Raw genomic sequence first — 211,062 nt, 5'->3', positions numbered from 1 at the left:
ACTGCAGGACAGACGGACGGACAGAAAGCGCGATGGATGAATCGACAGAGAGGTCCCCGCCCCCTGCCCGCGCAGCGCACGGCGCCAGCAGTGGAGGCGGACGGACAGAAAGACATCCCTCCTTGCAACCCCAGGGACCGACAGACAGACAAACACCCCTCCCTGCATGCCCCTGATGGACAGACAGACAGACATCCCCTCTGCATGACCGAGGGTGGACAGACAGACATCCTCTCTGTATCCACCGGGATGGACAGACAGACAGACATCCCCACTGCATCTCCCAGGATGGACAGACAGACAGAAATCCTCTCTGGATCTCCCAGGATGGACAGACAGACATCCTCTCTGGCTTTCCCAGGATGGACGGACAGACTTCTCTGGGCTTCTCTTGCACCACTCTCCTAACAGCATAAACAAACAAACAAACAATAAACAAACAAGTGCATCAGTCAATGCCGGCAGCGAGGGCAGCAGCGCCCGCGCTCCCCATTCCCCGGGAGCCCCGGGATGCCCCGGCCCCGGATCAGCTCCCAGCCCGAGGGGGCTCGGGGGTGCCTTTGCCCCAGGCTGGGGCTCCCGGGGGCAGGGGCAGCGCTGCCTTCCTCCTCCAGAGCTGCTGGGGTGAAAGAGACCCCGAGAGTGGGGAAATCCTGCATGTGAGAGGAGGATGCAAAGCCAGAGTGCTGGGGGCAGCTCAGGGGCTGCTGGGAGGGGTGGATAATCCAGGAACTCCCTTGTACAGTCTCTGCTTCTTTCTGCCAAGGTCAGGATTAAACGTGTGAGATGATATTTCTTGTTGGGACTCAGATGTTTATTGGTTCTTATCCCTGTTACAGTCTCACCCTGAGTTCTGCAGCACTTCACTCTAACAAACTAAAAATGTCTCTCTCTCTCCAAGGCCTTTTAAGGATAAACTGTCCAATTAAAAAATGACACCTAAATAATTTTTATTTCAACCCGATAACCAATTACCCTGGTCTGCAATGTGGAATTTTTCATCCAACTACACAAAACCACCCAAACCCATGGAGAAGAAGGTGAAGAAGAAGGAGCAGCCTCTGCCCTAAAACCTCCATCTTGCTTTATCTATATTACTAACTTCTAAAACCTTAAACTCTAAGCTTCCCACCCTGTGATATCACACACTTCTATTCAAACTCCACACCCACAATCCCAGTGCTGCCATTCCATTTTGGAAGCTTCTCCACGGTCTCAGGTCAATGCAGTGTTCTCCTGGGGGTCAGTGCCTGGCAGCACAGAAATCTGAAATTCTCAGCACCCAGGGTTCCATCACTCTGTGACTGCCCTGTGAATTCCAGTTTTCTGTCCTGGCACATTTCAGTCTGAGCTGCAGCTGGAAATGCTTTGGTTTGGTGATTTTGTGACGTGGAGAAGGAGTGAAGCTTTATGGAGTGGCGGAAGTGTCAGTCCCAGTGTTTGTTGGTTTATGGGCTACAGGGGTGTCCTGGGCGGGCTGCGATGCTGCTGTCCCCAGCTCTCTGTTCTGTCTGTGCTGGATGATAAGTTTTGCACCTTTGAGGTTGGTTCTGAGAGCAAAGAGGGGAAGAAGAGCTGTGGGGTTTGTTTTCAGACACTGCACTTGCTCCTCCCCATTCCTGCTCCTGGGCTGTGCTGCCTGCGGATGGACAGACAGCAGGACAGAGCTCTCCTTGGCTTTAGTTAGCTTCAGCTTGCTGAGGCAGAGAAGTTCCCTGGACTGTAATTTTTCTTTTTCTTTGGACCTGTTTGAAGTGCTCTGGACTGAACGCCCAGAGGAACATTGGGAGCTCCACCTGTGTCCCACCGGGCTGGGCGGCATCTCCAGCGCTGGAGGAGCTGAAAAGAGACTGAGTGAGCCGAGCTACAGCCCATGGAGGGACTTTCTGAGTTTGTCTTCTCTTCTGGAGCAGCCAGAGGATTTATTGTTTAATATTGTTTATTTTTTTTTTTCCTGTGCTGGTGAATGCTTTGCCTGTGAAATAAACAGTTTTTTCCACTTTTCTCCAAAGAAGTATTTTTCCTGAACCAGTTGCAGTTCAGGGCTGATTGAATCTGCTTTCTACAGGAACCCCTTTGGAGGTTCTCTCCCAAATTTGCCCTAAACCAGCACAAAGGGAAAGGTGAAGACCAGTACTGGCTGCTTGTTCTAGGACATTTTGTATGGGAGCAGTTCCTGGATGTTTTGGAGGTGTTTGGTATCTGTGAAGATGAAAGAGCAGGATGGAGCACAGATCTCTGGGGACAGTGCACATCTCTACTACTACTAATAATAATAATCTAATAAATAATCTTTTAATATGTGCACCTTGGCCATTCAGGAGGTGTCTTGGTTTGGAAAGCCACGTGTCTGCTAAGGAAGGCAGGAGCCTCCCCTGAAGTGGAAAATGTAAACCCCCTCCCTCTGAATTGCCATAAATTTTAAGTTAAGGGGCTCTCAGGCAGAAATGTGGGAGCAGGAATAACAGTTCTTTACTAGGGAAGAAAATAAAAAGATAAAATAAACAATAAAATAAACCAAAACAGCACTGACAGAGTCAGAACACAGCCTGACACCCTGTGGGTCAGGGTGCTGGCAGCAGTCCCATTGGAATTGTGGCTCAGCCCTCCTGCAGTGTCAGGGGTGGTTCTGCTGGAGCAGGGATCCTGGAGAAGGGTGCAGTCTTCCTCTGAAGATCCAGGGGAAGAGGCAGCTGCTGCTCCTCTGGGAATCCAGTGCAGAAGCCGTGCTGGTGCTCCAGAATCTCAGATTGTATCCAGGTAGGAATGCTTGGCTCCTCCTTCTGGGCTCACATCTCCCAGTGGATGCTGCAGTTCTTATCAGCCATGCAGGGACATTCCACAGCCTGTTATCAGCAGATGTGCCCCCGGGGGAGGAGTGGGTGTGGAAGAGATAAGGAAAACTGCCCACTGAGCAGAAGACAACTGTCACACAGATGGCAAAGAGAATCCAATCTGCTTGGCAATCCAGGACAGGAGGTTTTAGGACATGGTTACAGTGCGTTGTACATTTCTCAGTTTAGGGGTCTGAAAAAAAGCAGGGACCATGCCCCAGGGCAGCACAGTGAGATATTTTCATGGCACAAAGCAAAGGAAACATTACATGCCAAGACACTGCAAGAAGCCATGGAGTTTGAATCCCCACACACAGACCTGCACACGTTGAGCCAACCAAGAGAGCTCTCAGCTGGCACTGGGCTCACACTCAGCTCCCACTGCTTGTGAATCAGCTTTTTGGAAAAAATCCATTTTCACTGAGCCAAGGATTTCCAGTTCTTGACATTCATAGGGTGCTGCAGGGAGGAATTTTGTCCATCCCTCAGTGGGGCTGGTGATGAATCGTGAAAGATCTGGAGAGGCATTTTGGGGTATTGGCCAATCCTCTGCCAGCAAACTGACCAAGCAGGTTGAGAATGGCTGTTCTGGGTTTGAGTAAGTCAAACCAATGGTATCCAGGCCTGATGCATTGCCAAGGTCACCCAAACATTGGGTTTTGGTTGACTCATGGATAAGATCACATTACTTAAGGCAAACAATAAAGTAATAAGGCACAAGTATGATATCTGATTTAGTTTCATATTTCTCTTTGGCTTCCTTTCTGATTCAAGGCACTTTCTGTCTTTTCCCAATTCTGTTTTGGGAAAGGCCAAATGTAATTAAAATTTCCGTGGCCTTATACCTCGTTTGAAATTCTGAATTATAACATGATCCACACAATGCTTTTGCCAACAGGGCTCTATGATACCAATTTTGCAATTGCAGTTTTGTCCCTGGGCTCTGAATGTGACGGTACAAATAGCTGAGAAAGGTGGTGGTGGCCTGATGCTGCTTTGTGTGGTTGAAAAGCTGCAAGGAGAACAAGGGCTAATCCAGCAACTGTTCCTTTCCTGCCAAGGGAATTTGAATTGTCCCTTGACTGTGCTGAGAATTAGGGGTTTCCAAAGAAAGCTGAAATTTCTTCTAAGCTGCATCTTGAATCCTCTCCTTCCAGCCCTGCACAAAGACCCTCAGTATCCACTGCTTAAAAAGAGTTCCTAGAACAAAGAAGATGGTGCTGGGCATTTCCTCTGCAGCCTAAAACTGCGTGACTCCCATTGGTGTTATGCTCTTTATTTCAGCTGTGAGCTTCTGTCTGATTATAATATTATAATTTATACTATTATAATTTATACTATTACAATATTATAATATTATAATATTATAATTTATACTATTACAATATAGTAATATTGTAATAGTATAATGATTGAATCTGCTATATATATTAGTATATACTATTTCTTAATGACAATACATTATAAGCATTTCTTAACTTATAATCTTTTACTACACTACTGTTTTGAAGTTAATAGTTTAAAATTACTCTTCATAAATCTTACAATATATCTGTTATAATTCTATTTTTCTAAAATATCTTGTCTTTTTATTACTGTATTTTAAAACTTATTTCTAGTTCTATTTCTCTATCAATAATATCTATCTTATAACATTTTTTAAATCAACATTTCTTATCTCAAAGTTTACATACAAATATATACTATATAAACCTTTGATCAGACTTTAAGAATTTTTAACAAATTCATTTCCCACAGGCTTCACATTCACTTTGAAGGATATTGATAGGAATAGTGGATTTGTCTTTACAAACTATGGGTCTGCTGGTAGATAAAACCAGCACTGGGAGATAAAAGAAACAATGGGAAGGATTCCACTGATTGATGAATGGGAAAAATATTTGCCTTTACAAATAAACTTTAGGTTTGTTGATAAATGAAATTAGACTTTGAAAGATGAAAGAAACAATGGGAAAGAAAACCCCCTAAATTCCATAAGAATTACAAGTTAAAAGGGAGGGTTGTACATGAGAGGGGAATCTCTGGTATCAGGTGTTTTGGGAAATCTGAACCTCTCAAATACATCAGAAATGGGAAAGAGAGAGGGAAATATGGCTGAGAAATTGGGATACAAAGGGAGGCTGCATTCTCCAAAAATGTGAGAGACCCCAGGGAATGCCCCATGGCCTCTCCCTTTATTGGAATAAAGTAAAAGGAGTCCTCTGTCTCCTTTTTGGACATCAACCTCTGATGTTTGTGGATTAATTTTCCTAACAACATCAACAACACCATGCAAACTGCAGCTTTCTTTTCAAACTAAATGTAGCATCACATTCTTTCTCTCTGGCAGAGCCCAGCTTCGAAACTTGCCCCATCCAGCAACTCACATACCCAAAGTCCTGGAAAGGAAAGCAAACATTCACTTTCCCCTTGCAAACTGTGGCACACACAGGTCTGTGTGCCCAGCTCTGTGCCCCTCTGAGCTTCCACAGAGCCAGGTACAAACCTGAGGACATCCAGCTGCTGCTGCCACAGGAAAGGCTCTGAAAGAAGGAGGCTGGAATTCCCTTTCCTTTTGCAGCAGATAAACAGCACAGCCAACAGTTAAAGATTTTGTCTTCCTTCCCAGCCATGTGCACCATCACATCCTGGCAGTGCCCCAGAGCTGTGACAAGGGAAGGATGACGTTCATCAAAACAGGACAAAGTCACCAAAATAAAAAAGCTCCTCTGGACCCCCAGCTCAAACCAACCTCAGATCAAACCAACCTCATGGTGTGGACTGTGACCAAAGGATCAGCAAGCATGCACAAGGAGACAAAGTGAGAAAGGCAACTTTAATAAAGACCACTTACTTCATCCCCTTGTGACCCCCAAAAACCCCCAAGGTGACCACCAGAGACAAGCACACAAGCACAAGAGACTGATAAGTTAAATAGCATAAAAACAAGACAAAGTAGAGCCAAGAGATAAATATACATAAATGTATTACAAAACCTAATATATATACACATATATATACATATACATACACACATATATATATATATATAAATAATATTTTAGTAGATAAAAAACCCACTAAGAACAAGTAGATGTGCATACCTTTACAGAAATATCCCACATGTCTGACCAAAAATAACATACCTACTTCATAACTCACTTTGAGTTTTGGAGTCTTTCCACACATCATAGTGGCATGTGTAGGGACAAATGTGCTCACTGACTACACATGAAAAGAGGATAAAGCAAAAGAAAGAGAATGCAAATAATCTTTTATCATTCCTTCTGTTTAGCATCATCTGATCACTTTGATTGTCCATCCTATTAGTTAGATATGATTTCCCATATAATATTTCAAAAAGACTCACTCCTTCTGTGACTCATGGAGTGATCCTGACCTCATCAAGGCAGTGGATGAGATATCTACTTATTTGAGCTCAGTGTCTGGGCAAAAAATTAATATTTTTTTAAAGAATCTTGATTCATTCTTTCCACCTTTTTACTAGCTTGTGGTTTCCAGGGACTAAATCCCATATAAACAGAAGGAATTTTGATACTCCTTGGACAGCAAAAAATTTCCTTCTGAAGTAAGATGGGGCCCATTGACAGAGGACAGTATTCAGGAATTCCAAGTCTGGGAGCTATTTCCTTTAACAGCACTTTGATGACCTCCCTGCCATGACTGGTGTGGCAAGGGAAAGCTCCCACCACCTGAAAAGGTGAACACTAAACCAGGTAGGTATTTATACTGTTTACACTTTGGCAGCTCAGAGAAATCCATCAGCCAGTGCTGCCTGGGAGGTATTGCTCTTTTCACATCACTTGTGTGCAGCTTTCTTTGGGTTTGGGTGATTTACACAACACGTGTGGCATCTTTTCACCACGTCTCTGAACTTTATTGCATTTTTTTTTCCCCAGCCATGTGCACCATCAGTCCTGGCTGTGCCCAAGAGTGGAGCTGTTCCCCCACAGGAACGGGGCCGGGCCAGGAGAGCTTTTCCCTTTTCCTGGCACCGCCAGAGCTCATCACAACAGCCACACGATGCCGCTGCCGACTGGCAAAGAGGGAAACGCGCCCAGCTCGGAAACACCCCGGGGGCAGAGCCAGGATGCTCTCGAACCTCCTGTGCCAGAACAAAATCATTTCGCTGAGCCTCCCCTTCCAAGTGCAAATTCTTTCTATGCACCACATTCACATGGCAACACAAACTTATTTCCGCTTGTGATAAACACCAATCACTTGTTTTAAAATTTTAAAATTTAATAGTGATAAAATGGTTATAAAAATAGTAATACAAATTAGAGCAATAAGAACTTGGGCAATCAGAGTTAGGACAATAAAAGCAAAGAATTATGAACATTTGGATGCTTTCCTCTTGAAAAGCATGGCTCACTAACAGAGGATTAACCCTTAAAAGTAATGGCCTGCTGCATATTCATACATCTCATACATGATTCAAAAATTCTTTTCAAACAAAGGGTGTTTTCTGGTTATTGTCAACTTCGCCCCTTCATCTTGTAAATCATGGTCAGACTCCATGAAGTCTGCATGGAGACTAGTTCTTCAAATAAATAGGCAATAATTTTTCTCTTTGGGATCTCAGTGTCTTGTTGCTGTCATCTCTGTGCAAAGAATTTCTTTATTATCTCATCCCTTTCTTGAGCTAGTTAAAAAAAGTATCTTACATCACATAGTTTCTATTTTAACATTATGTTATAGCCTAAAACTATATTTAACACACTAGTTAATGTTGCGGTGTGATGTCATGGCTTGCCTCAGTTTCCCCTGGTTTCTCCCTGAAGTTTCCTTCCCAGGTGGGGTTTCAATCACCTTTCCTTTCCCCACCCTTGACCCCTGCTTAAAACAGCATAATTTTCTAACATAACACATAACATAACACATTCATTTTAATATTTGTGAAAAGCCAATCATAAAATACGCATTTTTCACAATCACCTTCAGTTCTGGGCCTTGGTCCACACTGCCTTCAGATGGTGAGAGCTGACAGTTGGCAGATCTGTACAGGTGTCCTTATCCTGTGTTCTTTGGATGTTATCCCATCCAGGCAGGCATTTCAACACAAGCACACTTACATCAGCTATTTTAATAGAATGTCTAAGCTTAATTAACAACAGAAATAAAAACCATATCTTTATACCAAAGTTCCTTTAACACCACGCATATAAAATCCATTTTAGTGTCTGCAAAAAGCCAATACTATAATATGTATCTATAATAGAACTGACTGTGTTTTTTCAAAACAGAGGTCTGTCAGAGAGTGATTTTTTTCCTGAGGAGTCCTGGCTGCTGTGCTCCAGGAGCAGAGCTGGGTGGGTTGCTGGGTGCAGCCATCCTGGCTGGAGCTGCTGTCCTGGCTGTGCCACGGCTCTGGCAGCCCCCTGGGGCAGGACAATGGTCCAAATTCCCACCTGGAGTCTGGGAAGCTCCAGGGTGTGGGTGTGTCACTGTAGAGATGGACACACCACACACACACACACACTTGTGCAGTGACAACAAGGGCTTCTTCTTTATCACAAGTTGTTCTCAAGTTTTATACCCCTAACAAAGTGGGATGTTAAGTCATTAGTTACATCAAAACAGTTCATTATCTTCATTGAACAAAGCAATAGATTATTTTTTTTTATTGGCACAAAGCAATTAATGTCAATAATTAGTTGGCAAGAGTTTACAACACGTATCCTCTAACTGCAAATATCCTTTACATGTCTCTTTTATTGGCTTCTGTGCTAATGGCCTTGATTTCTTCCTTGCTATGGATAAACTCGTATTTTATCAATTTCTTCTCCTGCTGGCTCAGTCGTTTGCCCTGCAGAGCAGCTGCTGAGCCCATCCACACTGCCCAGTGTGAAATGTGAACGTGGTGCCCTCAGGAGTGAAAACGGGAGTGCAGTGTTTCCTGGAGATTTTCCTTCTTTGTTGGATCTCAGGGATTCTCACGGTCTGTAACAGCCCTTGGCAGGATCTAAGCACACATTTAAAGTCAAGCCAACTTTGCCCTCCTGAGGTGTGGCTGGAATCCATCTGTGAGCTCCTGTTCCCTCCACAATGGAGAAAGCAATTTTTTTTTTTTAAATTTACTGATGAAAGCAGCTCAGGAGTCACACTGATGTTCAGCACCTGGCTTAACTTCAGTGCCACCACATCCTTTCCCAGGCTGTCACACTTGGAAGGGATCCATCAAACCAGCCCCATGAACATCCTGACCTTTCTTTGACCTGGAATGACAGCACATCATCTCTGCTGCTCTGTGTGAGAACCACGGTGCTGTCTTTACATTCCAGGATAAGGATTTTGCTATTTTTAAGTGACTTTGGAGCCACCTTAAGGCTGGCTGGAGGAAAACAGCAACCTTCTCCATTTCCTTTGGTGTTTTCTCATTCCTGTGTATCCCATTGAAGTGATATTCTCACAATTTGGCAATTCTATCACTGAAGTTTGGGCTTTGGTCTAACAGTCATGAATATCAACACTGAAAGTCTCAATGACATTTGGCTCAGGCCCCTCTATGCATTTTATACAACTGCCTCTGGCCACTGTTTAAATTTACTTTTCCTTTGCCCCCTGTTTATCTTGAGTGTTGAAACTCTGAAAGGGATTGTCCTCCCTCAATTTGCTTCCTCCTTTGTGGGGTGTGGTTAATGTTTGCTTCTTGGCTTTGCAGAGGAGAAATTCCATTACTGACCCACCAGACTTGCACTGCTCTTGTTGGAAAACAATGAAAAGCTTCCTGCTGCCTGACCTTGAAGGTGGCCATCATTGCATGGGCAGCCTGGGTTTGTCAAATCCCTCTCCAGAACCCAAAATTATCCAAAGCAGTGATGCTTTAATAAATACATTTATTTCTGTAATAAATGCAGATGTATTTGAAACTCAGTGATGCAGGTATTGATTGAATCAAGGCTTTAAAGAAACTAAAATAGTTAAAAGTTTAGCTAGATTTAGTTAGAAGGATAGAAAAAATTTATAGTGATTAAAAGTATACCAAGAAGAGTAGAAGTAATGGGGAATAGTTAATTTTTAGCAGATGGAATAGTTAAGGCTAAGATATGTTTGTGTTTGAAGAGCAGAATAAAAATTTGGAGCTATTGTGGAAATGGAGAAACCGTGGCTTGCACCTGTGCCCTGAAACCAGCTCAGACCAAGAGGGGAGCCTGGACTGTAGCCCAGGGGTCAGAAAGCCTGACAGCACACAAGAGTAAAAAGCTCAAACCCAGGAAAACACCTTTGCCTTCATCTTCAGAAGGCCACTCCCCATTTCAAAACCCACCCACCCATTTGAAGTGAAGGACTGTGCAAGCGTGAAGGAACTTTGAACTCATTTAAATATATTTTAATACTAGGTGGGGCTAGGTAATGAATATGTAAGACTTTTTTTGGTAAATAAGGCGTTGGATAAAACACTTTTCTGACCCAGAGATAGGGCAACTAAGAGACGTTTTAAAAACTCTTATTCCATTTCAGTCTCATGAGAAGGGTGAGACAATACAGATGTTGTAATTCACACCATCACAAACAGAAGCAAACTATTTCCTAATTACAACACATTACAAGTTTTTCTTGGCACATCAGCTTTTTGCCATACCGTGCTGTAAATGCCTTAAAGGCAATCATCTAAAATTACCCCTCGTGGGTCCCACTACAATGCATGTTTCCTAGTTCTATTTCTCTAAAGTATCTGGTCTTATTTGTAAGGCCGTCCTTTGAAACTTGTTTCTAGCTCCATTTCTCTCTCAGCAATGTCTGTCCTATCCCATGGCATTTCTAAGTCAGCATTTCTTATCTCAAGGTTTACATTTCTTATCTCAAGGTTTGCATATATATGCACATTATGTGAACCTTCTGTCACATTTTCACAATTTTCTACAAATCCATTTCCTACAATAAGGGAGCTGGGGCTTCCTGATTTTTCACATATTTTTGGAAGGGTACTCCTCATGTGTCCAGCACTATCAATGAACACACCACTTTCTAACTGTAACTACTTGGAGAGTTCTATTCCCTGCTTCAGTATGAAGAGCATTCCTCCCACCCGAGGTTCTCTGTCCAGCTCTGGGGCCCCCAACACACAAAGATGTTGACCTGTTGGAATGGTCAGCCCTTGGTTGGTTGGAGCCCTTCTGCTCTGGAGACAGACTGAGAGAGATGGGGCTGTTCAGCCTGGGGAAAAGAAAGCTCTGCAGACTCCTTAGAGGCCCTTCCAGTGTCTAAAGGGGCTTACAGGAACAAGAAAATGGTAGAGGGGTTTTGGACAGAGGCTTGGAGTGACAGGACATGGGGAGAATGGCTTCCCACTGAGAGAGGGCAGGGCTGGATCAGATATTGGAAGGAATTCTTCCCCATGAGAGAGGAGAGGCCCTGGCACAGATTGCCCAGAGTTGTGGCTGCCCCATCCCTGGGAGTGTCAAAGGGTGGCTTGGACAGGGCTTGGAGCACCCCAGAACACTGTGTGAGAAACAACCATCACTGTTAAAATGTTAAAGGTTTATTAAACCTTAACAAAAATACAACAAAAGGACTAAATAAGGAAAATTACCATGCTGAGAGCGCCCCATGACTACCAGCCATGTGCTCATCTTCAAAATGGATGTTCCCCCTTTTACACCTCTAGCCCCTCCTAGAGTCCCGTCAGTTAGGACAGGGTCCTAACTTGCTGCCCAGGGGTGCAGATCACTTTCTCACACCTCAGGTGGAGCTCAGGTGTTGCCACAGTAACGAGCCAACCCTCCCAAATGCCCCGAGTACCGAGGCCAGCCCATGACAACAGTGAGGGGGGGACACATCACAGTAACAACTCTACATCTACAGAACTTCTCTTAACACTCACATGATGTTCACCTTTCATTGAGAGCCACCATCCCATCACTCATCTCTAACAAGTGGGTCTGTGCCCATGGCAGGGGTGGAAGGACACGGTGTTTGTGGTGCCTTCCCACCCAAACCAGTCTGATTCTATGATTTATTGCCGGTGATTCTGTGCTTTTCACTCTGGAGGCTGGAAATGTGCTTTTCAAGTGGGCTGCAGCTTTCAGGACTGAAGGCAGAGCTGCTGCTCTGTGTGTTTGCTTTTCACCTCTTCCCTTATCCTCTGCTTTCCCTGTGTGAGGCTACTTTTGTGATTCACTTTTTCTGGTGAAATGAGCTGTCACACCAAACTGAGGGGAAGGGAACATGGGCAAGAGAGGTGTTGCAGTGCTCAGTTTGCAGATTTCATCCATGTTACAAATGGATGGGGTCCCATATGTCTAATTGAATAAACCATAAACTTAAAATTTAGCAGCAGTTTTAAATGAGCAGCAATTTTATATAAAATAATACAACCAAATACAACCCAGTAGTTACAAAAAGAAATTTGGCAGTGGTTTGGATAAAGCATAAGCCAAACTGACTGGGTACAGGGGGGGCTTCCTGCCCTGTGTCATGTACAGAAGGCAAAAGGATCCAAACACAGCTTATATACTGTATGCTAATCCATATTCATCTATATTTCTCTATTAATCCCTCCCTATTTTTGATTCCTAACATCTATGTCACTGCACTGCACAGTGCATGCTCCTGCTGTTGCTAAGGGGTCTTGTGTCTGCATTCCTCTTCACAGAGAAAAGTAAGGCACAACTTCCCAAGGATTTTCTGGAATTCTCATTCTCTGAACCTCAGAGAAAGAAAAAACCAATTCTTATCTCATTTACTGCTCCTGTGTTGTTCACAAGTGGAATGCATTGTGGAAGATTGTTTACCTGAAGGGAATTGGTGATTGGGTTCTGGTGTGAGTGTTTTGATTCATTGACCAGTTGAATCCAGGTGTGTGTGTGTGTGTCGGGACAGTCACGAGATTTTAAACAGTTGAGTTGAGCTGAGTGCTTGTTTAGATGTAATATAGTGTAATATACTATAGTAAAGTCATTAAAAAGCCTTCTGATATCCATGGAGTCAGATGCAACATTTCTCCCTTAAGTGGTGTTGCCCTGCTTTTAGAATAAAGTCTGTCACCCTTGAGCCAAGAATGACACAGGAACAGACAACAGACCCAATTGCAAAAGCAGAAAAAGAGACTTTATTACAAAGGATTTTTCGGTTTATATAGACCAATAAGACACATCCCACTTGATTGGCTAGTTAATAAAACCTCTTTTTTTCACACACCATCCTTGAGAAGAACAGGAAAACAAAGAGGGAAAACACCACCTGCAGATTGGTTGTACTAACAAGTTATCACATTCCTACAGCTCCCTAAAATTCTCACAAGCCACTGTGAGGAACGATTGCCTTTTCTCTGTCCCTGACCAGGCTGGCATCCACAGGGGTCTTCTGGGCTGTTTGGGGTCTTCCTGGAGGAAGGCTCACACTCTTCCTCACTGTCCCCTGGACAGCCTGGCAGGTGGTGTGTGTTCATTAAGCTTTGTGTTATGTCAGGAAGCACTATGTTCCAGTTAAGCCTATTATTTTATAGGTAAGACCACTATTTTAGACCCCCTGTCTGGAATTGTCCCAGCTTTATTCATTTCAAGGCTGATCCTGCCCTGGGAGTTGTCTTAACTTTGTCTTGATGCCAATTCTGGCTTGGGAGTCTCCCAGCTTTTGTCCATCCCAAGATGATTCCAATTTCCTGTATCCTGTTCCCCACATGGATCATCTATGAAGAAACCCATCTGCCTCATAACACTAATCACATATACTTTTCCAATTATTTTCCCAAAATATTGATAGAATTATAATTTAGTTAGCATGAATCACATCCATTTATCACAATCCATGAGCCCTGTGCAGAAAGCACAGCATGTCCCCAGGGCAGCAGGCCCTGCAGGTTGTTATTATCTGCAGCTGTTCTGTGAATGCAGGACTCCACAGAGAAGATTCACACAGTGCTGTGCTTCTTGTAAATGGATTTGGTTTTATTCTTGCTCGGTGGCAAGTGCCAGCTGATAGCTTGAGAAGGAAATTGTAAAATCATAGAATCTCCTGAGATGACAGGGGTCCACAAGGATCATCAAGTGCAACTCCTGCCCTGCACAGACACCCCAACAATCCCACCCTGGCATCTCTGAGAGCATTGTCCAAACACTCCTGGAGCTCTGGCAGCCTCGGGGCTGCGCCCATTCCCTGGGAGCACAACCTGGGGTTTAGATTTAATTGATTATTAATTCAGGTTTATGAGACAAATTTTGTAGTAAGAAAGGAAAATGTTGATTGATTGCAGAGGGTGTTGTACTATGTTCAGTAATTTGATGTTTACAAAAATATTTTATGGATGCCTGTGAAGTTGCAGGTGCTACCATTCTTATGGAGCAATGTACCAGCAGAGCTAATGTATTCTATTTAAATTGAGAGAAGCATGGTTTAATTTCACTTAAAATGTGCTCTTTTGTCCATTATAGCTTGGAGCAGTGCATTCTAACCTTTTAAACATCAAAAAAAAAAAAGCGCAAAACAAATCTTTGACTGTGACTAAGTGTAGGTGGAGCACCTGAGCTGGTGAAAGTCAGATAATCTCTCACTGATATCCACAATTAGCAGAGCTGTTGCAATCAAGACCTAGAAATACAGAGACATTAATATTAAACACAGGCAGCTCAAGAACCTAGCACTCAAGACAGAGAATAATTTTCTTCACTAAACACATTTTTTTTCTTTTGTTTTTGCATTTAACGGTGTGTAATTTAATAAATACAGATGTATTTGAAACTCAAGTCATGAACTCCCTAGTTTATGACAAGTGTGTGGCAGACAGGACTCTTCCACTTAAGAGATGTTGGAGTGGAAAAAAATGTTTCATGGAACAAGTGTGAAAGAATAAAAAGCAATAAAAGCACTTCTCTTTTGCCTGTTGGGTGGTATGAAACGTCCAGCAATGACATCCCTCCTGGCTCTGAGGGAGCAATCTGATCCTTTATTTAGTATTTGTGCTGTGTAGTTATGACACAGAGGAGAAAACTTACTGGAAAATGTTTCTCCTGCCATGGCTCAGCTGTGATCTGCAGGGCTGTGAGCAGGGACAGCTGCAGGCACAGGTGAATGTGGCATTGCAGCATCTCCCCTCACAGCTGCAGGGCTGAGGGGCAACAGCTTTCCTGTGCAATCATGTAAGATTCCAAATATTTCCTGTTTCTGCATCAGGAGAAAACCAGAAAACCATCAAGGCCAAGAGCTTTTTGGGGAAGCAAAGGGTGGAAGAAAGACATTTCCTAGAATAGCCAATATCTTGGTAGAGATTTAATTTAAATTTTTAAAAAATAAAAAAAAATTAAATTTAGGGTGGTTTTTTTTGTTGTGTTTGGTTTTGTTTTGGTTTGTTTGTTTGTGTTTGTTTTTGTTTTTTTGAAGAAGCTTAATTCTGCACTGAGGTGAAAGTCAGCTGGAACTTACACCTGCTGGCCTCCTTCTGCTTAGTTCCTCCTCAGCTCCCTTTCTCCTCTGGCTGGAGAGCTGCAAGGCTGACCAAGCAGCCAAGTGGGTGACAGACCAGCCCAATACAAGGTGTCATTCCCAAACAGGTGTAAACTTCAACCTGAGTAAAAGCTGCTGAGAAAGTCATAAATCATATCCCATTCTGCAAGTCAGATTCTTGACTGTTTTCTCACTGCTGTTGATTCAGCTGTAAATTACTTTAAAATAGCACTAAAAATGTGTAATTTTCCATACCAGCAAATTCTTGGTGCCATAAGAGAAACTTTGTGCTGAGAGGGCCCTATAAACATATGGCAGTGTTTGCATATATAGATTTTGTTTTCCTTCAGATGAAGTTATCTCTTCATTTCAAAGCTTAACGGAAAGATTTTTGAATTTATCATGATCTGATATCCAACTGTCAGCCCTCTGCTACAGGTACAGCATAAGGATTCAAGTTGTTTAAGCACTAAATTAAAGTTTTACTTTCCATTTACCTGTCATTTTCCTCCTTCCTTTTAATTCTTATCTTCAAAATGACAGTTCAAATATTTGCTTACCACTGCCATGCTTATCCTGTTAAGATAATCTACTTATCTTAGATAAGGGAGAAAGCTGAGATGACCAAGAAAACTGTTAGGAGCAGGAGGCCTCCAAGAGAGCAGGACTTTGGACAAGGGCTGAGTGGACAAGGGGGAACAGCTTTAAGCTGAAAGATGGTAGATTTAAATTGGATATTAGTAAGAAATTCCTCTCTGTGAGAGAGGTGAGACCTGGCACAGGTGCCCAGAGCAGCTGTGGCTGCCCCTGGATCCCTGGAAGTGCCCAAGGCCAGGCTGGATGGAGCTTGGAGCACCCTGGGGCAGTGGAAGGTGACCCTGCCATGGCAGGGGTGGAACAGGATGATCTCCTGTGGGAAATGAATTTGTAGAGAATTCGCAAAGCCTGACAGAACACTGACATGGACTAGGACATTGCTGAGAGAGAAATGGAACTAGAAACAAGTTTCAAAGGATGGCCTTACAATAAAGACCAGATACTCTGGAGAACCAGAACTATGAAAGATGCGTTGTAGTGGGACCCATGAGGGGTAATTTTAGATGATTGCCTTTAAAGCATTTACAGCATGGTGTGGCAAAAGCTGATAGGCCAAGAAAAACTTGAAGTGTATTGTAATTAGGAAATCATTGGCTTCTGATTGTGATAGTGTGAATTCTAACATCTGTATTGTCTCACCCTTCTCAAGAGACTGAAAATAGAATAAAAGCTTTTAAAATGCCTCTCAGTTACCCCATCTCTAAATCAGAAAAAGGCATAATCCAACAGTCTCCCGGTCTCTTCTAACCCAAACTATTCCGGGATTCTAGTTTATGTTCTTCAGCTGGCCAAAACTCAAGAGGGAGAAGAAGAAAGAGAAGCACAAGAGCCCATCTCCCTAGGGCAGGTTTAGAGAGTGAGGAAGACCATCCCAATGAGGTTCAGAGTGGACCCTCTTGCTTTCTAACCTCCACACAAAGCCTGGATTCAGCTAGGTCTAATCTTAGCTTCAGATTATGACAGTTGTTTATGTTTAATGGAATCATCTACACAAAATTTATAATAGTTAATATTATTATAAACAGCTACATGGATTTTTTTATTAATTCAGCATGCCATCAATGACTTACTGAGGATCTGTTGGAACTAAGAAATCTCTCTGCCTTGGGCATGGAAGGACCTCTTATTTTCAGGTAAGGGATTTGAAACCTTGAGTGGTGCTCCAGCTCAAGGGGAGAGTCACTGGTATGCAGTCCAGCTGCCACTCAGGGATAGCTCAAATTTGGCTTACCCTGATTGTAATATTTATTAGAGTGAAGTAGTTGGCTGCTGGTCAATAGTTTAAAGAAGATAGATGTCTTTGTTTTAGCTCCGTTATCTTCTTCTCTACTTTAGTTATTTTCCACTTTTGGGCTTTGAAGCCAACTTTAAAAACATTTTTCCAAGGCACCTTAACTTCCTTGTACCTAAGCCAGGAGCATTCCAGCTCACAAATCCACCACAGGGCGTGGGGCCCGTTGCTCCATAGCTGGCCTGATCCAAAGTACAGCTGAGGGTCAAGTGTATCCGTAAGAGGCACCACAACAATATTCATAAAACTGCCTTGGGGCCTCACTTGCCATCTCTCTGTCACTGGTTATGTTCCTATATTTGCAACATTTTTTAATAGACAGTAGAGTTTTCTTCTCATTACAAAATTCAGTGTCAGCACATGACTGGTTTACAAATGGAGATGAGAGCTTAGACAAGTCCTGCCTGTGACTCAGAATTCTGGCAGTAGCTCTGTTTGAGGTGGCCTGCACCCCAAACGTCTCTCATTTGCAAGTTCTTAAGAATGGCCAATTAGGTCGATTACAAAATGAATTACTTATTGAATAGACACAAGATTAACAGACTGAGGACTTTAAACAGGCTGCTTACTACACAGAATGAAACAATACCAACTACTAGTAGATGAAAAGGTTACTACAGCTAGTGAAGAAATAGTATAGATTAGAAGTCAATGTAATTTAGCATTGAATTGATGATGGAGTACACATAAGGTACTCAGTTCCTGGGACAATATCTTCAGAATTTGTGTCCAGACTCTGGGGAGAAGTCCTTCACATTTCCAAGGTTGGAAATGCATGGAGGAGATTTCTGCCTCCATGAAAGTTTGTGCAGCTTTTATAGTTTGTAAAGTGAAGTGTCTGTCAGCCAGAAATTCCAGCTCGTATCCCCACATCTTGTTCTCAAGGCCAGTTGTTTATTGTCCACTGGGAGTTCCACCCCTGGTGCCAGAGAGAGAGAGAACTCATCAGCCAGAGCCAGCTCCCCAGCCAGCCAGGCCAGCCTGGCTTATCTCATCAGTTCATGTGATGGGAGGACAGTGCTGATGGACAGAACAGATCAGCTCTTCTGTGGTGGGGGCAAGTCCTGCCACACTGGTTTCCAAGCAGCAGCTGGAGTTACTAAGCAGGGTGACAGCTCTTACTGGCTGTAGGCAAAGGACTTGGGTTCCCACCTGGCTTTTTGGTCCTTTCCTCAGTTATGTCAGGCTGTGGTGCATACATGAGCATGTTTTGTTGGATGGCCCATCAGAAATGCCAGATGGGTCTGTTCCAGCTGCTGTGGCTGTGTTTGGCAAAGCCTGGTGCTCTCACTTTCTCACCACAGGTGTATCAGCAGGAGGCCCAAAGCTGGGTGAAGGGAACTCCTCTCTTGCAGCCTTCCTGACATCTCCTTTGCTTGCCCATCAGGCCTTTTTGGCTTTCCTTACAGCAGCCCCATGTGGGTGCTGAGGGTACCAGGGGCTTTGCCCTCCATCACCACAATCCCTTCTAGAGCAGGTTACAGTAACTTGCAAGGGAGAGGGAGGCAACAGAGGCCATGTCTTTGTGGTTCCCTTTTCTTGGAGAACAAATGGGATTTTGCATGCAACGCAGGTCTGAGCAGGGTGGTATTGCCCAGGCTATAAACCAGAAGAGAAAAACCTCTCAATGCAACTGAGGGTAAGGTGGGAGGAGGAAAAGCAGAAGAAATGAGATGTTAAGGATATTTTGTTGTTGGAGGAAACAAGATAAATGCAATGGCACTATTTGTGCATCCACTCTCTCTGGTAATTATTTCGGCACTATGATCAGACCCAGCTTGGCAGAAGTTAGAAGTCCTAGAGATAATAAATTTCCCACAGTCTGGGAGCATAGTGGGAACAATTGGGTAGAGGAAACAAGCTGAAGTTAGTATTTCTGTCCAGCAAAGACAACAGCAATAAACATTTATAGATAGCAGAAACTGATAGGAAAGGTATGGTTGTTCTAACCAGAAAATCACCTCTGAGTTAGTCCCTGGGCAACAAAAGTCTGTCTTTCACACACAAAGCTTAAGAAACTGGGGTTCACATGTTCAGGGTGTGTGGTTCCATTACTGTAAGGTGAACAGACCCCAGCTCATGGCCTCAGGGCAACCTCCCTTCCTGTGCCAGCCCAGGGAACAACTGCCTGGTGACACTGGTGCTGCTGAGGCACCAGTAACAACCCCCAGAGTTCAGACATGGACTGTAGAATCCTTCTAATCTGTGAGAAATGATACTCACTTCCAAAAAAATGTAAAAGTTTTATTAAAACCTTATCAAAAATACAACAGAAGACTGAATAGAGAAAATATTACAATGCCAGGAGCAGAGGATTTTCCCCACCATGGGCTCACCCACACAATGGCGGTTTCACCTTTTAACCCTTTGGTCCCTCCCAAAGTTCTGTCCATCAACTCCTCCTTTGCTGTCCAGTGGGGGAGGTCACTTCCTTAAATCCTGATTGGAGGTCAGCTGTTGCCATAGTAATGAGCCAACCCTCCCAAACGTCCCAAATCCAGGTCACCCCCTGATAACAATGCAAGGGGGTAAAACATAACTATAAGTGTATAAAACTTCTCTTACTTCTCTTAACATGTTTATATAATATTTGCCTTTTAATTGTGAGAGTCAACTATCACATGACTCATCTATCACACAATCCAAACCATCCTGTAACTGCATATGAATCTGTGATTCCTGACCCTCTGCAAGCATCCTTTGCTTGTTTATAGATAACTCACTGGTTAGCTGGTAGGAGGAACCATCTGACCTTCAGGCAGGCCTGCCAGCACGGCCTTTTGCAAACCAAAATGGGGATGTGCAGACACACAGTTGCCACGTGGCTACCACCCTGGGCACCCCAATTGTGAAAGCAGAGCCACCACGGCTGTGAGGTCAGAGCAGCTGCCTGCACAGCCCTATGGCACGGGGACAGAGCCCACAGTGGCTGTCACACTGGGCAAACATCACATCCTGCTGCAGCTGGGCAGGCAGAGCTGAGCCCGGAGGGACAGGGAGGAGAAAGGCTCAACACAAACCATTTGAGTCTTCCAAACCACTGGCAGAGGTGACTGTGGAGCTCAGTGACTGCCCAATGAGCTGGTATGAAGTGGGCTGCTCCTGCCCAGGGTGTCAGGTTGGAACAGCAGGGTGGATGTGGTTGTCAGTGGGATTGGAGCAGCATGGGGAATGTTCAGAAAGGTTTTCTGAAGACCAGCCCTGTGATGTGTGAAGTCCCCTTTCTGTGGGGATGGGTCTCAGCTGAAGAAGAGAAGAGACTCAAGAGCCAGGCATAACTTCTTCTCTGGTTTCTTTTCCAAGGAATGTTGTTCAGGCTTATTTGGCAGGTGCCTTTGTCTCCCTGGGGAGAAATTTTCTGAGCCATTCTCATGCCATCCTCACAGAGTGGACACTACACGTTTCTACTGTGGACAGGGGGCAGGATGGGAATGTCTGAGGCCCAGTGCAAGCAGAGGGGAGAGCAGAGGGTGTCCCTAATCAGCCCAGGGCTCTCACTTGGACGATGAAGCTTGAGCACTGCTTGTGCTGTGGCCAGTCCCAGGCAGAGCCAAGAGCAAAGCCCCCTGGCAGTGTCCCTGGCACACCAGAGCTGAGCCTCCAGCTTTGGCTGAAGAAAGACAAACTGCTATGCAGCCAAGCACTCAGTGGAGAGCCAAGCATCTGCAGGGGAAGGGTTTTCCCCAGCTCTGGCAAGAGACCCTGCAGGTGTGGGAGAGCTCTGGGACCAAAGTCAGGCATAGCTCCTGTGCTTCCTTGCTGTGAAGGGGTTTGCCTAATTGACAGCCCCAGGACTCCCTCTCTTTCAGGGAAAAGATGCTGCAGCTGAAGAAGAGCTTTAAAGTCTTCATTGTGTTGCTCTCAGTGGCTCTTGGTGAGTTTTCACGGGCAAACAACTCAGAGTAACAGCCTGGCTGTGCTAGATACCAGCTTGCCTTCCGGGCCATTATGTGTGGAAATTCCTGTGGCCCAAGTGCTTCCTTGTGTGTGCCCTTGTGTGTTCCCAAGTGTGCCCTTGTCTGGCTTTGGGACCACCAGTAAGACTCCCAGGTAGTCTCACAGCCATGCTGCTGCTCTGGCTGCTGAATGACTTGCTGCAAGGTTGAGAGAGAAGGGCATGGGTATTCCAAAGCTGAACTGGGGATGGCCAGAGGAGAGGGGCAGTGCAAGGGGAGGGATGGGCAGGTCCCCCTCCCACCCCTACAGCCTGCTCCTGGTGCTGACTGGAGTGAGGGGAAACAGGGAGTAAAGTGGGGCAACAAGCACGACTGCAGACCATGCTGCCATGGCCCCTGAAGCCTGGGCTGGTGGCCCCAGCCAGAGGCACATCCCTCTCTGCACCCCTCATCCCACACCCCTCAGCTAACCTGCCTGACCCCCAGGGCAGCAGGGAGCAGACGATGGGCCCTCGGGGCTGCCTGCAAACCCCACTCCAGTGACTGGGGATGTGAATTGCAGGTGGTTTCTGTGGGGCTGTCCTGTCAGAATGGTCACCGTGGACAAAGGGACTCGTGGAGGTTAGTGACTGCTGTGGGACAGGCACCTCCTGCAGGGGAGAGCTGCTGACAGTGGGTGGATAAATCTGAGGCTCTTCTTCTACAAAGCATCACCCAAAGAAGGAGATTGTGTAATTTGCCCTGGGAAGCCATGGTGGCTCTGGTAGTAGATGCTCTAATTAAGATTTTTCTCTTTCAGAAGATGCAAAGTGTATTTCCAGCAGGACTGAAACCCTTTTGGTAAGAGAGATTTCCTGACCTGGGACTGTGTGTGTGCAGAAGTATCAGCTGACCTTGTGCTACCTGTGCTCAGTTTCCAAAGAGCAAAGGCTCCTCTACTTCCATTCTGCCTTTGGCTTTTGCTCAGCTTGGGCTGGAAAGAAGCACTGGCAAAGCAGGGAAAGCATGTGTTCACTGAGCTCAGGTGCTTCACAGAAGGAATGGGCTGCTTTGACAAGATCTGCTTTTCTGTTCCTGCAGGAATTCACACACTTTGATTGAAACCCAAAAGTTGCAGAATCTGCTGGAAGAGGTCACTCAGCTGAGGGTGGAGATCAATAGTTTGAAGGTGACCCTGACATTCTGGGGAAAGAGGCTTGGCGGGGCAGAACCCCCAGGAAAGCTCTCCTTGGTACTGTTGGTGGGGTCAGAACGTTGTGGCCACAGACCCTGCTCCTCAGTCCTCGTGGCTCCCATCAGCAGCACATTTTGCCAGTTCTCTGGGCATGGCTGGCCATGCGTGGCTGGCACTGAGCTCTGCCTCTGTGGGTGCTGGCAGCGTGCTGAACTGACCTTTCCTGTTTGCTCATGGCTTCCCCAGGAATTCAGCCAGATGGCTATGGAACCCTGTGTCAAGACAGACTGGGCCCTGAAGAGCTCTGGTAAGGACACGAGCAGCCCGGTCTCCTTGCCTTGTGCTTGTCTGTGTCCTGCCCACAGCCTCCACAGGGATGTCTGGGGTTGCCTCCACACACATTCTGGGGGGATGGCACAGAAATGACAACGTTCCTGTGTGGATGGAGGGGCTCTCTTCCTCTCCACTGCACCTGGAGAAGGAATGCCTGGCTTGTGCTTTGCTTCCTCCCAGCACTCTTAGCCCTGTGGGAGAGGCAGTCACCAGGCCTGTGGCTGCTGTCATTGCCCCCCAGGGCAGGGTGATGCATTCAGGACAGGTGGACATGGAGCTGCCCAGAAGCACCAGAAATGGTGTCTGAGCACCAAGCCCTGCCAGTGTGTAGCTGCTTGCAGCCATTTCCCCTCCCTCCCTTACAGGAGCCACCATTGACACCCAAAGAACTTCCCAGACCTATGACTGCAAAGACAGTTTTCTCTGCAGGATTTTACGCTTATTCTGGACTGCCAGCCCTCCTGATACTATCCTGCAGGTATTTTAGCAGAAATCACCAGTTTTCTTCTCTCCTGTGAATTTGGGAACCATTCTTGGGGGCTCTCCCCTCAGCCCAATGGTACTGATGAAGCCCACAGTAGATTGGATTTCTGAAACCAAAGCTGGAACATGGGCTGGGCTTGCTGAGAAGCAGTGGTTCTTCTCCAGAGGGGAGTGGAGCCAAACTGAGCTGTACTGCTGCATTCTGCCCACAGTCCTTGGCCACAGCTGGGTGAGAGGATTTCTTTCTACCTGGTGACCCTGTCTCCACTGTCAACCCTTAGAAGTGCTTTCCAGGGTGGGAGGTGGGAGGAGGAGGGATGCCCTACAGAGTCCCTGGGCAGAAGTGTTTCTGCTTGTCCCTGAGTAGGATGGTTTCGTAACCAGTATTCTCTGTTCTGCCATGCTGAGCCCACTCTGGCAGGCAGGGACGCTCTTCTGCTTCTGTCCATTTTCTCACAGCCCCTTACTTCCAAGCTGAAATAAAACCCACAGGCATGTCAGCCCCAATGCTTCAAGCTACATGGGCAGTTGTGTTGACCCACATATCACTGCTCTTACATTCTGTTGCAGCCAAATATTTTCCCAGGAAACTGCTGGGCTTTCAAAGGGCACCAAGGCCAAGTTGTCATCAAGTTGCCAGCACGAATCTGCCTGACTGCCATCACAGTGCAGCACATCTCCAAAGATGTCTCTCCAAGTGGGACCATCATCAGTGCCCCCAAAGACATTGCTGTCTTTGTAAGTCTGCTGGGCACTTCTGGTGGGGGTCTGGCCCTACGAGGAGCTCAGAGCAAAGTCTTGTTTGCTTTTGTGCACCCTCTGAGCTTTGTGTCCTGCACTCTCCTGAGCACTGCCTTGCTCACCGCGACACTTCAAGAGCTCAAGAGGTCCATTCTTCTTAAGACTCCTTCTGGCCAAGCACCTAAGGGTTCTTGACCAAAATGCAAGGGAGAGACTGAGCTCTACCCTAACGAATGCCAGAGCCCTGGGAGAGGCTGGGTACATACTAGGGCTGACCCAGTCTGTACATTCCCCCTTTGTCGGGATGAGCCCGACTCACTCTCCTTGTGCTTTGCTCCCAAGGGAGTGGATGCAGACAGAGAAGAGGAAACTCTCCTGGGGGTGTTCACCTACAATGTGGAAAAAAACCCCACACAGACTTTCCCTCTGAAGGTATGCTCAACATGTGGGGCCAGGTGCCAGGGAGCAAAACAGGTTTGCTTGCAAGTCTGTGGCTGGGAAGGTGCAAATGTTTCCTCCTGGGCAGAGGGTCCTGGATCACTGCCAGAAAAGAGCTGGTGGGGCTTGGAGGGCAGAGTAGCATGTGGTTGTGGTGGCTGAAGGACAGGGTCAGGCCCATGGCAACACAGCTCCTGAGAGATCCCTGGCTGCAGCCACTGCCTTCAGAAAAGCCAGATGCACATGCAGCCACTCCACCCAAACAGCAAACAGACCTCGTGCCATGGAAGAACTGGGACAAGTGGTGGCAAAAGCTGTCAGGCATCACTGTTGTTCCACTCTGTGCCCTGCTGACAAGCTGGACAGTGTCACCCCAGCACAGCATGCCCCTTCTCTCCCATTGCTGTCAGTCTGCCAGGAGGAAGGCAGGCAGAGGGCATGGCGGGGCTCAGTGGGGTAACACACAGTGAGGTGACACAGTGGGTGACACAGTGGGGTGACATACAATGGGTGACATACAGTGGGGTGACACACAATGGGTGACACACAGTGGGGTGACACACAGTGGGTGACACAGTGGGGTGACACACAGTGGGGTGACACACAGAGGGTGACACAGAGTGGGGTGACACACAGTGGGTGACACAGTGGGGTGACACACAGTGGGTGACACAGTGGGGTGACACACCAGCCCCATGCACAGGAGCACGTCCCCAGCCCCTCTGTCAGCACAGAGCAAGGGACAGAAGGAAAGGAGGAGCAGCCCCAGCTGGGCCAGCACGCAGAGGATGCCAAGTGCCTTCCCTTGCCCCCAGCCTCCCCAGCAGCCCTAGTACCAGCAGTGAGCTTCAGATCTCCATTGCTTCTCCCAAGCTTCTTTTGGGAGCTTGTTCCTGAGCAGAAACAGGGCTGGCAGGGTAAGACCTGTTGATTTTAACACTCCCCTTTTCCCTCTTCACAGAACATGCTGCTCCCCAGAGCCTTTTCACATGTCAAACTTCTTGTGAAAAGCAACTGGGGAAACCCCTGGTACACCTGCATTTACCGAGTAAAGGTTCATGGAAAGATGGAAAACCAGAAAGTCTCAACCCAGGGCCAAGATAAATAAAGAAGAAAACTCAAAAGAAGAAGAAAGGGCAGGGGGAAGAAGGGAAATGGGGGGAATGATGTGGCAACCTAATGTTGATTTTAGAGGATGCATGTGGGACTGTGTCAGGTGAGATTTAGGTAAGATATTAGGAATTATAGAATCATTTAATCCCCTCTGTTGAAAGGGACCCACAAGGATCATCAAGTCCAACTCCTGGCCCTGCACAGGACAGCCCCAACAACCACACCATGTGTCTGGCTGCTGGTTCAGTGCTGTGACCAGCTCCCTGGGAAGCCTGTTCCAGTGCCCAACCACCCTCTGAGTGAAGAACCATTTGGGTAAAGAACCTTCTGGGTGAAAAACCTTCTGGGTGAATCAGAATCTGCTGAGTTGGAAGGGACACACAAGGATCATCGAGTCTAAATGCTACAACTCCTGGCCCTGCACAGGACAGCCCAACAACCACACCATTGTTTCTGACAGCTGGCTTGGTGCTGTAGCCAATTTGGTGAGGAACCTGTTCCAGTACCTGACCACGTCCTGGGTTCTGGTTCTTCACCCAGAAGGTTCTTCACTCAGAAGGAGAAGGTTCATTACCCAAAGGTTCCTCACCTGTTTTTTCTGGACAGTTGCAGGCTTTTCAGGAGGGGTAGGCAGGACAGAAGAGTTGTAGGGGTCCCTTCCATGTCAGGGGTTCCATGGTTCCATGATTCCGTGACTCTATGACCAGTTGTTTCCAACCCATCTCTTGTAAACCTCTGACACAGTGCTGTATGTGTCCTATCCCACAAACAGAGTGGAAGCCACAAGTCCAGGGTTTAAGACAATGGCAGAATGCATGGAAACACCTACTCCTTGACCATGGATGTGCAGTGAGAGCCTAATTTGTGCCAGAGCCTAGCACTATTGACTAAAATAAATAAAGCCATGCCCTGGGAATTGTACTTCAACCTTTGTTTGATCAGTAGAACTTTAAGCAGTTAATAAGAAGCAAAGGATGGGGACTCCACCACCTCCCTGGGCAGCTCCTTCCAAGGCCTGACCACCCTTTCCATGGAGAAATTCCTGCTGATATCCAACCTGAACCTGCCCTGGCACATCTTGAGCCTGTTCCCTCTCCTCCTGTCCCTGTTCCTAGGGAGCAGAGCCCGATCCCCCCTGGCTGTCCTCCCCTTTCAGGAGTTGTGCAGAGCCACAAGGTCCCCCCCAAGTCTCCTTTTCTCCAGGCTGAGCTCTTTTCCAGCTCCCTCAGCTGCTCTTCATCAGACTTATGGCATATGACTTTTAGCCAGGAATTCTCTGCAAGCCCCTTTGTAGCAACCTCATGCTGGTCTATTGCCACTTAAGTTAATCCAGGACAGGGATTTAATTTTTTTGTTACCAAAATTTCAGTAAAATAATAAACTCCTTAATACCAATGTAGCATTAAAAAGCTGCATTCTTTATTCAGCTGGATGCACAGGGGGATAGCTCCTCCCAAAACTGTGCATGCTGAGCATAGGAAAGTTTCTGTTTATATTCTGTATTTCTTATACATATTCACTGATTGTCCCAGACTAAACATACATATGATAATCACATTATAAATATGATTTTTATATGTATATTTTTTATACATACATATGATTTGCCCAAAATCATGAACATATTTCCCCTTTCCTTATGCATTCATTCATCTGCCCTGGGGGTCTCTCTGGTGGTCCCTGGTGGTTGTGGACCCCAATGTTCCAGGGGACCTGGCTGAGTTGGCAGGACACTGAGGGTGGTGAATTTCCAGTCTCCTTCTTACACAATGGGCATTGTGCAGTTCATTCTGGAACAAGCTTTGTGTTAGCTCACCAGGTGTAGGCCATTTATCATCTGGTAACAATTTTATTTATGGCATTATCTTCATTCTTCCCCTCAACCCAGAGTCTCAAATTTAAAAAAGGAAGAACTTTTAAGTGAGGTAATAACATTTTTAGTACTCCTATGCCAAAAAAAAAAAAAAAATTCAACTCAGAGAAAAAATGACCATATGACCAATGTATGGAAGTAGCTCACTCCACTCAGTTGAGCTTCAAGTCTGAGTTGCTGGGGAATCCCCTGGCAGCAAAAGCTCTAGCAAGTGTCACTGTCACCTCCCTCATGAATCAGACAAGTAAAGCAATCCTACATGGAAGTACCAGCAACTAGTAACGAAGCCAACTTCAAACTATGGCACAAAATGAGCAGCGAACAGCTGAGCAGTGAACCCTGCTGCAACTAAAAGCTATTCAGGTGCTGCATTTCCCGAAGAATTCCCGCAGTTCCTTCAAATAATATAGCAAAGCTATTGTTGTGAATGTGAGGCTCTTTTGTTCATTTCCTAGAAGATTTCAAGTTTAATTCTTATCTGACAGTTGAATTTCAAGTCACAAAGTTGTGCCAAACTTTGTTTAAAAAGCCCAACCTTCTATACAAAGTGGGTCTTGGAAACAAATTCTGTACTATGGAAGGGTAAATAAAGTAACAAATACATATTTCACAGTTATTTTCAAATGTTATAATACCTGTCACTCATTTCAGAATGATTTACTCAAGTGTAAAGCCAAGCACTGAAGTTTTACACTAAACAAACTGTCTCCAGGAAACACATTCTAAAAGTGCCTTAGTAAAGGAGATCCCTTTCCCAGAAACAATAAAAACTTGCCTAGAATAAACCACAGTTGTCACTGAAACTGCGGGAAAAACAAAATTCTCCAACAACACTTTTAGTGTTAGAGAATCAATGCATTGCTTCATTCTGGGCAAGACGTTGTTCTGGCCAGGATGTGCAGCAGAAATAATTTCATCCACATAGCCTAGGTTGTGCAGAGAAAATCCATGACACATGAATTTTACCAGATTTTTCACAAATTGATACATCAAAACCCATTGAGATACATTGGTTCATGGTTCATTTTTTCCAAGTTATGCAGTTCTTAGTATTTGGGTTCATTATTGGTTACAGATCTCTTTGACTCCGATGCTAATTATGTCATCATTCTTATCTATCTCTTATCTATCTTTTCCCAGATCAGGTGTCACGTTTGGAGTTGACAGTTGTTAATGATGGTCATTACCTTCTGTGTATCTTCTGTGCTACTCCCAGCCTGCTGAGATGTTCAGCTCATCAGGCCTGGAGTCATGAAACAGTCTTTTGAAAAGAAATTTCAATTCCTTTCCATTTGGGCAAAGGCAAACAAAACCCCTGACTAAAGTTATACAAAAAAATTTAAACTTGGTATCATTTCCAACAAGAGGACCCCCATAAGCTCCTCACTGAGCTAGAGGGTTGGAGAGGCATGGACTCCTTTCTTCTGTGGAATTCACAGCAAAGGTGAAGCCTTTGCACAATTTCCTCCAACTTAGGTGCGATAGTAGTTGATACAAAAATATGTAAAGAAACAAATGAAATGATTTCTCTTGCCAATGTCGTCTATGACTGCTAAAGAAAAAAGCTCTTCTATTCAACACCTGATCCACAATCCCCTCCAAAATACTCTGTTAACCCTCAATCCTTCCTTTTTCAAAGTCATATGGCATTGTTAGCATGAAAGGATAAAGAGCTGGCTTTGGAGCTAGAGGAGGAAATAAACCATAGAGGACCCTTTCAAGGATTGAGAAGAGTGAAAACATGTAGAGGTAATATAATTCCTGTGTCCTGAGTTTGTCAGTCAATGTCGTGGTTTATCAGCCAAGCCCCACACAGCCACTCCCTCACTCCCTTGCCAGAAGGATCAGGGAGAGAATCAGAAGGGTTAAAGCTGGAAAATTCATGGGTTGGGATACAGCTTAATATGGAAAACAAAAGCCAAATGCACAAACAAAGCAAACCCAGGAATTCACTCCCTGTTTCCCACGGGCAGGCAGGTGTTCAGCCATCCCACAGAGAGCAGGGTTCCAGGACACGTAACAGTGACTTGGGAAGACAAACACCATCACTCCAAACATCCCTCCCCTCGTTCCTTCTGCCCCCCACTTTATACACTGAGCATGATGTCAAATGGCCTGGAACATGCCTTGGATCACTTCGGGTCATCTGTCCCAGCTGTGTCTCCTCCCAGCTTCCCAAGCACCCCCAGCCCCCTTGCCAGCCTGGCAGTGTGAAAAGCAGAAAGGCCTTGGCTCAGTGTGAGCACTGCTCAGCAATAACAAAAACACCTCCAGTATCATCCCTACATTCAGCACAAATCCAAAATACAGCCCCATGCCAGCCACTGGGAGGGAAATTACCTCAGCTACACTCAGCACAGTCACCTTTTGCTATTTCTTCATCAGACACGCCAATATGAGAGACTCCTGCTACTCAGCTGTGCCATATCTTCTTAGCTTTATGCCTTTGATAATGATTGCCTCTTTTTATTTTTACCTTTCAAGATTTTTTTCTTACCATTATTTTCTTGAGCTTTTTGATGCATCCAGTAGGAGAAAGAAAACTGATGTCAAAGGCAGCCAATGTAGTGGTAATGACCACTTGAGGTAGTGGCAATCTTGAGGTAGTGACCAATGAAGTTAATGTCCAGTGATCAGCCATGGCTTGTAATATACAGTCCATGCAAACAAAAACATAATAAATCAGGTTTCTTTCTGTTGTATGTAGTTTATTGTTCAGAAGTATTTTACAAGGGATAGTAGGAAGATGAATTGAGAACATGAAGTTGGCTACTCCTTCACCTCCTTTGCAGCAGGTTCTATACAAGGACATTTTTCATGGTTGATTCTTAACTCACTGCCATTCCCACTAAATTCTTTTTATCTCATCTTGAGACTGGAGAAGATGAGGGGAACAGCTTGTAAACTTTTTAATGGGAGTACTAAATCAGCAAATACCATACTGCTAGACCATGATGGGGGATGCAGCTGACCCCCACTGACCACAGCATATCCCAGATCATATGTAATGTCCTGCTCAAAGTATAAACCTGAAGGAAGAAGAAGGAAGGAAGGAGGGGGATTTGGACTTTGGAGTGATGGTGTTGGTCCTCCTGAACCATTGTTAATGTGGTGGAGCCTGGTTTTCTGGAGGTGGCTGAACATCTTCCTGCTGATGGGAAGGAGTGTGTTTCCTCTCTATTTCGCTTTTTCTTTCATGTGTGGCTTTTTCTTTCCCCATTTATCTGCCTGTATCCCAATCCACAAGTTTTCTAACTTTTACCTTTCCCATCTCAATAGAGTGTGAGAGATTGAGTGACTTCTCAGACTGCTGGTGTTAAACCATGACACTCACACAAGGGAACTACAGTCATGACATTTGGAATAATATCCAACTAAGGATTGCTGGGGTGTCTGGGGAAAATATATGCCCCAGCCTTGAAGGACCAGTGAAATAGGTACTGGCACCTTCCAGGAATTCTGGAGTTGTTTTGGAGTTTGTTTTGGAGTTTGGCCCACTTCCTCATTGGCTTGTTACTGTAAAGACCGCCCAGACTTCCCAGATATGCTTGCTCAACCAGCTGATCCTCCTCCTGGGAGCAGGAATAAAAGGCTGGCATTGCTGGCAGTCCTGGCAGACAGGCAGCTCAAGCTGCTTTGGCACATCCTGCTGTGGACTGCAAGATGAAAAGGTCAATGCTCTTCCTTGGCTTTCTTCTTGTTTTCCTTGGTCTGGCTCTGCCAGGCACCCAGGGAAAAATAATTTCCAGATGTGAGATGGTGAAGATCCTACGTCGGAATGGCTTTCAGGGCTTTGAGGGCACAACTGTTGCTGACTGTGAGTATAATGAGCTGCCAGAGCACCTCTCTGCCTGTACCACCTTTGTCCCTCTCAAATTCTTTTTGATCTTCCAGCAGTACTATTCTGTCCTTCCATTTCTCTGACTTCATTGTTTCCTCATCCCCCTCCTTACTCCCTTCTATAGTTCACACAGCAAATACTCATCTAGAGCTTTGTCCTTCCAAGAATTTACCCATCCAATTCTCAAGGTTATGATATCACCAGTTTAATTACTTGTTCAGAGCTTCATTTATCCTGAGTACTGTCATATCTTTCCTCTTATTTACCCTCAGCATACCTTAATGTTCTGCTCTGGGATCTCTCTTCCTCCTGCAGGGATGTGCCTGATAAAATATGAGAGTGGTTATAACACGAAAGCATACAATAACAATGGGCCCAGCAGGGACTACGGCATCTTCCAGATCAACAGCAAGTACTGGTGCAATGATGGCAGGACCTCTGGATCCAAGAATGCCTGCCACATCAGTTGCTCAAGTAAGTGGCAGGACGGAACAAAGAACCTATCTTTGTTCATTCCATGAAAGCACCTGCTCTGTCCATGACACCTGCCTAGCAGCTGCTCCGGTCATTTCTGTCTGTCCTTCTTCCATCCATCTTCTCAGTGTCCCACCTACCCTTCCTTCCTGATGAACACCTTTCCTTCTGCCAGTCTGTCCTTGCTCTTCCTCTACCCCACTTTCCTCCACACTGATCTTTTTCCCTTCTCTACAGAACTGCAAGATGATAATATTGGGGATGATATTCAGTGTGCCAAGAAGATTGCCCGGGAGGCTCATGGCCTCAGTCCCTGGTAAGGATATTTGCAGTGGACACTGGGGCAGAGTGGGCAGAGCAGATCAAAGACAGTCCTGCTACTGACTGAGGGAGGCAGGGAGATCAATGGATGGGAAGCTGGATTTGGTGCAGTTTAGCACAGGCCTTCTCCTAAAGCTGAAAGGAGAAGACAGGAATCCTGTCTTGCACCACCTGCTCTAATTCCCTAAATTTCCCTCCTCTCCCAGAGCTCTCCTTTTTGTTCTCTTCCCCTTCCCCCAGCTCACTTAGATTGAGCTCATAATAATTTTCATTTATTCATATCTTTCAGAGGGATCCTTGAGAGTCTTCACCCAAGACTCTCAAAGATTAACCAAGTCTGTTTTCATAACCAATTCAACCATAATCTAACTCCTCAAACTACAGAATGTATTTGTTTTTCAGGTATGGCTGGAAAAACCATTGCCGGGGCAGAGACCTGAGTTCCTTTGTCAAAGGTTGCTAAATCACTCTACCGGTGCTGATCGTTTCCTCAGGACCACCAGCATTTGGAGAGGAGGCCAGGGAAATGCATGGGTGCGGGGAATTAAAACCAGTATATTATTAAGATAGAGTGGGTACTGGCTAGTGCTAACTCTGGAAGCCTTTCACACTGCTGCAATGCAAACAGAGAACTCACAGCTCACAGCTTAATAAAAACAGGTGTAGCAACAAGCCACTACAGGTGGAGTTTCAGCCTTGATTTACTTGCATAATCCCGACTCAAGATTTTGTTACCCTAGCAGGGTTTAGCAACATTTAGGATTTCTCTCTCTCTTTTGTTTCTTTCTCTGTTCTCCTTCACCCCTCCCTTCCTCCTCTCCTTCTTCCCCTTTATTTTTTTGCTCATTCTTATTGGAGTGTCTGTAGTGAGGAAATACAAAAATATAATGAACATTGTGTAAGATGTGCAGAATTATGTTGCCTTATGACTCAGACAGTCACTGATTAAGACAGACCACTGACAGAGAGAGAAAACTATGCTGAAACATGACATTGCTCCTTAAATTTATCTGAGCATCTGCCCCTGGCTGTATGAGGGATAGGGCACTGAAACATATGGGCATCTGGCCTGAGGGAATACAGCATTCCTTATCATTCTTTAAGGAAGTCAATCAAACAGCCTAGACTGCAGGCAGTCTCTCTGTGAGGAAACGATGGGTTGGAAAGGCTGTTAGGGAAGGGAAATGTCTTGCTGTTTAGTTCACAAGTCCTTTTTCCAAATGAAAGCTGGATTTAGAAACAGTGCATGAATGAAAGGTGCTAACACTGAAACAACATGTTTACTGCTTCATGTGCTTTCTGCTGCTGCTAGGGAAGCAATGACTTATTTGGTGCTTATGCAATAAAGGGATGCTTAAACTCATGTCTTGTGTGAATGTATAAACCAATCATTAAAGGCATGTTTGTTTAGAGGGCTGCATCTTAAAAAAACAAACAAACAAGCTCTAAGTAAGCGATGCCTGAAGTCCCTCTTCCCCTTCTCCCCAATGTTGGAGGTTAGGCTTTTTCCTTTTTATTTTCTTTCTGTCATGGAATTTTTCTCCCATTTCTTGCCTAAGAGATGGAAGCACAGATTGTCCTGGGGTAACTCAAACTGAGACACAGATATTCAAGAGACATGAAAGATGTGGACAAAGTTGCCAGGGAAGGGGTGCAGTTTGCAGTCTCTTGGCTGGGGGGTTTCTCTTGGGAAGGACAGAGATGCTGCAAGATACTGCCTGGGGGATCGGGGCTGGAGCTCAGCTCTCTTGTGCCCTCTCTTGTCATCAGAGTGGAGACAGATAGGGTTCTGGTGCTGGGCTGTTGCTGCCCAGAGAGAGGATTTGCTGCCACTGTGTTTTTGTCCTGCACTGCTTCTCCTTAGCATGGGTGAGATTTTGCTTGCAAGAACTGGGATTTTCCAACACCCAGCCGCACTGGCAATGGGACCCCAACCCCATCTCCCTTCCCAGAGCGAGCATCTCCCGGCTTCACATGGCAGCTGCTTCCAAAGCCTGTCAGCCGCTGCCCAGCCCTGCTGTTTTCTGCCGTTCCTCTGGGTTTTTTCGCTACACTTTACCCAGCATCCCGTGCCTGCCGGGACACCTGAAGTTCTGCTACAGCTCAGAGCTTCTGCTACATTCCCTTTGCCACCCCGGATGTGCCTGCCTCTGCCACTCCAGCCGCTGCTCCGAGATTCCTGCCACAGCCCCTCTCACCACCCTGAGGGGCACTGGGCCCTGCCCCGTGGGTTTGTTTGTGAGGGAGCCCCTTCTCCCTCTCCCCTGCTGTCTGGAGAGACACCGGGCCCTGCCCCATGGGTTTGTTTGTGAGGGAGCCCCTTCTCCCTCTCCCCACCACCCTGAGGGGCACCGGGCCCTGCCCTGTGTGTTTATTTGTGAGGGAGCCCCTTCTCACTCTCCCCTGCTGTCTGGAGAGACACTGGGCCCTGTCCCGTGGGTTTGTTTGTGAGGGAGCCCCTTCTCCCTCTCCCCTGCTGTCTGGAGAGACAGCGGGCCCTGCCCCGTGGGTTTGTTTCTGAGGGAGCTCCTCCCTTCTCCCGCCATCACTCCCTGAGGGAGACGCGGCCGAGCTCGCGGCACAGCGCCCCCTGCAGGCGCGGGGGAATCGCCGCCCCCGCCCGGCCGGGAGCCGGCAGCGCCCCTGGCGGCCGAGCCCGGAACTGCAGCGGGGAAAGGGAGAGAGCGGGAGGGGCCGGGAATGGGATTGGGAATGGGAATGTGGGAATGGGATTGGGATTGGGATTGGGATTGGGATTGGGATTGGGATTGGGATTGGGATTGGGATTGGGATTGGGATGGGAATGGGATTGGGAATGGGAATGGGATTGGGATTGGGACTGGAATGGGATTGGGAATGGGACTGGGACTGGGAATGGGAATGGGAACGGGAATGGGAATGGGAATGGGAATGTGGGAATGGGAATGGGATTGGGATTGGGATTGGGATTGGGATTGGGATTGGGATTGGGATTGGGATTGGGATGGGAATGGGATTGGGAATGGGAATGTGGGAATGGGATCGGGAATGGGAATGGGAGTGGGATTGGGAGTGGGATTGGGAATGGAATGGGAATGTGGGACTGGGAATGGGAATGGGATTGGGAATGGGACTGGGAATGTGGGACTGGGAATGGGAATGGGACTGGGAATGGGATTGGGAATGGGAATGAGGGACTGGGAATGGGACTGGGATAGGGAATGTGGGACTGGGAATGGGAATGGGTATGGGATTGTGGGTCTGTGGTTCTGGCTGTCACTGGGTCAGTGGGGCTGGCTGGGACTGGGTCTCTGGTTCTGTTTGTTGTTGCTGCTGACATTTAGCCAGCAACAACCTATCACAGGGTTGAACCAGAAGGGGGAATTATGTCATCACCTGTGCTTCGAATTGGGAATTCTAAGCTTATAAAACTGTGTTCACCCGTGGGGGGTGGGCTTTTATGGACATTTTTCCCTAACTGCCTCTGAAGACCTCCAATAAAGTTCAGCTTTTCTACTACCTCCTCTACTAATATTATCTCAAAAGTGAGTGTTTTTTCATTTATAGGTTCTTAAAGCATTCCCTGGACTGCACCAGCTGGGTGATAAAGTGTCCCTGACTGTACTGCAGCATGGTAAAAGTGGGAATAATTCTGATTGTAAAAGGATGCTGATTCATTCTTTGCTTCTTTTCTCTGCCAAGGTCAGGATTAAATGTGTGAGATGATATTTCTTGTTGAGACTCAGATGTTTATTGGTTCTTATCTCTGTTACAGTCTCACAAACCCTGAGTTCTACAGCACTTCACGCTAACAAATTAAAAATGGAGCCCTGTCTCTCTCTCTACAAGGCCTTTTAAGGATTAACTGTCCAATTAAAAAATGACACCTAAATTATTTTTGTTTTTTAACCCAATAACCAACTGTGTCCACAATGCGGGCTTTTTTATCCAATCACACAAAACCACTCAAACCCATGGAGGAGAAGGTGAAGAAGGAGCAGCCTCTGCCCTAGAACCTCCGTCTTGCTTTATCTATATTACTATCTTCTAAAACCTTAATCTCTAAGTTTTCCCCCCTGTGATATCACACACTTCTATTCAAACTCCACACCCACAATCCCAGTTCTACCATTCCATTTTGGAAGCTTCTCCACGGCCTCAGGTCAATGCAGTGTTCTCTTGGGGGTCAGTGCCTGGCAGCACAGAAATCTGAAATTCTCAGCGCCCAGGGTTCCAGCAGCAGGAGTCTTCAGGGACCAACCAAGGTGGATAACAAAGGATAACCATTATCCCTGTTAGCCTTGGTAAATCATTTACCTGAGTTCTAACTTGAGTAGAATGGTACCATTGTTCCCAGCCTGAGTTATGGCCAGGATGGAAACTTGGAATTGATAGGAAAGAGAATTTAGGCATTACTTTATCCTGGCCAGGATGTGCGACAGAAATTATTTCATCCACATGTGCCCAGTGAAATTGTGCAGTGAAATTCATTCCGTCACACATGCCTCTTTAGCAGACTTTTCACGTATTTATACATACAAAGCCCCAAAGAGAGCCTCGTTCATTGGTCTTACATGACATAATTCTTAGTATTTGGTCTCCTATTGGTTGTTGATCCCTTTGCCTTCAACGCTAATTTAGTCCTCATCCTTTGGTTCCCTTATTAATCCCCCACCCCTGACACCCCTCAAGGTGCAGTCCCCACCTCTGAGAATCACTAAGGGATGTGACATATTTCACTGAACCTAAGGGGAATTTTTGGCAGGTTCCTCTGCACAGATCAGTACAGATGTGCGCATCTCTGAATGTGTGTGAATTGATTCTGCTATGAATGCTTTTATCATGTCTGTTACTAAGTCACTGTTAAAATGTAGCAAATGCTATTGAATGTTTGATTGTTAAATCAGTCCATGATTGAGTGCTGCTAAACCCTTCTTCACCATTCTTTTTTGTACCCTCACCCTTTTGTATCCTCAGTAAATGTAACATCCCCTCCATGTAAATCATCCTAAATGCATTCCAATCTGTTTTTCCTACACATACTTCAGCCATGTAGCCAGCAACAGGGTGAACATCATAATTCAACTCCCTTAAGTTGCACTTTCACAAATTCGCATTAAAATCTGCTTTTTGCCAGTACCTTTGAGTGCCCAAACCATTCACTGGTGACACCAGTGGGCACACACGACTATACACACGTGTGTGCATGTACAGACACATGGACATACCCATGTGAGAAACGATACTCACTTCCAAAAAAATTTAAAAGGTTTTGATAAACCTTATCAAAAATACAATAGAAGACTGAATAGAGAAAATATTACAGCTCTGGGAGCAAAGGATTTTTCCCACCATGCGCTCACCCACACACTGGAGGTTTCTCCTTTTAACCCTTTAGCCCCTCCCAAAGTTCTGTCCATCGACTCCCTCTTCGCTGTCCAGTGGTGGAGATCACTTCCTTAAATCTTGATTGGAGGTCAGCTGTTTCCATAGTAACGAGCCGACCCTCCCAAATGTCCCGACTACCCAGGTCACCCCCTGATAACAATGGAATGGGGGGTGTAAAACATGACTAGAAAACTTCTCTTAACGTATACATACTATTTGCCTTTTAATTGCGACAGTCACGCCTCGCATTACTCATCTACCCACCCACATGTGTCTGGCCACAGAGCTGAGGACAGGAACACCAACAGCACCAAAGCCTCGTCCTGCCGCCCTCTGGCTAATCATGCCTCAGTCCTTGGGTGGAAAACCGCTCACACACACACTCACTCACAATCACACACACACGCGTGCAGGTCCGTGCACACACACGTGTGGATCCGTGCGCACACACGGGCGCACAGCCAGCCCAGCGCTCTGCCCGCCCGGCAGCTCTGCCAGCACCTCCAGCTGCAGCACCCGCAAGCAGTGGCCCTCGCTGTCCCCGCCACCTCGCACCCAGAGGCGGCCCGAGGTCCTGCTCCGCTCCCGGGAGCGAGTCCCGTGCGGGGCCGGAACCGCCCGGCACCGCAGAGCTCCGGGACCGAGAGCGGGCGGAGCTGCGGGGCCGGAGAGCGGCAGAACGGGCCGGAGAGCGGCGTACGGCAGCGTTTGGCTCGGCACGGCTCGGCTCGGCACGGCTCGGCGGCAGGAGATGCACCTGCGGGAGTCAGACCTCCATCCAGCCCATCCCTCTGGGGACCCTCCCAAGGCCGTGCCGGGGCGGTGATGGAGCGGGAGAGGGACACGCAGCCCCAGAAGTGTGCGAGGAAGAGGAGAGCGGCTGGGAAGAGGTTCCCCGAGGAAGGAGGCTCTCGCTGCCGGGCAGGTACGGAGCGGCACCGCGGGGAGAGCGCTGTCCGTGTGTGCTGGGGCCGCGCCGGGTCGGGTTTGGTGCCCTGTGCCAGTTAGAAATTAGAAAACCTGGCAGAAGGCTCACGTAGCGTGCATCTGTATGCAAACCTTGAGATAAAAAATGTAAACCTTGAGATAAGAAATGCTGACTTAGAAATGCCATGGAATAGGACAGACATGGTTGAGAGAGAAATAGAACTAGAAACAAGTTTCAAAGGACGGCCTTACAAAAAAGACTAGATACTTTGGAGAAATAGAACTATGAAAGATGCATTGTAGTGGGACCCATGAGGGGTAATTTTGAGATCATTTGCTTTAAGGCATTTGCAAAAGCTGATAAGCCAAGAAACACTTATAATGTATTGTAATTATGAAATAGCTGGCTTCTGATTGTGATGGTGTGAATTATAACATCTGGATTGTCTCACCCTTCGCATGAGACTGAAAATAGAATAAAAGCTTTTAGAACGCCTCTCAGTTGCCCCATCTCTGGGTCAGAAAAGGGATTACTCCGACATGTGCCAGCAGCTCCCGGCGGGGCTCAGGGCTGTGCGAGCCCAGAGGGGCTGCGGGGGTGCCGTGCCCAGCCCGGCCGCCCTCCTCCTCCTCGTTCCCGGTGTCCCGGGCACACGTTCGTCCTGGAGAGCGCCGCTAGATGGGCCCCGCGGCCTTGCGGTCCCTGCACAGGCTCCTCTGCACTGGCAGCAGGAGGAACAGGGCTCCTGGCTGGCGCTTGGGGTTTAGGAGGAAAATGACGGCTGAGGGAGAAGAGGGATCTGCCTCACACGGAAACGGGGCTGGACCCCGCAGCAGAATTGATTTGACTCTGATTTGCACGGCAGGGTGCTGTAGAAGGGGGCAGATTGCTAATTTAACCCCAGTGGAAGCTGCCTTTGGCCACAGCAGGGGGGTTGGGATGAGACAATCTATAAGGTCCCTCCCAACCCAAGCCATTCCATGATTTTGTGAACTCCTTCACAACCAAGGGCACGCTCCTCCAAAGTACATCAAAACTGGCTGGAGCAGCTGCAGGAGTTGCTCTCCCTGCCCTGGGCTCCCCAGTCACTCCCTTCTGGCCCCCAGCACAGCTGGCTGCACACCTGGCAAGCATTTCCCTCCCTGGCAGAAGGACCCCACAAAGGCAGGGAGAGGAAGCTGCGAGCAAGGCAGTGCAGTGCCCTGGCTGCAGCAGCACCCTGGGATGCCCCAGGTGGAGTGGGGCACAGCTGGGCAGTCACGACAGCTGTAACATCTGTACAACAGGGATACCATGTGCTGTGGGACATTAGATGGCTGCAGTTAGTTTGCTGACAGTCTAGAAAACCCCAGGAAAACGCCCATGAATAACACTTCTGGTGCCTCAGTCCCCTGCTGTGGAAGGTGCTGATAACCTGCCTCTCTCCTTACCTCACCTCAGGGGTTACCATACCATTCATCCAGTCAGGCTTTCCCAAGCCCAGCAGGGCCTGGCAGGACACAATCCAGCCTAGTGATGCCTCAGGTTTTGGCTTTTCTATTTTTCAGATTCAGTGTTGCTTTAGTGTGTAAGTCTAGGCTTCATATTAGGGGATGGTGAACTCTCTCCGCAGAAGAGGTAGACAAAACAATTCCTTCTCTAGCTGGGGACCCAAGGACAGCTGATGCAGATCTCGGGCCCAAGACCATAAACAATGTGGAATGAAGAGAGAAAAACAAGAAGGATGAGACTTCATGGGCTGGAGTTGTAATTGGACAATTAACTCCAATATGCAAATGGACCAGAATTTATAAAAGTGTGAGACCCCATGACCTGACATCCATTTTTTGACCATTTTGGGTTGTTTGCCCAAGGTGGATCTATTTGAGAACTCTTAATAAATCCCTACAGTCTAGTCTCTGTTCTAGGTCAGCCTTCACAAGGCATCACTAGGCTGGTTGGGTTCCTGCATCCCCAGACATCCTGCACACCCTGCATGCAGGACTTACCTCCATAAGACTGGGCACGTGGTTGTTTAAGTGACCAGTGCCAACCAAGGGTTTCCTCTGTGCCTCCAGAAAAGCAAGCCTGAGCACTTTTTGGACTCACCATGATTCCCTGGAGCTCTGAGACTGGGCTCTCCAGTCAGTGAAATGGACCCAGCCTCGAAGGCCCTACAGCCCCAGTATCACACGGTCCAGGGCACAGGTGTGCACCAGCTGCAGGTGAAATCCTGCAGAGGAGGGGCTGATGGCATGGGGGGGAAACTGTCCTTGGGAACTGGGGAACTCCTCCATCTCACCCTGCATGATGTGATTCAGCAAATGCACATGGCCCTGGGCAGCCCAGCTGCTTCCTGGGGCAGGTGGGGACCTGGGGACAGAGCTGACCCGGGACATGGTGCAGGGGACAGAGCTGACCCGGGACACGGTGCAGGGGATAGAGCTGACCCAGGACACGGTGCAGGTGGGGACCTGGGGACAGAGCTGACCCGGGACCCGGTGCAGGTGGGGACAGAGCTGACACGGGACACGGTTCAGGTGGGGACCTGGGACAGAGCTGACCCGGGTCACAGTGCAGGTGGGGATAGAGCAGACCAGGGACATGGTGCAGGTGGGGACCTGGGACAGAGCTGACCCGGGACACGGGCGCTCCTCTGTCGGAGACAGTGCCCAGCCCGGGCAGCCTGTCCCACCCCCAGCCCAGCCCGTGGCACGCCAAGCACTCGCCCAACTCCCCATGTGCTGGGTAAAGAGGGAACAGCTGCAGGGGCCCTTCTGCTGCCTCAGGAGCTGGGACAGCACCCAGAGTCAGGCCGGGATCTAAATTTAAACTCATGCTTTGTGTGTTTGTACATGCGAGCGCAGGCTCCAGCCCCCACTCCCCCAGCACCTCCCCGGCTGCACGGAGCAGACAGAGCCCGAGGAGCTCCAGCTGGCTGGGACCTGGGGAAGGGGGGCTCCACTGCGGGGCAGGAGGGGAAGGGACAGCTAGGGGAGCAACACCATGGAGCCCGCTTCTCCCCAGGGTGACGTGAAGAAGAGGCAACAGAAGGAGAAGTCCAAGAAGCCGGTACCACCAATAGCTCCTCGACCACCCAGGGCTCTGTTCTGCCTGACCCTGGAAAACCCCCTGCGGAAGGCCTGCATCAGCATCGTGGAGTGGAAGTATCCTGTGCTGCAGGGGCTGGGGCAGCGTGTGTGTGCTGTGAGCGGGGCAGGGCTGCTGGGCAGAGCTGCCAGCCTGTTTGAGCCTTGTGCAGCCTCATCAGGCCTGTCAGAGGCAGCCAGGGAGCCCTGCAGGATGCACGGCAAAGGCAATGGCTGTGCTGGCTGGGGCTGGTGGGGAGAGCTGGGCTGAGGAGTGGGTCAGGCCATGGGGCCTTTGCTGGGGTGGGACAGGGACAGGCAGGGACAGGGGTCTGGGGGGAGTGAGTGTGTTGTGTGTGTTGTGTGCTGGGGAGCAATGGGGGACAGACTGCTGAGGGGGAGGGGGTTTGGTGTGGCAGGAGGGGGCACAGTGCCCATCCAGGGGTGGGGATGGGGTCAGGCTGGGGACAGTGTGATACTCTGGAGGTTTGGGGCTGGTAGCAAGACCATGGTGAGTTGCTTGGGATGGCTCTGTGTGTGTATCATAATCTGACCCCACAGCTGTGCTCTGCCCTGGTGGGGGCCTCACCCAAATCCTTGCTGACACCATTGTCCTCTCAGCCCCCTTTCCCATCCCTCCCTGGTAGTGCTGTCACAGGTGAAGGTTTTCTGTGGGTGATACTGTTCAGAGGGATAGTCTTTCTTTGTGCCTTTGGCTTAGTGTTGTAGTTCGGGTGTTGCTTTTTGACCTTTTCACTGGGGCATTGCAGCTCAGAAGTACCAAAATGTCATGTTTCTGCCATGCATCCAGGAATTGTCACTTTGTTCACCTATGTTTTATGTAAAGGAAGAGAGTGGGAGATGAAATATTTCACTTTGATTTCAGCAAAACATTTGGGCTGCAGCAAAAACGGCGGACAGAGAAATAGAATTGAGTTCTTTCACCACATCTGTTCTCATTTTAGTTACTGAACCTATCTGTGTGTTCTTGGCCTTGGCAAGATGATCCCACCCCTGGCCAGGCTTTACCCTGGGAGGTGGCTTGGTCACCTTAGGCTGGCTGTGTTGCTGTGGGGATACCAAAACCATGGCCAGAGATGCTGCTTTGTCCAAAGCCCTGCTGGCAGGCAGGAGGGCATGCTCACAGCTCTGGTGGTGCTGGAGTTTCAGACCTCATTCCTTCCCTGCAAGGGGACTCTCTGTCCTCCAGGGAGAGGGAGCAGGGCCAAAATGGGGCAGTTCTCATTTTCTGTGTCTCTGGCAAGAGAAATGATGGTTCTGTGGGCGCACAGAAGGGAACTGTCCCTGCATCCTAAACGGGCACTGAGACAGGAGGAAACCTGTGTGCATGCCTGAGTGGCAGGAGAGGTGTGGCATTCACATTCTCTGAACAGAGACATAATTCTCTCACAGGATTTTTCCTGGAGAAACACAGAGAGAAAAAGAGAAAACAATTCTTATCTCCATTCTCTGCTCCTGTTGTTTTTACACACGTAAAATGTGTTAAGAAAATGGCTTACCTAAAGAGAATTAGTAATTAAATTACACTAAAGATTATTTTATTTCCTTAACCAATTAAAAAAACCTGTGCATGACTGTCTAGAGACAATCACAAGATTTTCTTGAATAGATATCTTTTATATAGTATAATATAATATTATTTTAATATATCTTGAATATAATATCGCTTGAATATATTATATTAATTATATCATACTATATTAATTAAATTATATTATATATAAATTATATTAATTATATTATATTTAGTATATTATATTATATTATATTCACTTATTCAACCTTCTAAATCAATAGAATCAAAATACCAATCATTTCCCTACATCAGGGGCTTCCTAAATACCATAGGGAGGAGCTGGAAATAGCACTTACATCTTGCAGCATGCTCAAACACATTCTTCCTGCTGGGCCAGCACGTGCCAGAGCAAGTGCACAGCACAGGGAGGGTCTTCCCTACCTCGGTGCTCTGGAGGGGGACAAGTGGCTGCCCCACAGCATGGTGGCATGTGCAGGTGCTTCTGACCCGTGCAGGACAAACAGCCAGGGGATCAGGTTTCTGCAGTGCCTGGCTGTATTTATACCCAGATGCACCTGGCTGCCCTCACTCAGGGAGCAGGGTATGTGACAGGGTCAGGTCGTTCCAGTTCCTCTGGGTTATTATGGTCTGCAGGGACACGCAGGCTGCCAAGGGGAGATTAGCTGTGGCCCTCTCACATGGGGGTACCTGGGCTGTGGGCTTTGTGTGGCAGTATGTGTCCCTGTTCCATCACAGGGGTGGGCCAGGGTCTTTGTCAAGCAGTGGAAGGGAGGGGACCACCACTCCACTCAGCCCAGGGTGGGTGGAAGGCTGACTTGAAGCAGAGGGTGTTTTGTGCTGAAATTTGCTCGAGAAATATGTTCATTAGAACAGGAAAATTTAATGTTCTGCAGTTTACTGGGTGTTGTGTGCAAGACAGTCCAACAGCCTGGTGGTTGTTGGGAACACATCTCGCTTTGTGACACCACCCTGGTGTTTCAGGTCATTCTGTAGCCAGGAGAACTTCAAGGCAGATGGGGGAGAATTCTGGGGACTCTGAAGGACCACAGAGCTGCAAGACACAGAGGCCTAATTCCTGCTGCAAGGCAGATGTGGGGACCCTTGGATGCTGTGTGGTGGGAGCATGCTGCACAGAAAGAAGTTAGAATGCAAGGCATGGAGATGAGGAGGATGCTGAGGCTCTGTGTTAGTGGCAGGAGGCAGAGACACTGTACCCAGTTATCCACATATCTGTTTTTTGGTTCAATCTGTCCCACTGCATGTCTACCTCATAGCTGTGCCAGAATCACAGGCAGCAAGTGGATTGCAGCTCCAGTTACAGGAGCTCCAGTGGAGGTCACCCTTCAAGGAGGGCTTGTCTTACCCTGTCCAAGCAGGCAGGGAAGCCTCCAGGCCCTGGGCTCTGCTTCAGTACCTGGACACACAGGGGAGCAGCTTTCCCAGCTGACTTCAGTTTTTAAAGTGTTATCAGGTTGATGGATAGAAAGGCTCAGAAAAGGAAACAAAGCCTGTGATGAGCCCAGGACAGACCCAAGAGCACTCAGCCAGTGTTGGAACACAAGGCAATCCCTGTGGCAGGGAGGAAGGATGCATCTGACTCCATCTTATCAGAAGGTTAATTAATTACTTTATTATACTGTATTATATTAAAGAATACTATACTATACTGAAGAATACAGAAAGGAAACTTACTCAATGCTAAAAAAATAATAATGAAAACTTGTGACTCTTTCCAGAGTCCTGACATAGCTTGGCCGTAATTGGCCAATGAGACAAAACAACTCACACTGGAGTCCAATTAAGTAATCATCTTGGGTAAACAATCCCCAAACACATCCACATGAGCACAACACAGGAGAAGCAAATGAGATAAGAATTGTTTTTAATTTCTCTTGAGTACTCTTGCTGCCTTTCAGCTTTCCAGGAGAAAAACCCGGGTGAAGAAATCCTGTTCAGAGAATGTGAATGCCACAAGCCAGCACTCAGGCTGCTGTGGCTGGCATGGTGCCCAGGTGCCCCTTGCTCTGTAATACTGGGCTGGACAGTGGTGTGGCCACCAGAGCCCAAGGCAGCCCTCAAGGGAGAATGCTGGGGGAAACAGGGAGTGGGGATCCCTGGAGGGAGAGCCTGGCTGCAAATGAGGCCCTGGAGACAGAGTTTGAGCTCTTTGGAGGCTTCAGCAAGGTGAGAGCTGAAGCTTGTCCAAGAGGTTTCAAGGCCCAACAAAGCAGTGACAGCAGCAGGAGCCCGGGAGTGACCAAGTGCCTGTCCCAGGGTGTTCATGGGGAAATAGTAAAGTCACCCCTTTTGTTCTGAGGTGTCATAGGGCCCAAACAAATGAGTTTCTACCTTGAAGGGGTGGGACAGTCCTCAGGCTGAGCGCTGTGCTCGCTCCTGGGGACAGTCACAGCAGTGCTGCCGTGCTGGGCCACCAAGGCTGTGAGGACACCCGGGGGTGTTCTGTCACAGGAGCCCCTGGATGAGCTGCCTTGCCCCCAGGTACCTCCTCTGGGGCCATAGAGCCCCTGTGAGACCCGAGCAGCAGGAGTGTCCCTCGTGGATGCCAAGTGCAGAGGGAGCCGGGGCCTGCCTGCTCTGGAGGGGATGCTTGGGATGTCATAGTTGAGACAGAGACAGTACAAAGCAACACTCCATTTTCAAAAGGCCTCAAACTGTTTTTATTCTAGCATGCATGCTTTTTATACATTCTTACAAAACCCGTAAGTTTATTAATTGGTCACAAGAGACAAACAAAGTGCTCATTGGAATAGGCACTTACAGGTTTCTCTTATTTATCCTTCTTTCTTTCTTGGTTTTTATGTCAATGACCTTGGTATAAAATTCTTTCAGGGGTAAACGTGGATCCTCTTCTCAAACTCCCCTCTGGCTCGCAGGAGTTGCTGTAAAACCTCTTCCACAGGTTCAGTGCCTACATTCTGCAAAAGGCTCCTGGTCCTTCAGGGTGATTCACTGAAGGATGAGGAGGGGCAAGCTGCCAGCTCTCCCATCCCTTTGTCCCGTGTCAAAGCTGACCCCAGTGTCCTGGCCCTGCAGCCCTGAGGATGTGCTGAGGCTGAGGTCTGGCTGCTCTCTCTGTGCTCTGCCCCCATGGGGGGGTTGGTTCTCCACACCCACCCAGGCAGAACAGGACAGGACAGTGGTGGGGTTATTCTGCTTTTCCTTTCCTGTCTGCGCTCCTTAACACTTCCTCTTAGACCCTTCGAGATCATCATCCTCCTCACCATCTTTGCCAACTGTGTTGCTCTGGCCATCTACCTGCCCATGCCCGAGGATGACACCAACATTGCCAACTCCAGCCTGGTAAGGAGCCCTGGGAGCCCTTCCCACAGCCTGAGGGAGGGCTCTGTGGGGCTGCTGCCTTGGGGTGACACGGCTGAAGGGTGGCAAGGGCTGGTCTGGGGCCATCTGCTGCCCCAGGGGGACTCAGGCAGTGTTGGTCCAGCCAAAGCTGCTGCAGTCAACGGGAGGCAGGGGTGGGAAGAAGTGACTGCAAAATGGGTTTTCAGAGGGGCTGAAAGCACCTCTGGGTAGAGATCAAAGGCAGGAGGTTGTGTCTGGAGTACACATGAAGGAAGAATTGGTACCAATGAAGGAAAAACATTCCTCAGCTTTTTTTAATCACACTTTCAAAAGGAAACATCCTGTTCTAGAAAGGCTTAAAAGGTTTGTTTCAGCATTTTGGAACAAATGTTTCTGACCTTTTCTTTCAAAACTCTATTTCAATTTAGGGGTTTTTTTTGTTGGTTTTTTTTGTTGGTTTTTTTTTTGTTTTTGTTTTGTTTTGTTTTGTTTTTTAAGAGGGGAAAAAACCCTGTTTCTGTTAGGCAGAAAGGTTACTCCTTTCCAATTATTCCATGTTTTTCCACAGTTGCTCCAGTTTTCCTGGAATATGATATTTTGATGTCACTCAGATCAACAGTTTACACTATTTTCAGATTGCCACACCTTTCTACTCTTCAGATCCCCATTGTGGTTCAGTCCACGTTGATTTCCATTGAGAGACTGAGTATAATGACTGAATCAAAACATCTAAATCCCCCTTTTAATGAAGTGTGGTTCCAGGACTCCTCAGGGTGAATGCCCATGGAGGGTTTAGGTCCTGGGCTGTTCCTTCTCCCTCCTGCCTGGTGTGACCAAACCCTCGGGCTGGTTTGGGGTTCTTCCCTGGCTGGGGGCACAGCAGGCTTTGGTAGGTGCAGTTACCTCAGGGGAGAGGTAAAAGGGGCAAAGCAAGGCTGGGGCAGGTTGCCCATGGGGACAGAGGGGATGGAGCTTCCCTCTGGGAGAGGGCTTGGGATGTGGCTGAGCCCTGTGGGGGCAGAGCTGGGGGAAGCCCAGGTGTGTGTGGGGATAGGGGGTGCAGTGGCACTGGGCTCCCAGAGGGGCTGATGCTGCCCCTGGAGCTTTCCCATGGGCAAGGACCAAGTGATGTAAATTCACTGCATACATGAAATACCATCTGTTTTTATTTCTGATATATTAGATTACTTATGCTATACCCTGCTGGGGGGATGTTCAGCCTGTTGCCACAGCAATAGGTAACAAGAGCCAGGTGGCCCTAGGCTGCTGTTCTTTCATTCCTGCTTGCTGTCCCTTTGTCACCAGGTTCTGGTGGCTTTGTAGGAGCAAAGCCAGCTGAGAGTTTAGCCAGGCACCCATCACCTGGGGCACCAGGCTATGCTTAGCACAGACCTGCTGTTGGAACCCTGGATGCTGAGAATTTCACTTTCTGTGCTGACAGGCACTGACCCCCAGGAGAACACTGCATTGACCTGAGGCCGTGGAGAAGGCTTCCAAATTTGAGTGGTAGAACTGGGATTGTGGGTGTGGAGTTTGAATAGAAGTGTGTGATATCACATGGTGGGAAGCTTAGAGTTTAAGGTTTAGAATATAGCAATTTATATAAAGCAAGATGGAGGTTTTAGAGCAGAGGCTGCTCCTTCTTCTTCACCTTCTTCTCCATGGGTTTGGGTGGTTTTGTATAATTGGATAAAAATGTCCCCATTGCAGGACATGGGTGGTTGGTTATTGGGTTAAAAATAAAAATAATTGAGGTGTCATTTCTCAATTGGACAGTTTTCCCTTAAAAGGCCTTGTAGAGAGAGAGACAGGGCTCCATTTTTAGTTTGTTAGAGTGAAGTGCTGTAGAACTCAAGGTTTGTGAGACTGTAACAGAGATAAGAACCAATAAACATCTGAGTCCCAACAAGAAATATCATCTCACACATTTAATCCTGACCTTGGCAGAGAAAAGAAGCAAAGAATCTGCAGCCTGCAGGTAGTGGAGAGAGGCTTATGGAGGCTTTTTTCTGCAGCAGAGGTGCTGTGGTGTGTTTAATCTCTCCTTGTCCCTTTTCTGTCTCTTCATTGCCCAATGCTCTCTGGAGAAGGTTGGATTTAAAAAAAGACATTGGAATTATTGAGAAAACAAACTGTATGAGGGGAAGCTGAGTAAGGGCACTGAGGATGTTGCCCCATGTTTTGTGTGTGTGAAAGTCAGAAAAACTTCCACAGACACTGAAGGGTTTGATTTGCAGCCTTGGGAGAAGCTTGGATTGATGTAAAAATAAAGTACACAGATATTAAGTAGAAAAATCATAAACTTATGTTTCTATAGTTGTAAGTAAGAATATGCCTTAAGTGAGAAACTGTATTGATAAGATGGTGAAGAGTTTGTAGTGTAGTAATGTAATATAGAGTAGGCTGGGAGTTTAGAAGTTATAATAGAAGCATATGTGTACAAGCGAGACAGAAGCCATTGGATAAAAGTGTCCACAGTGCAGCAGAATTAAGTCAAGATGACAGGTCAGAAAACCAAAATAAACCCTGTGGCAACTGTCCATTTGGTTAGAAAGTTCTATATTGGCCTTTAACAAAGAACTCTTGAGCTATGGCTGAGTGCTTGCTCCTCTGAAACCTCACAGCCTCTCAGACTGATGTTCACTGAGCAATAAAACATTCCTAGCCCCCAGATAGTCCCATCCCTCCATTACAAGCAGTGGCAGTGATGTTGGTGGGGGCAGGATGGAGGTTCCTGCTGAGGGTGTGCAGGCCCTGCCCAGCCCGGCCTCCTCAGGGACGGCTCCTGCAGCTCTAAAACGCTTTAATGCTGAGAGCTCCTCAAGTGATGCCTTTCTGGGCTCCCTAAAAACAGAGGCTAGACAAAATTACGAGAATAAACAGTAATTCTATTTATTGAAGGGCCTTCAGGTACATTTTGGGCAGGTGAAGTCCCCCAGGGGCTGCACCCAAAATGGACATGGATTTTCACACTTGTATAGTTGGGTCCATTTGCATATTGGGGGTTAATCTGCCAATTACAGCTTAAGGTAATGAGGTAATTTACCCCAAGTTTGCTCCCCCAACTCACTTTTGTTTCCATCTCTGGGGCCTGAGGCAGTGAGGTGTCCTTGATTGCCAGGCCTGGAGAGGAATTGTTGTGTCTGCCCAAAATGGAAAGCAGCAGCCAACACTCTATATATAGAAAGTTTAGAGTTATGCACCAAAGAATTACAGGAATACAAATAGATGAAAAATATAAAAGCTGAAATCCTAAGGCTTCACAAGGAGAGTCTCAGGAAGAAAGGATTCCTAGGAGACCTCTGCTGCCACTGCCTTCCTGCAAGACTGGAAAACCTGCAGAGCAGCCACACTCTGAGTTTCCAGCCAGGGAAGAGCTGCAGTCAGAGTCTACACTAGATTTACAATTAGTCTCATGAAAGCTTGGTTAATCAGGACTCATTTATGGGGGTGAAAAAATTAAATACCATAAAAATGAAAATAATGAAATAACCATAACCATAAATTTTCTAAGGATCCATTTTGCTTTCCTGGAAGAAGTACAGTTGTTTCATTTCAACACATTACATTATTACTCTTTCTATATTAGATTTCTTTTGATCCAGGATGTTTTTTAAAATCTGGTTTGTATCTGATTTTGTCTTTTTCTAATGGAATCACAACATTTTCTTTAACACTGATGAAATTATTTTGACTTTTCAACTTGTTCAAGAATTCACAGCATTTATTTTCACTTTTACTTGAGTTTCCAGAATCTCATATCCCACTGTTTTTCACTGGAAACTTTACTCCAGGAGCAAGCAGCTTCAGAGTGTGTTTAGCAAGGTAGATTATTCACAGGGATTCACCCAAGGAAATACAGATGGCTGTGTGTGACCTGGCTGCCTGACCTCGGTTTATGAGCAGTGAAGAAATAAAGTCAAATTTAGAGTACAGTTCATCTCCCAGGGCAGCTGAGCCATTTCTGCAGCTCTGGTGGGTGGTGTTTGACATGCTGCACACACTGAAATATCTGGTTTTCATAGAAACATAGAATTGTAACATGGCTTGGGTCACGAGGCTCATTCTACTCGTTGCCATGGGCAGGGACACCTCCCACCTTCAACCTGCCCCAGGCTGCTCCCAGCCCCATCCAGCCTGGCCTTGGATGCTCCCAGGGATCCAGGGGCAGCCACAGCTGCTCTGGGCACCCTGTGCCAGGGCCTGCCCACCCTCACAGGAAGGATTTTTTTCTAATATCTAATCTAAACCCACTATATTTCGTTATTTGAAAGAGGTATTTCATATCTCTTTTATTAGTTGATGTTTCAGAGGACTTTCTTTGGCTGGGACCACACAGGAGGGAGGCAGGAGGAGTGGCCAGGCCCCAAATTCTGCTCCCCAAATTCACTCAGGTGTGAATCCTTAAGCTGCCCCTTCAGTGTGAGGATGCTCAGAGCTGGTGCTGAGCCCTGGGACACTCGGGCAGCCCAGAGCCAGCACTGGGCTCAGGGGACACCTCACCCCTGGCCACACCATTCCCCCTGCCAGGGGAGCCCGGGAGCAGCACTGACCTGAGTGGGCTGAGCTGGGCTGTCAGCCAGCTCTGAGATATGGGAGATATTTACATTTATTATAGAATGGTTTGGGTGGGAAGGGACCTTCAAGTCCTTCTCATTCCACCGCACCATGGGGGACAGCTTCACTGTCCCAGGCTGCTCCCAGCCTGGCCTTGGACACTCCCAGGGATCCAGGGGCAGCCACAGCTGCTCTGGGCACCCTGTGCCAGGGCCTGCCCACCCTCAGAGGGAACACTTTTTCCCCAAGAGTCAAATGTACACTCTGTCGATTTTCAGTTTAAAGTTTTTCCCCGTCAGTGGGACTCCAGGGTGGCTGTTTGGGGGGAGGCCCCCGTGTCAGCCCACCCAAAAGCAGCTGTCCTGAGCCCTATGGGCTTTGCAGCAATGTCAGGTAGGACCTGGGGCCTAGGGAGTGGGGGACAGAGCTGGAACTCAAACTGTCAAGAAGACAATTTAAGTGGCATGGGTAATGGCCTGTGTGCAGGCACACTGCTGGTGTCACACATAATGGCTTTAGGGATTTCAGGTAGCACAAATGTTTGATGGCAAGGAGAATGCTTCTGAAAACCCCACCATTCTGGCTTGTATCTCAGCCCTGGGTTGGGGAATTCCTGTGTTTCCAAAGCCTGGACAAACCCTCAGGTTCAATTCAGTGACAGGAATGTGTGTGTGATGCAGCTGGAGGACTCCCAGGTTTTCATCTGCTCTGGGGAGCTGCAATTACCTGAGTCCTGTGTGATGTCTGTCACCCCAGGGCTGTGCCATCTCAGGAACACAGGAACAGTTGCTTTTGGGCAGCTGGCTGGTGTCCCACAGTCCCTGAGCAGAGTTTGCTGTCCACTGCTGGTTTTCAAGAGCTATTGGGCTCTGTGCCTGGAGGTTGGCATGGAGGAGAGTCGTGACTGCATGTGGTTTCCTAGAGCTTGGGGTCACCCTGGCTCTCCTGGAGTCTTCCAGGAGCTGTGATAATGGGCAACACTCCTGCATGTCTGCATGCACAGACTCAATAAAACTGCAGAAAATGCTGCTGCTCTGGTACTGATACCTAGAGGGGAGCACATGCAGCTCTGTGAGCTACCCCTGCCTCCCCGTCTTGGTTTGAAAAGCCAGGTGTCTGCTAAGGAAGGCAGGAGCCTTCCTTGAAATGGAAAATGTAAACCCCCTCTCTCCAAATTATTACAATTTTGAAATTAAGGGGCTTTCAGGCAAAGATATGGGAACAGGAATAACGGTTCTTTACTAGGAAAATTAAATACACAAATGCAATAGTACAAAAGAGAAAACAAACCACTGCCAGAGTCAGAAGAGGAGCTGGCCCCCTGTGGGTCAGGGTGGTGGCACAGTCCCATCCCATGGGGGCTCAGCCCTCCTGCAGTGCCAGCTGTGCTTCTGCTGGAGCAGGGATCCTGCACAAGGGGGGAGTTTTCCTCTGCAGCTCCAGGGCTGCTGGAGATGGGCCTGGTCTCCCGCTGGGAATGCAGGGCAGGAGAAAGCTGCTCCTGTGGGAATGCAGGGGGCAAAGGCTGCTGTGCTGTTCCAGGCTCAGATTGGATCCAGGTAGGAATGCTTGGCTCCTGCCCTGGGCAGAGCATCTCCCCATGGGATGCTGGAATTTGATCAGCCCTGCAGGGACACTCAGTGGCCATGGACAGCAGAGATCTCCTGGAGGGAGGATTGGCTGTGGGAGAGATAAAGAAAAAACTGCTCAATGAGCAGCAGAGAACTGCCCCAGCTCTGACAGATGGAAGCAGAATGCAGACCCCCAGCCACATCTTGCAACCTAAGACATGGGCTTATAAGAAAGATGGAGACAAAGTTTTTAACAGGGTCCGTTGCAGTAGGACAGAGGGTGATAGCTTTAAACTGAAGGAGGGTAGATTTAGATTAGTTATAAGAAAAAAAGTATACATTTATGGTGTTGAGACCCTGGTACAAGTTGCCCAGAGAAGCTGGAAATTTACTGTTATGTCCCTCCCAGGCTGGGGGCAGGGGGCTGCCTGCTGCCTCTTCCTTGGCCCAGGTTTGAACCTTGCTGCTCCTCACTGGCTGCGCCTGATACCCCTGAAGCTGTCCAAAGCACTGTTCATCTGCTGTGGACTTCTCAAAGGGACTTCTGGGGATCAGCAATTTACCTTTTGATACTGGGCAAGGTGTTTTCAGAGGAAAATCTATTCTAGTGAGAGACTGAGTCTGTTCTGCTGGAAAATCAGGGCACAGAATTGACTTTTACAGGGCTGGATCCTGACATCAGCCTCAGCAGCTACATCCCACTCCAGGCTGGACCTTGATACTCACTAGCCCCAGAAGCTGCAGGGCTGCTGTAGCTTGGGGTGGGCTTTTCTGTTTTCCCTCTGCAGCTGGGGAGACACCCCACCACACCAGTGGTTGCTGGCATGGCTCTGCAGCCTCTCCATACCTGAAATGATCCTCACAGTAATGGTGTTTGCATGGGATTGCAAGGACAGGCTTTGGGGGACAGTCTGGGGGGCATTTGTCCCCTCAGGGTCGGAGGTGAGCAGTGTCGAGTTGCTGTAGCTAAAACCTTGAAGACAGAGGCAGTGCCAGGATCTCTGCTCTTACCCTAGCTGCCCTCAGATCCAACAAGAAATGGCATTGTGTGGGTGACAGTCATGTGGGGACACAGCACAGTCACTGCTTTTGGAGACATTAATTGAGCCAGCAATGCTTCTCTCTTGAGCTCCAGCCCTGGCTTTGTAAAAGGAGAGGATTTTCCATTTGGCAGGGCATGGGAACCCTGGGAGGAAGCTGTGCTCACAGCACTACAGTATTCTCCAGTGAAGATCCACTCCCAGTTTGGTCTCAGGGATAGGTTTCTGCCTTTCTGAGGGCAATTCCCTGGAGATCCTGAGCAGTGATGCTCCTTGTCCTTCAGGGATATAGGCTGAGGAGAGGGACCAGGAAACACCAGAAATATAAATGGCCCCATCCACCTGGCTGCTTCAGGAGGCTTTTAGTCCCAGTCTGGAACATTGTCAGCAAGGGCAGTGATGGCAGTGACAGGCAGAGCCAGCTGGGCACAGGCATCTCTTGGCTGTGCTCCAGGGACAGATGAGCTGCCCTGGCCCAGCAGTTGCAGGGCTGTGCCAAGCCCCTGCCATGGGGTGCCAGGTCCTGCCTGGGAGGGTGTGCAGCACCTCTGCCCAGTGAGCCCCAGGCCCATTTCTAGCTGGTCACTTTGCCAGGCAAATGTCTGGTATTAAGCAGGGGTCCTTGAGCCTAAGGCCTCCATTCCCTGGGAGCTTCCTCATCATCCCAGACAAAAGGGGAGCCATGGTACAGCTGGCTTGTCCCACAGTGACTGTGTGGGGACTCCAGGACAGACCCAGCGAGCCCTCAGCTGGAGAGGATGAGAAGGTGTCAGTGCTGCCTGGAGGAAGGCTGTGGGGGGAACGAGAGGGTGAGCAGCAGGGAGGAGAGCCAGAGAGGAGCAGTGCCCTGGGCCAGGCACCTTCAGGTGGCTTTGCTGGAGCAGTTTGGAGGAACCAAAGCCTCAGGGCAGGGTCCTGGCAGGGGTCATTAAAGGGCTGGGGGGACCATGCTGCAGGCCAGAGAGTGGCATGTGGGGGGCTCAGCATGCCACCCTTGTCCCCAGGGTCCCCTTGGTGTGTGTAGGGGTGGCAGCAGGAGCTGGTCCAGAGTCACTGGTGAGGATGACAGGATGAGGATGTCACCAGGGGAAGTGACAGTCTGTTCTAATGGAGCATTCTCTCCTGCTTGCCTTTGCAATCCCCAGGAGAAGATTGAATATGCCTTCCTCATCTTCTTTGCCATCGAGGCCATGCTGAAGATAATTGCCTACGGCTTCCTTTTCCACACGGATGCCTATCTCCGAAACGGCTGGAATGTGCTCGACTTTTCCATCGTGACTCTAGGGTAAGGAAAAGGGGGAAGTCTGCTGCTGTTCAGCTTGTGCCAAGCCTCTTCCACAGCCAGTTTTTCTGGTGATTGCAATGTGTTTGGGGACACCTCTTTGACTCAGTTCATGGCCTTCTCCCGTGGGCCCCCTGTTCCTGCTCTGACATCCCCTGGGATCCTCTCTAACTCTGATTTCTTCCTGTCTCTCATCCTTCATGCCCTGTAGGTCTCCTTACCCTGGGGAAAGGGGGTGATGTGGAGTCCTCCAGGGTTTTCACATGGGGTGGGAGCTCCCTGGCTGTCAGCAGTGTAGCTGAGCCCAGGAGCTGGCCTTGCCAAGAGCTGCCCCTGGGCGAGGCTGAGCATGGCTGGCAGTCCTGACCTTGCTTTGCTGCCTGCAGGGCTCTGAATCCTTAGCTCACATTTCTCAGTCTCCATTCTCACGCCTTTTTCTTTTTCCTTGTCCTCCCTTCTGCTTCTCCTCGTCCCTCCCCTCCCTGTGCCCCGGCTCTTTCAGGCTCATCACCATGACCCTGGAGCAGGTCAATGTGAAGCAGGCAGGGCCTTCGGGGGGAAAAGGCGGCTTTGACGTGAAGGCGCTGCGAGCGTTCCGCGTGCTGAGACCCCTGCGCCTGGTGTCCGGAGTGCCAAGTGCGTGCTGGCTGCCTGCTGCAGCCCTCTGGGCCTGGCCCCATGGCTCCCCACCCTGCCTGCCTGCCCTCTGGGCCTGGCCAGGGTGGGGAGCCATGGGACAGGCTTCTTGTTGTTCCTGGATCAAGCCCAGGATGAAGGTGTAGAGGAGGGACGAGTTCTTGCTTGTTCCTGCAGCTGGTGGTTGTCAGCCCTGGGGAGCTGCAGGATGGCACACACCTGGCTGCCTCTGTGGCTCAGTGGCAGTACCTTTGGGTGGCCAGGATCTTGCTCTGGTTTCTCAGAGCAGGGATCTTCTTCTGTAGTTCATTAATACAGCCAGGATGAGAGCACCAGGACAAAGGGAGGGGCATGAAGCAGCCTTCAGCGCTGCCTGACTCTGTTGTGCCCTTCCACATGCTCTCCTGGTAGGTAGAAGTGAAATAGGGGTCTCCTCAAGCCAGGTCTCATAAGCTCTTGGAGATCTATATCACACCCAAGATAGCTCAGCTACCTCAGAAGGCATAAAATCAACAGGATGGCTTCTGTGGTAGTGTTGGAAACAAAAACGTTTTAATAAAAGGCAAAATAACAAAACTCTTTACAGAGAAAGATTGAGCCAGGTGCAAGAGGATCTTGCTCCTGGTAAAACACCTCACAAAAGCAATTAGTTTATTTGTTCTCTTCTTTTTCCAGTAAATTGCTCAGGCTCGACTTTTTGACTTCTGCCCAATTGGCTATCCTTAAGTTTGAGGTGAAGTCCCCCAGGTCCTATGAGATGCCTTTTCACCTAATTGAGGAGAGAAACTTCTGGGCTTTTTTCCTTTTTAAGGAGACAAAGGATAGTTTTGTCACTCCATCAACAAGGGGCACATTCCTACATAGAAGAAAGGATTTTCTCCTTCAGAGATCTCAGTCCCACCATACCTGTGCCCCTCTTCCCTTGGCAAGGGGCATTTCAAAGGCTGCTTGTTGGTGGGCTGGCAGGGATACAAGGTGCACCCAACACTGTTTAGGAAGGGGTTGACCTCCTTTCCCTTGATCTTTGTGCAGGCCTTCAGGTTGTCCTGAACTCCATCATCAAGGCCATGGTGCCCCTGCTGCACATTGCCCTGCTGGTCCTCTTCATGATCATCATCTACGCCATCGTGGGGCAGGAGCTCTTCAAGGGCAGGATGCACAAGACCTGCTACTACCTCGGGACAGGTGGAGCTGTGGTGGGGAGTGCAGCAGGGCTGTCTCTGTGTGGTGCTGTGAGACCACGGGGACTCTGTGTTTGGCAGAAAGGTCAGGCCAGCATCAGGCCTGGGAGTGTGGCAGGACTGAGGGATGTCTGAAACAGCACCCAGATGGGTGTGAGGGGTGGTGAAAGGGGCCCTTTAACTGGTTTGAGCTATGCAAGAAAAAAGTCTGGAAAAGTTCTGTTCTTTTCCCTCTCATTCTTCACCCCTATTTTTTTTTGTTTGTTTTGCACGCTTAGAAACACTGATCTGTGAATTACTTTTTGTGTTAGTGTCCATGGCTTTCTGAACTCTCAACACATCAGTCTTTTCCCTGAGGCAGAAGCAGCTGTGATCAAGCCCAGCCCTGGAGCCCATGGGCTGTGGTGTCTTCTGCCTGCACACAGAGCAGATGGAGCTGAGCAGGGAGCATTTTGGAGCATTTTGGAGCAGTTTGGAGCGGGAGGAAGTGTGGGCTGCTGTGTTTGCCCTGACCTGCCGCTCACACCACGGCTTTGCCCCTCAGATGTGATTGCCACGGTGGGCTCAGAGAAGCCAGCCCCGTGCACCAGCTCGGGCCACGGGCGGCACTGCAGCATCAACGGCAGCGAGTGCCGTGGCGGCTGGCCCGGGCCCAACAACGGCATCACCCACTTCGACAACTTCGGCTTTGCCATGCTCACCGTCTACCAGTGCATCACCATGGAGGGCTGGACTGAGGTCCTCTACTGGGTATGCGCCTGGCCTTGAAATCACAGCTGCCTGCTAAGGAAGGCAGGAGCCACCCCTGAAATGGAAAATGTAAACCCCCTCCCTCCAAACTGTTATAATTGTGAAATTAAGGGGCTCTCAGGCAAAGATATAGGTATAGGAATAACAGTTCTTTACTAGGAAAATTAAATATTATATATTGTATATATATATATAGTGTATATATATATATATAATATTTACTAGGAAAATTAAAAATTACAAATGCAATAGTAAAAACAAACAAACAAAAAAAACCCCACAGACAGAATCAAAATAGGCCCTAGCACCCTGTGTGTCAGGGTGGTGGCACAGTCCTATCCCATGGGGGCTCAGCCCTCCTGCAGTGCCAGCTGTGCTTCTGCTGGAGCAGGGATCCTGCACAAGGGGGGAGTTTTCCTCTGGAGCTCCAGGGCAGCTGGAGATGGGCCTGGTCTCCCTCTGGCAATGCAGGGCAGGAGAAAGCTGCTCCTCTGGGAATGCAGTGGGCAAAGGCTGCTGTGCTGTTCCAGGCTCAGATTGTATCCAGGCAGGAATGCTTGGCTCCTGCCCTGGGAGGAGCATCTCCCCATGGGATGCTGGAATTTGATCAGCCATGCAGGGACACTCAGTGGCCATGGACAGCAGAGATCTCCTGGAGGGAGGATTGGCTGTGGGAGAGATAAAGAAAACTGCCCAGTGAACAGCAGAGAACTGCCCCAGCTCTGAGAGGTGGTGATAGAATACACACCCACAGTTCCATCCTAAGACAACAGGAGATTGCTCCAGCTCCCACCCTGTGAAGGGGTATGGGCCAGGCACAGCAATGACTGCTGGATGCTCCTCCAGCAAAGCCCATGTTCTGCAGTCCTTGGGAGACAGTCATGCTGAAGCTTAGGCTTGGGGCTGATGTTTAAATCTGCCCCCAAAATGTTTGGGTCTGGATGTAAACCAGACACAGGGCTTGGAGCCAGGTTTATGTGCCACCATCCCAAGCACTCTTTTGGAGGGGGCAAAGATCCCAGAGCCTGTTGAGGGGCTCTAAGGGGAAACAGATGGAGGATAGTGCCTTCAGAATATTTCAGCTGCATCTCTCTTTGCCAGGTAAACGATGCCATGGGGAATGAATGGCCCTGGATCTACTTTGTCAGCCTTATCTTGCTTGGCTCCTTCTTTGTGCTCAACCTGGTGCTGGGGGTGCTCAGTGGGTAAGTGCCACCCTATCCTTTCTGCCAGCAGAGGAGTTTTAACTGGTTTCAACTATACAAGAAAAAAGCCTGGAAAAGTTCTGTTCTTTTCCCTCTCTCTTTCCTCACCTTTTTTTGTGTTGCTCTTTTAGAAACACTGATCTGTGAGCTACTTTTCGTGTTAGTGTCCATGGCTTTCTGAGGTTTTAGCCCAACTCTCAACACATCAGTCTTTTCCCTGAGGCACAAGCAGCTGTGAGCAAGCCCAGCCCTGGAGCCCATGGGCTGTGGTGTCTTCTGCCTGCACACAGAGCAGATGGGGCTGAGCAGGGAGCAGGCACCCCAGGGCTGTGGGTCTGGGCCCTCCTCACCTCCAGCTCCCTCCTGCTGTGGGCACACACAGCTTTCTCCTGGCCAGCCTAAGGAGAACATCTCTGATGAGTGCAAGGCATCCAAGGGAAGGATTGTTAGTCTAATTACTGCTTCAACAGTCTCATCCAAGTACACCAATGAGCTGTCATCAGTCTGTTTTGACAATCTAGGCCAAATTCAATTAGTGTTAATTCCCCCAGTAGTACAGTTAAAACCTGAGATGTTACACTCAACCTACCATGCATGGCTGTGGGACTGCTATCCCAATTTTGTTGCTGGGAAATATGTTTTGTCTTGAGAAGTGAGGGGGGCTTTTCTCCTCAGGTCTGTGTAGGGTCAGGGTCTTTTTTATGTTTCAGTCCTTGTTTGTGCAAGTGGATCACACTCGTCACCTCTGTTAGTTCACAGTGTTAGTTATACCCTAATTATTTGGATTTGTTAGGCCTCTTTTATGAAAAGAACTATGCCACTGGAACATTAAAACAAATTGGGTGTTACTAGAACTAAAACAAATTTAAAAGCACAAGATAAACCACAGGAACCTGATGCTTGTCTAGAGTTGACTGTAGCTGCAGGACAGGCTGGACTATAGTCATGTGATCAGGAGTAAGTTGCTGGCACGGAAACGTTCTGAAATATTTTTGCAAATACAACTAAATTATGTTTGAGATCAGGAAAATTATTGTCATAGTGTCTGAGACCTGTTACTAACACATGGCAACACCAGCATGGCTGGGCAGCAGGTCTCCAGTCCTGCCAGACACCAGAGGAGAAAATAAATTAATTGAAAGAGAGCAGGAAGAGTGGGGAAGAGTGGGGAAGGACAAGGGCAGACCTGTCCTTTCCATGTTACCATGACAAGAGTGCCCTGTTTACCTGCCATGTGATGGACTCACCTTCTACATATGGACAGCTTTTTGCTCCTCAGGTGGGTGAGACCCCACTCTGGTGGGGAACTGCCCTGGCCAGGTGTCATCTGGCCTGTCCTTGTAGCACCCTGCAGTGAGAAGGTCCCAAAGAGCAGCAGTGGTGGGGAAGGAGCCCTGCCTGCCATTGGCAGGTGGTGGGCCCCCATGACCTTGGCAAGAAGGAGGAACATCCCTGGAGCAGTGTAGTGGCAGTGCTGGTGTGTCTTAGTTTGAAAAGACCAAGGAAGGAAGGAGCCTTCCTTGAAATGGAAAATGTAAACCCCCTCCCTCCAAATTATTATAATTTTGAATTAAAGGGGGCTCTCAGGCAAAGATATGGGAATAGGAATAACAGTTTTTTATTAGAAAAATTAAAATACAAATGCAATTTAAAAAAAAAAAAAAAAAAACAACAAACAAACCCAAACACTGCCAGAGTCAGAACATTCCCTGGCCCCCTGTGGGTCAGGGTGGTGGCACAGTCCCATCCCATGGGGGCTCAGCCCTCCTGCAGTGCCAGCTGTGCTTCTGCTGGAGCAGGGATCCTGCACAAGGGGGGAGTTTTCCTCTGAAGCTCCGGGGCTGCAGGAGATGGGCCTGGGCTCCCTCTGGCAATGCAGGGCAGGAGAAAGCTGCTCCTCTGGGAATGCAGTGGGCAAAGGCTGCTGTGCTGTTCCAGGCTCAGATTGTATCCAGGTAGGAATGCTTGGCTCCTGCCCTGGGCAGAGCATCTCCCCATGGGATGCTGGAATTTGATCAGCCATGCAGGGACACTCAGTGGCCATGAACAGCAGAGATCTCCTGGAAGGAGGATTGGCTGTGGGAGAGACGAATAAAACTGCCCCATGAACAGCAGAGAACTGCCCCAGCTCTGACAGATGGGGATAGAATTCACACCCCCATTTCCAACCTAACACATGGTGGCAGGGTATTTCAGGGCTGTCCTCGCACAGAGCTGTGGCTCCTGAGAGTTCCTCAGTTGCTCAGGGCCATCCCCTGAGTCTCTGCTCTTGCCGTGTCGCAGCGAGTTCACCAAGGAGCGCGAGAAGGCCAAGTCGCGGGGAACGTTCCAGAAGCTGCGGGAGAAGCAGCAGCTGGAGGAGGATCTGAAGGGCTACATGGACTGGATCACCCACGCAGAGGTCATGGACAGTGATCGGGCCAGGGGAGAAGGTACCAGCTCTGCTTGCTCACAGACCCTGGCCTGAGGGTTGGGTTCCTCATGCTGACCACCCAGAGAGGCAAGGTGGCAGTCTTTGAAGAAGCCACAAAGACTCATTTTGCCTGAAAACCCATAAAACAAAATGTTTTGACTTCTGCAGGACAGTTTCCTTCCTCTTTTTTTATTTTACATTTCCTAAATCGTTTGGTTCAATCTGACCCAAACTAGCAGTAATTTATCCCTGATGGTAAATCTCCACTTCAAGCACAGTGTTTAATATTTGCAGACCACAAGCAAGGCCTGAGTCTCTTTTGGCAAGAGGGGCTGAAAGGCCATGAGGAGCATGTGCCCTTGGTGTGCAGGGATACAGTCAGGGCCACAAGCTCTCACGCTAGCAGATGTATAAATTTCTTGCCATCATTTGACAGTTTCAAGGGATTAAAAGTGGCCCAGGGAAGGAGGTGCATGTACAGGCATCTAGCCAAAAGCTCAGCAAAGCCTGGGGAGTTCTACCAGAGCCACAGGTTTTGCTGTGCCACCCTGCCTGATGAAAGCACTTTTGGTGCCTCACGCTGAGTGATGCATGTGTGCAAAGAGCCTTGGGGAGCAGTGGGACAGACAAAACACCTCTTCCAGAGCTGGGGCCCGTGTTCTGTTCAGCCTTTGCTCAGATCCCAACTGGCCCCAGTTTTTCCATGCTGGGGTGCTTGCTGCTGTTCCTCTCTGGGCTGCTGCTGCTCCTCCTGCAGGGCAGCAGTTTCTCATGCCTCGTACTTGGTTTGCACCTGACCCTCAAGGCCTTCTGCCCAAACTTGGGCTGCTGACTCCCAGGGATGGCACTGCTTGGTGGGGGTTATTCACTTCTGATGGGGAAGCTCTTCCTGGTGACTTCTGGAAGAGGTTGCCTCCCACAAGGCAGGCTTTTTCTTCCCAAGGGCTCCAAGAAAAGCCTGTGATGTCATTCCCTCTAGGTATGATGCCATCGGATGAAGGAGGGTCAGAGACAGAGAGCTTGTATGAAATTGAGGGCATGAACAAGTGGATTCTCTTCTTGTAAGTGTGCTCTGACTGAACCATCTGCTTGCATGTGGGCTTCCACTGTCACTCATTTTCTGGCCCACCTGGGCCAGGCTTTCCTGGTCAGCCCCCAGTTTTTGGCCAGGACTGGTGCTTGTGGGAGATGCAAACATTGGGGTAGCAACCAGGGAATTTGGCTATGGTACTGGCAAAAAGCTGCTCAGGGTGGACACTGTCTTTGCTGTGGGACCAGGCTCCCAGCATCCTCCCACGGCCTGTGCAGTACAGTGTGGAATTTAGGAGCTGTGCCTGCCAGCCTTCCCTGTGAGAGGGGCTGGAGGCCAAAACTGAGCCAGGAGGGTGAATGAGCTGCAGTGCCTGAGTGACTGCACCGAGTTCCAGGGACAGGTTATGGTCCTCATCTCTTTTCAGGGCGGGAGCAGGGGTGCCTTTGCCCTGCACTGAGGGCCTGGCTCTGGCCCACTGCCAGCTCTGCTGATCCTTTGCTGTCTCTCCAGCCGTCAGTGGAGGCGTTGGAACCGAATGTTTCGCAGGAAGTGCAGGGATGTGGTGAAGTCCAAGTTCTTCTACTGGCTTGTCATCCTGATGGTGGCACTGAACACCCTCTCCATCGCCTCTGAGCACCACTTCCAGCCAGAATGGCTGACACGGGTGCAAGGTGAGCAAAGAGCCTGAGAGAAGGAGGGCCCAGGACCCTGCTGCCCCAGAGAGCTGTGTGAGCTCCTGCTGTGAGTGCACAGCCACACCGGCATGGCACGGAGGCTCTCAGGCACACACAGAGCCTGCACTGAGTGTGTGTGTGCTCCTTGCTGTCATACAGCTCACACTGACCACGCTCTGTACTCCCAGGGACACGATCTTTAATGGTGAGCACACAGAGCGTGTCCATTGGCATCTCTGCACACATGGCACACACTCAAGCCATGCAGAAACATGCATTTGTGCATGCAGCCCCACTGACTGCACCTCCACACACCCACACACCCCCCGAGGCACACAGAGCACAGGTATGCACACACACACACACAACTCACACCCAGAGGCATGTGGAGCACAGGTGTTCACACATCCCCACAGAGCTCAGCCCCACATACCCACGCACAGCCCACATGCCCACCCTGCATGGACCCGTGTGCACTGCACAGGTGAGTGCTCACACACACCAGCATGCAGCTGTACATCACTCTCTCATCTTCCTCCCTCTGTGGTCCCCAAAAACCAGCAGCTCAGGGCTCGGTGTGCCAGAGGAGGGTGAGCAGCTCTGCCCTCCTTCCCTGGCTGCCTGCCGTGCTGGGTGGAGGTCCCTGCTCTGACAGGCTGCCTCTCCCACCCCAGACAATGCCAACCGGCTGCTGCTGGCCCTCTTTGTGGCTGAGATGCTGCTGAAGATGTACGCGCTGGGGCTGCGCCAGTACTTCATGTCGCTCTTCAACCGCTTCGACTGCTTCGTGGTGTGCTCGGGCATCCTGGAGACCATCCTGGTGGAGCTGGGCACCCTGTCCCCCCTGGGCATCTCCGTGCTGCGCTGCATCCGCCTCCTGCGCATCTTCAAGATCACCAGGTTGGGAGGGAGCTGGGTGTGTGGGGCTGAGCTGTGTGTGCCTCTGAGTGTGAGCTCTGTGTGTGTATGAGAGGCTGAGCTCTGTGTGTGTGTGTGCACACCTGTGCCCCATGTGCCTCTGAGTGTGAGCTCTGTGTGTGTGTGTGTGCACACTGTGCTTGGTGTGCCTCTGAGTGTGAGCTCTGTGTGTGCACATGGGGCTGAGCTCTGTGTGTGTAGATGGGGCTGAGCTGTGTGTGTGCACATCTGTGCCCCATGTGCCTCTGAGTGTGAGCTCTGTGTGTGTAGATGGGGCTGAGCTGTGTGTGTGCACACCTGTGCCCCATGTGCCTCTGAGTGTGAGCTCTGTGTGTGTACGAGGGGCTGAGCTCTGTGTGTGTGTGCACACCTGTGCTCCATGTGCCTGTGGGTGAGTGTGTGAGTGTGTGCAGCACCCTGGCTGCTGGCAGCTCAGGGTGCCCAGGCATCCCTCACGGTTCTGGGGCACCGCTGTCCCCTGGGGAGGCTGCTGTGGTCAGAGCTGGGAGCTGCTGGGCAGAGGGACAAGGCCAAGCTGGGTTTGTGTCCAGGACGTGGTTTGACATCCTGGGAGTGGAGAGCGGGACAGAGCTGAGGCCCCGCTCTAGCTCTGGGTTCTAGGATGTTGTGGGTGGGGCTGCTGTGGGCCAGGACTCCTCGCTCTTCCTTGTGGTCCCAACCCACTGTGTGTTCACCCCTCTTCCCCATCCTCCTTGCTGGTGCTCTGTGCAGGCAGCAGTGTTGTCTTGCTTGTCACACCATGCCTGCAGCTTCATTTCTGCCTCCTGGAGCCTGCCTGGAGCAGTCCCAGAGCCCAGCCTGGGTCCAGAGTCCCCGTTTTTGGGCTGCTGGCACATCACCTTGGTCTGTTTGGCTGGGTTCCCTGTGCCTGCCTGGTCCTGCCCACAGCCTTCCCCATCTTTCACCTTCCCATGCCTCTGTCTCTCCTCTTGCCAGGTACTGGACATCTTTGAGCAACCTGGTGGCCTCTCTGCTCAACTCAGTCCGCTCCATTGCCTCTCTGCTCCTCCTCCTCTTCCTCTTCATCATAGTTTTTGCCCTGCTGGGCATGCAGCTCTTTGGGGGCAAGTTTGATTTCGAGGACATGAAAGTGCGGCGCAGCACGTTCGACAACTTTCCCCAGGCCCTCATCAGTGTCTTCCAGGTTTGGGGCTGTGGGAAGGGGCTGGGGGTCTCACCTGGGCTGGGGTCTCCAGGCAGGAGTTAGGTCTCAAGGGGATGTGGGTTTGTAGGGGTTTCAGACAGGAACAGGGAAATGCAGCTGGAGTCGTGAGCAGTAGTTCAGGTTCAGGGCTGAGCAGAAAGGAGGATTTGACCGTGGGGCTGGAGCCAGAAGGGTAGTATCAGTCTGTGGGGTTCTGTCATGCTCTGCTGTGGATGCTCTTAAGTCTTTATTACTGCTCTGCTCCCAGATCCTGACCGGAGAGGACTGGAATTCAATCATGTACGATGGGATCATGGCCTACGGGGGCCCATCCTTTCCTGGCATGCTGGTCTGCATCTACTTCATCATCCTCTTTGTCTGTGGGAACTGTATCCTCTGCCTGCAGACCCCATAGCATCAACTGCATGGGACTGGCCAGGGGGGAAGCAGGGGCTTCCCTTAGTGTTTCAGTGCTGGCCTTAAGCTTCTTGGTTGTGAAGAGCAGTGGAACAAACCACGGGCTTCAGGGCTGGCACTGGTGGTGGCTGAGGGCTGGGGACTGGAGGAAAGCACATCTGGAGCAGGTCTGGATGCCTGGCAGGCAGAGATTCAGCCAGCTCAGAGCTCAGTGCTCACAAGGGATGGATGCTGGTTAGGCATCACCAGCCAGGGTTATCACAAGTGCTGAGCTCCAGGAAGGTTTCTAAGGCAGCCTGGAGACCATGGATGGCTGCAGACAGGAACCACGTCCGTGTCCTTAGCACTGTGCCCCCAGATATCCTCCTCAATGTGTTCCTGGCCATCGCAGTCGATAACCTGGCCGAGGCTGAGAGCCTGACCTTAGCCCAGAAGGCCAAAGCAGAGGAGCGCAAACGGCGGAAGATGTCCAGGTGGGCACTGCCATCCCTGCCCATGGCAGCTCCCAAACGAGCTCTTTGGCTCTGAGGGGACACCATGAGCTTTCCCACGGCCACTGCCCAGACTTCAGTTCTGTCTCTGCCCTCCTCTCTGCTTAGAGGTTACCCAGAGAAGTCTGAAGAGGAGAAGCAGATGCTGGCAAAGAAACTGGAGCAGAAAGTGAAGGGAGAAGGGATTCCCACAACAGCCAAGGTCAGTTCAGGTGGAGGTGAGCCTTGGAGGGCTCCTGAGGGTAGCCCTGGCTCCTCCTCCCACCAACCAGGAGAGACAAAGGCTTGGAGCCAGTCTGAGTCTGGCCTCTTGACCAGAATCACTGCTTGCCATAGCAGGGTGATGGGGGTGATGGGTGCCCTCGCTGATGGGGGCTCTCTGAGGCCAGGCAGGACATCCTGAAACAGCTCCATTGCTGGGGATCATTTTTCTCCAGTTCATTGCTGGAGATCCTTTTTCTCCAGTTCATTTCCTTGGCCACAGCCAGTTGCCAGTGGCTGAGATGGTCTGGTGCACACCAGTGTGGGGTGGAGCAAAACAAGTCAGCAGCATCCCAGATCTCCCTTATGTCCACACCAGCACCCCCCATGTGCAAACCCCTCTGTTCAGCTGTGCTGGCTGTGCTGAGCTGTCTCTGAGGAGCATCTGGCCAGCAGCTACTTTCCTTTCCACTTTCTAGAGTGTTTTTAAAATCTCACTCAGGGCTTGTTCCCTATCTTATTCCCCCCATGGCATATTTGCATGGCTCCAGCACACATTCCTGTTTCCCATCCTCTTTGCTTTGATTGCAGCATCCCCTCACCAGGTTCCAACTCCATGTGCTTGCTGCTGTGTGGGCCCAGTGCAGAGATGCTGCTTGCCCCACGTGGCTTCCAAGATGAGGGGGTCTGGCCAGCTGGCACATGCAGCTGCACATCCTCCTCTTTGTCTCTCCTTGTTTCAGTTGAAAGTGGACGAATTTGAATCCAATGTCAATGAGATCAAAGACCCCTACCCTTCTGCAGACTTCCCAGGTAAGATTTGTCCCTGGCAGGGCAGCAGGAAGGGTGAGGAGGCACTGCAGAGGGATGGTGTGTGAGGAGCAAAGGGTGCAGTGAACTTTCACCAGCCTTGGGGTGCTGAGGTCCTTCTGGCTTGCATGCCAAATCAGGATCATGGCATCAGAAGATTGTCCATAAAGTCATATTCCCTCTCCCTCTCTGATAATTCTTTTCCCTTTTCATGGACACCCTACAGGTGATGATGAGGAAGATGAGCCTGAAATCCCCCTGAGTCCTCGGCCACGTCCCCTTGCAGAGCTACAGCTGAAGGAGAAGGCTGTGCCCATGCCTGAGGCCAGCTCATTCTTCATCTTCAGCCCAACCAACAAGTAGGCACTGCCCCTTCTCCCTGCCCTGTAGGGCCAGGCATGGCCCAGGTGTCTCTGGCACCAGTGTTCACAGCAGGGTCTTGTTTGAGCATGACAACCAGTTCTGAAGGGAACCAGCTCATGGGAGAAAGCCTTCTGTGTGGAAGGAGGGACACAGACATCCTTCCATGCCTCGGGGCTTCCTGTCCCCAGGGTTTAGCCATGACCTTCTGCCATGACCCTGCCTGATGCCCCTTGCAGCATCCCATGGCATTTCTGTCCCTGGCAGGTTTCGGGTCCTGTGCCACAGAACTGTTAATGCCACCTGGTTCACCAACTTCATCCTGCTCTTCATCCTGCTCAGCAGCATTTCCCTGGCAGCTGAGGATCCCATCCGGGCCGAGTCCTTCCGCAACCAGGTACCCGCAGAGCTGTGGAGGTTTGGGATGGGTGGGGGAGACCTCATGGAGACTCCCAGCTCCCCAGGAAGCAGGGATTCACTTGCCAGATGCTGTTCCTAGGCTGGGATGCCAGCCCTGCACTCAGGCAGGAGATGCTGGATGTGCTTTCCATTCAGGGTGCAGCTGGGACAAGGTTTTACTGCTCCATGTGTAAGTTTATTTCTGGGTGAAAAGATCCACCTGACAGGGTGTGCAGGATTATTTTGGTTTGAAACTGTGGTGGTTTATTGGGGGGAGAGACATCCTGTGAGGCAGCAAACTGGACCTCTGGTGTGTGCAGTGCCTTGGAATGCTGCTGGCCTGCAGCCATGGGAGCCACAGCTCCTGTCCTTCAAGGCACCAGTGGGTCTGGCAGGGCCCGGGGGATCTCACATGAGACAGTTTCCCTGGGCACTTGGGGTTTTTGGGGATCAGATGCTTTCAGGTGGAACTCACCTGGCAAGGGAGAGCCTTTGTCCCGGCTGCAGGTTGGATCATGCACTGGAGAAAATCTGCAAAGCTGGGGAGAGTTCAGGAGTCTTCTTGGTACTGGGTTTAGAGACTGTTGAGCTAGATGGCCTCCCCAGTCCAGAGTGGACAGCTTCAGGATGTTTGAGCATCCTGAACATTTCCCTTGTCACCCAAATCTCATCCTGTACTGGTGTCTCTGTTCCCAGATTCTTGGATACTTTGACATTGGTTTCACCTCTGTCTTCACAGTTGAAATCGTCTTGAAGGTGAGTCCATGGTCTTGCCATAAGCATGGCCTAGCACATAGGTTTATGTGAATGTGACAGGTTAGTCAGGGAGAGAAAAAGGTGACTTTCCCAGGCATCACCCTAGGAAAGTTGTGAGAATGCTCAGAGAAAGAATTAAAACAATTCTTACATTAATCTCTACACCTAATATTTGTGAATATGTAGAATATTTATACGTGATGTTTATAAAAAATATTTTAGCAAAAGGTGTTATTCCTAACTAACCAATAGTATAAAGAGCATTATTTATAAACCAATCAAGTTCTAAGTGAACAATCCTACCTCTAAATATGTCAAGTTCCTAATAAATCTCACTTTATGCCTTCTAATCATAAGAGTCAATGTCGCCTTTCTTCAACCGTTCCTAACTCAACGGCGACAGGTCCAGACTTCTATGGCCATGGACACTCCCACTCCTTAGGCATCCATGCTCCTGAAGGTCTCAGTGAGGAGAAACTTCCAGCTGATCCTCCTGGAGAGTTCATTCATGCAGTCTGGGTGGTGTGTGGCCTGTCCCAGAGGCCGTGTGTCCTCTCCAGGGAGGCCAGGCAGCTAAGCCAGCTGTGCTGTGACATGGGGACACATCAGCCATGGCATTGGCATTTTTATTCTATAATACCTTTAAGAAAAAGAGACAAAGAGAAACCAGTGAAAATCTGTGGATGAAGGTCACAATCCAAGCCGTTGCCATGTGTTGTTCCACTCTGAGGGTCTTTGCTATTCTCCTCTTTAATTTGTTGACTGAGTGGGAGAGTTTTGTCTCCAGGCAGTGCTGCACACAGGATTTCCACGTGAAGGCAGCTCCTGCCTGGCTGCAGAGGTCTGAGCAGGGCAGGGTCCTCAGGCCATGGAGCTGTGAGAAGTCCCTTGTGCCTCGTCCACCCTTCCCCCTTGGAGGAACCATGGCCAGCCTCTTTCCTAACTCCTTGTGCTCCCCAGATGACAACCTACGGTGCTTTCCTGCACAAAGGCTCCTTCTGCAGGAACTCCTTCAATATCCTTGACTTACTGGTGGTGGCTGTCTCCCTCATCTCCATGGGATTTGAGTAAGCACCTCCATGTGCCACAGGGTGGGCACTGGGCTGTTTGGGCTGGTGGGGCAGCTGGGGATGGTGGGTGGAGGAGGAGCAGCCAGCCCAATGGCTGCCCCTGTGCCCATCATGTCGTGTTTAGGGACATGGACAACTGGGAGGCATGCCCACAAACTGGTCAAGGAGGTCAAAGGGCACTCCTTGAGTGTCAAACATCTATGGGTAGAAATTGATTTGGATCTGCTTCCTCCAGGTGCCAGTGTCACTTGGCCTTATGTGGGGTGATGGCCGGTGACATCTGTGACTCTGCCATCCCTTGTCCCTCGCTGCTGGCCCCAGCCTGCCCTCCTTGGCTGCCTGGTGGGGTTGTGCCAGCCTAGCCTGGGCAGGGGAGTGGCCCCACCTCAGCTGTGCCTTCCTGCCCAGGTCCAGCACGATCTCCGTGGTGAAGATCCTGCGGGTGCTGAGGGTGCTGAGGCCTCTGCGAGCCATTAACAGGGCAAAGGGGCTGAAGGTGAGTGACAGGCTGGGACAGGGGACCTCCTCCCAGGCAGTCCTACCTGGAGGTTGTGTGGCAGGCTTTGTGCCCGTTCCCAATTCCCACCACCCATCTGTGGAAGGGGTCTGCCCAATCCCTCTGCTCTTGGCAGGCTCCCACTCTTCCTGGGGTGGGAGGGTGTGGGACATAGAGCAGGGCCTTGCCCCAGCTGTGTCACATCTGCACTGTCCTCCCCCTCTGCAGCACGTGGTCCAGTGCGTGTTCGTGGCCATCAAGACCATTGGTAACATCGTGGTTGTCACGACATTGCTGCAGTTCATGTTTGCCTGCATCGGAGTTCAGCTCTTCAAGGTGAGCTCAGCTGGGCAGGAGGGACCTTCTGCTCCAGCACATCCTGGCCAGGCTCTCCTGGAGGTCACCTTGGGGATGGTCTCTGACAGTGCTGGGTCAGCACAGGCTGTGCTCTCCGTGGTCTGTGAGAGGAGCCACAGAAGAGGCTGCAGTGAGAGGAGGACAGGAAGCACCCAGGGTACTGTCAGGTCCAGACAGCATCTGTAAAGGGCTGCCTCACCTCCCTTCATGCCTCAGTTTCCTCTTTCTAGGGCAGCAGGCACTTCTGACTGATTTCCTCTGTGCTGTGGTTGTGAAGGGTTTCCTTTCTCACAGTGCTGCTCCTGCTCTCCAGACCTTGGCTGCTCTAAGGTAGAGCTGGCCCTGGCTGAGCTCAGTTTTGTTCTAATAACTGAGCTTAAACTCAGAGCTGATGTGGGAAGAGCAGACTGAGCAGACCTGTCAGCACACCTTAGCTTTTTGTTAATTCTCTGGGTAGTTTTCTTCCCTATTTCCCAGATAGCTGGCTCCCAATAGGGTGAGCTAGGCAGGCCTCAGCTCAGGGCCATGGAAGGTTTGTTCCCATCTCCAGGGAGTGTTTCTTGATCTCAGCCTGGGACTGACCCCAGGTCTGCCGTGACTCTGGAAATGCCTTGTGAGCTGGTTTGTTTGGCATGCACAGTGGGGAGGGCCAGAGGCTGCATCCAGGTGGTGAGGGAGGCACTGACTGAGGGCTGGGAAAAAGTCAAAACTCCCCAGAGCTTCTAAAGTCAAACCAACCCCATGGCCACTTCTGGTGTCTGTTGAATGCAGGGCAAGTTCTACAGGTGCACAGACCCATCCAAGCTGACGGAGAAGGAGTGCAGGTAAGAGCTCTCTGCAGCTCCCAGGTGGGCAGTGGCCAGGGCTGGGAGCTGGGGGGATGTGGTGGGGAATGCTTGTGTTCCTGTGTGGGAATGCTGCATCCAAAAAGTGGACCTGAGGTGTTTTCCCGTTCTCCCTGTCCCTGGGGTAAACCAGGAGCAAGAACAGGGCTGTGCTCCCCTCCCAGGAACCGAGGAGGGCCAGGCCAGTGGGGCTGAGGGGGCCCTGCCCATGAGCTCTGTGTCCCTCCTGCTGCAGGGGTCAGTTCATCAACTACGTGGACGCAGACCCCACGCAGATTGAGGTCCAGGACCGAGTCTGGCTGCACAGTGACTTCCACTTCAACAACGTCTTCTCAGCCATGATGTCGCTTTTCACCGTCTCCACCTTCGAGGGCTGGCCAGAGTGAGTCTCTGCTGAGGGAACCTCTGTGCTGGGAGCAGGGCACTGCCACGGGGTCTTGCTTTGAAAAGACAGGTATTCTGCTAAAGAGGGCAGGAGCCTCCCCTGAAATGGAAAATGCAAACCCCCTCACCCCAAATTATTATAATTTGGAAATTAAGGGGCTTTCAGGCAAAGATATGAGAATAGGAATAACAGTTCTTTACTAGGTAAGAAAATTAAAATAAAGTAAAAAATGCAGTAATACAAACCACTGCCAGAGTCAGAACATTCCCTGACCCCCTGTGTGTCAGGGTGGTGGCACAGTCCCATCCCATGGGGGCTCAGCCCTCCTGCAGTGCCAGCTGTGCTTCTGCTGGAGCAGGGATCCTGCACAAGGGGGGAGTTTTCCTCTGGAGCTCCAGGGCTGCTGGAGATGGGCCTGGTCTCCCTCTGGCAATGCAGGGCAGGAGAAAGCTGCTCCTCTGGGAATGCAGGGGGCAAAGGCTGCTGTGCTGTTCCAGGCTCAGACTGGATCCAGGTAGGAATGCTTGGCTCCTGCCCTGGGCAGAGCATCTCCCCATGGGATGCTGGAATTTGATCAGCCCTGCAGGGACACTCAGTGGCCATGGACAGCAGAGATCTCCTGGAGGGAGGATTGGCTGTGGGAGAGATGAATAAAACTGCCCCATGAACAGCAGAGAACTGCCCCAGCTCTGACAGATGGGGGCAGAATGCACACCCCCAGCTAACCTGAGACACAGGGTAAAGAAAGAAGAGCTGTCCAGGTTGAGAAGCAGGACCAGTCCCCCTGGCAGTGGCTGTGGAGCTGGCAAGGTTACCCAGGCAGTCCTGTCCCACTGTTGCGGGATGTCCCCAAAGCTCTCTGTAACTTTCAAGAGGAGATGTATTTTTTCCACTCCAATCAGGGTTTCTGTTGCCTCAATTTCCCTCCTGTAGGCTGCTGTACATGGCCATTGACACCAATGCTGAGGATTCAGGCCCTATCTACAACTACCGGGTGGAGATTGCAATGTTCTTCATCATCTACATCATCCTCATTGCCTTCTTCATGATGAACATCTTTGTGGGCTTTGTCATCGTCACCTTCCAGGAGCAAGGGGAGAATGAGTACAAGAACTGTGAGCTGGACAAGAATCAGGTAATGGGACTCCTGGAACAGGACAAGGAGGCCCAGGCCTGGACCTGGCACTGCTGGGGCTGGCTGATTTGGGTCAGCCCTTGTTTGTGGTGACACTGCTGACACAGATGAGTTGAACCTGCCCCAGGCCTGTTTGCTGCTGGGGCAGGGCCAGCTGGACCCATGTCCAGCACAAAACAAGCCTGAGAGAGGGGCAGAGGGGACCAGAAACTCAGTGTGGGCCTCCCTGGACAGGTAGGGTGCCCAGAGTGAGCTGAAGCAGAGGGTTGTGCCCAGCCTTGGGCTCCCCAGTACAAAAGCAACATGGATGTACTGGAGTGAGTCCAGCAAAGGGCCACTGAGATGATGGAGGGGCTGGAGCATCTAAAGACGGTCTGGGAGTCAAGGCCCTCCTATGAGAAGGCTCATAGGAACCTGACCTATGGGTATAAACACCAGTGGGAAGGCACAGAGGAGACTGAGCCAGGCTCTTTTCAGTTGTGCCCAGTGACAGGAAAAATGCAGTGGGTACAAACTGAAGAAAACAAGAAATTCCATTTAAACATTAAAAAAACCTTTTTTTAAATGGTGATGGTGGCCAAGCACTGGAACAGGTTGCCCAGAGTGGCTGTGAAGCTTCCATATTTGGAGCTTTTCAAAAGCCAACTGTCCTGGGCAGCATGCTCCAGTTGGCCCTGCTTTGGGCAGCAAACTGTTACTAGACCATCTCCAGAGGTACTTTCTGCTGCCAGCCCTTCTGTGATGCTGTCATGCTGTCATTCTGGTTTGGGACAGCAATCTGAAAGCAGCAGAGGCATTGGTAGAGGAATGGGACATGCTGGGGAGGACATTGAGCAGGGGCAGCTGCTGGCCCCGGGGTGCTGTCATGCTCCTGCACTGAGGCAGCACGGGCAGCTTGAGCTGGGGGTGTCAGGGTGATGTGAACCACACAGAAACCCAGCAGACATGGCCTGGGCTGCTGGGCAGACACAGGCCTGTGCAGCCATCTCAGTGCCCCCTTCACCCCTGGTTCATGTGGTGTCTTCACAGAATCACAGAATGACCAGCTTGGAAGAGACCTTAGAGATCATCGAGTCAAACCCAGCCCCAACACCTCAACTAAACCCTGGCACCCAGTGCCACATCCAGGCTTTGTTAAACACACCCAGGGATGGTGACTGCACCACCTCCCCATTCCAGAACTTTATCACTCTTTCCATGAAAAACTTTTTCCTAATATCCAACCTATATTTCCCTTGGTGCAGCTGGAGGCTGTGACCTCTGGTTCTGTCAGTGCTGCCTGGAGAAAAACCCCAACCACAGCTGAGCACAGCCACATTTCAGGAGCTGTGCAGAGTGATGAGGTCACCCCTGAGTCTCCTTTTCTCCAGGCTGAGCACCCCCAGCTCCCTCAGGGGTTCCTGACAGGGTTTGTGTTCCCAGCCCCTCTCCAGCCTCGTTGCCTGCTCTGGATGTGCTCCAGCATCTCAACATCTTTCCCAAACTGAGGGCGGAGCTGGACACAGCTCTCAAGGTGTGCCCTCACCAGTGCTCAGTACAGGGGCAGAGTGACCTTCCTGCTCCTGCTGGCCACACCATTCCTGACCCAAGCCAGGAGCCATTGGCCACCTTGGCCAGCAGGGCACACTGCTGGCTCATGTTCAGCTGCTGTCCATCAGTGTCCCCAGGTCCCTTTCTGCCTGGCACTGTCCAGCCACACCATCAAGGGTGCTCTGAGCTGGTCCTGAGAGACCCTGGGGAAATGCTGGGACAGGCAGGCAGGAGTCAGGCCAAGGGCAGCATGGCCATCTTTGGAGGCAAAAGATGCTTTTGGAAGCTTGTCCCACATGGGTGCTTCTTGGTGCTAGGATCTCCGACGTCTGGGAAGAATGATGTGCAGAACTCCATGATATCAGAAGGCTAATTAATTACTTTATTATACTATATAATATTATAATTATATTACAGAATATTACACTAATGAGAACTATCACTAACTAACTAACTAACTAACTAAAAACCTGTGACTCTGCCTGAGAGTCCCGACACCCACACGTGGATCCAATTGGTCAAGGAATCCAAAACACCATCACCAGAATCCAATCAAGCAATCACCTCGGGTAAACAATCTCCAGAACACTTCACATGGGCACAAACACGGGAGCAGAAAATGAGATAAGAATTGTCTTGATCGTTCTTTTCTCTGCTTATCCCAGGAGAAATCCTGACAGAGCTAAATCTCTCTGTGCTCAGAGGGCACGTGAATACCACGTGAACCCAAAAATGGGGCATTTTTGCAGGAAGCACAGCAGCTCCTTTCCCTGGCCCGTGTGGTTGGGCTGGAGAGGAGGGTGCTCCAGCTGGGGGCTGTGGGGGTGTGCAGCGTGGCTGGTGGTGCTGAGGGTGCCCTGCAGTGGCTCACACCCTCCCTCTGTCCCTCCCTGTGTGCCTCCCCAGCGGCAGTGCGTGCAGTACGCGCTGAAGGCTCGCCCGCTGCGCCGCTACATCCCCAAGAACCCCTACCAGTACCAGATCTGGTACGTGGTCACCTCCTCCTACTTCGAGTACCTCATGTTCTTCCTGATCCTGCTGAACACCATCTGCCTGGGCATGCAGGTGAGGGCACAGGGCACAGGGAGGGTCTGTGGGAGCGCTCAGGCTGGCTCAGCCCCGCCGTCCCCAGCAGAGCCTCTGCACAGGGGGTGTTTGCTTGTGGTGTGATCTCTGGGTCAGGGCCTCCGGACCAAAACGGGACTGGTGGGATGTGGGGAGCCCAGAGAAGGGGCTGCAGTGGGAAATTTCCTTTGTGCTGAGCCATAGGCCTGCCTGTGGAGGGGGCTCTGCATCCAGCCCACATCTCTGAGCTCACAGTGGAGGCTTGATCTGCCATCAGCTAATGGCTCCTTCTGCCTTATCCTCAGCATTACAACCAGTCTGCAGAAATGAACCACATCTCAGACATCCTCAACGTGGCCTTCACCATCCTCTTCACCCTGGAGATGGTCCTCAAGCTCATGGCCTTCAAAGCCAAGGTGAGAGAAGAACATGGTCAGCATGGAAAGCAGGCCAGGCCAGCGGGTCCATTTACCCTGCACTGGGCATCTCTTGAGTACAAGCACCCCTAGCCCTGCAGCTCCACAGAGCTTCTCCTTGCAAGACCCTTAAGGAATCCTGTGCACAGACCTTGGAATTTCTGGAGGGATTACTGCTTGTCAGGGCTACCCTTGCTGGCCAAACCCCACCAGTACAGCTGGCCATTGTTCCCATCTTCAGTGTCAGGGCCATAGTGGGGTCATAGCTCCACTCCAGCCATCCTGATCCACCCTCCTCATTTCACTGCACTGCAGGACCAAATAACTGAGCAGAGGGTGCAAAGCTCTGACCACCATCCTTTCTTCTGAGGGTCAGAGTCACTGAAGAACCTTCTGGTTCCTGTGGGCTCCAGCCTCTGTGTCCTCCTTGACTTATACCCTTGCATGTTCACTCTTCTTGGGCTCTTCCTTGACAGGGCTACTTCGGAGACCCCTGGAATGTCTTTGACTTCCTGATAGTGATTGGCAGCATCATTGATGTCATCCTCAGTGAGATTGATGTAAGTGTCCAGGGGCTTGGGCACGGGGCTGTCCCCACCCAGGGCACGAGGCAGGAGTGCTGGATGTGCTCAGCCCTGCAGGGGGGTGGTGTCCTCTCCCCTCTCCCTGCTCTGTTTGGTTCTGAGGGACCAGCAAGGATCAGCACATGGCACGAGTGCATGGAGAGCACAGCTGTGGCCCTTTGAGCATTAAAGCACAACTGAGACATCCCCAACTGCCCAGCTTGTCACATTGCCCCTTCCCTCTGGTCTCCTGAATCTGTAGGCACTGGAGTCCTGTGGGAAACAGTCTCTCAGGACTAGCCCATCAGCAGCAGCCTGTGTGCCAGGCATCAACACATCCAGCCTTAGATCAGTGCAGGTGGGACTAAAAGGGCTCCCACAGCTCTCCGAGAGCCCTGGGAACTCTACTGGCCCAGGGGAACCATCAGAGCCATCAGATTTCCAGACATCTGCTTTGTGTGTGTCCCTTTACACAGCAGCCCCTACACACACACACACACACACACACATACTGGTGGTGTGTGTGAGTGTGTGAGCTCCTGCCATCCCTGCAGGAGCTCTGCCTTGCTCAGGCTGTGGGGCTGGTGCCTCAGGCAGTGCCTGTTTGGGGAGTGCTCTGCTGGGAGCATTTCCAAAGCAGTGCTAGGAAGCCACCATAGCCCTGCCTTCCCTGGCACACCCACCCCTGTGTCTGGCCCTGACAATGCCCCTCTGCTGTGGGAGGTGTGTGCTTCCTTCAGCAGACCTGCTGGGGCTCCAGGAGCAGCTGTGGCATGGGGAGGTGATGGATTAACCCTCTGCAGTGGCTTGGCAGTGTCTCCTCCAAGGGGCAGGGCTTGCCAGTTCCTGGGCACTGCTGCTGCCTCTGCCACCCTACACAGGGTCACCTTCCATGCTCTCTGTGCAGGAAGGTGAGGCTTCCAGAGACCCTTGAGAGCAATCACATTCTCTTGTGGGGTGTTCCAGGCCTCACAGAGCTGGGATGAGCAAATCCACCCACCTTGCTGTCCTGTGAGAACCCTGTACTCCTCTCTGCATAGCCCTGCCCATCAGTGCAGCCATCCTCTGCCCTCTGGGCCTCTCAGCCTTCATCATCTCCCAGATTTCATGCTTTCATCTGCCATCAGCTCCTCCTCAGGCCTGCCCACCAGCTCTGTGCCTGTGCCTTGGTTTCCCGCTGCCTGTCGGGTGTCCCTGCCCAGCCTGCTCTCAGAGCTCAGGACTGAAGCTCAAGGGGTGCTCGAGGCCCTGGACTCCACAGAGGTTTTCAGTCCCTCTGGAGCAAGAGGCCACTTGGCACAAATACCCAAATCCTGCTGCCCTCGAGGTGGGGGATGCCAGGACACACCCCAGGCACCAGGAGGAGCCTGTGGGCTGCCAGGGACTGGCCCAGGTGCTGTGCTCTGTGTGCTGCAGCACTCTGGGCAGCAGCAGGGCTGTGCAGAAGGCCAGAATTTGGGGAATGTTCTCTGTGCCCTGAGCTTCCCAGGTCCTTTCTCCTGTGTCTGTGACCTCCAGGGTCTGTGGGGATGCCCAGGACACACCACAGGCACCGGGAGGAGTCTCATGGTCTGTGTGGTTCCTTGCTCACCCAGATGCTGCCTCTGCCTATCTACAGTCACATCAGCTTGTCCCTGAGCCTAAGGGATGGTGGGGCTCTGCCTGCCCCTCCTCTTCTCCCCAGTTTCCATCTTACTCTTTCTTCTGTGTCTGTGTTCCCTCCCTGCCTCCCCTCTGCTGACTCTCTTGCTCTCTCCACAGACCATCCTGGCACCCAGTGGTGGATTGTACTGCCTCGGTGGGGGCTGTGATGGCACTGTAAGTGCCAGCTGTGTGTCCTGCCTGCAGCCCTGCCTGCCCCTGCCAGCCTTTGCATGTGCCCTGCGTGTCACCGAGGCCACCACACCCACTCCTCCCTCTGGGCTGGGCTGCCCTCGCTGGGGGGATTGTGTGGCACACCACACACACAGACACCCCTTCCCTCCTGAGAGCTGCAAGGCTCTTCCCCAGCCCTCCTGGGCCCTCCTGGGCCCACCTGAAAGCCCAGCCCTGCCCTTCACCATGCCATCCCTGGAGCTGCCGTAGCAGAGCTGTAGGGCAGGAAAGGTGGCCCTGGTCCTTCTGCCATCACCCTGGCTGCCCAAGGTCTGAAGGGATGCAGCCTCTGACAGCAGAGAAATGGAGAGAGAACAATCCCTGCCCTCTGACAGACAGAGAAATGATGAGGGGGCAACCCCTGCCCTCTGGCAGCCAGGGAAATGGTGAGGGGGCAATCCCTGCCCTCTGACAGCCAGGGAAATGGAGAGAGAACAATCCCTGCCCTCTGACAGCAGAGAAATGGAGAGAGAACAATCCCTGCCCTCTGACAGACAGAGAAATGATGAGGGGGCAACCCCTGCCCTCTGACAGCCAGGGAAATGATGAGGGGGCAATCCCTGCCCTCTGACAGCCAGGGAAATGGTGAGGGGGCAACCCCTGCCCTCTGACAGCCAGGGAAATGATGAGGGGGCAACCCCTGCCCTCTGACAGCCAGGGAAATGGTGAGGGGGCAATCCCTGCCCTCTGACAGGAGAGAAATGGTGAGACAGCAATCCCTGCCCTCTGACAGCCAGGGAAATGGAGAGAGCAATCCCTGCCCTCTGACAGCCAGGGAAATGGTGAGGGGGCAATCCCTGCCCTCTGACAGGAGAGAAATGGGGAGAAATGGTGAGAAATGGGGAGAGGGGCAATCCCTGCCCTCTGAGAGCAGAGAAATGGTGAGACAGCAGTCCCTGCCCTGTGCCCTCCCCAGGGCTGGCTGTGTCCCCTGGGTGCAGCCCCATGTCCTGGGAGGCTGAGTGGGCCAAGCCCTGCACTGGTGGCCAAAGATCAATGTGGGAAATAGAGTTGTAGAGAATGTTCAAAGCTTGACAGAAGGTTCATTTCCAGCATGGTGTAGCAAAAGCTGATAGGCCAAGAAATACTTATAATGTGTTGCAATTAGGAAATAGTTTCTAATTGTGACAGCATTAATTATAACATCTGTATTGTCTCACCCTTCACGTGAGATTAAAGATAGAATAAAAATAGATTAGATTAAAAATAATAGATTAAAATAGAATAATGGGGATGGGATGGGGATGGGATGGGGATGGGATGGGATGGGATGGGATGGGATGGGATGGGATGGGATGGGGATGGAGATGGGCTGCACTGGGGCTGCTGGGATGCTCCTGAGCACTGCACTCACTGGATGGGCACGAGGCACCAGGAGAGTGAAAGGCAAAGGAAAGGTGGGAGAGGAGATGGAGTTTTTCAGTGCAGCCCTGGGAACTGGGAGGTGTGATGCTGAGGAAGGTGGAGCTGCAGGGAGGGGTATTGGGGTATTTACAGCTGGATTTTTTTGCCCTGAAGTAGCTGGGAGTGAGAGGCCTGGGTGATGGGAGTCAGAGGGATCCAGTGGCAGCAGGAAAGCTCTGGCAGGCTAAGGGGGCAGTGGGAAAAGCATCCCAAGCTGTGGTGGAGGCCAGGCAGGCAGTGCCAGCAGGGTCTGTTCATGGCTCCTGGTGGCAGAGGCTGCGGCTGAGGCTGTGCCATGCTGGGGCTGCCAAGGGCACAGGTGACCCAGCCTCCAGCATCTCCAGCCTCCACTGTGAGGTGCTTCCAGACAAAAGCTGGTCCTGGAGGCCAGGAGCTGTGCCTGCTGCCTGCCCACTCTGCCCTGCAGCCCTGGCTGTTCCCCCCTTCACGGGGACACCCAGAGAGCTGGCATCCCTGCACAGCCAGGTGACAAGGGCAGCACCCCGCAGAGACACCTCTCTTCAGTCCTTCCTTTGGTTAAAGTCCTGCTGTGACATTCTCAAAACTGCCCTTCTCTGCTGAAACAGCTCTCATTAACCCTTCCTGTGCCTGGTGCCCACCCTACACCTCACCCTACAAATACAGGCTGTGCTGGGCAAGACCCTGGTGGGACTCAGCCTGTCTGTGGTGGCCCTGTGACCCTCAGAGCTCTCCCAGTGCATGTGGCAGCATGCCTTCCTTCCTGCACTATCCAAAGTGTGAGCGTGGGGGCCTGGGGAGATGGGATCCCTGGGGTCTGGGGAGAGGAGCCAGCACACTGATCTGTGTGCAGGCAAGGGCAGCGTGGCTGCTGCCTGGGGGTGGGATCTCGTTACCCTTCCTCCCCCAGGAGCTGGACCCCCTGCCCTGAAGGCCCGGAGGCCCCAGCGCTGTGTCCTGCAGCTGCTGTGCTCTGCCTGCAGGACCCTGATGACAACTCCCGCGTCTCCATCACTTTTTTCCGGCTCTTCCGGGTGATGCGGCTGGTGAAGCTGCTGAGCCGGGGGGAAGGCGTCAGGACCCTCCTGTGGACCTTCATCAAGTCCTTTCAGGTCTGTCAGGGGCTCTGCTGCCCTCCCGAACGCACAGGTGGCCAGGCTGGCAGCAGGCTGACCCTCGGGCTGGTAGCCCCCCTGTCCTCAGCAGGCAGAGGAGGAAGCTCCCGTGCTCCTGCTGGCCCAGGCTGGGCTGGGGCTGTGCAGAACACGGCCCATGTGGGTGGGAGGTGTGTGGGGCTCCCTGGCTGACAGCTCTGAGTCAGAGCTGGCCAGGTGCTGGCAGTACCTGCTTGGCCTGTTTGTCCTGGTCCCACTTAACTGGGATCTGCAGCAGGTGGGTGCCTCAGGGCACGCTGCAGCACCTGCTCACAGCCTGGGCTGGCACTGCCCGCAGCCCTGGGCAGCCCTGGGCTGTGCTGAGCCCCTGTCCCAGCCACGTGTGAACAGCATCAGCCTGCCACGTGTGAGCCCCACAGAGAAGGGGCCAGCAGGAGGGTGTGAGAGGAGCAGTGAGCTGTCCCCTCCCCACACAGGGACAGGCACAGCTCCTGCAGCAGCCCCAGAGCCCAGGCCCTGTCCCTGGGCTGTGTCTCACACAAGCCATGGTCCTTTTGTCACAGGCTCTGCCCTACGTGGCCCTGCTGATTGTGATGCTTTTCTTCATCTATGCTGTGATTGGGATGCAGGTGAGGGGCAGGGGCCAGAGGGGTGGGAGTTGGTCTTCATCAGATGCCCTGAGCCTGGTGGCACCTGGGGACGTGGGACAGGGAGGGACTGGGTCCTGTTAGGCCCTTTCTGGGACTTTGCACATGATGGGACCTGTTCACCCTGGTCTGCAAGGGTGCTTGACCCCAGCAGCCTCCTGTCCCTGGGCTTCAGCACAGAGCACTTTGGGGGTCAGTGGCACAATCCATTGGCACAATCCAATGGCACACTCCATTGGCACCAGTGCTTGTGCTGGTTCAGACCTTGTCTCTGTGGCCCAGATGAAGTGCAGCTGTAGTCAGGGGTGCTTTCAGCACTGGCAGCAATGCCCAAGTAGCTTCCAAGCCCCAGAGCACCCACATCCAATCTCAGTCTCTTTTGGGGATGCCCAAAGCCAAATAAACCAGAGGAAGAGGAGCTCAGGCACCAGAGGGTATTTGGTGCCAAGGACAGGATGGCACACTGCAGACCTGCCACTGTGGTTTCCAGATGTTTGGGAAGATTGCCATGGTGGATGGGACCCAGATCAACCGAAACAACAACTTCCAGACCTTTCCACAGGCTGTGCTGCTGCTCTTCAGGTCAGTCTTGTCCTGTCGTGTGAGCAGCTCCAGGAGCCTCTGAGTCTGTGGGAATGCCCAGCTGGGAGTGACATTTCAGTAGCTGATTTCTTTTTTGTCCCACAGGAAGATCTCCTGCAGCAGTGGGAGTGTTTCAGGAGAGGCTGTGGGGTTTTGTGGTGTGGCTGGGCTGCTGGAGAGAGGGGCATTTTGGAGTTGCTATTCTGAGTATTTCCTTCCCAGACTGGATGTTAATTTGTGAATTGTGAGGAAACTCATGGGAACAGGAGCTCAGCCCAAGGCTTTCCTTGGCTCCAGACACTTTCTGGAGCTTTCAGTGGCCCTATAGCAGCAAGCCCAGAGTCCTGACTGCTCCTTTTCTTGTTCACAAACAGCCCTTTGCCAGTGATTCAGTCAAAACACCAATTACTAACGTAAACCTGGGTGGCCTTCACCCAGCACTAGCTGTTCTTGTGTTGCACTGATACCTCATGCCCTTACAAGATTGCAGGTCTTCCTCCACTCTTCCTGGAGTGGATCTGCCATTGGTTTGTTCCAAGGGGCTGTCCATGTGCTTCTGATAACATGAACATTTTATGGGCAGTGTTACACATCAAAGCTGGTCTTTAACTGGCACTCTTAGGCATTGTTTCACCAAAAGCAGCTGGTAGTTATTAGTTGTGCTCTCTACCTACTGTTGTGGGAATAAGGTGGGAATCTTATTTTGTTGATTTTTGAAAATTTCTGTGTATTGTGCCAGCAGAGGGTTTGGGTTTCCTTACAAAAGCCTGTGTTTCCCATTGCCCTGTGTGCTGGGCTGGCCTCAGCCCTCCCTGCATGCCCAGAGCAGCAGGGAGCAGCGGGTGTCCCCTGTGCCAGGTGTGCCACGGGCGAGGCGTGGCAGGAGATCCTGCTGGACTGCAGCTACGGCCGGCGCTGCGACCCCGAGTCCGACTACGCCGAGGGAGAGGAGTACACCTGTGGCACTGGCTTTGCCTACTTCTACTTCATCAGCTTCTACATGCTCTGTGCCTTCCTGGTATGCATCTTTCATAGCTCTGTTTCTCCAAAGTGCCTAGTCTTTTGTAAGGCCACCCTTTGAAACTTGTTTCTAGCTCCATTTCTCTCTCAGCGATGTCTGTCCTATCCCATGGCATTTCTAAGTCAGCATTTCTTATCTCAAGGTTTACATTTCTTATCTCAAGGTTTACATACATATACACACTATGTGAGCCTTCTGTCAAGCTCTGAGATTTCTCTACAAACCCATTTCCCAGAGTGTGCTGGCTCCCACAGGCCCCTTCAGCACCCCTGTCCTGCCTGGGCAGGTGTTGGTAGCTGTGTGTCTCATGGGGGGAGCCCCTGAACCTCCTGCTGGGGACATCACCCCCAGCCCACCTACCCAGCCGTGCTGTAAACTGACACTGCACTCCTGGGGCACCCAGGATCCCTTTCAGTGTCTTCCCACAGCCTCTGTGTGCTGCCTTGCAGATGTGTTTGTGTTGGCCTCAGCAGGGGTGGAGAGGGACGAGATGCTGATGTGCTTGTCCTTTCACATGACCTGCTTGGGCAGGAGGCTCCTCTCTGCCTGGGCAGACCCTCACTCAGCATGCTCTGCCTGCAGGAGATCCCAGAACACATCTGCCTGTTTTCATAGTGCTGGTCTCTCTCCCCTGGCTGGGCCTTTCCCATCCCCTCCTCTGCCCTCAGATCATTAACCTCTTCGTGGCTGTCATCATGGACAACTTTGACTACCTGACACGGGACTGGTCCATCCTGGGGCCCCACCACCTGGACGAGTTCAAGCGGATCTGGGCCGAGTACGACCCCGAGGCCAAGTGAGTGAGGGTGGGTGGGTGGGCAGCATGGAGGGGTGTGCCATGGAGGGGACACATGAGGGCAGGCAGGGTGAGCTGTGGCATTGCCTACAACCAGGTTCCAGCATCTCAGAGGTAAGAGTTGCTAGAGTTGATCCAGGTCTGATAAAAGCCATCAGGAGATTTGGGAAGACTTTCAGTTCCCTCTCCATCCAGCTGTGCTGAGGCTGCCAGCTCTTGCCATGCCACTGCACACCTTCACCTGCTCCCCAGGGCCACAGGGAGCAGCTGCTTTCCCCAGGAGAGGGAAGAGAAGCACGGGGCAGATGCCAGGGATCAGTCCCAGAGCAGCTCCCCAAGCCACTGCCAGGCAGGGCTGCTGCCTCACTGCTGAGCTGGTGTTTCCTCTGCAGGGGGAGAATCAAACACTTGGATGTGGTGACTCTGCTGAGGCGTATCAACCCTCCCCTGGGCTTTGGCAAGTTCTGCCCACACCGTGTAGCTTGTAAGGTAAGAGCCAAGGAGGTGTGAAGGGATGCCAAGGAGCACAGGGATGATGTAGGGATGTGCCCCCTGTTGACGGAGTGACCAAATTATTCTTTGTCTGCCTAAAAAGGCAAAAAGCCCAGGAGTTTCTCTCCCAAATTAAGTACAAAGACACCTCATAGGACCTTTGGGACATCACCTCCGAACTGGGGCTGCCCATTGGACAGAGGCCAAGAGGTCTGGCCTAGGTAATTCACTAGAAAAGGAAGAGAACAAAGGAAACAATTGCTTTTGTGGAGTGTTTTAGCAGGAGCAAGGACCTCTTGTCCCTGGCTCGGTTTTTCTCTCTTAAGGCTTTATTATTTTGCCTTTTATTAAATATTTTTCTGTTTCCAACAGTACCGCAGAAGCCAACCTGCTAATTTCATGCCATTCTGGGTAGCTGAGCTATGTGGGGTGTGATGGGTTTCTCTGAGAGCTCACAAGGCCTGGCTCAAAGAGTAACACATCAGGACACCTTCCCCAAGCTGTCACTGTGTCCTCCTGGCAGGCTGAGAGTGACAGTCCAACCAGCTCTGACCTCTCCTTTTTAATGAGGGGTGATTTGGGGGGCAAGGAGAGACAGAGCTGAGGTGGTTCAGCTCCTGAAGGTCAGGACTTACCTGTGCTCACCTCCTGCTTCACAGGGGTGGCACTGGTGGGCTGGCTGTGCCCAGAGCCCTCACTGCAGGGGACTGCCAGGCCACATGCAGCTGCTGCAGGAGAGCAGTGCAGGGCCTGAGCCTGTGGCCATGGCAGCTCGGCTGTAGAACGTGTTTCCAAGAGCTGATGGTGCTTAGGGAGAAGGAAACCCCAACTTTCTTAGCAGAAATGCACTTTTGCTGGCTTAGCTCATTCTGAACAAGCCTGTGTGAGGCTCATGTGTAACGTGCATGGGCAGGAGCCCAGGCACATGAGTAATTCCTCCTGGGTTTTGGGTAAACACATCAGATTTGGTCCCCAGACTCCTCACAGCAGCTGGAACATATTTGTAGTGGGGTTGCAATGCAAAATGACTCCCATCTCTCTGAAAGCAACTGGGGGAGTTCAGCCTGCAGAAGAGGGGGCTCAGACCTTCTCAGAGCAAGACCCTCTTGCTCTCTGCAATTCCCTGACAGGAGTCTGAAGCCAGGTGGGAGTTGGTCTCTTCTCTCAAGTAACAGTCCAAGAGGAAACAGTCTCAAATTGCCCCTTGAGAGGTTTAGGATGGATATTGGAGAAAACTTTCTCACCAAAAGATTGGTTGGGCCCCCAAGCTGTCCAGGGCAGTAGTGGGTTTCCACCCTGGAGGGATTTAAAAGCTGTGTGGGTGTGGTGCTTTTGTCCATGGTTTTTCTGGTGGCCTTGGCAGTCCTGGGGGAACAGTAAGACCTGATGATCTCACAGATCTTTTCTGACTAAACAGTTCTGTGATTCCATGAATTTCTCCCATGGCACCCATGCCCCTGTAGGTTATTTCCCCAGCTCTAGCCATCACTTGCTCTGGTTCAGTTCTGGGACCAGGGATGTCACTGCCTCTGGCAGTTTTGGTACTGGGGGTGATGGGCCAGGGAGCTCAGGCCGTTGTCTGTGGGGTCAGCCCCACCCTGGTGGACAAACCCCCAGCCCTGCTGTTATTCCCCATCCCAGGGCCAGAGCCCCTGGGTGCCTGCATGGGATGCTCAGCCCGAGCCTGGAGGTTATTATCAGCTGATGGCCCATGGTTGCAGCCCTGAGGAGGGAACCAGTGCCCCCAGTGCCATTGCTGGGCAGGGCAGCTGGGGCTGAAGGGCTCCATGCCCTCAGCAGACCCTTATAGTACAAACAGGTGATCCACCAGCCAGGGAATAATGTGCTCTGACTCCATGAATCAGAAGGCTGGACAATTGCTTCATTAAGTTAATTTATTACACTAATACTATATTATAACTATACTAAAGAAAAACCTGTGACTGTCCGAGACAGTCAGGACACAGCTTTGACCCAATTGGCCAAGGAAACAAAACAACCTTCACCGACAGGTGTCCAATAACCAAACCACTTTGGGTGAACAATCTCCATAACACATTCCACATGTGCCAAACAATAGCAGCAGCAAATAGAGATAAGAATTGTTTCCTCTTCTTCTCTGAGCTTCTCACTGCGTTTCCCAGGAAGAATCCTGGGAGAGAGCATTATGTCTCTCTGCTCAGAGAATGTGAATGCCCCAGCCCCTGGGCAGGCCGGGCAGTGAGGCTGGGCTGCCAGGCTGCTGTGCCCTGGCTCACAGTGTGGTTTGCTGTGCAGCGCCTGGTGTGCATGAACATGCCCCTGAACAGCGACGGCACCGTCACCTTCAACGCCACCCTCTTTGCTCTGGTGAGGACAGCCCTCAAGATCAAGACAGAAGGTAAGCAGTGATCCTGGCTGCCTCTGCAGCCTGACAGGGAACCTTCCTTCTGAATTTGACCTGCACATAGATTGAGTTTTGTTGTTGTCTGGGACCAATTGTATAACAACCATTCATTAAATTCAAATAGAAGACAGTGTCAACATTGCAGTGTTGCCTCAAACAGGAGAAAGTGCACATTAGGTTTGGAAAGAAGGACAGTGATTGTGATGAAAATTTTCCACTGTGCGTGAAAACCAGCCACATGGCACTTTTAATGGAAATCTAATGGTGTTAGGCTAAAAGAGAGCTAAAAGGAGTGCTTCGTTCATCCAGCAGCTGAGTATTGGCAGTGAAGATGTTGAAATTCAGGAAAAAGCTCTAGTTTAAAACAGATGGGAGGACAAATTGTGGTTACTTCATCTGTCCACAGCTTGTTTTTACAATTATCAATACTATAACATTACAACTGTCCTCTATTGCATAGGAGCAGGTGTGGTGCAGTTCCTTCATGCCCACTTTCAATGCCTGGGTGTGGGTTACACACCATTCCCCTGGTGGCCAGGGAGCTCAGGGCACTTTTCTGTGGGCTCAGACCCTGTGGACAAACCCCCAGCCCTGCTGTTATTCCCCATCCCTGGGTGCCTGCATGGGATGCTCAGCCCACGCCTGGAGGATGTTACCAGCTGATGGCCCATTGCTGCAGCCCTGAGGAGGGAACCAGTGCCACCAGTGCACCCCAAACAGCTTAGGAGTGGGGCTACTCCCATCCTTTAGCTTAGGAGAGGTGCTGCTGCCCTGCACAGAGCTCAGGTGGTTCAGCTCCTGAAGATCAGGATGTTCCTGTGCTCCCTGCTGCTTCAAGGTGTGGCAGGGATGGGCTGGCTCTGCCCAGAGCCCTCATTGCAGGGCACTCCCAGGCCCCTGAATTTAGCTGTGCTGGGAGGAGCTGCTTTCCTTCCCCCCTTCCTTGCCAGCAGCAGAGTTTCTGAGCTTTGCTGTGGGAAGGTGTCCCCCCTGCTTGTTATGGGAATAAATCAGGCAGGACTCCATTTTCTTCATGGTGGAAAAAAGCCCATTCTTTATTCACATAACTGGTTTTTATGCAGTTTTACAGAACTTGTGTGGGACTCCCATTGGTCAGCAGCTTTCTTGCCAAATACTTTTATTGGTTAGTAATAAGTTGTTACCTTGTATTGATTGGTCACTCAAGCCCCCGGGGTGTACATGCAGGAAAAGTTGTTTGTGAGAGATAGTTTTCATTTTTCTGTCTAATGGTGTAAAACCAGTTCATGCTGGTTGTGGGTTTTTTTTTGTTTGTTTGGGTTGTTTGTTTTTTTTTTACCCTGGAATAGTTTGTTATGCTAATGAACTGCTCACACCAGGATTGCTTTCACATGAGAACTTGCAAAGGGCTAGCCTGAAAAGGCCAGCTGTTGATTTTAGGAGAGCAGGCTTGATTTTATGAAGCCTTTCTTTATGATTTTTACCTTACTGCAACTCTTGATTGTGTGCCTGTGCTGTGAGCAGCTCTGGGCTGGCAGGAGCCAGGGCCAGGCAGTGGTGGGCTCCTGGGATCAGTTCTTCCACAGCGTGCCATGGTGCTTCCCTCTGGCTGGGGTGGGAGCTTGGCAGCCTGGGAGGAGCACAGGAGATCTTGGAGGTAAACTGGGATTTCAGGAAGGGTGAACCCTGTGGGAACACCAAAGGGGAGGTCAAAATCTGTGAAGTGTTCTGGCTAAAATCAAAGCTTCTCTCTTATTAAGCTCATCTTTGTTGGGTGGGGAGACAGAGAGGAGCTGTCACACCCTGCAGGAGACTGGCCAGGGGTTCACAAGCTTTGTCTTCACTCCTGCTCACATCCCTGGGAATGAACTGCTCTGTCCTGCTGGCTTTCCTCACAGGTAATTTTGAACAGGCTAATGAGGAGCTCAGAGCCATTATCAAAAAGATCTGGAAGCGAACGAGTATGAAGCTTTTGGACCAGGTGATCCCACCTATTGGAGGTATGTCCCCAGGTGTCCCTTCCAGAGGGACACAGCAGCTCCTGCTCCGGGTCCCACTGCTCCAGCCAGGCCTGTGACAGGCAGAATCATCATGCTGGTTTGCTCCCTGCAGATGATGAGGTGACAGTGGGCAAATTCTATGCTACTTTCCTGATCCAAGAGCATTTCAGGAAGTTCATGAAGCGCCAGGAGGAGTATTATGGGTACCGGCCCAAGAAGAACCCTGTGGAGATCCAGGTGGGTGTGTGGGTGCTGCTGGAGGGGATTCTCCCTGGAGGCAGGCAGGGAAGGGAAGAGCTTCCCCCAGCCTGGGGGAGTCCAGGGGCACTCAGAGAGCTGCAGGGACCCTGTGCCTCTGGAGGTGAGGTGTCCCAGGCAAACCAGCACTGAGCTGGCCACGAGTCCCCAGCACTGAGGGGACCCCAGTGTGACCCTGGTGTGCAGGCTGCAGGTGACTCAGAAGGCAGAGGAGGGTTTTGGCTCTCTGCTGCACTCACTCCAGTGTGGAGAGGGCTTGGCAGGATCTGGTGCCTCACCAAGGAGTTTTAACACATGGAAACTCCCACCCCAGACCACTGTCTGTGCCAAATGCTGCTCATCCAAGCCCTTGCCCACCTGCTCTGCTCCAATCCCAGGGCCTTGTCCCTCCTGTCCCCCTAGCAGTGTCTGGACAGCTCCATGTGCCTGGTGTTCTCTCAGCCTTACAGAGCACCAGGGGGAGGGGGGTCAACGTGGCTGACTTTGAGTGGGACACCCACTTTGAGTGAGAAGCCTGCACAGCAGGCCCAGGGGGTGCTGGCAGAGGGTTCCTGTGCCTGGCCAGAAGGCTGGGATGTCCCTAGGCACTCCTGACTTTGTAGGGAGGAAATCACCTGGGGAGATAAAAGAGCACACCCCAAAGGTGCAAAGCAAGGAAAAGAGCCAGGTCCCAGATCAGGGACAGAGGCCCAGCCTGCCCTTGGCTGTCACCAGCCCAATCTGCCATCAGGGTATTCCCTTTTGGGGGACAGCATGAGCCCAGGGACTGTGGGACAGCTGTGGGACAGCAGCTCAGGAGCAGTGTCACCAAGCAGAGCCAGCTGCAGGCTGTGACCCCTGGCCTGTCCTTGGCAGGACACCTGGCAGGGGTGCTCACCATGCTTCCCTCTCCAAAGACCAAGCTGAGGGTGGTGGGGTCACCCCAGGCTGCCTTCCTGTCCCCTCCAGGCTGGGCTGAGGAGCATTGAAGAAGAAGCTGCTCCCGAAATCCATCGGGCCATTTCTGGGGACTTGACTGCAGAGGAGGAGCTGGAAAGAGCCATGGTGGAGGCTGCCCTGGAGGAGGGGATATACAGGGTGAGTTCAGCCTCAGAGCACTGCACAGTTTGGTGTCCCAGCAGCTCTGGTTTCAGTGGTGGTGGTGGGTCAGCTTGGCTGCTAGCTCTGGGGGACAGTCTGCAGGGTGTGGGCCACAAGGAGGAGCAGCACTCTGTCCTTTCTGTGAGCATCAGGACATCCTGGGTGTGTCATCTTGGGCAAACTGCTCTCTGCCTCAGTTTCCCCTCTGTGAAAGGAGTCAGTCCATGTGTCTGGCAGGGCTGTGCTGGATAGCTTCCTGCTGGTTTGGAGGTTCCCACTCACACCTCCTGCCAGGCTCAGGTGGGACAGCTCTGGTGTCACAGGAACTGATTCACTTCCCACTCCCTGGGAGCCTCAGAGACAGCCTGGGCAGCTGTGGGGTTGCAGAGTTCCTTCTGTGTCCCCAGGTGCTGCCACTTCAGACTGTCCCACAGAGGTGACAGGGTTGGCTTATCCCAGTGCTGCTTGTCTTGGTTTGAACAGCCAGGTGTCTGCTAAGGAAGGCAGGAACCTGCCCTGAAATGGAAAATGCAAACCCCCTCCCTCTGAATTATCATAATTTTGAAATTAAGGGGCTCTCAGGGAAAGATATGGGAATAGGAATAACAGTTCTTTATTAGGAAAATTAAAAATACAAATGCAATAGTACAAAACAAACCACTGCCAGAGTCAGAACATTCCCTGACCCCCTGTGGGTCAGGGTGGTGGCACAGTCCCATCCCATGGGGGCTCAGCCTTCCTGCAGTGCCAGCTGTGCTTCTGCTGGAGCAGGGATCCTGCACAAGGGGGGAGTTTTCCTCTGGAGCTCCAGGGCTGCTGGAGATGGGCCTGGTCTCCCTCTGGGAATGCAGGGCAGGAGAAAGCTGCTCCTCTGGGAATGCAGGGCAGGAGAAAGCTGCTCCTCTGGGAATGCAGGGGGCAAAGGCTGCTGTGCTGTTCCAGGCTCAGATTGGATCCAGGTAGGAATGCTTGGCTCCTGCCCTGGGCAGAGCATCTCCCCAGGGGATGCTGGAATTTGATCAGCCCTGCAGGGACACTCAGTGGCCATGGACAGCAGAGATCTCCTGGAGGGAGGATTGGCTGTGGGAGAGATGAATAAAACTGCCCCGTGAACAGCAGAGAACTGCCCCAGCTCTGACAGATAGTGATAGAATACACACCCCCGTTTCCAACCTGAGACACTGCTGCACGGCCATCAACCCTCAGTGCCTCAGTTTCCCCACCTGGGAAGTGAAGCTTTTGGGACCATGTGGTCTGCAAGGCCTGAGCAGAGCAATGCCTGCTTTGATGTGGGAATGGCCCCAGAGCAGCCTGGAGCTCCAGGCTTCCCCTGATGCCCTCCCTGTTGGTTGCAGAGAACAGGTGGCTTGTTTGGCCAGGTGGACAGCTTCATGGAGCCCAGCAGCCCGCTGCAGCCCCAGGTGGCCAGCCAGAGGCCCCTGCAGTTCACCGAGGTGGGCAGTGAGGACCTCGACTCTCCTGTGTTCCTTGATGACTTCCCCCAGGAAGGCAACACCAACATCAACAACGCCAACAGCAGCAGCTGGCTGGAGGGGTAAGGGTGCTCAGGCTCAGTGTGCAGGGGAGAAGGGCAGTGCTGGCCCGGGGGCTGCACTGGCAGCTGGCTGCACGCTGGCCTAGCCAGGGCTCCCGTCCCACCATCCTTCATCTCAGTGCCATGAGCATGGAGGTGGGCTGCAGGGCTCCAGAGGTTGCAGGAATCTCCTCTTCCCCTCCCATGCCAATCTCTGAGGGCCAAGGCCCAGGTTGGGGCCACCAGCACGTGCCTGGCACAGGTAGAATGTACAAAAATAACCAATGTAAGAGATGTACTTAGGCCTGCTTCTTGGGGTCTCCACGCTGTTCATCCATCCCAGCTGTCTGTACGGGTCTGTCCCCCCAGGCTGGGGAAGGTGGGGAGGGCTGCACCCCAGGTGGAGCTGGCTCAGTGTGTGTCCCCAGCCTGTGTCCCCAGCCAGGCTGACCCACCTGCCTGCCCTTGCCAGGGTGCACTATGAGGATGAGCTGCTGAGGAGGACGGTGCCAGCAGCACGCCGGCGCCCGGCGTGGGGTGAGTCTGGGCTTTGCTCTTCTTCTGGGGCTCTGGGACCAGCCCAGGGGCCAGGGCAGGGGGAAGGGGCTGATGGTGGTGGGTGGAAGGAGGAGGTGCAGGCCCCAGTAAGTTGGAGGTTTGCTGAGAGCACTGAGCACAGCAGGATCTCTCTGGAGAGCTCCAGGAGACCCTTCTCCTTCCTTCCACCCTTTGGCGTGATGAAGCACAGAGACAGTGCCTCAGCTTGGGGAGCACTGGCCATCCCAGGGCAGCGGGGCCACAAGACCACGTTTATTTCCTTAAACAAGGACTTTGGGTGCTGCTGAACTCCTAAATCCTGTTTTCTCCAGTCTAGCCAACCTGGTCCCATCTCTGTCTGGCAGGGTGTCCTTGCTCTTGTACCCAGCTGATGGATGTTGAGATGCCAGAGGAGGGTAGAGGGCAACAGGGCTGGTGAGGGGTTGGGAACACAAACCCTGTGAGGAACCACTGAGGGAGCTGGGGGTGCTCAGCCTGGAGAAAAGGAGACTCAGGGATGACCTTATCACTCTGCACAGCTCCTGAAAGGTGGCTGTGCTCAGGTGGGGTTGGGCTCTTTCTCCAGGCAGCACTGACAGAACCAGAGGTCACAGTCTCAAGCTGCACCAAGGGAAATTTAGGTTGGATATTAGGAAAAAGTTTTTCACAGAAAGAATGATAAAGTTCTGGAATGGCTGCCCAGGGAGGTGGTGCAGTCACCATCCCTGGTGTGTTTAACAAAGCCTGGATGTGGCACTGGGTGCCAGGGTTTAGGTGAGGTGTTGGGGCTGGGCTGGACTCGATGATCTTTGAGGTCTCTTCAAACCTGGCCATTCTGTGATGTCCCCACCCTTCCCTCCCACAGAGCACAACCACCCCATACCCATGGAGAGGCTGAGCAGGAGGCGAGGGGACACCTCCGGGGGTCTCTCATCACCAGGGCCACTCCTCCCCCCGCAGGTAAAAGGGGCAGTGCATGTCAGAGGGGACGTGTAATGGGGGAGACACAGGTGAGCCTCCCTCCCATCCTGGGAGTCCTCCCTGCCATCCTGGCACTGCTGTGCTGGGAAGGAGCCCCTCTCCAGGCCCATTGTGTCAATCCAGCCTTGCTGGAGCTTTTCTCTTGGCAGAAGGGGTGCATCAGATTCCCTCCATGCTCCCTTTGCTGCCCTTTGCCCAGCACATGCCAGGGCAGGGGCCAGGGCTGGTTCCCTGCTCTCTGTTCACGTGGCCCTGCTGGTCCCATTTTGGGGCTGCCCTGGACCCAGGAGCTCCAGCAGGATGGCATTGCCTGTCCAGGCACTGGGCAGGGACGGGGGATAGAACCTGCAGCCCCCACACCAACATGGGAGAGGTCTCCCCTGGGCAGTGCTGCAGTTCCCTGGGCTCATGTTGCTGCTCTGTGCCACTCTCACCCAGCTGCCCACAGAGGATGGCACTGTGGCAGGAACAGCATCCAGCTCCAGGTTCCGGCAGAGGGGAACTGCTGGGCCAGGAACATCCTCCACGCCAGCCATCACCTTCCTCATTCAGGAGGTAAGGCAAGGGCACAGCTGGGCAGAGGGAACAGCAGGGGTGGCAGGAAATTCCAGGGACACCATGCTTGTGCCATGATGGGAGACTGGGGGGCAGAGCTTAGCCACAAGGACAAGCTGCGGGTGTGTGCCAGCACAGAGGGCAGAAGGGAAGAGAAGAGGGAGGGGAAGAGGGAGGGTGGGTGCCTGCAGCCAGGGCAGTCCCCAGGCTGAGCACCCAGGCTGTGCTCTCCCCCTCTGCACAGGCTCTGATCTCCGGAGGCCTCGGGGCTCTGGCCCAGGACTTGTCATTCCTAGCAGTGACCAGGGATGAGATGGCAGCCAGCAGCCAGCTGGAGGTGCATGAAGTGGAGAAAGCAGCTGTGGAGCTGCTAAAGGGAAGAGAAACACTGCAGGGCACAAAAACTGGCTCTGCCCCTCTGGACACCTCAGCTGTGGCACCAGGCAGATCCCCAGGGCTCGGTGCAGCTCCCTGCCAAAAGACCATGACTGCCACTCACCTCTGAGCTGCCACTGCAGTGCCCAGGGTTCTGTCTCAGGGGGCAGGAGCAGAGCCACGCTGTTCCTGCTTCTGCCTGGGGTCCTGAGCCACTCTGGCCAGCTGTGGTATTACTTTTGGGACAGGTCTCTGGGATGCTGGTGCAGAACAGGACAATGCTGTTCCGGCGGGGTCTTGCAAGAGCTGGATGGGTCATTAAAGTGTTCCTGCTGTGTGACTCTGGGTGCCCCTGCCGTCCTTCCTCTGCCACCCTGCCTGCACAGCCAGCGGAGGGGCTGCAAATGCAACACCACGTGTAACCAGAGCTGGCAGTGATTCACGTGGCAGCCTCCAGTGCAGTCATTTTGAGGTTGCCAAGCTCTGGGGATCTCCTGAAGTCCCAGCAGCTGGACCCTGCATCCTCGTGTCTCTGCTGAAGCCTGCAGCCTCCTGCCTGCAGCTAAGTCTGGCCTGTGGGGAGTTGTGCCAGGGGCTGGGCAACAAAATGAGGCCTGGGGTCTTCTTGGCTCCCTGTCCCAGCTGTGTGTGGAACTGGGGATGGGGCAGAGGTGGGAAAGCATGTTTGGGCTGGGGCAGCAGCCCTGGGGCTGGCCAAAAGGAGAGCTGGACACTGTGAAGATTTCTACCCCTTCTACTATCTCCCCACTGTGCTCTTGGGGTCAGGCATCCATCCCAGTCCCTGGGAAAGTCTCTTTCAGCCCCTGATATCCCTCCCACAGCTCAGTGGGGCACGGGCCAGGAGAGTGTGGAGCTGTTCCTGCAGTGCTCCCAGCTCTGCCTGTGCTGGTGCTGAGCAGGTTGTTCCTCTCTGGGCTGCCCAGGGGTCCCACAGTGCCCCCATGGGATTGGGGTGCTGAGCTCTGGGGCAGCCCCATCTCCCAGCCCAGCTCTTCAGTGGGATCTGGCTCCCGAGGGCCCCCAGCCCAGCCTAACTGGGAACTGGGGGGCTCTTGATCACCTAATGTATATTAAAATGCAGAGAGGATGGGTCCCAGGGGAGGAGCAGATCAATGAGGCAGCCTGCTCCCCAGCACGGCTTTTATTGGCTCAGTCAGGGAACTGCTGAGCTCCAGCTGCAGCCTGAGCCCCAGAGCCAGCGTAGTGCCTGCCCGTGGCAGCACAGCTTCTCCCACAGCATGCAGCCTGCAGAGATGGACGGTGTGGGGGACACTGCTGCATCCCCTCCTCTTGCTCCTGGGCCCTGGGGCAGGAGCTACCCCCCTTGATACCCACACCCTCACACACACACACTGATGGAGGTGCTGGGGGCTGGCAGTTCGGCTCTGGCAGCTGCTCTGCCAGGGGATGCCAAGGACACCATGGGTGAGGGGTCTCCTGGTGGGTTTAGGGAGATGCAGGACTGCATGTGTCACTTGCCAAGACACCTGGCTGCTCACTGGAGACTGTAAGCATAAAGGGTGACACTGTGGTGGGGACAGTAGCACTGTGGTGGGGGCTCTGCGCCTCTGCTGGTGTCTGGGGCTGCACAGGGGATGCTTTGCTCTGTCTGAGGTATGTGTGTGGCGTGTCTTTCTTAAGCTGATCCTAGCTGAGTGGGGGGACAGATGTGATTTGTGGTACAGCTGACATGTGGGTGGGAGTACAAAGAAAGAAACAGGACACAGTCACTGCCCCTCTCTGCCTGGGGCTTCAGAGAGGAGTAGTCCAGCCTCAGGAAAACCTGGGAGCTCAGGCTGGGAACTGCATCGTGCAAACACGGGACAGAGAGGAATACCAGCTCCTCACATCCTGGCAGGAGCAGACAGGCCATGTCCTGCTCACACCCATGATTTTGTACCAGCACACGGTGTCCTGGGACTTACCCATGCCAGCAGAGCTGAGGAGCAGGATTGCAGAGTCCTGTGCACACATGGCCCTGGCACCTTGGGAGGGGCAAACATGGGCACGGGGTGAAGGTAGCCAGACTGCAGAGCAGAGGGCAGGTGCTGGGCTCTGTGCTGGGCACAGCACTGCCTCGCTAGCCATCAGCCACCAGCTGCTAGCCACCAGTGCTGGCCTGTCCTGGCTGTCCCTCTCCCAGGATGCAGCCTGGACTCCTCCAAAGAAACCTCGGAGTGCCCCAGTTTGCCCTTGTGCTCCATTGCTCTTTGCCCTGAGGCTGACACCATCCTGCAGAGCTGGGAGTCCCCCGCAGGTCCCACCCCTGCTGGAAGATGCTTTCCTCTGCAGAGCCAGGGCCTGGCTGTGTCCGGCTGCCATCAGCCCCAGCAACGGGAGTGCAACTCAGGGAAGGCAGAACAGGGACTCCTTCAGCCCTCAGTGCCTGTCTGCCTCCAGCCCTGCTCTCTGATGGCTCCTGGGTGTTTCCCTCCCAAGACCAGCTCCGAGGATGGAGCCAGTGGCCCTGTGGGCACTGCCCTGTGCTGTGTGGGTGCCCGGGTTGCTGTGCAGACCCCAGCCTGCAGTACGGACTGGGGAGCTCTGCTGGCACTGACACCATCCTGGCATGCCACGTCCTCCTGGGACAGATTCTCCACAGCCTTGGACAGCCCAAAGGGCTGCCAGGCCCCAGTCCCGGTGGCTGGAGCACTGAGCTCAACCCTGCCCTGCTCTGTACCCTGCTGCTCCATGGTGTCACGCCCAGCACAGAGGGGACGGGATCCAGCGGAGACGAGGAGGTGTTGGAGCGATGTGGAAACACGCGGTGCAGCCCGGAGCAGCGCTGGCACAGCCCTGGTACACCCCGGTACATCCCAGTGCATCCCGGTACACCACGGTACATGCCGGTACACCCCGGTACATCCCGGTACACCCCAGTATACCCCGGTGCATCCCGGTACATCCCAGTACATGCCGGTACACCTCGGTACATGCCGGTACACCCCGGTACATCCCGGTACATCCCAGTACATGCCGGTACACCTCGGTACATGCCGGTACACCCCGGTACATCCCGGTACATCCCAGTACATGCCGGTACACCTCGGTACATGCCGGTACACCCCAGTATACCCCGGTCCATCCTGGTACATCCCAGTACATGCCGGTACACCCCGGTACACCCCGGTACATCCCGGAGCAGCACAGGCGGCAGCGGGCCCGCTGACCCGGCAGAGGGCAGCAGGGGCTGACGAGTGTGGATGTGAATGGGTGGGAGTGCGAGCTGTGTCCGTGTGTCCCTGTGTCCGTGTGTCCCTGTGTCCGTGTGTCTGTGCCCGTTTCCCTGTCCTTGTCTGTGTGTCCATGTGTCCCTATGTGCGTGTCAATGTGTGTCCCTGTCCATGTGTCTGTGCCCGTGTCTGTGTGCCCATATCCCTCTCCTTGTCCGTGTGTCCCTGTTCATGTGTCCCTATGTGCGTGTCAGTGTGTCCCTGTCCCTCTGCCCGTGTGTCCCTGTCCGTGTGTCCCTGTGTCTATGCGTCCCTACGTCCGTGTGTCTCTGTCCCTGTGTTCCTGTGTCCGTGTATCCCTCTGTCCCTGTGTGTGTGCGTCCCTGTGTGTGCGTGTGTCTCTGTCTGTGTATCTGTGTCAGTGTGTCCCTGTCCATGTGTCCCTGTGTACATGTGTCCCTATGTCCGTGTGTCCCCTGTCCATGTGGCCCCGTGTCAGTGTGTCCCTGTGCCATGTGTCCCTGTCCGTATGTCCATGAGTCCGTGTGTCTATGTGTCCATGCATCCCTGTGTCCGTGTCCCCCTGTGGCCCTGTCCCTGTGTGTCCCTGTATCCGTGTGTCCCTATGTCCATGTGTCCCTGTGTTCCGTGTCCCTCTGTCCCTGTGTCCGTGTGTCTGTCCGTGTACCCCTGTGTCCCGGTGTGTGTGCCTGCATCCCTGTGTCCCGTGTCCATGTGTCCCGTGTCCCTGTGTCCCATGTCTGTGTGTCAGTGTATCCCTGTGTCCCTCTGTCCGTGTGTGTGTCCCGTGTCCCTGTGTCCGTGTGTGTGTCCCGTGTCCCTCTGTCTGTGTGTCAGTGTATCCCTGCGTCCCTCTGTCCGTGTGTGTGTCCCGTGTCCCTGTGTCCCTGTATCCGTGTGTGTGTCCCTGTGTCCGTGTGTCCCGTGTCCCTCTGTCCGTGTGTCAGTGTATCCCTGCGTCCCTCTGTCCGTGTGTGTGTCCCGTGTCCCTGTATCCCTGTGTCCATGTGTGTGTCCCGTGTCTCTGTCCCTGTGTCCGTGTCTCTGTCCGTGTGTTCGTGTGTGTGTCCCCGTGTCCGTGTGTCCGTGTATCTGCGTGTCCGTGTGTCCCCGTGTCCGTGTATCCCTGTGTCCGTGTGTGTGTCCCATGTCCCTGTGTCCGTGTGTTCGTGTGTGTGTCCCGTGTCCCTGTGTCCCGTGTCCCTCTGTCCCTGTGTCCCTGTCGCTCTGTCCGTGTGTCCCTCTGTCCGTGTGTCCCGTGTCCCTGTGTCGCTCTGTCCGTGTGTCCCTCTGTCCGTGTGTCCCGTGTCCCTGTGTCGCTCTGTCCGTGTGTCCGTGTGTCGCTCTGTCCGTGTGTCCGTGTGTCCGTGTGTCCCTCTGTCCGTGTATCCGTGTGTCCGTGTGTCCGTGTGTCCGTGTGTCCGTGTCCCGGCTCCCAGCGGGGTCCCGCTCCCTCGGCCGCGTGCTCGCTCTCCGGCCCCGGGGGCGTGTCCCGGCGCGGCCCCGCCCCGCACCTGGGCGGGCCCCGCCCCGTGTCGGCGCCGCCCCCGCCGGCCCGCGGATGCTGCGGGGCAGCGGCGGCCGCGGAGCCGCGCGGGGCCATGGCGGCCCCGGACAGCTGCGTGAAGGTGGCCGTGAGGTGAGTGCGGCATCGCTGCTTCCCGCGGGCCGGGCCGCGCCTCCCGGGCCGCGCCGAGCTCCGTGCGCCCGGGACCGCTGCCGAAAGGCGGGGCGGGCGCGGCAGCCGCGGGTGCGAGGCGGGGGTTGGTGGGTGCCCGCTCGGTCCGACCCCCGCCCCGGGGCAGCGAGACCCCGCCGGGCCGGTCTCTGCCGCACCCCCACGGCCCCGCCGCTCTCCTCCCCACCCCCGCTCCCACCATCTCGGGATGTCTCTCCCCTCTCCCCACCGGCTCCCGCGCCGGCGCTGCCTTCCCTCCACCCGCCCCCACCGCCCGCCATCCCCCGTGGCCGGCGGAGGGCGAGGCCGGGACCCCCGGCTCCTCCACCTGCAGCCTGGGCAGCTCCCGGCTGCTGCGCGGCTGGCTTTGGCCGTCCGAGGTGTCCCCGGGATGCCGGGCATTGTGGGGGCTCCGTGCCCGCCCCCCCGCAGAGTGGTGGGAAGCGATGCGGTATCTCGGTGTCCTTTGTGCTGGGAACAATGCGCCCGCAGCCCCGCACCTCACCGAGGAGCTGCTGGGGTCTCGGAGCCCGCCGGGGCTCGGGGGGCTGCGGGAGCCCGGGGGGCGTGGGCCGGGCGAGGCCGAGCCCCGCGGGCACGGGTGACACCCCCCGGTGTCACCGTGGTCTTTGTGAGCGCCGTGCCCGGCCCGGTGCGCGGCGGCGGGGCTCTGCCGCTCCCTGCCCCTCGGGGGGAAGGAGTCCCCGCCGAAAGACGGGATCGCCATCCCACGGAGCGGCACCGCGGGACCCTGCCCGGCCCGTGCGCCTGCCGCGGCCGGAGCCACCGTCCCGCGGGGGAAGGCACCGGCCGGCCCCGCTCGCCCCGTGCCGGGCATCGCATCTGCCGGGCCCGTGGCGGAGCGGATCGAGCCCGTGGGAGCCCGGCCCCGCAGCCGTCCCGCAGCGGACACGCCGTGCCTCCCCCCGCTCTGTGCCCCGCCGGCACGGGCAGTGCGGGCTGGCGGCTGCGGGCACCGTGCGGGGCTCGGGGGCACTGCCCGCGCCCTGCCTGGGGGGAGCGGGAGCACAAAAGATGCTGCTGGTGCAGCGGCAGTGATGGAGGGAGCGGGGTGGGTGTGGGGCTGTGTGTGCGTGTGCACGCGGGTGAGCGGGGCTGTGTGCGTGTGCACGCGTGTGTGTGCACCGCCACCCCTCCCGCTCCCCCTGCCCCTCCATCCTGCTCGCCCTGGCACCAGCCCCAGGGGATTTTTTTGTCGTTCTCCTCCGGAGAGGCCGAGGGTCGAGGCCAGGCTTTGGCTGTGAAGGGTGGGGGAGCTGCAGGAGTGACGGCAGCCCCTGCTGCGGTTGCTGCTGGGGTGGCTGCACAGGGGCAGGGGGGCTGTGCCAACGCAGAGTGTCTGTGCCAGGACACTGACCCGGCAACCGAGTTAATGCCGACCATGGGGGTGGGGATTTCCTCCTGCCCGGACTCTTCCCGTCTCCATCCTGCATTTCTCCCGAGATGATGCCTTTTACCACCATCCAGGAGATGGGGTGGGTGCCCCACGGCATGGCGGCTGTGGGGTCGTTTCTGCGGGGCTCTCCTGATCCCTGAGGTCCCCTCCAGCACGGGGTCCTGGGCTGGCTGGTGCTTGGCTGGGGGACTGCAGCGGGGAGGTGGCTGGGGTATGCAGCATTGCAGTGGGGCTGGGGCGCTCGTGGTGAGGATCCAGGCAGGGGGGAGAGCTCCAGCCCTCTTGCACCCCTGCCTTGAGGGAGTGAGCCAACATCCCGCTCAGAGCAGCTGGTGAGAGCTGGGCACACGGCAGGATGTGGTGCTGGAGGTGAGTCGGGAGGACAAAGGAGCAGGGCTGGCAGCGACGAGGCTGCAAACAAAGCCATCAGGTTGTGACGCCGTGCAGGAAGGTGGCTCTGATGCCGAGCTGAGTGTCCAAGGGCTGAGCTGCTCTCCCTGCAGACCACCCACCTTTTCTGCCACGGCAGCCCCGGGGAGCTGGGGCTGGGTCCCCTCCTGTCCCGGGCTTGGAGCAGAGTGAGGTTTTCCTTTGTCAGTGCTGGTGACACCCTGCCGGTGGAGCAGCCAGGCTGCAGGATTCTCTAAGAATCCTTGAAGTAAACCTGCCCCAGATCCCACCTCTCTCAGCTGTCAGAGCACAGAGGAGATTGAATGTTTCTGGGATGCAGCAGGACACGGATCAAAGCTCCCCTTTTGTCCCTTGATAATAACATGAATGGGCCAGCTGTGCAGTTTCTTTGGGGTCTCTGTGTCTTTCTTTCGGGTCTCTGTGTCTGTGCTGCTGGTGGGAGGGAGGTGGGACCTGGGGAAGGGCCAAGGATGCTGGGAAGTGATGGTGGTGTTGCTGGGGATGATCCAGATGATGTCAAGAGATGCCACAGCCATCAGGACCCATCTCTCAGGTCCCACAGAGCCCTCAGAGGGTGGGAGGGGTAGGGACAGTTGAACAGAGATGCTGGATCTGTGCATCCTGGTTCCTGCTGATTGCCTTGGCAGGAGAAGGCAGGGGAGATGCTGTGGTGTTTCACTGTCAGCCTCACAGGCTCCCATCTTCTCCTCAAGGCCCTCATCTGCCCCATTTGCTCCCAGGAGCCTGGGAGCTGAGCTCCGGGGACATGATTTAGGCTTCCCACGTGCTGGCAGGGAAATGGCCGGTACCTGCGGCAGCGCTGCTGTCAGCAGAAGGAAATGCAGGCCCAGCAGCTCCTCCTGGCCCAGGGCTGATTTGTTCCTGTACCTTGTACCTGCAGCTCAGCCCTGCAGTGTCTGCAAGGGCAGGGCTGGGTCCTGCCCTGGCCCTCCCTGCAGCAGGGTCTGCTTTGCTTGCCCCTTAGCCTGGAGTGAGAGTCACTTGTGTCTCCTGGGGCAGGCTCTGAGTATGACTTGTGTCTCCTGGGGCAGGCTCTGAATATGACTTGTGTCTCCTGGGGCAGGCTCTGAATATGACTTGTGTCTCCTGGGGCAGGTTCTGAGTGTGACTTGTGTCTCCTGGGGCAGGTTCCCAGTGTCACTGTGTCTCCTGGGGCAGGTTTTGAGTGTCACTGTGTCCCGTGGGGCAGGTTCTGGGTGTCACTGTGTGTCCTGGAGCAGGTTCTGAGTGTGATGGTGCCTCCTGGGGCAGGTTCCCGGTGTCACTGTGTCTCGTGGGGCAGGTTCCCGGTGTCACCATGTCTCCTGGGGCAGGTTCCCAGTGTCACTGTGTGTCCTGGGGCAGGTTCCTGGTGTCACTGTGTCTCGTGGGGCAGGTTCCCAGTGTCACTGTGTCTCGTGGGGCAGGTTCTGGGTGTCACTGTGTCTCCTGGGGCAGGTTCCCAGTGTCACCATGTCTCGTGGGACAGGGAGGAGCCGGCAGGGCCGGGCTGTGCCTCAGCAGGCCGTGCCGGGGTAGCGGTGTCTGCAGGGCGCTGCCTCCTGCCATGGTGGTGCAGAGCAGGGCCCAGGGCCCGTCCTCCTCAGCAGCAGCCGCTGCTTCCTCCTTGTAGGTGACCTTCAGACGGGTGGCTGCAGTGCAGCCGGAGCAGCTCCCCACTCCTGCCCTCTGTCCAGGAGCACGGCCTTTGGGGCTTGGCACAGGAATTTGAGGCCGGTGCCCCTCAGCAGCCCCTCTCCCCACAGCCCCCCCAGGACTGCAGGGAGCCAGGCCGTGGGACTGTGCTGCCTGCAGGAAGCAGAGCTCAGCCCAGTAGTTCTGCAGTGTCAGGAAGGGCTGATGGCATGTATTGACCCCCGAGCCATTAAACTGCTTGGCTGGAGGCCTGAGTGGCCTGGCTGGCTGCAGAGCTGCTCCCTGAGGGCACCTCCAAACCGGCTGCTTTGAGAGACAGCAGCATCCCCTGTGCCAGAGCTGCCATGGCACTGAGCATGCCTGGCCTGCTGAGGAGACGCAGGAAACGGAGCTTGTGAAATTGGGGAAGGAAGTTGAGTCGTATTTCAAGTTTATTTAAACTCTGCAACCTCCAGTGCTCTGCTGCTCTCGCGGCCGCCCCTGCTGCGATGCTCTTGGCCCACACCAGAGCCCGTGTCTGGCTGGTGCCTGGGGAGGGACTCCAGCTCCTCCTCAGAGTCCCTCCCCTCATCATCACACACCCTCGGGGTGCTCGGCCAAGTGACTGAGCTGGCAGAGGCCTGGTGGTGGCATCAGCTGGGCTCCAGCCCTGCCAGGGTGCTGGCACCTCTAGTGTCACATGGCTGGGGCTCTCTGCCTGCTGGGGTGCTTTCTGTGAGCCCAAAGTGTGGTGCTAGCTGAGGTCAGTCACTGAGGAAGTGAAGCTGTAGCCCTTCCACATCAGCTCTTCTGGGGTGGGTTTGGATCCGGTGGAAAGTTGGTGTGAACCCAATTTGTGCCACTGTCCCTGCTGCTGCTGTGCCTTGGAGCCCTCTGGTGTGGTCCTGGGGGGCACTGGCTGCTGCCAGCTTTGGCTGGTGTTGGCCTGGCTTTGCTCAGCTGTTACAGCGAGTGCAGGGAGAGATAAGGCAATCAATTCCACCCCAAGGCACGGGATGTGACTGTCTCCTGGAGGGGGAGGGGAGGGGGGGAGGGGAGCAGCCCATCCTGGTGCTGGCACAGCCCTGGGGTGCTCTGTCTGCCATCCGCAGGGTCGGGGCAGCCCTGATCCAGGAGGCTGCTCTATCCTCAGGGTGCTGGGCTGGCAGAGCACCGCTGTGGGCACCCCAGCCCCTTCCTCTGCAGCCTTTGCACCTGCTGAGGGCAGCTCAGCCATGGCAGAGGGGCCCTGCCCCATCCTGTCGGTGCCTTGCTGCTGGGCTGAAGCCACCCAGACACGCTGCTGCCCTGCTTTCGCTCTGGGGCTTTGCAGCCTGCTGTGACTCGGGCTGTGTGTCCCAGGAGCAGGGGGACAGCTGCTCCCCAGCCTGGAGGGAGCTTTTGGGGACCACGCTGGGCCCTGGGCCGGTGCCGAGCCCAGGTGTGTGCTCTGTGCCTGCCTTCAGCCAGGCACTCAATCGGCTTTTGCAGCGGAAATGTTCAAAGGGGATGGCGACGGAGCGAGGGGGGAGCAGGGCTGCACCCCCGGATGTGCCAGCGCCCACAGCACAGCGGCTCGGGCAGGGTTTGGTGCCTGCACACATCACCCACCGCAGGGGATTCAGCTGAGCACCACGGAGCCTCAGCACAGCCCAGGGCCTCCCAAGGATCAGGCCGAGGACGGAGCCAGCTGCTGCCTCAGCAGTGAAATTGGAGGCAGCAGAAAATTGCAGATGAAGCCCCAAACAAAGCTGTCAGAAACATGGCTCCTGGCCCCCGGGGAGGGAAGGTGATATCCTCTGTGAGCCCAGTGTGAATCACAGAGCCAGGCCTGCCAGTGGCTGTGCTGCTGATCCTGCTGGGGGTGGGGTGGCCCCGGTGGTCCCACAGGGCTATTTCCTGCTGGAGGCTGTCAAAACACTCCATGCCACTGGTTAAACAGCCGGAGGATTTGGGATGTGGTGGATTGTGAGGGTGATGCCACTGGTTAAACAGCTGGCACATTTGGGATGTGGTGGATTGTGAGGGTGATGCCACTGGTTAAACAGCCGGAGGATTTGGGATGTGGTGGATTGTGAGGGCGATGCCACTGGTTAAACAGCTGGCAGATTTGGGATGTAGTGGATTGTGAGGGCAGCTCCTGCTGGGATCTGCTGCAGGAGATCAGTCTGCAGGGGCTCCCTCTGCACCCTGGGCAGCTGCTGGTGGGTTTTACTTTGGCTTGGTGGAAGGGACAGTGCCTGGCACCTGCCTGCCACCCCTGCCCTCCCTGGGCAGAGCAGGAGCCAGCCCTGGTGTGTGCTTGTGTTCCCAGTGCCCTGCACTGCTGTGGGGTGCAGGCTGCCCCTCTTGCCCGGGATCTGCCCCCTGCTCTCTCCACATGGATGCCACGCAGTCACCACTGCCATTGCCAGGGGAGGGCTCAGAGCTGAGCCCCGGGACTGGGGCATTCCCTTTCCCAGCCCTGCAGCTCCTTGCAGCCTGACATGGGTGGGGAAGATTTCTTGTCACGGCTTGCTGTGGTGGAGCGTGGTGCCAAGCTCCCCTGTCCTGTGTCCAGCTGCCCCAGGGGCTGTGGGCACCTCCCTGCCCGCTGCCCATGCCCGACTGTGGCTGTGAGATGTTCCCATCCCTGCTCTGGTCTGAGATGCTGGCAGGGAGCTGAGCTGCTCCTCCTCTTCCCCATGCCTTCAAGCACTGAGTTCCCTGGCCCAGTGTTGCATGGCTGGAAAGCACAACCCAGCTGGTCCACGATGTGTGGTCTCTGCTCCTCCATTTTTTCAGGCTGCACCTGAGGGAGACATTAGGTCAAAACGTTCTCTGTTCCGTGCCCAGGTGAGGGGCTGGGTTTGCTCCTGGGTACTTCAGAGCATCCCCCATCCTGCTGGCCAGGGGCTTGGCATTTATCAATTTCTAATTTTATTTATTTAGTTAATATATAAATTATATATATTTATGCTATATATAATTATATATATATTTATATTTAATTTATTAATTTATTTATGTATATAAATATATATTATCTGTATCCATTATATTTATTTATTTATATTCCCTTGTTTATATTTTGGGGAGGGGCTGGAGAGGCATTTATTTTCTACCACCTGCTCCCATGTCTTGTGGGCAGGTTTGCTCTGGTGCTCCTGGTGGGCTCAGGGGCTGCAGAATCTTCTGCCCAGGTCGTGTTGTTGTTTCCCCAGTGGCACTGGAGTGCACTGGGAGGCTGCCACGCTGGCTCTAGGGCAGCCTTACCTCCAGTATGGGCCCCCCACAGTGGTGCTGGGGTGCAGTGGGACATGGGGAGCTTGCGGGGGCTCCTGGGAGAGATCCTGTGGTGGGATTTGCTGAGCTGGGGGGAAAGGGGAGGCTCAGTGCTGGGGTGCAGAGTTGGGTGGGGAGGGGTGTCCATCTGTCCCCATCAGAGCTGGGGGTTGCTGTGCCTTGCAGGGTCAGGCTGATGGCCTGGCAGGCCCCGGGCCTGCTGTGAGTGATGGTTTCCTTTAACTGCCTATTAATTGCCATGCTGCTGCTGAGGCTGTTTTGGGGGCTGTTCTGCATGGCTGGAGGGGAGTTGGGGCCCTGCTGGGGCATGTGTCACATCGTTTGTGCTGTCACACGTGTGTTTCCCACCCCAGTGGGGTCTGGCGGCACTGCATCCCTTACAGATGACTGTGCTGCTCTGTTGTGTGCAGACATGCTCCTGGTGCTCCCCTCGGGCTGATCCCAGGTTGGGCTAAGGGCACTCACTTACAGGGGTGAAGCTGGAGTCCAGGGAGATCCCAAACTGCACTGGCTGTGCTCCCCTCTCCGCTGCATCCCCTGGGCCCTGCTGGTCCCTGCCAGGGGCTGGGTGTCCCTGCTGCTGGCCCGTGCGTGTCCCTCAGCCCGCCATGGTCCCAGCACGGAGCAGATGGTGCAGCTCACAGCCTCGTGCTCCTGCCAGAGCTAATGAGCAGCACATGGTGCCTGCCACGGCCTGATTTAAAGGTTTCCCTAAGCCTGGGAAAGTCTGGAGTGCTGGGATTAGGGGGAGCCCAGGGGGCTCAGGGGTGTGAGGGAGGCTTGCCCTGCACAGGAGCAGGCTGGGTGGTGTTGGGGGGGTTCCTTGGGGCATGGATGTAGAGGCATGTCTCACTTTGGGCTGTGCCCAGTGGGGTGTCCCACTGGGATGTCCCACACCCCAGCTCTGTGGGTGTCCAGGCTGCTCAGGAGCTCTGTCTTGGCCCAGTGCTGATCCAGTTGTGCTGGCTGTGGCACCCTGCCTTGGCAGGGTTTGTTGGGGCCCAGTGGCACGGGGGTCTCTGTGCTGTTCCTGCTGTTCTGGGAGGTGCCTGGCTATATCTCTTAATTGGACTGTTTGCTGACCAGACCTGGCAGTCTCCAGGGAGTCTGATTCAATTTTCTCTGATTGCTAAGCCACTTCCCTGCCGTGGTAATTAAATGCTGAACTTTGTCTTGGTTTGTGTCCAATATAACCTATGTGCAGAGAGGCAGCCCTTGGCAGCCAGCCCTCTCCCTGGTCCCCATGCTCAGGGAGAATAGGGCTGGGAGATCCTTTCCCAGGCAAGGGGAAGATTCTCCTATGGGATCTGGGCCTGGGCAGCCACTGGAGAGGATGGGCAGCCCCATCCATGCTTGAGGTCTGGGAAAACCTGGAGTGCTTCGTTCTGATCCTACCCTGGGGAGCTGCTTGACCAAGCTGAGAGCCCCACACACCTCCTCACCTGCTGGGTGTGTGATGCCTGGGCTGTCCTTGGCCCATGAGATGTCCTGGGAGAGCACTGGAGGATGAGAGAGCTGCTCCTCTTGGCTGCTCTGGGCTGATGGTGGCATCACAGGGCAGCAGGCTTGGGGCAGGGGAGGGTGAAGCTGGGGAGCAGAGCTCCTGCAGCTCTGAAGCTGGGGGGCTGGAGGGCACTGGTGCCACTGGGAGCAGAGCTAGGCCATGGTGGGAGTGGGGATGGGAGCAGGGCAAGCACAGGGGTATGGGGGTGGGAGTGGGGTGAATGCAGATGGTGTGGGGAGGGGAAATGGGGTGAATGCAGATGGTGTGGGGAGGGGAAATGGGGTGAATGCAGATGGTGTGGGGAGGGGAATGGGGTGAATGCAGGCTTGTGGGGTGAGCACAGGTGATGTAGGAGCAGAGGCAGGAGCAGAATGAGTGCAGGCAGTGTGGGGAGAGGAGCCAGGTGCTGTCTGGGCTTGCCCAGCCCACCTGTCCTGACAGGCTCTCAGAGCTGGGCTGTGCCCCTGGTGGGCTCTGCCAGCTCCAGCTCTGCCAGCCCACAGCAGCTGATGCCTGTGGCTGGGTGAGGGGCAGTGCCTCAGCAGCATTGCAGTGGGCAGCCTTGCCCCTCTGCAGACAAGGTGGGCAAGAGGTGGTGGCTATGAGCATCTGAGGCCTGGCACAGACAGGGAAAATCCCATGGAGCTCTTCCACCCATCACTCTCCAGCTCTCTGGCTCTGCTCCCTGGGCAGCCAGCCCTTCCTGGCTGGGCAGCCTCCCTGGGAGGGAAGAGGAACAGCTCTTTGTAGGGTCTGCAGGCAGCTTGCAGAGAGGTCTTGGAGGGACAGGAGCTCTTTGTGGTCCCCCAATCTGTAAGCAGCTGCCCTACAGCCCCCTGACAGCGCTGGGAAATGTTGGAGGTGGGTGTGCTCAGGCTCCCTGGGAGGTGAAGCAGCTCCTGCGTGACATGGGTGATCCTGGGTGATGGCTCTGGGTCCCTCTGCCCCTGCAGCAGGGCAGCTGTGTCTCAGCAGGGTGGTGTGCCCTGCTGTGTGCCCACAGGCGGTTTGGTGGGGTGGGGCTCTCATGGCTCTGGCTCTGTGCTGCAGGGCTGTGGGAGTGTGCTGCTGTGGCTTTGGCAAAGCGCTGGGGGCCAAAGGATGTGCTGAGCCCCTTGGGGCTGCCGTGGTGCTGGGCTGGGAGACAGGAAGCTGAGACAGCTGGGTGAGGAGGGCATGAACCCGGCAGCTCATGTCAGCCAAGCTGTGCTTTCCCATGCAAGGAGACAGCCTCCCTTCGGAGTGCAGGAGGCTGGGGCTGTCGTGGTGTGTGCAGCCCTCACCTGGGGATACTGGCAGTGCCAGCTGACCCCATCCCTGTGCCTCTTGCATCTTGAGATGCTGGGCTGGGGAGATCCCTCCCAGCAGGATCAGGGACCCCCAGGCTGACCCTGCCTGTGGCGCTGCCTCACAGTGCCCACCTGGCACTTGGCTCCCAGCCCCTCCTGCACTCCCCCAAGCCTGGCACGGGGCAGCAGTGCAGAACAGCTCGCCCTTTGTGCCTGCCCAAGCTCCTGTGCCTCAGCTCCTGCCCCTGGGTAGCAGGACCCTCTCCCTGCCCTCCTCCCAGATGCTCGGTCTCGGTGGCAGCCCAGCCATGGAGACAGCGCTTTCAGAGCCTGCCAGCCTGGCAGGGATGGCAGGGGAGGCAGTGGAGACGCTCCAGCCCAGCTCCCCTTTGTGTGTGTCCCTGCGTGGCTCGTGCTGGTGCCTTTGGATGCTGGTGCTGGATCAGGCTCCTGCTGGGACGCCCGTCATCGCCCCAGCGGGAGCTGCCGGTTGGGGAGGGATGTTCTGCACCCCTGCCTGCCCCTCTCTGTGTCCATCCATCCATCCTTCCACCTCCTGCCTGCCGCACTGGCTGCCTGGGAAGGTTTTCTTGGCAGGAGTGTTTGGCTGGGACTGTGCAGCTCTGTCCTGGCTCTCTGTTCCTTGTCACTGTCCCTTGGCAGGGAGCTGAGGGGTTGGTGAGGCTGTGGTCCTGCTGCCTTTCTCCTTCCTGGGGTGCCTGTGCTGAGCCTGGTGTGTTCATATGGGCAGGAGGGAGGTGAGCACTGAGCAGCTGCTGGCCTCAGGACAGGCTGTGTCCTCCCCGTGTCTGCTCTGGGCAGAGGGGGTCACCAGGGCCAGCGTGGGGCTGGCTGGCACAGACTGGGTCAGGGAGAGCTGGGGCTTAGGGCACTCCTGCCAGGCTGGGGGGTGGAAGGCAGCACCCTGCTGCTGAACTGCTGGGTAATTTTGGCTGCCACTTAACAGTTACGTTGTTAATTGTCATATAATCTGTGTCATGGGCTCTCAGGAGGGCAGCAAGGCTCTCAGTGGGTGCCCCAGTCCTGCAGGCCAGGGCACCCCAATGCTTTTGGCTCTGCTGTGGGTCCCATTGGCTGGCACAAGCTGTCCTCAGGGCTGGTGGCTCATGACCAGGTGTGGAGCAGGCTGGCTGGCAGGTGGGGGAGCAGCTCCATCGTTCACAGGTTTGACTCTGACAGCATCATACCCAGTTCTTCTGGACCTGTGAGCAGACAGCAAGTGGCCAGGGTCTTTTTGGTAGTGGTAGGGGCAAGGAGTGCCAGAACACACTCAGATGGTGACTTTACGGCCACTAAAGTTGCTCATCTCTTTTGGAGAACGTGGGATGAGCAACTTTTAACATGGGAAGCTCAGGCAGAGGATGGCAAGCACTGTGACCTCCACAGCATTACCAGCTGGGGCTGAGAACAGGGCCAGGGAGAAACCCGGGCTGGCACTGTGGGGGATTGTCGTGTTTGGCTGGAAAGCTGCTGGCAGGAAAGGACCTGGGGGATGCTGGTCAGTGGTGCCCAGGTGGCCAAGAAGGCCAATGGCACTTGGCTTGCACCAGCCAAAGGAGCAGGGCAGTGCCCGTCCCTCTGAGCTGGGCACTGCTGAGGCACCTCCAGCCCTGAGGAACCCTCACAAGAAGGACATTGAGGGGCTGGAGCATGTCCAGGGAAGGGAACAGAGCTGGGGGAGAGTCTGGAGGAGCTGAGGGAGCTGGCAAAGGGCTCAGCCTGGAGAAAAGGAGGCTCAGGGGGACCTTGTGGCTCTGCACAGCTCCTGACAGGAGGGGACAGCCAGGGTGGGGGTTAAGCTCTGCTCCCAGGTAAAGTGAGAGGAAATGGCCTCAAGTTGTCCTGGGGAGGTTTAGGTTGGATATTAGGAAAAATTTTCTCCTTGATAGGGTGGTCAGGCACAGGCTGCCCAGGGCAGTGGTGGAGTTGCCATCCCTGGAGGTGTTCACAATATGTGTGGATGTGGCACTTGGGGACATGGTTTATGGTGAACATGGCAGAGCTGGGGGAATGGTTGGGCTTGGTGATCTTAGAGGGTGTTTTCAACCTAAACAATTCCATGATTCTACGTTTGGAGGTGTCATGGTGCCTGAGCATGGCTTGGAACTGCACATGAACACCTCCCTAACCCAGCTGGGGTCTCACGTTGCCCAGTTCCCAGCCTGGTGGGATTCCTGAGAGGGCAGGGGTGCAACACTGGTGCAGGAGAGCTGGGGCAGTTGGACACTGGAGAACAGGAGGAGCAGCTGCACTGGCCTACAGAAACCCTCTGAGATGTCTCCTGGTGGCTGCGTGAGGCCCCGTGATGCTTTGTGATGTCTCTGTGCTTTCCCACGTGAGTTTTGGCAGCTGGTGCCCGTCCATGCCGTCTTGCTGCACTCACCCCACTCTCATTGCAGTCTGTAGTGTTTGTCCAGCAGCTGGCAGCAGCTCCCTGGGACATCCCTGGGCGAGGCTTGGCCAATTGCCTGAGGAGCAGGATCTCCCTGGGGGATTCCTGCATCTCCAGTGTCTCTCTGGCACTGGGGAGATGGGACAGGATGGCATCCCTGCACACTGGGGACTGGCACCTGGTCCTCCCCAGCCCCATGGTCCCCTGGCTGGGAGGGCCAGAGTGAGGGATGGGTCTCTTGGGTGCTTGGAGCTGGCTGGGCAGTGAGGTTTGGGGAATGGCAGTGGGGCAGATGTTGGTGTATGGGCACTGGAACAGCCCAGCATGGCCAGGCTCAAAGTGGGGTCCTTAGTGCCCTGTGGCAAATTCATGTGTGCACACTCCTCTAGTGCTGCTGCTCATGCTGGTCCAAACCCCCCTTGCAGGTATTTAACCCCCTGGGGGGAGTGGGGAGACAAAGAAATGTTTTGCTGAAAACTTGCTCTCATTTTTCCTTGAGAAAGGAAAAAATTCCCAAACGTATTGTGGCTCCAGTTTGTTCCTCTGCCCATTCCCTGGGGCTGCAGGGAATGTCTAGGGCGGGGAGGGAAGAGGAACAGCTCTTGCTGTTCAAGATGATGCACATCATCTTGCTCAAAAGTAATTAAAGTCAGGGATAATTTTTCTGGAGGAGGGTGGAACCCTGGGAAGGCGACAGGAACGAGTCTGGGACTGAGCACATCAGAAGCTGCTTTTTATTGTGGCTGCTGAGCTAAATATATCCACAGAGGCACAGAGCAGTTCCCATGCGTCTGCTGCGTGGGGTGAGGGGTGCAGGGTGCTTGGCACTGCCTGTCCTGCCAAGGGTACCCTGTACCCCCAAACACACCCCAGAGCCCTCCTGGCCTTTGCTCCTGGGTGGGCGAGGATCAGAGACTCATGCAGGGCAGGTTTAGGTTGGATTTCAGGAAAGGTTCTTCCCCAGAGGGTACTGGCACTGCCCAGGCTCCCCAGGGAATGGGCACAGCCCTGAGGCTGCCAGAGCTCCAGGAGTGTTTGGACAGCACTGCCAGGGATGCCCAGGGTGGGATTTGGGGATGTGTGTGCAGGGCAGGGGTTGGGCTGGGTGATCCTGGTGGCTCCCTTCCAGCCCAGGAGATTCCTGATTCTGAGTCCCAGTGCACACAGCGGCTGCTCAGGTCTCGATGTGGCTTGCCAGGGATGTGGTTTGAAGGAATTAATAGCTGTGTTTATGGAGCACCCAGGGACGGGAGCTGTGCAGTCATTAGCACTAATGAGAGCTATCTGCATTGTGCTTGGCTCCAAACTCCTTTCTCCACGAGTCCCCTGGGAGCCCCCAGCTTCCTGCAGCCGGTGCATCACCGCAGGCAGAGCTGTGCAGCCTTGCACAGGGGCAGTATGTGTGCAGGGCTGCAGAGGGGCAGTGTGTGTGCAGGGCTGCACAGGGGCAGTGTGTGTGCAGGGCTGCACAGGGGCAGTGTGTGTGCAGCCCTGCAGAGGAGCAGTGTGTGTGCAGGGCTGCAGAGGGGCAGTGTGTGTGCAGGGCTGCAGAGGGGCAGTGTGTGTGTGTGTGTGTGCAGCCCTGCACAGGGGCAGTGTGTGTGCAGGGCTGCAGAGGAGCAGTGTCTGTGCAGGGCTGCAGAGGGGCAGTGTGTGTGCAGGGCTGCACAGGGGCAGTGTGTGTGCAGGGCTGCAGAGGAGCAGTGTCTGTGCAGGGCTGCAGAGGGGCAGTGTGTGTGCAGGGCTGCACAGGGGCAGTGTGTGTGCAGGGCTGCACAGGGGCAGTGTGTGTGCAGGGCTGCACTGGAGCAGTGTCTGTGCAGGTCCAGCTGCTCTGCTCCTATTCCCAGGCAGGGGTGAGTGCAGTGGGTGGGATGTGATGGGTGGGTCCGGCTCTGCCCGAGCCAGGAGCCAGCTCAGCCTCGCCTGTCCCGGTCCCATAGGCAAGTCCAAGGCTGGGGACAGCTTTTGGGCTGGGTGGTGCTTTGCTTCAAACGGTGAGGACTGTCTTGTCTTGTCATGGTTTTACATTTTGCATTTTGCATTTCGAGCCTTTGTAGCTGCGGTTTGATGTGTCTGTGTCGGAGCGAGCGGGGCTGTGCTGGCCTGGCTGCCCTGATTCTGCCAGGCTGGGGCTGGTCTGGTGCCGGTCTGGTGCCACAGGCCCTGTCTGTGCCCAGCTCTGCCAGGGGCAGTGGTGGGGATGAGCCAGTGCAGCCGTGAGGGGCTGGTGGGCCAGGGGCAGTTCTAGGTGCAGGCTCTGTGTGCCCAGCCCTGCCTGTCACCTCGTTCATGGAGGTGTCTGCTGGTGTTTCTGGGATGTGTCACCCTCTGTTCTCAGCTGCAAACAGGTCAGGGTTATGGCTGGCTGTAGGAGCTGAAGCATCCCCTGCCCTGTATGCTCTGTGCTACAGGCAGAGGTGCTGTCTGTCCCCTGCCTGCATGAGCCACGTTTCCAGCAGGGGTTGTAGAATGTCCTGAGCTCAAAGGGACCCACGGTGTTCACTGGCTCCAGCTCCTGGTCCTGTGCAGGACACCCCAGCAATCCCACTCTGTGCCTGACAGCACTGTCCAAACCCTTCTAGAGCTCTGGCAGCCTCAGGACCATTTCCTGGGGAGCCTGGGCAGTGCCCTCTGGGGGAAGAACCTTTTTCTAATACCCAGCCTAACCCTCCCCTGGCCCAGCTCCAGCTGTAGCATTGGGTCCTGTCACTGTCACAGAGAGCAGAGATCAGAGCTGCTCCTTGTGAGGGAGCTGCAGACCTCGACAGATCTGACCTCAGGCTGCTTTTGTCCAGTATGAACAAACCAAGTGACCTCAACTGCTTTTCGTATGGTTCCTCAAGGCCCTTCACCATTTTTATGTCCCCCCTCTGGACATTCCCTGATACCTTTCTGTCCTTACAGTGTGGTGCCCCAAACTGCACCCAGCACTCGAGGTGAGGCTGCAGCAGTGCAGATCAGTGGGGAGCAGTCTCTTCCCCCTGCTTGTGCTGGACTAGGCACACTCTAGGACATGGGTGACAGGATGGGCTGTGCTCTCATCCTCAGGCCAGACTGGTGTCCCCCAAGCCTGTGCTGCACTCAGCCTGCTTCTCTTCCCACAGGATCCGTCCGCAGCTGCCCAAAGAGAAGATAGAGGGATGTCACATCTGCACCTCGGTGACACCTGGCGAGCCCCAGGTGCTGCTGGGCAAGGACAAGGCCTTCACCTATGACTTCGTCTTTGACCTGGACACGTGGCAGGAGAGGATCTACACGACGTGCATGGGGAAGCTCATCGAGGGCTGCTTCGAGGGCTACAATGCCACTGTGCTGGCCTACGGGCAGGTACGGGCTCTGCCTTCAGCCCTGGGCTCTCCGGGGACGCTGCAGAGGGCACCTGGGGGGGCTGAGGAAGGTGGGCGTGTGTGAGATCCTGGGTGTGGAGAGAACAGCATTGTCCCTGGTTGGGTGAGAGCTGGGGCAGGGGTGGTCTTGGGTGGGACGGGGGTTGGCAGGGCTGGGAGTGTGGGAGCTGATGTGTCTCTGGGGGTCACAGTGGCTCAGCAAGGGCATTTGGGGAGCCTAAAGTAGCAGAGAGAAAATGTGGGGTGTACTGGGCAGAGCTGAGCCTGGGAGGGCCCAGCCAGCTCCCCTCTGTCTCTGCACAGACTGGAGCAGGGAAGACCTACACCATGGGCACTGGCTTCGACATGAGCATCTCGGAGGAGGAGCAGGGCATCATCCCTCGGGCCATCAGCCACCTCTTCAGCGGCATCGAGGAGCGCAGGCGGGCGGCCCAGAGCCAGGGCCTGGCAGCACCCGAGTTCAAAGTCAGCGCCCAGTTCCTGGAGGTGGGTGGGTAATGGGAGGTCTGGGGGACGCCGTGGCCCTGCCCTGTCCTTGCCCCTGTGCCTTGGGCTCCTCCAGATCTCTTGGCTGGCTGCTGACAGAGCTGGACCCTGGGACAGGCATGGCACTGGGGATGTGTGCTGGTGCAGTGGGGACTCAAAGCACCTACGTGGCTACAAACTGATGGAGGGAGCTCCCACCATGGGGAAGGGCCTTATGGCTTGGTCCCCTGGGGATCCAGGGGCTCTGGGCTGTCTCACCCCTGTTTGAGGTCAAGGATAGCCTTGACCAGAGTTCCCAGTGAAACAGGAGGAGAAGAAAATGCCACTCTTGGGAGGGGGGTGGGGAAGGACTGTGCTATTTTACATGTCCTTTGTTACATCTCTGATCTTGAGAATGCATCCTGTCCTGCCTCTGCCCTGGCTTCTCCTGTTCAAAACCTCTTCTATTAACTGCTTCATTCCCTGGAGAAGTTTGTCCTGGGAAGCACATGGTCCTTGTGCATTGGCAGCATTTTTCCTGGAGGTTGCTTCTGGGCTGAAAGAGCAAAGAGGTGCAAGTGGGAACTGTTTTTAGGTCCCAGTGGGAAAGCACAGGCAGTGCTGAGCAAAGCTGAGCTCCCAAGCAAGCTTCATCTGGTTGAGGTTGAGGTTGTGAGAGGAGATGGGCAGGGAGGGGCCCTGTGCTGTGATCTTGCCTCCTGGTGGCTTTGTTGGCCATCACATCTGGGTGTCTTCAGATGCTGATGGCTTGGAGAGGGCCCAAAGTCACTTCCACGCTGGAGAAATCCTTCCCAGTTATGTCTCCATCTGCAGAGCCCTTGCTAACTCTGTGGTGCTGTTGTGTCCTTCCATTCCCATCACTTGGCCTATCCAAGCTCCTGGTCCTGCCCAATTGTGCTCAGTTTGTGGGGCTTCTCTTTAGGGATCCTTTCTGCTGGGGTGGAAATGGGGACAGTTTCCTGCCTGTCCTGAAGTCCTGCATGGCTAAAGCAGCACATGGCCACCTCAGGCACTGGTCACAAACCCTGCTGTCCTGGCAGGGGCACAGGACCTGTTCTGGCTGATCCTTGTCTTGTGACTTTGCTCCTGGGAGCAGGTTCTGGGAGCAGGTTTAAACCCTTGAGGAGCCTGGTGGCACCAGGGGCAGCCAGGGACGGATTAGTCTGATCCCTTCTGCTGGCCAGGAACCTGCAATCCTTGGGTGACCCAGCCCTCTGCACGGGCATGTGGGTGCAAGAGGTGACATTGAATGGTGCAGCAGGGGGACAGATGGGCAGGGGTGTCCCTCCACCCCAGGCTGAGAGGGGCTGCAGAGTTAGGATATGGATGGAGTCAGCTCTGGGGCAGCTGGGCTTTCCTGCTTGTTCAGCACTCCCTGGTTCCCCTTATCCCCTTTCCACATGACAGAGAGGACCTTGAGCTGTGATGGGAGTGAGGTTTCACTGGCTCCTGTGGCCAGGTGAGCCAGGAAGGTCAGGGGGATGTCCTGGGCATCTGCTCAGTGGAGCTGCTCGTGCGCACCAGGAACTGGACAGGTTTGGGCAGCAGAAACCAACCCAAAGCTCAGAGCTTTGCATGGCAAGCTCTGGAGCAGCAGTCTGATGAGGAGTGGCTGAGGGAACTGGGGGGCTCAGCCTGGAGAAGAGGAGGCTCAGGGGGACATTCTTTCTCTCTACAACTTCCTGACAGGAAGGTGGGGCCGGATGGGGGTCGAGCTCTGCTCCCAGGGGCAAGGAACAGGAAGAGAGGAAACAGCCTCAAGTTGTGCCAGTTGAGGTTTAGATAGGATATTAGGAAAAATTTCTTCCTTGAAGTTGTGGTCTGGCATTGGCACAGGCTGCCCAGGCACAGATGGAGTCACCATCCCTGGAAGTGGTCAGAAGATGTGTGGGTGTGGCATTTGGGGACACGGTTTAGTGGTGAACATGCCAGTGCTGGGGTAAATGGTTGGACTCAATGATCTTAGAGAGCTTTTCCAGTCTGAAGGATTCCATGATTCTGTGCTTGTGCCTCCTGTGGTACACATGCACACCCCCCAGCTGCCCTGCTCAGCCCTGCAGGCAGTGTGAGCACACACAGATACAGGGGAGTGGCAGCAAGGTGCCAGAGGGCAGCTCCTGCCAGTCCTGCAGTGCCAGGCTTCAGCTGCCTCGTGCTTCCCCTGCTCACCCCACACCCACTCATCCTGCTCAGCTCTACAACGAGGAGATCCTGGACCTGTTTGACAGCACCCGCGACCCCGACGCGCGCCACCGCAAATCCAACATCAAAATCCACGAGGATGCCAGTGGGAGCATCTACACCACGGGGGTCACATCACGCCTCATCAGCTCACAGGATGAGGTGGGTGCAGGATGGGCAGACACAGAGCAGGGCGGGCAGCTGGGTGCCACTGGCCAGGGATGTGCTATGTGGGGACAGCCTGGGGGGGAGATCTCTCCCAAGATGGGAGTGCAGTCCTGGGGGTGTTCTGGAGAAGGTCAGTGTGTCCACTGAGCTGCACAGGGTCTGTCCTCACTCCCTAGAAGGGTGCTTTAAGGTTTCATTCCCTGCCTGGTGTCATTGCAGCTGATCCAGTGCCTAAAGCAAGGAGCTCTTTCCCGCACCACGGCCAGCACTCAGATGAACGTGCAGAGCTCCAGATCCCATGCCATCTTCACTATTTACCTGTGCCAGACCAGAGTGTGTGCCCGCCCAGAGCTGGTGAGATGTGATCCTGCCTCATGGCCAGGCTGTTCTTGGGTTCCATACCCAGGTGATGCATGAAGTTCTCTTGGGAAGGGGAGGGGGGTTTGAAGTCTGGCAAAGAGAAGCAGGGATTTTTCTGTCTTCTTTCCAGTCATAGCCTACATTAGGGTTTAATGGGAGCTGAGGGTGAGCTGATCCAAGGCAGGATGGCTCAGAGCAAGCTGCTCTTGGGGTGCTGTCCCCATGTCTGAGGGGCTGGGACTCTGAAGGCCAGGGAGCCTCTGCCTGCTCCAGTTTGGGGTGCTGACCCCTGGTGTGTCCCTGGCTGCAGGTGAATGAGGAGGTGAGCAGCCTTCTGGATGGATCCCAGCCTGCTGCTGAGTACGAGACCTTGACAGCCAAGTTTCACTTTGTGGACCTGGCTGGCTCGGAGAGGCTGAAGCGGACGGGTGCCACTGGCGAGAGAGCGAAGGAGGGCATCTCCATCAACTGTGGGCTGGTAGGCACCAGGCTCACCAGGGGGCAGGGGGTGGCAAGGCAAGGCCTGCCAGGGGAAGCCTCTAACACTTCTGGGTCTTGCTTGGAGCTGCCCTGGGCTGCTGGGGTATGCTGTCGTGGCTGGGGTTTGTGCTGCCTGTGCCTGATGGTGAGAAAACGCACAGTGACAGTGGTGGGGGCACAGCTCTGCCCCAAAGGAGACTCGTGCTGTGGGGAGGGGTACAGCTGGGCACAGGGGTGCAGCTCCCAAAAGGGTGAGATCTGCTAATCAGAGCTAAAAAACCCACTCTGGGGCTTGATGCTTCTTCTCAGTGCAGCATGGGAGAGAGGCACACCCAGGCTAAGGGAAGCACCACGCCTGCCCCTGGTGCAACCCAAACCTGTGCTACAGTGGGTGCCCCAGGCCTGAGGTGCTGTATCCTCAGCCAGGGCTGAATCTGGGGGGGCTTCCCTTTGTGTTGGTAGCTGGCCTTGGGGAATGTCATCAGTGCCCTTGGAGACCAGAGCAAGAAGGTCGTGCACGTGCCCTACCGTGACTCCAAGCTGACTCGCCTGCTGCAGGATTCCCTCGGGGGCAACAGGTAAGGGGGTCCCAGGTGGGGGCTGAGCTTGGGCCGAGGGCTGCAGGGGCTGTCCCCCTGCCCATGGGGCTGAGGGGTCTCTGGAGCTATGCAGGAGCTGTCTCAGGGCTCCAGTGGCTGCCTGGTGAGGAAGAGATGCCTTCCAGGCAAGGCATGACTTTGCAGATATAAAGACATCATCAGCCTCAGGTGCAGTTAGCAGCTTTGGCAGAATCAGCTCATGCAAAACCTTCCTGAGCCCTGACAGATCTGGGACTTGGCAAGTGATGGTGCCCAGAATGGGATTGAATTCCCTGCCTCTTCTCCAAAGAGGGAGGCATTGAGGAAGGTCTGCCTTTGCCCAGTGCTGTGTGATGTGCTTGTGGGGTCTTGTGGCTGCTCTGGCTGTGGGAGGGATGACCCCAGTTCATACCTTGTTTTAAAACCCAGAAGGGCCCAGGATGGGCTTCCATCCAGGGTGGATGTGTGGGGTCAGTGCTCTGTGCTGAGTCCTGGGTTTGCACCTGCTGGGTTGCTGAGCTGTGCAGGGACTGTCTTTCACCCTGCTCTTGCATCCCCAAGCCAAACCATCATGATTGCCTGCGTGAGCCCCTCTGACCGGGATTTCATGGAGACCCTGAACACGCTCAAGTACGCCAACCGGGCTCGCAACATCAAGAACAAGGTGGTGGTGAACCAGGACAAGACGAGCCAGCAGATCAGCGCGCTGCGCGCCGAGATCGCCCGGCTGCAGATGGAGCTCATGGAGTACAAGGCAGTGAGTGGTGCCATGTCCTGCTGTGCCCAGCAAGGGAACCACTGCAGCCAGCTGTTCGCTGCCCCCCAGTGGGATGGGAGAGAGAACTGGGAGAGAGTGAGAAAATTCCTTGGATTAGATACAGTTTAAGTAAAGCAAACTAAGGAACTCATTCCCCATGTCCCATCACAGGGAGGTGTTCAGCCATCCCCAGCCCAGCAGAACTCTGTCAAGTGTAAAGTGACTTGGGACAGCACTCCAGGCATCCCCTGTTTCTGCTTCCTTCCCCCAGCTTTATATGCTGAGCATGACATCCTGTGGTTTGGGATATCCTTGTGGTGAGTGGGGGACAGCTGTCCTGGCTGTGTCCCCCCAGCTCCTTGTGCACCCCTGGCCCAATGCTGGTGGGGGCAGAACAGCTCCTGACTCAGCAGGAGCTAAATCATCCCTGTGGGGTCAGTGCTGTTCTCAGCACAGATCCCAAACACAGCACCACACAAAAGCTGCTGTGATGAAAATTAACTCCACCAAAGGCAAACCCAGCTGATGGAGCAACCCTGGCGAGGAGGCAGAGACAGGTGCAGAAAGGCCCCTCCTTGTGTTTGAGTTTGGCAGGTTTAGTGGGACAGACCCTCCTGCCTCCCATCCCCTGCCCCCCAGGAGAAACTGCTAGGAGGAGTCAGGAGGCTTAAGAAACAGGGTCTGAGCTCCTGCCTGTCAAGGCAGGACCTTGGCCAGGTTTTGGGGGTGGTAAGGCAGAGAGAAGCCCTGAAGCATCTCACCCTCATCATGTTCAGCTCAGGCTTTCCTGGTCCCTAGTTTTGTCCCTGCTGTGTCTGGGGTTGCCCCCAGGGGTGCAGTGGTGGTGTCCCTGTGCCAGCCTGCCCTGCCCTCAGGGGCTCCCCTGCTGTGCCCCCAGGGCAAGCGGGTGATCGGGGAGGATGGCGCAGAGGGCTACAGCGACCTGTTCCGGGAGAACGCCATGCTGCAGAAGGAGAACAGCGCCCTGCGCATGCGCGTCAAGGCCATGCAGGAGGCCATCGACGCCATCAACAGCAGGGTCACCTACCTCATGAGCCAGGAGGCCAACCTGATGCTGGCCAAAGCAGGTGAGGCTGGGCTGGCACGTGGCACGCTGGGCCAGCCCGGGCAGCAGCAGGGCCAGGGGCTGTGGTACAGCAGCGTGTGCCTCTCCCCGCTGCAGGTGACGGGAACGAAGCCATCGGCACCCTCATCCAGAACTACATCCGGGAGATTGAGGAGCTGAGGTGAGCGGGCACACAGCTGGGCACTCTGGGGCCAGGGGCTAGGGCTGGGTGGCTCACAGCTCAGTGCCTCCAGCATTGCTGGGGTGGACTGTAAGCAGTGCTGCTGTGCAGGGTTGAAGGAGGCCCAGCCTTGGTGCCAGGTAGTGCTGTGGCTGTTGTTGTCCTTGGTGGGGCATTGATGGAGGGGGAGGTGCTGTTTGAAGTGCCTGGGGTCTTCCAGGGACTGCTGCCTCCCAAAGATGGGTCCATCCCAGTCTCTTGCTCAATCCTGGTACCCTGTCTGGCAGCATTGTGGCTTTCTGACCCATCATTAGGGGGAATGGCTTAGTAGTGACTCTGTCCTTGGCACACATCGTGTTCAATCCGTAGAAGACTCCGAGAGAGTCTTCTGCAGGTTGAACATGATGTGTGCAATCACATCATGTCCAATCTGTAGAAGAGCCCCTAGAGCCCCTTCCACTGCCTAAAGGAGGCTTATAAGAAAGAGGGAGAGTGCTGGATTTTTTGTTTTAAGGTGGACAGATAGTGATAGCACAAGGGAAAATGGCTTTAAAAGAAAAGTGGAGAGATTTAAATTAAAAGTTAGGAAGAAATTCTTCCCTGTGAGGGTGGTGAGGCAGTGGCACCAAAAGTGTCAGTCTGCCCAAAGCAGCTGTGGTTATTCCATATCTGTAAGTGTATGGAGCTTGGAGCAGCCTGGTCTAGTGGAAGGTGTCCCTGCCCCTTCCATAGCAGGAATGGGGCACGAGATGAGGTTTAAGGTCCCTTCCAGCCCAAACCACTCTGTGATTCTAAACCCAGGCAAGACCCACCCTGTAGGGCAGAGGGATGGCCCCTCATTGACTGTGCTGTTTGCACTCCCCAGGACGAAGCTCCTGGAGAGCGAGTCCATGAACGAGTCCCTGCGCCGCAGCCTCTCGCGGGTGTCTGCCCGGCCCCCGTTCCCCGTGGGCTCCTCGCCGGGCGCGGGGCTGGCCGGGCTCTGCAGCCCCGCCGCCCCCCTGGACACCGAGGCCTCCGACGTGCTGCGAAGGGCCAAGCAGGACCTGGAGCGCCTGAAGAAGAAAGAGAGGCGGCAGCAGAGGAAGAGGTGTGGGGAGGTGTTGGCAAGGGGAGGCTGGGTCTGTCCCTGTGGGGTTGGGTCTCCTGCTTCCCCCAGCTCTGCTACACCAGAGCCCACACGCCTCATTCCCCTCCCAGCCCTGCCCTGCCCTTGGTCTCCTTTTCCCTGCCACGTAATTCCAGAGGCTGTTTTCCCCAAAGAGTCCAAAAGCGGGAGGGAGGGTGGCCCAGCAGAACCTTTCTCATGCTGGGACTCACCAGCCCCCTCTGTTCCCTCCAGCCCAGAGAAGGAGGCATTTAAGAAGAGGCAGAAACTGCAGCAGGACAATGGGGAAGAGACAGATGAGAACGAGGTGGAAGAGGTGAGTGGGCATCGTGCTCACACTGGGGGGATGTCTGGGTGGTGGAGCACTGAAATTGCCACACATGGGACAGGAACCAAGCTCAGCCTGGCCCTGAAGCAGGCTGGAAGGGTCGTTCTGCTGAGGACTCCATGCTAGAGCAGGGAGGAACTGGGTACTCCCCAGTCAGCCTGGATGTACAACAAGGAGTCCATGTTTTGGGGGGCTTGGTTTGAATCAGCATAGATGAGGAGGGGTCAGCTGGGAAGGGATGGATGCAAGAATGGATGGGTCAAATTGCTGTTCCTCTCAACAGTATGTGCTGGTCCAAAATGGTGCTGCAGCCCCTGGGCATCCTGAGTGGGAGGCCGAGTCCCACCGGGGGGCTGTGGCCCATTGCTGTAGGGTGAGCTCAGGTTTGGAGGAGGGAGAAGCTGTGGGCAGAAGGACAGACCATCCTGCTGGCTGAGATTAGGCACTCATCTCTTAGGAGGAGGAAGAACAGGATGAGAGTGGCTGTGAGGAAGAGGATGGGCGTGAGGATGAAGATGAGGACTCGGGCAGTGAAGAGAGCCTGGTGGACTCAGACTCGGATGCAGAGGAGAAGGGTAAAGTGGAGATCTGTGTGCAGCCATGGGCATGGAAGGGCACTTGCTGGTGTCTCTGGCAATGAGCTCTGCTCTTGGGGAGGCAGAGCTCACCATGCCCCAACCAAGTCTGTTGTGTAGGACTTGCAAGAGCCCCAGGGCTGCTGCAGTGCTCTTTGGGTGCTGCTGCTCCCCACAGTGGGGGTTCCCATCAGCTTCTCTGCCCTTTCCATGTGCTGTGACTCAGTGGGGCCGTGGAAGTGATGCTCCCCATGCCTCCCAGCCTGACTTTCTCCTCTGCCTCCAGCTGTGAATTTCCAGGCTGACCTGGCGGACCTAACCTGTGAGATTGAGATCAAGCAGAAGCTGATTGATGAGCTGGAGAACAGCCAGCGGCGTTTGCAGACCCTCAAGCACCAGTATGAGGAGAAGCTGATCCTACTGCAGAACAAGATTCGGGACACGCAGCTGGAGCGGGACCGGGTCCTGCAAAACCTCAGTGAGAACTGCCTCACCCTTGGGATCCCATTCTCAGACCCCAGTTCCAGCTCAAGCCCAGCTAACTCTAAGTGAAAGCATCCACCCCTTGCTCTGGTAGAGCTTTGTCCATCCCCCTGCCTGTCCTTGAATCCCTGGCACCCCCAAGACTCTGCTTGTCTTGCTGTGGGAGCAGCATCAGTCAGCTGCACAGCTCTGGACCCTGCTGGTACTGGAGACTGGTGGCAGGCAAAGCCTCTTTCAGCCTTGAGCACCACCTCATGAGCTGGGGGGATTCCTGGGGAAATGGAGAGGCAAAAGACCCAGTGGGGTGGCTGATCTCCAGGCTTAAATAGGGCAGGGTCACCCCTGTGTGTGGCTGTGGGTCCCAGTCTGCAGCCCTGCTCAGGCCAGCCGTTGTATCTGCACTCTGAGCTCTTCCAGAGGGTATTCCCAGACAGACCCCAGTTCACAAAGGGTCAGGGGGGCTCTGATGGGACAGGGAGGGGTGCAGTGCTTGGTGCCTCCAGGCAGGTATGTGGGTACAGGAGGATCCCGGGGTGCATGGCCCTTGCGAGCTCTCTCCCCACCCACCAGGCACCATGGAGTGCTACACAGAGGAGAAAGCCAACAAGATCAAGGCAGACTACGAGAAGCGGCTGAAGGAGATGAACCGGGACCTGCAGAAGCTGCAGGCAGCCCAGAAGGAGCACGCTCGCCTGCTCAAGAACCAGTCCCGCTACGAGCGCGAGCTGCGGAAGCTGCAGGCAGAAGTGGCCGAGATGAAGAAGGCAAAGGTACCTGGATGTGCCCGGGTCCCGCGTGGAGCAGTGTTTGGCACTCTGGTGGCAAGCACAGAGCGTGTCTGCGGGGTGGGTGGTGGCCCGGCGCGGTGGCACAGCGGCCCCTGCTTGCAGGTGGCGCTGATGAAGCAGATGCGGGAGGAGCAGCAGCGGCGGCGGCTGGCCGAGACCAAGAGGAACCGCGAGATCGCGCAGCTCAAGAAGGAGCAGCGCCGGCAGGAGGTGAGAGCCTGCCTTGCCCCGTGCAGGGGCTGGTCTGGCTGGGGAGGGGCTGTTTGTCCTGCTCTGCCACTCCAGCTGCTCACACATACCTTGAAGCTTGGTGAAGCCTCGCTGGAGGTCCTAGCAGAGCACAGCTGGATGAGCAGCTCCCGAAGGCTTCCCACTGCTCCTGTTGGAGTTGTGGGGATGCTGTGGGAGGGTGGAATGTGCAACCAGAGCCAGCTCAAGGCTCATTGTTAGACTCAGGAGTGAGACTGTGCCAAAAGGAGCACTGGGACTGCAACCACGTCTGGGCTGGACCTCAGGGGTGTCTTTTTCTTTCTCACTCATGCAGTTCCAGATCAGGGCTCTGGAATCTCAGAAGCGACAGCAGGAAATAGTGCTGCGGAGGAAAACCCAGGAGGTGAGGAAAGGGGGTTTCCTCCACATAGCCCCCAGCTTCCATGGGATCTGGGTCCCAGTGCTTGGCTCAGAGAAATCCCATCTTTCAGACAATCTGGGCTGGCTTTGGGAATGGGATCTGCAAAAAGCAGGGAGAGGTTTTATGGCTCAGGAACTGAGTGGAAAAATGGATGTAGGCAGCAGCAGAGTTCCCCATCCCAAGCAGCAGAGCTGGTGGCAGGGGTGGAGGGGGGAGAGGGAACTCCATGAGGCACAAAAGTCCCTGGGCTTTGCTGCTCTCAAACCTGTGGGGACCTGGGGGTGATGCCAACGGGTTTAGGCTGGGTGTGGCTGCCCCGCTGACAGCCTCTCTTCTGTCCTTCCCGCGGGCAGGTGTCAGCGCTGCGCCGTCTGGCCAAGCCCATGTCAGAGCGGGTGGCAGGCAGGATGAGCCAGAAGCCGGCCATGATGGACTCGGGCGCCGAGGTCTCGGCCAGCACCACCTCCTCCGAGCCCGAGTCGGGCGCTCGCTCCGTCTCCAGCATCGTGCGCCAGTGGAACAGGAAGATCAACAACTTCCTGGGAGACCCCTCGTCCTCCATTAATGGGGCTCGGCCTGCCAGGTCAGGGCAGGGGCTGGGTGGTAGGGGGTGAGACATCCCAGGGACCCCCATGCCTGGCTTTTGGCTGGTGGTGGAGGTTGAAGGATGGCTGTTTAGTGTCCACCTGAGCCATATTAAATCAGTGACCCTGTGATAAGCTGTGCTGGCAGAGTGTGACTGTCACTTGGGCTTGAGCTCAAAGCTGGCCCTCCATGAGGATTAAATGTTGTGGCACAAACCCTGCTGGACTCATCTCTTGTCCCGCTTTGCTAGAGGAAAAGCAAATGGGCAATGGCAATGCAGAAACAACACAGATGCATCCTCTGTTTCTGGCCAGCCAGATCCCAGATCCAGGGGCAAGCCTAGCTCTCCAGCATGGTGTGGCCATCTGCCCAAATGCCTCTTCTTCCCTCTGGCTGTAGGAAGAAGTTCCCCAAGAAGGGGACGAGCCAGACCTTCAGCAAAGCTGCCCGCCTCAAGTGGCAGTCCCTGGAGCGGCGCATCTTCGACATTGTCATGCAGAGAATGACCATCGTCAACCTGGAGGCAGACATGGAGAGGCTCATCAAGGTGGCTGTAGCACTGGGCACAGAGAGGGCTGGGTGGTGGGTGCAGGACAGGGAGGTGGCCATGGGAACAGTGCTGATCCCCCTTCCCTTTTCCCCCAGAAACGTGAGGAGCTGTCGCTGCTGCAGGAGGCGTTGCTGGGCAAGCGGGCAAAGCTGCAGGCAGAGAGCCCCAAGGAGCAGAAGGGGCTGCAAGAGCTGAACGAGGAGATTGAGGTGCTGGGGGCCAACATTGACTATATCAACGACAGCATTTCAGACTGCCAGGCCACCATCATGCAGATTGAGGAGACCAAGGTGAGCAGTAGGGCTGGGTCTGGCTGGCAGGGAGAAAATGAGAGCATCCCTCTGTGGAAAGAGCACCCTTGGCCACAGCCAGCTGGGGCTGGGCTCTGCTCAGAGGAACCAGAGTCCTCTGAGCTGTCACTCTTGGTGGGGCTTCATCCACACAGTCACTTCTCATTAGGTGATTAATTACAGAGAGGAGTTCTGGCAGGTCCTTGCATGTCCGTGGACAGGCTGCTGGTGTCCTGCTGCCCTGGAATTGTAGGGAAGCTGTGGCCCCCGTTTGCCCACAGGGCTGGTGGTCACTTGTACCCATGGTTGTTGCTTCATGCACTGGAAACATCCTAGGAGGACTGGCTTTTCCCAGCAGAAACCATCTAGGTTTTGTGTCCAGCTGTGATACTGGGCATGCCACTGGGCAGCTCCCAGCTCCCCTCAATGCCTGCAGCCTGAAATGGAGCCTGTGTGCTGTCCCTGCCTTGTCTCCAGCTGTCACCTTGATTAGCAGAGAAGAAGGGCTGCTGTTAATTCACACTGGGCTTTGGGTTGTGGATTGGGTGAGCCTGGTGTCTGTTCTCTGTCTAGCTTTGTGTGGGAACCAGAATTTCTGTAGCAGTGCATAAACCCTTCAGTGCTGGACAGTCCCATGGCTGGATCTCCCCGGTAGCCACTGGGCAGACTGGGGAGGGTGAGGGCTGGACTGGGCAGTGCTTGCAGGGTGATGGAAGCGCTGTGCTTGCCATGGAGACCCTTCCACCCATCCCACATCCAGCAGCAAAGCTACCCTGCTGCATCCAGCCCTTGTCTCTGTGTTTCAGGAGGAGCTGGACTCCACGGACACCTCGGTGGTGATCAGCTCCTGCTCCCTGGCCGAAGCCCGGCTGCTGCTGGACAACTTCCTGAAAGCCTCCATCGACAAGGTGTGGGGCAGGGCTGGGTGTGCATGTGTCACAGGGTTTCTTCCTGGCTGCCACCTGGTGGCAAGGACCTGTGGCACCCTCCTGAGTGCCAGCGTTGCTTGCACAGGGGCTGCAGGTGGCCCAGAAGGAGGCGCAGATCCGGCTGCTGGAGGGGCGGCTGCGGCAGTCGGACGTGGCCAGCTCCTCGCAGAACCACGCCCTGCTGGACGCCCTGAGGGAGAAGGCTGAGTCCCACCCCGAGCTGCAGGCACTGATCCACAACGTCCAGCAAGGTGGGGCTGGAGGCAGGTGCATCTTCAGGCCAGCTGTGCTGCCTGTGTGCTGGGTGCCCACCCGTACTGGTTCTCCAGAAAGCATCTGGAGGTGCTGTGGCTGCAACCCTGCCCAAGGGCCATGTTGGGTGGGAGTGTGTGCCCTGGCCGTGGATAACAGGGACCAGGACTGGGTCACCCCCCATGCCTTCCTGGCCACGGATAACAGGGACCAGGACTGGGTCACCCCCATGCCTTCCTGGCCAGGGATAACAGGGCCAGGACTGGGTCACCCCCCATGTTTTCCTGGCCATGGATAACAGGGACCAGGACTGGGTCACCCCGCATGCCTTCCTGGCCAGGGATAACAGGGACAAGGACTGGGTCACCCCCATGCCTTCCTGGCCATGGATAACAGGGACCAGGACTGGGTCACCCCCCATGCCTTCCTGGCCATGGATAACAGGGACCAGGACTGGGTCACCCCCCATGTTTTCCTGGCCATGGATAACAGGGACCAGGACTGGGTCACCCCCCATGTTTTCCTGGCCATGGATAACAGGGACCAGGACTGGGTCACCCCCACACCTTCCTGGGCTGCCCCCTCTACTGCAGGGTTTGGATGGGGCTGGTGACAGTGGGGTCCCCTCTGGGTCCCCTCTGCTGATGCATTGTCTCCTCTCACAGAGAACGGCTACACCAGCACAGATGAGGAAGTTTCAGAGTTCAGCCTGGCCTCAGATGGGAGGTGAGCACCCAGCCTGGCGCTGCCTGAGGTGGTGGTGGCTGGGGCACAATGTCTGGTGCCATTTATGGACCTCGTAGAGGGGCATGGATGAACAAAGCCCCACCTGAGCTTTTCTGTGGTGCCCAGCCCTTGGTGGGGGGAGCAGGATGTGTCTTGGACATGAGCAGGGAGTGAAGTCTTGGTCATTCCTTGGAGAAAGGGTGCTGGGGGGCAGAGGGTGACCCAAGGAGTCTGGTGGACCAGTGGCACCAGCTTTCTGAAGAGAGTTTGGCACTGGAGATCCATCTTGGCTCTTTTCTCCTTGCAGCATCTCCCAGTCTTTCACCATGAAGGGCTCAGCAAGCCAGGATGACTTCAAGTTCAAGGTTAGTGGGTCTTTTTGTGTGGCCTGGTCACAGAGGCTGGGAGGGGGGATGGAAGGATGTTCAGTGATGCTTCAGGCCTCTACTCTGCAGTCTGAACCTTGGGGAGCCAGGCTTGGCTTAAGGCAGTATGGCTGCTCTCTGGATGGGCAGAGCCAAGGTCTCCTGGTACAGTGGTCCTGTCCTGGAGCACCAGAGACTTGGGAAACACCCACGACACCAGCAGTACCTTTCAGATCTGAGTATCACTGAGGATGTCCCCATGGAGGGAAGCAGCCATTGTTCTGTACAGGCTGTCATGTTTGCTGGAGAGCTGGCTGTGATGGGCATCCCAGTGGCACATGGGGGAGCTGGTTTGTGGCCAGAGAGCACAAACTCTGCTGCTCCCACTGCTCCCCATGCTGCCCACCCTGAGCCCTCTGCCCTGCTCTAGGGAGAGCCCAAGCTTTCGGGGCAGATGAAGGCAGTGTCAGCCGAGTGTCTGGGACCCACGCTGGACGTCTCCACCAAGAACATCACCAAGTCCTTGGCATCCCTCATGGAGATCAAAGAGGACGGGATCGGCTTCTCCATCCGGGACCCCTACTACAAGGAGAAGGTGTCACGCACCATCAGCCTGCCCACGCGAGGCAGCACCTTGTGAGCATGGCACGAGGGTCGGGGAGGCTCAAGGAGGCCTGGGCCTGGGGAAGCTGGGCCTGTGGAGGTGCAGAGAGGTGAAGGAGAGCCCAATTCTGCATCTGTCCATGCTTGGCTACAGCATGCAGTGGTGAATTTCCTCAGCGGGGCTTGGAGAGCGTAGGAGTATGTTGGTGTCCTTTGCAGAGGGAGAGGAGGATACTTCAGGAGCAGGGAAAGAAGGGGGAGGTCCCCAACTCTCTGTTCTGGATTATCAGCCCTTTTCAAGGTGTCTTGGGTTGCCAAAGGCCTCCGCACTTGTGGGCTGCCACGAGATTGTGACTCCAGTCCAATCTCTTGTTTGCTCTTCTGGGGGAGGACAGAGGTGTTCAGTGTGGAGGGATCCTGGTGCAGGGGTAGGCACCCACTCTGCTTTGTTCCCCTGCTGCAGTCCCAGGCAGTCCCGGGGCTCGGACACTTCGCCTCTGACACGGCGGAAATCCTACGACCGCGGGCAGCCTGCCAGGTGAGCTTGGGAGGATCAGTGACATGGGCAGGGGGGGCTGTGCGGCCCAGGATTCTTTCTGGTGCCAGTCAGATGCCAGATGAGCAGTTCCCAAGTCACGTGTCCCTCTGATCCTTTGGCTCAGGCCTACAGACATTGGCTTCACACCACCCTCGTCCCCACCCACCCGTCCGCGCAACGACCGCAACGTCTTCTCCCGTCTCACAAGCACCCAGAGCCAGGGATCTGCCTTGGACAAGTAAGTCCTGCTGGGGTGAGAGTGTCTGAGCGAGGGGAACCCAGGCCAGGATAGCACATGGCATGTACTGAGTCCTGTGGAGAACACCAGGGCTTGGATTGGCTCCAGCCAGTGCCCTGTCACCACTTCACCTCCCTGCTGCTCCCTGTGATGGAGCAGCTGCCATGCCAGGGCTGTGCTCCTGCCCACTGTGCCCCTCTGAGCTCACAGTCCTGGCCTCTGCCTGCAGACAGGGTGGTGCCTGACTTGGACCCCTGGAAAGACGAGGGAGCAGGATGGGGTGAGGGGATGAGGGCTCAAAGGAAGCTGTTGGACTGGCATCCAGCCACAAATGCTGCTCCAGCCTCTCCTGGCAGCTGGGCTGCTCTGCTCAAGTGCTGCTCTGGGCTTGCTAGCAGCGCTGGTGTTCCCTGATGGAGACCTGCTGTCTGATCCTCACACGCCCTCCTGCTCTTCTGCTCTCCCTTGGTTCTCCATGTGTGCTTCTCCTTCTCCCTCCCTCCACTCCTTCTCTCTGTCCTACATGGCTTGGATGCAATAACAATCTTCCACCTCTGACTCCACCGCTGCCTTCTCTAGTCTGGGTTTTCTCTCCCATAATCCTGCTAATTTTCTGCCCCTAGGTCTGATGACAGCGATTCCTCTGTCTCGGAGGTGCTGAGGTATAGACAACTTTCTATTTATTATCCCTTCCTCCGCTCCTCCTTCTCTCTGTCAGATGCCTGCTCTCCCTGTCCCTGCATGCTCTGCCTGCAGCTTGCTGCTCTCCCCCCATCCCAGCTGTGTGTCTGTCCCCCCTGGCATGCCACCTCTGGTGCCTGATGCTGTCCCTCAGCTGCAAGTCCAAACTGTTCCTGCTTGGATTAGCCCTTGGTGCGTGGTGCTGGGCTCACTGATGGGTGCTGGCTGCTTTGGGTTGGCAGCATGTCCTCCTCCAGCTCTGATGGTTTCTTGCCAGCATGAGGCCACCACGTGCCACCCCTTCCCCAGCTCTCCAGCAGGATGGTGAGATGATGGGGAAGGGTGCTTGCAGTATGTCCCTTGTGCAAGCTTCTTCCAGGCAGTTATCTCAGGTTCACCTTGTGCCTGGTTGTGCTGAGTTGGAAAAGGTCAGTCTCTTTCCTAAATAAGTCAGATTGTGGTGCAGAGCTCAGCCTTGAAGTTAAGGTTCTCCTGGGCTTCTCTCCCTGCATCCTCCTCACTACAGAGGTTTCCCAGAACAAGGGCCACATTTCCCCCATCCTTTAGAAACTTTGCAGCCTTCCAGTGCCTAAAGGGGCTTGTAACAAAGAGGAAGAGCCACTTTTTACATGGGCAAATAGTGACAGGACAAGGGGGAACAGTTTAAAACTGAAAGAGGAGAGATTTAGACTAGATGTTAGGAAGAAATTCTTCCCTCTGAGGATGAGCAGGCCCTGGCACAGGGTGCTCAGAGCACCTGTGGCTGCCCCTGGATCCCTGGAAGTGTCCAAGGCCAGGCTGGATGGGGCTTGGAGCCACCTGGTCTAGTCTAAGGTGTCCCTTCTCATGGCACAGGCATGGAATGAGATGGTGTCTAAAGTCCCTTCCAACCCAAACAATTCCATGATTCCATGATCAGCCCTCCAGCATCCAGGTGTCCCCTCCCTCTGCCTGTGCCTTGAGCTCCTGCAGACCCCCATCACTGCAGAAGTGACACCAGACCAGTCTGAGAGGGTCACCCTGGGCAGTTTGTAGGAGGGAGCCACTCAAAGTCCATGGAAGATGCAGTGCAGGGATTTCCCCTTGGATTCAGTGCTGCTTTGAGGCTGCTGGAAGCACTGGGGGTGAGGGGAGGGCTGCTGGCTTGGCATTGGTAAGTGCAGAGCTGAGGAACATCACATGCATGTTTGATTTCCAAACCCAATTAATGACTCTGTGCTTGTCCTCACAACTAATGCAAACCTTGCCCTTCTCTAGCCCCATGCATCAGTTTCCCTGCCTGTAAGAAAAAACTAGCACAACTTTGGGTGTTGTGGCTGTGCTTGATGAGCAGGCACATGGAGGTCACACACAGGAGGATCAGGCTGGTGGTCCTCAGCACCCTGAGCATGTCTGAAGTGGAGGGGATTGGCAGATGTGTCCCCCAGCACACTCAGCAGTGTTCCTGGGCAGCAGGTTTGGCAGGGGTAGGTGCTCTCCTGCCCAGAGCCAGCAGTGGGGGCAGGAACAGCCATTGCAGCAGGGACATGGGGGCAGAGGCTGGTGCTGCCCTTTGTCACCCTTGTGATCTGTGTAAAGGAGTGAGGCCCTGTCTTCAAATGCCACCAGCCAAAGGGTGACAGCCTCCAAGGGATGGGGGTGCTGGTACTGGTACTCTGAAACATTATCCCAGCAGAGCTTCAGGCTGGAGAGTGCACAAATGGACTCAGGGGCCAAGGGGCCTCTGACTGTTCTCCTGAACAGTCCTGGGTGTGTGCTGGTGAGGCAGGAGAGGTTTGGGGGGAGAGCAGAGGTCACTGGGCAGCCTCCCCCTTTCCCTGTCTGGTGGCGGGGGGTGCCCATGGGGATGTTCTGGGGTTTCCACAGACCTCACCTCAGACAGGCCACGTTCAGCTGGAGCAGCCTGTCTCAGTGCTGGGCAGTGGGAGGTGCTTGGTGTGAGACAGCTGGTGTTGTTCCATGCCCTGGCACTGTGGGCACCGTGCCTCTCCACCCCGCACTGTAGCTGTTCTCTCTCTCCTGTGAAGGGGCATCATTAACCCCGTGGGTGGCACCAAGAATGCCCGGACAGCCCCGCTGCAATGTGTCTCGGTGGCAGAGGGACACACCAAGCCTGTGCTCTGCCTGGATGCCACCGATGAGCTGCTCTTCACCGGGTCCAAAGGTGGGTGATGGCCAGAGGGGCAGGGAGGATGCAGATGCTGTGGGAGCAGGTTGGCACTGGGAGCACGGGAAGTGTTGGCACTACAGGGGTGGTCCCAGTCTTCAGTGTTGAGCCCTGCCCTGCCCCTGTGCTGGGGCTGGGTGGCTCCTTTCCTCTGGCCCTGTGGGTGGGGGGACGTGCTCAGAAGGCGTATTGTCCCCATGCCACCATGCCCTGGGAGGTGACACCCCCAACACTCCTGGGCTTGTTCTTCCTCCCACAGACCGCAGCTGCAAAATGTGGAACCTGGTGACAGGCCAGGAAATCGCCTCTCTCAAGGGCCACCCGAACAACGTGGTTTCCATCAAGTACTGCAGCCACACGGGGCTGGTGTTCACCGTGTCCACGTCCTACATCAAGGTGTGGGACATCCGCGACTCCGCCCGCTGCATCCGCACCCTCACGTACGTGCAGCCTGGGGACCTGGGCTTCTCTGCCTTTGCAGAAGCCATTTCCAGAACCTACAGGGGCTGGGACAGGGCCAGGTACAGCTCCTTAGTGCCAGTTTGAAGTGCTGCGTCCCCACGGAGCAGGGAGGCTGGGAGAGGTTGGGGTGAGGGGACTCATGGGGACCTCCTGCAGCAAAGACTCAGGGTCATGAAATCACAGGATATGCTGAGTTGGAAGGGACCCATCAGGATCATCAAGCCCAGCTCCTGGCCTTGTGCAGGACACACCAACAATCCTGCCCTGTGTCTGGGAGCATTGTTCAAACACTTCTTGAGCTCAGACAGGCTCGGAGCTGTGCCCATTTCCTGGGGAGCCTCTTCAGTGCCCCAGCACCCTCTGGGGGAAAAACCTTTTCCTAACATCCAAACTAAACATTTCCCAGCTCAGCTCCAGCCACTCCCATGAGTCCTGCCACATCATGAGAGGAAATAGATCAGTACCTGCCCCTCTGCTGCCCCTTATGAGGACGTTGAAGACCCCAGTGAGGTCTCTCCTCAGTCTGCTCTAGGCTGAACAAGCCAAGTGACCTCAGCTGCCCCTCATGAGGCTTCTCCTCCAGACTCTTCACCATTCTCCTGGCCCTCCTTAGGATGCTCTCCAATGGCTTCATGTCTTTTTTATACTGTGGTGCTCAAAGCTGCACCAAGGACTTGAGGTGAGGCTCTCCCAGTGCAGAGCAGGGCAGGACAATCCCCTCCCTTGCCCAGCTGGCCATGCTGTGCCTGGTGTGTCCAGCATGTGGATGTCCCTCCTGGCTGCCAGGGCACTGCTGACTCACATACACTGACCAGGATGCCCAGGTCCCTTCCCACAGCCGCTCTCCAGCCTCTGTTCCCTGCTGTATCCACACAGCCAGGGTTGTTGTGTTCCAGGTGCAGAATCCAGCACTTGTTCAGGGTCTGGAGCTTTGGAGAGATTTTGCAGCTGTTCTGGGGGTGGTCAGGAGAGCTGGCAGCTCCCATGGAAGGGCACAGCCCCAAACAGCATAGTGCCTGGGTAAATCACAGGCTCTTCAGTGGGAAACCTGGGTCTCCGTGAGGAGTTTGAGGACCAGAAGGGAGCGTGGAACAGACTGGAGCTGTGGCTGCCAGTGTGGAGTAGGGCTCAAAGGTTGGGACAGTATGGTAGGTCAGAGTTACCCACTTGCCTTTGCAGGCTGAGCACTGGCCTGTGGGACAAGGCTCCTGTTGGTCCCATTGTGGCCAGAGGGACGGGGATACTCCAGGGCTTTCCTCAGTGTGGGACCCAGCTGTGCCAGCCTGGAGCCAGCCCTGTGGTTCCTCAGAGGCTCTGGTCTCATCCTCCCTGATGCCTCAGGTTTTGGCTTTTCTATGTTTCAGGTTCTGTGCTGCTTTAGTGTGTGGGTCTGGGCTTCACAGTAGGGGATGGTGAGCTCTCTGCACAGAGCAGGGAGACAAAACAATTCCTTCTCTAGCTAGGGACCAAGGACAAATGATCCAAATTTCAGGCCCAAGAGCACAAATAATGTGGGCTGAAGAGAGAAATACAAGAAGGATGGGACTTCATGGGCTAAAGCTGGAATTGGACAATTAACTCCAATATGCAAATGGACCAAACTTATAAAAGTGAGAAACACCATGACCTGTCATCCATTTTGTGGCCATTTTGGTTCACCTGGGGTGTAGCCCTGCCTGGTGTTGGAATACAGGCCCCTCAGGGAACAGGCCTGGAGGGAAATCCAAGCACAAGAATTGAACTGAAACCCCTGGAAAAACTGAGGTGTATATAAAGCTACAAAGTGAAATAGAAATATAGATTTAGAATATGGATTTTAGCTTTTAGTAGAAACTCACACTAAGTGCCTTCAGTATCAAAAAAGCTGCAATAGAGAATAAAAGCTTTTTTGTCTTTAGGCACAATTCTACCACAGTAGTGATATTTCTATAAGGTTACTTTGCCCCAGACAAAATCTAAACTGCTGGGCTCTTGTGCTGCCCAAGGTGGCTCTATTGAGGCCTCCTAATAAATCCCTATTTTATTCTTTAGCTCTGTCTAGGCTCTGTTCAGCCTTGACAAGGCATCACCTGTGGTAATCACATATTCTCTGAACAGAGAGAGACAGCTCTCTCCCAGGATTTTCCTGGGAAGCTGTGAGAAGGCTCAGAGAAAAGAATGAGAAGCAGTTCTTATCTCCACTTGCTGGACCTGTCATTGTGCACATGTGGAATGTGTTATGGAGATTTGTTTACCAAAGGGTGATTTCTTAATTGGCCACTGGTGATGGTGTTTTGGATTCAAGGGCCAGTTAGGTCAGAGCTGTATTGGACAGTCTGCAAGGGCAGTGGGGGTCTGATGGCTCAACCTGGATGCCACAACCTTCCCAGAGAGAGGTCCCCCAAGAGACAACTTCTAGGGGTCTGAGGCACTCCTTCAGCTGCTGGGTAACCTCAGCAAGGGGCAGGCAGCTCAGCTCTGAGCAGTGATTCCAGCTCTCAGTGATTCCAGCTATGAGCAGTGATTTCAGCTCTGCCTTGCAAGGTGTACCCACGCCAACACAGGGATGAAGAGACAGGAGCACCGTGTGGTTGTTCTGCAGAGTTTCTTTATTCCAGCACCCTGCAAAGGAGGCCAGGGACAACAGCTCTCCCCTGAACAGGGCAGAAACTGCTGGGGTTTTATGGGGAAAAGTGGGGGTGGTACAAAGGGGGAATACCAATCAGTCCCAACAAATCTACATGGAGTTCCAAAGCATGGTGGGAACTCACCATGACCACGGAGGATTTCTCAATCCAGGAGAGTTTGAGAAGATTTTATCATAGTCCATTCAAGGGATATCTCTCCAAGGGAGAGAGCTGGCATGCCCATCTGTCTCCACAGATGGGTTTTTTCTTAATAGTACAACATAGTATTATAGTAATATCAGGGTGCCCCCATCACAGGAATGATTGACATCTGACTCCAAGGCTTCAGAATGCTGAACACTTACTTTATTATACTATATTGTACTATGTCTATATTACAAAGATTGCTAAAGAATACTAAAGGAAACTCATGACTGACTTTTGACAATCGGGCAACAGCTTCGTGTGATTGGCCAAGGAAAAAACAATCCCCAGCAGAATCCAATTACCAAGTTCCTTCAGGTAAACAATATCCTAACACATTCCACGTGTGCAAAACAACAGGAGCAGAGAATAGAGATAAGAATTGTTTTTCTCTTCTCTGGTGCTTCTCTCTGCCTTTCCCAGAAAATCCTTGGGAAAAATTGTGCCTCTGTGAAGAGAAATGTGGCCACATAGTATAGGATAGTACAGTAAAGTTATAGGGTGGGGACGGTGTGGCTGGGCAGTGCCAGGCAGAAAGGGACCTGGGGACACTGATGGACAGCAGCTGAACATGAGCCAGCAGTGTGCCCTGCTGGCCAAGGTGGCCAATGGCTCCTGGCTTGGGTCAGGAATGGTGTGGCCAGCAGGAGCAGGAAGGTCACTCTGCCCCTGTACTGAGCACTGGTGAGGGCACACCTTGAGAGCTGTGTCCAGCTCTGGGCCCTCAGTTTGGGAAAGATGTTGAGATGCTGGAGCACATCCAGAGCAGGCAACGAGGCTGGAGAGGGGCTGGGAACACAAACCCTGTCAGGAACCACTGAGGAAGCTGGGGGTGCTCAGCCTGGAGAAAAGGAGACTCAGGGGTGACCTTATCACTCTGCACAGCTCCTGAAAGGTGCCTGTGCTCAGCTGGGGTTGGGCTCTTTCTCCAGGCAGCACTGACAGAACCAGAGGTGACAGCCTTAAGTTGCGCCAAGGGAAATTCAGGTTGGATATCAGGAAAAAGTTTTTCACAGAAAGAATGATAAAAGTTGTGGAATGGCTGCCCAGGGAGGTGGTGCAGTCACCATCCCTGGTGTGTTTAACAAAGCCTGGATGTGGCACTGGGTGCCAGGGTTTAGTTGAGGTGTTGGGGCTGGGCTGGACTCGATGATCTTGGAGGTCTCTTCCAAGCTGGCGATTCTGCGATTCTGTGATAAAGCGATTGATCAGCCTCCTGCAATCACAGAGTCAAGGCTAATTACTCCCCGGCAGGTACAATACATCACCCCTTTGATCTCTGCTCCCTTCAGGTCGTCCGGCCAGGTGATCTCTGGGGACGCGTGTGCCGGGACCAGCAGCCGCACGGTGAGCAGCGTGCAGGGGGAGCACCAGATCAACCAGATCGCGCTGAACCCCTCGGGCACCGCGCTCTACGCGGCCGCCGGCAACGCCGTGCGCGTCTGGGAGCTGAGCAGGTGAGGCTGAGCTGGGCACAGCTGGGGCTCGGGGCAGCTGGAGTGATCCCAGGGGAAATTAAAGCCTTTTTCACAGTGCAAGGTGCCTGGAATAAAGGTGTTCAGGATGCTTTCCTATGGGACTGTAGTGGTTTTGGTTTAAAAAGATTTTTTTAAGATTTAAGATTTTCTTAAATCTTAAATTTAAGATTTTTTAATTTAATGTTTAAGATTTTCAATTTTAAAAATTTTAAGATTTAAGACCATAAATCTTAATTTAAGAATTGAAGATTAATTTAAGATTTAAATTTAAGATTTTCTTAAATTTACGATTATAAAAAAATCTTAAATTTAAGATTTTTAAATTTAAAATTTATGATTTAATTTTTTTAATGTTAAGATTTTTTAAGATCACAAATCTTAATTTAAAAATTAAAGATTAATTTAAGATTTAAATTTAAGATTTTCTTAAAGATAAGATTTTCTTAAATGTTAAATTTAAGATTTTTAAATTTAAAAATTAAGATTTTAATTTATTTTGATTGATATCTTTAAGATCATAAATCTTAATTTAGGATTAAAAGAATTTAAAAAAAAATTCTTCAGATTTAAGATTTGTAAATTTAAGACTTACAGTTGTGACCCAAGGGGTGATGAGCAGTCTGTGCTCTGCAGCCAGATGTTGGCACACACTCAGGCTGTAGTATATTTAATTAGTATATTTAATTAAAGTAGTTTAATTAAAAGAATAAAATACCACAAAATAAAAAACTTAAAATATAAAGTTTTAAAATATAGGAATATATATAGATCAAGATAAAAGTTTTAGAACATAAACTAGTTCTTCTTCACCTTCGTCTTCATAAGTTTAAGTAGTATTTTATAATTAGACAAAAAAGTCTACTTCAAATGATTAATTACTAAATTAAAAGTAAAAATAATTTAGATATAATTTCTTAATTACACAATTTAACCTTATAACAAAAAATAATTAACCGTTTTGTACCTTATTAGTAAAACATTACAAAACTACTACAACTACTCACTACCTGTGAGACTATTAACATAAATTTAAAAAAGATAAACATTTAAATCTAAACACAAACTATCATCTCAAGTACCTTCAATCCAAATCAGAAAAAAACAGCATTTTAGTGCTGCCCTGTGTGAGGACACCTGTTAAAGTCAAGACCTCCCTGAAGAAACAGAGATTACGTACAGATGTAAGCTAGGAAAAATAAATCCCCAGAAGAAAAAAAAAATAAAAGACCCTCAAAAATCTCTAAAAACCAGTGAAACAGTTTGAACCAAAACATAAATACTAAACTCAGGCTGCACACCCAGCTGTTGGCACACTCACTCTGCACACCCAGCTGCTGGCACACTCAGGCTGCACACCCAGCTGCTGGCACACTCAGCCTGCACACCCAGCTGTTGGCACACACTCTCAGGCTGCACACCCAGCTGTTCACACACTCAGGCTGCACACCCAGCTGTTGGCACACACTCTCAGGCTGCACACCCAGCTGTTCACACACTCAGCCTGCACACCCAGCTGTTGGCACACACTCACTCTGCACACCCAGCTGCTGGCACACTCAGGCTGCACACCCAGCTGCTGGCACACTCAGCCTGCACACCCAGCTGTTGGCACACCCGAGGCTGCACACCCAGCTGCTGGCACACTCAGGCTGCACACCCAGCTGTTGGCACACACTCTCAGGCTGCACACCCAGCTGTTGGCACACTCAGGCTGCACACCCAGCTGTTGGCACACTCAGGCTGCACACCCAGCTGTTCACACACTCAGCCTGCACACCCAGCTGTTGGCACACTCTCAGGCTGCACACCCAGCTGTTGGCACACACTCTCAGGCTGCACACCCAGCTGTTGGCACACTCAGGCTGCACACCCAGCTGTTGGCACACCCGAGGCTGCACACCCAGCTGTTCACACACTCAGCCTGCACACCCAGCTGTTGGCACACACTCTCAGGCTGCACACCCAGCTGTTGGCACACACTCTCAGCCTGCACACCCAGCTGTTGGCACACACTCTCAGCCTGCACACCCAGCTGTTGGCACACACTCTCAGGCTGCACACCCAGCTGTTGGCACACTCAGGCTGCACACCCAGCTGTTGGCACACACACTCAGGCTGCACACCCAGCTGTTGGCACACTCAGGCTGCACACCCAGCTGTTCGCACACCTGAGGCTGCCCTCCTCCCCTGGATCCCGGGCACTGGGCTCTCCCTGCCTGCTCCCCGGCGGGCACAGCCCGGGCTGGGCATGGGAGGGCCCTGGGGAGCAGCTCAGCACAGCAGGGGCTGAGCTGTGCCCTCACTGCCAGGCTGCAGCCCGTGGGGAAGCTCAGTGGCCACATCGGGCCCGTGATGTGCCTGACTGTGAACCAGACGGCGAGCAACCACGACCTGGTGGTCACAGGCTCCAAGGATCACTACGTCAAGGTACTCTGCTCCTTGGGGAGCAGCACCCCGGGTCCTGTAGGGAAGCCCAGATGTTGGGAACCCCTCGCTCTTCTCTCCTCCTGAAAGCTGAGCTCAGATTCTGTTTTCACCTCTGCATGTGAGGTTTTCACTTTTTCTCTCTTCCCAAGTCTTGCTTTTTGCTTGGTGCACAATGCACCTTTGGAGATGAAGTTGCATTTCTCTCATGCATCAGATGCTCTGGCTGGGATTTGCATGTGAGGGCTGACCCAGATGAGCAGTTCACCCTGTTCTGCTCAATTATCCTCCCCTGATAAAGATGCCTTGTGCCTGCTCAGTCACAGCCCCAGCACAGCAGGAGCCTGTCCCTTCCTTTCAGGTTTTAGCAGCTTGAATTAGAGCTGTCCCCAGGGAAGTGAGGAGGGGTGGTGAGATGGTGAGACAGGATCCCCCTCAGCTGTCAGCCTGGCTCCAGAGGAGTGTGAAGGCTCACCATGAGTAAAATGCAGCAGACTGGGGCTGTCCCTGGTGGCAGATCTCCTCTGCTTGTGGCAGGACCCTCAGCCCCAACAGCCTCCAGTAGCCCATGCTCAGTCCCATTTCCAGCATCTCTAGGTGCCCTGAGCCTGAGACACGGAGGGTGGTGGCCAAACTCCCCAGGGGAGGGAGTCCCCAGTGCCATCTGGGGTTGTTACCTGCTGCTCTTCCCCAGGTGTTTGAGATCACGGAGGGCATGGCGGGCAATATTGGCCCCACTCACAACTTCGAGCCCCCTCACTACGATGGCATCGAGTGCCTGGCCATCCAGGGAGATGTCCTCTTCAGTGGCTCCAGGGACAACGGCATAAAGAAGTGGGATCTGGAGCAGCAGGAACTTATCCAGGTCTGGAGGGGAGCACAGGGCAGAGGGGGGTGCTGCTGGGACCTGGGGGGGTATCCAGGACCTTAGTGCCAGTGGAGCTCCCCAGGGAGGGCACTCCCAGGGCTGGGCCGTGTGTGGGTGAGGGGCTGCTGTGCCCCCATAATTTGTCCAGCAGTTGCTTGGGATCACTGTCTCTCCTTCAGACAGGCTGAGGTATCAGATCCAGTGTGGGTTCTTGTGTTCCACCCTGACTTCTGGGTGGAATTCAGAATTCCTGAATTGTCTCCTGCCCAAGGGAGAAACCAAGCCATGATTTTGAGCCCACACCCTTGGCTCCTACCTGGGTACCACCAGTTCCACAGTCTCAGTCAGTCCCAGGGCGTCAGTGAGGAGCTGAGCTCCCTGAGACAGGGAGCACCAGGATGGGTGCTTGAGGCTGCCCGTGGTGCTGCAGATGAGGTTGGTCATGGCTGTGCTCTGTGCCTGCAGCAAATCCCCAATGCCCACAAGGACTGGGTCTGTGCCCTGGCCTTCATCCCCGGCCGCCCCATGGTGCTGAGCGCCTGCCGAGGAGGCGTCATCAAAGTCTGGAACGTGGACACCTTCACCCCAGTCGGGGAGATCAAGGGGCATGAGAGCCCCATCAACGCCATCTGCACCAACTCCAAGCACATCTTCACTGCCTCCAGGTGAGCCCTGGGCATTCTGCCCCCGTGGCCCCTGGGAAGGGGGAGACCCTGGGTTTGAGCTGTCACCCCTGGGCCTGGGTGGGTGCTGGGCGAGCAGGGAGCGGGGAGGGAATTGCAGCTTTTTAGTCCCTCTACTCCTTCATCTCCTTCTGCCCACTGTAGCCTGCCCATGGCCAGGCCTGCCCACTGCAGTGCCAAGAGCTGTCCCTGGCCACCCCCTGCCCACGCTCTGGTGATGCCCTGGGTCACTCCCCACGCAGGGACCCCTCTCCCTCGGGGCTGGGCATTGTCTGCTGCTCTCGGGGAGCTCTTCAGCAGCAAGACTCTGATATCCTCTTTTCGACCCTGTCCCTTTTCTCCCTTCCTTTTTCTCTGTCTCTCTCTGCCTCTCCTTCTCCCCACCTCCCATCTGTGCCACAGCGACTGCCGGGTAAAGTTATGGAATTACGTGCCTGGGCTCACCCCTTGCCTTCCACGACGCGTCCTTGCCATAAAGGGCCGTGCTACTAGTCTGCCTTGACCCTCCTGCTCTTTGACTCTCTTGCTCATATGCTCCTCTTCCGTCTCTCCTTCCCTCTTCTCTCCATCTCTCCCTCCCTCTGTCCCTCTCACTGTTGCTTTGCTCCTCTCTCTCTCCCCCACCCCTTTTTCTCTGGTCTGAGCTGCTTCTTCACGGTATGAAACTATTCTGCGTTTTTCCCCACTTGATAAGCCTTTGTTAGAATGGACTCAGCCCCTTGGCCCAGTCATCCCCCTGCCTTGGTTCCACTTCTTTTTGGTTTTTTTATCTCGCCAAGTGCCCACATCTACTTTGGCAACTCAGTGGGAAGCCATGGCCTGCCCGTGCCTTTGCATGGATAGTGGGTTGGGAGTCAGCAGCCACCCCCAGATCAGCCCGTGCCCCAGGAGCAAAGCAGCTCCCTGGATGTCACTGCTGGGACCTAGCTGGAGCTCATTCAAGGGTAGGAGTCCTGGTGTGGGGTCAGCCCTGGAGGTCACCCTTTCCCCTTGTTCCCAACTGCTGCCAGTGGGCTGAGCTGGAGGCTGAGCCCCAATGGGTTTGCCTTCTCCCCAAAGTGCATCAGACAATCTCCTGCCAAGGGAAAAGGGCCTGGAAGCTTGGGGGGCTGCATGCTGCCGTGGTGGGTGGGGAGTGAGCACCCTCTGGGGCAGTGCTGTGGGGCTCCTGCCCCAACCCCTGGGTCATGCTGTCCCTCTCACCTTTGTTCCTCAGCGACTTGACAGTGAAGCTCTGGAGTGGGAGGAGGTTGCCTGCGGGGTCAAACTAGGAACTGCAGAAAGACTGGAAGGCGTGGGGCAGGGTGAAGGTCAGGGTACCTCCCCCTGCTCTCAAGACTCAGTCATCCACAGCAGCTCAGCCCAGGACAGGGATTTCTTTGTGCCTGACCCAACGGGGTGGACAATGCTGCATCTGGTACTTCGAGCACTGTCAGCTCCTGTGAGGAAGCAGCTCTGGGGGGCACCAGCAGCTCCACCTGCCCTCCTGCTGAGGTTTCTCGATGGTTCTCCAGTGAACAGGAAATGTTTCATCTCTCCTCTCACCCATCCTGCTGTAAGGACTTTGGGGGTCAGAGATCCCTGACTCCTCAGAGACACCCAATTCCCTCCTGCCACTGTGGGCCCCCGTGGCCTCTGTGCTGTGCTGCTCCCAGGCTGGTTCCTGCAGGAGTCTTCTCCACCCCCCAGGACATTTGGTGTCTGCTGGCCAGGACCACCACACAGAGGGTGCTTCTCTGGAGCCATTACTTGTGAGACACCTCTGCTGTGGGGACTGCAGAAGGATTCCCTTTCCTCTGTGGATGTGGTACTCCCAGCCTTCCCTTCCCTCTGTGGATGTGTCCCCAGTGATTGGAGGGGCACACTCTGAGCTCCTTTGCCATGTTCCATCTCGTGAGGCACAGCAAGCCTGGGATGATCTCCACTGGGCAGCTTCCAGACAGACCTGATGCAGTTCCCTTTGACACTCTCCAAACCCCAGTTGTAAACTCAACTGCCCCATGGCTCTGGACTCTTCCCCACATGCCCAGCCTGCTCAGCCCTGCTCTGGACATCGTGACTCCCATCAGGGTTTTGTGCTGGGTGCCTGCAGCCACTTAACCCCCTTGGGATGGAGAAATGAAGCAAGAATGGAGGTTACAGGGCAAAAAGGCCAAGGCTGGATTTGTCATCCCACTGCTGTGGCTCGGTCTGTCCTTCCCTTAGGTTCTGCCCTCAGAGCTCTGCCTGGACTGGAGCTTGCTTAGGCTGGGCCTGCTGGGCTGCATGGACCCAAGGCTGGAGGGGAGCAGCAAGGCAGGGAGCAGCCAGAGGCCACAGTGGCAGGAGCACAGGGGGAGGGGTTGCACACCCTGACCTCGCACAAGTCCCCTGACTCCCCTGTGCTCCAAGGACAATCCTGCCGTGGATGATCTTGCACAATCTCATCTCCTTGAGGGTCTGGGGGCTCCACTCAGGAGTGACTCCCCAAGGATGCACATTCTGCAGGCTCTTTCCTCTGTCTCTCCTCTTCAAGGAGGGCTGATAAGGGCCTGGTCTCACACTGGAGCTTCCCTCCATCTCTCCTATGGCCCATTGGACCATCCCTGCTCTGTCCTGCCCTGGGCCACCCAGGGTTTTTGTGGAATGGCCAAGGAGACCCCAGGATGGGTGTTCTGCCTCACACACTCTCCTTTCCCCTTTGTCACAGAAGAAGCAGCACTTAAATTTAAGGATTTCTCCATGTGATCCCACCAGCACTGAACTGGGATCTTGGAGGCCAGGGGCTCCAGGACCTGCCCCATCAAGCACAGACCTTTGCCCCTCTGCTCTCTCCAACCATGGCGATACCTTGACCAGCCCCAGGTCATCAGCCACCAGCCCTTGTTCCAAGCATTCTGGCTGGAGTGAGGGGATTCCTCTGCATCATGACAGACAACAGTATCTGTATTGATTTGGTGGGGGGAGGGGGGGTTTGCCTATTTTGGGGAAATTCCATCCTGCTGGCTTGCCTTGTTGGAGGGTAAATGGTACATGTATGTGTGTGAATGTGTGTGAGTGTGACCCTGCCCAGGACAGTCCCTGCTCCCTGGGCCCTGCACAGCCAGCAGTGGTGGCTGTGTTGAGGAGAGGCTCCCATCCATCCTGGGTCACCTGTGGAACTGAGGGTGCAGCCAAAAGTGCACAGGGACCTCAGCACCCAGTGGCACACGGCCATGGGGGTCTGCAGGAGGTGTTTCCCCCCAGGCCTGTCCTGGAGAGGGTTTCTGCGCTCATTCCTCAGCTGGTTTATCCTTTGCTTGGCTGGAGGGGCTCTGTGTGTGGTGTCTCTGATGAGTGTTTGGCTGTAGAATCTGTCTGCTCTGAGATCTCCAGTGCCTGCCCTGGAGCCTTCCCTGCTGCCATGGCTGAAGGGGACACCTAGGGTCAGAGCTGCCTTGCTTTGCCACCAGTACCTTCCTGTGTGCAGGCTGGGAGTGCCTGTTCAGCATTGCAGGGCTGAGTGGCCATCCTGAGCCGTGGAGGGAGGGAGCTGCTGCTGGGGCACTGCTGTCCTGAGGCGGGGGTTTGAAGGGAGGAGAGTCCTGATTTAGGAACAGCATTCTCCAATTTAGTGCTCCCACTAAATCCATGCACCACTCACCCCATCCCCAGCAGGGTGGAAAGGGGAACTGGAGGGACAAAAGATGAAGATCACAGGTTGAGATAAGAGAAATTTAAGAGCTGGAAAGAGCAGTGAGATAAAAAGCAAACAGTAAAACAGCAACAATATTAATAACAGAAGCATACAACAGAGAGAATGATTCACATGCAGAGTGCTCACCCTGACCTGCCTGCAGCCATGTTCTACTTACCAGAGTAGACCTCTCCTCTGAGGAGAAGAAATGGATCTTGCTCCTGTGTATCTCCATGGCATCAGCACATTGTGAGTAAAGCCTTACACTCTTGTGGGTCTGCTGTGCCAGCCTGGGATCCACACAGCCCAGCAGAGCCCAGTGCTGCTCTCCACACCTGGCTGCAGGCAGGGCCCCTCTGGTTCTTGTCAGGGTTCTCACTGCTCACTGCCTGCAGATGTGAAGGTGCATTCAGGAGGATCAGAAGTGATATTAGCCCTTTTATTCTGAGTACATGCCTCCTGGAAGCTGGGCTGGCATTTATCCCTGAAGAATTTCCTGCAGTTGTTTTTCCTCTCAACTCACACAGCCATGCTTCTGGGGCAGAGGTGGGTTTTCCTTCCCACTTCCTCTTGTCCTCTCTGTGCTCTTGCAGGTAAAACCATAGGATGCCTTGTGATGTGTCCCCTCTCTCTCAGGAGGGGGCCAGTTGCTCCCAGCAGCAGAGGCTCTGGGCTGTACTGGTGTGACAGGGGACATTTCCTCAGTCCACAGTCCACGGGCTGGTCCAATCTTAGACAGTCTTTTAACACAGCTGAGACACAGGCTGGTAGGAAGGAAAAACAATGATCTTCATCAGAGTTGGGGAGTCACCTTTAACATTGTTTGTTCTCCTTCTGTTCAGATCCCTGAATAACCTCCCTAGAAATCTTTTTTGACTCCAAAGATTATGTGGACTGCACTAAGGAGACCTGGCAAAAATATGATTTCCTTAACATCCAAAGGGAATTCAGAACTTCAAAAGCTCCTTTTAACAGACCTCAAGGGGGGAAACTGGGTGAAAGACTGGGGAAAATCATCCACATCAGTGCCAGTGAGGCTGTGCTCTGTACACCTCCTGCCACATGGATGGTGTGCCCTGGACTCATCTGCAGGGCACTGCTGCTGGTTTGAATTCCTGGGGATCCCTCTAACACAGCCAGTTCCCTCAGGGGCTGGGCACTTTGTCTGTGCTGTTCCACCTGCTTGGCTGCACTGCTCCATCATCCCTGAGGGAATACCTTTCCCTCATGCTTGGCAGGAGGTGCCTGCAGAGGCTGAAGTGTCTATGCTGTGCCCAGTCCTCTTGCCAGTGCCCAGGTCCCAGGACAGGGATCCCAGTTCCTTCCCTTCCATCTGGCTCCACAGCGTGGCTGCAGCACCAGCACTGCAGCAATGGGGTCACCAGGGGCTCAACCCCCTGGCAGCTGAAACCTCTTCACATCTCAGCTTACTGGGGGTAGGGATGGGTGGTTATCTCCAGCCCTGCCTCTTCCTCCTGCTGTGAGGGCCCTGTTTGCTCTTCATCCTCTGTACAAACTGATTTGCTCTGGGATTTCTGTGTGGGGGAGACTGCTGCCAGCACGGGTTGTTCCTGTGGTTCAGGGACAGCTTCAGTGTCCCTGTGGTTCAGCTGCAGCTTGAGTGACCACGGTGCCTGCTGCTCTGCCTTCCTCCTCCTGCCCTGAGGGTGCTGGCTGGTGAGCAGCAGCGTCTGATGAATGCTCACCAGGGCCCAGCACACTGCAGTGGGGCTCCTGGCTGGAACTGCTACAGCATTCTCCTTGCAAGTGCTCTGTCACTTACAGCGTCTTGTACTTGTTCAGGGGGACACTTCCCAACCATGGCAGGAGAGAATTTCTTCCAAAAGTGGCCCATTTTCTCCCAAGTTCATTCCAGTCATGACTATTCCCCATCACGATAGATCTCTGAATAACCTCCCTAGAAATCTTTACTCCAAAGTGTATGTGGACTGCACTAATGAGACCTGACAAAAATATGATTTCCTTAACATCCAAAGGGAATTCAGAGCTTTAAAAGCTGTTTTAATAGGCCTCAAGGGGGAAAGTGGGTGAAAATCTGGGGAAAATCATCCTCCCCTGTTCCTCCATGGGTTGGTCGTGATTGTTATTAATGGACTCCCAAAGGAAGTGCCCCAGGTAAGGGTAGAAGAGCAACACTCAAGACACATCCCTCACTGCCCTTGATGTTATCATGTCATAAACTAATCCTGATCCCCCTCCCTGCTCTGAGACAGAGACTGTGATGGGAGCAGACAGAATTATGTACAGGTTTAGGTACCCACATGGGCAGAGCAGGCAACACTGTCACCAGTGCCTCAGTACCTAATGTTTAGATCAAAAATGTTTAGATCAAATTTGCTTCAGCCCACTCTGGGCAGATCTGTTGTTATCTCAACTGTTCAAGCCCTTCCTTGGATGCCAAGAAAAAAAAAAGCTGTTGTGGTTTAGGACTGGTATTCCCCAAATCAGTGTTCCCACTACAACTGTGTGCTGCCACAATCCCCACCTCCTTCCTTCCCTGTGGTAGGATGGAGAGGAGAACTGGAGGCACAAAAGGTAAAAAAATCACAGGTAGTGACAGGAACAATTGACTGGAAACAGCAATGAGATAAGAAAAATTAACAGCAACAATATTAATAGCAAACATGCAATAATATGAATAACAAAAGTGTACAAAAGAGAGCAAATCACATGCAAATGCTCACCACGGTGTTACCCTGAGTGGAAGAGATCCCTTCTCCCTGGAAGAGAGTCCCTGCCCCAGCAATGATGTGAGATGTCTAAAAGAACCTCTGGGCTCTGGCCATGTCCCCTCCTGGCTCCTGCAAAAATTAACTCTGTCCTGGCTGGAACCAGGCCAGGGCTGACTGTGATCCCACAGCTCTGTGTGTGTGTGTATGTGTGTGTGTAGGTCCTGGTACCTGTGTGGGTTGATGTTTCTCATGCAGAAGAGCATTTCTTGGGTGTTGATCTGGTTTAGCTACCTCACGGTGCAAGCTGGGTGCTGTCATCATTGGGTTTCCTATTGGGGATGGGGTGGGGAGTTTGTGGTGTAAGGCTTTTTATTTTTTTTCTCTTAATTATTGTTATTGTTATGGTTTTGACACTTGAATTCATCCTGGGGACACGTGGCCTCGCTCCCACCTTGCTGCATGTCTGAGCCACCCGTGTTCCCCTCCCTGCCTCCTCCTGGCAGGGAGCAGGGCTGGGGTCCTGCCCTGCCAGCTCCCCTTTGCAGTGGGATCCCCCAGAGCAGTTGCAACACCGAGATTTTGCTCCCATTTCTCGTGGGGTTCCTGGTCTGAGGATCTGTGGTGTTGCCAGTGGTGATTGGCTTGGTTGGCAGCCTGGATGTCCCATCTGGTCCCACGGAAAGGGGGCTCTGGAAGGCTCAGCTCAGCCCAAATTTCTCTCACAGATCTCTGTGGATGTGATGAAGCTCTGGACTGGGAGATGTCTGCAGAGCACATTGCTGGAGTGGGCTGCTTCCAGCCACCTCTGCCAGAGGCTGCTGCAGGGCAGCAGGGCCTGGGTGCTGTGAAAGCCTCTGCCCAAGCTGGGGATGGACTGTGAGGAGCTGATTCTGCTGTGTGATGTTTGATTTCCCACTCCCCAAAGTGTAGTTGTGTCAGGATTCAGTGCCAAGCACTGAACACGAGCAGGGGGAGCCCTGGGGCCCCCAGCTCAGGCTGGCACTGCCCTGGCACAGTGGGGTCAGGAGCTCTGAGCCACACGGGCAGTTTGGGGTGCAGGTCCTCCCAAACACTAAAGCACAAGGTCCCACATGCAGGTGCTCCAGGAGGGGTGGCCCCTTGGACCCTGGCCCTCCAGAGCTCTGCTGGGACCATGGGCTGAGACAGGAGGAGGAGGAGGACTGGGATGAAGGCTCCTTGCCTGTGGGTGAGCTGGTCCTTCCCTGTAGCTCAGGGGCCTGGCTGCACACCTGAAGTCCCCTCTGGTGGTCTCAGAGCCCCTCTGAGAGCCCCTCCAGGGCAGGGACACTTTGGAGCTGCCTTTGTACCATGCACCTCATTTTTCTCTGCCCTTGGGCACCTCGGTTTGTGACAAGGATGTGATCATACCTGCACTCCTGCCTCAGGTTGCTGGGTTATGCTTCTTTCCCAGGGCCTAACTCTTGCTCTGGGGGTCTCCTCACCCCCAGCAACAGCTCCAGCCTCTGTGGAGGAAGCAGGGCTTTGCACAGACCAGAGTCAAGAGCCTAAAAGCACTGGACCCCCACAGCACTGTGAGCCCTCCTGAGCAGTGTCCCCTCCCTGCCACCTGCAGCTCTGGTGACACGGGCTGGGCTGGTCAGCTGCGAGGAATGGGAGCTCTGGGGTCCCATCCTGTCCCCCCAGGTGTGTTGTTCCTCCCCACCAGCTCTGAGCACAGCTGCTTTGGGTTCTCAATTGCTGCCTCCTGCCTTGGTGCTGCAAACTCAGTGCCTGCTTCCCACGGTGCTCTCCCAGTGCCCCAAACCAGTCCTGCCAGTGCCCCTCACCAGTCCTTCCTGTGACCAGTCCTGCCAGTGCCCCTCACCAGTCCTTCCAGTGCCCCACATCAGTCCTGCCAGTGCCCCTCACCAGTCCTTCCAGTGCCCCTCACCAGTCCTTCCAGTGCCCCATACCAGTCCTTCCAGTGCTCCTCACCAGTCCTTCCTGTGCCCCTCATCAGTCATTCCAGTGCCCCTCACCAGTCCTTCCAGTGCCCCTCACCAGTCCTTCCAGTGCCCCACACCAGTCCTTCCAGTGCCCCTCACCAGTCCTTCCAGTGCCCCACACCAGTCCTTCCAGTGCTCCTCACCAGTCCTGCCCATGCTCCTCACCAGTCCTGCCCATGCTCCTCACCAGTCCTGCCCATGCCCCACACTGGAGAGGGTCCCGGTACGATCCCTGCCAAGCACAGAGCTCCAGTTTGCTTTCCACAGGCTCCCTGGAGCTTCACTCTGTCCTGCAGGCTGCACGTCCTTCTGAGCCCCCCTCACCCTTCTGGGAAGGGCCGAGGACCCCCAGCCCCTCCAGGTGCTGCATGGTGCTCCAGCTGTGACTGGGACAGACCCATCCCAGAAAAGCACAGCCCTGCACCTTCCTCCTGCCCCAGGGCTCGTCCCCTCACCCAGCACAGCTCTGGTTCCTACAACTGCTCCTCGTGGCCTGGGAGCCCCGGGTGCAGCCCCACGCCAGGCTGGGGCAGCTGCAGCACTGTGTCCCTGCTCCACCTCTCCTTTCTGCACAAGGAGCACAACAGCAGATGCCTTTTCACACCCGGGGCTTTTCCCAGAGGCCAGCTGCCCTGGAGGCTGGCGTTGTCTCTGTGGGGGTTGTGCAGCCCGGCCCTGGCTGGGTTTGTCAGAGCATGAGGGGTGTGTGTGTGTGTTTTCTACCGTGGTGTGTTCCTGTAAATAGTGTAAGTTATTGTGCTCTCCTGCTGTACGTTTTTCAATGGCTGTTTGTTTCTTGCCTTTTTGTCTTTGCAAATAAAATGTTCTTGACATGAAGGGACGGAGTACAGAGGTGGCTTTGAGGAGGGAAAGGGCACGGCCAGGAGCCTCCCATGCCCTCCTGTGCCCATGAGCCTGGTCCAGGGGCTGGGGGATAGATGGGGAGGGGGGACTGTGGCTGCATCCCTTCTGGATGGAGTGGAAAGTGTCCCTCCCCATGATGGGGGATTACACATGGTGGCCCTTAAAGGTCCCTTCCACCCCAGAGCATTCTGTGATTCTATAATGCTGTTGGCTGGGAGAAGATTGGACAAGAGGAAACAGCCTCAAGTTGTTCCAGGGGAGGTTCAGGTTGGATATTGGGGGAAATTTCTGCACGAAGATGGTGCTCAGGCCTTGGCACAGACTGCCCAGGGCAGTGGTGGAGTCACCATCCCTGGAAGTGGTCAAAAGACCTGTGGATGTGGCACTTGGGGACACGGTTCCGTGGTGAACATGCAGTGCTGGGGGAGTGGTTGGACTCAATCATCTTGGATGGCTTTTGTAAACAAACATTTCCATGATGCTCAGGTGACCTGGACCCCTGTAGGCAGCAGGTCCTCAGGCAGACGGGGCAGAACTGACCTTAGTGGGGGCAGATTGAGGGGCTGAGGTGGTGCAAGGGGCTGAGGGGCTGCCCCTCTCTGGTGAGGAGGAGGAGGAGGGTGCCCACCAGGCAGTGCCAACCCCTGCAGGAGTCAGAGCATCCCTGAGCCTGCAGCATGGGAAGGGAAGGGAAGGGAAGGGAAGGGAAGGGAAGGGAAGGGAAGGGAAGGGAAGGGAAGGGAAGGGAAGGGAAGGGAAGGGAAGGGAAGGGAAGGGAAGGGAAGGGAAGGGAAGGGAAGGGAAGGGAAGGGAAGGGAAGGGAAGGGAAGGGAAGGGAAGGGAAGGGAAGGGAAGGGAAGGGAAGGGAAGGGAAGGGAAGGGAAGGGAAGGGAAGGGAAGGGAAGGGGCAGTGGCGCGGGGCCGCCGGCAGGGGGCAGCGCTGGCTGCGGCACCGCGGGAGGGACACGGGGGGGGTGCGGAGTTGCGGGGTCCCACCGGGGATGGGGGGTTCTGCCGGGGATGCGGGGGTCCCACCGGGGGCTCAGGGTGGTCTGTGTCTCACAGCTCTGCCAGGCAGCCCCCGGGTTGCCCGGGGAGCTGCTGGGGTGCGGTGCAGTGTCCTGCGGGATGGGGGGATGTTGGGGTCCTGCAGGTAGGGGATTTGGGGGCGATGCTGGGAGGGGGCCCCGCCGCTGCGGGCTGTCGCGTGGGGCACGTGTGACACGGTGTCACCGCGCGGTGCCCCCCGAGGGGACTGATGCCGGAGCCCAGCGGCGCTGGGCAGCCAGCCGCCTGCAGGCTGGGGAGGGGGACAGCGACCTGTGCCTGCAGCCCCTGGGGCCGGGCTCAGCTCCTGCAGCCCCCATTTCCCTTTACCAGCCAGCCTCGGGCTGTGCTCCCGCAGCCCTGCCCTGCCTGGGCACCGCTGCCCTGACACCGGGGTCACAGCCCGGCCCCAAACGTGCCCGCAGTGCTGGGCCGAGCAATGCCAGGCCAGCTCTGAGGCAGTGCCCACAGGTGTCCCAGCACCATGCCCTGTGTCACCCTCAGCCTGTGACACGGCTGACACCTTGGCGTGAGCCTCCGTGGTGCTGCCAGGGCTAGTGGCAGCCCTGGGCTACAAACGTGGGGTGTCATGGGCCCAACTCCCCCTGGTAGGGCAGGTGACATCGCTCCTGCTCCCACCTGGTGCCTCAGCCACTCGTGGCACCACAGACACTTTTTATTGCCAGTCACCATGTCACCATGTCACACTCATGCCACACTCTTTCTTGTCACCATGTCACACTCATGCCACACTCTTTCTTGCTGCAGCAAGATGCCCAGCCTGGCTGGCAGGGACCTGTGCCCTGCACCCCACATGCCTGAAGGTGCACTGGGCCAGCAGCAAGGCGACAGCAGGGACACAGCCTGGGAGCTGCTGCAATGAGATGTGGCAGCCCTGTGCCACCCATCCTCAGGCTGAGGGAGGAATGGCTCTGAGCCCACCAGGGCTGTGGCTGCTTCTGGGTAGGGGAGGGTCCCGTTCTGCACCTTGCTGTGCCCCATGGCTTTAGGGAGGCCTTGGGGACACCTGAGGAGAGGTTTATGCCCTCCCAAGCTTCCAGCACAGTGCTGCAGCATCTCTGGGGAGTGCTGCCCATGGTGATGTCCCCAGGGGCCATCACAGGGCCCAGGCTGTGGCAGCTCAGAGGACAAAGGGGCAGGAAGGGCATTCCTGCAGGCAGGAGGGTCCCTGCAGGGGGCTGGGGAGGATAGCTCCTGCACTGGTCTCCTGATTCCCAGAGGAAAGGAAGGGGCAGGCTCAGGAGGGCACAGAGGGCTCCTGCTGTGCCAAGCACACATCAGAGGCTGAGGGTGTCACCCCCTGGGAGCCCCTCTGCCATGGTGGCACTGCCTGGGTTCATAGGCTGGCTGTGGTGCCTCCCTGAGGTCAGTCTGCAGGGAAGGACACCTGGACAGGGGTGCTCAGGGTGGTCTGTGCCACACAGCCCTGCCAGGGGTCCAGGGTGGGCTGTGCATGGCCCAGGCAGGAGATTCCCAAATGCCACAGGGCCACCTCATCACCCCTTGGCTGGTGGCCCAGGGGATGGCGAAGTTTTGGCACGTCCCACCCTGCTCCAGGGACACCTGCAGTGTCGTGGTGGGTGGGAAAACCTTCCCCAGGGGCAGCTTTCCAGCCACAGGCATGGCACCCAGTGGGCAGCCAGCTCCCCGGGCACGGGGCAGCCCTGGCTCCATCCCTGGCTGGGGGCAGGGCCAGGCTCTGAGTCTCTTTCCCTGCTGGCCCTGGCTTGCCCTGCAGCAGTGACAGACCCCCATCCCTGGCACGGGATGTCCCTGTGGGAACAGAAGGGCCTGGCAGCACCAGCTCTCATGAGTGTGCTGAGGGGGAATGAAGCTGGGGTGGGTGATAGCTGGGGGACCCGGTGCCTCCTGGCTGGCACACTGGCCCAGCCTGCCCTGGGGCCTGGGGATGTGACACAGGGGACAGGACATGAGCCACCCTACCCTTGCTGGTCCATGTGCCAGGCTGGAGTATCCATGTTTGCAACAGCCTGTCAGCACAGTGTCACAGGAGATGGTTTGCTGCCAGGTTTGGAGTGATAAGGACCCTGAAGTGACAAGGAGGCAGCAGTGTGATATCAGGGTCTGCTCTGCTCCCAGGATTGCCTCAGTCTGCACATGGTGTGAATGTGGCTGGCTCGGCAAAGAACCAGAGCCAGGCAAAGGGGTGCCCCAGCTTTGGCTGGCACTGGCACAGGCCTCCCTTGCCAGCACAGGGCTGAACCCAGCAGGAATAAACCTCAGGTACCCTGCCCAAGGCCAGAGAGGCAAGAGCCACCAAAGGCACTTCCCCAAATGCATCCCCCCCACCCTGCCTTGTCCCTCAGCACATTCCCTGGTGAGTGTGCGTGCCTGCCGGTGCCAGGCGCGTGTGACATGGCAGGGCATGGGCTGTCACAGCTCTGCAGCCTCTCCCAGACCTCCCCCAGGCAAAAATCGACCCATTCTGACAGACAGAGCAGCAGTTCTCAGGCCTGGTCTCTGCTGTACCCCCACAAAAACCACCAGTCCCCACCCGAGCCCTGCTCCCAGCCCGTGCCCTGTCCCCAGCACTTGTCCCGCTTGTCACTGAGACCCTCTTCCTGCTCTGGGAAATCTGTGCCACCCAAGGCTGTGCTCCAGGCACGGCCGGGGCACTGCAGCTGCTGGCTGCCAGGCCGGCTGTCCCCTGGCCAGGTGTGTGCCCGGGGCAGTGTCCCGGCTCCAGTGCCCAGGCAAACCCGGGCAGGGACCCACGGGCCCCAGGGCCCACCCCGACCCCAGCCCAGGGGCGGCTCTGGCTGCAGGAGCCGCGTGAACCTGCTGCTGTGAGCAAACAAACACGGGCCTGGCGAGAAACCAGCCCGTGAAGGCAGTGTGGGTGAAACTCTGGGCACCGGTGGGGCACGGGCTCTGACAATGATTAAACTGGCCAGCCCAGATTTCCCGGCAAGGCAGCGCAGGGCTGGGACCCGGTGGTTCATATTATGCAAATCACCTGGATCTGGGAGCATGAACGTTTGGGGCTGGAATTCCCCTCGGGCTGCCAGATTGTTACGCCGCCCAAGCTATAAAAGCAGAGGCGCGGGCAGGGCTTGCCCATCGGCACCAGCCTCCCGGGGCCCATGAGCAGTGGCTAGTGCCAGCCCGGGCTCCCTCCCTGCCCCGGCTCCTCTCTGGATTACCCGCCGCTGTTGGAGTTGCCACCACAGAAGGTACCAAAGCTTTTTTGCCGAGGCCTGTTGACGTCCCCGAGGCCAGGACAGCCGCTTTGCTCTCCTCCCCGTGCACCTTGGCTCTCAGCGGGGGATGCGCTCCGGCCTTGCCTCACTCCGCCTTTGGGTCTCCCTGCGCCGCTGGCAGTGAGGGCCCTGCGGGGCCCAGCGGGACAGCAGCTCCCCTCCAGCCCCCCGGCTTGGTAATGGACAGCACGAGCTGGCTTTTTGTGAGCGCCGGGCAGGGCTCGGTGCCCTCCCGGCTGCAGGGATCGGGATGTGCTCGTTGTGGCCGCTGGAGCGGAGCGGAGCTGTGCCACAGCAGCGGGGCCGGGGGCTCAGGAGCGGCCGAGTGCCCAAACCCTCACCCACGGCGGGGCTGTGTGTCACTGTTCGCCTTCTTGCTGTCACCTCCTGCTGGCTGGCGGCAGGGCGAGGCCCGGCTGCTGGGGACAGGGCTGTTCACGAGCAGGGTGACGCCACGTCCCCAGCTCGCTCGGGCTCAGCCTCCCTCCGTGCTGGCCCCCGAGGAGCTGTGAGTCAGCCCCAGCCCCAGCCAGCAGGTGCTGGGTGCATATTTCTGCACAAGTGACCCGAGAGGTGACGATGGGTGGAGGGAGCGGCAGCCCCACCTCGCCCAGCCTGGCTCTGGGCTGCTGCAGGTGCTGGGGGCCCGGGCTCACTGTCATCTCTCGGCACAGAGCTCCATGGCAGGATCTTGTGAGATCAGCAACATCTTCTCCAACTACATCAGCGCCATGTACCAGCCCGACGAGGTGCAGCCAAGCTTGGACATGCTGGGACAGCTTGGGGATGACAGCAACCTGGGGCTTAGCCTCCCGGCCAGCCAGCCCCCAGCACAGAGCACAGGTAGGAGCAGGGGAGTGGCACTGATGGCACTGGAGAGCCGGCACATTGGGGCAGTTGTGAGGCAGTGCCACTGGCTGGGAAGAGCCACTGCAAAGTCCTTGTCCCACTGGGACAGGTCAGCAGCTTCCACCATGCCTCAGTTTCCCCAGGGAAAGGCTGTGGGAGGACACCCTGGGTGGCACAAGGTATGGCTGTTGGGAGCACATCTGTTTTATACAGGAGGTGGGGGAATCATTGTCCTCCTCCTACAGCATAGGGGACAGGCTGCCAGGGCTCACCAAGAGCAGTTTGGAAGTACAGTCGTGGCGATGGGGGCTCATGTGAGGGTGCTTAGGGAGGCACCATGAGAAACACCAGAGAGCAGTCTGGATCACAGCACAAACAGGACAAATGGCACCGAAACCAGCGGTGGGGGAAGTGTGGGGTCTGCAGAGCAGGGCACTATGGACCCTTTAGTCCCATAGCTCTTAAAGAGCAGGGCCTGTGTGTCCCTCAGGATTGCCACTGGACCACACCAGGTGTCCAGTGGCCACGGGCAGCCCACCTGAGGCACATGGTGCTGGCACAGCCACCCTGCTCTAAGCCCTGCTCTCCATCCCTTGCAGACAAGCCCGAGTGGTTCAGTGAGCTCCCGTACTTCTGGACCAAGGTGCAGGTGCTGGAGTGGATCAGCTACCATGTGGAGAAGAACAAGTACGACGCCAGCTCCATCGACTTCTCCTGCTGCAACATGGACGGGCACACGCTGTGCCACTGCAGCAGGGACCAGATGCGCCTCATCTTCGGGCCCCTGGGGGATGAGCTCTACGACCGCCTGCACGAGATCAGTGAGTGCAGTGGGGTCTCCTTCACCTGCAGCCCTGGAAGCTTGAATAATGAGTTTGAGAGCCCTCCACTAGCCCGGAGCCAGTGCTTCCTGGGCACTGCAGAGGCTGCGTGGGAGGGTGAGGGGGCACAGACCAGACCAAGCGTGGCTGGGCTCAGCTCCCAGCATGCACTATTCCCCTTCATATGGAACAGGCATTGCTAATCCCAGTGCTTCACCCCTGTAGCCTCTGATGAGCTGAACTGGATCATTGATTTGCTGGAAAAAGAGGATGCATCTTCCCAGACCTTCCTGAACTCCAGCCAGCTGGGTAAGAGAGGGGCCCTGGCCAAGCCTCTTCCCCAGGGATCACATACTGATGGCAGCAAGGCTAACCCCTTCTTCCCTTCTCTGCCCCTTCCAGAGCTGGGAAATCCCTGTGCCAAGGACTCCCTGGAGGACTTAAAGCCCACAAACCCTTTCACAGACTTCACCTGCTTGCCTGGTTCCATGTCCCCAGGCAGCTCTGATGTCTCAGGTCAGTGTATTGACAAGGGTGGGTTTGGGTCTCAAAGCAGTTTGATGGCAGGGGAAGGGTGGGAACCAGGGGGAAAAGCCCCCAGATGCTCAGAGGTCTGAACCCTGATCCTTTGCCTCTCAGGGCCTATGATGTCCCACAGCCCCAACTCTCAAGACTCCGGTGGAAGTGACCTCGACCTCGACCCTGCAGAATCAAAGCTCTTCCCTGATGGTGAGTTGTTTTCTTCCAGACAGGAACTGGGAGGGGAGGGCTGGCTGCACTTCTTACCTGGCAATGATTATGGGGCAGCACCTGAACACACATCCTCACACTGAGAAGGAGGGAAAGTTTCTGTTTCCCCGAGTGCTCTGCTTCTGTTTCTCTCTGTTGAGCAGGGCGATGGGCAGGGCAGTGGTGATCCTGTGGGAAGGGGTGGGTGGTGGCAGATGGGTGAAGACTGCATCAGGGATCCTGGGTACAGGGGTTAGTGTTTGGTGTTGATCCCAGCTGGTGATTACACTGGGAACACTGGGAATGGAAGGAAGCAGTAGGGTTTGGGAAGGAGCAGCATGCTGCACTAAGCAGATTGTCAGGAGTGAAGGTGGGATGAGGCTGGAGGGAATGGGGTGACCTTGCTCTCAGGGGATATTTCTCTGGTACCTGGGCCTGAAAAAAGGGTGCTCTTGGTTTCTGGGAGGACAGGGAGGGGGCTGCAGCCCAGCATGTGCTGCCCAGCCTGACGTGTGCCCCTCTCTGTGTGCACAGACCACTTTCCAGGCAGCAAAAAAGGGGACAGCAAACACGGCAAGCGGAAACGGGGACGGCCCCGAAAACTCAGCAAGGAGAGCAGAGACTGCCTGGAGAACAGGAAGAGCAAGCACTGTACGTGAACCTTCAGCCCAGGAGCCTCTCTTGGCTTTGTGGGGAACAATGGGAGGAAGGGCCTTGGCAGAAGGGTTTAGGGTGATCCAAAGGTCCAAGGACCTGCGGGAGCTTCCCTGCTTAACAGCTCAATGTCCTCTTTCAGCCCCAAGAGGTACCCACCTGTGGGAGTTCATCCGGGACATCCTGATCCACCCCGAGCTGAACAAGGGGCTGATGAAGTGGGAGGACCGGCAGGAGGGCGTCTTCAAGTTCCTGCGCTCGGAAGCGGTGGCTCAGCTCTGGGGCCAGAAGAAGAAAAACAGCAGCATGACCTACGAGAAGCTGAGCAGAGCCATGCGGTAGGTGCCCTACCCTGTCCTGGGGGGGACTCAGCCCCACCGGGGCTCAGCCTGGGCCCTCCAGCAGCTCCTCAGAGCCCTGACTGCACCTCTGTGTCTCACAGATACTACTACAAACGAGAGATCCTGGAGAGAGTCGATGGACGACGGCTGGTGTACAAGTTTGGGAAGAACTCCAGCGGCTGGAAGGAAGAGGAGGTGCTCAACAGGAACAAGGAGCTGTAGGAGTCCTGGATGAGCCAGGGTCTGATAAGCCCCTCAGGGCCAGCCCTGAGCTGGGCTCCTTGACAGGAAACTTTGCCTGCAGCTGTATGTGGAAGCTGCTGGCCCATGCAGCGTGTGGAATTCCGAGCCTCGCGTGGGCACGCTCGTGTGTGCAGGTGACTGCCAGCACCGAGGTGTTCAGAGCCCATCTTTTGGCTCCAGTAGGTTATTGCAAACTGTGACTCCCTTGCTGGATCCGTACCTCCAGTTGGAGCTGTGGGGACTGTGGCTGTTTCAAAGACTGAACAGATGCAAGTGGGAAGAGAATTTCAAGCCCCACTGTGAGAGCCCAGGAGGTCTCCTGCTATCACCCACCTCCTGCCTGGGCAGAGGAGCAGCACATCTGTCACCTGTGACTGAACAGAGCTTGGCCCAGTTGTGGGGTCTTCCCTCTCGCTGCTTGCACTGTGCCAAAGGTGCCCCCTGTCCTCTTCACTGCATGTGGGTTGGGTGAGACCCCCTTTGTGTAGCAGCTTCTCAGTGTGGCACCTGCTGAGAGAAGATGGGAACATTGTGGAGCTTCACCCGGCCCCAGAAAGCCATCAGTGAGTGAGAAGAGGACGTGGGACAGCATGCATGCATTTCGAGCCTGGCCTGTGTTTAGAGACAGGCCCTTTCTCCAAAAGTAGCTTCTAATTTAAGACCCAAAACAAGTACAGAGTGAATGTACAGATATATTTTTTCATGAGTAAGATGTTCCTGTGTGAGAGCGTGTGCTGTGGGGCACACGGGTTTGTGGTGGCAGGTGGTGATGCTCAGCTGGACTGAAGTGATGTCACAGGGCACAGACTGGTGCTGTGCCAGCCACGGAAGGGGACGCCAACACAGCCAGGCACCCACCAGGTGCATGTGGTTTTCTCATTTTCAAGTGGGAACATAAGATTAATAAATTGTTGGTTTGTTGGGTTTTGTACCTATCTGTAATTTTTCTTGTTTTTCTTAACCACACGGTGAGGACCAGGCTTGTGTTACTTGGGATGTGCCATGGCCTGGACCTCATCTGCCACCATCTCCTGCCTGCTCATCCTGACACAGAGTCACAAGGTCCTCCTCAGGGTGAGGTGGGCTTGTCCCAGACTGGCCCAAAGCCACCCACGGAGGGGCATCTCACACCCACTCCCAAACCTTGGCTCTTCTGAGAGCCCTCTGGAACTCCAGCCCTGGCACTCCCCTTTCTGGAGCCAGACTTCACCAGCTGCAGGCTGGTGGGAAGCAAAGCCCTGGCTGATCTGGGGAGAGGTTTCTCTAACACCCTCCACATTAACACCCAGTCACAGCCTGGAGGAGGACCTTTAGCCTCTCCCTGGCCAGGGAGACATGGAGGGATACCAAGAAGCAGCACAGGTACTGCAGGATGATTAATGCTTGCTCCTCTCCAAGCCTGGCTGTTTTCTGGCCTCTTCCAGGACCTGGGTGGCACAAGGGCCACATCTCAGGAGGGGGGACTGCAGTGACCTGGCAGTGTGGGCAGCCTAAACACATCAGGTACCCCTCCTTGCCCAATGCCATCTTGCCTCCCCATCCAGCCCAGCTGTGAGGAAGCTGGGAGGTTGTCTCAGGGGTGCTGAGAGGATCTCTCCAACCCACAGGCTCTGTCTTGGGGTGGCAAGAAGGAGTGCAGGGTGTTGGAGGCCAAGCAGACTCTCTGCTATGTTTCTGCCATGAACGTGGCCAGCAGCAGTGGCTCCTGGCTGGCACAAACTGCATTTCACAGCGAGGCTCTCTGAACACTGCTGGGCACCAGGGGGTTCTCATTGCCACCCTGACCTTCTGCTGGTGCCCAGGACCTGCTGAATGGGGCACACAGGGCACTGGGCACTGCTCAGTTCCTGCTCACTCCCAAAGAGAAAAGCCCTGGGACCTGTCCTCTGAGCTTGGAGCTGGACAAGGTCTGGGATGCCCAGGCAAAAGCTGTGCCACATCCTTTTTTTGTGGTTCCAGACACTGCCTGGGGGGTCTAAGGAAAGAAGCAGAGCACCAGCAGGAGGGTGAGGGGAGGTTTTGCTGCCTTGACAGTAAAGGTGTTTTGCAAAGCCCGAGATGCATTTTTGGCAGGAGGATCCAGCCATTATCACAGAATCACAGAATCCTGGAACAGCCTGGGTTGATCAGGGACGTAAAGCTCATCTCATTCCACACCCCTGCCATGAGCAGGGACATTTTCCACTGGCCCAGGGTGCTCCAAGCCCTGTCCAGCCTGGCCTTGAACACTTCCAGGGATGGGGCAGCCACAGCTTCTCTGGGCAACCTGTGCCAGGATCTGACCACACCCACAGAGAATGTTTTCCTAATATCTAATCTAAATCTCTCCTCTAGTAATTTAAAACCATTCTCCCTGTCCTATCTGCCCACGTTCCCCTACTGCCCTTCATTACTGCCAGAGACATGGCACTGTTCAGCATCCCCCCTCCAGCACTCCCAGGAGTGGGACACGCTGCAAAGCAGAGCAGTGAGCCCTTCAAGGCAAGCTCTCGAACAGACCACCTGGGCTGTCCCCCTGAGCTGAGCTGGCTGAAGCAGCTGGAATTGCTCCCAGTCTGCCTGGCCTCATCTTGAGTGTGAGGTTGGTGGCTTGAGCATCCTCCTGGAGATACTGCAGTGACATCAAGGGCATGACCCAGCTGCTTTGCAGGGGCAGAAGTGCCCATGGGCCAGACCCATCTTTTTTGTGGCTTTGGCTGCTGTTTCTATATGGAGTTGCCCTGCTGGTCTCAGGGAAGACCTTTTTCCTTGCCTTCCAGCATGCTGGGCTGAAGTTGTATTGCCCCCAGATACACTCTGGGCTGAGGAGATCAGGGCTGCCCTGTGGTGCAAGAAGAGGTCCCAGGCCCTGGGTGTGAACCTGGAGCCAGTCCATGGTCTGGGCTGCAGCCAGACCTCCGTCAGGCTCCTTGCATAACCCTCCCCAGGGAACAGGTTTTCCTGGCTGGTGTCTGCTGGCTCCAGTGAGTGGAGGGTGCTCCAGCTCCATCCCTGACCTGCTGGCGCTCCTGCAGAGAGCAGGCCAGAGGGGTGGCAGGAGGGGCACACAGGGGAGATGCCAGCCCCGTGCCCATGGCCACCAGCGTGTCTGTGAGCAGACACAAACACAGCAGTGGAGCAAGGCCAGCCCCAGGCTGGGTCTCACAGGAGCTGGCTGCGCTCCTGGCTGCTGGCACTCAAGTTTGGGGTTGTGGGTGAGGTGTTTATTCTCCGTAAATAGATAACCCCAGCAGGCTGGCAGTGAGAGGGGAGAACTTTGTCACGCAGCCTGGTGCCCTGCCAAGCGCGCCTTGTTTGCTCAAGCAGTTTCATTTCTTTCCCGCTGCAGTTTGTGTTACCTAACTGGCCTGGGACAATGTTTAACCAGCTCCAACAGCAGCAGGGAACCTGTCTGCCTCACCTCTGTGCCCCCAGTGTCCCCGGTGCCCATCGCTGCCACCCCACTGCCACTGCTGAGTGGATGGCACATCAGGCAGGAGCTTGGGGCAGAGGCAGGGTCTGTGGATCATAAAGTCAGAAAATGGTTTGGAAGGGAATTTATAGACCACCACGATCCACTCCCTGTGCCATGCCCAGGGACACCTTCCAGTGCCCCATCCAACCTGGCCTTGGACACTTCCAGGGATGGGGCAGCCACAGCTGCTCTGGCTAACCTGTGCCAGGGCCTCACCTCCCTCACAGGGAAGAATGCCCACCTAAAATATAATCTAGCCCTACCCTCTGTCACTGTGGAGCCATTCCCCCTTGTCCTTTGAGGTCCCCCAGCTGTGTGGGTACCTTGTGAGAGAGGAGGAGGAGGAGGCAGGCGTGTGTAGGCACAGACAGGGGGACCAGGTCCTGCAGCCTCTCATGAAATCTGTGTGGGTCAGTGGGATGAAGAGGCAGGAAGGACTGGAGAGAGAGCAAGGCTAGAGAAATGCACACACCCCAACATAAGTGCACAGCCAGCACACACTTGGGGTAACCCCTACAGCCACCTCCAAACCCATACTGAGCCACCCTAGCAGAGCCTCTCAGCAGGAGGCAGGAAAAACAGATTTGTTTATTTTATTGTCTTTGGAGGTGCCTGGATTTTATGGCCGTGGCAAGCCATGACAAGAACTGAAGAAAAAGAGGATTTTCCTCAAAGACAGCCTCCCCTCACACTTTTACCCTGGGGTCTGTTGGCAGACTTTTCCCATCAGGTGGTCCCAGGTTGAACAGGCACACAGTTCTCACGGAAATATCTTGGGCACCCATCAAGTCTCATTATTACAGTGTGTTTTGTCTTCCTCAAGACTTCCCAAAGGGACACAGGGGCCATTGCTCAGCCCTGGTCCCACTTAGGGAAAAGAACAACTTGCCCTGGCCACTGCTTCCCTAGGAGCTGTGGCCAAAAAAATTACTGAAAGTGACTGAAATGCGCTGAGTGGGAGCAGAGAAATTGGGTGAGGGGAGAGGTTTCACCTGGACCAGCAAGAAGGTGTCCAATATCCCACATGCCAGACCATGAACTGCCCCTGAGCACAACAGCATGTCCTGATTTTCCAGCCCAGCCAGACTGTGGCCATCCGTGAGCAGATCAGCGTAGATGGGAATACAGTGGGGATGGGGACAGCCTTGGGAGGCAGGGACCATCCTTCTGGTCCTGCAAGCTCCCTGCAGTCCCTGCTGGCTTTCACCCTTCCTTACCCTTCTGCCTTTGCAGCGAGGGCAGAGCTCAGGGATGGCAGAGCCATGTGGGAGCCATGCAGCCTTTGGAGAGGAGCTGCTCCCAGCATGGGAGAAAAGGGAGTGGAGCAGGTAAACCACTGTGAGGGCTCTCGTGGGTGGAGTGTTAGGGCTGTGCTGGGGCAGGAGGGGGAATGTTTGAGGGGTCAGGCTGTGAGGGTTGGGGCTGCTACACACCTGCATTTCTGAGAGTGGAACTGCAGAGGGGAGGGCTGCTGCTCAGAGCAGCTGTGGAGGGCAGAGCTGCTGCCCAGGGGACACACATCACACAGGAGCTGGCAGGACAGCGCTGCCAGGGGCTGCAGCAGGGTGCTGCTGGGGCAGGCTCCAACCCAGGCTGCTGTCAGGGCTGGGGTGGCATGCCCAGGGCTGGGCAGGCCCCTGAGCTGCATCCTGCCCCCCTGGGGGCACTTACCTGGGGTCCCAGAACACCCTCCCCCTGCCTGACGGTTTCTTTGATAACCACTGCCAGCAGAGCTGCCAGGGGTGCCTGCTTGGCCAGGGCAGCTGCCTGCTGCCAGGAGCTGGTCTGGCAACCCTGGGCTGTTTGATTGTTTAGCAAGAGAATGGCTGTTCCCACTGGAGGAATGGGGAAGCTGGTGCAGCTGCCTGGAACCAGAGGCAGCAGGTAGCCAGTGACATCAGGAGCAGCCCCAGGGCACAAGGGTACCACCTGGGAAAGCAGGGTACCACCCTGGGACACCCCACGTGCCTCTGCCTGTCCCCTCTTCTCCTCTCTCTGTGCTCAGCACTTCAACTTGTGCACCCACCCATCCCTTGCTTCCAGCCAGAGCTCCCAGGGGATGCCCCAGGACATCCTTTGCTTGTTCATGCAGGATGGGACTGGAGGGTCCAAGCTCCCAAGTGGCTGGGTCCTGGTTTGCCACTTGCTGATTCAGCACCAGGCATTTCCCTGCAGCCTGAGAGTAAAGCAGAAGCTGCCCTGTGAGCCATGGGGAGGGGCTGTCCCAGCCTCATGGCCCCATGCTGCTCTTGATGCTTCTCTGGGAGCAGAGCTCTGCTTGCACTCCAGCTCCTGCTGACCACGGTGGCTGGTCCCTGCTCCCCAGGGACAGATTCATGAACAGTTTGCCCAAAAATGCTGGGGCTGCCCCATCCCTGGAAGTGTCCAGGGCCAGGCTGGATGGGGCTTGGAGCAACCTGGGCTAGTGGAAGGTGTCCCAGGCCATGGCAGAGGGGTGGAAATGGATGATCTTTAAGATCCTTTTCAACACAAACCATTCTAGGAGTCTGATTGAGTGACCTGATTCCAGCCCAAAGATTTATTCTCACACAAGTTTGACAAAGCTGCATCTCTGCATCTTCCCCAGCTCCTGTTCCTGCTCAGATCCTTCCCCTCCTACAGAAAATACCAGATCTCAGACTGCTCAGGTTGGGATACATGCTCAGCCCTTGATTTCTGGCACCCTTCTTGGGTGGATGTCTCCCAGCTTCTTCATTCCCCTCTGTCCCTCAATGCCACCAGGAATTGCAGTGTTTCATTGTAGAATCAAAAGAAATGTTCATTGCATTCTTGTTTCCTGGCCAGCCCTGCCCTTTGTTATCCACCAAACACGATATGGAGCCTGGCACTCCACCAGCCTGAAATGGAGTCACTGGGCAGAGAGCACAAACTGGGCACTCCAGGAATGGAAAGCACCAACTGAAGGGCCCAGCTGAGCTCATGGCATCCCTGGTGGGCTGGCAGATGCCAAAGAGGCTGTCAAGGTCTGCTTCCATCACACAGACATGTCACTCAACTGCCCAATGCCTCCTGAGAGCTCCACCTTCCCACAGGCAACCAGGCACCACTAGCTCTTCTCTCTGCTCCCTCCCGAGCAGGCCACATGCAAACAAGCCCTGAAGCCTTTGCAAGCCATCATGAGGAGTGGTCCTCAAAGCCCTGGAGAGGCTTGGGACTGAGCTGGGGCTTGGTGATGGGATGGGGTCTGGGGACAGGGGCAGCTGCAGATGCTGTGCTGTGTGGTGGGGGACAGAGCTGTGTGAGCTCACAGGCTGCAGCTCCCAGCTGGTGTCTTCTGTGCAGATTCATTCCAGTGAGCTCACCAGGAGCCCTGATCTCCACTCGCTGCTCACCTTCACACCCAGTTGTGGCCACATGCTCCTCTGGGAGTTTTCACTGAGAATACACCTAGGAAATCAAGGTGTTTGAGCTCCCTCAACCCTTTGGGGTACATTCTGATCCCAGTTCAGCAAGAGCTACTCCTCAAAAGGCAGAATGCTGAAAGGCAGAATGGCCAGGGCCCTGCTCCAGGTGTGTGACAGGGCTGTCCCAGCTGCACACCTTCCCCTGCTGCAGTGTCCCAGCACAGAGCACAGCAGTCAGAGAGAAAGGAGAGCAGAATGCTGTGCTGGGGGGAGAAGGAAGATGAGGGGCAGTGGTGTCTGAAATGCGTGAGAGGAGATGCAAGAGAGAGGTGAGAACTGGAATAGAGAAGTTATACCACTCTGCTGCATTGCAATGGTGCCTAAAGAAGCCATGGGGAACCCCTTGCTGAGCATTTCACTGTGTCCATTGAGCCTGAATGGAAAGGGAAATGTCCCTCTCTGGGTGCTCCACAAAGGATTCTGGGGGTTGCTGACCTGCAGCACTGGGATGTCATGAAGGCTGCTGATGGCCAGAGATGTTCCAAGGGCATGCAGGGAGGAAATGGGAACAACCACACAGCCAGTGTGTCACCCTGTGGCAGGCCAGGGAGGCCAGCACCACCATGGCCCTGGACAGGAGCATCACAGCCCTCCTGTGTGCATTCCTGGCAGGATTCCAAGGGTCAGGGAGTGGATAGGAGACGGGTATAAAATATCCAGCCTGCTGTGTCATGCACTGTGTTGTGCTGGGGTGTTTGCTGTATTTCCCTGCCTGCCTGCCTGCCCCTGAGTCACAGAATCATTGGGTTGGAAGGGAACTTAGAGACCACGTTGTTCCACCCCCTGCCATGGAGAGGGACACCTTTCACTATCCCAGGTTGCTCAAAGATCCATCCAACCTAGCACTGAACATTTCCAGGGATGGGGCAGCCACAGCTGCTCTGGGCACCCTGTGCCAGGGCCCCACCACCCTCACAACCAAGAATTCCTTCACAATATCCCATCTATCCCTGCCAGTGGGAAGCCAATCCCCCTTGTGCTGGCACTCCAGGCCATTGTCCAAAATCCCTCTCCAGCTCTCCTGGGTCCCCTTTAGGCACTGAAGGGTCTCTAAGGTCTCTCTGGAGCCTCCTCCTCTCCAGGCTGAACAATTCCACATTCCCTCAGCCTTTCCTCACAGAGGTTTCCATCTGCCCAGCGTGCCCATTGGGCAGGACAGGCACAGGGCTGGCAGTGCCCTGAGAGCTGCAGGCACACCCGCCGAGCACAGGACAGGTTTGCGTGTCTCCTGCGTCAGCCCTGCTCGCTGCCAGAGCCTGGGGCAAAGGTGTGCTTGGGGCTGAGCTGCCACAGCCCCTCCAGCTCTGAAGGACGGCCTGAGCCAGGGAGGTGAAGAATGAGGGTCTAGTGCTGGTCATCCCAACACAAAACCCTGGAAGATATCACACTGAGCTGGCTGGGGGCAGCTCCCCCTGCCTGGGCTTTCCTCATGCAGGAGCTCCCCTCCTGCCGGGGGGGTCCCTGCTGCTGAAACCCCCCAGGGCAGAGTGACCGTGCCCACAGCGGCCAGGCCGTGGATGCCAGCCTCAGCTAAGGCACATCCAGGTGGCCCAGGGGCTGCCATTGTGTGGCTGCCAGCTCCGCTGTGATCCTCAGGCTCCCTGCAGAGCTGGCCCTGCTCCAGCCTTTGCCTTCAGGACTGCAGGTGAACAAGCCCAGGCCTGAGCCTGCTCTTGGGCAAAGGGTGGGTCTGACAAGATCTCATGGCTCCAGGCCTTTCTAAAAGGAGTTTCAGAGCACTCTGTGGGAGCCACAAACACCAGGGCCATTACATAAGGCACGTTTGGGGGTGCACAGCAGGGTGCACTGACAAGAAGCCTGGGCCACAGGGGTGGTGCAAAAAACAGGGACTTTGGGGCCAGGTGCTGAGGGATGAGAGTTGTGTTTTCCCCGTGGGATCTGCATTATTCCAGCAGCAGGAGGATGAGAGCCTTGGCTCTTTCTGACACAGCGTGGCTTGTGCCATTGGGAGGTCTGCACAGGGTGTGGAGGTGCCTGTCCCAGTTTTCTTCCCTGTACCTTCCCAGTGTGCCCAGCTGAGCACAGCAAGACCTGGCTGTGCCTGACACTGGGCTCCAGTGGCACCTGAGCTGCTGGCCTTGTCAGGAGGCCAGAGCAGGCAGCAGCTCCAGCAGGATGCACAGAAAGTGCCTGGCCCCAGGTGTGCTTCTGGCAGTGGCCGGGGTGTTCTGTGCAGGATCCAGAGGGGCAGATGGACACTGAGCCCCTTGGAGCCCTTCACCTCCTCCACCCAACAGGCTGGTGGAATCCATGTGCAGGAAACCCTTCTCCAGCAACAGGACTAAGAGGGAGGGTGCCCTGGCATGTGCCTCAGGGGTTCTTTGAGCACAGCAGGACAGGAGATAGGCACATGAGGAGCTGATTGTCTGTCCCCTCTCCCTGGGCACGTGCAGGGAAGCCCCGAGGCTTGCAGAGCCTCTGGTAGTGGGAGCCCTTCCCAGGCCATCCCAGGGAGCAGGTCCCAAGGGTCACTGTAGCTGTGGGCAGGTCCTCAGCCTTTGTGCAGACCCATCCCTCCCGCATCCTCCCTTCCCAGAAGTGACGGTGGCAGGCGGTGGCAGGTGGCCAGCTCCACCTGTCTGACAGGTAGAGCAAGGGTGGGGGCAGCGGCTGGCACCCGCTGCCTGTCCCAACCTGCTGGGTCCTGCCAGGAATCACCTGCTGCAGGAGCAGGAGGAGTGGTGTCCCCAGCTCCAGTGCCACCGTGCAGGGACAGCTCTGCCCCACCACAGAGGGAAACCTGCACTGCTGGGTGAGGATATCCTGAGAAAGGGAGCTGGGGTTGTTCAGACTGGAAAAGAGAAAGCTCCAGGAGACCTTAGAGCCTCTGCCAGTGCCTCAAAGAGGCTTATACAAAATAGGGTGAGCAATTTTTACACAGGAAGATAGTGACAGGACAAGGGAGAAGAGTTTTAAACTGAAAAAGGAGAGATTTTGATTAGATATCAGAAAGAAATTCTTCCGTGTGAGGGTGCTGAGGCCCTGGCACAAGGTGCCCAGAGAAGCTGTGGCTGCTCCATCCCTGGAAGCATCCAAGTCCAGGCTGGACAGGGTTTGAAGCAACCTGGTCTAGTGGAAGTTGTCCCTGCCATGGCAGAGGGGTGGAACAGGATGACCCTCAAGGCCCTTCCCACACGTGTGTGCCTGGGTGACTCTGTGATCCTGCAGCATGTCCTGTTACCCACACACACGAGGAGTCCTGGGGGTCAGACACTGCAGACACAGTTGTGGGCACATCCAGGGTGTGTGACACTGGAAACACTCCCAAAAACACACACACAGTGTGCACAGACACACAATGTGCACTGCAAACACAGATATGGGCACATCCAGGGTGTGTGACACTGGAAACACTCCCAAACACAGACACACAGTGTGCACAGACACACAGTGTGCACTGCAAACACACAGTTATGGGCACATCCAGGGTGTGTGACACTGGAAACACTCCCAAACACACACACAGTGTACACAGACACACAGTGTGCACTGCAGACACAGTTATGGGCACATCCAGGGTGTGTGACACTGGAAACACTCCCAAACACAGACACACAGTGTGCACTGCAGACACAGTTATGGGCACATCCAGGGTGTGTGACACTGGAAACACTCCCAAACACAGACACACAGTGTGCACTGCAGACACAGTTATGGGCACATCCAGGGTGTGTGACTCTGGAAACACTCCCAAACACAGACACACAGTGTGCACTGCAGACACAGTTATGGGCACATCCAGGGTGTGTGACACTGGAAACACTCCCAAACACAGACACACAGTGTGCACTGCAGACACAGTTATGGGCACATCCAGGGTGTGTGACTCTGGAAACACTCCCAGACACAGACACACAGTGTGCACTGCAGACACAGTTATGGGCACATCCAGGGTGTGTGACTCTGGAAACACTCCCAAAAACACACACACAGTGTGCACAGACACACAATGTGCACTGTAAACACAGATATGGGCACATCCAGGGTGTGTGACACTGGAAACACTCCCAAACACAGACACACAGTGCTCACTGCAGACACAGTTGTGGGCACATCCAGGGTGTGTGACTCTGGAAACACTCCCAAACACAGACACACAGTGTGCACTGCAGACACAGTTGTGGGCACATCCAGGGTGTGTGACTCTGGAAACACTCCCAAACACAGACACACAGTGTGCACAGACACACAGTGTACACTGCAAACACACAGTTATGGGCACATCCAGGGTGTGTGACACTGGAAACACTCCCAAAAACACACACACAGTGTGCACAGACACACAATGTGCACTGCAAACACAGATAGGGGCACATCCAGGGTGTGTGACACTGGAAACACTCCCAAACACACACACACAGTGTGCACTGCAGACACAGTTATGGGCACATCCAGGGTGTGTGACACTGGAAGCACTCCCAAACACACAGACACACAATGTGCACTGCAGACACAGCTATGGGCACATCCAGGGTGTGTGACTCTGGAAACACTCCCAGACACAGACACAGCTGATGCAGGCAGAAGGTGAGGCTTCCAGCCAGTCACACAGTGTGCACTGCGCACACACACGTACAGCAGTGTGAGCTGCAGGTGTGCACACAGACACACAGAGGTGCTCACTGCAATACTCAGTGTGTCAGCAGTTACACACAGGGCTCCTCATACAAGTCCCCACACAACTCCTCTCCCATGGGCATACAGCCCTCAGGCAGGCTGCACCCAACATGGTGGTGGCCCAAGTCACTCACAAGTCCCACCTCCATCACCCACAGAAGATGCCCAGGTGTCCCCTCGCCCTCAGCCAGCCATACACACCCCAGGCTGTGCCTTTGCTACCAGCTCCCTGGATTGAGAAGGGCTTTGGGATGGGCAGAAATCCCTGAGGGGTGCTGATGGCACCAAGGAATCACGGTGGTGTGTCATTCCCTGATCCAGCCCAGCTGGAGGCAACAGGGAAAGCACCTGATGATATAAGGTAAGTGCTCCCTGTTGTGTGGCAGCAGAACCCTCAGGGGTCAGGAGCTGACCCCCAGCCTTGCCTGGGGAAGGTGCAAGCAAGCCATGGGGGGACTCTTGCCCATCCCTTATCAGGAGATGGTGAAGACAGGCTGGTACCTGCTGGCCAGCACCCTGCCTGCTCTGGCAGCCATCCTCCCACGTGTCCCCAGCAGGGGCTGTGCTGGGCACGGCTGGGCAGGTACAAGGGCTGTGTGACCCCACACTGTGTATTTCCCTGGTTTCAGTCCCCACAGACTGATGGCCTCAGAGCTGCAGGGACGAGCTCACCTGGGTCAGAGACCTCCAGGATTCCCAGCACCTCAGCATGAACTGAGAGTCACAAACATCCTCCTGGATCTGGCTGGGCCACTCCAGCCCTGAGTGACAGCCAGCAGCATCTTGCCCAGCCACTTCCAAACAAGCCAAACAGCTTGAGGTCCTGCAAAGGCGCTGCAGACATCTCAACCCCCTCACAAACCTGGCTGAGACTGGGGCTGTGCCTCTCCCTCCAGGCAGAGGTGACAGTGCCATGCAGCTGCCCAGATGCACAGGTGGGTGGGCCCTGGCAAGCCAACCACGGTGGGTCACACACACCAGCCCAGCTGACTGGCATCTGGCTCAGTTTGCCCAGGCAAAAGCCACCGAGTGTCCCTGGGTCTGTGGGTCCCAGAACACGGGGGACAGGGGAAGAGGGCAACAGGGACAGGGTGACGGAGCTCCCTGGGATGAAAGCAGCAGTCAGGGCTCCATGAGGCAGACACGCTGGCCAGGGTTCAAAGCAAACTTCTGCCAGCTGAGGGAGGTGAGGAGGGCTGAGGGTGCAGCACAGCAAGGGGTGATCTGGCACTGTGCAGAACTCCTGGTACAGAGGGTTCTGGGCAGACCAGTTCTTGCTCTTGGGTCCACAACAGCAGGTTGGGAATCCCAGGGCAATCTTTAGCTTCGTTCCCTCTCTTGTCCCCAAAGCGTGAGCAAATCCCATTTATCCTGAGAAACAGGCACCCAGCATGGGGTGTGCCACAGGGAAAGCTGGATGGGGAATGGGCCATGGCTGCAGCTCCGGTGACCCTGTGACTGTCCCGCAGTGCCCCCGGGGTGGCGATGAGCTCATTCCCTGTGGTTACCCTCCGCACCGCATGCCAGGTGCTTTGTCATGAGGCAAGAGGAGGAGGGGGAACAGGTTATTCAAGGTCTGCAGGGCGCAGGGCACCAACAGGTGAGGGCAGGGGTTGGGGTAGGAGGGCTGGGCCGGCAGGCAGGGTGCAGCCCCCTCCCCTTTCCACAGGAGCTCCAGGAAAGGGGGGCTCAGGAGGGATTTGGTGCCAGGCACCGCGGTACAGCCACAGGGCACGAACGGAGCAGCAGCAGACTTTGCCCCCGCCTACAGGGTGTGGCACAGAGACTGAACAGTCTGCGGGGCATAATTATCATCAAAGCCGGAACAGGTGGGGTGGGAGCAGGAGAGGTCATATGTGGGTCAGGTCAGGGACCTGACCTGCATGGGATCAACAGGGTGCCCCTGTGATGGCGTTTGCAGCATGACAGCCTCCTTCCATGCCTGGGGCTCCTCAGCAGCCAGCGTGTCCCCCACTGTCACATTGCCAGCCTGAGAACCAGCAGCTTCAACGTGCCCCCATGCAGCAGAACAATTCCACAGCCCTGGAGCACCCTCCTGCCCTCCCCAGGCTCTTCTTTGCCACCTGTCCACCAAACTGGGCAAACTCCTTTGGGAGAGGCCATGACCCTGCAAGGCACAGGGAGCGGGCCAAGCAGCCCTTCTGCTCTGCCAGTCCAGGGCACTGCACCCTCTGGGCACCTTGGAGACCTGGAGATGCTTCAGAGTACTGTTCCTTCTCTGCTGCTGCAGCCACTGCTTTTCCTGCTGGCAGATGCCACAGCCAGAGCCCCTGAGCCCCGTGTGCTCATCCCCCATGCCTCTGGGGGGGCTGTGCCCCCTTCCACCCCACACACACACACAGGCCCTCTTCTCACACACATCCTAACCCTGCACACACACACTGTCCATCCTTGCCCCATCTTTCTCCCATCCATGTCCCTCCCTGCTCCACCCCTTGGGCTGAAGGTTGGGGTCTTGGAGGGGTCATGGCTGCTGACACAGAGGGGCATCTTGGAGAGCTCAGGGCTGGAAACTTGGTGCCACATGTGGTCTGTACAAAGATTTGGCTGCTGCCAAGGTCTCCAGAAAACAGAGGATGGGCCAGGGAAGCACCACGAGAGGTGCTCCCAAACCTGCCAGGCCCATGCTGTCCCAGAGCCATCCCTGTCACCAGCACACAGCTGGGCACTGGCGAGGGACTGCTGGGGCTCTACTCCTGGCCCAGGGCAAGGGCCAGCAGGAACCTTTGATCCCAGGGGCTAGGGGACTACAAGAGCCCCCTTCTTGTGGACAGGTCAAGCATTGTCCCCACAGTGCATCTGGTCCTTGCTCCAGGCACTGGCCTGGGAAATGGCTGCAGCTCCTCCCTGCCCTGACGATGGCTGGAAATTTTCTTTTTTCATGTTAAAGTATTCTTTTTATTTTTTTTTATTTTGAAGACAAGAGACACTGTCGTCCAGTCACTTCTCTTTCTGTGACCTTTGTGCACAGCCAGAAGATCTGTCCCCCACTCCTGCTGGCTTTTAGAGACCATCAGGCTGGGCTGCACCCACAGCCCAGGATCTGGGGATGGAGGGGAGACCAGAGCTGAGGCCACCCACCCTGTATGGAGGCAGAAGGATAGGCACAGCCCAGTGCAGGGGCACACCAGCAGGGCAAAGGAGAGAGGCTTTGGGGCACCTGCAGACCTGGGGCACACCAGGCACGGCTGAGCTGCACGATGCCCGGTGCACCCAGTGCCAGAGGGCTCCCGGGGTCCCTCCGTGCCCTGGTGGGCAGAGGGACCCCTCGCAGGCCCCCGGGGTGTTTGTGCTGTGGGAGGTGTGTACGTGTGGGCAGCGCCCCCGCGCATGGAGCTCCCTGAATGCCGTGGCAGACGGGTGCGGCACCACCCTCACATTCATTTTGCAAACAGTCCTGGGGTCATGAGCAACAGAAAGGGCAAGTGTAGGTAGTGGCAGCGCCCATGCTGAGCCGTGCCTCCTCACCCAGGTCACCCCGGGAGAGCCTGCCTGCAGTGGGGCACACGCAGGGAGTGGACAGGACTCAGGGAAAGCCTTTGCCCTGGGACAAATACAGCCCAGCAGCAGCTCAGGCACGACCGAGATGAGGGACTGAGGATTCCCCCAGCCAAGTGCCTGGTGGGTCTGTAACAGCTGGAGCTGCATTCCTGTGCACCTCCCCGGCACTGGGCACAAGGATCTGGGGTTCCTGACCAGCTGGCTGGACTCCCGTGGAGATGTGGGAAGCCAGGGAGGTTCCTGGCACCCGTCCACATCTCCAGGGCAGCTGGGGATCCTGCAATCCTGCTGGGTCTCCCAGGGCTGCTGAGGGTGGCCAGGATTTTAGTTCAGTTTAGCCATGCTGAGCCCAACACCATTTACCTGTTCCTTGGTGCAGTGGCCACGGCCAGGGCTGGATGTCCTGGTGCTCCTGCCCCTGCTGTCCCTGCTGCCCCTGCTGTCCCGTGGTGGCTGGGGATCCCACTGGCTGCTATTCCACCCTCCATTCCATCCCTGCAGGCAGGGACACCAGGGCACAGCCCAGGGACACCCAAGGACATCAGCCTGAACTGGTGGCTGCCCAGAAGAGGGATGTAGAAGCTTTGAGACACCTCTGCTTCTCCAGCACCGTGGTGGTTCTCAGCTGCAGAGGGCATTTAGGGTGCAGGGCTGGCTCTGTGCCCTGGGGTGAACCCTGTGGGGCTGCACCCTCTGGGGAGCTCTGTCTGATCAAACAGCAGGGTGCCCCCAAAGCAGGGAGTGATTGGCATCTGACCCCATTGATTCAGAAAGTGAACAATTGCTTCATTAAGACTATATTATATTACATTATACTATACTGTATTAAACAGATACTATGCAAAAGATACATACTAAAGAAAAACCCACGACTGTCTCCAAACAGCCAAGACACAGCTTTGACCCAATAGGCCAATTAATATAAACAACCATCACCAGATTCCAATTAAGAAATCCCTTCAGGTAAACAATCTTCCTAACATATTCCACAAGTGCAAAACAACAGGAGCAGCAAACAGAGATAAGAATTGTTCTCTCTTCTCTGTTCTTCTCCAGGAAAAATCCTGTGAGAGAAAATTATGTCTCTCTCTGTTCAGAGAATGTGAATGCCACACTGTCTTTTCAGACATGTGCTGGTCCTGAAACGAATTTTCCTTCAAACCTGTTGCCCACAGAAATAAAACACAGCACTGAAAGTGCCAGACCCCAAAGTAAGGCCCATTTTGAAGCCTCCTTTCCCCCAGCCTGCAGCCCTGTGGCCCTGCTCTCACAGCTCCCCTCTGACACGCAGCTGGGCTGGCCCTGGACAGCAGAGCAGGGGCTCAGCAAGTGTGGCAGGGCTGCTACTCCCTTTAATGCAGGACTGGCTGAGATATCCACTGGGATGGAGGCAGCACCTTGCCCCCATTTCCCAGAGAAAGGAAGAGCTGCCAGGGAGGGGAAGGGCTGTAGGACCCTCTTGTTATAAATACATATTATATTGTTGGCTTTTCACAAATATTAAAATAAATACTATATGTATAATATTAAAATAAATACTATATGTGTAATATTAAAGTAACTTTGCTTTTATTTCTACTAAATAACAAATTATACTAAATTTAATAAGAAAAAAATTAATTCTACTAAATTAACAAAAACTTAGACATAGTAGTAGTAGCTAACATAGTATAAGTGAACTGTCTATTTAGTCAAAATAATATCCAGTGAATATGTAATAAAAACCCCACTATTGATATACCAACTATCAGCATCTGCCATCAGAAGAAAGTATAAACCAAACCCCAAACTAGAAGTGATAAAGAGAACAAACCAAAACCACAGCCAAAAAACACACATGGTCTAAAAAAACAGCTGAAAGAAAACAGCTGAAAACAGCTGAAAACAACCCAAAGAAAAAACATATGAAATAGTTCCTAGAATAGGTACACTAGTTTATAGAAAGACATAAATATGCAAAAGTCTATGAATATGCAACAAGCTAATGTAGTAGAAACAGTATTTAAAGAGTATCTCCAAAAATAACAGTGTACTCTTAGCTAAATGCCAAGCACCCAGCTGGTTTTAACCCTTTACTTTATTTCTGCCTCCTACTGTCTTTAATTAAACTTTTTAGATGTTACCAAGAAAGTAAACCTCGTTTTTCACGCTCTGAACTTTGCTCCTGTGTGCCTGGTACCGGGGCAGTTCATGCCCCGGAGGCATTGCGTGGTGCTACCACACGTGCCATGGGGTCTGCAGGCCTGTCCCCTGCCCCACACCTTGCTGTGGGCACCGCTGACCCACTGCCCAACCCTGGGCTGGTATTGTGGCTCCGTGTGTCATTGGAAGGCTGCAGGACCCTCTGAACTTTGCTCCTGTCTGCCCTGCAGCCCCAGAGGCATTGTGTGGTGCTGCCCCACATGCCATGGGGTCTTGCAGGCCTGTCCCCTGCCCACCTTGCTGTGGGCACCACTGACCTTGGGCTGGCACTGTGTCCCTGTGTCACTGCAAAGGCTGCAGGACCCTCTGTGTGCCTGGTACCAGGGCAGTTCATGCCCCGGAGGCATTGCCTGCTGCTGCCCCACACACCATGGGGTCTGCAGGCCTGTGCCCTGCCCCATACCCTGCTGTGGGCACCACTGACCCACTGCCCAACCCTGGGCTGGCACTGTGTGTCCCTGTGTCACTGGAAGGCTGCAGGACCCTCTGTGTGACTGGTACCAGGGCAGCTCATGCCCCAGAGGCATTGCCTGCTGCTGCCACACACACCATGGGGTCTGCAGGCCTGTGCCCTGCCCACCTTGCTGTGGGCACCGCTGACCTTGGGCTGGCACTGTGTCTTGGGCTCCCTGTGACACTGCAAGGGCTCCAGGACTCTCTGAACTTTGCACAGGGCAGCCCATATGGGCCCCACAGCCCCAGAGGCATTGCCTGCTGCTGCCCCACACGCCGTGGGGTCTGCAGGCCTGTGCCCTGCCCCATACCCTGCTGTGGGCACCACTGACCCACTGCCCAACCCTGGGCTGGCACCGTGGCTCCCCGTGTCACTGGAAGGCTGCAGGACCCTCTGTGTGCCTGGTACCAGGGCAGCTCATGCCCCAGAGGCATTGTGTGGTGCTGCCACACGTGCCATGGGGTCTGCAGGCCTGTGCCCTGCCCCACACCTTGCTCTGGGCACCGCTGACCCACTGCTCAACCCTGGGCTGGCACCATGGCTCCCCGTGTCACTGGAAGGCTGTAGGACCCTCTGAACTTTGCTCCTGTCTGCCCTGCAGCCCCAGAGGCTTTGCCTGCTGCTGCCCCACACGCCATGGGGTCTGCAGGCCTGTCCCCTGCCCACCTTGCTGTGGGCACCGCTGACCTTGGGCTGGCACCGCGGCTCCCTCCCCGTGCCACTGGATTTTCCGAGGGCTGGGCTCAGCTGCTGTGGAAATTCCCCACCTCCTCTCCGAGCAGGAGCTGCCCCGCCTCAGCACCCCGGAGCCCCAGGGCTGTCCCCAGGCCGGGCTGTGCCTCTCCCGTGCCCTCCGTGCCCTGACTCTGCAGAGGGTGCCGAGCTGAGCCAGCCTGGCAGCGCTGCAGGCTGCACACAGTGCCCTCTTTGTCGTGCCGTGCTCCCGGGACTGATTTCTGTTTATTTACGGAGGTGAATGCCTACGGCTTGTTTGAAAGGAAAACACGGCACCTCGGGGTGCGGGCAGCCGTGCCACCCCACCGGGCAAGCCCGGGCACCCAGGGCTGGGCATGTGTCCTGCAGGGTGGGAGAGGCCCAGAGCACCAGGTACTGCTCAGTGCCCACCCCAGCCCTGCTGCAGGCGTTTTGGGAAGGGACAGTGAGGCAGGAAGGCAAGGACAGCAAAAGGCCTTCTCCAGGATCCTGCAGCACTGTGCCGGGGCTGGGACCTGGGCCAAACACCACAGCCAGCCCTTCAGGGCTTGTCTGGATCTGCTCCAGCCCTGGCACAAGCTCGTCCCTCACCTGGAGCAGCACACGGAGCGCTGCAGCCACAGCAGGCAGCTCCTCCCTGCCTTTGGCTTACAACCACAGTGAAGATGCCACCAGGCTGCTGCAGAGTGGCTGGTGTGACAGCTGATGCCATGTGCCCCAGAATCCCTCTGCTCCTGGCACTGGGGGCAGGGAAGATCAGGGCCCAAACTTAGGTTGTAGTTAGGAAAAGGATGGTCTTGATGAATTTTGGGCTGTCCTGTGGGCAGAGGAGTTCATGCCCACCCACACTGCAGGTCTTGGCTGCCGTGAGATTCACTCGCACAGCCTGGCAGCAGCAGAGCTCTCCATGGCATGAGCTCAGCTGGCCAAACCCCCTCCCAGGGCACAGCTCACTGCAGAGAGGAGTGTCTGTGTGTTTTGGGGGGCAGGCCAGGTGAGGAGCTGGCAGGTGTGCTGTAGCCTTGGGCTGGGGGGAAGCTGCTGAAATGTTCATGTGTATCCTCCACCAGTGTTATCTCACTAACCACAGTGCCACCTTGGCCACCCCATGGCTGGTACACTGGGGCATGTGGAGATGGCACAGTGGTCCTGCCTCTCCTCCACCAAGGAGCACCATCAGATCCTTGGGGCAGCTCCTGCTGGAGTCTCATCCACTGGGCCCCACGGTGATCACGGCCACAGGGATGACTGGGAGGGGTGGTGATGAGGGTGACATGGAGGTATGGTCATGCTGGGTCAGGAGCTCAGGAAGCCTGAGGTGTTCCAGCAGTGTGTGCCCATTGTTCAGTGCTAGTGACCTGCAGAGGGGAATGTGCACTTCTGGGGACACCCAGCTCTGCAGCCTTTGGTGGGGTGATGAGCAGCAGTGATGGTGTGAGCGCATGGGTCACATGCCCTGCAGCTTGCCTGGTGGTCCCTCAAGAGCAGATCATCATGGCCCTCGTGTCTAAGCGAGGCTGGGGCAGGTTCAGTGGGAGCAGTGGGATTTAAGCTCATCACCAGAAGAAGCTGGTGGCCAGCACAGCTTTAGGATGAGGTCCAGCAAGTCTGGGGGGAGAGTGGGGATGTAGGAGCACCATGACCTATTGCAGCTGCTTCTCTGAACACAGCTGATGGGGTCCAGACCAGCTTGGGCCATCTCCAGCCTTCTCCACACACACAGCTGGACTTGGCTGGCCTGGGAATGGCCACAGGAGGGCAATGACCACACAGGACACCTGGACAGTGCTTGTAACAAACTCTGTCAATTGAGACTTGTCCTACATGGAGCTATGAGGCCACAAAACACCGTGGGCCACTCTCCAAGCACAGAGCTGGGTTGTTTGTTCTTTTGCTTGTATAGCATGGGCTTCCTTCCAATTTGGCTTCAGAGCTCACAAGGGACAGAAACGAACATATGAACTGTTCCATTTCTGCTGAAAAACACACCTGCACCAACCAGTGCATAACTTACCTGCTTTGAATTCATCACAGACCTCTGGAGAGGTTCTGCTCTGTCAGCAGACTGGGCTGTGGATGCCACCGTGTTCTCCTTCTGAACAAGGAGAAATCAGTTCACACCAGCCCATCTTTTTGATCAGTGCAGTTTCCCAGTGGCCACTTGCCTGGGAGAAGCCTGACAAGTCACTGGGCTGCTTGAGCTCTTCCCACTCATTAGCTGTGGGCAGCCAGGAGCCTGCAGCCACCAAACACAGGATAACAAACCCTAAGAGCAAAAAGCAGAGTTCAGTGCCCTGTCATGGCTGAGACCACGGCACAATGATGGCATAGAGGAGGGTGCAGGTTCGGGTGTCATGGCTAGACTTGTTCAGACCCAGGCTTGCTCCCAGCACCCACCCAGTCAGGGCAAGTTGTGTCATCCCCACAGCCATCACATGGGGATCTCTGCAGGATAATGCAGACCTGTTCACCCCTGAAGCTGCTGAATCCCTCCTGCAGCCAGCAGCAACCCTTCTGCTCTGGAGTTGTGGCTCGCCAGGATCCCCCACCCTGCAGCCTCCCAGCTCAAACTGGATCTGTGTTTTTATTGCAAAGCCTGCCATGGGGGGAGCAGGGGGAGGCAGGCCTGGGGACACGGCCAGGGCTGTCCCTCCCTGCCAGCTGCTGGCTGTCCCCATGTGCTGTTTGCTCAGCACTGGGTACCGTGTGAAGGCAAACACAGCTGGAGCAGAAACGAGGGCAAACAGAGGCTGTCCCAGTGCTGCAGGCAGGGCATGCTGAGTGCTGCTGGGGGCTTTCCAGGGCACAGCCACAGCCATGGCACCCCGGGGCCCCTCAGCTCTCTCAGTGGTGGGGGACACCCTCTGACTGCCACAGCCCCAGCAATACCCCTGTCCCCCCAAACTGATTTAACTGTGCCAGAGGAACCAGGTGGACCAAACTCCCCAGGACAGAGAGCTTGGTGGCTCCTGGGGACACAGAGCCAGTGCCCAGCAGGAGGGTGGTTAGTGCCATCACACCAAATTTGCCATCGCTGTGTGCCATCCTGAGAAGCAGATCCTGGACTGGTCGGTGACCCTGGGCACCGTCAGCAGTGTCCCCACCCCACACGCTGTGCCTGCCCCTCCTCTCTGAGCCCCAGGCATGTCCCCTGCTCTGTCCCCTCTGAGCCCCATCCCTCTCCACCTGCCTTTGGCTGCCCCAGTGCAGGGAGGGAAGGGAGGAGGTGAAGCATCTTTCCAGGGCTGCTGGGGAAGGACAAGCCAAGCTCAAACCAGCAGCACCTGGGGCAGACAAGGGGCCCATCTGACCCAAAAAGAGGCATGGTGGCACCTTGCACACCTGGCTGCTTGGGAGCCCTGCAGCCCATGGGCAGAGCTGACCCCGTGCCAGGCCAGGACCTGGCTGACCCTTGGCCATAGGAGACTCTGAACAATACGTCACCTCCTCTTCGTCTAATTAGCACAGCCATTTGCTGGGGAGCTGTGCTCATTTTCTCCTGTGACATCTGAGGTCAGGGACAGTCCTAGTTTTCCTCCTAACACTGCTGAGCCTGAGCTGCTGAGAACAGAGCCCACTCATCCCACATGTGCCAGAGCAGAGCTCTGTGCTGGGCCTGCACAGGAGGGTCCCTGCCCCTGCCCTTTGAGAGCTGTCTCTACACCTCTGAAAAGGGGACCCAAAACAACTTCTCACCCCCGCCCATCTACCCCACCCGGAGTGGCAGGGGGGCCACAGTGTCCCTGCTGTGCCAGGAGCCCCCCTGACCCAGGCCAAAGGGATGGCACTAAAACATGCCCTGGCATTTCCAGGACGACCTGTGCCAATTGAAAGCAGAGGGAGAAAGGCAGCGCTCACAGGGTGATCGTTGTGTGCTCGAGGTGTGTCTGCAGATACTTTATCTGCCCACGGAGGGGTCTGAAGTCCAGCAGATAAGAGGCTGGGGAAAGCACTCTGCAGAGCTGCTGTGGGAGGGATGCCAGGCTCTGGCACAAGGTGTGGAACAGGTTCCCAGTGCTCAGTGCTGGCCGTGCCAGGTTGTGCTGGGAGAGGCCAGGTGCCCAGTGCAGGGCTGGCTGCCTGCTGTATGCCCAGCTGTGCACAGGGCCAGAGGGACATCACTGGGATGTGCTGGAGCTGTGGGAATTGCCCAGCCAGGGTGGTGCGAGGTGGGAGAGGGCGAGAGGCATGGCTGGGGCTCACAGCAGGCAGAGGGGAGCCAATGCTGCTCTGTTCTGCCAAAGCTCCCTGCACCCACCCATCCCCACACAAGAATCCTTTGTTCCTGCCACGTCCCTGTCCCCCCTGCTGCTCCGTGAGTGAGGGACGAGCCCCACGGCCCTGGTGACTCTGGCAGGAAAATGAGAATAATTAGAAGGACGTGTCTTTATTACAGGTGTCTGTGAGGACCTGCAGTCTGACCCAGAGGGCCCTTTGATCTCAGCTTTTGAAACCCTATAGCTTTGCTGACAGAGCTTCTCTGTATTTCCAGGTCAGCAGGATGATCATTTCCATCTGGGAACAATGCAGTCTTTATGCTGCCCTGTGAGCTGGACTCTGCCTGTGTGGAATGAGCTGGTGTGCAGGAGGATGTGCTGCTGCACAAGCCCTGTCAGCCTCGACTCCTTCTCTGGGTGGGTGAGGGACAGCAGCAGGAGAGCCCACCCAGCTCTTCATCCTCATTACCAGTGCAAAATGGGGGCTCTTAGTGCCAGGAGGTTAAATTTACCCAGCACAGCCCTGTGAGAGGGCCTTTATCCCCAGGATGTACCCAAAACCTTCCTTCTCCCCTAGGGAAAAGCCCTGCACATCCCCAGCCCCGGTGGCACACCCAAAGTCCAGCCTGTGGGATGGGTCACACAGGGAATTTGCACATGGGGGAATTGCTGTGCCCCCCAGGGCAGTGCACCCAACACCTCCCAGCAGGGAGCAGGAGATGCCAGGGCTCCTGAGCAGGTCCCCAGGCCAGGGCACTGCAGGGTGGGCACCTCCGGTGTGCTGTTGGGAGGGCTCCTGGCATAGCCCCCAAAAGAGCAGGTCCCCAGGCACTGTCTGGGTGTCCTCAGTGCCCCCTCTCAGGCCCCTGTGCTGTGCTGGTGGCCAGCAGCAGCAGCAAGCCCTAAGCCTGCATTTCTCAGGGCAACATGACTTTGCTGGGGGACTGTAGCAGTTACATATCCTCTGAACACTTGGCTCTCCCAGGAAAATCCTGGGAAGCTGTGTAGAAGCTGAAAGAAACTTAGATGAAAGAATTGAAACAATTATTCAAACAATTTCACTTTCATTGTTTATAGATATGGTTCTTTAGAGTGTATTCTTCATAGTTCACCAATGGTGTGAGAAGATTCCTAAAGGCCAATCACATCTTAAGTCCACCATTGTTTCTAGAAGAACTGTATATTTCTAATAAAAAGGTGTCTTTTCATACCTTCTAATAGTAGAGTCTCTGTATCACCTTTAACTGTCCCAGTACCCCTTCAGTGCTAGGGGAGCCATGCTGCAGGGCTGGAGGCTGCTCAGGTCACCTGGGGACAAGGCAAGGACAGAGAAGCACCTGGAGAGGAGAAACACCTCAACACCCCCTTGTCCCACTTTGGGATTTTGTCTGAACTGATAAAGCAGCATCTGAAAACTCCATCATTTTCCTGGTTGATATGGTCTGCCTGGGCCTTTCCCAGCTCCACAGCCTTCCTCAGCCTGGGAATCTGCAGTGACACCTTCCCCTCCCTCTCCTCTCCTCTCCTCTCCTCTCCTCTCCTCTCCTCTCCTCTCCTCTCCTCTCCTCTCCTCTCCTCTCCTCTCCTCTCCTCTCCTCTCCTCTCCTCTCCTCTCCTCTCCTCTCCTCTCCTCTCCTCTCCTCTCCTCTCCTCTCCTCTCCTCTCCTCTCCTCTCCTCTCCTCTCCTCTCCTCTCCTCTCCTCTCCTCTCCTCTCCTCTCCTCTCCTCTCCTCTCCTCTCCTCTCCTCTCCTCTCCTCTCCTCTCCTCTCCTCTCCTCTCCTCTCCTCTCCTCTCCTCTCCTCTCCTCTCCTCTCCTCTCCTCTCCTCTCCTCTCCTCTCCTCTCCTCTCCTCTCCTCTCCTCTCCTCTCCTCTCCTCTCCTCTCCTCTCCTCTCCTCTCCTCTCCTCTCCTCTCCTCTCCTCTCCTCTCCTCTCCTCTCCTCTCCTCTCCTCTCCTCTCCTCTCCTCTCCTCTCCTCTCTCCTCTCCTCTCCTCTCCTCTCCTCTCCTCTCCTCTCCTCTCCTCTCCTCTCCTCTCCTCTCCTCTCCTCTCCTCTCCTCTCCTCTCCTCTCCTCTCCTCTCCTCTCCTCTCCTCTCCTCTCCTCTCCTCTCCTCTCCTCTCCTCTCCTCTCCTCCAGGCTCCCTGGGAATCCTTCTGGTCCCAGCCTGGCTGGGGCTGCTGAAGGCTGAGCTTTGCTTTTCCTTTGTCCAAACCAGGCATTGTCAGGCAGCAGCTGCAGGGTGGGGACCGGTCCTGCCAGTTCCCTGGCTGGAACAGATTTGCTGGGGCACAAGGTAAAACTTTGCCTGGAGAAGCTCCAAGGCCTGGTCCCTGGTGCTCTGGGAACGAGCACGGGGGACACCCCTGGATCCAGTCTGGCCCCCGGGGCTGTGCTTGGGGGATTATTTCCTCCCGGAGCACGGCTGTTCCCAGCCTGAGGAATGAAATGAGTTGCCCATGTGGAGGCCAGCAGCTCAGCCAGTGTCTTCCATGTTCCCACAGCAGCTGGCTCCAGTGCCAGAGAGCAGCCCAGCCCTCTCCTGTACCCATGGAGGCTTAGTGGGCACCTGGGATGGGCTCTGAAGTCAGAGCCCTGATCCTGGGCAGCAGCTGGAGTGGAGATCTGTGGGGGTGATAACAACAGGCTGTCTGATGGATTCATGGATAACAGGAACACAGCCAGCAGTGTGCAGCCTCTCTGTGTGCTTGCTGCCCTCTCTGCATGTCACCTCCTGGTTTTGCAAGGCAAATCCTGGCTGTGCAGGGCCATTGGAGTGGGGACATCTGTTTTTCTGACAGATAAATTCCCCAGGGGGCAGAGCTGGAGCCAGCAGTCAGCCTCTCTGTCAGTGGGGTGTGGGGACCCCCGTCCTGCTCCCTCTCCCCTCCATGCTGGAGCAGAGCTGTCTCCAGGCAGCCCAGCCAGGGCAAGGAGAGTCTCTCCCCTGCCGAGGTGTGCTGGTGCCACACATACCTCACATAGCTGGATGCAGGCATCACCAGGCACCAGGACTGCTAACCCTTTCCTGCTCTCCAGGCAGCAATGCCAGCTGAGTGCTGGTCTCCCAAGGCTGCCACTGGCCTCCAGACCCAGTTCCAGTACCCTGAGCATCCAGCATGGTGCAGGCAGTGCTGGCACCCACCTAGGCAAGGAGCCAAGCACCTCCATGGTGCCAAAAGTTGGCTGTGCTGCCTCTGCAGGTGTCCTTCCAGCCATGAGCAAACCCAGTGCAGCTCACCCTCCTTGACCCCTGGCACTGTATTCTGCCACCCCCCTCTGGCACTGTGACTGCACCTCCCTCCACCATCCTCTCAGACAGGGGTGCTCCCAGCTGCCTCAGAGACACAGAAGTCATGGAATGGTTTGGGTTGGAAGGGACCTTACAAATCATCTCATCCCACCCCCCTGCCAAGGGCAGGGACAGCTGTGGGGAATTCAGGATTCCTGGACAACTATGATTAAGCAGAAGCTGTTTATTGTTTACATTATGCACTTATTTATACATTCTAACTCTACTGTACATGCTGAACACACATTTTTTATTGGTGCTTTTGTTTGTCTGTGAGTTTTGCATGCACTTCTCAGAATATGTGATTGGTTACAGCCTAAGTGGCTCACAGTTCTCTGTTATTTATTTCTTGTAGTTTTGGAATTTAGTTTCTTAGCTTCATCTTTCTTATTTTAGTACAGTTTATATCTTAGACTACAGAGTGCACCAGCCATTTCACTTGTAACTGCTCTTATCAGAATTTTTTTCAGGGCCCTCTAGAATTCATCAAAGTTACTAAGTTGTTCAGATACTTTGCTACAGACACCTTCTACTAGCCCAGGTTGCTCCAAGCCCTGTCCAACCTGGCTTTGGACACTCCCAGGGATGGGGCAGCCACAGCTGCTCTGGGCACCCTGTGCCAGGGCCTCACCACCCTCTCAGGGGAGAATTTCTTCCTAACCTCTAATGTAACCCTGCCCTGAGGGTTTGAACCATTCCTCTGCCCTGTGTCCTCAGTCACAAAGCAAGCTGAGATGTACAGAGTCCACTGCAGGTGGAGGCTTCCCAGAAACTCTTTGTCTGCCCTCCACAATGTTCAGGGGGGTCAGACTGGATCCCTGCTTATCTCCACGATGCTGAAAGGTCCAGCACATTCTCTGCAGCATCTTCCACTCCAGATGCAGCCCAGCTATCCACTGGCTGCTCCCAGCAAGCACTCAGCCCATGCTCAGGCTGTGGCAATCTGACACATCCTGCACCCAAACCTGGAACATGCAGGAAGGGAGCCTGGGGAAAAATCAACATGAGCCCCAAATGTGTGGCTCTTCTGGTTCATTGCAACCCCCCCAGCCCACATTTCATATCCCTGGAGGAGGAAGGTGTCTTTTCTGCTGGAATCTGAGGTGCAGCTGAGCCCATGCCAGAGCAGACAGGAAGCTCCTCGTGCATGTCTGGCAATGCAAGTGGTGTGTTTCCCTTTTGGCAAGCATGTGGATGTGTGTGCCTGTGTTGTAGATGCCTCAGCAGGTGAAGCCTGCATATAGCTGGGTCCCCAGGATGCTTTCAAGTGTTTGTGTGTTCTCCTGCTTCTGGGTGCTCTCTGCAGGGTGGGTGTGTGGAGAAGAGAATCACATTATGTCTGTCCAGGGGCTGGAAATCCTACTCCTACACCATTAGTGCTCATTGCAAGAACTCCATAAGATCACCCCACTCATCTCTCTGCTTAACCCACTGCCTTGGAGTGATTTATGATGATAGTCTGTTCCATGATCCTCTGCTTTATGCCCAAAAATGTTTGCTGTACCTTTCAGGCTCAGGACTGGATGTGTGCAGGGCTGGGGAAGTGGGGGGAGCTTTGGGTTTTTTGGTGGCATTTTCAAAACCTCACTGCCCCAGGTGTTCTGTGGTTTGGTTTTGCTTGACTTGCTTGGTTTTTTTTGGTCCAGGCAAAAAGCTTTTCCTTTGCCTGGCTTGGAGAAGCTGCAGCAGCAATCTTGAGGTGAAGTGAAGAGCTGCTGGCTGGGGGCTGGAGAAGTGGGACTGGTGGAAGTGTTCCTGCCCTGTTCCAGTCCCAAACCTCAGGGAGCTGAGCTGGGCAGAGAAAGCACACCAGGGAACCCAGCCCAGCTGCTTCCTCTGCCCCGGACAGGGGGCTGACACCAGAGAGCCACCAGGGGTTTGCCTCCTGCTGGAGCTCCTCTGTGGAAGCTGCACTTCCCTCGGGGTGAAAGCCAGAACCACCTCATACCATGTTGGGAAGGGGTTTTTATTTCTTCAATGCCCATTCTCTGGGCATTTTGGGGTCTTTGTTCCTGTTAGGGAGTGAGGGGGAGGAGGGCGTGAGTTCTGATTGTTCAGTGTTTAGCAATTGTTTCCTTTTCTTCCTTGCCTTGTGGGCACTGTTGTTAATAAACTGTTGGGGGTTTTTTTCCCACTTTCCTCTATTAGCATTCATTTTTTCAGTGGAGAGGGATTGTTGACAGTCTTTAGAGGAAACTACTCATCGCAGACTGTCTTCTCTTAAATCTGTCTCCAAACTGAGACACCCACAAGCTTCTCCTGCATCCTCCAGCCTGCTGTCTGCCTGGCTTCCAGCAGCCCGTGCTGCAGAGTCTGACAACCTGGGGCTGCCTGAAGTGATTCTTCCCCTGAGCCAGCCTGCCTACCCTGGCACACCCAGAGGCTCATGCCATGCAGTCCATGCCCCCAAGAGCCCTCTAGCCAAAGCCCTACTGACACTGTTGAGTCAGGGATGGAATGAAAGACTCCAGTCTTCAAAAGGTGAATCAGAAGGCACAAGGTGTTTAATGAAGGTAGCAGGCCTTTTGATAATCTGACTTGCTAAGGTGAGACTTGATTGGTCTCAAAGTAAAAGCCTCTCACACTATTGGTGAACTATGAATAGCACACTCTGGAGAATCATATCTATGAACAACAGTTACAGAAAGAGAGAGAATAATGTTTTAATTCTTTTCTCTAAGTTTCCCAGGCTCTGCCTGGGAGAAATTATCTCTGTTCTTTCTTCAACTGAACTGAGAATATCCACACCAAACCATCCCAGGGGTGTGGGGGTGGTCTGGACCCTCTCAGTCTCTGTGCTGCAGCTGCAGCTCCTCCCAAACCTGCACAGCCCACAGTGCAGCTGGGGTCTGCAGGATGGGGCAAAACCACAGAGGGATGTTCTGACCCTGAGAACAGAAAAACTTGTGTTTGGATGAGAGAGCCCGAGCATCAGTGTTGGAACCATGGATACTGAGAGTTTTGGGCTTTCTCTGCTGACAGGCACTGACCCCCAAGAGAACACTGCATTGACCTGAGGCCGTGGAGAAGCTTCCAAAACTGATTCATAGAACTGGGATTGTGAGTGTGGAGTTTGAATAAAGTATGTGATATCACATGGTAGAGAGCTTGGAATTTGAGGTTTTGGAGTATAGTAATATATATGGAGCTAAGATGGAGGGTTTAGGGCAGAGGCTGGTCCTGCTTCTTCACCTTCTCCATGAGTTTGGGTGGTTTTGTGTAATTGGACAGAAAAGTCCGCAGTGCAGACATCAAGGGATTAGTTATTGGGTTAAAAGTAAAAATAGTTTAGGTGTCATTTCCTAATTGGATAGTTTTTCCTTTAAAGACCTTGTAGTGATAGATATGGGGCCATTTTTGTAGCTTGTTAGTGAAATACTGCAGAACTCACTGCATGTGAGACTGTAACACAGATAAGGAAAAAATAAACATCTGAGTCTGAACTCAAAATATCATCTCAAGCAGTTTGAATTCTGATTCTGACAGAGGCAGAAAACAAGCCAAGAACCAGCACACCAGGACAGGCCTGGCTCTCAGGGGGCTGGGTGTCACCCCCACAGCACAACCAGCATTATTTTGAAGCCCTTGCAAGTGGTATAAAGAAGGAAAAAGACAGGCCAACCATGAAGCATCACATGAGATGGTGCAGGTGCCTCTGGAGGACACTGAAGGTGAGATACACACGGGCAGCACTCAGCACACACCGTGCTCCAGGTCCTTTGCTAGCTAGAAGGGCAGGATGGAGGCTGAGCTGCCCAGGAGGTTTTTGTCTTTCCTGGAGAGGTGGATCCCAGGAGACTGGTGGCACTGCTAGCCCAGGCTGGGACTGCTAGCCCAGACTGGGACTACTAGCCCAGGCTGGGACTGCTAGCCCAGACTGGCACTGCTAGCCCAGTCTGGGACTGCTAGCCCAGACTGGGACTACTAGCCCAGACTGGCACTGCTAGCCCAGACTGGCACTACTAGCCCAGACTCTCCTCGGCTCTGAATTCTGCCCACTGGCCCTGTAGCCCAAGAGGCTGTGCCAGGTGGTGGCTGCTCCAGCTGTGCCAGCCTGAGCTCTCACCACCAGCACGCTCTGGCTGGTGGGTGTTTCACAGGTGCCTGGTGGCAAGCACCCAGGTCCCTGAGGGCAAGCTGAGTTGACCTGAGCTGGGGATGCAGATCTGAGTGACAGCTCTGCTGCAGGGCTGGATGCTGGGGACAGGGCATGGAGGTGAGCAGGGAAAGCCTGGCAAGGAGCTCAGAGCACTTGGAGCAGACAGGTCTGGCACATGTACCATATTCCATCTCCTCAGGTGTTACAGCTGTTCCAGTATTGCCAGCTCTGGAGTGAAAGGAGTTTAGGGAAACCCCAGATGGTGACGAGACCAGATTTAGATCTTGTGGCTAAGAAAAGAAGCCTGCTCCAGGGCATCTTCCAGCACCAGCAGCCAGTGTGGAGCAGGTTTCCAAGCTGATGGGCACTCTGCTCAGTCCGAGGCAGTATGGCTCATGCTCAGCAAGGCTGCTCCCAGCCACAGGGCAGCCCCGTGCTGGAGGAAGCAGGGGGTGGAAGTGCCCAGGGTGATACACAGCAGCATGTGCACGGGCAAAGGATGGGGAGATCCCCATGGTATGCAAACCAGTAACGCAGAGGAACACGTCACTGTGGGGCTCACCTGCCTGAGACAGAAATGCCCGGCAGCTCCAGGAGCCGAGCTGAGCCTGCCCACCCCCTCCACCTCTCCAGGCTGGTGGGCTGTGCCTGGACCAGCTCCAAGCACACAGGAACAAGCCAGGGACACACACCAGCCTGCTCCCCTAACATGGCACAGGTCCCTGGCCCTGCCAGGTGCTGGGGTGAGCCAGGAGCTGAGACCAAACACCACCTTAGAGGGATGCTCACGCCTTCCCCATGAAGCTGGCGAGGGCAGGCTGCACTGTGCAGCTCCTGGGCTGATGGCCCATGGTAGGAATGAGCCACAGCACGGGCTCTGCAGCCACCAGCCCAGTGCAGACCCCCCAGCCTGTGCTGCTCCTTTTGCCCTGGGTGCTGGAAGCAGAGCCACAGCTGGGCTCCTGGAGCAGCCCAGGCTGGGAGTTTTGGGGAACTCCCAGGCCAGTGCCCTGTGCCACAGGTTCTTGTGTCACCCTGCACCAGGTGGCTGCCAGCACCATCCTGCCGTGCTGCCATCAGGACTTGTTTCCATGCCAGGGAACTCCATTATTTCAAAACAAGTGGAAAGGAGCTCAAGTCCTCCCTCATGGAACCTTGGCACAGCTGGCTCTTCTCAGAGGTCCTGCAAGGTGTAGAGATCACCTTGAGAGTCTCCCAGCACCAGTCCTGACTGGGCCCAGTGATGAAGGAGTGGGGACCAGCTGAGCACTGCTGCCAGTTATGGTTCCTGCTGGCTCAGAGAGGCAGAGTCAAATTCTCCATCCAAGCAGAGTGGCTGCATTTTTTTTCCAAGCTGCATTCACACTGTGCTTGGATAAGAGTAATTTCCCTCTCCCAGCAGCAGTGGCTGGCCCTGGTTAAACATCCTGATGGAACTTGGAAGGGGGGCACTGCCAAAACTTTGCAGGGTGCAGAAATTGCCCCTGGATCTGAGACTCCTCTTGTAGAGCTGAGGGGTGCTGGTCATGCTTCCTCCCCACACAGGGGTAGAGCCTGATGTGCTCAGCCCTGTGGAGGATGGCTCTGATGGCTCAGTCCTCTCCCTGGTAAACTGAGTCAGCTGCCTCCTACGTGGGAGCCCTTCTGCCACGGATGGAGAAACTGCAGCAGGCAGAAGTGATGACTTACTCCCATTTCAGGCATGCTGAGGAGCCCCTGGCAGCAGAGGGGACCCGCACTGGTGGCACTGTGGAGTCGAGAGGAGAGGGCGGGATTGTTATAGATGGTTAATGAGATGATTGGCTCTCACAATTAAGGGATGACTATTGTGTGAATATTAAGAAAAGCTTTAGTGATGTATAGTTATGTTATTGTAGTTTAGATGTTCTCTGTTCTTCCCACAGCTCCCTTTCCCCCCCTGTGTTGTTGCCAGGGTTGTCCAGGACAGGTAAAAAGAAGGTGTTCATATGTGCCCCTTACCTGGGGCAGTTGGGAAGGGAAAAGCTTGGTGCTGAGGGCGTGCAGCATGACAACGCCTGATCTCCAATCAAGCTGAAAGAAAGCAGTCTCCACGATAAATAGCAAAGAAGAGCTGACTGACAGACTGTGAGAGGGGCTGGGGCTGGCTGATGAAACCCCAGGGGTATGAAAGACTGAGTATCCACCTTGAGGATGAGCCAGCCACGTGGTATCCACGAGGGCAGTTCCCAGCGCTGTGAATTTTTCCTAATGTTGTCCTTTGTTGTATTTTTGTCAAGGTTTAATACACCTTTTTAAATTGTCAAAGTGAGCAGTTGTTTCTCAAAGCAGGATGGCGGCAGGAGGAGCGGGGTGACTCAGCGCTGATGTCAGGGGGCGAGGCTCAGCCCAGCCTTTCGCAATGTGTTTACCAGCACCTGGGTGGCTGCTGCCTTCCAGGACACGCAGCAATCCTCCTCAGCCCCGAACCTGCTCGCCAGGCTCAGCACAGCTGGGGAGTGACCTGCTCCCACCCCAGGGTGGCTGGCTCATGGTGGGGAGCTGGGCAGGGAGCCTCTGGGCAGCCCTCTGCTCCAGCCCCGCTGCTGGCATGCTGCCCCTGCCCAGGGACAGCAGTAACCCAAACTGAGGTCGTGGGGTGTCCTCCCAGGGCAGCCAAAAACCACCGGGTGCACCAAAACACAGTCCCAAAGCATGGGAAGGTGGTGGCACATCACAGCAGTCATATCCACATGATGTCAGCCCAGGGAGAGGGACAGAAATTCCCCTGCATTCCTCACACCGTGCTGACTGCCATCCCTGCCACCTGGCCACCTTCTGCCAGCTGCCAGGATACGTGTCCTGTGTGGGCAGGACAGAGTCAGGGGAAAGTCCCTTTATATGGATAGTTTCAGAGCTAAACATGCTGTTTTGAGAAAGTTCCCTAGAGGAAAGTCAAGGGCAACAGATGCAAAAAGTATTTTATTTCAATTCAACTTCTTGTGGAGCTTGAGATGGGAAATGCTGGTCAGAAACAGAAGCACCAACATTTCCTTCCACAGGGGGCTGGGAAGGAGGGTGTCAGGCCCATCTCCCTGCTTTCTGCTCTAGGTTAACTTGGTTTTCCTGTCACAGCACTGCAGGGATGGGCACTGAGCACGATTGTCATCAGTGCTCCTGCTGCAACTGGAAACAACTTCTGTGTCATGGGCAGGAGCGCCTGGCACACAGAGACCCCAGACAAAAGGTCCTGGAGCCTTCAGTGGAGAGCTCAGGTGCCTCCAGCAGGCCCATGCTGATCACTGGCACACTTGCCACGGGGCACTGCAGAGCGGTGCCACTGCCTGCTGCATCCTGCTGGCACCTGGCCAGCCCGGACCCTTCGTCGTGCTGAGCGTGACCTGTGTGCAGCAGTTAACCTCAAAACACCGTTCCCAGTTAACCTACTTTGGCTCTGGGCAAGGCTGGGTCCTCTAGAAAAAACCACGTGTGGGCTTGTCTCCTGCTGGCCTCTTTGTTGGCCCGTTTCCATGGCATGATTCAGGGCAGCTCCAGTGCCAACGGCTGCGAAGGAGCCTGTGTCATTGCATTGTCCCTGGGATATTTACTGCCTTCTTACTGAGCAAGGTTCAGGCTGCAGGAGCTGGCACCTCAGGCACAATCTGGTGTTCCCAGCCTGGCAGGAGCTGTGGCTGGGTCAAGGTGGGCAGCTGAGCTGGCCCCTCCAGCATCACCGTGATGGTGAGAGGCAGCTGTGCAGTGCCATGGCCCGGCCTGGCAGCTCTCTGGCTGCCTGGGGAGGGCTCAGCCATCCTCGCTCCTGCCAGGCACTTGCTCCACCCTGACAGTGCCCCAGCATTCACCCTGACTGCTTTCCTGCCCCAGCTCCACAGCAGGAACATCAGAGAGGGCAGGGCCCACACATGAAATAGAAATGTCTTCACCCACCCCATGCCAGGAATATCTGCCTGCAGGCCACGTGCACTCATGGGCATGGCACGTTTAGCCTCAGCTCATTCTCCAGTGGGTCCCCAAATGTGTATTCAGCCCAGCCCCTTCCTCTCTCGGGCTGACCTGCAGCTCACAGGCTCAGCCGTGCCTGGCAGATATCAGATTGCTGTCCCCATTCCCGGGTTCAGAGGGTATCCCGGGAGGTGGGGAAAGTGCAGCACAGCACACTCAGGAGCCACCCATGCAGTAAATCAAGGACAAAGTGACAGCTCCTCATGTGACTGCAGCCTGCAGCCTCTCCCCTAGGCTGGGGGGCAGGAACAGGCAGGGCTATGGCTGTGCAATGGTGGGGCTGTGCAATGGTGTGGCCATCCATTGGTGTGGCCATCCATTGGTGTGGCTGTTCCATGGTGTGACTGTTCCATGGTGTGGCTGTTCCATGGTGTGGCTATTCCATGGTGCGGCTATCCAGTGGTGTGTCTGTTCCATGGTGTGGCTGTTCCATGGTGTGGCTGTTCCATGGTGTGGCTGTTCCATAGTGTGGCTGTTCCATGGTGTGGCTGTTCCCTGGTGTGGCTGTTCCCTGGTGTGGCTATTCCATGGTGTGGCTGTTCCATGGTGTGGCTGTTCATGGTGAGGCTGTTCCATGGTGTGGCTGTTCCGTGGTGTGGCTGTTCCATGGTGTGGCTGTTCATTGTGAGGCTGTGCAATGGTGTGGCTATTCCATGGTGTGGCTGTTCCATGGTGTGGCTGTTCCATGGTGTGGATATCAATGGTGTGGCTGTTCATGGTGTGGCTGTTCCATGGTGTGGCTGTTCATGGTGAGGCTGTTCCGTGGTGTGGCTGTTCCATGGGGTGGCTGTCCATGGTGTGGCTGTTCCATGGTGCAGCTATCCAATGGTGTGGCTGTTCCATGGTGTGGCTGTTCCATGGTGTGGCTGTTCCATGGTGTGGCTATTCCATGGGGTGGCTGTCCATGGGGTGGCTGTCCATGGTGTGGCTATTCCATGGTGTGGCTATCCATGGTGTGGCTGTTCCATGGTGTGGCTGTTCCATGGTGTGGCTATCCATGGTGTGGCTGTTCCATGGTGTGGCTATTCCATGGTGTGGTGGCTATCCATGGTGTGGCTATCCATGGTGTGGCTATCCATGGTGTGGCTGTTCCATGGTGTGGCTGTTCCCTGGTGTGGCTGTTCCATGGTGTGGCTGTTCCATGGTGTGGCTATCCATGGTGTGGCTGTTCCATGGTGTGGCTGTTCCATGGTGTGGCTGTTCCCTGGTGTGGCTGTTCCATGGTGTGGCTATCCATGGTGTGGCTGTTCCATGGTGTGGCTATTCCATGGTGTGGCTATCCATGGTGTGGCTATCCATGGTGTGGCTGTTCCATGGTGTGGCTATTCCATGGTGTGGTGGCTATCCATGGTGTGGCTGTTCCATGGTGTGGCTATCCATGGTGTGGCTATCCATGGTGTGGCTATCCATGGTGTGGCTATCCAGTCGTGTGCCCATCCATTGCCACACACGCCAGCCCCACTGCCCTGCAGTGCCACTGCTGGGACACGCACAGGGGGAGGGGACAGCTCCTTTTCCCCAGGGTCGTGCCCACCCCGTGGTCCAGGAGCTGTGGGCCTGAGCTGTGGGACACACACCTGAGCCTCTCGTAGCCCTTGTTTAGCAGTGCCCCTCATTCAGGACCAGCTCTTCCCCAACCACCTCTCATCACCTGTGAGGATGTGACAGGAACTCAGGAGCCCCTTGGTGGTCTCTGGCAGATGGCACTCCTGGGATATACCCATCCCTCCAGCAATATCCAGCGACTGAAATAAAGTTTCATTTCAATTATCACATCTTTACAACAATGAGAGACAGAGGGGGCACCAAAACCCCTGGTTTCTATGGTAACCAGGAATAACCTCCTTGGAGACAGAGCTGTTTCTGCCAATTTCCACCCCAGCCCCTGGTGCTACATCAGTTCATGGATACAGGGGCCAGCACAGCCTCTTGAAAAGCCCCATGATAACTAAAGCAAGATCCTCTAGCCACAGAGCCCACCCTTTCCTGGCTTCTCTACCTTACCTATACTGTCCTGCTGTGCAAAAAAACAGAGCCAAGAGGGATTTGTGCAGTTTCACAGCGGGGGGAGCAGCACAGGGACTGCCTCGCTCCGCCCAGCCTGCTCCCCAGCCGGTGAGTGCTGCAGGTGGGTGCTCCTCACTGGCACTCCACTCTGGGCCGGGACAGCCCCTGCCCATCCTGGTGATGGCACCTGCTCACCCTGTCACACACACAGGGCTGCTCCTGCAAGCACAGCTCACTGGGAGCCCGTGGCCTCGGGGAAAAGGCAGCCAGGGCTTCGCTGCCTCCGCGGGGCAGCTCACCTGGGGTGCTCAGGGCTTGCCACCCACCCTGGGGCACAGAGGGACTCTGCTGCGAGGTGGCTCAGGGCACGGCATGGCAGAGTCCTCCATGCCCACAGCCGCAGAGAACCAGGGAAGAGGTTACCCAGGTGTGAGAAACGACTGCTCACTTTCTAAATTTGAGAGGTTTATTAAACCTTAACACAAAAAAAAACCAAAACAAAACAAAACAAAAAAACAAAAAAACACAAAAAAAAAAAAAAAAAACCAAAACCAAACCCAAACCAAAAAACCAAACAAACAAAAAAACCAAACAAACAAAAAAAACCCCACCAAAACAAAAGGACTAAATAAGGAAAAATTACAGCGCTGGAAGCTCCCCCTCCCCGTGACTGCCAGCCACTAGACTCCTCTTCATGATGGATGCTCCTCTTCCTGATGGATGCTCCTCTTCATGATGGATGCTGCCCCTTTTGTATCTCCAGCCCCTCCTAAAGTCCTGTCAGTTAACCCCTTCCTTGCTGTCCAGGGGTGCAGATCACTTTCTCACACCTTGGTTGGAGCTCGGGTGTTGCCACAGTAACGAGCTGACCTTCCCAGATGTCCTGACTACCAAGACTATCTTGTGATAACAATACTGGGGGGAGTACATTGCAGTAACATAACTCCACACCTATAAAACTTCTCTTAGCACACACATAATGTTCACCCTTCCTTGTGAGAGCCACCATGCCATCACTCATTACAGCCCGGGCAGGGTGGGGGCACCATCCGGGCACGGCCCTGGGCAGCCTCCTCCTCCCACCGTGCTCTGGGCAGTGCTGCTGGCCCGGGTGACCTCCAGGGGCTGCTCTGGGCCTGTCCCTGCCCCTCGTGCCCAGGGACACAGAGCGCCCAGAGCTGGGGCTGGGGAGGAGCTGCCGGCCCTGCAGGCCCCGGGTGTGCCTCGGGTGTGCTCCAGGTGTACATCAGGTGTACCCCAGGTGTACCCAGGTGTGCCTCGGGTGTGCTCCAGGTGTGCTTCGGGTGTACCCCAGGTGTGCTCCAGGTGTGCTCCAGGTGTGCCCCAGGTGTGTCTGAGGTGTACCTCGGATGTACCTCAGGTTTTCCCCAGTTGTACCTCAGGTGTACCCCAGGTGTGCTCCAGGTGTACCTCAGGTGTACCGCAGGTGTGTTCCAGGTGTGTCTCAGGTGTACCTCAGATGTACCCCAGGTTTACCTCAGGTGTGCCCCAGGTGTGCCCCAGGTGTGCTCCAGGAGTACCTCAGGTGTACCTTGGGTGTACCCAGGTGTACCCAGGTGTACCTCAGGTGTACTCCAGGTGTACCCCAGGTGTGCTCCAGGTGTACCTCAGGTGTGCCCCAGGTGTGTTCCAGGTGTGTCTCAGGTGTGCTCCAGGTGTACCTCAGGTGTACCCCAGGTTTACCTCGGGTGTACCCCCGGTGTGCCCAGGTGTGCTCCAGGTGTGTCTGAGGCGCGGCCCCTCAGCCTCAGGTACGGTGACGTCATGGCTGCTGCGGCGCAGGAAATCCCGACTCCGAGTAACCACGCTTCTGATTGGCTGCAGCGCAGAGCAAGGTGGCTCACACGGCCAATCAGAACACAGCTACCACTCCCGCCAGTGCGGCTTGCGATAGGAGACCTCTGATTGGCTACCGAGCCTCTCCTGAGGGTTTATTGGCGGGTGCCTGGCGCTGATTGGCTGCAGGAGTCGGTGCTGGAGGCTCATTGGCTCCTTGATGGGGGCCGCCATGGCAGCTGGGACTGCGGGGCCGTGAGGGAGGAGAGGGGCCCCAGCCCCTGTGCCAGCCCCAGCCCGTTCCCCTGGCCCTGCACAGCCTCAGCCCCTTCCCCTGGTCCAGGCCCAGCCCCAGCCTCTTTCCTTTCCTCTGTCCAGGCCCAGCCCCTTCCCCTGGCCCTTGTTATGAATAAAGAGTTATCTATTTTTTTTTAAGGTTGCAGAGTTAAAACAAATTGGACCAGTGCTAGCTTCATTGTTGAGAGTTCTTCTTCAATTACCTGTTAATGGTTGGTGATTAACCATTGTCCTCCTGATGCTTGGCAGGGACCCTGCAGGTACCAGGAGAATGGGAGTGGCATCAGAGCCAGTATGCAGATGAGAAATGCATTGCACCCCGAATTTTGCAGTTTTCCAGGAAAAACCCGGGACTACGAGCCAACATAGAACTAAGTGACCTCGGTGATGTCTAAGGATGGGAGCATAGTCCAGTGCATGCTTGGATCCTTTTTGCTTCTCACCCTAACCTCAAAAGATGCTGATTAAAGAGACGCCCCGGGGTGTTAGACAAAAAAGCAGGAATCTGCTACTCTCCCGTTAGCACGGAATCCCCAGCTCTGCCTGCAGACCAGCGGACACAGCTGCATCACCCTCCTCCTTCTCCGTGCCACGCCTGGGAGCAGCGGCGGCGTGGGTGCGACCCGTCGGCTTCTCCCCACATGAGCTGATTCTTCTTAATAAAGGCATTAAAAAGGAGAAAGATCTCCTGCCCATTTATTTCAGCCCTGCCCTGCCCCATCCCGTGCCCTGCCTTCCCTCTGCCTTCCCTTGGCCCAGCCCGGGTCCATGTCCCACCTCAGGAAGCAGAGCCTCCCCTGCAGCCTCCCTGTGGTCGCTGCTTGCTGGCAATGGCCACTGGTGGCCAGCCAGGGCCTGGGCCGGGTTTTGAGTGTCAGTTCCCAGTCCTTTCTCAGTCTGTGGTCTTGGACGAGCCCCAGAGCCTGAGAAAACCAAACATTACAGGTGGGAAATGATTCCTGGCTGCAGTCTGAGAGCTTTGAACAGTATCTGGGGTTCCTTAGAACAGTGGAAGGGAGGGATTCCATCTGTGCACAGATCCTGGGGCTGGCACCTGGGCAGGCAGAGGCATCAGGGGAGATGGGTGTGAGGCACTGCTCGTGTTCTGTCCCCCCTTGTGCCTGAACCTCCCCTGGGGCCACCAGAGCAGTCCTTTCCTGCTCCATCACACACACAGGGGGTCCTGGGAGCTCTGTCCTGTCAGCCTCCCTGCTGACCCTGTGCCACCCTAAGGGCCTCTGGGGCTTTTAATGCCCACAGCAGCACCAGCTCCAGAGAGCATTCCCAAGGCACCCAGCTGGTGCTCTTTGGGAGCACTTCACTGCCAACATCACTCTGCCTCTTAAGCACAGCTCACTGCTAGGCCACATGGCACGGATGCCCTGCCAGGCAGCAGCCCCACCTGTGAGCTCCCAAACCTCAGGTGAAGACATTTCTCCTTAGGGAGATCCTGACATTTTTCTCTCCATTCGTGTAAACGAGTGTGTTCTGGAATGTTCCTCTCCTGGCATCCTCATATGAGGAACCTCCTTGAACTTCACTGTGCAGAAAGAGCACAGCCTGGGAAGCCCCTGAGTGCCTCAGCAGGGACAGTGTGAGGGATTCATCTCACTTCTCCTTACAGCTCATTTTCATGAGTGCTCCTGTTGTACTCTGTTGTTTGTTGACTTCAACCTCTTTGGCAGGCACCCACCTTTTGTCTACTCACAGAAACACTTGGACGTTAGTTGTTATGCCTTTAGCAAGCTGTTCCTCAAAAAAATGTTGGCTTGCCTGACCATGGTTTCACATTTCACTTGCCCAGGTTTCCCCTCCTTGGTGTTTGGACACAGTTTTGCCTTATTCAAAGATATCACTTTACCTCCAGCCGGCTCCCACGCTTGCTTTTCGCAAACATTTGCTGTAACTCTGCTACAGCCTCTATGAACAGACACACACATTCACTTTCTGCCTCCAGGATCATATTTACACAACATCCAGCATGTCATAAAGGCAAGAGATAAAGCTGTTAGAGACTAGCCAAAGGAGGGTGGGAGGGCTGGAGCGGCTGGGGGCACTTGGTCTGTTCACCTGGGGCCTGAGGTCAGACCCCACTGGGGACTGCAGCTCCTCCCTCTGCTCTGTGTGACAGGGACAGGACCTGAGGGAGCAGCTGGAGCTGGGCCAGGGGAGGGTTAGATTGGATATTAAAAAAAGGTTCTTCCCCCACAGGGTGACTGGGCACTGAACAGGCTGCTCAGGTCACAGCCCCAGAGCTCCAGGAGGATTTGTACAACACTCTCAGGGACGGGATGGGATTGTTGAGGTGTCTGTGCAGGGCCAGGGGTTGGACTCAAAGGCTGCTTCCAGCTCAGGAACTCTTCTGGTTGCTAATTTTAATTTCTTAATTTTCTTCTCTTTTTTTTTTAGTTTCCTGATTCTCATAGTGTCCCTCTGTTTGCACTGCTGGTTTTCTGCTGCTGGTTTTCCTGTCCTAGAGATCTTTGTGGTCATCAGAAGAACATTTTGGCCTAGGTTTGTTGTCCTGCAGGTAAAGTCAAGTTAACATGTACACTGAGGCTGGGATGAAGGAAGAGTCTGTGTGACTGGCTGGGTTTGGAAGTACCAGAAGGAACTCTAAAAGAGGAAAATTATGAGTGTGGCTTGCACAGGGCACAGTCAAGACCAGGAAGATGCTGAGCTATCTGTTGTTTGCATCAACCCAGATGGCTGGACTTTGATTTGGGCTGGGGTGTCACTAACACAGGCAGGAGAGCTGTGCTTTGACAGTGGGAGGATGGCCACAAGACACAGACATGTCCCTCACACATCCTCCTCCCCTGACACCGTGGTAGCAGCTGTCAAGGCACCACAGCAAGGAAGCCCAGACAGGCAATAATCCATCTGAGGGTCTTGGCAGATGGATCAGACACTCCATGACAATGGTCTGTTCCTACAGGCTGTAAAAGAGCTGTTGGCACCGTTTGCTGTGGCCAGTAAAGAGGAACCCATGAGCCACAGTGAGGACCCAGCTACCACCACCCTCATCCCAGTGCTGCACTGCTCACCTGGTCAGACCCTGTGCAGGTGAGGGTGAGGGTGAGGGACACTGGGAGATACACAGTGGGAGTGACTTAGGCTAATGCTGGTTCTTTTGGTTCTTTTCTGCCTGGGTCAGGGTCAGGATTGAAAGCTCTCGAGATGGTATTTCATGTTCAGACTCAGATGTTTATTAGTTCTTATCTATATGACAGTCTTACAAGCTGAAGTTCTACAGCACTTCACTAAGAAGCTACAAAATGGCCCTGTATCTATCTCTACAAGGTCTTTTAAGGAGAAATGATCCAATTAAGAAATGACACCTCATTATGTTTCCTTTTAATCCAATAACTAATCACCCACGTCCCGCAATGCAGACTTTTCTGTCCAATTACACAAAACCACCCAAACCCATAGAGAAGAAGGTGAAGAAGAAGGAGCAGCCTCTGCCCTAAAACCTCCATCTTGCCTTATATATATTACTATATTCTAAAACTTTAATCTCTAAGTTTTCCCCCCTGTGATATCACACACTTCTATTCAAACTCCACACCCACAATCCCAGTTCTGCCATTCCATTTTGGAAGCCTTCTCCACAGCCTCAGGTCAATGCAGTGTTCTCTTGGGGGTCAGTGCCTGGCAGCACAGAAAGCCCAAAACTCTCAGTATCCACGGTTCCAACATTAGGGAGCTCATTATAATAAAAATCCCCTTTTCCAAGGAATTTACACCATATAATGTGCCTGGCCCAGAGGAAGCACAAGCCCATCATGCACCCATTGTTACAGTCTTGGAGGGCTTTCCTGGTCCACAGTTTTGGGGAGCTGAGGTGCCAGTGGTATCTGTGTGTGTTCAACCTCTGCCACACACCTGTGCCTTGGCTGGGACTGTTCCTGGAGCTGCAATCCCTTTGCCCAGCGCAGTTGTCTGTGGGCTGAGGAGTTGCTGATGTGCTGGCCAGGCTGGTGGTGCTGCTTCCAGCAGCTGCTGGGAACACATTCTTGGAGAGCAAGGTTGGATTCCACAAAGGCAGAGCCCCTGTGAAATCCTGGAGAGCTGCAGGAGCAGCTGAGAGCTGGGGATGGTGTGCAGAGAGTTGGTGCTGTGCCCTCCTCAAACCTGCCCAGCCCATGGAGGTCCGTGGAGAAGGGGTGTCCTGAAGGCAGCCAGAGCCACGGTTCTGTGCCCTGATTCCTCTCTGGTGGGCAGCACTGCTCCTGTTCCCCAGAGCTGGGGAGGGCTCTACTTAGTGTGACTCCAACACTGCAGGAGAGTAACTCTTGAGAGAAGATCTGTGCTGGTGATCACCCTGGCCCTGCTGAAACCCTGCAGATCCATGGCTGTGGCAGAAATCCTACAGCCTTCCTCAAAACATCTCCTTCAGAGGCCACTCGGAGTAAGGCCACGAGAGCAGCCATTTCAAGTCCATGCACACACACACACACCACAGATAACTCAGCAGAGGAAAGACAGGAAGGGTCTTTGTATGGTGTATTCCAATGAAGGTTTATTGCATCCACCGTGCCAAAGGGACCAGGGACAAAGACACAACCATGTGCTGTGCACAGGCTTCTGTGTGGGGTCAGTGTCCAATGACCTGAGGGCACAGGGGCAGGGCAAAGGGCAGCAACCTGTAGGGGGTTGAGGGGTGAACAGCTGGGGTGGGCAGGGTCAACTTGCCAATGGAGAAAGCAATCTAATGTAGATTGGCAGTAGTGCTGCACAGCACCATGGGGGAAGTCTTCTCTTTCAACCTAGGTGGGGAAAACTCTATGGCAGATCTTTCCAGGGCAAAGCCTGGAGGTTTCCGAGGGGTTTTTATGATCCCACACATGGCTGGACAGGCTTCACCCAGGAGAAGATCCCTGTGGTGTCACCCCAGTGCAGGGCACTAAGGCTGCCCAGGATAGGGGCTGCTCAGGGGACACCACTTCCCCAGCAGAGGTGGGGCTGGTGCTCACAGCAAGGTGCAGGTGTGTGGGGCAATGTAAAAATCCCCTCGGAAACCTCCAGGCTGGAAAGATCTACCATAGAGTTTTCCCCACCCAGGCTGAAAGAGAAGACTTCCCCCACAGTGCTGTGCAGCACTACTGCCAATCTACATTAGATTGCTTTCTCCATTGGCAAGTTGACCCTGCCCACCCCAGCTGTTCACCCCTCAACCCCCTACAGGTTGCTGCCCTTTGCCCTGCCCCTGTGCCCTCAGGCCGTTGGCCACTGACCCCACACAGAAGCCTGTGCACAGCACTTGGTTGTGTCTTTGTCCCTATTTTCCCTTCGGTGTGCTGGAATAAACCTTTGCTGGAATTTTTCATACAAAAGGCCCTCCTGCCTCTTTGCTGAGCTAGCCATAGTGAGTGTGGTGTGTGCACTTGACTGCTTTGTGCCTCAATGTTTACCCAAGCAGCTTTTCCACAGGTGATGCTTATTGGGAAATAGCAGCAACAACCATCTAAACCCCACGTTGGTGCAGGTGTGAGCATGAGGGCTTGTGGCCATGTCACCTGCAGGGAAAGACATCACCCACAGACTGGGAGATCCCCTGCATCGTGGGTCATGTTGTTGTCCTTTTGTTGTCCTTCTCTGCCACCCCATCCCGACTGCATTCCTGCAGGCTGACTCAGGGTTTGCAGATACTGCCCACGCCTGCCCAGCCACATGGAGGGCTCAGCCCCTCCTCCTGGCAGAGCAGGTTGGCAGAACTCAGTCACTCAAGGTCACAGAGGTGTTTGGAATCAGGGAAAGGGGGAGGGAGGAGTGTGGGTACCATCATGGAAGACTTGGAGCTACAGTAGATGGATTTTGCAGAGCTCCTTGCTCCTGTGAGAGGAGACCTCTGCAGTGACCCATCAGCATGACTTTGTCAGGATATCCCAGGCTCAGCTGCCCTCCAAAGCAGACTCCAAGGAAACCACAGCAACATTGACTGACTGGCAGCCAGCAGTTAATGCTCCTTGGCACTTCTCCATCACTGAGTGGGAAAAGACCAGTGGGGTTAGAAGAGTCCTTCCATCTTCCAGGCTGAAGAAGAAAAGAAGTATTTGCTGTCCATCTGCAAATACTGGACAAGAAGAAAATAGTGATAGGGAAAATTGAAAAGTAATTTCAGCAAATTGTTCCGTTTCAGCAAATTGTTCCATTTCAGCAAAGCTCAGAGGAGGAGATGCCTGAAGTTGGATCCCCCAACTTGAACATGGATGAGGGACCAGAGGTGTCTCTGCCAGTGGCATAGGAGATGAGAGAGACACTGTAGGCTGAAGGCCATGTTGGACAGCAGAAATTGCAGACCTTTCCCCAAGTTCCAGGGACTGTATGTGTCTGAAATTGTACCTAAAAGCAGGCATTGTCCCCAGTGAACTGGTGACCTCCTAACAGGGGCCATGGCACTGATCAAATTAGGCTGGTGAAGGTCAGAGCAGAAATGCAGGAGGAACAACAACTTCCTTCCAAGCACGCACCAAAACTCAGGGCCAGACCTTGATGTCAGGGGATTTCTATTTTAAGTGGAACTGACTCAGTCTCTCACACTTCTGGTCTCTGTCAGCCTCACTCCACCCCCTCTGAGGTGTTTGCTCAAGGGGCATGGCTGGGGCTTGGGGCTGGGACACAGGACAGGGCTGCCACGTCAGGTCTGCTCTGCGTGGGGTTCTCTCAACTGGCAGCGACAAAACAGTTTTGGGGAAGGTTCTGGACGCATCAGCAATTATTATTGCAGGATCTTTCACCTCCAAACCTTGCTCTCTTCACCTTCCACAAGACTCAGGCAGAGTTACTGCTTTTTAGCTGTTCATTCTCATTGTGGTTGTCTTTTCTGACTGCTATATGTCAAAGTGTTGGCAAAGGAGGAACACATGGGGTATCTGCTGGCATCACCTCATGCTGCAGGAGTGGGCTGGCACTCCGGGCTGGCAGCAGCGTCCCTGCACTGCCTGGCAGCATTGCCACCTGCCTGGCAGCGTGTCCTTTCCCTGGTCCTGGAGCCTGACACGGCACTAACTGAAACACCTGCCCCTGGTATCTTATCTGCACACTGGGAGCGGGGAGATGGCCCAGAAATTCCATTTCATGGGTTTCCTACAGCCACAGGCACGCAGGGCAGGGCAGCCTGGCTGTGCCCCACTGGCTCTGCTCAGCCCTGGCCCTCTGCTCTCCTGTCCCTTCTTGGGGGCTCACTCAGCACCCTGCAGACAAAGGGATGTCAGGTCCTGAGGTGCTGGAAGTCCTCCAGATCTTTGTCACGTGGTGTTCATGGAGTATCAGCACTTGGATCCTACTCTCCTGCTGTCCTCTCTGACCTTGTTCCCTGCTGGCAGCCCCAGGATTGCTCCTGCACTGGAGGAGCAGAGAAATGTTTCAGTATTCTGCGTCCCATACAGGAGAGAGGGACCTGCCAGGCTGGGCAGGACACAGCCACCTGCATGACCACCAGTAGGGCTTCAGACAGCCTGGTAGAACCAAGGGACCTTCTGCCCCAAATACAAATCATCCCTGCTGGGTTTGCAGCCAGCCCTGGACACTGCTCCACTACAGAACCAGAGAATCATGGAATCTCCTGTGCTGGAAGGGACCTGCAAGGATCATGGAGTCCAACTCCTGGCCCTGCACAGACAGCCCAAAATCCCATCCTGTGCATCGCTGAGAGCATTGTCCAACGCTCACAGAATTCACAGAAATCACAGAATTCACAGAGTCACCAGGCTGGAAGAGACCTTGAAGATCATTGGGTCCAACCCAGCCCCAGCACCTCAACTAAACCCTGGCACCCAGTGCCACATCCAGGCTGTTTTGAACACACCCAGGCATGGTGCTGCACCACCTCCTCAGGCAGCCATTCCAGAACTTTGTCACAGAGCTCCTGGAGCTCTGGCAGCCTCGGAGCTGTGCCCATTCCCTGGGGAGCCTGGGCAGTGCCAGCACCCTCTGGGGAAGAAGCTTTCCCTGATGTCCAGCCTGACCTGCCCTGGCACACCTTCATGCCGTTCCTTCAGGTCCTGTCACAGCAGAGGATGTGGTGCCTGGGGCTGGCTCTGTCCCCAGCTGCTGCATCTGGCTCTGAGGAGTGGGCAGGAAAGGTCCCAGTGTATGGTCAGGATTTGAAGGCAGCAGACTGTGCCCATGGCTCTGCTGCCAGGGACAGGGACAGAGGGGTGAGGAGGCTTCCTTGGAGCTCGGTAGCTTCTCCCAGAGAAGAAGAGCCCAAATCCTGGCAGACGCTGAACATTTGCCAGCTGAGAGATCTGTCTCACCAGCTCCTCAGCAACTGCCCAAGCTGTGAGTAGCAGAGAGACCTCCCCCACCTGCAGTCACGAGTGCTATCAGCACCAGCATTGCCTCACATCACCCATGGTGCTGCCACACCTGCGACATTCCAGCAGGATATCGTCACCTGGTGACTCAGGGCCACTGGCTTTGGCTCTAAGCTGGAGCCTCTGACCTGAGCCTAGGGGACAATCTCTTGGGAGCTGCTGGCCCCTGCCTCTCTGTGGCACTGGGGAGCTCCAGGCTCTGTGGGTTGCTGGCTGGAGGCCGTGTGGGTCAGAGGGTCAGTGCTGAGCAATCCACTGATGGGACTGAGTCACTGCAGAGAGGGGAAAACTGCTCAGGTGGCCTGGGGATTTCTCCATCCTCTCCCTCTGGCTCTTGTGCTGCCACAGCCATAGCTGACAGCTCTGTCCTGCAGGTGGCACGGCTTGGAGCCTGGCAAGGATGGTGCTGACAGCCTCAGGAATCCCACTTGCACCTCTGTGCTTGTGGCTGGCCTGGCTGATGCTGCAGATGTTGGGTAGAGCAGCTCTGACACTGCTGGAGCACATCTTGCCCACCCATGGACAGGTCCTCATGGCTGTCAGGTGGGCATCCCACGGTGCAGAGAGTCTGCGAGGTAAAAAGCTTAGCAGGGAGGTTTTTCCCTTCCTGCATCATCCTTCAAGCATCCCAGGCAGTATCCTGGAAAACAGGGCTTTTTAGGTAAAGGCTTAGGATATTCCCTTCCTGTCCTGTGCCCTTCCCCAGGCTGGTCTGTGGGTAGCCCCAGAGCTGATGGTGCTGGTGGTGCTGGTGGTGCTGATGGTGCTGATGGTGCTGGTGGTGCTGGTGGTGCTGGTGGTGCTGATGGTGCTGATGGTGCTGGTGGTGCTGATGGTGCTGAGGGTGTGCAGCTTTGGGACCTCAGGGGGCTCCTGCCCCCCAAACCCAGCACAGTGCCAGCACTGCGGTGCCCTGCAGTGCACAGGTACCAAACTCACACAGCAGAGCACGGACAGGTGCCTCCCTCCTGCCTCCAGGGAGCCTGGGTAACCTTTCTCCCCTCTTGTGCACAGCAGTGGGGATGTGACCAGCTCCATGGGACGGCCCTGACTGGATGTGGCTTCAGCGAGGCTTCTCTGGCCCAGAGCAAGGCCCAGTGGAACGGGGTCTGTATGGCAGGGCACAGGCACAGCCCCCCAGGTCACAGACAGGCTGGGGGACACGGCCATGCCCTGTGCCAGGACACCTCGGGGGCAAGGACAGGTTTGGGGTGGCAGTATATGTGATGGTGACCTTAGTGGGGGCAGAATGGAAACCCCCAGCCTGGCTGGGGCTTGGAGAAGGGAATGCAGTGGCAGGGGCGTGGGCACAGCTCCCCACCCTCATTTGCATGTGTGCAAAGCAGGGAATTTTCCATCAGCAAGCAGCTGAAGTTTGTGCACGGTGACCTTTGTCCCCAGCCAGGCTGGGAGCCCACGGCAGCTGACAAATGTCACTGTGGTGCCCTGTTCCCCCCAGAGAACAGCCAGGGGGGCTGCGTTCTGCCCCCACACCCTGGGGCAGCCAGGGGGGCTGCGTTCTGCCCCCACACCCTGGCACTGCCAGCTCAAACCCAGCAGGACCCCCCAGATCTCCCCAGGGAGGGCCCCCAGCCACTTCTGGGCATCAGTGGGGGCCAGCACCCCCTGCCCACCCTGTACCAGCCCCTGGTGCTGCCCCAGCCCTGCAGGGAGGGCTGAGCTGTGGCACAGGCTCTGTGGGTGGCAGATGAGGCACAGACATTTCTGGGGTCCCTCAGTGCCTCACAGCATCAGGCCCTGTGGTCAGGGGCTGCCCGTGGGTGCAGGGTGGGCAGGATCTGCTCAGGATGGAGAGGGTGAACTGCCTGCTGGAGGGCTGGAAGTGGGACAACCAGGAGGGGCACTCAGGAGATGAAGAACGTGCCTTGGAGGTCTGTGGATGGAAGCCCTGCAGCTGGAACATCTGAGGACACCACGGGAGGAGCTGGCAGCCACTGCAGGCAGGGCTGTCAGTGCTCACCGAGCCCCTGGATGCCCCTGGCCCCTCCCAGAGCTCCGGGCCCACCTGGACCCCTCCCGGAGGGGGTGGCACTGGTGCCCCGGTGCCAGCCGTGTGGCACCAGTGTCCCCTGCCCTGCGGACACACAAAGCACAGGCTGCCCTGTGCCACCTCCCCCTCGCAGCCTTCCGAGGAAACACAAACGACAGCGTTCCCAAAGGGCAGCATCCACAAACGAGTGTTCCTGGGAAGCACAAATCACCTTGACTCTTGCTCAGAGCCCTGGGGTGGCCAGGGCAGAGCGTGGCAGGGCAGCAGCACCGTGCCTGGCTCGGGCTCTGTGAGCAGGCTGCTTTCCCCCAGTGCCAGTGCAGCTGGGTGCAGCACAGGTCTGACTGACCCAGCACAGACTCTGCCCCCAGAGCCTCCCCGTGGCTCTCTGGAGCCTCAGAGTGCCCTGTGCCAGAAGGGCTGGACCCCCATGGCTGCAGGAGGTGCTGGGGTTCACTGAGAGCAGCCAGGGGTGCTGAAGCACCCTGAGAGTGCTGCTAGAACAGGGGGAATGAGTGCATCCCCTCACCAGGAGGGCTCCAGGGCTCTGGGGAGCTGCTGCAGCACCCCCTGTGCAGTGTCACCAAACCCAAGCTGACGCAGCTCTGGAGCCCTGGGCACAGTGTGATGGCCAGAGTGGGGGACACAGCAGCAAGGGAACAGGAGGTTTACCCACAGCTGGGAAAAATGAAGGACTTCTTGCTAGAGACAGAGGGGCTGAATTGACACAAATGGAGAAACCAAATACTCATCCCAAAAGAAAGATAGTGGACTTGAGGATGGTTCATTTTCCACACTTAACTTAGGAGTGCTTTTGCTCCAAGTAATTTTTGCATTTGTGATTCTCCCTGACATTTACAGGGAACTTAAAGGTAAATCACCAAGAGGGGTCCCCCAAAGGGGAGAGCCCCTGGCCTCTCCCAAAGGCCTTCTGCTGCTTGCAGAGCACTGCTTGTTCAATTCCATGTGCAAACGCTGCCTCTGCCCTGAGCTGACCTTGCTGTGGGCTCTCAGTTCCTCCGGGAAAACAGCGAGGTGCCCCGGTGCAGCAGCAGTGCAGCCCCTGCTCCCAGGGCTGAGAACAGCTCCCTGACACCCCCAGGAGTGCCTGGCTGTCCCCGGGCTGTTCCCTGCCTGGCAGCCCCGGGAACTCACCTCCAGCTGTGCTCAGGGGAAATCCCACTGTTGTTTGGGTTTGAGTGTTCCTGTCGTGCTGCACACGCTGACTCTGGAAAAACCCACTCATGGAGCAGGGCTGGGATCCCGCAGAGGCCCTGGAGGCTGTGAGGTACCCCAGCAGTGAGCTCAGTGCAGTGTGCCATGGTCACACAGCAGCAGCTTTTCATCATCTCCAGGAGCAGCGGAGGAGAAGCTGCAGCTCCAGAGCCTGTCCTGGCCCCTGGCCCTGACCGGGGTGTGCAGGGCAAGCACTGAGGGTGCTCACTCCCCAGAGCCCAGTTTCCGTGGCACACCATCCCTGCAGGAGCAGTGGCACAGCCTGGGGCTGGAGGGATGAGCTTCTCTGACTCCCTCCTTGCCCCATGTCCCCCTGTCCCGTTCCAGGAGCCGGTGTGGGATCGGTGCCATGGGGACACCGATGGGAGCCCCAGTGTGGGTGGGGCAGGCTCAGCGTTGTGACACAGGGTGGCACAGACATTGGCCAGTGTCCTTCCATGAAGGACAGATGACAGGAATCCACAGGGGGTGCAGCCCCTGCGGGACCCTCCAGCAGCAGCCCGAGCCCCGGCTGGGCTGCAGCCGCCGTCTGTGTTTGCTGTGTCCCCTCCCTGCCCTCTCCCTCCTTTCCTGGGCAAACAGGCGTGGACCAGCCCGGTTATTGCCCGGCTCCCGCAGCCCGACTGTTTGCTGGAAACAAAGGGGAGCGTTCTCCTCCTCCCACGGGCTCTGTGTGCCTCACGTGCCCTGGCTCTGTCCGGCAGGAGAGGTGCCAGGGGGTGAGCAGGGGGTTTAGGGCAGTGTCCCCTCTGCCGCCTCTGTGAGGCCGCCGGGACAGGTCTGCTGTTGTGTGCTGTCACAGAGAGCTCGTGGCAGCCCTGGCAGCTCAGCAGAGCTCTCCAGAAGGTGCCTGAGCCTCATGGGGTTCTGACGTGGATTCTGAGTTTAGAAAAAAGAGATGTTTTCATTGATGGAGCAGGGGTGAAAGAGTCTGAGCCCTGCAGGGCCCTGGGAGAGCTGAGCTGTGCTGGGTCTGCTCTCACTGCCAGGGCTGATGCGGGACTCTGCCAAGGGCAGAGGGGCTGGGCAGCCCTGGCCGCCCCAGAGCTCAGTGTGAGGATGCTCTGTGACATGATGGCCACATGAAGAGAGCCTGAAGTGACAGACAAGAGCCTCAGGGACAGGGTGACAGGGTGCTGCACGCCTGGGGGACAGGGCAGCTTGTCCCTGCTGCCCTTCCAGCCTGAGGCAAGCGGCTCAGCATCACTGGCAAAGGAACCACCTGGCAAAGAGGCTCCTCATGCTGCACACAGGCAGCCCCGTCAGGGGGCACCTCAGGGGACCCACCCACTGCCCATCCACCGCCACCCACTGCCACCCATTGCCCATCCACTGCCACCCACTGCCACCCACTGCCATCCACTGCCCACCCACTGCCCACCCACTGCCACCCACTGCCATCCACTGCCCACCCACTGCCCACCCACTGCCACCCACTGCCATCCACTGCCCACCCACTGCCCATCCACCGCCACCCACTGCCACCCATTGCCCATCCACTGCCACCCACTGCCACCCACTGCCATCCACTGCCATCCATTGCCCATCCCCTGCCCATCTCAGCACCAGCATGACCCTTGCAGGCACTGCTACCTTACTGCTGCCCAGCCTTTCAAGCTTTCTCCATCTCAGCCATTCTTCTGGGCTTGGATTGGAGCAAATGGCCTGGAGAAACTCTCCTTTCCCCAGAAATTCCCAGGAGAATCTCTCCTTTCCCCCAGAGATTCCCAGGTCAGTGAGCAGTGCAGAGGCACCACGCACAGCTCACCCCACTGGGCTCCTCCACGAGGGAGGTGCTGAGCAGGAGAGCACAGGGGCATCCTGCAGGGCAAGGAGGGATCTGAGAAGCTCCTCAGAGTTGGGGGTCCCAGCAGTGCCCACCCGCTGGCCCTGGTGTTTGGTGCTGTACCCTCATTGTCCTCCCCACCCATGGGATTGGATGTGTGTCCCTGTTCCACCCCCAGTGCCTGGGGAGCCGTGGGGGTCCATGGCCGTGGGGGCATGGGGTGGAACAGATTCCCAGCTGGTTTTACACCTGCCCTTGGCTACAGCAGAGCTCCCCTGTCCCTGAGCAGCAGCTGTAGAGAGCCCCAGGATGGGGCAGTGTGTTGGTGTGTGGTACAGAGCAGGCTCAGGAGCACTCCTGACCCGTGTCTCTGTTCTGTCAGAGAGTTTGGAATGTGTTCCTGGGTTTGGAATGTGCTACTGGGGGTGTCCCTGTGGGCCACAATGTGGGGGGATGTCAGTAGTGTTTGATTTTTGTGCAGACTTGTCCAAAACACAGAGGGCTGGATGAAATACCTGGAGGGGGGATGTAGGAAAAAACCTCTGCTGGGTCCCAGTGGAATATTTGGACTCTGGTGAGGCACCTCCCAGGAGACATCTGCAAAACACGCACTCATCTCCCAGGAAACAGTCTCAGCCTGTGTGAATTCAGGCTGGAGAAGATGAATGTGCCATTCCCAGGCAGTGTCCAGGGCTGCTGTCTGGGACAGTCTGGTGACAGCCAGGGACCCTCACTGGCTGCGAGCTTCTGGAAACAGGCAGGGAAGGCAGAGGAGCATCTCAAAGAGGCAGCTTGGGCAGGGATCCCGGGGGTTACAGAGCCAGCCTGAGGTCACTCCTGTGCCACTGCAGTGTCACCTTGCCCCAGTGACCTCTCCTGTTGTCTCCAGGCAGCTCCGTGACAACGCCTGAACCTTGTGCAATGCCATGGAATGAAACTAAAAATAGCTGCAGCTCCTTCCAGAGCACCTGGCTGCCAGCACCTGCCAGGAGCTGCGCTCCAAGGGCTCCCTCCTCCGAGCTGATGTGGGCACTGAGTGAGGGCACTGCTCAGCCTGCTCCTCTCCTGCCCCAGGCCTTGCCTCAGCAATCTGGGGGTGTGGGAAGGGTGCTGGGGGGTGCTGGGGGATGCTGGGGCATGTTGGGTGGGTGCTGGGGCATGTTAGGGTGTTGCTGGAGATTTTGGGGGGAAGTTGGGCGATGTTGGAGGGTGTTCAGGGAGTGTTGGGTGCTGCCAAGCTGCCCATCCTGGCCCCTGGCACAGCGTGGGTTCTGCCCAAGCCTCACCAAGGCGCAGTGTCATCACCCCCTGAGCCTGATACAGGCACTGGTGCCCCCATCTCTGCTGCCTGAGCTTTGCAGAGGGAGCTGGGGTCAGCCCTGGGGGTTGGCAGAGGAGCAGGTTCAAGTTATTCATCCTTCAGGTAACCCACTTTGTGCTTGACTGGCCAAGCTGCCCATGCCCTGACTCTGCTGGCACCCCACACCTGGGCACAGCGCTGTGCCCATTCAAACTGGACACAGATCAGCTCTTTGGGGAATTTTTTCTCCACTAAGTAAGATACTTGGCTCATTTCAGGTACAGGGCAGTGGACCAAGGGCAGAGCAGTCATGAGCCCTGAGGATGACATGTGAGCTTTTACAGATTCCCTGCAGTCCTTGCAGCCAGAGCATTGTCACCTTTGAGTCAGGAGCAAGGATAGTGACACACTCCATCCACAATCAGAGGGCTAAAAAGGTATCTTTATTACAGTCTCATGATATTTATAACCAACATCGTTCACCCAGAACCTGACTGGTTCTCAACAACACCTGTAACCCAACTGGTTAATTAAGGAACCACCCTTTGGTAAACACCTTACGAGAAAAACAACTTGTTCAAAACACAGGCTGCAGATTGTTTACATTTGTTTACGATTCTTTCTCTCTGCCTGCCTAAAACTTCCCAGACCAATTTATGGGAAAGCTTATCTTGCTGTCTCTCTCTATGACCAGGCTGTTGTATCCACAAGCACCTGAAGCTCACAGGAGTGCTGTGAGGTCCTTGGCTGTCAGGGAGCTCAGGCTGAGCTGCTCTTCCCCTGTTGCAGGGATCCCTCCGAGGCAGCAGTGCC

At 54.5% G+C, this 211,062-nt stretch overlaps 5 protein-coding genes and 2 long non-coding RNA genes across 16 annotated transcripts; 5 read left to right on the top strand and 2 right to left on the bottom strand.

Annotated features, from left to right (window-relative positions):
- Positions 1-13,726: 13,726 nt before the first annotated feature.
- Positions 13,727-20,021, bottom strand: LOC135286075 (uncharacterized). Its single transcript, XR_010350597.1, has 2 exons — positions 19,851-20,021; positions 13,727-14,387 (listed from the first exon to the last, which is right to left on the bottom strand). It is a non-coding gene; the product is annotated as an uncharacterized LOC135286075 (long non-coding RNA).
- A 5-nt stretch (positions 20,022-20,026) lies between these two features.
- LOC135286072 (sperm-associated antigen 4 protein-like) lies at positions 20,027-26,226 on the top strand. The gene is made up of 10 exons (XM_064399032.1): positions 20,027-20,176; positions 20,937-21,001; positions 21,586-21,644; positions 21,823-21,863; positions 22,104-22,191; positions 22,444-22,504; positions 22,896-23,008; positions 23,584-23,751; positions 24,097-24,186; positions 25,154-26,226. The coding sequence occupies exons 2-10, from the start codon at positions 20,944-20,946 to the stop codon at positions 25,298-25,300; spliced, it is 825 nt and encodes a 274-aa protein (XP_064255102.1). The 5' UTR covers positions 20,027-20,176; positions 20,937-20,943; the 3' UTR covers positions 25,301-26,226.
- A 4,503-nt stretch (positions 26,227-30,729) lies between these two features.
- Positions 30,730-33,173, top strand: LYZ (lysozyme). Its single transcript, XM_064399033.1, has 4 exons — positions 30,730-30,995; positions 31,335-31,493; positions 31,731-31,809; positions 32,217-33,173. Exons 1-4 carry the CDS (start codon positions 30,842-30,844, stop codon positions 32,275-32,277), a joined length of 453 nt encoding a protein of 150 aa, XP_064255103.1. The 5' UTR covers positions 30,730-30,841; the 3' UTR covers positions 32,278-33,173.
- A 4,291-nt stretch (positions 33,174-37,464) lies between these two features.
- CACNA1S (calcium voltage-gated channel subunit alpha1 S) lies at positions 37,465-93,724 on the top strand. Of its 6 annotated transcripts, XM_064399003.1 has the most exons (46): positions 37,465-38,106; positions 40,167-40,296; positions 41,116-41,255; positions 45,951-46,056; positions 54,370-54,509; positions 55,009-55,142; positions 56,175-56,327; positions 56,868-57,073; positions 58,175-58,278; positions 60,562-60,710; positions 61,671-61,752; positions 62,235-62,395; positions 63,073-63,298; positions 64,274-64,481; positions 64,750-64,870; positions 65,257-65,371; positions 65,498-65,591; positions 66,334-66,403; positions 66,627-66,759; positions 67,028-67,157; positions 67,856-67,915; positions 68,876-68,982; positions 69,394-69,481; positions 69,710-69,817; positions 70,610-70,662; positions 70,919-71,065; positions 72,002-72,203; positions 74,640-74,798; positions 75,104-75,214; positions 75,691-75,774; positions 77,539-77,595; positions 80,019-80,147; positions 80,714-80,779; positions 81,288-81,379; positions 82,238-82,397; positions 83,069-83,196; positions 83,589-83,685; positions 85,966-86,068; positions 87,952-88,053; positions 88,166-88,290; positions 89,260-89,388; positions 90,747-90,946; positions 91,398-91,462; positions 92,328-92,422; positions 92,882-92,998; positions 93,243-93,724. In XM_064399003.1, the coding sequence occupies exons 4-46, from the start codon at positions 46,018-46,020 to the stop codon at positions 93,501-93,503; spliced, it is 5,310 nt and encodes a 1,769-aa protein (XP_064255073.1). In that variant the 5' UTR covers positions 37,465-38,106; positions 40,167-40,296; positions 41,116-41,255; positions 45,951-46,017; the 3' UTR covers positions 93,504-93,724. The 6 variants fall into 6 exon arrangements, with proteins under 6 accessions (XP_064255073.1, XP_064255074.1, XP_064255075.1 ...); XM_064399004.1 differs by lacking the exon at positions 40,167-40,296; XM_064399001.1 differs by lacking the exons at positions 37,465-38,106; positions 40,167-40,296 and having other exon boundaries at positions 41,014-41,255.
- Positions 47,786-51,422, bottom strand: LOC135286056 (uncharacterized). The gene is made up of 3 exons (XR_010350592.1): positions 51,340-51,422; positions 49,127-49,230; positions 47,786-48,137 (listed from the first exon to the last, which is right to left on the bottom strand). It is a non-coding gene; the product is annotated as an uncharacterized LOC135286056 (long non-coding RNA).
- A 4,399-nt stretch (positions 93,725-98,123) lies between the features above and the next one.
- On the top strand, positions 98,124-149,541 carry KIF21B (kinesin family member 21B). Of its 5 annotated transcripts, XR_010350562.1 has the most exons (36): positions 98,124-98,227; positions 113,328-113,550; positions 113,874-114,056; positions 116,250-116,399; positions 116,625-116,759; positions 117,076-117,243; positions 117,708-117,823; positions 118,385-118,580; positions 119,479-119,668; positions 119,764-119,827; positions 120,693-120,917; positions 121,170-121,251; positions 121,721-121,838; positions 122,125-122,316; positions 122,892-123,091; positions 123,212-123,319; positions 123,654-123,722; positions 124,094-124,323; positions 124,725-124,872; positions 124,971-125,165; positions 125,972-126,073; positions 126,180-126,345; positions 127,012-127,072; positions 127,380-127,437; positions 127,868-128,073; positions 128,504-128,578; positions 128,703-128,816; positions 129,440-129,478; positions 131,525-131,661; positions 131,924-132,104; positions 136,229-136,393; positions 138,724-138,841; positions 139,533-139,703; positions 140,172-140,371; positions 140,792-141,046; positions 141,606-149,541. XR_010350562.1 is itself a non-coding variant. In XM_064398753.1 (35 exons), exons 1-35 carry the CDS (start codon positions 98,190-98,192, stop codon positions 141,658-141,660), a joined length of 4,878 nt encoding a protein of 1,625 aa, XP_064254823.1. In that variant the 5' UTR covers positions 98,124-98,189; the 3' UTR covers positions 141,661-149,541. The 5 variants fall into 5 exon arrangements, 4 of the variants coding, with proteins under 4 accessions (XP_064254823.1, XP_064254821.1, XP_064254824.1 ...); XM_064398753.1 differs by lacking the exon at positions 140,792-141,046; XM_064398751.1 differs by having other exon boundaries at positions 140,792-149,541.
- Positions 149,542-153,686: 4,145 nt separating this feature from the next.
- ELF3 (E74 like ETS transcription factor 3) lies at positions 153,687-158,425 on the top strand. The gene is made up of 9 exons (XM_064399189.1): positions 153,687-153,830; positions 154,532-154,700; positions 155,306-155,527; positions 155,753-155,836; positions 155,930-156,043; positions 156,167-156,256; positions 156,791-156,907; positions 157,053-157,248; positions 157,353-158,425. Exons 2-9 carry the CDS (start codon positions 154,538-154,540, stop codon positions 157,471-157,473), a joined length of 1,107 nt encoding a protein of 368 aa, XP_064255259.1. The 5' UTR covers positions 153,687-153,830; positions 154,532-154,537; the 3' UTR covers positions 157,474-158,425.
- The last annotated feature ends 52,637 nt before the right edge of the window (positions 158,426-211,062 follow it).

This window comes from Passer domesticus, chromosome 25, assembly GCF_036417665.1.
Source record: "Passer domesticus isolate bPasDom1 chromosome 25, bPasDom1.hap1, whole genome shotgun sequence".
NCBI classification, from domain to species: Eukaryota; Metazoa; Chordata; class Aves; order Passeriformes; family Passeridae; genus Passer; species Passer domesticus.
This window is presented reverse-complemented; position numbering and strand designations above follow the sequence as displayed.

What these genes read in the sequence shown, in the direction of transcription:
- LOC135286072 (XM_064399032.1), top strand. Translation starts at nt 20,944, where the DNA reads ATGCTGCAGCTGAAGAAGAGCTTTAAAGTCTTCATTGTGTTGCTCTCA. An exon ending in CTCCTGATACTATCCTGCAG is followed by an intron (nt 23,009 to 23,583) that starts GTATTTTAGCAG and finishes ATTCTGTTGCAG; the next exon opens with CCAAATATTTTCCCAGGAAA. An exon ending in CACAGACTTTCCCTCTGAAG is followed by an intron (nt 24,187 to 25,153) that starts GTATGCTCAACA and finishes CCCTCTTCACAG; the next exon opens with AACATGCTGCTCCCCAGAGC.
- LYZ (XM_064399033.1), top strand. Translation starts at nt 30,842, where the DNA reads ATGAAAAGGTCAATGCTCTTCCTTGGCTTTCTTCTTGTTTTCCTTGGT. An exon ending in GGGCACAACTGTTGCTGACT is followed by an intron (nt 30,996 to 31,334) that starts GTGAGTATAATG and finishes TTCCTCCTGCAG; the next exon opens with GGATGTGCCTGATAAAATAT. An exon ending in GCTCATGGCCTCAGTCCCTG is followed by an intron (nt 31,810 to 32,216) that starts GTAAGGATATTT and finishes TTTGTTTTTCAG; the next exon opens with GTATGGCTGGAAAAACCATT.
- CACNA1S (XM_064399001.1), top strand. Translation starts at nt 41,095, where the DNA reads ATGGAGCCCGCTTCTCCCCAGGGTGACGTGAAGAAGAGGCAACAGAAG. An exon ending in GCTGTGCTGCTGCTCTTCAG is followed by an intron (nt 81,380 to 82,237) that starts GTCAGTCTTGTC and finishes CCCCTGTGCCAG; the next exon opens with GTGTGCCACGGGCGAGGCGT. An exon ending in GGCCACTCCTCCCCCCGCAG is followed by an intron (nt 92,423 to 92,881) that starts GTAAAAGGGGCA and finishes ACTCTCACCCAG; the next exon opens with CTGCCCACAGAGGATGGCAC.
- KIF21B (XM_064398751.1), top strand. Translation starts at nt 98,190, where the DNA reads ATGGCGGCCCCGGACAGCTGCGTGAAGGTGGCCGTGAG. An exon ending in AGCTCATGGAGTACAAGGCA is followed by an intron (nt 118,581 to 119,478) that starts GTGAGTGGTGCC and finishes CTGTGCCCCCAG; the next exon opens with GGCAAGCGGGTGATCGGGGA. An exon ending in CCGGGTCCTGCAAAACCTCA is followed by an intron (nt 122,317 to 122,891) that starts GTGAGAACTGCC and finishes CCCACCCACCAG; the next exon opens with GCACCATGGAGTGCTACACA.
- ELF3 (XM_064399189.1), top strand. Translation starts at nt 154,538, where the DNA reads ATGGCAGGATCTTGTGAGATCAGCAACATCTTCTCCAACTACATCAGC. An exon ending in CGACCGCCTGCACGAGATCA is followed by an intron (nt 155,528 to 155,752) that starts GTGAGTGCAGTG and finishes TCACCCCTGTAG; the next exon opens with CCTCTGATGAGCTGAACTGG. An exon ending in GAACAGGAAGAGCAAGCACT is followed by an intron (nt 156,908 to 157,052) that starts GTACGTGAACCT and finishes GTCCTCTTTCAG; the next exon opens with CCCCAAGAGGTACCCACCTG.